Source organism: Prionailurus bengalensis, chromosome B4 (assembly GCF_016509475.1).
Source record: "Prionailurus bengalensis isolate Pbe53 chromosome B4, Fcat_Pben_1.1_paternal_pri, whole genome shotgun sequence".
NCBI lineage: Eukaryota > Metazoa > Chordata > Mammalia > Carnivora > Felidae > Prionailurus > Prionailurus bengalensis.
The window spans coordinates 103,531,482-103,819,839 of NC_057358.1; the positions used below are offsets into that span (position 1 = coordinate 103,531,482).

A 288,358-nucleotide genomic window follows, 5' to 3' on the forward strand; every position below is an offset into this window, starting at 1 on the left:
TTTTGCTGCAAAATCAAAATTAGCTGCTTGTTATGGTGTTTACCATAACTCTGAGTATTGCAACTGATTATTATATTTGATAAACTGTTGTGTTATGTGTAAACAACTGTTTTAATTTAGGATATAAAGATAGTTGATTAATAAACTTTACTGTTCTTTTCTCACCTTGTGTTTTTTTCCTCCTTTAAAGGGATAAATTAAAAAGAAAAACCCAGTTAGAAAACATAGAAGAATTTAAATGTGTTGTGTGTTTTGGGTAGGTCTGGAAGCACCATCAAATATCCATGAGGGCAAAGTAACAGACTCTTCCATAGAAATTCTCTGGAATCGAGCTGATGGGAATTTTCAGCATTATGAAATCACATGCATGAACTGTACTGCTGCTTTCATGGTACGTTAGAAGCGGCTCTCGGAAGCATTAAACTTGAATCTTTCATGCTGAGTCCAATATTACTGCATTCTTATGTCAGATAGTAGTGAAACTAAATAACCCCCATGCTTATTTGGTTGTGTTGAATTGTGGAACATTTTTTAAATGAACAGTTGCTAATTTATTCTTTTGGATTGATAGGTCCAGAAGGTAGTTCAAGAAGCAGCAACATTCTCTAACCTGGATCCTGCGACAGTGTATACTTTTTCAATTTGCACTGAAAAAGAAGGTTTTAAAGACAGTGCTCCTAACGTAAAAGAAATACAGACAGGTACAGCCTGTGTAAGCCCTTGAGGTATTATTCAGTGTTCAATTCAACATTGAATCAATGTTCAAATATTTATTTCATTCTTTAGGGAAGATTTAGTCAATAGTTTGTTATTCCCAGATTTTCTTTATGGGCAGGCAGTGTCCTCTCTTGTCTCTTTTTCGGTTTCCCTTTATATGGGTCAGAAAAACCTCTTTTGTAAATGTATTGCCAGTCAGTAGAGTAGCTAATTGTCTGGGGTCTGGCCAGATTTTCCATTTGTGATTTAATTTCTTCATTGTTCAGTCAAGCAGACAATGAAGTGACATTTCCCCAGTGTTAGCAACTTACTCCCAATGGCAGATGGTGATTTATTCCATGCTTGTCATATGAAATAAGGGATGATTGGGAAGGATGTATGCAAAATGTATACATTTTCATATCTGAATGAAGTAAAATTTTCAATTATTCTATAATAACTATGTTAATGATTCTTGACAGTGGTTTATTGATTTGTGTATTTAGGAACTGGCCATAGCTTGTATTCTTTTACTATAAAAACAAATAATGGAATTGGGAGAGAATATTCTTGACAATTTTGTTCTTTTCTTTTACATGGAAGAATTATAGAGACAAAACAAAATACATATTATATACTATTTCATTTAACTTTTCTCCCTAGGAAAGAAGGGAGTATTTCACATTTAGATTGCAATTAACATTTCTGCTGATTAACTTTGTCAGTATTTGGTATTTAATTGGAATGAGTCCTAAAAATCATTAAATATTTCGCAGATTGGTGGTGTTGGGAGGAAAAATAATGTTCTCTCCATCCTTCTAGGTCCTTTACTGAGGACCCCCCCCCCCCGCCAACCCGTGTAAGACAGATTAACAGGAGAGAAATAAACATATATATATACTTCATGCATACGTGGGAGAGACCCAGGGAATCTGAGTAACTCCCTGAAATGGCTTAAGCCACCACCTTAAATACCATCTCCAGCTAAAAACAAAAGAAAATGTTGAGGGGGGACGAGGGAGCCAGTTACTGGAGGCTACTAGGAAAACCTAGTAAACGAGTGTAAAGTGGTTATGCAGATTTAGGTCTGCCTTCTCCATTGGCAAGAATTTCTAGAGATTTAGTCAGACTTCTCCTAGTGTAGGGAGGGAGACACCCTTACGAATGGAGATTTTCCTTGTAAATTTAAGAGTCTCTTACAAAGGATAACTTTTAACTCAGTTTTCAGAGTTTCTCGTGTGTCTGCTATTTCTTTTAAGAATAACCAACTCAAAATCATCCTTATGCCAAAGGGGCATATTTTGGGGTGGCATATTCTGTTCCTTTTCAGTTGTGCAAGACCAAGATACAATCTTTCCCTACATTTTTGAGGCGAGGGAAATACTGATTATAGTACTACAATAATATATATTGGTTCCACTTTAAAGTTTAAAATTATTCTTGCTGGGTTTTTTTTTCTCTTTTTTTGACTTTTAACTTATCATCTATCAGGAAGAATAAAAGGAATGTTTTGGTTACCCTCAGAGTTTGCAGAAAGTGAAACAAATCTTGAGGGTGTTTCACGGCTATTTTAGACCAGGTGCTTTGTGCAGTAGAAAATGTTATTTTATGTGTATGTTTTAATGATATAGCCCCAAGTGCAGTTGAATTTATGAACCATAGTAGAAACTCCAATGCAATAACTGTTAGCTGGCCTACAGCTAGAAGTCTTCTGGACGGATACATTATTTCAATATCCAGCGGAATCTTAATGAAAGAGGAAACCCTGCCTTCCACAAAAAGGTATGAAAATCCTGAAAAGAAATTGTGTCAAGTTACATGGACCACGAGATTGACATTTTATATATATTTTTCAAATGCTATACTACTTGCTTAATATAAACAGAAATTAGAAAATTTGTAAGACAACTTTTTTGGCTACGATGTGATTAGAAAATGTCTGAGATACAGTGACAAATCTGTTTTGCAAATAATAATAAATTAATACAGGATATCTCATGCTTGTATGTATAATACACACTTTTTGACTTAAGTGAATTTCTCTGTGTAAGAGGCTATGATTTCTAAATAACTATTTATGCTTATGAAGCATAGCAGATTGTTTCTGTGATAGACAATAAAAACACCACAAGACTTATATGTAAAATTCTCTCTGTAGACAGGGTGAGAAGATGGGAGTTTTCCAAATGTTTCTGAGCTACATGTTTTAATACGTGAATTTTTTTTTTAATGTGCAGGACATTCACATTTAATAGCCTTTCTTCAGGGACTGACTTTTTAATTAGTCTTATAACTACCAAGGGACTGAAAAGAAGCCATCCCACTGTCCTCATGGTTAGCACTTGTAAGTTTATTTTATATTTAATTGACTTTTCATGGGCAAAAAATAATGGAAATGGTTGTGTTTAAAGCCAAAATCTAATTAAAAATGAATGAAAATGGAAGTGGTTTATGGCATGCTTGAAGAGAAGAGAACACGGCACTTAACTTGGAAAATGCCTGAGTTGTATTCCTGCCTCTATCACTTATTAATTATGTGACCTTGGGCAAAACTATTAAGTTTTCACTTATAAAATGAGAATAATTATTCCTGCCTGGGTGCAAAATCTTGTTGATAAAATCCAAACACAAAGCTCTCTCTGCAAGTGCAAAGTATTCTAAACCTCAAGATATTATTGTCATGAAATACTCAATATTTTTCTAATATTTTGAGTATTTAACATTTTATGAAAAACAAAACAAAACTTTTAATATGAAAAAATAAATGGCACTGTGTCCTTAATTGCATTTTGGGGTTCAGTTTGCCTCTTCTGACCTTATTAGCATCACTTGCATGCATGCCTGCCTTGAGCATGTGCAGTGTTCCAAAGATTCCTTTCACTTGTGTGGCCCCGGCACATGCACCTGTATTTAATAAAGTACCAGTGCTCTGTCAGTGTGAGAGGAGGCTTAACCTCAGAATCTGCGATATGGAGGAGGAGAAACACTGGAAAATGAGTGATAGTCAAATAAATTCCTGGAAAATATACTAAAACATTTGAGCACTTACGATACACCAACATGATGTTATTTGCTTAAGTCACCATACTGAATCTACCCAGGTAACCTCAAATGTAGGTTAAGGCTCAGAGGTGTTCATTACTAAAGGTGAGATATTTAACCCAGGTATCTAACTCTAAAACTGATATGACATTGCGCCTCTCATAAAGACCATCCTAAGAAACATCAGAAATAGATGAGAAACAGATGAGAAATGGCTTAATTTCTTTTTTAACTTTATTTAAAAATTTTATATCAGTGAAAGTTTCCTTGATGCTTTGACTGGGGCTGTGCCATTATCATGGTCACCATCACCATCATTGTTGTCATCATCAAATTGAGTGCTTGTTGTTTATCAGGCACTTTGTTAGGTATGCTTTATATCCCTTAATTCTGAGTGACTACTTTTATTCTGTCAATCATAATGTGATGCATATGTTTGTATTTTTTATAAATGAGGAAACTGAGGCTAAGAGAATTTCAGTAGAAATTATATCTTATACAAGATGACAGAGATTTGAACCTGTGTTTCCTTGAGATGAAATCCTGTCCTTGTAACCACTGTGCTTCAGTAGAAAGGCCACTATGTCATCTGGAGGACTCTTATATTTCTTGGCTCTGTGACTTTGTACAAATTCTGATTCTGTTTGGACCTCAAGATCCTCATTTCTACTCTGGGTTTAATAATACCTTCATATTTCATGATGTTGCTTTGGCTGTGTTTTCTAAGACAAGGCTGGTGACTTAGTAATTTTCCCCATCTCTCTGACTTTACTATTTGACTTTTGTCTTTTACTGTATATTAATAATTTTTTATCTTTCTGTACCTGCCTTTTTTATAAGCCACCTCAACTCCATTTGGAAGTAGATGGAATAGTAATAAGTGTATAAAATAAAGCTAAAATATATTATGGGAATTTGGAAGCATAATAAATTAATTCCAGTTAGAAAGGAATATGCATTACAGAAAAACAGAATAAAAAAGGATAGTGAATCAGTGACTCAGATTTAAGTGTACCATTGAGCCGAATTCTAATAAACTTAAATCAATATGTAAGTAGGGACAAATAAAATCTCATGCAAAATTTGAATTTTAGAGATGAAATTATTCCAAAAAATATTAATATTTCTCTCAGTTAAAAAAAGCAATGTAACATGACAATATTTAATAGGAATTAGAAATAGAGTCATGTTACCAATTTGAAGAATAAGCTTCAAGAACCTTCTCAGTTATAATGTTTAAAGGGAAAAGGAGTTTGTGAACTCAAGGCAGGGGCAATAGATAGATCTCCTACTCTATGCAGTGCATAAAATTGTATGTTAAAAATCCCAATTTGAATTAAGTTCATACTGAATTTTGCTATGAGAAAAAAGAAATGTTAAAATCCATATTTTACATAATTTTATTGTGGGAACAGGCTTTCTAGAAAATTGTTTTTTCCCTTCCATTGCAGAGTTGGGGAGACAGATTCAGGATAGATTGCTTGCACAAGATCACACAGTACTAAAACAGACTGGAAAAACCTCTGTATCCAAGTCTCTTCCATAGTGTGACAGTCAAGGTTATTTTGTGTATTCGTTTGTTTTAAGATATCATTCCAGTGCTTAGTGTCTCTCTCTGTGTATCCTAGGACTCTTCCATAGTGTGACAGTCAAGGTTTTGTTGTTTTGTTTTGTTTTTTAAAGATATCATTTCAGTATTTTATTCTCTGTCTCCCTCTGCTCCCTACCTACCCCCTCTCCTCTCTCTCTCTCAAATAAAATAAAAGGGGGGTGGCACCTAGGTGTTGAGCATCCAACTCTTAATTTTGGCTCAGGTCATGATCCCAGGGTTGTAGGATCAAGCCCTGCTTTGGGCTCCACCTGAGTGTGGAGCATACTTCAGATTCTCTCTCTCTCCCCTGCCCCTCTCCTCTGCTTGCACGCTCTCTCTCTCTCTCTCTCTAAAATCGTATTTAAAATATTAGGGACTCCTGGGTGGCTCAGTTGCTTAAGCGTCCAACTTCGACTCAGGTCAAGATCTCACGTTTTGTGGGTTCAAGCCCCACATTGGGCTCTGTGCTGACAGATCAGAGCTTGGAGCCTGCTTCAGATTTTGTATTCCCTCTCTCTCTCTGCCCCTCCCTCCCCCACCCCCTCTCAAAAATAAACTTTAAAAAAAGTTAAAAATTTTTTTAATTAAAAAAAATGATACCATTCCAGTGTCTTATTTCATTGCCCTAGATCCAGACCCACCATCTGATTTGCTGATTTTGGGGCAGGAAGAGAACACAATATATTTGTCTTGGAAACTTCCACAAGGAGGCTTTGAAAAGTTTCAGGTAAAGAACAGTGCTGCTCTCATACAACCTTGATGTTTAGTAGGGTCTTTATTTCACTCTGTTTTTATTCTTTCTTTTACATTAATGGTTTTAAAAACTATTCTATTTTTCATGCAAGATTTTCCTCCAAAGTAATCTTTTCTATTTACTGCTTTAAAAGTACAAGGTTATCATGGGAAGTGGTCAAATATGAATCAAAGTTGATACTTTAAAAGAGTTTGGTTTTCAGAGATGAAAGGACAGTGAATGAAGGAACAGTGGTGCTGGAGGGTAAAGCTTCTGTGACAGCACTGGCCAGAACAAAGATCTGAGCTGTTTAAACTGGGTGATGTGCTATGGGCTCCCTTTCAACCTTATCCTAGAGATTTAGTTGAGTGGAGATTTCTAGCCGAGGGAGTAGGAGAGTTAAGATATACGGAGCAGCCACTTTTCAACTGGGTCTGTTATTATTTGTACTAAATATGTATGTTTTGCTTGTGTTTTGTTGCTAACAATGTAACTTGGCATCACATGGGGAAATGTATTCACCCTGCATCCTACATTGTACGGTTTGCCGAGTCAACTTCCAGGGACAGTAATGTTGCTTTGCATTCTATGGGGCCAACAACTTTTCCATACTTTCTTAGTGGTAGGAAGTGGCAGTTTGAGTTACAAATAACAGAAAACAACCTGAAATAGTTTACGCAATAAAGACGAAAATGTATTAATACAAGAGAGCCTCATGGGGACCAAGGAAAGGGATATAACTGGGTGTTAGGAAGGCCTACAATCAGATATCTTAAGGCTGTGGAGAATCCAGGGATTATTTTCTTTTCTGTCAACTTCTGCTCATCTGCCTTATTATCACTTTTTCTGATGACTGGTTTTCTTTGCTAAGCAATCTGTGTGGTGAGTGAAAGAATGCTGTGTACACTTCCAAGTACAAACGGTGCGTTATCAGCTACAGAGAGACAGACTCCCCTTAAATTCCCATGGGAAGGACTGTGATTATTCCAAATTGGATTAGATACCTCGTACGGTTCCAGTTAACTGTGCTTGTAGGTCCCAAATCATGTAAAAAAAATGGTGGCCACAGGTCTATGGGGGATAGGGGTTATAAACAGAATCATTAGTATTTGGGCAGGTACAACAAAAAATGTTTCCTGTAAGTGAAAAATAATATACTATAAAATGTGATAATTTCTCGACTCAGTGCAATCTAAAAGGAACCAGAGCAATAAAACTACTGGATACTTGATATGAACAGATCAGTACATCTGGGTTTTATGCTTGAGTATGAATTTTTTAACAATTAAGATCAATAAGGGAAATAAAATAATAGTTACTATATGACAGACATAAAAAGAAGCCACATTTATGTATAGTATCTGGGCTAAAGATAAAGAAGTAATGTTATAAATCTATCTTTAATTTTTTTTAAATGTTTATTTATTTTTGACAGAGAGAGAGAGACAGAGCATGAGCGGGGGAGGGGCAGAGGGAGAGGGAGACACAGAATGGGAAGCAGGCTCCAGGCTCCAACCTGTCAGCACAGAGCCCGATGCAGGGCTCGAACTCACCGCGAGATCATGACCTGAGCCGAAGTTGGGATGCTCAACTGACTGAGCCACCTAGGCGCCCTGTAAATCTATCTTTAAGACTTGTATAAAATATAGAGTCTTTTAGTGGTTCTCCACCATTTATCTAATGTACACACGACCTAGTGTGGTCTTCAGAGTCAGACTTTAACAACCTGTCTAATCTATTTTCTCTAGATTGCATATTTCAGCAGAATTGTATTGCCTACCATTATCCACATATTTTGTGTTTTCCTGATTCTATTCTTTGGTCATGTTCTTTGGAATATATTCTCTCCCAATTTTCTTTGACAATTCTTTGAGACCCTGCTCAGATATCATTCCCTGTATGAAAGCTCCCTTGAATTTATCAGCCTCCCTTATTAGAAATTTATCAGCTTCCCTTATTGGAAATTTTAGTGTCATCCTTGACTCCTTTTTCTTTCAGCTCCTTATGTACTTGTTTACTGAATCCTGATGATTCCAACTTAGAATTACTGTGAAAATCCTTTTCTTTTCTGTTTCCATCTACTTTGCCTCATTTCAGGCTCTTACTAATCATTGTTGGCTCCCTTTTGTTCCAAGGAACAGGCTGACACCCGGAACAGTCCTTCTAAATCTGTTGAACCATCATCTCATCACCTTCCCTTATACTCATCTTAAATTCCAGGCTTATATTGTAAATACACTAGCATTTTACTCTTTCTTTCCTTGATAGTACACACCGCTTGAGACTCATCCCTATAAGTTTTTTTTCTTTCTGATATGTTTATTGATGTATTCTTTACTCTCACCATATTTTGGGGGATGGCTTCCCCAGCTAGTTCTCAAAATAATTATTTATTCTCTTCTGTGATTCACCTAACTTTATGTTCATGTCTTTGTCATATCCTTTGTACAATATACTTGTTTTAAAAAAAAGTTTTTTTTATTTGAGTATAGTTGACATATAACATTACATTAGTTTTATGTGTTTACCACTTATTTTGATGTCTGCTTAGAAGCAGACATGATTACCCACCAGGAATTTCTTTGGATGCCAAAGCGTATGACACAAAAGCACTCATTAGTATTTATAACAAATTGAGGAATCCCAGGATGGAATAGGTTCACAGGGGTCATATGAGAACAGGAGCAAATAGAAAGGAAGAGGGGTTGGTTTTCATTTTTTTATTGTGCTTAGAGGGTAGAGCTGGGGCAGGAGCTTCCTGAAGGCACTAGAAGCTGTGAAGGTGGAAAGTTTTCAGCCCTCAGAGGCAAAAGAATCTAAGGCTTTCTTATCTTGGAGGCTGAGATGTAGGGTAGGTTGGGAAGAGGGATAGGGATCTAAAAGTTGTCAGTAGTCAAACAAGAAATGGAGTTTTAAAAAAAAAAGGAAATGGAGTTAGACTCTGTATATTATAATACTTTCATTAATTATAGTTTAAGATTAGAAGTAAAGTAAAAGAGAGTTGTTTTTTTTGTTTGTTAATTTTTTTAATGTTTATTTATTTTAGAGACAGAGCACAAGCAGGGGAGGGGCAGAGAGAGCCAGAGACAGAATCCGAAGCAGGTTGCAGGCTCTGAGCTATCAGCACAGAGCCTAATGCGGGCTTGAGCCCACCAACCATGAGATCATGACCTGAGCCAAAGTTGGACACTCAACCGACTAAGCTACCCGGGTGCCCCTGTTTTGTTTTGTTTTGTTTTGTTTTGTTTTGTTTTGTTTTGTTTTGTTTTGTTTTGTTTTGTTTTAAAGGATAGGAGTGTAGTGCATGCCTTCAGGCTGAGTGGAAAGATTCCTGGAACAATAACAATTTCAATCATTCAACAAATCCAAAAGTCAACATTGAAAAAAACAACTATTTTTTTTAACAACAAATTCCTATCTTTATGGTGCTTACATTCTAGAAGAACTGCAGATATGAGAAAGATAATGACTGGAACAACAGTTCAAAAAAGCTTGGGGGGGAAGGTACTATCAAGTCTAAATCCTCTAAAACTAAAAGGAAAGGGCAGTATGTGTTAAAGGTCTGACTGATTAACCAAGGGAAAAAAATTTTTTTAAGTTGGCTCCACACCCAGCAGGGAGCCCAACATGGGGCTTGAGCTCACAACCCACAGATCAAGACTTGATCTGAGATCCAGAGTTAGACACTTAACCGAATGAGCTACCCAGGTGCCCAAACCAAGGCAAATTTTAAAGTGAGCTATCTTAAATGAAATCTTCAGTCTCAGTCACCAGGTATTGTCAATTCTGTTGCTGCAATATAAATTCCAGTTGGCTCTTAACGGGTTCTCAGAAAACCAAGCCATCTAATAGTTCTCTACTAATGATGGAGTCTGTATGGCATGCAAGGTCATTGCAAGGTCTATGTCATGGAGAACATAAGAAAACTAGTATCTTCTATTTCTCATGATACTAGTAGACATCAACTTCAATCAATTCTATCTTTTTTCAGAAGAATTAAGCTCATAGTGATATACTTATGCAAAATATTCTGGTAATAAATTTTGGAATAGGAGTTCCTTTACAAAACAGAAATCCTTGCTTTGTTTTGCCCAGCATTTGGAGCATTCAAAATATAAAGACATATGGTTTTCAGAGATGAAATATCTCTGAAATATCTCTGAGATATTAGTATGGATGAACTGTGAAATTCATTTGAACACCAAATATTTGTTCTAGTGAGTAATCCTCTGAAACTGTTAGATTGCTGGCTTTCTTTTCATGAGCACTGGGAGTGCAAAAAGATTTATATGCTTTAAAAGAATCTCATAACTGTAATGGAACTGAAGGTATAATCTATTCCAAGCATGAAAGTAAACATTGGCTCACACATTTAAGACCTAAAAGAATTCAATGTGAACTTAGAAAAAATCAAATAGTTGATATAGAACATCAATGGAAGTTTGCCATTTCCTTTCTTACACCTTTCAACTGTCTTTTATGAACTCTGAGTGATGTTGTAGACCAGCTTTGTCCAATAGAAATATAATGGAAGCCATAAATGAGAGCCTTGTGTGCAATTTTAAATTGTCTAATAGAAACATTAAAAAAGTAAAAAGAAACAAGTAAGGGGCAGTCTAGGATGGCAGCATAAAAAGATTCTGAACTTACTTCCTCCTACAGACACATTGAACCCACAGCCACATATGGAATAATTCCCTCTGAAAAAGACCTGAATACTAGATGAACAGCTCCTTTCAAACAGACAATAAAAGGGGCATCTGGGTGGCTTACTCGGTAAAGTATCCGACTTCAGATCGGGTCATGATCTCATGGTTCGTGGATTCGAGCCCTGTGTCGGGCTCTGTGCTGACAGTTCAGAGCCTGGAGCCTGCTTCGGATTCTGTGTGTCTTCCTCTCCCTCTGCCCTTACCCCACTCATGCTCTGTCTCAATCTCTCTCAAAAAAAAGGGGGGCCATATTGAGATGGGTAGGAGAGGCTGAGATTCAGTCTTGCCAAAAACCCCATCCCTCACATAGCAACCCACAATAGGGAGGGATATCACAAATCTGGAACTTCTCCCTGAGAAGCAAAGGTTTCATACCCCACATCAGGCACCCCAGCCCCTAAGATCTGCAGCAGAGAGATGAGCCCCCAAAACATGTGGCTTTGAAAACCAATGAGATTGTAAAGTATTGAGATACTACTTTAAGGGATTGCACACAGATTCACTCTCCTTTTCAAAGCAGCAGTTTGAAAAGCATCTAGCCTATATGTGAAGGAGATTCATTTGCTTATCTTAAAGTTTCTAGTGGAGTGGAAGTGGTCTGTTGGGACTCTGTCTAATGACAGAGGTCCTGGCAGGAGCCATTTTTGTGCTTTTCTCTACCTTGATAGCACTGGTGGGCACTTGTAGTCCCTATATTCTCCCTCTGCCCTGGTAAAACCAGTAGGCATCTCCAGCCCTACATTTGCCTTCTGCTTTGCTAAAGCCATAGGGAATTCTCCTACACAGGGAATGCTCCTTGGGGATCTGGTTCTGGTGGCAAGGGCTGGGAGGGTTGAGTTCCTGGTTTTCATGGGATGGTAACAATTAGAAAGACAGTTTTAGAAGCCCCCACTCCCAACCCCCAGGACACTTCACAGATAGCAGAGTAAAACACACTTCCAGTCTTGCTATGAAAAAGGCCTATTTACTTGTCCTGGACCTTCATCCTGATGGGCACACCTCAGGTTTGCCACACATATAAAGGCTACGGACGTGCTCTCAGAGAACATATGCTGGGGACCACAATCTTTGTCCTTTCCCTTGGCTCACTGAGCTTGCTGGTACCTCACAGAAATGGGCTTTTACACTCATCTGGAGCCCTGAGTTTTACAACTGTGAGTCAGGGGATATTTCCCAGATCACCTGGTCTGGAGGTCAGCATGACTTATGATTGTGATCCCACAGGACTGTATATATTTGCATACATTAAAAGATGCTCCTTGGGGGTCTGCCTTCCTATCAGTTTGAAACTGGGTGATGAGTGAGATCTCTCCCTCTGGAACACTAGCAGGTCTTGGCATATCCTCTTCAACTGGCATCTATCAAGAGTAATCAGGCTTCTTGGACAATCACAAAGGTTTGAAAGATAGCCAAGAGCTAGGGCATAGTTGGACAATAAGGTTTATCTCCTACATGAGGCCTCTCCTTCAAGACTGGAAGAGGTAAATGTTTTACCTAATAACATGGACACAAACACATAAAGACCAGCAAGATGAGAGAACAAAGAAATCTGTTTTAAATGAAAGAACAAGATAAAACCTCAGAAAAAGACCATAATGAAATGGAGATAAGTAATTAACGTGATAAAAGTTAAAAATAATAGTCAACAAAATGGTCACCAAATTTGGAAGAAGAATGGATGAACACAGTGAGAACTTCAATAAGGAGACAGAAAATATAAGAGAGTAGCAAACCAACTCACAGAGCTGAAGAATATAGTAGCTGAGCTAAAAAACAAAACAAAACAAAACACTAGAGGGATTCAACAGTGGACTAGATGAAGCAGAAGAAAAGATCAATGATCTAGAAGACAGGACAGTGGAACTCACTCAGAGCAGCAAAAGAAAAAATAATTTTGAAAAAGGAAGATAAAGGAACTTAAAAGAAAACATCAGGTGGAATAATATTCACATTACAGGGATCCGAGAAGAAGAGAGAAAGAAAGGGGCAGAAAATGTATTTAAAGAAACAATGCTGAAAACTTCCTTAACCTATAGAGGGAAACAGACATCCAGATGCAGGAAGTCCAGATATCAATACTGAGTATAGTATCAGAAAAGGGTGGAACTTGAGATGCACTTTTAGTAGGATTCAGACTTATGGAAAAGAAGTTATGCTACACTAGCAAGGTCACAAAGTCAGGAGTTAGCATTCTATTTGTTATTTCTAAATGTCATTCAATAATAGGGGCCTCCTAATAAATCATTCATTAAAAATTCTATCGTTTCTGGAATGATTCGATTCAGTTCTGTATTCTGTGTAGGTATTCTCTAATGAAAATTCTAAGCATTTATGTTAATTGTAAGACATTCACATTTTTTAACTCTTGTCTGTCTGTCCTATTTCTCATTTCTCAAGACAAATGCCAAAAGGAATGATCTTTATTTGGGGTTAACTGAGGCCATAAAATTATTTGTTGCCAGATGAAATATATAGCCCTACAATTACCTTTTCCTATTTTTGCATGACCACTTTTTTCCCCTGGAGACTGTAAATTGTATGTCTACTAATGAGTGAAACTTATTCTAAGAAATCATGTTAATATTTAGGATTCAGATTATTTTTACCAACCGTATTGTATCACTAATGGTTATCCTAGTCTTTCTCAACCAATGAGATTATTTGTTAAATTTTAATGAATTAAGCAACAGTATCCTGTTTGCTTTGCACAGGGTACTTGCATAATTGGGATCATTTTCCTAATCATTTAAAATTAATCATCCCAGGTCTTCAAACTATGCTTTAAAAGTATAAATAAAGCAAAAATTGCATTTTCTTCAATTGGTTTCTTTTGGACATGTAGTCCACATACTTTGGGAAACAAACAAACCTCTGTCCTTCAAATTGGACTTTAAGATTTTACATTAGATCACTGAAGACGATTTCCTTCTAACCCTTCTTTAATGTCTTACTATAACTCTTTGTGTATTCAAATCTAGCACTCCATTATGATTATATTCTATTACAAGATACTTTCTCTTACCATCCTTTTTCATATCAGAAGTCCTCAGCATTCTCCTCACTCTTCCTGCCTTTCCATATGCCAGACAAGCAAAGTAATTTTCAGTGACACCTTATAAATCAATAAACAATGAAATGCTTCTAGACCTCGTGATTATCTTCTTCCGTAACAAAACACTCTTCCCACAAGGCAGTGATAAACATATCTATCTAGGAAATTTATTTCTCTGATTCCTACCACATGACAATTATTTTCTAAAGCATAATAAAGTTTAAATAATTTATAAAATTAATGTCATTATTTTCATTTAGATATATCCTTCTTTCTGTTTTACAAACATGAAATATAGACTGAAGAAGAGTAAAGATTGTTGTAAATAGTTTTTAATGAATAAAGAACTCTCCAAGGTGTTAGAACCATCAGGTTATTCCACTGAAAATTTCTAAAGGCAATGATAATTCTCAGAGCTTTTATGAATAATTGATAGGCTTAAGTTATGATGAAAGAGGGGCTGGCAAGGAGCATGACATTTATCATGCATTCATCTAACAAAAGAATTGGAGTAAGTTCTGCCTTCCAAACGTCTGTTTTTGTTCTCTCTCTTGCTGATTTTTTTTTTTTTACTCTCCTAACTAACATTGAATGGCTTCCAGTTTGTTTAACAGTCCCCCAATCTGTTTAACTGGCTCTCTCCTGAGGCACATGTGTGAGTTCTCTGGAAGGCTCTGGGGGTTGTCCTCATTGTCCATTTCCTTGATGTGATGAACCCAGTTCTGGCTTGCCTTTTTCTATGCCATTATATCCCATTGCTTTTTGCTGTCAGGGTCTCTGCACAAAGGTCAGCCTTCTTGGATGGGGTCCTGGTAAGATGATTTAAGACTGACTCCTCCTCATGGTTTGTACTTGACTCATGGATTGCCCTGACAAAGAGTGGATATACAGATTACTCCACAGCTCTTTTTCTTTTTTCTTTTTTTTTTCTTTTTCTTTCTTTTTTTTTTTTTTTTGGCGATGTTCTTTCTTTCTAACTTCCTTTTTCTCTAATCAGGTACATGAGCAGGAAGTCTGCTGTCTAAGTACATGTCCGTCCAAGGGGTATTGTTCTTTCTAGTAGGCACCCTCAATTTATGGTAGTGATACATGTTGGTCTCTCATTTATCTGCAGTGTGGAATGCGGGCAGAAGCACCCTATTACCATACCTTGGGCAGTCAGGGAAAAGCCATGGTATTCTCCACTAGGCCAGAAACTTGGGACTCCAATGATTCCTGCTTTCTCCTCTTCCAGTCTTCTGCTTACATGGAGTTGGGGGAGTGTATATGTAATTTTACATGATTTTTTTTTTGTTGTTTTCAGGTGACCAATACAAAAAGTCCAATTCATTATGCAGTACATCTATTATACACATATCCACATATAAGCAGAATATATGCATATATATACACACGTCAAAAATATGTATTTTAAATATTTAATTTATATACATATGTGTACATATGGATGTGTGTATATATATATATTTAAATTGAAAATTAAAAATAATTGAAAATTATTGAAAAAATTGAAAAATTTTCAATTGAAAAATTTAAAATTATTGAAAAATATTGAAAATAATTAAATTTAAAATGAAATATTTTAAATTTCATTTAAATGAAATGAAATTTAAAAATAGTTTGAGACTATTGGCATTTTAGTAGAGAAACTTCCGAGTCTATCCATTATGCATACTACTATGTGAGTCAACTTCCCTAAGTTATTCATCATCAGCTAGTCCCAAATTACTCCTTAGTGAAGACAGGGAGAATCACAACCCTTCCTTGCTGTATTAATGAATGTATGTGAATTAGACTGGTACAGAGTTGGTGCTAAGTAAATTCTTTCTAGACAATTCTTTTTAAGCAATTAAATTTTTCTCTCTCTTTGTCCAGATATCCTATTGTATGACTTCTACAAAGGAAAAGATATTTAAAATAATTGTTTATGGCAACAAAGCCAAAGTAAAGAATTTGACTCCAGGTGTGGACTACATGTGCGAGGTAAAGACAGTTAAAGGCAGAGATTACAGTGTATCTGTAATGGAGAAAGTGGCTACAAGTAAGATTATATCATAAATTCTTTATTGTTTTATGAGAACTTATTTTAGCTTAACATAATAAAGCTATTTTATTTTATTTTTTATTTATTTTTTAAAGCCTTTTTAAAAATATAATTTGTTGTCAAATTGGCTCACATATAGTGTGTAAGGTGTGCTCTTGGGTTTGGGGTAGATTCCTGTGGCTCTTTGCTTACATACAACATCCAGTGCTCATCCCCACAAGTGCCCTCCTCAATGGCCATCACCAATTTTCTTCTCTACCCCAGCCCCCCACTCACCCTCAGTTTGTTCTCTGTATTTAAGAGTCTCGTGGTTTGCCTCCCTCCCTCTCTGTAACAATTTTTCCCCCTTCCCTTCCTCCATGGTCTTCTGTGAAGTTTCTCAAGATCCACCTATGAATGAAAACATGGTATCTGTCCTTCTCTGACTGACATTTCACTCAGCATAATACCTTCCAGTTCCATCCACATTGCTACAAATGGCATGATAAAGCTCTTTTAAAACAAAGCCTGTGGGTGCCTTGGTGACTCAGTTAAGTGACTCAGTCAGTTTAGCGTCTGACTCTTGATTTCAGCTCAGGCCATGATCTTACAGTTCGGGGATCGAGCCTGGTGTTGGGCTTTTTGCTGACAGCTCAGAGCCTGCTTGCAATTCTCTCTCCCTCTCTCTCTACCCCTCCCCCACTTACATGTGTGCGAGTGTAAGAGAGTGCAAGTGCATCTCTCTCTCTAAATGAATAAATAATAAACTTAAAAAATCCATTAAGCCTGATAATAATAATTGTATCTATAAAAATATTATTAAGAGAATTCTCAAAAAATACATGAACTCAAAAAAAAATCTTTGTATGTCTAAATGTATTGGGAACTACCTAGAGGTGTTTTTTTAATACTCTGAAGCCAACATATATACATATATGTAAGTGTGTGTATGTATTGTTTGTCACATATATGAGTATACATGTATGTATATGTGTGCATATATATGCACATATATACACACATATGCACATATATACACACATATATGCATATATATACACACACACATATACTGTAGTATGACATAATCATATAAACACAATTCATTTTCTACTGAGGAAGTGGTTTGATAAGCAGAAAACTTTTTTCTTCTGTTCCCTGATGTTTGTAAATTTACTATAAATCAGTTTCATAATGTTTTGGGTGGAATGGAGTAATAGTATCTTACCAATAATTCTTATGAAAGTTTGTGAGGTCTACAGGATCCCCTCTCAGTGGAGACCAAATGGTAGTGCAAGAAACATTACTTCCATCGAAGAATGTATTAAAAATGCAGTAATATAGGAATGCTAAAAACTTTGGTGTAACCAGAAGAACCACATTTGAAAGTGTCTTTGCTTCTGGCCCTCATTCACTCGCTAACTTATGTGTTCTATTTCATTTTTATTCAACATCTAGCTAACTGCATCTAGTTAACTGCTAACAAACCCGTGATTATATTGTAGAAGGATACTTCTTGTTACAAGCATGTAGGAGCAGGGGCGGGGCAGAGAGGGAAGGAGAGAGAAATTCCTCAGGAGGTACCCACAATTCTATAGGAATGACTGTTGGAGTGATTTATGGCCGATTAAGGAAAGACATTTGGGAACTAAAGAGGATATTAATGTGCCACTTAAGTTAAAACTCATGTATATAATGTCCTATTTCTCTGTTTGCAGAGCTGAACGTGGAGGGTGTTATACATGAATAAATTTAAGGGTTATCACATAGATGATTAAATTATATTATTCATGTTTGCTTTTTTACATATATATGTGCAATTTTAATTTACATACAATTTACCTTTTCAATAGAACCATCTAGGATATGTGGCTTAACATTAAAAGCCGTGAATACTACTTCTGCACATTTAATGTGGAATCCAACAGAGACCAACTTCACTCATTACAAGATTTATATATCAAACAGAACATTTGCAGAAGAATATCTTATTTGGGGAGTTATTACAGAGCACACAGTTACAGATCTGTCTCCTGGTGGAATATATAACATCACGGTACATAGAGTGAGAGACAATGTTGAAGGATCTGGCACATTTATCAGAGTTGTTGCAGGTATACAAATTCTTTTTGATATTAAAAAAATTCACATTTGTGTTGCATATTACACTGCTCAAGATAAAACTTCAATGCATTTTTTTTGATGTTTGAAAATTTAAAGTTTATAAAATAAGGGTAAAAAATTCAATTTATTGGGATATTCTTTGGATTTTTGACATATATAAAATGCAAATTGGATAAAACTGTATCTGGCATATAGCTAGTCCTCATGAAATGTAGGTAATATTACACTAGAGTCACATAAAATAGAGGTCCAGTTAGTGAAATTAGGTGGATGATTTGAGGATTATCCATTCTCTTAAAAACTTGTTCATTGTCTTTTGTGTCCTACTATGGGCTATGCACATAAAAAAGCATAGTCTTAGGATGTACAGAGAGTAGAAGGAATGGAAGTATAGAAGCACATATAGTATAAGCTAAATTAATAAGTGAAGCAATGGAAATAAGTTCAAACTTATTCTGGTTGCACAGAAAAGCGAATGATGAGCTCCATGGCATGGATGGAGAAGGTTCTTTGAGCCTGGTAATGACTGTAAAGGATAAGGAGTTTCTTAATCAGACTTGAGAGCATGTGAGGTGTAAGAAAAAGAGGACTCACAGAGAGAGGGAGTGGCCTCTGCAAAATCACAGAGGTGTATATAAATAATGGTGTATTTGAGGAACTATAAGAAATTCAGTATTGTAAGGTTTTGATTTTTTTTTATATGAGAAGAAAAAAATCCTATTCTGAATAATTTAAGGCATCATTTTAAAATGCAAACAAAGCTATGAAACCTATCACTACTTTCAATTTTTGAAAAGAGAACGTCATCACAGCAATAACTCAGAAGATTACTCTCAAGTAGTCTTTAAGGCTGTGGATTCAGCATGATCCAAAGCAGACATATGATGATAACTCAGTCTATGGACATTTGTTATGTGGCTGTTACACATAGTATTTGCTTCTAATCGCTGTTGTGATGCATTGCCCTAAGTTCAGTGGCTTAAACAACAAAAAATCAATTATGTTATAATTCTGTAGGTAATACGTCCAACACAGATCTTACAGTCTAGAATCCAAGGTATTCAGAGGTCTGTGTTCCTTTTTACATGTTCCAGGGGGAAAACTCAATTCTTTGCTCATTTAGGTTGTTTGCAGAATTCAATTCCTTGTGGTTGTAGGACTGAGGTAGTCATTTCCTTGCTGGCTGTCAGCTGAGAATTGATCCCAGCTCTAGAGGATGCTTCATTCCTTGGCTTGTGATCCTCTTCCTCATCTTCAAAGCCAACAAGGAAGGTTGAATTGCACTCATTCTTCAACTCTTATTTTTTCCTGTCACATGTGACTGTTCTCTCTTTCACTTATAAGGGCTTGTGTGTTTATCCTACCTGGATAATCTAGGTTGATTCTAGGTTCATAATCTTATTTCTATGTAAAGTCCTTTTTGCCATGTAACATAACATATTAACAGGTTACAGGGTTTAGCATGTGGGCACCTTGGAGCATCATTATTCTTACAGACTATATACATTATTATTTTCCTAAGTGTGATATGTATGTGACAATGCAAAACAAGCAGTGAGTTTGGAATTCATACACCAGCTTTACTCCTGAATTTGACACTTAACTAATATCGGTCAAGTTACCTAATATCTTTGGCCTTTATGTGTCAGTGTAATTTGTAGTAGATGATCTCTGAGGTTCCTTGTGGCTCTTAGACACTGAATTATACTTTGTACATTTTAAATATTGTTTATATATGGATGCTATACATCTTTACTATTTCTTAAAAAGCACGTATGTTAGATCATGTATTCAATGTCTTTTTCTTCAGTGTGTCATGATAGGCAAAGTATATAATCAAACACATTAAAACTGGACCCACTCAAGACGTTTTAGTCTGTAGCAGAGTTTCTAAAACTCGGCACTAGTGACATTTTGGGCTGGGCAATTATCTCTTGTAGGAATCTGTCCTGCGCATTGTAGGGTGTCTATCTGTCCCACGCATTGTAGGGTGTTTAGCGGCATCCCTGACATCTACCCACTATATACTAGTAGGATCTTCTTAGTCATGATGATCAAATTTCTTTTCCAGAAATTCCCAGAAGTCCAGAAATTGCCAGAAGTTGGCAAAATCACAAGTGGTCTATGGTAAGCACCAACATATGTGGTTGGATGGAAAGATCAAATAGACCACTGAGCAAAGATTGAGAAAATATTTTCCTGATGGAAAGGTAAAGGAGATTGTGCAGTGAGTGTGACAGAGTTTGCTTACCTAGAATTTGCTCTGAGGAAAAAGTAGTAACCAAAGTCATGTCAGTATCAGGGAAGTTTCATGAAAGATATAGACTATCAGCAGTCATTTTAACTAAAGAAGAGAGCACTTTATGAAATAGTAGGAATCTGTATTTCTGGTTGTACAGTGTGGTTTAGGAGATGGTTTTGAGAGGTGGGCAATGGAAGTCACTGTGAGAGGATAGCAGTGATTTGGGAGGTAGGTTGATACGAGGAGATAGAGAAGGGTGGATTCCGCTACCCTACTTTTTATAAAGAGAGTGGTGATAATAGAACAATGCTGGGGGGCCCCATTTCGTGCAAAGTGCTGTTGGCATTAAGAGAGTGCTAAAACTAAGGAATGAAAAAGAGAGAACACGATGGTTTTACTAAGAGATGACCAGGGTTTACATAGAAAGATAGCAGTAATAACAATTACTACTAATCACAGCTTACATTTGCCAAGCTTTTACTATGTTCAGGCCACTCTTCCAAGCACGTTACATGTATTAACTTATTTTATTCTCACAACAATGTGTGGAGTAGCAGTATTATTATCCCCAAATTGACAAGGCCAGTGAGGTACAGAGGGGTTAAGGATTTTGCCTGAAGTCTTATTTAGGTGACAGAGCAAGGATTTAAACCCAGTAATCCAGTTCCAGGGCCTATTACCAGTGCCTGTATTGAAATATGATTATTTTTTAGACTCCTGTGGCACCTAATGTGGTGCTGACTTATTAGAGGATGTTTATTTTATTTATTTTTTTTATATGAAATTTATTGTCAAATTGGTTTCCATACGACACCCAGTGCTCATCCCAACAGGTACCCTCCTCAATGCCCATCACCCACTTTCCCCTCCCTCCCACCCCCTATCAACCCTCAGTTTATTCTCAGTTTAGCGGATGTTTATTTTATTAATAGTTTTTACCTAGCCCATTTCTGAAATAAGAGGAAGCTATAGGCACTTGGTAAATATGTGTTGCCTTGACACAGGGCATACTTAGTTGGAGTCCCTTTAACCTGGGGGCCATTTCAGATAATTGTATTAGACTTAAAAATAAAACTATGGATCACCCTATTGCTTGAATCCTCTATAAGATTTTGATAGATTTATTTAGGATTTCTTGATCTGCTCTTATTTGTAAGCCACTTTGTAGAGGTTAGAGCAGTGCACTTATCATTGAACCTTGAGTTTTGAAGCTGTTGCTTCTAGGTCTAAATCCTGGCTCTGCCATTCACCTGTTATCTTTGAGACCTTGGTAAAATCACCTAAATTCTTTGTTTCTTAGTTTTCTCATTTTTAAATGGCAATAATAATAGTGTTTGCTTATAAATTATGACTGTTACATAGAACAGTGTGTGAAGGTGCTTATCACAGTGCAGAGTGTATCATAAACTCGGTAAGAGTTAGTTATAATTTTGCATGTCTTATACATGAGTACGTCCTCAGTCATAGTATACATTCTGCCCAGCCTAAGATCTAGTCACAGAAGGATTTAAATGTGACCTGCAAAGCTTATTGCAAACAGTGTTGGTATAAACAGTGAAGTATAAATAAAAGTCAATAATAATGGTAATGAAACTTTTTATTATTTTTTAATTTTTTCATATGAAATTTATTGTCAAATTGGTTTCCATGCAACACCCAGTGCTCATCCCAACAGGTGCCCTCCTCAATGCCCATCACCCACTTTCCCTTCCCTCCCATCCCCCATCAACCCTCAGTTTATTCTCAGTTTTTTTTTTAATTTTTTTTTTCAACGTTTATTTATTTTTGGGACAGAGAGAGACAGAGCATGAACAGGGGAGGGGCAGAGAGAGAGGGAGACACAGAATCGGAAACAGGCTCCAGGCTCGGAGCCATCAGCCCAGAGCCTGACGCGGGGCTGGAACTCACGGACCGCGAGATCGTGACCTGGCTGAAGTCAGACGCTTAACCGACTGCGCCACCCAGGCGCCCCTATTCTCAGTTTTTAAGAGTCTCTTATGGTTTGCCTCCCTCCCTCTCTAACTTTTTTTTTCCCCTTCCCCTCCCCCCATGGTCTTCTGTTAAGTTTCTCAGGATACACCTAAGAGTGAAAACATATGGTATCTGTCTTTCTCTATATGACTTATTTCACCTAGCATAACACTCTTCAGTTCCATCCACGTTGCTACAAAAGGCCATATTTCATTCTTTCTCATTGCCACGTAGTACTCCATTGTGTATATAAACCACAATTTCTTTATCCATTCATCAGTTGATGGACATTTAGGCTCTTTCCATAATATGGCTATTGTTGAGAGTGCTGCTATAAACATTGGGGTACAAGTGCCCCTATGCATCAGCACGCCTGTATCCCTTGGGTAATCTTCCTATTTCATTTTAAAGTAGCTGGCTTTTGATTTTCTTGGCACTGTTTGGATAAGTATGTGCAACTCCTATGGATTTTCCAAGGTATATAACACTTTGGTCTCACTTTGTGTATGTATGCTCTTTTGAGTCAGAATTTACTGAGTTCCCTATGTAACTTTCTCTTCCATTTTGAATCTCTTCTTACTTTCTTTCTTTTTTTTTTTTTAATTTTTAACGTTTATTTATTTTTGAGACAGAGAGAGACAGAGCATGAATGGGGGAGGGGCAGAGAGAGAGGGAGACACAGAATCGGAAGCAGGCTCCAGGCCCTGAACCATCAGCCCAGAGCCCGACGCGGGGCTCGAACTCATGGACCACGAGATGGTGACCTGAGCTGAAGTCGGACGCTTAACCAACTGAGCCACCCAGGCGCCCCCTTACTTTCTTTCTTAAAGGTTAATGTATCATAGTTTGTGTCAGCATTTTCTTTTTGAAGTCTTTCTAGGTCTTTTGGGCTTTTTCTTTATAGACACCAATCATGAGATTATATTTCTGTTTTCTCTCAAATTCTCAAAATACACTTTTGGTAAATTTACTAAAATGTCAAGAGGAAAAGTTGAGGGATTCTTTAAAGCTATACTGTCCAATATGTAGTGATTAGCAATATATGACTGTTGAGCTTTAAGGTCTGGCTAGTCCAAATTCCTCTTAAGTGCTATAAGTGTGAAAGACATAGGATTTCAAGTGTGAAAGACTTAGTATGCAAAACAGGGAACTAGCTCATTAATAATTTTATATTGACTATATGTGAAATGATATGTTTGATGTATTGGGTTAAATAAAATGTATTATTGAATTAATTTTACATATTTCTTTTACATTTTTAATTTTTTTGGACAATGCTGCTTTATGGAATCACAAGATAGTTAAGCATATTTAAGTCTCTGAGGTATCCTGCAATAATGAAAGCTATTTAACTTAGAAAAGAAGTGATTGGCAAAGTGGTTTAATCACAGAACATGTATTAAACTCTAAGGATTTAGGATTCTGAGGATTAACTTGGGAAATTCTGGTCTAAAAAAATATGTAACTAAGCCTAGAATTATTTGCTATCCCTAATTAAATTGACACAATGTGATATTCTCCAGTCACATCCATCTCACAGTTTGATTTTTATCGGTTAGTAGCAAACAATTAGGCTGAGAGTAATATTTTTGCTTCATATTTTCCCACCTTTTGAGAGGTTATATTCCATGAGGTATAAATTATATTTATTATGGTGTTTACTTTCAGTTAATTGAATTTTCCAGCTCATATCGGAGAATCTGCACTCTTCTACAATGGCTTAAGCATTGGCCCATCTCCATTACCTTTTTCTGAGGGCAAGGCTCCCTTCTTTCTGTCCAGATTACCACACTATCCTAATTGGCCTCCCATTACCATTTTGGCTTCTCTCCAGATATTATGCCATTCACATACCATTTCAAAGTAATCTTTTAAAATAATATTTTTTTTAAAAAGTCACATTTTTTCCTCTTAAAATTCTCCAGTTTTCCATTGCCTTTAGGGGGAAAAAAACTAACATCTCTATTATGGTCTGTATGATCATTAGACTTCCTCTTTCTTACTTGATACCAGAAATTCAGGCTGCTTTTGTCAGTTACACTAAGTTCTGTCCATTTCCAGGGCTTCTATCCACTCTATGTTGAAAAGTCTTTACCAAACTGTCCTGAAGCTTGCAGGCCTTCCCTCTTGATCAGATTGGCAGATTACCAGACAAATACATTCTTCCTTGTCTTGATGAGACACGCTTAGCCAAGAGTCCTTCAGTGTGTAATCTTAAACCACAGTCTAGGAAACTGCATCCTATCTCACCACCATCTGGGTAGGCAGAACTTCGCTTGTCCTGTCTTGTCTTTTTTTTTTTTTCTTCCAAAATTTCATCCCAGGTCTTTTTTCTTCTTTCTTGCCTAAAATTTCATGGGTATTAGTTACTTTCCAGGATCCTTGAGGAAATAATACTAGCCCTTACATAAAATCAGTAGTGTGAGTAGTAATTAGTTGGACTTTTGCATGTTAGACTTTTGTCTGTTTTAATGTGAGAAGAACCAAGCTCTTTTCTCTCAAGCTTGGGAATACAGAGGGCATAGATCTGTGTGCAGAAAGATCCAGGAAAAATGCCAACAGCTATGCACAACAAAGGAATTCTACTCACACAAACTGGGTATTCCTCTGATCTTTTACCTTGGGTTTACGATATTTCTGAAGAGTTATTATAAAACTACAGTTCTGCCTACATGGACGATTTGGTGATGATGCCAAAAGAATGTTTGTTGTATCTTTAAAAATGTCATAGTAGAAATTAATTGACCAATACCAGGATCAGTTACTACGGAAGCATTATAAGCATTAAAGCAACTTTTCAAAGAAGATAAAGAAAAAGAAAAAAAAAAAGACTTTTCTAAAAGTATCTCTCTCACCTGCCCAAATGTGAGAAATTGACCTCTTAAGGTTACTATATTATGCAATGTGCCCTATCAGTTTTGTTATGAAATGTATGTTTCATTTTTTTATATCCATTTTAAAGTATCTCTGATAGGCGGGCTTTAAAATGGTTAAGTGGAGTTCAGTGATTAATTTCAGACTTCTTTCTTTTGGAAATGGTATTAGATTGGGACTGTATCAGGTATGTTTTTCACATGCTTGACTTCATAATCTCTTTTCCTCCCCCTATATTGTTTGTTCGGAATCTGCACTAAAGATAAGGCAGAGTGAGTATCTGACTCATTGGCAACCAATCAGAAGAACTTTATGCAGAAAACTCCCTTCAAGGAGGTACAGGCAGCATAAACATAACTCCGGAAACAGTGGAAGCAAAGGTAGAAAAATATGGTTGAAGTGGCTAGGACAGTTAATACTTACTGTTTACTTCCTATAAGAAAACAGCTTTTCTTTTAAGGAAACACGTAGCTAAATATTCATCAGAAATGCTCACTCTTTAAAAACATTGGCAGATTTTAGCTACATTTTTTTCCCAATTATCTTCTGCTTGTTAAAACATCCAGGTAATTGAATCAATAATTTGGATTTAAATAAGTTTCTTTAAATGATTCAAGTTTTCAATTAAAGCATAAGCTTTAACAAACAATTTGGACAACTAACAGATTTTAATAGGTAAAATATATCCTAGAAACATACATAAATTGATATATTATTTCTGATAATTATACTTAGAAACTAGTTACTATTAAAGATTTAGATGCCTAACACCTACGTGTGCCTAGATATAACTTAAAGGACTCAGTGTTTTCTGACAGTGTGGTTATGTTGAAATCTTACAGGCTATTGATTTTCATTTTATCTTTGAATATTTAAGAGAATAATGCTATTTCAAACCTCTATTTTTCAATATCAGAACCAGAAAGACCTGAGAAACTTAAAACCTTCAATATTTCTGCACATTCCTTTTCTCTGTACTGGAGCCTGCCCTCTGGCCATGTGGAAAGGTTTCATGTGGATCTTGTTCCTGACAGTGGCTTTGTTACTATCAAAGATCTTGGAGGTGGAGAGTATCAGGTATAGGTTTCATTATCGTACTTGCTGAGCCAACTTGTATTTATATTTGGTCCTAATAAGAAAGTTCTTTATGAAACTCATACACCATGAAAACTTACTCCTTTGAGAGTTTTTAAAAGCACAAAATGAAGACAAAAACACTGATACTGAATTGATGAGTTTAAGTTTCAGCATCGGTGGATTGTTACCTTAGCAACATCTATGCGTTTTTTTCTTCAGTCTTACCCTGAACCTACAGCCAGCCATCCAAGGGTTCATGAATAGTTTAACAAAGAAAGGGCAGAGCTATTGAGTAATCCAGGCTCATTAATTGTGTACTTGCCAGGAGGATCTGTCTTTAAATCATTAATGCAGGCAACATTTCTCTCTAGAGCCATCAATGTGATTCCACTGCCTGAAAAATGTAATAATGATGGATTTTATAATCATTTTTCTTTTACTTTTTATTGGAACTTCAGAGACACAGGTATTTTAATATACTTTTAAAAACCAGGGTTAAGCAATGGACTGTAGATTTCTTTAGATTCTTAAATAGTTGTTTCTTGTGACAACAAACTAGATAGATTGAAATACTGATTTAGTTCTTGATAACAGTATATTTTGTAAGTTTTCATTATATGTTATTGGTAAATAGTTATGTGGTAGAACAGATTTATATTTTACAATAATATGGAATTTGGAATGTTTTAAACACAGCAGAGTTATAGAGTGAGATGTTTATTTTTGTTGTTGTTGTGATAGATTTATTGTTTTAGCTTTCTTGTTTTCCAGAAAGAGTTTTAAGGCAGTTATTTGTTTTTGGTGTTCTAGGTTGATGTTTCCAACGCTGTTCCTGGCACTAGGTACGATGTGACCATCTCTTCAATTTCTGCTACAACATACAGCTCTCCTGTTAGTAGAACAGTGACAACGAATGTAACAAGTGAGTATGTATTTTCTTTTTTTATGAAGTGTTTTTATGAAATATTTGCAGCTAATATAAATCTATTGGATGGAAATACTTACATTAGCAATATGTGCATTATATGCATGACAACAGGTTAGTAATTAACGCAAAATGGAAACTTAAGAAAGTGATCTGTTTAAGACCTGTGTTCTACCAGTTCTTTAGCTTTCTTGACTTTCAGAGAGTAATGATAATGATAATTATACTTGTTTGTGAAATGGATCACAGAGACTGTTAATAGTAATATTTAAATGATGCAGAGCCATGAAAATAAACTCACTACACTTGCTCAGAAGAATTTTTCAGTTTGTAAGACTGCATTCCTGTTTTCTTAGTTTTGTGTGTAAGCTTTGCACAGATAAGTTTCTTTTTAAAACGATCTGGCATCAAAAGTGTATTTGCCCTGTAGTATGTAGTAGCATTCCATTTTTTACATTCTTACAAAAGAATGTTTTGGGTATCCCCCAATGCATTTAACCTTTTTTTTTTCTTTTGGTAGCAAAGCTCTAGGGAGATCAAACTCACATTTGAGAGGCCATTAGTCTTTGGGAACTTCAAAAGTCCACATCTGGAAATACTTTCTTCCTTATGATTATGAAAATACAATAGTTGTTTGTCTTTTTAACAACATATATATATGTTTTAATAGAACCAGGGCCTCCAGTCTTCCTAGCGGGAGAAAGAGTTGGATCTGCTGGGATTCTTCTGTCTTGGAATACACCACCTAACCCAAATGGAAGAATCATATCTTACATTGTGAAATATAAGGAAGTTTGTCCATGGATGCAAACAGAATATACACAAGTTAGAACAAAGCCGGACAGTCTGGAAGTTCTTCTTACTAATCTTAATCCTGGAACAACGTATGAAATCAAGGTAATATTTTTTTAAATAATTATTTACTATTAAAATATTTCATTCATTTGGGGGCTCTTGGGTGGCTCAGTTGGTTAAGCCTCTGACTTCAGCTCAGGTCACGATCTCATTGCTCGTGGGTTTGAGCCCCACATTGGATTCTGTGCTGACAGTTCAGAGCCTGATGCCTGCTTTGGATTCTGTCTCCATCTCTCTCTGCCCTCCCCCCTCTTTCTTTCTCTCTCTCTCAAGTATAAATAAATATTAATTTTTTTTAAAAAATTAAAAAATATTTCATTCATTTTAAAAGTGAAGGAACTTTTAAGCGTGCTGGGCCCATAAAAGTGAAGGAACTTTTTCCCACCTGGTCAAGACTTTGCAGCTGAACACAGCCAAGTGACTGAAGAATGAACATTTGAGTCATGACCTCAGTGCCTATCTGGGCTCTTAACTGAACAAATATTGTAATCTCTTTTCATTTTTAGGTGTATTTATATTTATTTATTTATTTTAAAACCATTTAGCTTAGTGACTTTTTAAATGAATAAATCAAGTTTAAATTGAATAACTTAGGCTTTATAGGAAAAAATAGTCTATTTTTTCATTAAATGTAAAGTTAGGTTTGTTATTTTTCTCTTCATTTTGTCGGATTTACGTTTCTCTTAGCAAATTTGAAAGTTGCTATTGAGCCAGTTTCTCAGACAACAGTGAATTCAATTCTGTTCCATTCAATAAATATTTCCTGAAAATTTACTGTGTCTTTAGAAAAACTTCTAGTTCTTTACAATGTTTAATATGCAGAATTAAACAACATGTTATTTAGAAATTAAGTAAAGAAGGTGCACCTAGGGGGCTCAGTTGGTTGAGCATCTGACTTTGGCCCAGGTCATGATCTAACGGTTTGTGAGTTTGAGCCCCATGTCGGACTCTGTGCTGACAGCTCCGAGCCTGGAGCCTGCTTCAGATTTTGTGTCTCCTTCTTTCTCTGCCCCTTCCCTGCTCTATCTGTCTCTCTCTCTCTCTCAAAAATAAATAAACATTTTTAAAAAATTAAATAAAGAAATTAAGTAAAGGAGAAATTATAAAAAGCAATCCTAAATTAGTTAGGCCATATGAAAATACTTACAATTAAGATACATTTGTCATATTTCCATAGTATAGGAAAGGATACAGATATCTTTTTGATCCTATTTTCAACATAACATCAATATGTTCTTTGAGCTTTGAAGATAATGGAATGTAGAGAAAAAATCTATAAAAGCTGTATAAATATGTGAAAAGACATAACTGAAATGGCTTTCTGGATGGTAAGAAATGATGGGAAAGAGAATTTGCCTTGGGGGCGGTAGTTTCCTTATTGGAAGCATGCCTATTCGTGGAATAAAAGCACACAGTAAGAATTGGAAAGCATCCCAATAGTAGGGATCCTCTATATGAGAATAGTTAAAAGGAAACTTACTGATGCAGAGGTCAAGGTCAAAGACTCATGACTTGGCTATTTCATTGCAGAACCATGGGTAAAGACTAGGAAACCTTTTCTACTGGCATCTGAGAATGGCATAGTACACATAATTTCTATCAACAAGCATTTATTCAGATTAGCTTATATGTTAAAATACACTATTGAAGGTAATAGGTATAGATTACACTTTAATGTGATATAAGAAGCTATTGCAGACAGAAAGGTAATTTAGCTAACCTAGTTCTGCTTAGATCTGTTTTTATGGAATTTGAATTTTTATTCCTTTGAATTCTCTTACTTCAGATCTACTGGGAAGCCCTTATTCTTCTGTTCTTTCCACACTTTATAAATCATTGTTGTGACCTTTACGCTGTTCGAATAAATGTTAGCTGTTGCAGAATTCCAAAGGGTATTTGGTGCAGTCCATTTGATATACTCAAATGTAGGTATCAAATCTATGTGATTTTGGGAAAATCCTATTAAGTACTTTACATGTGTTATTTCATTTAGTCCTTGAAACAATTCTATGACATAGATATATTGTTATCCCCATTTTAAAGAGAAGGAAAATGGGATTTAGAGCAGTACGAAGTAAATTGCCTATAGCTACTCATTTGGTAATTGGTGGAATTCAATATATTAAAAAAATTTTTTTTAACTTGATTTATTTTGAGAGGCAGGGGGTACAGAGAGAAGGGGAGAATCCCAAGCAGGCTTCATGCTGTCAGCACAGAGCCCCAGACGGGGCTTGATCTCAAGAACTATGAGATCCGGACCTGAGCTAAAATCAAGAGTTAGACACTGAACCAGCTAAGCTACCCAGGCACCCCAGATGAAATTCAATATAAGCCAAGGTTTTCAGACTCCACTTATGGCATTTGGAATAACAAGAGTTTTGATCTCAGTAATGACATTTTTCTGTGCCTATTCTAGTCTCTTTGACTAGACTATCCGAGTCAAAAGAATTTTTCCATCTTTTAAATTCAAAATACTTACTATCACTGATTAGACTTGTTTGTAAAATTTTCTTGAGTATATATTTGACTGGTTATATTGTAAATTCTCAAGCCAGATACTGTGTATATGGTTTAGTATTTGTTACAGAAATAGTCAATGTTAATATAATAAAAAGTGGTTGAGCTTTAGAAATAAGCATGATTTCAATGGAATTCTGGTTCTATCACTTATTCCTGTATGACTTGCACAAGTTACGTGACCTCTCTCAATCAGTTTCCTCATCTATAACATGCTGATAGGAATACCTTATGTTTTGATTATGTGGATAAAATGAGATGTATAAAATTTCTAGGAAATTTCCTGGTACATAGAAGTTTCCCACAAGTAGTATCTGTTGTTATTATCACTACTAATTGACTACAAAACTTGACTATTAATTTTTCCATTAGAAATTTGAGAAATGTGTTGAATCAAACTGTGCTGCAAATATACCCTTAGGGAAAATGAAAATATGGATTAGTTCCATGTGTGCTATCTACTTTAAGAGTATTTCAAGAATTAAGGGAAGTGTCTATCGTTTAACTTATCAACAAGTCAAAATTTTATTATTTCAGATTCTGTTTAATTAGAGAGTAAAAAGTTTGAACACAATTCTATTGGTCTATTTTAGGTTGCTGCTGAAAACAGCGCTGGCATTGGAGTGTTTAGTGATCCATTTCTTTTCCAAACGGCAGAAAGTGGTAATTTTCCTAAATCATTTATTCCCAAATTAGCTTAATTATGAGTTTTTGTCATTTGAAATAAATAAGGATATAAACTAAATATAGTGTTAAAATCCATAAAATTTTCAATAGTATGGCCATTTAATTACTTTTAGAGTCTTATTGGATGCTTATTCATTAAAATATGTATTATAATATTCTTTCTAATTATGAAAAACTTTTGAATGATATATGAAAATAATTTTGTCTTGGGAGTCTCACTGTTGATCATTTGTTGTGAGTTTTTGGGCAAATTGGATAATTACATAATTTCTCTTGCTCCTATCTATCCTCTTTTTTTTTTTTTTGTAAATGTTAAAGATGTAAAAATGTAATGTAAATCTAAATTTCATTATGTCAGTATTCTCCAACTCCTTTTTATTACTTATACTATATATAACCAAACTTTAAGGAATAGTTCTATGAAATAAATAAACTGCATTCATTATTGTTAAATCAGAAGTAATTTCTTCCCCATGAATAAAAATACTCTTCAGAAGACTATACAGGCTAACTTGTTATACCTTACTGGGTTAATATTCCATCCACAAGTGGAAAAAACTCAGCTTCTTAACTTCCCATCAGTATTATTTCTGGTAAACATAGAATTTATTTTGGCTTTAAGATAATAGAAATACCTCTTGCACTTCCATTTTCAACTTGATAGATCCTTAGAAATGCAGGTAATATTTTTAGAAGTCTCTATATTGGATTTATGAAGTTTCTTTCTGGCTCAATAAATGCAAGCTTTGTATGGTGTATGCTTTGGAAAGTTGTAGACACTTACACATACTAGAAAATTTATGCATCTCATTAGGCTAGCTATGTCCTCAAAGTGTTGGAGAACACTTATCTGAAAGATGAAATGATTTATTTATAAAACAGAAAGTTTTGATACTACAGTATTGAATCTTGACTTGAATCAAAATGGATAAATTCACTCTATGAAAATTGAGAAATAATTGGATTTTGGTACATAGAAGTCCAGAAGTAGAAGCTAGATTATTTAAAATAGAGAAAGACCTTCCAACTACAGAAAAGAGCCAGGATTATTCTTCAGACATCATGAAGTCACAAAAGGAAAGCACAAGCAGAAAAATTTGAGAAAAAAAATTATTAAAGCAAGTTAATCAAATTACCATTTTTTCAAAGTGTTGTTTACCGTATTTAATTATTTCCCATCATTTAATATTTTTGATCACTTTTAAAATATCTTAAAATCATGCATTTAATAAATGTTTGGTTACCTTATAAATTCAATTTTCTCTATACTTGAGTAGTTCCTTGTATCTGTTGTTGAGGTTCATTTGAAAATGTGTAGCTTGTTTGCAATTTGCCTTATATATATATATATATACACACACACACACACACACACATATCATATATATATATATATATACATATACATATCAGACATAATTATAACCATGTGTATAGTTTACACATATCAGAAATTTTAAAAGGTGATTAGGATGCATTAAGAGTGAAACGGTGGGGGCGCCTGGGTGGCGCAGTCGGTTAAGCGTCCGACTTCAGCCAGGTCACGATCTCGCGGTCTGTGAGTTCGAGCCCCGCGTCAGGCTCTGGGCTGATGGCTCAGAGCGTGGAGCCTGTTTCCGATTCTGTGTCTCCCTCTCTCTCTGCCCCTCCCCCGTTCATGCTGTGTCTCTCTGTCCCCAAAATAAATAAACGTTGAAAAAAAAAAAAAAGAGTGAAACGGTGGTCACCAGGGGATAGGGGGTAGGGGAATAAGACTGATGTTGTTCAAGGATACAAACTTGCCTCAAGTAATAAGTAAGTCATAGAAATCTCATGCACAATATAATGAATAGTACAATGTGATATTATAATTATGTAACATGATAGATGTTATGTTAAATATGACTACAACAGCAATCATAATACAATATGGATATATATAAAATTCACACAATGCACACCTTAAATTTATATAGTTATATGTCAAATACATTCAGTTTTTTAAAAAAATGATGATAAAAGTTTTAACTCATAATTTTATAGCCTCATATATTTAACAACCCTTTTCCTTTTGCTTTATTATATTTTATCCATCCAAAAGATATTCAAGTGGTTTGATCTTTAGTGTCAGAGAGTTATATTTTCAATGTCCTTTCTAAGCTTTAATTCCATTGATGAGTTTTCCATGGAGAAAAAAATTTCCATCAATCATTCCATCCATTATTAGTGATTAATTACCCCTCCAAACTGGTTTATTTTTTTCCATTAAAATTGAGCTGACCTTGAGTTTCCTAGTTTCTATGATTTAACATAATTTATAACAGCTCTCTTTCCTAGGACCTAACTTCCTTATATAATTTATACGACTTTTATTTACAATTCATATTCTGGCATTCTTCTTTATAATGTGCATTTAAACTCTATATCTTAATACTAGGCATTGTTATCACATGTAGTGTTTTATCGTGAGCATCCTGTTTTGTTTTTATTCCTCTTAATAGTGATTTGTCGTGTTTGTTCTATATTATAAAAGATCTTGATTATTTACACCGTCAGTTTTGCATAACTTACCTTGAAATTAATGTGCATAATTTTACTTCATTCTGGTTTCATGTTTGTCTCACACCAGGTAAAATGGCATATAGCTTGTTATTGCAGTTTATCAATAATTATTAAGAATTATTTGGTCACAAATTCTGATGAAAGTTTATTTTGAGGGTGTATAAAACTCAAAACATAATAAGCACAACCAGTTGGGTAGTGTCCACTTTATGTTAGGCACTAGATATTTACATACATTCTGGAAATGTGCTTTTTGGTTTACATGGCTGGCTAATTGCTTCAGTTTGCCACTTCTTCATTATCTAAGGAAACTACACAATTCCAAAATATTTCAGGATATTCATTATTCAAATTTGTTTGCATATTCACAAATAACTGTTGATTGGATATTTTTCAGATTTGCTTGAAATAGTTCATCAATGGATCCATTTGCCAAATAATCCTAAAATAAAGCTTATTTTGTCTTAAATACAAATCTGTGGGCTCAAATTCCAGGAAAAATTAATTAAATATATTTCTAAAAGTCTGACGCCAAGTGGAGTTTTTTTCTAACATAGAATATTTAATTTTACATAATGTGAGAAGTGTAACATCCCAACATTATGTGAATGCCATTCTAAGATTTATAACAGTGTTTTTTTCCCTTCTTTCAAACCCTCTCACTTCCCCAGCTCCAGGAAAAGTAGTGAATCTCACAGTTGAGGCCTTTAACTATTCTGCAGTAAACCTGATTTGGTATTTACCTCGGCAACCAAATGGCAAAATTACCAGCTTCAAGATTAGTGTCAAGCATGCCAGAAGTGGGATAGTAGTGAAAGATGTCTCCATCAGAGTAGAAGACATTTTGACTGGGAAATTGCCAGAATGCAATGTAAGTGTTATGAACACTTTCTATGTCTCGAAAATTCTAGGTGAAATTATAACTTGAAGTTTCCAGCATTTGAAAAACATTTTTTAAGCCACTGTGCTTATTAGCTGCTTGATTACTTATAGTATTAGGTTATAGTATCATGTTATACACAATTGGCTGTATTCAAGGTAGAATAAGTGAAGGGTTTGAGAATTCAAGAAATATAAAAATCTCACAGGGATCTCTGGAGAGACTTCTTAAAAGGAGCCACATTTGTGAATGGACCTTGGCTTGACCTTGGAATAAGGACATGAGAGATTGTGTGAGAGGGCTATTTTGGGTGGAGGATATTTTATAAAGACCTGAAAGAGCAAAGTATAAGATATCGCTGAAAAAAGATATTTCCATGTGACAGGAGGGGAGCAGAAGGCAGCAAAGTTATGTTTGTGGAAGTAGATTGTTTTGGTTGTGCATATCTTTGGCAAAGAATTTGTTATTACTCTAGTCATTTATGGGAATTCTCTGGGAATACCGTGTCATGCTTTTCCAAAGATAATTTTGGTGATCTTTGTGGTATTATTGATAAACAAAATTATTTTATTTTGAATACTTTAAGTTACAGAAGTCTCATTAAACTTCCTTTTAATTTTTTTAAAATGTTTATTTATTTACTTTGCAGCGGTTGGGGGGAGACAGAGAGAGAGGGAAAGAAACAATCCAAGTAGGCTCCGCGCTGTCAGTGCAGAGCCCGATGTGGTGCTCAAACCCACAAACCGTGAGATCATGACCTGAGCTGGAATCAAGAGTCATATGCTTAACCAACTGAGCCACCCAGGCACCCCTAACATGAATTTTAAAAATTCTTACTAATAATTTTGCTATAGCTTTACCTTTATTCTAAGCCTTTTGAAATCCTATTCATAAGAAATATTAAGGTATAAAGAATACAATAAATATATTCTGTTCTAAAACTGTAGATATAAATGGGTAAAGCTAAAATCTAGCAAATTTGTCCATAACTTGAATAGATAACAATCTGTTAAAATCGTAATGAATCATACACATAAATTTAAGAACAATATTTATTATATAAAAGAAAAAGAAATGAATTACACTTATCATGTTCACCTTGAGATGCCAATTATTTTCCCAATGCTATTTATTTATTCACTAGGAGAATAATGAATCTTTTTTATGGAGTACCACCAGCCCTTCTCCAACCCTTGGTAGAATTACACCTCCATCGCGTACCACATATTCTTTGAGCACGTTGGCAAGGAGTAAGATAAGCTCTGTGTGGAAAGAGCCTATAAGTTTTGTAGTGACACATTTGAGACCTTATACAACATATCTTTTTGAAGTTTCTGCTGTTACAACGGAAGCAGGTTATATTGATAGTACCATTGTCAGAACACCGGAATCAGGTATGATTTCATTTTTTGTGTATGTAGAAAAAAAAGAGTTAAACTACTTAGAGAGTAATCTTTCATTTTTTTCATATAGATGTTTTTTATTAAAACTTCCTTCCCTTTCGGTAACTTTTCCCACCAATAACAGAAAATGGGCATACCAATTATAGTACTCTTTTATAATATTAACATAAGCATCTAAAATGAAAAAGGAGATTTGACCCAAAGGATTCTTGAGCTAATAACCATGATCCTAAGATAAGTTTTTATCTATGTGATCTCAACAATTTTTCATAATCATCTCTACCCTTTTATATCTCCTGCAATCATCTCTACCCTCCTCTCACTGAGACTGCTATAATCAAATGTGGAATTAACATCTGTAGCGGCAGAAATATCACGTGATTCACATTTCGGTATCAGACAAAAATAGTATATAAAAAATACACCTACTTATGTCTACTTTGCACTGGAGTTTCCTCCCTATGTGAAAAATGGAGACAGCAATAGAAACTTCCTTTTGGTGGTGGTGTTAGGATTCGATGAGTACAATTAGATATTATTACTACTAATTTTGAAAAGTACACTTTTCTAGCTATGGGTATTTATGTATTTAATTATGGGATTATAGTATTATATATATGTAAATTTATGTAGTTACTGACATGATACCCTACTAAACATGTAGTGTCAGACCTGTTCACTTGTGACTGATAATTTTTTAGGTTACTGGAAATTATTACTGGTAGGGTAATTTCACTAAAGCACAGTATTTTTTTTTTTCTGATGACATAGCTGTCAGCTTTTATCATTTCATGAAATGAAGTTTGAAATTTTTTTCTTGATTTAAATAATCATCTTTGAATCTTACCATTTCCTCCATCCATACTTCTTTTTCTACAGCTAAAAAAATAATTTCATGAGGATAACACACAGTGAGATTTAGTAGACAAGAACCTTGGCTTGAGAAAAATACTTGGAATATTTCATTTCAATCAAAATGCAAAATGTAGAAACACATCTATGAAAGACAGACTTTTTAAATGTCGTTATTTTTTATATGTTACCCATGTTACATTAGAATCTTTTAACTATAGGTTATAAATTTCCCCTCAGAACCAAATACACGTATTAATACAGAAGGTAAAGACCTTTGCCAATAAGATTCTGTAGGTCCAGTTAATTCCCTGATCCTTCTACCTGTGTCCACCAGAGGGAGAGTGCTTTTCAAGGCCTATGCCCAGGCCTGGTTGAATTCAATATATAAGTATGTATCAGGAGAATGTAACTGCAGGGAACAATGTTGGAATGAAACACCCTGTGCAATCATATACAGCATTTAAATCAAACTAGTTTATGTTGCAAATAAGTAGTCCATCTGATGAGCCAGCTTGTCTTGTTTAAAGTCTTCAATTCATTCAGTTTCCTTTTTTTTTTTAATTAAAAAACCCTTTGCTCATAGTGTGATATTTTCTTTCTGACTTTGTATTTTATTATGTGTTTTTAATAAAATTCTCATTTATTATTTGTTAACTTTTTTTTCTGTAAACATTTTAGTTCCTGAAGGACCACCACAAAACTGTGTAACAGGCAACATTACAGGGAAGTCTTTTTCAATTTCATGGGACCCACCAAGTGTAATAACAGGGAAATTTAGTTACAGAGTTGAATTATACGGACCATCAGGTAAGTCTCAATCAGTTTTGTGTTTGCCTTTTGGAGTAAGAATTATGTAAAATATGTTAGCATTATCAAGCTCCTTAAAAGTATCACACTTTTTTTATAAGATCCTACAATTGAAGCAAACAATAAAAAAGGAATAAGGAAGATGAGGTTCTTTGAAGTTTTTGTTTAAAATCATAAACATTGTCCATATTCCGTATTTCATGAGGAGAAGCTGAAAGAATGAGATAAATCCTAAGTAGAGAATTGTTGGAGGACATCATGTCTTCAAATGTCTGAACAGGAGGACCTTCACTTACTCTAATTGCAAATATATTTATCAAGAACAATGGACTTCATTGTATTAAATCAGATTTTTTCTTAGAACAAGGAATGCATATCTAATAATTGGAGTTCTCTAAAAATAATATAGGCAACTACTTAATGTAGCAAGTTCTCCATCTTTGTGAATAATCAGGACCTGGAATCCCCTTGTCAGATAATTTGAGGTGTTCAGATAAAGTATTGCTAGAACTAAATTAAGTAAACTCTAAAATTCTTTCCTAATCTGAGTTCTATGAAAGAAAACTTACTTAAAAGAGTAGAGACTGATTGAGCCTGGAAGTTTAGTAGGGGACTAGGTACAATTTAGGGCTCATTCGAGGTGTGGTAGTGATAAAGTGTTATCAGTCAGAGTGGATTTGTGTTTTTTTCCAGCTCCCTTCAACAAGAAAAGGGCAAGGGAATTGAAGGCTTATGTAAAGGCAGTGATTATAATCAACAATGTCATTGAGAATGGATAAAGAGTGGAAACCTAGTGGTGAAGAACCAAACCAAAAAGAATAAAATAGGTCAAAAGATCAATGGATTGGAGGTCCCAGTAAACTTGAAGACTTGTTGCTTTGGGTTCTAGAATAAATGAACAGGAAATAAGAAAGAATGGTCAGAAAGAGTTGCATGAAATTGAGATCATGGAAGATTCAGGGTTCCTGGTAATAGTGATGGCCTTGGGAGTGGCTGAGATAGGGTGGAGGACTAGATTATTTGAAGAGAGCTGGGAGTGTTTTAAGGATTGTCTGTAGGAATACTGAAATCACCACAAATTAAGATGGTTGCACTGAAGACAGTGACATCGAAACAGGCACTAAACCATCCAGAATGAGGGGAGTGACCCTGGGCTTAGAAGGTCACTGCAACAATGAGGGGTGGTGGATGCCATTGATGACATTAGATTTATAGCTGTGAGCTTTTGTAAGGAGGGAGCTCTGTTGGTCTAAGACAAGGCTATGAGGAGTAGAGAAAACATCATACCTGAAGGCATAGTCACTTGATGACCATGGAAAAAATTAGACCATCAGGTGGGGTGGCTAAAGGAACAGAAGCCATGTTCTTAGGAGAGAGCCTGGTTTCAGCTAGAGCAAGAGATGAAAGAATTATTCAGAGGTGAAGTTGAGGGTTAAAATAATTTTGATGATGTACTATTTAAGGAGTTTTTCTCAGAAGCTAAACTAGAAATATTTTCTAAATATTAAAGAAGATAATTAGAATGTTTAGCATTTTAAATGACTAAATTTATGTATAAAATACTGTGGCTATTTTAATATTGGCAGTAACTAATGTTTTCCTTTCAAAAATGTCAAAAAATAACATGGTAGTTGGATAGGGCTTTATGATTTAATGAAGGTTATTTTGAATACTGGAAGATTTTCATGTTCTTTCCATTGTTTTAATTAACCTGATATCAATGCACTACTAAGGTAAATGTTTGAAAATTGTAATAATTGTGACTGTAATGTTTTAAATTGTAGTAACAAACGTTAATTGCTATATTTGGCTCTCTACTTAAATGTGAGAATGATTAAATGCTTTATGAGAAAATAATCCACAGTATCTTTTGCTTTTTGCAGGTCGGATTTTGGATAATAGCACGAAAGACCTTAAATTTGCATTCACTAACCTAACACCATTTACAGTATACGATGTATATGTCGCAGCTGAAACCAGTGCAGGAATCGGACCCAAATCAAATATTTCAGTATTCACTCCTCCAGAAGGTAAGAACATCTTCTGTAGTGTGTTCATGAGATATTTTACCCTGCTTGTGTGTTTTATTGCATTGGTTAAACATTGTATTAGAAGCTGTTTGGTTTATATTTACTTAATTCATGTTATTTTCTTATCAGATAACTACCAAATGCATTCTGTGCATGTGTTCCTTAGAACATTAAACCCACAGCATGCTTTATAGAGGAACCAGAGATCAAACAAGACAGCGCATTATATGTAGTGTCAGTCTGTTTGAGGCTCACAGTGAAGATTGGCAAAACCTCAATAAGTCAAAGTAAAAAAATCCATTAACATTTAACATTTAACAAAGACATTGTTGGACTCACATTATTCAATGTAGAATAGATTTTTCTCACAGAATAACATGTAGAGGAATCCATATATCCCTAGTGCCTCTAACAAAATATGTTTATAATCAAAAGGGTATTCTAAGCAAGTGAGGATTCATTGAGGGTGCATACTACAAACTTAACAGTGCATCCTGAAATTATGAAAACGGTAGTTCTCCTAACAAAGGTTTTTTTTATTTGTATGTATTAAACATCGCAGTTTGGGATGAACTATAGTGTTTCAAAAATGTTACCCCGTTATCCCACAACATATTTTCCTGACCACCATCAAACTTGCTAAATGTCTTCATTTTTACTTAGGGATTGCAATTATTGAGAAGAACACACTTTTTTTTTTTTGCAAGTATATTAATACCTTAAAAAGGTTTCAGGGGCACCTCATGGCTTAGTGGATTGAGTGTCTGAATTCAGCTCAGTCCATGATCTCACGGTTTGTGAGTTTGAGCCCTGTGTTGGGCTCTGTGCTGACAGCTAAGAGCCTGCAGCCTACCTCAGGTTCTGTGTTGAGCCCTCTCTCTCCACCCCTCCCCTGCTCGCATTCCCTCTCACCCTCTCTCTCTCTCTCTCTCTCAAAAATAAACAAATAAATAAATGAATAAATAAATAAATAAATAAATAGGTTCCATATTTTTTGATGTGTAACATACAGTAACTTGTAAATTAAATACACACGTGTGCAAGTGCACACATACACCTACAACTAAAGATTGGGCATACATTCATCAGATAAATCACTCAAGTATTTGACCATTAGAGGGCAGCAACTATTAGGGAATTTTGTTATTCTCCCCTTCAAAGAACAATTAACCATTGGTAATATTTTGCTGTTTGAAAGAACATAAAATTATGTTTTATTTCAATTTCAAATGAAAATGTTTATGTGTCTATTATTTCAATACATATATTAAGTAGATGCATATTTATAAGCAAAATTTTCTCATTTTTTTCCTCAACATTTTTCGATTGTATTTCTGTCAGAAATTCTTAGCAATGTTTATGTCTTTTCCATTAGACCTTAAATCTCTCCTTATGTTCATCTAATAAGTGCTCTTAAGCATTTCTTAGAAAGTCAGAAAGCTTTATGAATAGGTAGCAAAACCAGCATAGTGACCTGGGCCTCATCAGACTAGAGTCCTTGAGTTTATTTTTAATAGCATTTCCTCCATCAACTTAATTGACCAACTAACTTTTATTTTTTTGTTATGCAGTTAAATAAATTCAGAATTTTTGTCTTCCTTCAAATCAAGCCAGTGTAGGTGCTCCTAAACTGAATCCACAATTTAAGATTATTGTTTTATTGTCATCTTTCTTGGCCTATAGCATTTGACAGAAACAGGGGAATTGGTAATAGATTGCCACATATGATGTCATGCTGTTTATTTTGGCATCATTTAAACAGTTCATCTCCTTTTCCTTATTTCTGCATTTTTATTAAGAAAAAAATGAAATTTTAAGGACATTGTTTGGTGTATTTCACATGGCTTATTTTTTACACAAAATTGTTTTGAACAAAGGGCCCATTTGTGTATGTTTAATAAACAATTTATCCTGAGTTTTATCTTCCTACTTTCCTGACCATATACAGGTGGCTTTCAGGAGCTTCCATAGGCAACAGGTGTGTTCCACTGAGGGCAGAAATGGCATGGCCTTACCTCTGCATGCTAACTTTCCTCCGTGGAGTTCTCTTAGGATAGTTCAGTCTTCAGAAGGACTTCAATGGAATGCTCTAGCAAATGCAGTAAATGTCGCTTTCTACTTCTGACAACACCACTAATGAATCCTGGTCCTGCTAATTAAAAACTTGTAATAAAGGAATCTAAACTATATGATAACAATCTAATAACTCACTAGAACTACATACTTTCAGTTAAAATTGAAATTTTAATTTTATACTAATTTTATTTTAATTTTTTTAATGCTTATTTATTTTTGAAAGAGAGAAAGAGACAGACAGATAGAACGTGAGTGGGGCAGGGGCAGAGAGGGAGAGGGAGTCAGAATCCAAAGCAGGCTCCAGGCTCTGAGTTGTCAGCACAGAGCTTGACATGGGGGGGTCGAACCCACGAACTGCGAGATCATGACCTGAGCCGAAGTCAGATGCTTAACTGAGTGAGCCACCCAAGAATCCCTCTTTTTTTTATTTATTAAAGTAGGATTCTTTGTATTCTAATTAAGCCTAGCAATTTATTTTCTTCTATATATTTAAAAGTAGACTATAGTCTATTTAAAAATTTATTAACAACAATTTTTAAATTAATTTCTCTTAAAGCAGTAAGGTTCTAACATATCTCTAGATATTCATAGAAAAATGTTGAATTGACATCTTATAGATAATGATATATGGTATTTCAGTAATATGGGACTGATTTTGTTCACACTGAGAATGTTATGGTCATAGTCTACTTTGATCATCAAAGCAAATTAGTATCATGTTATTATAGCAGTATTCCTATACATTTCATAAGATTCCTATATAACCCTTAATGTTTTACTGAACAGATTTCTACATAGGCATGAAAAGATGGTTTTGGAAAAAAATTAAAATTTAATAATTATACAATAATTATATAGTAATGTTAAAAAGTGTGGAGTTGCCTATCCCTAATGAGACAGTGCTATTGAATATAACATAGGCACCAGCATTTTCTTATCATTTCCATGAGGGTTAAACAAATCTTAAGTAAAACTTTGTTGCTTCAATATTCCCTAATAACTTTCTGTCACCAGTATTAAATATCTCATAAGAAGGTTAATATAATTTCTTAAATGCAAACAGAGTATTGAAATCTGTATTTATTCTTCCATAAATAGACTTATGAAAGGGAAGACTTCTGTCCTTCAACTTGCTACTTTCTGCAAATGGTACTGTCTTTAGTAGGGAAATCATTGAGAGAGTCAACTTTTCAGGGTTCTCAATGACTTTTATTTGTCAATAGGTATTTTTCTAATTTAATTAATTTAACTTATTAAAGTTATTAATAAATCATTAAAGTTATTAATAAGTTATTAAACTTATTAACTTTATAGGGGCTCCTGGGTGACTCAGTCAGTTGAGCGTCTGACTTCATCTTAGGTCATGATCTCACACTTTGTGAGTTTGAGCCCCGTATTGGGCTCTGTGCTGACAGCTCAGAGCCTGGAACCTGCTTCAGATTCTGTGTCTCCCCCTCTCTCTGCCCCTTCTCTGCTTATGCTCTCTCTCTGTCTTAAAAATAAATAAAGGGGCACCTGGGTGGCTCAGTCGGTTAAGCGTCCGACTTCGGCTCAGGTCACAATCTCGCGGTCTGCTAGTTCGAGCCCCGCGTCAGGCTCTGGGCTGATGGCTCAGAGCCTGGAGCCTGCTTCCGATCCTGTGTCTCCCTCTCTCTCTGCCCCTCCCCCACTCATGCTCTGTCTCTCTCTGTCTCAAAAATAAATAAACGTTTAAAAAAAATTAAAGGAGGTTTTTGCAAGATGGCGGCTTAGGAGGACGCTGGGCTCACCGCACGTCCTGCTGATCACTTAGATTCCATCTACACCTGCCTAAATAACCCAGAAAACCGCCAGAGGATTAGCAGAACGGAGTCGCCAGAGCCAAACGCAGACGAGAGGCCCACGGAAGAGGGTAGGAAGGGCGGCGAGGAGGTGCGCGCTCCACGGACTGGCGGGAGGGAGCCGGGGCGGAGGGGCGGCTCGCCGGCCAAGCAGAACCCCCGAGTCTGGCTTGCAAAAGTGGAGGGGCCTGACGGACTGTGTTCCCACAACAAGCGCGACTTAGCGTCTGGGAGGTCATAAGTTAACAGCTCTGCTCGGAAAGCGGGAAGGCTGGAGGACAAAGGGAGGGAGAGCTGCTGAGCCCCCTGACAACAGAACTCAGTTTGGTGGGGAACAAAGGCGCTCGCCAGCGCCATCTCCCCCGCCCATCCCCCAGCCAAAATCCCAAAGAGAACCAGTTCCTGCCAGGGAACTTGCTCGCTCCGTGGAAACACCCAACTCTGCGCTTCGGCGGAGCCAAACCTCCGGCAGCGGATCTGACTCCCTCCCGCTGCCACAGGGCCCCTCCTGAAGTGGATCACCTAAGAAGAAGCGATCTAAGCCTGCCCCTCCTGCCCCCGTGCACCTTGCCTACCCACCCCAGCTAATACGCCAGATCCCCAGCATCACAAGCCTGGCAGGGTGCAAGTAGCCCAGACGAGCCACACCACCCCACAGTGAATCCCGCCCCTAGGAGAGGGGAAGAGAAGGCACACACCAGTCTGACTGTGGCCCCAGTGGTGGGCTGGGGGCAGACATCAGGTCTGACTGTGGCCCCGCCCACCAACTCCAGTTATACACCACAGCACAGGGGAAGTGCCCTGCAGGTCCGTACCACTCCAGGGACTATCCAAAATGACCAAGCGGAAGAATTCCCCTCAGAAGAATCTCCAGGAAATAACAACAGCTAATGAGCTGATCAAAAAGGATTTAAATAATATAACAGAAAGTGAATTTAGAATAATAGTCATAAAATTAATCGCTGGGCTTGAAAACAGTATATAGGACAGCAGAGAATCTCTTGCTACAGAGATCAAGGGACTAAGGAACAGTCACGAGGAGCTGAAAAACGCTTTAAACGAAATGCATAACAAAATGGAAACCACCACAGCTCGGCTTGAAGAGGCAGAGGAGAGAATAGGTGAACTAGAAGATAAAGTTATGGAAAAAGAGGAAGCTGAGAAAAAGAGAGATAAAAAAATCCAGGAGTATGAGGGGAAAATTAGAGAATTAAGTGATACACTAAAAAGAAATAATATACGCATAATTGGTATCCCAGAGGAGGAAGAGAGAGGGAAAGGTGCTGAAGGGGTACTTGAAGAAATCATAGCTGAGAACTTCCCTGAACTGGGGAAGGAAAAAGGCATTGAAATCCAAGAGGCACAGAGAACTCCCTTCAGACGTAACTTGAATCGATCTTCTGCACGACATATCATAGTGAAACTGGCAAAATACAAGGATAAAGAGAAAATTCTGAAAGCAGCTAGGGGTAAACGTGCCCTCACATATAAAGGGAGACCTATAAGACTCGTGACTGATCTCTCTTTTGAAACTTGGCAGGCCAGAAGAATTGGCACGAGATTTTTAGGGTGCTAGACAGAAAAAATATGCAGCCAAGAATCCTTTATCCAGCAAGTCTGTCATTTAGAATAGAAGGAGAGATAAAGGTCTTCCCAAACAAACAAAAACTGAAGGAATTTGTCACCACTAAACCAGCCCTACAAGAGATCCTAAGGGGGACCCTGTGAGACAAAGTCCCAGAGACATCACTACAAGCATAAAACATACAGACATCACAATGACTCTAAACCCGTATCTTTCTATAATAACACTGAATGTAAATGGATTATATGCGCCAACCAAAAGACACAGGGTATCCGAATGGATAAAAAAACAAGACCCATCTATTTGCTGTCTACAAGAGACTCATTTTAGACCTGAGGACACCTTTAGATTGAGAGTGAGGGGATGGAGAACTATTTATCATGCGACTGGAAGCCAAAAGAAAGCTGGAGTAGCCATACTTATATCAGACAAACTAGACTTTAAATTAAAGGCTGTAACAAGAGATGAAGAAGGACATTATATAATAGTTACAGGGTCTATCCATCAGGAAGAGCTAACAATTATAAATGTCTATGCGCCGAATACTGGAGCCCCCAAATATATAAAACAATTACTCATAAACATAAGCAACCTTATTGATAAGAATGTGGTAATTGCAGGGGACTTTAACACCAAACTTACATAAATGGATAGATCATCTAGACACACGGTCAATAAAGAAACAAGGGCCCTGAATGAGACATTGGATCAGATGGACTTGACAGATATATTTAGAACTCTGCATCCCAAAGCAACAGAATATACTTTCTTCTCGAGTGCACATGGAACATTCTCCAAGATAGATCATATACTGGGTCACAAAACAGCCCTTCATAAGTTTACAAGAATTGAAATTATACCATGCTTACTTTCAGACCACAATGCTATGAAGCTTGAAATCAACCACAGAAAAAAGTCTGGAAAACCTCCAAAAGCATGGAGGTTAAAGAACACCCTACTGACGAATGAGTGGGTCAACCAGGCAATTAGAGAAGATATTAAAAAATATATGGAAACAAACGAAAATGAAAATACAACAATCCAAACGCTTTGGGACGCAGCAAAGGCAGTACTGAGAGGAAAATACATTGCAATCCAGGCCTATCTCAAGAAACAAGAAAAATCCCAAATACAAAATCTAACAGCACACCCAAAGGAACTAGAAGCAGAACAGCAAAGGCAGCCTAAACCCAGCAGAAGAAGAGAAATAATAAAGATCAGAGCAGAAATAAACAATATAGAATCTAAAAAAACTGTAGAGCAGATCAACGAAGCCAAGAGTTGGTTTTTTGAAAAAATAAACAAAATTGACAAACCTCTAGCCAGGCTTCTCAAAAAGAAAAGGGAGATGACCCAAACAGATAAAATCATGAATGAAAATGGAATTATTACAACCAATCCCTCAGAGATACAAACAATTATCAGGGAATACTATGAAAACTTATATGCCAACAAATTGGACAACCTGGAAGAAATGGACAAATTCCTGAACACCCACACTCTTCCAAAACTCAATCAGGAGGAAATAGAAAGCTTGAACAGACCCATAACCAGCGAAGAAATTGAATCGGTTATCAAAAATCTCCCAACAAATAAGAGTCCAGGACCAGATGGCTTCCCAGGGGAGTTCTACCAGACGTTTAAAGCAGAGATAATACCTATCCTTCTCAATCTATTCCAAAAAATAGAAAGGGAAGGAAAACTTCCAGACTCATTCTATGAAGCCAGTATTACTTTGATTCCTAAACCAGACAGAGACCCAGTAAAAAAAGAGAACTACAGGCCAATATCCCTGATGAATATGGATGCAAAAATTCTCAATAATATACTAGCAAATCGAATTCAACGGCATATAAAAAGAATTATTCGCCATGATCAAGTGGGATTCATTCCTGGGATGCAGGGCTGGTTCAACATTCGCAAATCAATCAACGTGATACATCACATTAACAAAAAAAAAGAGAAGAACCATATGATCCTGTCAATCGATGCAGAAAAGGCCTTCGACAAAATCCAGCACCCTTTCTTAATAAAAACCCTTGAGAAAGTCGGGATAGAAGGAACATACTTAAAGATCATAAAAGCCATTTATGAAAAGCCCACAGCTAACATCATCCTCAATGGGGAAAAACTGAGAGCTTTTTCCCTGAGATCAGGAACACGACAAGGATGCCCACTCTCACCGCTGCTGTTTAACATAGTGCTGGAAGTTCTAGCATCAGCAATCAGACAACAAAAGGAAATCAAAGGCATCAAAATTGGCAAAGATGAAGTCAAGCTTTCACTTTTTGCAGATGACATGATATTATACATGGAAAATCTGATAGACTCCACCAAAAGTCTGCTAGAACTGATACAGGAATTCAGCAAAGTTGCAGGATACAAAATCAATGTACAGAAATCAGTTAAATTCGTATACACTAACAATGAAGCAACAGAAAGACAAATAAAGAAACTGATCCCATTCACAATTGCACCAAGAAGCATAAAATACCTAGGAATAAATCTAACCAAAGATGTAAAGGATCTGTATGCTGAAAACTATAGAAAACTTATGAAGGAAACTGAAGAAGATTTAAAGAAATGGAAAGACATTCCCTGCTCCTGGATTGGAAAAATAAATATTGTCAAAATGTCAATACTACCCAAAGCTATCTACACATTCAATGCAATCCCAATCAAAATTGCACCAGCATTCTTCTCGAAACTAGAACAAGCAATCCTAAAATTCATATGGAACCACAAAAGGCCCCGAATAGCCAAAGGAATTTTGAAGAAGAAGACCAAAGCAGGAGGCATCACATTCCCAGACTTTAGCCTCTACTACAAAGCTGTCATCATCAAGACAGCATGGTATTGGCACCAAAACAGACACATAGACCAATGGAATAGAATAGAAACCCCAGAACTAGACCCACAAACATATGGCCAACTCATCTTTGACAAAGCAGGGAAGAACATCCAATGGAAAAAAGACAGCCTCTTTAACAAATGGTGCTGGGAGAACTGGACAGCAACATGCAGAAGGTTGAAACTAGACCACTTTCTCACACCATTCACAAAAATAAACTCAAAATGGATAAAGGACCTAAATGTGAGACAGCAAACCATCAAAACCTTAGAGGAGAAAGCAGGAAAAGACCTCTCTGACCTCAGCCGTAGCAATCTCTTACTCGACACATCCCCAAAGGCAAGGGAATTAAAAGCAAAAGTGAATTACTGGGACCTTATGAAGATAAAAAGCTTCTGCACAGCAAAGGAAACAACCAACAAAACTAAAAGGCAACCAACGGAATGGGAAAAGATATTCGCAAATGACATATCGGACAAAGGGCTAGTATCCAAAATCTATAAAGAGCTCACCAAACTCCACACCCAAAAAACAAATAACCCAGTGAAGAAATGGGCAGAAAACATGAATAGACACTTCTCTAAAGAAGACATCCGGATGGCCAACAGGCACATGAAAAGATGTTCAGCGTCGCTCCTTATCAGGGAAATACAAATCAAAAGCACACTCAGGTATCACCTCACGCCAGTCAGAGTGGCCAAAATGAACAAATCATGAGACTATAGATGCTGGAGAGGATGTGGAGAAACGGGAATCCTCTTGCACTGTTGGTGGGAATGCAAATTGGTGCAGCCGCTCTGGAAAGCAGTGTGGAGGTTCCTCAGAAAATTAAAAATAGACCTACCCTATGACCCAGCAATAGCAGTGCTAGGAATTTATCCAAGGGATACAGGAGTACTGATGCATAGGGCCACTTGTACCCCAATGTTCATAGCAGCACTCTCAACAATAGCCAAATTATGGAAAGAGCCTAAATGTCCATCAACTGATGAATGGATAAAGAAATTGTGGTTTATATACACAATGGAATATTACGTGGCAATGAGAAAAAATGAAATATGGCCTTTTGTAGCAACGTGGATGGAACTGGAGAGTGTGATGCTAAGTGAAATAAGCCATACAGAGAAAGACAGATACCATATGGTTTCACTCTTATGTGGATCCTGAGAAACTGAACAGGAACCCATGGGGGAGGGGAAGGAAAAAAAAAAAAAGAGGTTAGAATGGGAGAGAGCCAAAGCATAAGAGACTGTTAAAAACTGAGAACAAACTGAGGGTTGATGGGGGGTGGGAGGGAGGAGAGGGTGGGTGATGGGTATTGAGGAGGGCACCTTTTGGGATGAGCACTGGGTGTTGTATGGAAACCAATTTGTCAATAAATTTCATAAAAAAAAAATAAAAATAAATAAAAATAAATAAAAATAAAAAAAATATGAAAACTGAAAAAAAAATTAAAAAAAAAATAAAAACATTTTTAAAAAATTTTAAACTTATTAACTTTATTAAAATGTAATTAATTTGCTAAATAATGGCAAGATTTATTTTAATGTATTTTCTTTGCCCCAGTGCCATTTGTCTCCATTTTATTTTTTCTAATAGTTTTTCATTTGAAAACTTCCAAGTTGGGGCACCTGGGTGGTGCAGTAGGTTAAGCCTCCGACTTCAGCCAGGTCACGATCTCGCGGTCCGTGAGTTCGAGCCCCGCGTCAGGCTCTGGACTGATGGCTTGGAGCCTGAGCCTGTTTCCGATTCTGTGTCTCCCTCTCTCTCTGCCCCTCCCCCGTTCATGCTCTGTCTCTCTCTGTCCCAAAAAATAAATAAAAAACGTTGAAAAAAAATTTAAAAAAAAAGAAAACTTCCAAGTCATTTGGATTATTATTTACCCTTCATACATCTATTGTGTTTCTCATTTATTAATAAAATTTATATATGTATTGACTTGAGAATGATTCTTAGGTAATCACTGTGGACAGCACCTCAGAATTGATGCTGAACCACAAATAATTGCCTTCTGTATTTGATTTTCTTTAGTTAATTTGGTATCAATAGTAATGGAGTTTGATCTAATCCATACTTCTCTAGTTTCCCCATAAGAATTTGTGGTGTAACAGATCAAGTATCTTTCTAAGGACAAGATATACTGTTGTCTACTCCATTTCCTTTATCCCCCAAGCTTTTTCTTCTTTCATTGAAAAAAGAGAGAGAGAAAGATAGCTTTACAGTTGTTCTTATACGTGTTTTGGGTACATTTTTAAGGTAATATAGAACCACTTAATCTTTACTTGAATTGTAATTTTAGACATTAGTATAATTGAGCAATACTTATTAAGTTATATTGAAAAATATCATAAATTAGAAGATAAAGAAACCGCTACTATTCTTCCATTTGATTATATACTATATTATTTATATATTATATATAATATAATAAATATGTATATTTTATATACATTGAAATATTTATATGTAAATAATATATATTTATATATTAATCATCATATACATGAAAGTTTATCTGTCTTTGAAAAAATATATATTGGTAAATATGATAGAAACACAAGCTCTAGGGATGATATACGTTAATGAAAAGAAATTTATGAAAGAGGTGACTTGTGCAAAAGGTTTTATGTATCTTATTTCTCTCTCTATCCTCAAGTGCCTAGAACAGTGACCAACAGATGAGGGCTCAGTCTGTTGAATGATGGAGTGAATCAGTGATTATGGGGTCCTAGTCTAGAACTCTTTCTCCACCCTTGAAAGGTCAAACTGTATTGCCTTCAGATTAGAAATTTTGTGGGGAGATCAGTCTAAACAGTTATCGTTCTATATATAGATATACTGAAATGTTTTTGGAAAAGGGGATTCAAAGAATTAGCAAATTCTAGATGGCTCAGTTAGTTACGTGTCCGACTCTTGGTTTCAGCTCGGGTCATGATCTTGCAGCTTTGTGGGTTTGAGCCCTGAATTGGGCCCTGCACTGGCAGCATGGAGCCTGCTTGGGATTCTCTCTCTGCCCCTCCCCTGCTCGTGCTGTCTCTGGCTCTCTCAAAATAAATAAATAAACTTAAAAAACAAAAAAAAAATAGCAAAATACAGTTGTATCCATTTCATGTTTATCTCCCAGTTTTCTGAGCACCAGTTTTACTACCAGGCGGAACATGAAAATCTTGGTTGCAATAATCAAATAATATGCTCTGAGGCAAGAATGACTCACTCATCCATCTAGCCATTAACCATTATAAACATTTAGAAATATTTACATTAGTACAATGTCTAGGTTTTTTTTAATGATTACTTTATAGAGACAAAGGATAAAAAGCCTATGGAATGAAAGCTTCATACATTTCTTATATGGTTAATGTAAAACATAATTACATTCACTAGTTTTAAATAATATTTGTGGGAGCTGTGACATTAATTTTCAGTTCCTTTTTGTTATCTTAAAAGGGAAAAAAGGCCATTCTCTATTTATATTATACCCCTAATGTGCCTCTGTTCTAAATGGTATTTGCTAAAACTATACTAATGTGAAACAGCTAGGGAAATGAATTCAATGTTTTACCACATTGATCATAAGGGGTGTATTATTTTCTTTCCTGAAAATTTCATTCAAGGTTCCTTACATTCCTTTCACTCAAGGTTCCATAATTATATTTATAGATCACTTTATAGATCAGCAAACTTGGGGGAAGAGTTAATTAGCTATTCATAATCACACAAGGAGCCATAAACAAAAAGTAGACAAAAGCCAAGGGCATCTTTATCCTTGATCTATTACTCCTGTGGCACTGGGGAGTTTACTGGATGGCACTTTTGGTCACTTTCTAACTAGAATTTAAGTACTTGGTGCTTTATTTTAACCACTTATTAGTTTGTTTCTGTTTTTTTTTTTTTAATTGCTGCAAGAGTGAGGGAGTCCAAAATTAGAAACTCACATAATTCATTTGTAAAGCCAGCAGACCAAAATCAAACAACTCTTCAAACAACCTCAAGTAAAAAGTTAAAAGGCAACTTAATTGAATTTACCCACTACATATCATTGCATTTAGAGTCTTATGGATATTATTTTTCAATATGTTATTATAATCTTTATAAAGCCTTCAAGGTTTCTACTGTGCATTAATCATCCATAAACAGCTTTCTTTGGGAAGTTATTTTATTAATTAGTATGTTTCAAACAAATATTATGACATTTTAATTTGAGGAAATTGTTCCACATTATCCTATTTTTATACACATTTTTGAGAACAAAATGTAGAAATTCAACTTTACCTGTGTCTTTAAAGAATCTTACACATATTTAATTGTTAATAAATAGTAAATTTAGTCTATTTTCTAATAGACTTTCTTGTGAATCTTAAATTTTGAGCTAAGAACTTAAGGAATTTTTAAAATTTAATAATATACTTTAAACTGTTTCCCTCTTTATTCATTTTTTTAGTTCCAGGTGCAATATTTGATTTACAAGTTGCAGAAGTAGAAGCTACACAAATAAGAATTACTTGGAAGAGACCACGACAACCAAATGGAATCATTAACCAATACCGAGTCAAAGTGTTAGTTTCAGAGACAGGAGTAATTTTGGAAAATACTTTGCTCACGGGAAAAGATGAGGTATTGCACTTTCATGTCACCTCTTGGTGATCCCTTTCTTTTGGTTCTAGCCCTCATAATTTGGAAAAGTTTCCAGCATTCAAACACAAAATATTTGATAAGCATCATGGTTACAAAGTGAAGTAAATTTGGGCTATGTTGATAATCTAGCGAGGCCATATTTCCTTTTAGAATATATATTATTAGTTAAATGCTGTTATTCTTTTTCAGCATATAAAATGTTAATTGAGCAATTAAGCAGGACTAAAGGAGCTTCCATAAGTGAATATTATTATGGTAATTCAGTTAACTAATTGTTTAGAAACTCCTGTTATGATTTAAGCACTCCTTCCAGGCTATGCTGGCAATTTGGAATGGTTGCCAGTGAAAGGCACAGTAATTTAGCAGTTGTTGTTGACAAACGACTTGTCCTGTTCAGTCATTGGAAGCTAATTTTCTCAGGGGCACCAGGGTGGCTCAGTCAGTTAAGCATCAGACTTCAGGTCATGAACTCACAGTATGTGAGTTCGAGCCCCACGTTGGGCTCTATGCTGACAGCTCGGAGACTGGAGCCTGCTTCGGATTCTGTGTCTCCCTCTCTCTCTGCCCTTCCCCTGCTCACACACACTCTCTCTCTCTTTCAAATAAATAAATGTAAAAAATTAAAAAAAAAGAACCAAACAGAGTATGTTTGATTAAAGAAAGTAAATGACTAAATAAAGGAGATTAAATCATTCATAGACATAAAATAAGAGGACAATGTGTTTGCCACTATTCACAATGGAAGTCTTATCCCCCACCCCTTTTTTTTTGGTTAGAAGTACAGGCCTCACTGGTTTCCCTTACCTGTCTTTATTTACCTTACCCAGCCAGCTATTCACCTGTGAGTTTAAGCCTCCAGATTAGTCACATCCAGGTATGGGTACAAAAATAAATGTACTTAGTACCAATGAGTGCAGCAATCACTGGGCCTTGCAGACACTACCTGATGGCTATTCAGCAGTTGGCTTCTACTGTTTTGGTCCAGAATCACTGTTTTTTTTCTAGCTATTTTTTCTGTGCTATTATTTTTCCCCATACATATTGTCCTCTCTATTTCTAGTCTCAGCCTTCTTCCACTTCTCGTACCTACTTGAAAATTGATGTTACTATGTTCTCAATGCACTCTGGCTGCCCAGGATTTATTGCTCCAAATTATTCACCATCTCCAGCCCAGGATTAAAATTCAATCCTATGTTTACTCCTTTTCTGTGTGCAAAAGATGTGAGTTATACTTTCTTTAATACTCTAGTTGACAACTCAGACGAAGGGCAAAGTTTAAACCTTTGCTCCTGCTAAGATAGTCTTAAATTAGATAGTTAGCTGTTTTGGGACTGGGTGACAGCTCTCCCACTTCTGTTAATGACATCTGTTGAATAGCCAGCCACACCTGTTTTTCTCTTGAAGCTAAGACGTTCTAGAAAGGCTTCTTTGTGATTCTGTCTCTGTTGACATAGCTTGTAATCCCTGTGATATACGGAAAAGGACATGAGCTTTGGGGTCATATAAATCTGGGTTTATATCCTGGTCACTTAACGGGCTCCACAGTAGAGAGATTGAGAGCATGGACCTAGGAGACAGAATGCTTGGGTTTAAAGCTTTGTTTTGCCATCATGGCTAGTTTAACCTTAGGAAAGTTGGCCTGACCCTTCTGATCTGTACAGTTTGTTCTTCTCAAAGATAGAGATTATAAGAGTCCCTATGACAAAGGTATTAATAATTACTTAGTAGGTTAATGTGCATAAAAGAGGTAGAACTATACCTGGCATATGGTAAGTGCTATGCTACATAATTGTGACCTGTTGTGGTTATTAACGATGGCATTGAAGCTTTCACCCCATTTGACATTCATTATTAGCTTCCTTATCCTCTCTCAATAAAAGGAAACATAACACTTCTCCTTATTTCTATGATGGTATCTTTCTTTATTAGATCAGGCCCATTATTGGTATTTTGGCTCTCCCATGTGACTGGTGTTTGGGTTCATCTTTCAGGAAGTTGATGTAGCAGAGACTCTAAATCCCAACTGACTTGGGTCCTAGTCCTGGCTCTCCCTTTTCTAACTCTATAACCTTGGACAAGTCAAATTTTGGAGATGTGGTGCCCTCATTTTAAAAGCAGGGCTTATACACCCACCTTACAGGGTGAGAAGTAAAGGAGATAAAAGATGCAATCTCTAGTTTAATGTGTTCATTTATTATCCTTTTTTCTTGACCTTGATACAGGATAAGGACTCTTTCCTTTCATTCATTCTGACTTTTCAAAGTATGGCCTCCACACCCTTTCACAAGAATTCTCTTAAATCCCTGAAATCTTGTTAGAACTCACCAGTGACATCTAAGTGTCAAATAAGGTGGTTGTATATTTTTAAGTGTCCCCATCTTCCTTGTCTTCTCCAAAATCCATCTTTCTGTCCTCCCAGGCTCCAGCTTTTTACTTTTTTCTCCCTCATGCTTCCTCCACTTTCATATGCTGTAACTTTGTAAAACTTTGGTCTTGTTTAATGAAAAAAAAAAAAAAGAAAAAGCTAGTTCTCCTATAATTTTTTAACTCCTTCACTATAAAGGTATTCCAGACAGTTCTGTTTTCAGCCATCTCATTACACATTTTTTTAAAGTTTATTTATTTATTTTGAGAAAGGGGTGGTGAGGAAAGGCAGAGAGAGAGACAGAAGGAGAGAGAAAATTCCAAGCAGGCTTTGCACTGTCAGTGCAGAGCTCCATGTGGGACTTGATCTAATGTGCTGTGAGATCATGAAGTGAGCTGAAATTAAGAGTCAGATGCTCAACCAGCTCAGCCACCCAGGTGTCCCTCATTACACCTTTTGATGATCTCACAGTTTTAATCACAGCTTCCCACCTGCACTATTCCTTTGCCTTGCTTTCTACTCTGATCTTTCTCTGACACTATATTCATAATTATAGCCATTTCTAGGGAGGTTCTGTCAGAGGTTATCACATCTAAACTCATTTACCCCTCATAAAAACAAAACAAAACAAAAATCCTTTTGGGGATGGTGGCCTGGTTCATGATCAGAAGGAGGAGACAAAGCTGAGGTGAGGAACAGATACTAGACAGAGATCCTGGGACAGTGATGGAGATCTATGAATGTTTTCACAAGACACATAAGAAGAAAGTCTGTCCAGGCAATTAATAGTTTCAGTTATCAAGAACAAGTCCTGGAGAGAGACTAATTTGAAACCTATATAGCAGACAACTAGGCTTAGGATTCCTTTACCCCTTGGATTACACCACAGATCTCTGACCTGAAGGTCATTGTCTAAGCATTTAGGATATTTCTCTTTTCAGATCATGGCACCATCCTCCTCTCTGTCATAAAGACTCAAAACCAGGGGGCTACCTCTGACTTTGGTTATACTTAGCATTCAATAGTCATTCAATGTTAAGCCAGTTATTATTACCTCCAAAGGGTGACCTTCGTGTATGGTATTTCATTACTGTGTCTCCACCCCAGCTCAGGATTGCATACTCTCTGGCCTGGACTGTTGTTACCTTACTACATTAGTTTTCCATTATTGTATAACAATTTGCCACAAATGTAATTGTTGTGTAACAATTTGCTATAAACTTAAGACAACTAATTTATTTATTATCTCATGGTTTCTGTGGGTCAAAAATCCAAACAGCTTAGATGGATTCTCTACTTAGGGTCTCACAATGCTGCAATCAAGGGCTGATTGTGCTGTGTTCTCATCTGGTGGCTTGACTGGGAAGAAGCCATTTCCAGGCTCATACAGAGTTTCAGCAGATTTAATTTCCTTGTGACTACAGAACTAGGGCCTCAGCTTCTTGTTGGCTCTTTGACTGGAGACTAGACTTAATTCCAGCTTGTAGAGGCCTCCCACAGTTTTGCCACAAGGATTGTCACAACATGGCCATCTACTTCATTATGCCAGCAAGCAGAATCTATATAGTGTAATATAGTGTAATATAATCATGGGAATGCTATCCTCTCTCCTTTGCCTTATTCCATTGGTTAGATGAAAATCATCCCTCCCTTGCAACAGGAGGGGATTATACAAATGCATGAATAGCAGGAGGTAGGGATAATAGGAGGACCACCTGAGAGACTGTCCACCACAGTCTCCCAGCCAACTATTTTATATTTCACAAATCTATTAGAATAATCCTTCCAGATTTTAATATATTACTTAAATTAGAGATATAACCAAATAAGACTTGAGAACAGATGGGGCAAGTACATATCTATTTAAGAAATCTAACTCCTCAGTATCATAGCAGAAAGTCAATAGATACTATCTGAAATAATTGAGTCTTAACAGAGCAGTATAAGAATATTATTTAGTGATTGTAGAAGTAAACACCATGTGTATATCATGATGTATATTGTGTATATCATGATGATGAAACTTAAGAAGTATTAACTTATAATCATCTTATGCTAGGCTTCATCTGATCTCATTACCCTTATTGAAATTATTTTTCCAGTGTCCTCTAATGGTTTGTTTGTTTCTTAATAAATAGCGGTTATTGAAACATGCTGAAACATGTATAAGATTTTACTTTCAATTATTTAAGCAAATACTTGAAAAATATACTAGAAAATTTAATCTCAGTGTTTGAAGACTTTTATTTAAACTTCCAAATTTATATATGAATCTCATGTATAATATAGTTAATATATCATTGGGAATACAGCCTCTGCTAAAATATTTGATGAACTCTGATAATAAGGTACTTGCTACCACAGAATCAACTCCTCTTCAATGAACTTTAAAATATTCTTCTTTATGGCCTCTCAGGCATGTATTTATTAAGTAATTATACAGTTCCCGGCAGTCTGTTAGGTCAGAAGATAAACAGATGAATAAGAAACTATCCTATTCTTTACCTGGTTTGAATGGAACTATTTGTCTTCTAATGTTTACCAGTTTGTCCCATGTCTCCTCTCTAGACCCACATGGTAGATTATAGTGCCTTTGAGCTTGGCATTTGGAACTAGGGAAATGTGTTTCAATCCTACCTCTGTTGTGACTAGTGTTGTGAACTTGAACAGGCGACTGTAAAATGGAGTTCTTTTTTTTTTAATTTTTATAAGTTTTTATTTATTTTTGAGACAGAGAGAGACAGAGCATGAGCAGGGAAGGGGCAGAGAGAGAGGGAGACACAGAATCTGAAGCAAGCCCCAGGCACTGAGCTGTCAGCACAGTGCCCGACGCGGGGCTCGAACTCACAGACTGCGAGATCATGACCTGAGCCGAAGTCGGACGCTTAACCGACTGAGCCACCCAGGCGCCCCTGGAGTTCTTAATACCTAACTCTTTGGGCTATAATGAAGTGATATCACATGGGTGAAACTACTTAGCACTGTATTTGATAGTTTTCAATGTTAGTCTTTGTAGTAGTAACAGCAATATACAATGATTTCATTTTTTATCATTTGAAGATGATGGCCATGCTTTCCCTAAGGATTAACCTCCTCAGTTTCTCATCAGCTATGATTTCTAGATCCTTCATATTATTGATTAGTCTCCTGTGTATATTTTCCAGTTTGTCAATGAGTCTCTTAATCAGCTGAACACAGTATTCCATATGTAATTTGATTAGATCCAAATTGAGAAGAACTATTTTCTTCTTTAATGTTCATTTCCCACTTATATCAATGCAAAGAATAAAATTAATTTCTTTGTAAGGCTCATTCCACTTAGACTGAAGTCTGTAAAACCCTAAAGTCATCTCTCCATGGACTACTCTTAAGTTGAATTTCACACTCAGATCTCATCCTGTACTTGTTCTTCTGGTATAATCCTGGGGCAATTTTTCCCCAAAGATACCATTTTACTGCCTAGTGTTACAAATTTCTGCGATTCATACAGATACATCTTTTCATCTGATGTGTTTCACAATTATATCAATATTTGTCATTCGTGAACCTGAGAAGAAAGCCAGCTGAATGCTTTATCAATTGCTACAGAATGAAGCTGACAGGACTCAAGAGTAGTTTAGGAATGCTTGAGATAAAGTTTACTTTGTTGACCATTAGGAACAGAAACAGAATTAAGCTTTAAGAATTTGTCGCCCAAATAACATAAAATACCCATTAGATTTCCAAACACATGCTAATTGCAAACCTTTCTTTTTGCCACAGCTTAATAACAGATAGCATAAATCATGTTATAGTCTATAATAAAATATAGAAGCATTTCTTAAGAATAAGTCAAACATTTCATTAATTCAATCCAGTAGACTTTTAGTGAGTCTAAATTGATAGATATAATAGAGATTAAAAAAATAAAATCACATTAGCTGTAATGAAGGTTATTACATGTAGAATCAGGTTGGTTTATACAGATGGATTAGGAATTTAACTCCAAAGAACTTCTACTTCTTTCACATAAATTCCAAGGATTCCTGGGTAGCATATGAGAGGCCTTTCATGTTGATGAACTGTGACATTCTCTAACTGTTGTGCTCAACCAGGGGAGATTTTTGCTATCCAGTTGGCAATTCCTGGGGACATTTTTCTTTGTCACAATTGGGGAGATGCTTCCAGTGGGTGGGGACCAAGGATGCGGCTAAACTTCCTACAACAACAACAAAAATTATTTAACACAGACTGTCAGTAGTGCTGAGGTTGAGAGCCCTGGACTAACTCAACGAGTCTAAAACCTTTCAGAGTTGCAGTGGGCCTCTTTTCCCTTCCATTTCCCTCATCTCCACTTTAGCCCCTTCCAGTTACTGTCTTAAGTTCTAGTTCTTTCCCATAATTTTTGCCCATAAAATATTTTTTTCATCCTTTTTAAAACCCAATATCAAATGCCTTTTTAAAAAGGCGAAGTGTGAGAAATATTCATGGCATGGCCCTCTCAGTGATAACTAATAACATTCTGGGTTGTTACAAAACTGATGTTCAAATCATTGCCCTAGTTAGGAAGGGACTTTCCAGAATACCAGAATTTGGGAGAAATTCAGACAGAATTATTGAGGTCAGCTCTTACATTGAAATGGCATTTGTCAACAGAGATGATTAACTTAGCTAATTGATGGGATGCTATGGCTTAACTTTCAATAATTTATCTGACATGGAGTATAAAATATTGGGAGATTGAATGCAAAATTATAGTTCACGGGAAAATTGTTTGTACTACCTCATTGTACCTTCTGCAGTCCTTTGTATACAATAGATTCTCAAAGAGTGACTGATTGATAGTGGAAACAGCTGTGTGGTTCAGGCATAAACTATTGACTGGAATACCAGAGCATCTCTGAATTATGTGTTTGTGATTCATGCCCTTCCTGATTTCCCTGTGGAGGCAGAGCTGAAGTGAGCCGTTGGAAGATAGAAGACCTTTAACTTGTCCAGTATAGAGTTCCCTATCCAGAGTTCTTTATCACAACATTTTTAGAATAGATCCTATAGGTGTCCCCCTGCTTTTCATCACAATATTTTTCTGGCTAAGAATGTAACAAAATTTAGATAATTTTATTTTATAAATATCATTTGGAGAACTAGCTTTCCTTAGATCTTTTCTCCATTCTTTTCTCTCTCAGAAAAGTTATATTTAAACGGCCTGTCTTTGTAGATGATTACACAAACTGCCTAAAAGTTCCTTGCCTTCTTGAGATTTTTCCTGAGCACCTCTTACTTTTTTTAAATACTAAGTATTGATGTTATTTAGGAGTAAAAACCCTGTTTTTAGCTCTAGGATAAAGATACCCCCCCAAAAGTAAGATAATTAACAGACAGGTTTACCAAAAGTTAGACATAAATAAAACCTTTATATGTATTATTAATTTTGAGGGTACAAGAGCATGGAGTTGGGAAAGAATAAAATAATTTTCTTTTTTTTCAAAATGGGTTTTTGAGGTTAGCTTTGAAGCAGAACTTGAAAGGGAATAGACCAAAAGTGGGTAGTTCTTGCAGTGTTTTCTATTTTTTCAAAATGATTTTATCTTGGGAAATTTTGAACAGATATAAGTAGAGAATGTAGTAACTCCCTATTTGCCCATCACCTGGATTCAGTAATTAACATCCTGCCATTCTTGTGTCAGCTGTTTCCTATTGTTGCTGTTGCTTGGATATATTTTAAGATAAATTCCAGACTTCATTTTGTTCCTCCATGCCTAACTAAGAACAAATCTCTAAAAGTCATGGACATTTTGGTTCATACAGTGATTCCATCCCCACAAATATCAGAATTACTAATATATCTTGGTATCATCTAATATCTAGAACATATTCAAATTTCCCTGATTGTCTTCAAAGCCTATGTTGGTATGTATATATACGTATATATGTATTTATGTATATATGTATATATACGAATTAGAATTCAGAGTCTACACAATTCATTTGGTTGTTAAGTTTCTTAAGGCAACATTTACTTCGATTAATGTTTAGTCTTATTTTCAAGGTTGAAAAACTACACAAAATACCTAATTCTATTTGGCCCAAATACCCTTTCTTCAATTAGTTATGCTGTGTTGGGAAGGCGAAGGGAGAGAGTCACCTTGCTATCCAAATAGACACTCCTACTGTATCTATCTGTAATGTGCCCTGATATTTTCACTTCAATGTCTGTTACTTTGGTGAACTTGACATGTGTGAATTACATTATGGGATCCAGGAGCAATTGCAGGTACTTAAAATATTCGTTAGGTCGAGAGCCTTGGATAGGCTGATTAAATAGTCTTTTTTTTTTTTAATTTTTTTTTCAACGTTTATTTATTTTTGGGACAGAGAGAGACAGAGCATGAACGGGGGAGGGGCAGAGAGAGAGAGAGACACAGAATCGAAGCAGGCTCCAGGCTCTGGGCCATCAGCCCAGAGCCTGACGCGGGGCTCGAACCCACGGACCGCAAGATCGTGACCTGGCTGAAGTCGGACGCTTAACCGACTGCGCCACCCAGGCGCCCCTGGATAGGCTGTTTAAAAGCTATTACCATGCAGCTCTGTTCTTGTCTATAACTTCAATTGATGATAGATAAATTACCATTATTGATGTATCAAGCAGGCATGCAGGCCTCTTATGCCTCATATACAAATGAGAACACACAGACAAGCAAAACATATTTTAATAAGGCAGTATGCCTAAAACACTTAGTTTTGAAGGTGGATAGTTTTAAAATAGTCTAGTTATGAAACCTTTGTATGAGGATGTCTAATTTTATAATAAAGTAACTAACTCCAATCAGAAACAAGTATCTCCTTCATTCAAAAATATGGCATTGATCTCTTAAGATAATGGAGTGATGAGAATGTGTCAAAATGATGCAGGAATTTAGTAGCTTTAGAATGAAATCTGGGAATGTAATGGAGACAGTAGTCATGGAAATAATATTATCTTTTTGCAAAGTGTGATTCCAAAGTTACTAGTTTTTTTTAACTAAATATTTGAGTGAAGTATTTAAGTGTAGCTTAATAACAGCTATTAAGTGTAGCTGTTACAAATGGTCATTGTAAATGTCTGTCTTTAATTACAGTATATAAATGATCCCATGGCTCCAGAAACTGTGAACATAGTAGAGTCAATGGCAGAATTATTTGAGGGTTCAGCAGAGATATCTTCAGACCTGTACTCGCTTGCTTCAGCTATATATAACAGTCATCCACATAACTTTCCTGTGAGGAACAGAGCTGAAGACCAGCATTCGACAGTTGGTAGGTACAATTTTTATGTTCGTTGAAGCATTTTCAATGCCCCAGTACTAGCTAGCACAGATATGAACCTTAGCTTAGAGTTCAACCAAATTATTAATGGTTCACGGGCTAGAGTCAGATTTTTTTCTTCTTCAACTGTTGGATAACCTCATGCAGCAAATGGATATGCCACACAGGCAGGAACTGGCCCCTCCTAACCCATTTGACCTTCCTCCTAGAGAAAGTAGCACCCTAGAGTCTTTGGCCAAGCTGCATAGACAATCAGTTATTACAGTTGCCAAAGCAGGTGTGATGGGGAGGGATTAACATATCTTCAAATCATTTACAGGCCTCACACTCTCTGCAGCTTTTGACTAATAGGTTTTCAAATGTCACTAAAGGTAAATAGGTCAGAAAGTTACAACCTAGTGCATGGGGTGATAAACAGGTGTAGGTGACCCCAATGACGTGGTGATGTCATTAGTATATACACTTGCTTGTCAGGGTCAATGGATCTTACTGTTTCTAAAAGAAGAATGTCATAAATAGCAAATTAAAAATATTTGGTTACACAACACAGATCTGAATGACCCTCTGGTCACTCTAAAATGCTAAGTTAGAAGAACATTTTTCTCATTGCCTTTTTTTCTGTTTAGTTGTTTCATTCCAAATTAGAGATGTTATTTTGCTGATGGAATAATTAGTCAACTATGTCACATTACATTCAATATGTGTTTTTTCATTTACTGATCCATTTTTTTCCTGTGCAAAGATGAGCAACACTAAAAATTAAGAAGCCTACAATTTCTGATACAGACGTTTCCTTGAGTACCTTGTTTGGCCTAATTTTTATTTAACATTGTTGGAAGCATATGTTCTTAATAAAAAAAATAACATTACTTGAAATCCTTATTCAGACATATTTATGTGTCAGTTACCCAAGCATGCTTGCTTTATAGCTCCATGGGCTTTAATAAAGGTATGGAGATCTTTAAGTCCAAATAAAAGTCTCATTTCTATAACATTCACTTGCTACATACCATTGGCTTATAACATTTTAATTTGTTATATTACCTAGTCTTTCATTTAATAAAATCGCTAGCCCGTCCCTTTGAGAAGGTTTTGTTTTCTCATTAATCTCATATTCCAGGATGTATTTATTATTAATTATGCATGTTTATTATTTATACATATTGTTATTATTTCATTTAAAGGAGTACACGAAGAAATTAATGGCGAATGTGAAATCAAGTTTAAGATTTCACTCTGTGAGGAAACATAATTTTGATCATAATTTTTTAAAACTGATTTCAAATAGGAACTGCAAGGAATCTGTATATCACTGACGTTTCTGCTGAGCAGCTGTCTTATGTTATCAGAAGACTTGTACCTTTCACTGAGCACATGATTAGTGTATCTGCTTTCACCATCATGGGAGAAGGACCACCAACGGTTCTTAATGTTAGGACACATGAGCAAGGTAAGAATGTATTTCCTTTGAAATAATTACCTACAAATATTGCTCTTACACATTATAATACTTTTTTTCTTTCATTCACATTAATTGTTCATTCTTCTTTACAAGTGCCAAGCTCCATTCAAATTATAAACTATAAAAATATTAGTTCTTCATCTATTTTGTTATATTGGGATCCTCCAGAATATCCCAATGGAAAAATAACTCATTATACAATTTATGCAATGGAACTGGATACAAACAGAGCATTCCAGATGACCACCACAGAAAACAGCTTTCTCATAACAGGTAGAACAATCTTTTTTAAAACATTCCTGTTCTGATGAAAATATGCATCTTTCTGCCTCGAACACTGCCGGACACATGCTGCATCATTTCAGACTTCGTTGTGCTGTGCTGCCGTGGATATCTTGAAAAATACGTGCATGAGTAACTTGATTAGATGGTTTTCTTTATCTATATTTATCTGCAAAGAAATGACATCATCAGGTTACAAGTATCATAGGTATATGTTTAACACAGGGAACTTTAGGGGTGCCTGGGTGGCTTAGTCGGTTAAACGTCCGACTTCAGCTCAGGTCACGATCTCACCTCAGCCCGCATCGGGCTCTGTGCTGACAGCTCAGAGCCTGGAGCCTATTTCAGATTCTGTGTCTCCCTCTCTCTCTGCCCCTCCCCTGTTCATGCTCTGTGTCTCTCTGTCTCAAAAATAAATAAACGTTAAAAAAAATTTTAAACACGGGGAACTTTATATCTGTTACATCGAAATGAAGTGTTACAACCTTGAATGAATGAACTCACCTGAAGGAACTCACCTGACATAATGTTTGTGCCAAGTCAACACAGTCCTTGCAATGTGCCAAAAATAATTGTTCAGCTTCAGATCATTGCCCTAATATTGAGGAAAGAACTAAAATACCACCAACGTGGAAATACCCTCAAGCCCAAGGAATTTGGGGAGAATGGGATTATAAGGAAACTGACTTGGAGAGCCAGTCTCCCAAATAAATTATTTTCACTAGTCCTATGTCAGATGGCCCTAAAATAAGAATTTTATTTCACAGTCTTTGAACAAATTACCTGTTGTCATTATAGGGTTAAAGAAATACACAAAATATAAAATGAGAGTGGCTGCCTCAACCCATGTTGGAGAAAGTTCTTTGTCTGAAGAAAATGACATCTTTGTGAGAACTCCAGAAGATGGTAAGAATTTCAGGTGCAATTTTAATAAAAAGTAACTAGTGGTTTTGCATGCTTACTGACATCTACTGTCTGTCTTTAGTGTCTGAAGCAATAAGCATGAAAGAATACATGTATTTAAAATTTTGTTTTCATCCTCCAGAACCAGAATCGTCACCTCAAGATGTTAAAGTTATTGATGTTACTGCAAGTGAAATAAATTTGAAGTGGTCACCTCCTGAGAAACCTAATGGGATTATTGTTGCTTATGAAGTGCTCTATAAAAATAGGGATACCTTGTTTATGAAGAACACCTCAACCACAAACATAATTCTAAAGGACTTAAAACCTTACACCCTCTATAACATCTCTGTCAGGTCGTATACCAGATTTGGTCATGGCAATCAGTTGTCTTCTTTCCTCTCTGTAAGGACTTCTGAGACTGGTAAGTTTTTTGTTTGTTGTTTAATAATACATAGTAATGAAATAAACATGGCTGACAATTGTCATATTGTTTATATTTTAAATAACATAAAATTTCCTATTCTTTTTGTATAACCCAGAAATTTATCTGTTTTGTTGTTGTTGTTGTTGTTGTTATTGTTGTTGTTGTTTTCTGGTGAGGTATGGGAAAAGGCTTACTGTGTAAAATTTTAAAGTCTGATTTACATATACAGGAACTCCAAAATAGTACCAGTGAGTTTTTCAAATGAAAGACCTTGAGAAACCAAAGATTCTTCCAATGAACCTGTATATTGGAGTTGAATAACCACATGCTTTCAAATTAGGTAAAAGTAGAGACACACTTATAAGAATAGATTCCTCTGCGCCAATGAGGTATATATATAGAAAGAGATGCAGAGTGGGAGCCAGGAAGCTCATGCCTGGTTAAGCCTTGTCCAGGAGGTAGCATTTGACCTGGATCTTAAAGAGTAGGGTAGAATGGATGTTATCAAAGTCGCTGGGCTGAGGGGAGGGAGTATCCCTTCTAAAGGAAATCATGGAAGCAAGGAATTATGCACTTGTGTTTCAGTTTCAGTGATGTAAGTACAAATAGCATATTTGCTATTTTGCCTGATCTTAGCTTATTGTTTATTTTATGTTTAAAATCATATATTGGCTTAGTTTTTTGTTTATTTTATGTTTATAATTGTATAATTGAAGCATCACTCTTAAGCCAACTCTGTAATTTATGCTGAGAATTAATAACTAAATGCAAAGTTACTGTTTTGTTCCTACTTTTAAAAAATTAAATATTTATTGAATAGTTACTCATTGAACCATGTAGAATTACTATTCCTATTGGTCATAAATGGCCAAATATCAGCAATTTCACATGGTTCATCCAGATGCTATATGTGCAGCCCCATCTCTAACCTTGAGGATCTAGGTACCTAATAAAGCAACTTATCTTTGACCACGAGCACCTTCTTGAGACTGGTCACTGAAATTAATAAAATGAGATGACACAAAAGAGCCCATAGAGAATGACAATAGTTGTAATTGCAGAAATGAAAGAGTAATGAAAGGAACATTTTATAGCTTTAAGAGTTATCCCTGAAGGTGAAATCTAATTGATGTTAAACTGTATATGGGCATGTTTCATTGCTTTTATTAAAGATATTGTACCTAAAGTAAGTATTTTTTTTAAGAAAAAAAATCTCCTCTTTACCTGATCTAGCTTTATAGTTTACACTGGGTCAAGGAAAGAAACAAGCATATTTTAGACACCTGCAAAGTGCATTGGGCTCTGCCTTTGGCTTTCATGAAATTTACCTTTTTAATTCTATAATAAAGCATTAATATATTATTATCTTCATTGCCTAATGAAAAACAGGTCTGAAGGGTTCATCTCTTCAGTAAATATTTGTAATATGCCAAGCCCTACTGGGAATATAGCACTGTAAAGGAAAATGAATTTCTGACCTCCTAAAGTTAAAATTAATTGGTGGATATTTAATTGCTTAAGGTCACCCAGCTGGTAAGTGATGAAGCTGGAATTGGAACCCAAATTCGTCAGACTGGAAAGCCTATTTCCTTTCATGGTACAATCTGTTTTAGAAGCCATCAATAAAGTTGCTAAATTATAGAATATATCTAGGGTCTCTCTGTTAACTGTTGGCAGTAGTATTTTGCTGCTTGGGCTCTGCATAAGATGAGGAAGGAAAGTAAGTTTCAAAGTTACTGTTATGATATTAAACAATCACTATATGCACGAATGCTTATCAGATACTTCACTACTTAAATGGTCACAGCATCAAGAACATCTTATCTTAATGATTATCTATACAATAATCTTTTGTTGTTGTTTGCTAATTATTACATGCATTCAATCTTTTACTTAGTATTGGAAAATTAACTTTCATTTTATTATCTGTTGTCTGATCTTAATTCAAAGGCAGGGATAATAAACCTTAAGTGAATGTAAGAATTTAACTTGACATGTAGTTAAAAGTGAGAATATTAGTTTTAGAATGTATCTTAGAAAAATACATAGAACCCTAGATACATAGATGTGGAGACCTAGAAATACTTGAGTGAAATGACTCAAAAATCAGAGTAGATGAGAAGTAATGTTGGGACTTGGAAGTAAGCTTGCTGATCATTTCAAGCCTCCAGAGTGAGGGAGAAAAATAAAGAAGGAAATAACTTACACCACGGCTCACTAGCTCACCCATTTGGGTGAGTAAAGGGTCATTTTGATACTAGACTCTTCAGAAGCAAAACAGGTCTAATAATAGGACATAATGTTCAATGTCCACGCTTCTAATTTCTAGCTCTCTGATCTGAGTTAGGATACTCTCGATGTCTTTGCATTCTTCATCTAGATGGAAATGGTGGACAATGAAGTCTACATTAGTGACTTTTTCTGTAGTATGTTTGCTACACCAGTTTTAGCTCTTTTTGCAAAAGAGGAAGCTAAAATTTTGAGCAGTCTCAACGTGTCATTTGAAGCAAGATGTATCAAGAACAACTGTCTATCTGTTACCAAGGCTTCCTATTCTTATTAAATAAATTCTTCCTCTACTGGTATTATAAAAAAAACAAGAACTCTCTTTTCAATATTGTTTCATGAGAAATTGAGGGATGTAGTTAGCAATATGTTAATGCTGCTGGGTAAAAGAAATAAATAATTTATTCACATGTTTCTCTGGATTGGGGAATCAGAGTTTACTAATGCCTAGAAGTAAAATACCCTTGTGTTCAAGCAGAAAAGCTCAATACGTTTGATCTCATGAGTGTTTGTGTATGTGTGTGTGTGTTAAGTATGTGCAGTTGACAAACAAATAAAATCAATTCATGTTTTTTCACAGAGTTCAGTAATCACACAAAGAACTTTAAGTTCTCATACAAATTACCTTTTGAGGTTCTCTGTGTATTCTCTTTCCTTTTTAAGACATAACTTTATACTAAGCCTTTAACAAAATGCCTTGAATATGTCTGATTTGGGGTAATGACCACTAATGGGTAGTACCTTATATGTTGATCAAAATTTTGTATAGGACTCTATAATGGATAGCATTTAAAATTTTTTCTATATAATGTTAAAACTGTATATGCCAAACAATTTTTAGGCACACTCAAGGTAACTTCCCACTTCTTCTTTTCAGATCATTGTGAACAAACTTGTTTCTTATTTTTATTTTTTAAATAGATTTAGCTTATTCCAACTGTTTGTAACAATTACTTTTTATTCATGAATTATCTATTTTACACAATACTTCTCCAATTGGACACACTGTGCTAGTTCGGAAAACTCTTAAGTGCATCATTACTCTCCCAAATCAGTAAGTCATCAAGTCTGTCTTCTTTATTTCCCCTGAACCCAGCACTGGTTATCCCCTAAGGATAAATGAATAAAAATGCAAAGGATATCAGCCTGGGGTCAGGGATGCATATTTATATTCTGACTACTGGTGATAGGCGTGCAAATCCAGAGGGACAACTTAGCAAATTCCAATGAGAATTTTTCAAAATCAAAAGTTATACTGAGTTATTAAGTTCAAGCATAGCATTACTAAATCCTTTTTTTTCTTGCAATTAAAGAGCTATTCACTTCAATCTTACTTGTTTTGCTTAGCTTTGAATTTCTCTCTTGTTTTTAAATATGTTTTATGTCCAGTTGAACATATTTATTTATTCCCTGAACAGGTTTTTGTGGTTTCCATATCATATCCATTGTAGATGCAGCAGTGAGTAAGAGAAAATCCCTACTTTCTTGGAACTTAACATTCTAGAAGTTTCACAGTAAACAAATGCTATATATGACTTTGGTACCAGTGTATTCTAGGAAGAAAAGAAAATCAGGGAAAGAAGAGAGAATTAAGCAGGCTGATTAGTATTGATTAGTAAGCAGGCTATTTGAGGTAGAGGACTGAGGGAAGTCTTGTCTGAAGAAACTGTATTTGCCTGGAGACATTAACAATCTGTAGGAGTAAACTAGATGAGATTAAGGAAGAAAACTGCTTCAGAAGGAGAATAGCAATAGCCTGAAGTTCCTGAAGTAGAAAGATACCGTATGTGGTTGAGGAAGAGCAGAGCCTTTCTTTCTTTGGAGTAATCATAGTTATGCGGAGAGAATTAGCAGATGAGGAGAGAGAACCTGGCAAAGGTGGACTGTGCAGATTTTTGGGTGTCATTCTAAGAGGTTTGGAGTTTAATTGTAATGGGTAGCTATTGAAGAATTATGACAAGAACATGATATGATTTGCAGTTTTGGAAGATAATTCCTGACTATGTTGGATTTGGGAGTGAAGGAAAAAAATCACGCTTAATTACTAGGTGTTTGGTTGGAATATCTGGGTGAATGGTGGCGTTGCAGTATTACTTAGCACAATACCTGCGATTTGTTGTCTCATGGCTTCAAAGAATGAAGAGGTGGACACAAAATGAGCAGCCAGCAAAAGTTTATTAGAGTATAAGATTAGAAAGAAAGAATAGTATGGAAGCTGTCTTTACTGAGAGGGGACATTCGAAAGTGAATGTCCCCGACTATAGGCAAGGGTCCTTGTTTTATAAGGTTCTGGTCACCACCTTCCTGCCCCCACCCTTCTCCCTTGTACCTTCTCAGGCTCCACTCTTATTGGCTTGATAGTTCTAGGTGCTGGGTTGTCCATTCCTGATTGGCTCATTTCCATTGTATGAGGGGGGTAGTCTATGGCTATACCATTCCTTTGGGTCATAGATTTTTACGGTCTACTATTTATTTTTAGTCAGGTCTTTTATCAGATTCCTGAGAGAAACCTGAGGGGTAGTAGGTGGTGTCTGTTACATTCTTAAGAGGAACCTTATGCCCGAGGGGGTTTGCTGTGGTAAGGCATTCCCAGCATTGTTCCATTGTATGTGCTTTTCCCCACCCAGGGGCCTCAGGTCCTAATCTTTCCCTTTCTGCCTATTTTATCCTATCTTTCCCTATTATATTGGTACCATTTACTGAGACAGGGAAGCCTGGAGAAAAGGTCAGTTTGGAGGAAATTCAGTTTTGTTTTGACCATGTTTTAAATATCTGAGTACCTGTCATTAAGGCAATTGGATATGTAAGTTTGAAACTCACAGGAAGAATCCAGAGTTGAATATACAATTTGAATGAATTACCATATCTCTGGTATTCAAAGTCAAGGGATGAGATAAAGTCACATCAGAGGGAGTGTAGATAGAGATGGAAAGAAGACATACACCTATGTCCTATAGACTTGTCCTATACACCTATAGAATACGCCTATACACCTATGTCCTATAGGTGTATACCTATACACCTATATAGGTGTATACACCTATACACCTATAGACTTTGGGAAGTCAGAGAGGATTTAGTCAAGGACTAAGCAGAAGTGAGCAGTGGTGAGGTAAGAGGAAGAGCAGAGAAGATTGTGTAAGGCAAGTGAATAAATATTTCCAAGTAGAAGGAATTTATTTTTTAGGTCCAATTCTGCTCAGAGTGAAGAGGAGGGCACACAATTAATTAGTGGTGTGGCAATATGGAGATCACTGATGACTTCATGATAGTGGGTTTCATGGAAAAAATGGGGGAAAATGCCTAACTAAAGTGAGATTAAGACAGAATGATACATTAAAAGTGGAGAAAATGAGTAAAGGCAGATTTTGAGGAATTTTGATACGACGTACAGGCCAAAATGGAGAAATAGTTGAAAGGACAAAGAGAATCAATAGTCTTTTTCTTTTCTTTTGCTGTGATATAATGTGTGTGTTTTCACATATTTACAATATAGGAATAATTCAACACAGAGAGAAAAATCATTAACATGACAGAGGGGGAATAACTTCAGTTCTGAAGTCTCAGACTAGATAGAATAGAATCTACCACAGAAGTGGAGGGCCAGGCAAATATCCATTGACTGATGAATGGATAAAGAAGTGGTATATATACAATGGACTATTACTCAGCCATCAAAAAGAATGAAATCTTGCCATTTGCAATGACATGGATGGAGCTAGAGAGTATTATGCTAAATGAAATAAGTCAGAGAAAGATAAATGCCATATGATTTTAGTCATATGTGGAATTAAAGAAACAAAACAAATGAACATGGGGCAGGGCAAACCAGGAAACAGACTTAATTATAGAGAACAAACTGAAGGTTACTGCAGGGGAGATGAGAGGGGGATGGTATAAATGGGTGTTGGGTATTAAGGAAGACACTGGGTGTTGTATGTAAGTGATGAATCGCTAAATTCTACTCCTGAAACTAATATTACACTGTATGTTAGCAAACTGGAATTTAAATAAAGAAGAAATGCAGGGCTGGGACTTTGAAGGGAGTTAAGTAGAGAAGGCAGTTAAAGGGAAATTGGTGGTAGGAAGATAATGTAGTTTTTTTCTGAGTGTTATTATTTTCTCAATGAAGTGAGAAGCAAGTTTATCAGCTTTGAATAAGAAGGGGAGTGATATTGGATGATGGTGGACAGAAAAGATGGTGAAAAACATACGTAACAGAAGGGGAGACTGAACTGACTAAAGGAAAATAGAGGCTGCTGGGCAGTGGAAAAGATTCATTTGAAATTTAAGGTTTAAATGTGAATAAGGCTTGTTAGCTGGAGTTTTGTTTTGTTCAGACATTTTCAGCTGTTCACTGCAGATCTGGAACTAGCAATGAAATTGGTTTAACCTGAATTGGAATTTTGCTGGAAAGCAAGATGGAAAAAGGAGTTGATGGAGATTGCTAGGGACTGGTTTTATTGGCAGGCAATGGATTCTGGCCCAAGTAAGTAGGGAGATGAGACATAAGGGAGATGATGAACCGTGAAGATTGGATGAGGGTTAAAGAATTTTTGGAGTGTCAATACAAAGAATTTTTGGAGTGCCAATACAATAAACTGTTGCCAAAGAAAGGAATACCGGTAATAACAAGATCTCAGGTATTGCCATAAAAGCTAGTGGTTAAAGTGGGGTGGAGGAAAAATTGGAATTATGGAGATAAGGAACACAGAGTCCAGAGAATAGGAAAAATCATTTACATTGATGTTGACATCTTTTAAGACTGGTAGAAAGTCAGTCCAGTCATCTAGGTGATAAATTTTTCTTCTTGTTTTTTTTTTTTTAAGATTTCATTTTAATTCTAGTTAGTTAACATTAAGTGTTATATTAGTTTCACATATGTACAATATGGTGATTCAACAATTCCATATATCGCCCAGTGCTCATCATGACAGGTGCACTCCTTAATCCCCATCACCTATTTAACCCCTCCTCCTCCCCTCCTCCCCTCTTAGGTGATTAAAATTTTAAGATGTTTGAAGAAGTGGCATGGTATCACTAGATGACTGTCTTAAGGAGGGGTAGCACAAAAGTTCTTCAGGAAGAAGGAAGGAGAAATGATCTGGATATGGCAAAGATGGGCAATAAATACAGCTACTCAACTCCCAGGCTCTATGGTTATAGGGGTTGTAGGAGAAAAACAATGACTACCTGTTACCCAAGAGTGGTAAAATATAATGTTCTCAGAAGGTCCAAGATTTCTCTTAGAGCCAGAAGGTTGAGAAAGCATTCAGAGTAGTTTTTGAGAATTTTTCTCAATGTAATGGGTTGGCTTGAGAAGGTAACTAGAAATTTTGAATGTATGCAAAAAGATTATATTGTGTAGAATTATATTGCTACATTAAACTATGTATTAAATTACAATTCTTCCCAAAGTTTTAGAAATATCAATATTCTTCCATCAGTTTTTCCTATTAAGTGTGCCTTAGATGAAATACACTTCATAACAGGTAACAACTGGGGACAAGTGGTTTTGCATCCACATTTTCAAGGCTTTTGAATTTTGTTTTTCTTCTTCATTAAATTTACTAGTAGCAACTTTAATATCTATTATATTTTGAGTGCCAATATATAGGTTCAATTATTTCTTTTGAAATGAATACTCTTTTTTAAAATTTATTTATTTTGAGAGAGAGAGAGAGAGAGAGAGAGAGAGAGAGAGAGAGAATGAGCTGGGGAGGGGCGGAGGGGGGGAACAGAGATCCAAAGTGGGTTTTGTACTGGCAGCAGATAGCCCAGTTCAGGACTCAAACCCACGACCATGAGATCATGGCCTGAGCCTAAGTATGACAGTTAACCAACCAAGCCACCCAAGAGCCCCTGAAAGGAAATATTCTTGTAATAGGACTTTATAATGGCAATAATGTTTATGTTGTTAGTTTATATTGTTTAACCCCTCAAAGTAGTCATTACTGTTATTGTTCCCATGCAGGTAATTTTTAAACCATTATCTTTGCAACTGTGGTTTTTCATCTCCAGTAAATATTTTTCTGCCTAAAATGCATTGTTTATAACTTCATTCATTGAGGATTTTCTGGTTTTGATCGTCAGAATATGTTTTTATCTGCTCTTGTTAATTTTTCTGGGGATAGAATTCTCATTTTTCAGTTGAGGTCAATTGTCCGTCTAATTGTCATTCCTATGTAGATGATCTGTTTTGTTTTGTTTTGTTTTTTTCTGGTGCTGTTAAGATCTTCTCTTCTTTGTTATTTGTACTTTTACAATGATGTGTCTAAATATGATTGTTTAAAAGTATTTTCCTGCTTGGAGCTTATTGAGATTCCTTGACCTGAACTTTGATATCTTTCAACATTTTTCAGAATTTCAGCCATTACCCTTTGAAATATTTCTTCTTCCTCCTTCTTTCTGTTATCTATCTTAAACTCCTTCAGTATATGCTTCATGTCTCTTATCTGCTCTTTACATTTTCTGTATTTTTTTCCTCTGAGCTCCATTGTTGATAATTTTTCAATACTGTCATTCTTTTCACTAAATTTCTCTCCATCTCTATCTAATATGGTCTTTTATACATTAAAATAATTTTAATTTCAGTTCTTTTGTTTTTCTATTGTAGAAGGCCTGTCTGGTTCTCTTTCAAATCTGTTTGGCTATATGCATCATTTATTATTATCTAAAGAATAATTCTTTGCTCATATTTTCAAATCTGTTTGATCTCTTGAAATACATTAGGCATTCATATATTTATTCTTTGGTAATTTCAATATCTGAAGTCTTTTGAAGTCTGTGTGTGTGTATGTGTGTGTGTGTGTGTGTGTGAGAGAGAGTGCATGAGAGAGAGTGAGAGAGACTGAGAGAGACAGGGTTTTTTGTTTTTGTTTTTGTTTTTCTGTTTTCTTTGCTGTCTTTATTGGTGCCTGATTTGCTATCAGTCAGCACATTTTCCTTGAAATTTATCTGTGGTAAATTTATGTGGCCTGAGTTGAAGTTGAGTTCCTTCGGAGAGGATTTATGTTTGCTTCTGCTAGTTGCTTTTGAATAATAGCAACTCAGGATTACAGATTCATTTTCATTTAAATCCTGAAGTGAACGTTTTTTCAGGCTATCTAGGTAGCATGGATTTGAGCCACATAGACTCATAAGAATAGGCATGCACTTCCAAAACTGCATAATTTTTTTTTCTTTTTTGCATCTTTATCCAGAGAGCAGCGAGAAAAAAAATTCTCCTCTGTCCTCTTTTGCATGGTGGGTTTACTTCTCACTCCCCTTTCCCTGTGGGTGAACATACCATATTGCACAAGAACAGCAGCTACCACTCACACTGAATTCTGTGGTACTCTTCAGAAGAATTCAAGGTACCCCCTGGAATTGTCCACTAACATGGTTAAAGTTGCATTCTTTTGGCTTTCCAGCTTATTATGCAGGGATATCCCTTACTCTTCTGTTGGCCCAAGTCTTTCAGTTCTTTATCTGGCACTCCGCATAGCTGTTTTGCAAAAACTCAACCTCACCAGGATTGACCAGTACCCTTCAAGACAAAGCTGGCATTAGTACCAGCTTCCATTTCACAATACCTGTTTTTACTGTGTTTTTGTGTGTGTGTAATTTAATTTTTTTTTTTTTGCTTTTGTTTTTTGGCCACCACAGATTTCCAGTTTTGTTGTCAACTCTTCAATTCCTTTAAACAAAAGTTTGTTTTAATTTTATGAAGGGTTTTAATTGTTTTAATTAATATAGTCATTCAGTGTAGGGTATCTATTTCAATATTTACCAGAATCAGAATCCCACATGTAGTATTAGTATTTGAACATATGTGGAGAAACTTTTTGTGACCATTGAATTCAATACAATAAGAACATTAGTAGATACATCAAACTAGTATTTTATTTAACGATATCTTATATCCTTAGGAGACTGTTTTCCTGACAGATCATAATTTGCAACATTATACTTAGGAAGGATTCCTTGCCTTGTCATACGTTATATACAAAACTGATTATTAATGTTTTATATATTATTATTATTAATGAAAGGCAGAATTGACTTTTAGGTATTTTTCAATTCTTTTTCCATCTGTATGATCCTCAGCAATAGCTTAATACCATCTCAAATATTTTAATAAAAATATCATCTATAAGCATTATTTTGTAGAATCATAGTATGAATTTCTTTTGAGATAAAATTTTTTCTATACAGTTTTAAGTGTATAAGTTATGTGTATCTTATTCCATTTAGGATGTTTATTACAATTACACTCTAGTGAATGTTCTTATAAACATATTCTAGTGTACTTGGATCAAAACTTCAGCAAAATGGGGTGCCTGGGTGGCTCAGTCTGTTGAGTGTCTGACTTCAGCTCAGGTCATGATCTCATGGTCTGTGATTTGAGCCCCACGTTGGGCTCTGTGCTGACAGCTCAGAGCCTGGAGCCTGCTTCAGATTCTGTGTCTCCCTCTCTCTCTGCCCCTCCCCCACTCATGCTCTGTCTCTCTCTGTCAAAAAATAAATAAACATTAAAAAAAATTTTAAAAACTTCAGCAAAATAGATTTTTTTAAGAATATATTTTTAGGATGGAATTATTTTATGCATTTATATTTTTGTTTTTTCCCAGTGCCCGATAGTGCACCAGAAAATGTTACCTACAAAAATATATCTTCTGGAGAGATTGAGCTATCATTCCTTCCCCCAAGTAGTCCTAATGGAATCATACAAAAATATACAATTTACATCAGGAGAAGTAGTGGAAATGAAGAAAGAGCTATAAATACAACCTCTTTGACCCAAAGCATTAAAGGTAAAAAGAATATTTAATGTTGTACATTTATATTTGTACTGACAATGTGGTTATAAAATATTAGCTTGCTTTTATATTATAAGTGGTAAGTAGGATTCATTTTGTACAGAGTATGACAATACTGGCTTTTTGGTTAAATAAACTAGGAGTTTATTACAGTCACATGAAAGAATACTCAAAGTCAATCCTTTGTGACCTTATCCTATACCATTTTGTCTTTGTAATAGGACTTACTATTTGAAAGAAGTACATTTTCATTTAATTTTTTTTTTCTGAAATTTATTGACAAATTGGTTTCCATACAACACCCAGTGCTCATCCCAAAAGGTGCCCTCCTCAATACCCATCACCCACCCTCTCCTCCCTCCCACCCCCCATCAACCCTCAGTTTGTTCTCAGTTTTTAACAGTCTCTTATGCTTTGGCTCTCTCCCATTCTAACCTCTTTTTTTTTTTTTTCCTTCCCCTCCCCCATGGGTTCCTGTTAAGTTTCTCAGGATCCACATAAGAGTGAAACCATATGGTATCTGTCTTTCTCTGTATGGCTTATTTCACTTAGCATCACACTCTCCAGTTCCATCCACGTTGCTACAAAAGGCCATATTTCATTTTTTCTCATTGCCACGTAATATTCCATTGTGTATATAAACCACAATTTCTTTATCCATTCATCAGTTGATGGACACTTAGGCTCTTTCCATAATTTGGCTATTGTTGAGAGTGCTGCTATGAACATTGGGGTACAAGTGGCCCTATGCATCAGTGCTCCTGTATCCCTTGGGTAAATTCCTAGCAGTGCTATTGCTGGGTCATAGGGTAGGTCTATTTTTAATTTTCTGAGGAACCTCCACACTGCTTTCCAGAGCGGCTGCACCAATTTGCATTCCCACCAACAGTGCAAGAGGGTTCCCGTTTCTCCACATCCTCTCCAGCACCTATAGTCTCCTGATTTGTTCATTTTGGCCACTCTGACTGGCGTGAGGTGATACCTGAGTGTGGTTTTGATTTGTATTTCCCTGATAAGGAGCGACGCTGAACATCTTTTCATGTGCCTGTTGGCCATCCGGATGTCTTCTTTAGAGAAGTGTCTATTCATGTTTTCTGCCCATTTCTTCACTGGGTTATTTGTTTTTTGGGTGTGGAGTTTGGTGAGCTCTTTATAGGTTTTGGATACTAGCCCTTTGTCCGATATGTCATTTGCGAATATCTTTTCCCATTCCGTTGGTTGCCTTTTAGTTTTGTTGGTTGTTTCCTTTGCTGTGCAGAAGCTTTTTATCTTCATAAGGTCCCAGTAATTCACTTTTGCTTTTAATTCCCTTGCCTTTGGGGATGTGTCGAGTAAGAGATTGCTACGGCTGAGGTCAGAGAGGTCTTTTCCTGCTTTCTCCTCTAAGGTTTTGATGGTTTGCTGTCTCACATTTAGGTCCTTTATCCATTTTGAGTTTATTTTTGTGAATGGTGTGAGTAAGTGGTCTAGTTTCAACCTTCTGCATGTTGCTGTCCAGTTCTCCCAGCACCATTTGTTAAAGAGGCTGTCTTTTTTCCATTGGATGTTCTTTCCTGCTTTGTCAAAGATGAGTTGGCCATACGTTTGTGGGTCTAGTTCTGGGGTTTCTATTCTATTCCATTGGTCTATGTGTCTGTTTTGGTGCCAATACCATGCTGTCTTGATGATGACAGCTTTGTAGTAGAGGCTAAAGTCTGGGATTGTGATGCCTCCTGCTTTGGTCTTCTTCTTCAAAATTCCTTTGGCTATTCGGGGCCTTTTGTGGTTCCATATGAATTTTAGGATTGCTTGTTCTAGTTTCGAGAAGAATGCTGGTGCAATTTTGATTGGGATTGCATTGAATGTGTAGATAGCTTTGGGTAGTATTGACATTTTGACAATATTTATTTTTCCAATCCATGAGCAGGGAATGTCTTTCCATTTCTTTAAATCTTCTTCAATTTCCTTCATAAGCTTTCTATAGTTTTCAGCATACAGATCCTTTACATCTTTGGTTAGATTTATTCCTAGGTATTTTATGCTTCTTGGTGCAATTGTGAATGGGATCAGTGTCTTTATTTGTCTTTCTGTTGCTTCATTGTTAGTGTATAAGAATGCAACTGATTTCTGTACATTGATTTTGTATCCTGCAACTTTGCTGAATTCCTGTATCAGTTCTAGCAGACTTTTGGTGGAGTCTATTGGATTTTCCATGTATAATATCATGTCATCTGCAAAAAGCGAAAGCTTGACTTCATCTTTGCCAATTTTGATGCCTTTGATTTCCTTTTGTTGTCTGATTGCTGATGCTAGAACTTCCAGCACTATGTTAAATAGCAGCGGTGAGAGTGGGCATCCCTGTCGTGTTCCTGATCTCAGGGAAAAAGCTTTCAGTTTTTCCCCATTGAGGATGATGTTAGCTGTGGGCTTTTCATAAATGGCTTTTATGATCTTTAAGTATGTTCCTTCTATCCCGACTTTCTCAAGGGTTTTTATTAAGAAAGGGTGCTGGATTTTGTCGAAGGCCTTTTCTGCATCAATTGACAGGATCATATGGTTCTTCTCTCTTTTTTTGTTAATGTGATGTATCACCTTGATTGATTTGCGAATGTTGAACCAGCCCTGCATCCCAGGAATGAATCCCACTTGATCATGGTGAATAATTCTTTTTATATGCCGTTGAATTCGATTTGCTAGTATCTTATTGAGAATTTTTGCATCCATATTCATCAGGGATATTGGCCTGTAGTTCTCTTTTTTTACTGGGTCTCTGTCTGGTTTAGGAATCAAAGTAATACTGGCTTCATAGAATGAGTCTGGAAGTTTTCCTTCCCTTTCTATTTCTTGGAATAGCTTGAGAAGGATAGGTATTATCTCTGCTTTAAACGTCTGGTAGAACTCCCCTGGGAAGCCATCTGGTCCTGGACTCTTATTTGTTGGGAGATTTTTGATAACCGATTCAATTTCTTCGCTGGTTATGGGTCTGTTCAAGCTTTCTATTTCCTCCTGATTGAGTTTTGGAAGAGTGTGGGTGTTCAGGAATTTGTCCATTTCTTCCAGGTCGTCCAATTTGTTGGCATATAAGTTTTCATAGTATTCCCTGATAATTGTTTGTATCTCTGAGGGATTGGTTGTAATAATTCCATTTTCATTCATGATTTTATCTATTTGGGTCATCTCCCTTTCTTTTTGAGAAGCCTGGCTAGAGGTTTGTCAATTTTGTTTATTTTTTCAAAAAACCAACTCTTGGTTTCGTTGATCTGCTCTACAGTTTTTTTAGTTTCTATATTGTTTATTTCTGCTCTGATCTTTATTATTTCTCTTCTTCTGCTGGGCTTAGGCTGCCTTTGCTGTTCTGCTTCTAGTTCCTTTAGGTGTGCTGTTAGATTTTGTATTTGGGATTTTTCTTGTTTCTTGAGATAGGCCTGGATTGCAATGTATTTTCCTCTCAGCACTGCCTTCGCTGCATCCCAAAGCATTTGGATTGTTGTATTTTCATTTTCGTTTGTTTCCATATATTTTTTAATTTCTTCTCTAATTGCCTGGTTGACCCACTCATTCGTCAGTAGGGTGTTCTTTAACCTCCATGCTTTTGGAGGTTTTCTAGACTTTTTTCTGTGGTTGATTTCAAGCTTCATAGCATTGTGGTCTGAAAGTAAGCATGGTATAATTTCAATTCTTGTAAACTTATGAAGGGCTGTTTTGTGACCCAGTATATGATCTATCTTGGAGAATGTTCCATGTGCACTCGAGAAGAAAGTATATTCTGTTGCTTTGGGATGCAGAGTTCTAAATATATCTGTCAAGTCCATCTGATCCAATGTCTCATTCAGGGCCCTTGTTTCTTTATTGACCATGTGTCTAGATGATCTATCCATTTCTGTAAGTGGTGTATTAAAGTCCCCTGCAATTACCACATTCTTATCAATAAGGTTGCTTATGTTTATGAGTAATTGTTTTATATATTTGGGGGCTCCGGTATTCGGTGCATAGACATTTATAATTGTTAGCTCTTCCTGATGGATAGACCCTGTAACTATTATATAATGTGCTTCTTCATCTCTTGTTACAGCCTTTAATTTAAAGTCTAGTTTGTCTGATATAAGTATGGCTACTCCAGCTTTCTTTTGGCTTCCAGTCGCATGATAAATAGTTCTCCATCCTCTCACTCTCAATCTAAAGGTGTCCTCAGGTCTAAAATGAGTCTCTTGCAGACAGCAAATAGATGGGTCTTGTTTTTTTATCCATTCTGATACCCTATGTCTTTTGGTTGGCGCATTTAATCCATTTACATTCAGTGTTATCATAGAAAGATACGGGTTTAGAGTCATTGTGATGTCTGTATGTTTTATGCTTGTAGTGATGTCTCTGGGACTTTGTCTCACAGGGTCCCCCTTAGGATCTCTTGTAGGGCTGGTTTAGTGGTGACAAATTCCTTCAGTTTTTGTTTGTTTGGGAAGACCTTTATCTCTCCTTCTATTCTAAATGACAGACTTGCTGGATAAAGGATTCTTGGCTGCATATTTTTTCTGTCTAGCACCCTGAAAATCTCGTGCCAATTCTTTCTGGCCTGCCAAGTTTCAAAAGAGAGATCAGTCACGAGTCTTATAGGTCTCCCTTTATATGTGAGGGCACGTTTACCCCTTGCTGCTTTCAGAATTTTCTCTTTATCCTTGTATTTTGCCAGTTTCACTATGATATGTCGTGCAGAAGATCGATTCAAGTTACGTCTGAAGGGAGTTCTCTGTGCCTCTTGGATTTCAATGCCTTTTTCCTTCCCCAGTTCAGGGAAGTTCTCAGCTATGATTTCTTCAAGTACCCCTTCAGCACCTTTCCCTCTCTCTTCCTCCTCTGGGATACCAATTATGCGTATATTATTTCTTTTTAGTGTATCACTTAATTCTCTAATTTTCCCCTCATACTCCTGGATTTTTTTATCTCTCTTTTTCTCAGCTTCCTCTTTTTCCATAACTTTATCTTCTAGTTCACCTATTCTCTCCTCTGCCTCTTCAAGCCGAGCTGTGGTGGTTTCCATTTTGTTATGCATTTCGTTTAAAGCGTTTTTCAGCTCCTCGTGACTGTTCCTTAGTCCCTTGATCTCTGTAGCAAGAGATTCTCTGCTGTTCTGTATACTGTTTTCAAGCCCAGCGATTAATTTTATGACTATTATTCTAAATTCACTTTCTGTTATGTTATTTAAGTCCTTTTTGATCAGCTCATTAGCTGTTGTTATTTCCTGGAGATTCTTCTGAGGGGAATTCTTCCGCTTGGTCATTTTGGATAGTCCCTGGCGTGGTGAGGACCTGCAGGGCATTTCCCCTGCGCTGTGGTGTATAACTGGAGTTGGTGGGCGGGGCCGCAGTCAGACCTGATGTCTGCCCCCAGCCCACCGCTGGGGCCACAGTCAGACTGGTGTGTGCCTTCTCTTCCCCTCTCTTAGGGGTGGGATTCACTGTGAGGTGGTGTGGCTCGTCTGGGCTACTTGCACCCTGCCAGGCTTGTGATGCTGGGGATCTGGCGTATTAGCTGGGGTGGGTAGGCAAGGTGCACGGGGGCAGGAGGGGCAGGCTTAGATCGCTTCTCCTTAGGTGATCCACTTCAGGAGGGGCCCTGTGGCAGTGGGAGGGAGTCAGATCCGCTGCTAGAGGTTTGGCTCTGCAGAAGCACAGCGTTGGGTGTTTGTGCGGAGCGAGCAAGTTCCCTGGCAGGAACCGGTTCCCTTTGGGATTTCGGCTGGGGGATGGGCGGGGGAGATGGCGCTGGCGAGCGCCTTTGTTCCCCACCAAACTGAGCTCTGTTGTCCGGGGGCTCAGCAGCTCTCCCTCCCTTTGTCCTCCAGCCTTCCCGCTTTCCGAGCAGAGCTGTTAACTTATGACCTCCCAGACGCTAAGTCGCGCTTGCTGTCAGAACACAGTCCGTCAGGCCCCTCCGCTTTTGCAAGCCAGACTCGGGGGCTCTGCTTGGCCGGCGAGCCGCCCCTCCGCCCCGGCTCCCTCCCGCCAGTCCGTGGAGCGCGCACCGCCTCGCCGCCCTTCCTACCCTCTTCCGTGGGCCTCTCGTCTGCGTTTGGCTCGGCGACTCTTCTGCTAATCCTCTGGCGGTTTTCTGGGTTATTTAGGCAGGTGTAGATGGAATCTAAGTGATCAGTAGGACGTGCGGTGAGCCCAGTGTCCTCCTAAGCCGCCATCTTGCCGCAACCCATTAATTTTTACTTTTGGAAGATTAAGAGTCATTTCATAGTTTCCTTCTTGCCTATTATTAAAGGATATTTTATAAGTCTTAACTTACCTATGTTATTTCTTTTTAGGACTGAAGAAATATACCCAGTACAAGATTGAGGTATCTGCTAGTACACTCAGGGGTGAAGGAGTTCGGAGCGCACCCATAAGTATACTGACTGAAGAGGATGGTAAATACAGTAGTGGATCCTGATATGTTTTGAATCCATCACATTTGAAAAAAAAAATGTGCATAAAATGAAGATATAATGTGAAAATTCTCTTAGATTGGGGTATCAGTTATGTGCATGTCAGCATTATACAGAAATTTCACTGTCACAGAGTTAGCAAAGAAGTTAGCAAAGTCAGCTTTATGTTCAATAAAATCAGGTATAAAATGTTCTTCTTTGATGCTCAAGTCATCCGTGCTCTGTAAAAAATCAGTAATATTTTTTTCATGGCAGTTTTTAAGGCTAAAATTTCAGTTTGAATGGTTTGAATATAAACTAATATATGTTATGGCTGTGTTTTTCAACTTTAATGTTCATAAGAATAGACATTTACATCAGTCTTGTAGTAGACTCTGTTATGTCAACTTGCAACCTCCCCCCCCCTTTTTTTTACTGTATTAGGACTAGTTTGATAATGAGTTCAGGCCAATTTTTAGGTTTCTGTATGTAATTTTCCAAGATGCCATTCCTGAATGCTAATAGCCTTATTAAATATTGAATATTTAAACATATCTTTTCCTAAACCTGAATAAAATCAACTTTACTACTGAGACCACTTTACACTGGTACCTCACCAAGTTCTAGGCATATATCATGCTAAGAAAATTACTTTTGAGGAATATATTTGGGATTTGGATTTACATTTTATGTTTTATACATTGTATATATTTGACACTGTTATTTTTATTTTTATTTCTACAAAAGGAAGTCCTATTGCCATGAGAGTTGGGCCTGGGTGTATCATAAGTGTTTGCAGGATATCTTTATTCCCCCTCTCTTTCAAGTTTTTCCATCTTGAGGTTCAGTTGCATTCTGTGCATGTTTCTAGTCATACACCAGGACAATATGTGCATTGTATATGTCTAGCAGAAGGAAGACTTTTCTTGCATTATTCTTATTTTATTCAAAGTAATAATCTTTGGAGCCTTCTTCTCCCAGTTGAGGTCCTTCCCTATTTTTCTCTCTATGAAATTATTTCATCAGTGTCCAAGTGGGCTGCTCTGATTTGTCCCAGGTTCTAAGTCCTCTCATGGGTTGGTCTTCCTTAGTCATTACCTCTACTTATTATGCTTATTTCTCCATCAAAGTTCACCTGTCCAACTTTTAATTTTTGTCATAATTCAGTTCTTTGTGCTGAAATAAAATGAAAATTAACTAATAAAACATCCTTTCCAATGGGACAATTGTTAAAGGCTAGAACAGAGTGGGGGTTAGCTCTTTTTTTCCATCTTAGATAATGCCTAAGAAAGATGTACTAGATAATTTATTCAATGCCCTTCTGGACATAGTACCCACTTCCCCACCCCCTAATTTAATGAAATATCCCTGATGGTAAGAATTCGAGATCTTATATGAAGGAATCTAGACCAGTAGTGAACATATATTCCAAGAAGACAGAGCTTTTTACCACTTAAATCAATTGTTTCAAACTCTACAGTGCATCTGAATTACCTGGACTGTTAAAGTTACCATGGCAAATCACCATAGTGAACTTAACATCTAAGTGTTTGGTAAAGTCATTGATATAATTACTAATGAATGGGGTGAAGAATAGACCCCTTTATTGAAAAATTATGACAAATCAAGAATGGATAAAAGACTGAGATGCTTTGTATTTTGGGTATTAGGTGCTCATTGTCCTCATGAAACTTGCAGCTCAGTGGCAGAGTTCTAAATTCAGTAAGTGTATAGACAGTTTTTATAACTTTAATATTTCCCCCAAATTACTCCTCAGGACAATAAGAGGCATGTTAGTTACTGAGGTAGAAGAAGTGTAGATGAGGAAGTTAAGTCTAAGATATGACCTGAGGGAAGATGAGAGTTAGGAAAGACCATACCAGGAGGAGAAAGAGTCTTATGCATACCCATCTCACCTATTCTCATATGCTTTGTTATGATGAATTGGACAGATTGCAAAAGATATCATTGCATTTATATATTCTAATTTTCCTCTTTCTTTAAAATAATTTTTTAATTTACTTTATGACTAAAAGTTTGTACCTCTTAATCCCCTGCCCCAATTTCATTTTTTTTAGATTGTGTTTCAGAATACAAATGCCAAAATGATTAAAACTTAGCTTGCTATAGTAGATATATAGTATTTTGTTTAGATAGACATGTTAATTATATTTAGTTAGCAATAAAATGTTTCACGTAAAAAGGAAAATACCCAAGGATATACTGAAATTAAAAATAAAACACTTAGAATTATCTGATATTTGACATAATAGTCTTAAAGCATATTATAGAGTAGAAATACTTAGTTACAACAGATTATATTCTATCAGTGCTATTTTTGATTGAAATCCTTTTTTCCAACAATAAACAAAGGTTAAGTTTTACAAAGATGTTAGGGAAAATATCATAAGCTTTTGTTTTGACAAATGAAAGAGTTCTCAGAAGTAATTCATATCTTGGGAACTAGACATCTCCAAGTGATATACGGATTCTTGTGATAATCAATATTTGATAGCATTTTTATTGTAGTGCTAGTGAAAATAACAAATAAAAATATGAATACAGCTGTCACCATTATTCCTTAGAATTCATCTCATAAAACTTTTCTCTGCTCAGTAATTTTTTGTGTTGGAAAATTGTTGTTACTAAAATAGCAAAAGCATACATACACATTACACATGCATATGTACACATACAACTCTGGTTGAGATTATTCAGAAAATAAAAAAAGAATTTAAAATAATTCAGGTGGCATTTTCTTTAAATTGTTGGAAAAAGTGATCTGCACATGTGCTAATCTATAAATTAACATTGTTCAAAGATCTGAACAAATTCTTAAAACTTCTATCAGCTACCTATGAGTTTACTTTCCATATAACTATAACAATGATAAAAATTTTAGTAATGTATGCCCTTCTATTGCAAAATTGTATATTAATGCTCTAAGACATTACTGTAGTGTTACACAGGAGCTGAGAAATGCCATTCTATATGTCTTATCTAATGTAAATATAAACTTAGCTAACTAAGTTGTAGTAATTTTTGTAGAGCTTATTTAGTGCAAAATGGCTCAGGTATTTAGATCCTTCCGCTATTCTGGTGGAATTAGAAGTAGACCCTAATCTGTCCATATTATTTATGTGCTGTGTTGCTTTTCTTTGTCACCATTCAATTTTGGAGACTCAGTGAACAGATTTTGATACTATTTTACAGTTTAGTGGCAAACTGAAATTGAGGAATGTAGTTTTTATTTGTGAGGTCAGTCATTTTAACTGCTCTCCCAGTGTTATGCTTATCACTTTACCACTTCTTGAATGTGTGATTTTTTTCCACTTCTTTTTATTGTTTGAGGAATGCTTTTACTACATATTATATTTATTCACCCCAGTAGTTTTATTTTTACTAGAGGATGATAATTTACCAAGATGTACTTGAACAGTAGGTGAATCACTGTGACATACCCCTTGTTCTTTTTTCTCATGAAATATTTTTTTCCATTGAATCACAGAAACAGATGTTCTAACACCACCATGCAAAATCTCTTTTTATCATCTCATTTTGAAAGTAAACAATTAGTCTCCCATGCTCGTGGGGAAAGGCACTGCACCTGATTCATTGACCAGAATGTTTATAGTGAAAATTGTGTGCATTGCTATTTTAGCCTTCTCTTATATATGTTTAATAAAATGTATTATCCTTACCCTAACTTTTCAGCTCCTGATTCTCCCCCTCAAGGCTTCTCTGTAAAACAGTTGTCTGGTGTCACGGTGAAGTTGTCATGGCAACCACCCCTGGAGCCAAATGGAATTATCCTCTATTACACAGTTTATGTCTGGTAAGAATTTTTTTCTTTTTTGGAAATAGTTCTGAGAACAAGTATTAATCTGTAACATAATAGGAATGTAGTTTTTTTATTTCAGAATGTGATGCTACATTAGGAACCTGATTATTAATAGGCTGGTTAATATGCTTTTTTTAAGAAACAAGTTTTTCCCATATTATGTAGAAGTCCAAGCCTAGTCAAATAATATAATTTTTGTACACAAAAAGTATATATTATGCATAATTATATCACACTTCTGCTCTTAAAAGCCACTGACTTATCAACTTATGTGAATACATGCATATAATTTTAAACTCAGTGTTTTACACAAAAACTCTCTATGTCACCGTCTTTTCAGGTTTCTTTGAGCAGATTAATTTCAACTAAAGTTTAACTAAAAGATATTTATTCACAAATCTGTCATTTAAGGTCCATTTTCCCATGAAATTTAAGTAGTGTATCTATTTTTTTTCTGACCACCTTTACACTGATTGCCAATTTATTTGTCAGTTGTGAAAAAGATGAAATCCCATAGCACATCTCATGTCAATTAACAACATGGCTGTACTGCTTCATGAAAACTCAGTAGTGAGAAGCCCTCACTTTGATCTCTTGTAAGTCCTCTTAGAAAGATTTGCCAGTTATATATTTCCTAGTGGATTTTAAATATTTCAACTCAGAAAATACAATTTACACAATACTTTATAGAACATGGGCATGTCTTAACATTTATGTTCCTGACTCGAAAGTCTAGCACTGAGAGGTTCTGATATTTGAGGAAGGCTACTCTTCTCTTTCTTAAATTAAGATTTTTCTTTCCCTAATCGCTCTTTACACCCTTTGCATATTGCTCATTGGGGCTATACTTCCTGGGTTTTTGTTTTTGTTTTTTTTTTTCATTACCTGATTCCTAGTCCTTTTGCCTAGTGGTGGCAAAATTGAGAGTGACTTGAGAAATGTCAGTGAGAAAGAAGCAATGAAAAGAAGGTAAGCATTTTCCTCTGTGGCCCAGTTCATTTGTTTACCCATTTTTCATTACTTCATTCAACAAAATTGATAAAGTGCCTGTATACCAGTGAACAAGACACACATAAGACTCCTGCTTTCAAGGAGCTTACATTCTGAAGGGATAGCTGGGCTATATCCCATAAAGAAACAGATGAGGGAAAGTTGGGGGGAAAGAGGGCTACTTTTGATGAGATGCTTGGGGAAATCCTTTCTGAAAGAGTGATATGGAGTTAAAATCCTGATGACAAGAAAGAGCTGTTTGTCATGTAAAGATCTGCAAGCTAGAATTTTCCAAGAAGAAAGAACATCAGCTGCATAGACTCTGTGAAGGAACATAATTTGTCATTTTGAAAACCAGAGAGGTCAGTGTTGCTGAGGGGTAGATACACTAATACTGAGGAGTAAGGCAGACAAAGATCACAAGCCACAATAAGGATCTGATTTTTCATTTTAACTGTAATTAGAGTTACTGAAGAAATTTAAGCACTTTGGATACTTAAAGGAGAAAGAATTTTAGACGGAGGCGGTTAGCAAGGATACTGTAGGAGACTGTTCTGGTATTCTGGGCAATAGATGATACTGCCCATGGAGGAGAGAAGTGGGTAGTTTTCTTCTACGTTTAGAAGGGAGGGTTGACAGACAGAACTTGGTGATACATTGGCTGTGGGGATAAAAAAGAGAGAGAGAGAGATTAATCAATGATGACTTTTAGATTTTTTTTTTAATTTATTTATTTATTTTTTTTTCTGAAATTTATTGACAAATTGGTTTTCATACAACACCCAGTGCTCATCCCAAAAGGTGCCCTCCTCAATACCCATCACCCACCCTCTCCTCCCTCCCACCCCCCATCAACCCTCAGTTTGTTCTCAGTTTTTAACAGTCTCTTATGCTTTGGCTCTCTCCCATTCTAACCTCTTTTTTTTTTTTTTCCTTCCCCTCCCCCATGGGTTCCTGTTAAGTTTCTCAGGATCCACATAAGAGTGAAACCATATGGTATCTGTCTTTCTCTGTATGGCTTATTTCACTTAGCACCACACTCTCCAGTTCCATCCACGTTGCTACAAAAGGCCATATTTCATTTTTTCTCATTGCCACGTAATATTCCATTGTGTATATAAACCACAATTTCTTTATCCATTCATCAGTTGATGGACATTTAGGCTCTTTCCATAATTTGGCTATTGTTGAGAGTGCTGCTATGAACATTGGGGTACAAGTGGCCCTATGCATCAATACTCCTGTATCCCTTGGATAAATTCCTAGCAGTGCTATTGCTGGGTCATAGGGTAGGTCTATTTTTAATTTTCTGAGGAACCTCCACACTGCTTTCCAGAGCGGCTGCACCAATTTGCATTCCCACCAACAGTGCAAGAGGGTTCCCGTTTCTCCACATCCTCTCCAGCATCTATAGTCTCCTGATTTGTTCATTTTGGCCACTCTGACTGGTGTGAGGTGATACCTGAGTGTGGTTTTGATTTGTATTTCCCTGATAAGGAGCGACGCTGAACATCTTTTCATGTGCCTGTTGGCCATCCGGATGTCTTCTTTAGAGAAGTGTCTATTCATGTTTTCTGCCCATTTCTTCACTGGGTTATTTGTTTTTTGGGTGTGGAGTTTGGTGAGCTCTTTATAGATTTTGGATACTAGCCCTTTGTCCGATATGTCATTTGCGAATATCTTTTCCCATTCCGTTGGTTGCCTTTTAGTTTTGTTGGTTGTTTCCTTTGCTGTGCAGAAGCTTTTTATCTTCATAAAGTCCCAGTAATTCACTTTTGCTTTTAATTCCCTTGCCTTTGGGGATGTGTCGAGTAAGAGATTGCTACGGCTGAGGTCAGAGAGGTCTTTTCCTGCTTTCTCCTCTAAGGTTTTGATGGTTTCCTGTCTCACATTTAGGTCCTTTATCCATTTTGAGTTTATTTTTGTGAATGGTGTGAGTAAGTGGTCTAGTTTCAACCTTCTGCATGTTGCTGTCCAGTTCTCCCAGCACCATTTGTTAAAGAGGCTGTCTTTTTTCCATTGGATGTTCTTTCCTGCTTAAAGGAATTTTGAAGAAGAAGACCAAAGCAGGAGGCATCACAATCCCAGACTTTAGCCTCTACTACAAAGCTGTCATCATCAAGACAGCATGGTATTGGCACCAAAACAGACACATAGACCAATGGAATAGAATAGAAACCCCAGAACTAGACTTTTAGATTTTTGAATCAAGGATGATGACTGAGATTTTTGACACCATTTTACCGAGTTAGATAAAAATGAAAGTGAAACAAACTAATAAAAGTGAGAATCAAGATGTTACTGGCTGGGGTTTCTGACCCACATTGTAGGGACAATCTCGTTCTTCTCTACAGTGATTGTGCTGTGTAAGTTCAGCTCCCCAGTGGTGCTATTTCTCTGCTCTTTCGAGGGTATCCCCTTTCTGTCTCACTTCCTAAGATGGATTCTAGGTGCGAAAGGGAAGCCTACTGAAAGTGGGGTCAGGGAATCTCAAGTCTGTGATATTATATGACTCATCTCACCTGGCTGTGTAGGAATCATGCTGCTGCCCACCTGCAGTCATAGTTTCTAGTTTCAAGGTTCTTATTTTCTGTTTTATCCTTGACCCAAACTCAGGATTCTTCTAGTGTCCTAGCTCTTTTAGCATGGTCTAAACCTTTAGGGAGCTAGATGCTCTTACCAATCTTCAGGGGGCAGGATTGCAAAAGTGACCACTACACCCTTCCCTAGCATTGGATGATCTGCTAGAGGAGCTCTTAGATCTTGCTGATGGTGGCATGCTGAAGACAAAGAGTTCCTAAGAGGCTTGTCATGTTTCTCTTCATCCTGAGAAGGAGCAAGCCCTGCTTACTGTCATTCAAAGAGAGTTATTCATCGAGACATTAAGCCAGAGAACCTGCTCCTACAATCAGCTGGATTGTTTAAGACTGTAGAATTAGGGTGGTCAGTACATGCCACATTCTCCAAGGGAACCACACTGTGTAGTATCCTTGACTACCTGCTTCTGAAATGTTGGAAGGAAGAATGCACAATGATAAGGTGGATCTCCGGAGCCTTGGAGTTCTTTGCTATGAATTTTTAGTTGGGATGCCTCCTTTTGAGGCAAGCACATACCAAGAGATCTACAATAGAATATTGCAGGTTGAATTCAAATCCCCTGACTTTGTACTAGAGGGAGCCAGGGACCTCATTTTAAGACAGTTGAAGTATATTCCTAGCCATAGGCTGACTCTAAAAATACTGCACACTCCCTGGTTCACAGCAAATTCACCAAAACCAGCAAATAGCCAAAAAAGCAAAGAATCAACTAGCAAGCAGTCTTAGGATTCTTGTAGGGAAAGAAATCCTTGAACCAGGGCTGCTGTATAATCTGTCAGGAACAGGTTACTGACATGTATTTTACTGTTGATTGCTTGCCTACAATCTAAAATGCTACTGAAATATATATGTGTGTGTGTGTGTGTGTGTGTGTCTGTGTGTGTCTGTGTCTGTGTCTATGTATGTATATATATATACATATATATACATACATATATATATATATATATATATATATACATACATACACACACAGATACACACACACACACATACACATACATACATACACACTGGGAAGGCAGTACCTTAGCCTCTCCATTCACAAAGTTCTACTTCAAAAAATAATACACTCTGAAATCAAAGTAGCCATGAGAATCATGATAACCTCACTGGTTTCATAATCCAGAGGCAAGGTTTAACTGCAACTCCCCACAGCCTATTTTGAGGAAGGTGTCCTTGTGAAAATGAACTTGGAGTCCAATTGTGGGAAAGTGGCCACTTTGCCCTGCCTTGGTCAGTTAAAGGGCCGTTGGGTGACCTTCCAAGTGCCTGAGTGTGTATGTAACTTATTGGGCAGCCAAGCCTGATAAAGCTGTTGGAATGAATATGTGAATCTTTTTAAGTGCTAGAATAAAGATTTTTTTGAAGATGTGTAAATTTAGTAAAACTTCAAAGATATTTAATAATTTGAAATCAGAGGAATAAATTCTTAATATATTAACTCTAGAAACCTAGAAGTTTCAGAAATTAGATTTCAAAGGCTATAGGAACAACTCCTTATAGAAGCTTTTAATGTTACATTTTTTTTTGTTGTTAAACTGGGACTTGGAATGCTTTTAGAGACATGGGTTTGGATTCTGGCCCTGCCACTCAATTATCTGTGTGATTCTCTTAAAATACTGTATAAATGGTGGTATCATTATTAGCAAAGTTCCTATTTCAGGGGTTCACATTTTTCTCTTCTCAGTTTCCATTATTTTGGCTTTCTAGTAATTACCAAACTCTTTTGAAAGCAACATCTTTATTTAGGGGCACCTTGGTGGCTTAGTCGGTTAAGTGTTTGACTATTTCGGGTCTGGTCATGATCTCACAGTTTGTGAGTTCGAGCCCCATATCGAGCTCTGTGCTGACAGTGTGGAGCCTGCTTGGGATTCTCTTTCTCTCCCTCTCTCTATGCCCTTCCCTCCACTCATGCTCACTCTCTGCCCCCCCCCCAAATAAATAAATAAACACTAAAAAAAAAATAAAAACATCTTTGGATGTTTGCTATTTTCAGTATATCTACAAAATACAGACTGCCTATTTTATTTTAGTATACTGAGTGACTTCTCTCTTTTCCATGAATATTCTTTACAAAATAGCTCTACAAGGTGAAGGTTAATGTGCAGGCATTTTATAACCACTACTGTGTGAGTAACATTTGATTTGTAGATGCTGTGCTCAGAAATCTGCTTTAAAATGACATTTCCTTTTAAGGTCTGTTTTATGAAATAACTTTTATCATTTATCATTTTATCATTTTATCATTTATAAAAAATGATTTATAATTTTATCATTTATAAAAAAGTAGCATTTTTTCCCCTCAGTTACATTGATAAATTATGCTTATTTGTATTTAAGTGATAAACAATCTTTGCATTGCTAGAGCAACCACCATTAAATAAATGAATTCCTGTTAGAGCAGTTATCTTATTCTTTTAATACACTTTGGACTGAGGTGTAATATTGTAGCAAACTGATACAAAGTTTATTTATTTACTTTACATAGGCCTTCCTTCCCTTGCAATAGAGTTACATCCTGATAAACTCACCATAAATTGAAAATATCATGAAGTCAAAAATGCACTTAGTACACATAACCTGCAGAACATCACAGCTCAGCCCAGCCCACCTTAAATGTGTTTAGAACACTTACATTGGCCTACAGTTGGGCATAATCATCTAACACAGGCCTACTTTCTAGTAAATGTTGAATATATCATGTAATTTCTTGATTACTTAATGGAAGAAGAATAGTGGTGTGGGTGCAGAATGGTTGTAAGTGCCTTGGTTGTTGATCCTTGTATTCATGTAGCTGACGAGGAACTGTGGCTTGCTGTCTCTGCCCAGCAGCATGAAAGAGGATCATACTGCCTATGGCTGGCCTGAGAAAAGGTCAAGATTTAAAATTTCAAGTACACTTTCTGCTGAATGTGTATTGCTCTTAACCTATCACAAAATGGAAAACATCCTAAATGGAAATGTTATAAGTTCGGAACCATCTGTAGTTGAGTTCAGCCTGGATTTGTTTAGTAATTTTTCTTCCATATAGTTAGTAAAATTTAACAATAGTTTTCTTTTTTTGTTTATAAAGCTTCTAAGTGAATGCCTTATCAGGTATAGCTAAAAGACTGGAGTGAAAGTAATGCTGTAAATTCTAGCTTATACACAAATCTTGGCTTTTAAATGTTTTTCATTTTCTTAGTAGTAATTCTGAGAAGTAATTCTGAGTCAGTCAGCCTGACAAATGTTTATTAAACTCTGTGGGGAGATAAAAATACATCTATAATTTTAAAATGATTGTAGACTAATTGGAGATAAAATATGTGTATGAAATAATTCTAAAAATACTTTCTAAATAATATATTAGGAGGTCACAACAATTCTAATGCAGCGTTTTGTTAGATGTCATTGGTTGAATAATTTCCCCCATATCATTAAAACTTACCTTTGGAAATAGCCTTCTATATGCTAAAAGTTTGCTAAGTTCTGTTTTTTCCTGTTTTCTAAAATATTTTTACCCTACTTAAATGACCTGCTTGAGAATACAAGAGAGATCAATAATCAGAATGGGAAGGTTGTAAAGATAGGTTGATAAACAAGGAGATCATCTCAGTGGAAAAGTACAGTAGTCTCCCCTTACCTGTGGTTTTGCTTTCTGCAATGTCACTTATCCACAGTCAACTGTGGCCTGGAAGTAGATGATCTTCCTGACAGATCATGAGGTCAGTAATAGCCTAATGGTGTAACACAATGCCTACATCATTCACTTCACTTCATCCCATCCCGTAGGTGTTTTATCATCTCACATCATCACAAAAATAAGGGTGAGTACAGTACAATTAGATATTTTAAGAGAGAAGCCACATTCACATAACTTTATTATACTATAAAGTTAATAAATTAATAAATTTTGAATAGAATTCTGCCAGCATTTCAAAATTAATAGATACCTAATGAAACTTCAGATTCCTTTGTTTCTTACAGATATCAGGATAGTTTGCCATATTGCCCATGATGAAAATCAGCTGGAGTGGAATAGAAGGTGTCTTTAGATGGAGTGTTTGCTTGGCAATTTACTACAGTTCCCACCACACCCTATTTCAAATCCAATCTTCTTAGTCATTGATTTTGCTTGTGTGGATTTTGCTTGTGTGGGAGTTCTTACACCCTCAGTTTAGGGGTCTTTTAATCACTCTTGTGATATGTACACATCTGGGAGAAATTGTGATTTGCTTGCATTAGAGATTTGGGGAACGAAACATCTTGGAGAGCTAGACAAAAGGGCTCAAAAGGGATAGTGTAGGAGTTAGCATTTTGGGACAAATGTTTTTGGTTTTTTACTTATTTATTTTTCATAACAATACCATAAGGGGAATATTATCCCCATTTTGTAGGTACAGAAACTGACTTTTGAGGTAAAAGTTTACTTAAATTTACAGAGCTAGAAGATGACAATCAGAATTCATACGTAGGTCTGTCTTATTCCCAAATCATGCTTTTCTCAAATCACTAGGAATAAGTGTTATAATTGGCATTTGTTCTAAATACTCAGCTGTGTACTTACAGGATTAGGGAAATCTTAGTTTGGTAAAAAATACTTGTGATAAACACTTATGGGGTTATAAAAAATTAAGCTTAGTGCATTAACTCATATGGGTAATTTCTACCAAAAAAATCACTATCTTCTTATTGGTGTGCATTAGTTGATGAACTATATTCATTGTGATAAAATAAGTATATTGTTTCATGTGTAAACCATTTGGATTACTGATCTCTGCAGTTTAAGTAGTATATGGACAAAGTGGAGCTTGTTCAAGAAGTGATGCAGATGGTGGAAATACTCAGGATCAAGGCATGTGAGAAATTGCTGGAAGAATGGGACAAGGTATTAGTTAAGACTCTTGGTTTCAAGTGACTAAAGTCAACCTAAATTAGCTTAGGCAAAAATGAAAATTTATTGACACATAGCTGAAAAGTCCAGGGTGTAACTGGATGTAAGAGCTCAAATAATTTCACTAGATATGGTTAATGGTAAGAAGCTTGTGTGGACAACAGCAAGATCACCCTGTATCTTGAATATGTCTATTTATGGAGAGAATATGTATTTCAATATTGAAAGAGATTTTAAAGTTATATTTTAACCACGTACCCAAAGATCATACTGCTGGAGAAAATACTCCAAGGACTTTCCACGCCTCTTAGAATAAAATCCAAATTTCTTATTATGGCCTGAGGAATTGCATCCACTCTCAAGGAATGAGATCTTTCTCCTTCAGCTCAAGCACAATCCCTCCTCCTATCTTCTGGACCTTAATTCCTTGTGTCTTCTCCAAGATCGTGGCTTATAAATAGTTCTGCAGCTTCAACCTCATTCTCTTTAATGGCTTTTTCCTTTTATCTTATAAATGTGTCTTTTCTGCTAAAGGCAAACAAGACAAAATCAAAGCAAATCAATCAGCGAACCAAATGACAACGAGAACAACAGCAACAACAAATAAATACCCTACTTTGACTCTGACTTTCTCTGAAACTCTGGAAAAGCTTTAGCATCATAGAATATGATGCTTTGCTAGCTTGGGGTTATTTAACACATAATTTCTAATCTGTTGGTACTACTCAGCTATGCAGAAGTACTGTTCTAGAGTAAGGTGCAACACAGAAGAGTGGTTTCCTTATAGTGAGAAAATTAGTGAAAATCATTTGTTTGTATGAGGAAGAGAATATTTGAGAGAGTCAAGTAAGTGGATGTTGAAATTATTTTTGTAAGTGTTATTTAATGAGTGAAATGATTAATCTAGAATATTTAGATGATGGCAGATTATAACTTTGAATATAAATACATAGGAATGAACAAGGATGTGTCATCAGGTTAGATTACCCACATGGAACAAAATATCAAATGATGAAGATTAGAATTAAGACCCTGACCTTTCAGAGGGTCTCAAATCTTGTGTAGAAAACCTTTTATGTTCACACTTAGGGAAACGGGGGAATTGGTTTCAGTCTTCCCAGGTGGTTTGGTATTCAAGATTCCTTCAAGATTCCTTCTTAGCAGTTGCTGCTTAGTGTGATCTTGATGTGATAAGAGATGAGTAAAGAAAGTGCTAAACGAGACCAGAGAAACTGCTTTTATACTCTAGAATTTCCTTCATGCCCTAGATGTCACAATGTGGTCTGTCTTTTGATAAAAAAAATCATAAATTACTTAGGAAATAACTTCATTTTAAAGACCCTATTAATCCCATCCCAAGACATTTTCTTGTTACCAGTGAGTGTACACAGAAAAACTGTATCCTACATTTATTCAGTTGTTTCAAGGTCATTCAAATAATTTCGATTTCTCAAATTCAAGAAAGCTTTTAAAATGTTCTAAGAAGTTTCTTTTTTCAAATTTTATTTTATTTCTAGTGTAGATAGCATACATTGTTTTTAGTTTCAGTTGCACAACATAGTGATTCAACAATTCTATACATGATTCAGTGCTCATCATGATAAGTGTACTCTTAATCCCCTTCACTTTTTTTTTTTTTTTTTTTTTTACTTATATCTCCACTTGCCTTCCCTCTGGTGACCATCAATTTATTGTCTATAGTTATGAGTCTGGGGTTTTCTGGTTTTGGTTTTGGGTTTTTTGGGGGGGTTATCATTTTTTCAAGCTTTAAAAAAATTCTAGCTAGAAAAATGTTCTAATAAATTTCTAGTATTAAATCAGTAAAATGAATGCACTGAGAACTCCCCTCAAGTTTTTTCCTCAGTTTGAAAATTGACCCTGGCTAGGAGGTTTGCCTGATGTTGAAAGTTATCTATTTTAGAGTATAAGTATTGTTGACATTTATATCCCTTCCATTTATACACAGTTTATAACTTTGAATATGTAAGATTTAGACCTATGTTGTCAGGGAGGCTTCCTTTCTTTTCCCCCCACCTCACTCAACTCCCTATTCTTCTCTCAAACCTTACAAACTCGCTTTCTGGTCAACAATTTCCTGCACCTTTGGGAGATATGTTGTATTCTCCTTTTCTAGATGTTACCAGTAATCAAATTTTACTGGCTTAATTTTTTTGTTCATCTCTTTTTCTTTGCTGTTAGCCACTGGTGGGGCAGGGTGGAGATGGCGTTGTCATTGTCATTAAAGGGATCCCATTTTTATTAATGAAAGGTTTTATAATTATTTACTATTTTGTCTGTTTTGAGGATAGGGTCTGAATCTTACTCATATTTGTGTCTAACATAGTTCCTGCATAAAGTAGATACTCAATAAATTTTGTTGGATATTGATGGCATACATATCATCTCTAAATTGAGAGGGGCTAGGAAGGTATCTGTGCTTCTTTGCTTGGAGCACTATCTAAAAGGACAGTGCCTTTCTAGGGGCACCTGGGTGGCTCAGTTGGTTGAGCGTCCAACTTTGGCTCAGGTCATAATATTGCAGTTCGTGAGTTTGAGCCCAGCATCAGGGTCTGTGCTGACACCTCAGAGCCTGAAGCCTGCTTCGGATTCTGTGCCCCCCCCCCACCCTTAGCCCCTCTTCTGCTCACACTCTTTCTCTCTCAAAACTAAATAAATATTAAAAACTTTTTTAAAAAGAATAGTGCCTTTCTACTCTAATATATATTCTCCATTTAAGACACTACAATAAAATATAGAAAAGAAAGTGCATATGTTATGCAAAAAAGGGCCACAAATGACCAATATACATATAAAAGATATTCTGTCTCACAAATGGTTAGGGATTTGCAGATTAAAAATATTTTTTGAGTCAAGTTTGCAGTAATTAAGATTAATATCCAGACTAGTAATGAGAGTTTGCCAAAGGTGTGCTCTCACACATTGTTGTGGTTCTAAATTATAATAATTTATAATTTGGAACAGAAACAACTTTTAGAACAGTAATCATTAAAATTAAAAAAAATCAACCCATTTGATGTAATAATTACACCACTGGGAATTTAACCTACAGAAATCCAAGGACCATTATGAAAAGATATTTGTATAAGAATGATTGCTGTGTCACAGTTAGTAACTAAAAGAGGGGTGGGAAGCAACCTAAGTGTTAATTTTACAGCAGAATGGCTGAATAACTATGATACATCCAAATTAGGCAATTACAAAAAAATAATGATGTAGATCATTGTCATCACATAAGTAAAGCAAAACAAGGTCAAGATATAGAAGAACATACACTTTTATAAATGGAAATAAAACACTCTAATGGAACATATAATATCCCTATTATAGTATTTCAAAGTAATACGGACAAAACAGATCTTTAAACTACACCAGTTAAAACCAAAAGATTATAGCAGTGTCAAACGTAGGCCTTCTCATGCATGGAGGGAGTGACTCATCAGAGCTGCAGGGTTGCTTACAGAGATGGCTGTTCTCTGTTCTCTGAAGATTTATGCGTCTTTCCTTCAATCTGGCAACTGCATAAGAGCAAGGAAGAGGGAGTCAGATCCTTAGAGACAGCAATACCTCTCTCTCTTTCCCCTTCCTAGTTCTCAGTTATGTAGCAAACTATCTCTTATCTAAGTTATGTTATGAACTTGGATCAGAAATGAAATTTCAATTGACATTTATTTATGCTCAGATTTTTTTTTTACCTTAGTCGTTAAAATAGCGACAATCCTAGACTACAAAAGAAGAACAAGCCCCAAACAGACAAGAACATTATCAGTATCTGAAAATTTTATTAGTACTATTTTGTCTTGAGGTAAACCAGGGTAGGTGTAGAAACTGTATCTGTACATGCAGAGGTGGATTATTGACTTTGTTATTCAGACAGTTTACAAAGACTATCTTCTTACTGAAATACCTGGGTATGTGAGACAAAATTTGCTTTTGATCTGCCTTTTCCAGGTAATTGCCTTGATTCTAAATTATCTATGGAATGTAATCAGGGTTTTTCTTATTGTAGGCAGACACTTATCTGCAGTCAGGGCAAGAAGGTAGTGATGCAAGGCAGCAGATAGCATTGAAAAATATGCTTGAAAAGGAATTTTAAAAATAGATATGGTGCAATTAGATCACTTTAGGTAATTTCACAGTTTTAGAGATCTGAATTGGATTAACCATATTGCAGTGTTCTAATGACCTGTGACCAATGACAGGGGTAAGGAATTGGGTAAAGTTTCTATGACAAAGCGTCTTTCTCTGAGACTAACAGCCACAGCCTTAAGTTCTAAAAGCCCCCTCCTGGGTCTCAGTGAAGTCTCTACTGCTTCTGAGAGAAGCTATCTGAAGAAACTGTTTCAAATTGCTGAATAGCCTTGCTAATCCTGCTGGTCTACAATCACAGATTCTGAATTCATATTTTTCTCACTATGGTAAGCTTTCTGACTACTTTTCAGATAACCCTACTTATATTTGGAGTGAATTGACACTTTTGTAATCGTTAAACCATGGCTGAAATGTATGTGTCTTTGTGGATACCCTTAGTTCACTTATAATCTATTATTCCTCTTAATGATTCAAGAATTCCAATATTTCAATGGCAAAGAAAGAGCATCTTATATTCAGAGGAAATACCCATTTACTTCTTGGGTGCCATGTGATACTAAAGAAGGAAAAAATAGGATTGCATGAGATTCATATACTTTTGCTGTAATGTTGATCATATTTCCTTAAATTCTTTCACAATTAACTTTATTGGTCTTAAAATCTAATTTTTTTAAATGCAGTTTTCAGTACCACTATGTACATATTCATTCTTTAATTTAGATTCTAACCTATACATAATTCAAAACTATAGAAACTATACGAGCGTGACTGAAATAAAATAATTGCAGTATCATACTACTTAGCAACATTTTGTCATTTAGCCTTTTTTCCCTCCTTGAGATTTTAGTATTTACTTGAAGAATTTTTTTGAATTTTTTTTAATGTTTACTTATTTTTGAGAGAGACAGAGACAGAATGTGAGTGGGTTAGGGGCAGAGAGACAGGGAGACACAGAATCTGAAGCAGGCTCCAGGCTCTGAGCTGTCAGCCCAGAGCCTGACGTGGGGCTCGAACTCATGAGTTGTGAGATCATGACCTGAGCCTAAGTCGGACACTCAACCAACTGAGCCACGCAGGCGACCTGAAGAGATTTTAATAATCAACATTTTTTTGTGTTTTCTGGAATGACATTTTAAATACTTTTCAGATTTTAATTGGATGAGAGATGTGAGCTCTACCTTTTCCTTTTCTGTATGTTATACATAGATTATTTTCAATTTGTTTCCAGTTACTACATAATTTCATACATAATACATAATTAATTTAGAAATTAATAAAGGGTAATTAATTACTATAATAAGTAAAGAATAACACACAGGTTTGCTATTTTATATACTACTACTTAGATATTTACTATTTGAATTTCTCTGAGGTAAATATTACTTTTGTACGATGTATGAAAAATGAATTTGTTTGACAAAGGGTATATATAAGATGTCACCAACACTTAAAAAGAACATATATTTGAACAAGTAAAACATGGGTATGAAAAGGAATGCTGTAATTAGTTGTACCACACAGTATTCCTAGAGATCTATTAAAATCAGTCCAAGTAACTTCTAATATGAACAACTTATTAACACTTGATTGAATTACTCAGTATACTTGAAAACCAAAAAAATTATTTATTGAATTATTCTTAATTTCACACTTTTTAGCATTTCAGGATAAGCGGTGTCTTTATCCTATTAGTCTGGATTAATACATTTGTGTGCATTAATGTTGCTTATTTTTAATATACTTGTGCTCAAAATGTGTATGTAATGTTTAATTTAATAGTCAATTATAAAGATTTTTTTTTTCTCACAGGGATAGGTCATCATTAAAAACTATTAATGTAACTGAAACATCATTAGAGTTTTCAGATTTGGACTATAATGTTGAATATAGTGCTTATGTAACAGCTAGCACAAGGTTTGGTGATGGGAAAATGAGAAGCAGTATCATTAACTTTCGAACACCCGAGGGAGGTGAGTTCTTTTGGATGTAGGCCAAGTAAAAAAATATCCTACGCAAAAAAAAAAAAAAGTATTAAATATCAAAATGTATTACTAAGCCTAATATCTGTCATCATGTTGGAAGTGAAATTGCTTTTTGGTCAATTCCTAGCTGTGTGATGCTGGGAAAATAATTTCTCTGTGCCTCAGTTTCCTATCTATATTATGGAAACAATACATTACCTACTTAACAGGGTCCTTATGAGGATTAAATGAGCTTATATTTGTAAATACACTGGGTATAGAACTTGACACTTAGTATTTTATGTATTCGTTAAACAAAATAACATGCATGAAGTCATCTCACTGTCTTTGTTCTCTATTATTCGATTTCAAGATTCTAAGTTAAATAAGAATTTCATATTATGTGTTTTATATTGGAAACTTGTTACAAGGTTGTTTTCCAATACAGGGCAGTGGCATGTTTTAGAAGTGGGATAGTGTTTTACTTTCTTTAGTAAGAAATCTATCTCTCCTCTGCTTGGATTTTGCTATGATATGGTATTAGAGAGATGGCCCAATGAGCCTTGTGGATTTCAATTCTGACCTCTCATTAGATGTTATACCTAATTTAAGTTTTCTTTTGAAAAACAGTGGTTATTGCTTATCAAAGACAGGTAAAATTTAGAACATTGCAGACATTCTTTAGAGCCACAGGTGCAGTTTTTTGTTCAATTGTTTGTTTTATAGCACCAAGTGATCCTCCCAAAGATGTTCGTTATGCAAATCTCAGTTCTTCATCAATAATGCTCTTTTGGATGCCTCCTTCAAAACCTAATGGGATTATTCAATATTATTCTGTTTATTACAGAAATACTTCAGGTACTTTTGTGCAGGTAAGACTTGAGTTTTCTTCTAGTTAGTTCTTTATTTACATCCTCCAGTTTTATTGATGATGATACAGACTTGGCATGGTAGAAAAACCATTTCTCTTACACTGATAATTATGAATAGACATTTCATAAAACTTACATTGAAACTGAAAAAATATGGTGGGGAAATGTCAGATACATTTTAACCTGTCTGTGCATATGCACACATTTCCATGTCAGCTTCAAATATATTATAAACAATGAAGATGTGACCTATTTAAAATTCTGTGTATAAATATGGTCCTCAATTCCACTTCTTCAAGAAGTGTTCTCTAAAGAGTTGATGATTTAATTTACCCTCATTTCTCAGCTAAAAAAATTTCCCTTTTGTTTGCATACAATATAAATAGTTTTAATGTTTGGATGTGTTTGCATATTTTTCTTCAATTTTAACAATTTTTAACTGCTAGCTGAAGGGATTTTGTTGTTGTTATTTAGTATCACATGTAATAAAATCACTAGGAATGTGGTTATTTCACTTGAGGTATGCAGGGTTTTAGGGTCATACAGTTTGCAGATGGGCACTTTCTGATGTGGATAATGATGGTTATGAAAATAGCTAAAATGCATTTTGTTTAGAGAAATATTTTCAGTTTACTCAATAGAAATCCTTTATTTATCCAAACTAAATATTTAACAGAACTCTAACATATGAAAATGATAAAATTGGAATGGTTATGATTGAATCAGGAATGGAGAGATTTGGAATATAATTTGGAAAAAGCTAATTTTGAAGAAAGGCTACAATTTACAGAACACGTACCTTAATAGAAACTGTTGACTGCCTGTTGATTATAACACTGTTCATTCTTACTTCTTTGTATCTTTTTAAGCAGCTGAAGAATAGAGACAAGTCTTAGTAATTTGGGGCTGTCCAGCTCTATTTGTGACTGACGACATTAATATAGCCATGGGAGTTAGTTCTTGGGATCAACAATCTCAGGAAATAAAGCATTACTGTATTGAATTATTTGCTTTACTGTATCTATGCTGCAGCTTAGGCTGATGAATGGGGTCAGAGCAGAATTTTGCCAGTAGTCTCAGGACTACTGAGCAGTGAGTAAGAGAAAGTCAAGGTTGGTTTAGTTTTTACATTCTGCTCAAGACCCTCTAAGGATGGGCTTGAATAAGTGTGACTACTTAAAACTTAATGCCAAAAGAAAAACTACTTTATACAAGACATGAAGATATAGATATGTATGTAGTTATAAATGTATATTTTTATAACAATGCCTTAGGAGCAGAAGGAGAAAGGAGGATCCTTTTTTTTCCCTTTCTGTGTACATTAAGCAACTTTTGCTATTCCTTTTTGTTCTGCTCTATTTGGAGAAAAGAAATGGGATTTGTATGCAATTTATTATAATTTTTTTTTACCACAGTGTTGTTTACAAATTTAAAAATGTGTCATTATGTCATGGAGGCCATTCAAAATGCAGATTTCTTCTTTCACACATTTAACAAAAATACTGCAAAGGGGTGGTGTCTGTATCTGAATCTTAGCAAAGGTTTTTGCCTGGGTACAATTTACTTTATGACCTATATACACAATTCTATTTTGGTTCTCTTTGTCCACACTTAAATAATGAAGTATAAACATCTAACTATGGTTTCAAACCTATTTACAATTCATCTAACTTAGAAAAAGTAATCTTTTATTAAATAATCTTAAGAATGCTTTTATGTGTGACAGCTGCTAGAGAGCACAGGCTAATGATGTGAAGATACTTCTCATATTGCGTGAAGTTCATCTGCGCTTTAATTTATTCCTCAAGTTAATGTTAAATAGAGCATCTTTGCTAACTGATTTTCTATTTTGGTTTGGAAGAGTGGAATAAACCCTCAAAATGAACATTGTATAGCAGAATGAGTGTGTAGCTTTTTCTTCCTCCTTCTCTTTCTTCTCTTTCCCACAGAACTTTGTAGAATAACCTCATGCATGGTATATCACATTTTGCTAACCATTCTTGGTATCTGCTTACTTGTCCTAGCTCCCTATGCTATAGCAAATAACTTGAAGAAAAGGATCACGTGACACTTATCATTCCATCCCCCGAAGTCCTCTGGTACTATATCATACATAGGTTCAATGCTCAATAAATATTTTTAGTTGAAAGAATGTACCAACATTATTTTTGATACTTAGTTATAATTTTGGAGCATTTGAGTTTGTGGGAAAGTGATTTTTCCTTCTTCTGACCTTGGGGAATTTAATCTCTCTGCTACCATTGTTCTTCCTTCAATTGTTGCACATTGTGTTTAGTATAGTGTATTAATTCTTCTACATTTTCATTTTTACCCACTTATGTCATATCTCCTCCTGTGCCTGACATAGTGTCTTATTATATTTAAAAAATGCTAATGAATACTGGTTGATTAATCAAATTTGAAAGCTTTTACTAAATAACTTCTGACTGCATTTATATATACAGAGTAGCAAGTCTTAATTACATAATTTGAGCTGAAAAAATTTTTTTTCAAAAATAAATAAATGACTGAAATAATCATCTGGATAATTGATCTAATTCCAAATTTGGTACATGTCTATGTATGATAAGTCACACACTCATCAGGAATGGCTACTGGGTGATTCAAAATAATTCATTTCCAAATAGTCATCAAGGTGATAGGTAATCAGAATAAATTCAATAACAAAGAAAAAATAAAATTTACACCAAAAAGCTACATTAGTATATTTTTTCATTACATCCTCATGACTTACTTATTTTATAACTGGAGGTCTATACCTTTTGATCACCTTCACCCATTTTGCCCACCCCCTCTCACCCTGCACCTCTGGCAAACACAAATCTGTTCTTTGTATCTGTGAGTTCAGGTTTTGGGGTTTATGTGTGTTTTAGATTCCACATATAAGTGGGATCATATGGTATTTGTCTTTCTCTGTCAGACATATTTCTGTCAGCATTATGACCTCAAAGTTCATCCTCGTCTCGTCGCAAATGGCAGGATTTCCTTCTTTTTAAATGGCTAAATAATTAATTACGCTAATATTTTAAGAGACACTTTATGTAAAACAATTATTCCCTGTGTAAGACAGATGTGTTGAAAGATAATTCAAGTTTACAGATCATATTTTGTGTGAGATTGTTACATTGTTTTAACTTATCTGTTCCTGAATAAGCAGCCACAAAATTGAGGTAGATCTTTTATTACACTCATTCTTCCCCTCCTCTCCACCAAATACTGGCAAAAGAACCACAAAACTTTGCTGAATTTAATTTTTTGATGCATTATAGAACCATCCTAACTGTAAACTTTAGTCAAATTAATTACCCTAAGTTTTTCATTTAAATGAACTAATTACCATTTATTGTTTTTTATTTGTGTGCTAGATATGATATTGTTTTATGTGTTTCATATCATCCTCAAAATCTCTCTGTGAAGTAGAAATAATTACTCCCATTTTATAGTTGAGGAAAGAGAATCTGAGTTTAGATGGTTTATTGAGGGATACTCTGCTAGAATTGAAGTTAGGTTTATAAGATGCTTAAAACTTTGTATGTTTTGGAATGATTGAGCTTTCTTGGTGTAGATGGGCATTATTATATTATTAAATTAATAATATGGACATCCATACTATTAGTATGGATTTATTCATACTAATTGCTTACATAATTTTAAGTATATTTTCCTTTATTTTATTACTGGTTTTGTTAGCTATGTGTTTTGTATTTAAAATATGATCAGAAAGAAAATGATTGCATAAATAAATTCCCTAATCATCAATAAATGCTTTAGGACAAATATAACTAGGAATCAGGCAAAATTTTTTTAAATTGCTCTTACTTTGCATTTAATAAAGAGAATGCATCTAGCTGACTTCCCATTTCTCCCCATGATTGTAGAAAAAAAAAGCCCCATTAAAGATGAATAATAACCATTTGAGTTCAGAGAAAGTGGTGAACACTTTAATAATTTCTTCATCATTAATAGGAAGAAAAAATCAAAGTTTTTATAATATTCATAAAATATAGGGTCAATGTTTTGAAAACGACTTGAAAGTTTTATAATGAAAACTGACACTGCTCAGCACCTTGGAGCGCTTTCAGTTGGCTACTGGACCTTCTCCATAAGCTGGAAGTTTCTGCTCTTTCCTATTCTGTATGTTAATTTTATGATAAAAACAATACCATCTATTCCTCTTTAGTACAAACATATTTCCAGTTTAATTATTGCACTAATCAATTTACATTGATTTTTTTCAAAAATTAACATTTTAAAATAATAAGGGATGGCCAATTCATGGATAATAATTATTTTGAAATTACTTGAAATTACGTATACTAAAACTACATTCTGAACAATTAAAACAATATGTTTATTTTTCAGAATTTTACACTCCATGAAGTAACCAATGACTTTGACAATATGACCGTATCTGCAGTAATAGATAAACTGGCAATATTCAGCTACTATACATTTTGGGTAACAGCAAGTACCTCAGTTGGAAATGGGAATAAAAGCAGTGACATAGCTCAAGTATACACAGATCAAGACAGTATGTAAACAAAAAGCATTTATTAATTTTTAAAAGGTTTAATTTAACACTTTATTTTAGAACCTTTTTCTATTTGTATATATTACTAGTAAATTCTGTGATTTATTTAGGCACATTTAACTAGTCATTATAGAAGTTTGGAAATGCATTTAATATAACTGTAAAACTATTATAATAATAACAGCCTTTTCTATTTATGGAAACTACCATTCATGAACTTTCTGTCACTTTTATTGCTTCAAAAGATGTCACAGCTGTCCAGTTGTAAGCATGAAAAATTCTGTTGCATACGTCGATGGGTGCTTGTCCATTTGCTTTAACCTAACACCTTTTTTTGTTTTAATCTAGCAACTTCTTTCCATTTCAGCCTTTGAATCCACACAGGACTCTATACAGCATCTTTGTTCTTATTATGTTTTTGACTAATATACTCATAATATCTTTACTTTTTTAACTCTAGAAGTTTCTTGTATGCAGCTTCAGCAGTATCCTGTTTGTGCTGAGTATTCAGAAAACTATAATGATTGAGGCATTTGATGTTTTAGGTTTCAGCTTCAAGAATACAATGATCCATAAATCATTGCCTATTTCTTCTTGTGGTTGTTTCTGGAGTCCATTTATTTCTTAAGGACTAGTCTTTTATTGAGAAATGGTATTGACCTAAACTTCTGCTGAGAATAAGATTCTGTGTTTATTGTCTGAAGATTGCAAATCGACAGACACGATAAGTATGAGTGAATGCTTTTGTTGTTGAACAATCTTTTAAATAGTTTACACATTGATCAACAGGGTAAAATTATAAAAAACGTGAAAATATGTGCTTGCAGAGTCTTTAACGAAGTATTTTAGTGCAGTATGTAGTCAATATCATTTCAGGCATTCTTTAAATGCGGATATCTCCCCATATTTTCAGCAATCTATAAATGTTATCAGTGACTGTTGTAGCACCATGAATAATAAACACTTATTGTGCACTGTTCCAGGTGAGAGGTCCTAGATCTGATATATATACAGTAATGATAATCTTTAGAAGAAAGAAACTTAAAATATTGTTTAAATAATATAAATGATCAAAATATTTAAATATCTGAGTATACATACACAGACATACATGTATGTGTACACGGATAATCACCACGTTGTAGGAAAGAAAAGAGAATATCATATAAAGCAATTCTAACACATATTAAAAATGACAGGGTTTGTATTTTGAATCATTTTTAATATAATTATTTTGTAATGATATTTTGTAATAGGTGATATTTACTACATCTGCATTTAAACAATGTAAGAGCTAATGATGTAATAGATGCCATTTCAACAGTTATCCTCAGCTTGTGAATTTACCTAAATTTTATATAGGGTGACTGATAATTTTTATATTTTGCACATTACCTACCATAGTACCCGAAGGGTTTGTTGGAAACCTAACTTACGAGTCCATTTCATCAACTGCAATAAATGTAAGCTGGAGCCCACCATCTCATCCAAATGGTCTAGTCTTCTACTATGTTTCTCTGAGCTTACAGCAGACTCCTCGCCATGTGACACCACTTCTTGTGACGTATGAGAGAAGTATATATTTTGATAATCTGGAAAAATATACTGATTATATATTAAAAATCACTCCATCAACAGAAAAGGGATTCTCTGATACCTATACTGCCCAGCTACACATCAAAACTGAAGAAGATGGTAGGCTGGACCCTTTTATTGCCTATTAAGCAGATTGCTGGTGTTCTCTTCTTTACATAGCTTTCTGATAGAAAACGTTATTTTTATAACTGTATAGAGACTGCTTGTTCTCAAGTAGTTAGCCTTTCAATAAACATAATAAGCTCTGTTTTTTAAAATTAAAATAATTATCTGCTAATGAAATTATGTCCCACTATTTTAAAGCCTCTTCTTTTTAATGCTAATTCACTTTTAATTTAATATTCTTTTTTTCTTTTATAGTCCCAGAAACTTCACCAATAATCAACACTTTTAAAAACCTTTCCTCTACCTCAGTTCTCTTATCATGGGATCCCCCAGTAAAACCAAATGGTGCAATAATAAGTTATGATTTAACTTTACAAGGACCAAATGAAAATTATTCTTTCATTACTTCTGATAACTATCTAATACTGGAAGAACTTTCACCATTTACATTATATAGTTTTTTTTGCTGCCGCAAGAACTATAAAAGGACTTGGTCCTTCCAGTACTCTTTTCTTTTACACAGATGAGTCAGGTAAGCCTGAATCCATAACTCTTCAAATGATTTCCCTGTTGCAGCCTTGCTCTCTCTTTTTAAGGACCAGCATGGAAAATGAAAAGATATTCAGTTATCTATTTGTAACAGGCTTACAACTATTCATCTAATTTGCTGAACATTTTTTTTAATTCAAGCCTTAGAACAAAGTGCTTGTTTAAAATTAGTTTGGAACTACTGAGTTCCAAGTATAAAAACATAGTTACCGATGCTATTTATTTCTGAAATATGATCATTTTAGGAATCTTTCTTAATAGTGCCTGCAAGAAGCTAGAGTCACAATGATATTTTTACTAAATATCATTTACTAAAAATTTTATGAATATAAGTTTTATAATGTGTTTTCCTGCAGTGCCTTTAGCACCTCCTCAAAATTTGACTTTAATCAACTACACTTCAGACTTGGTATGGCTGAAATGGAGTCCAAGTCCTGTTCCAGGCGGTATTGTTAAAATATATAGCTTAAAAATTCATGAGCATGAAACTGATACTATATTTTATAAGGTAGGTTGATTATAACAGTACATGTTAATTTAAAAATTCAGAAATTGAATTAAAATCACTTGACATGCAGAGGAAAATGGACTGCTTTAAATTAAACAAGGACCATCTTTTTAAATAATCTTTTTTTTCCCCCTACAATTTAAGGATGTTTATGGAAAACACAGAAGACATTTGTCAGATATGACAGCTGAATAATTTGTAGAGCAGTTTACTTAGACTTTACGACTTCTAGATATGTGCAAGTTAAGAAATAATTGCATTATTGTATAAATGCTGGAAAGTACATAGTAAATTTTTTCAGACTATTTAAAAACTGTTATTATCTTAAATGCAATATATTTCTATTTGTTGTTAAAAAGATACCAAGTGAGTGTTCTTAACCTTTTAAGAAAAGTATTTCTACTGGACTTCTGGTAATCTTCCCTGATAGAATATAATCCCACACTAATTGGGCTTTTAAGGTATATCATTATTTTTTTTCCTTTCAATGCCAATTAGTTTACAACACTGAATACTCTTTCCCTTCTCCATTTTTAGGTTCTAGAATCAATGAAAAATACCCAAATTACAGATATAACAAAGGATCTCAAATATACTTGTGTGATTTCTAGCATTTAATTGCCAAAATATGTTATATAACTAGCATTTATTTAAGAAAGTGTTTTTATTTTTTTCTCCAAAGGCGATGAAGTACTGGGATGCTCTTATTTAGTTACAACAAGAAGAGTGAAAAAAATCTGCAGTAAACATTGTCCCAATATTATATGCATTACAATTTATTGCTGATGGTAAATTATTTTTACAGCATGTGTAGCTTGCAAAGTGACTAGTAAAAATCAAAAGCAATGGTTAAGATTATGTCATAACGAACAATGACTTTCTTTCTGGAAATCAAGATATTACTTTAAAATCTGGTAGGCTGAGTAGAATTTGAATTGTAGTACTCCATAAATGTGGAATCTGTTCCCCAAAAGTGTGAAATTCTAATAATGCTAAGTCTCTAGGCCCCTACTATCTATCCTGGTCTAATCTTAACATTTTCTCATTTTTTATTTGCTTTGTCTGTATGGGTCACTGGGAAATGAATATCAGAAAGGAAAAAGCAATCATTTTTTACTGCAATGACATTTTTTTTGAGACTTAATGTGTGGCATTAAGGCAGCTACTTAACCTCTTCTGACTTGGTTTCTTCAAGTGCAAAATTGGAGTTATAAGGATGCATACATTAAAAAGTGAGAATTGTAAGGGCAAATCTATATCAAGCATTTAGAATAATCTTCAGCACATGATAAATGTGTTAGCTATTGTTGTGTTATTGTACATCATTTAAGAAAAGGTTTTTTTGTTTGTTTGTTTTTTTAAGAAAATGCGTTCTTCAACGTTTATTTATTTTTGGGACAGAGAGAGACAGAGCATGAACGGGGGAGGGGCAGAGAGAGAGGGAGACACAGAATCGGAAACAGGCTCCAGGCTCTGAGCCATCAGCCCAGAGCCTGACGCGGGGCTCGAACTCACGGCCCGCGAGATCGTGACCTGGCTGAAGTCGGATGCTTAACCGACTGCACCACCCAGGCGCCCCAAGAAAAGGTTTTAAAACTGCATCCTGCATTGTCATAGCACTAAGTATGAAAGGACAGTGTACCTTTACCTGAATATGAGAATAAGTTATGATTTTTAGACTTCCTGATATTTCAGTGGAAATGCTACCATTAAAATGTTTCTAGTAGCAAACATATAATCTTTATACCATAAAGTATTAAATATATTACTTTTGGGTAGAAGGAATAGTTTTTCTTGAAAATTTACTACTTTTAGTTACTCCTTTTTACACCTGTTTTGTCCTCCGTTGATTTTCATAGTCTTATTTTCTTCTAAATTCCTTTGAATATACTTCATGCCACCTGTTTTCCTTTCCTAACATCTAGTTTATTTGCTTTCGTCCCTCTGTTTAGCTTTCTTCCTGAGTGTATTGTCCTATTTTCCTTCTGTCTTTGTCTCCCTCTATGTCCTATTGGTTTCTATTATTTTCTTCTTTTTCTTTTTATTCTTTCAAATTATATGTGGGTTTGTGGAGACAGAATAATTCCAGAACCATTCCAAAGATTCCTGCCATTGTAGTCAATCCAGTGAGTTCCCATGGAATCAGATCCAGGTCTACTGGTAACTTGGGTCACTCTCAAATATGGAAATAAATTCTTTATTCAGTAAAAAGTTCTGCTAAAATATGTTTGGAAATATTCCTCATTCATGTCTCCCTCTTACATTGTACTCTTATGTAAATCTGGTCACTGTCCAGTGAGCTGCTCTCACATGTTTTGTTATAATCTTGGGTTCAGTCATTTCTCTGGGTACAAACCTTTCCTAATCCAAGTCAAAATTTACCTGCATTGTTCTAATTTCTTCTCAGTAAACATTTGTTTGTAGATTTCTTTGATTAATATAAAAGTTCCTTGATGACAGTGACCATATGTATCTTATATATGTATCTTTATAACCTTCTGGTTATCTAACAGTATGCTTTATAAATAGTAAGCATGAAAGAATGAAAGGATAGAGTGTAATACAATGAGTCCCTAAAGTATGTCAATAACTTGGGATATTAATTTAAAATTTGATTTAATTTAAAATATGATTGAAATGTAAGTGACTTGTGAGTTAGTATTCTTGCTAAATTTCTGTTACTGAAATGTTTAATAAATAAGTCAAAGTAGTTTATATTTTGGGTCCGTTAAATGGAGTATTTTTAAAATGATACCATTATAGGAGACATTGTCTTCTCTTTCTGTAAAGATAACAGATTAGTCTTAACTGATCTCTCAGTTATGGCAATTATCTTTGAATGAAGACTTTATACTTAATGGTCAATTTTTCTATGAGAACACATATCCTTCCTTGAGCAGTTGTGATAACTGTTTTGTTACTTTTTTTTTTCATTTTCCTAAGAGATTGGGTAAAATTATGAATTTAGGAGTTGTCTGGGAAAACTCATAATTTAAGCTTCATGAGAGTAGAGATTTTTTTTAACTGTTGTATTCCCAATGCCTAGCATAAAGTAGCTGATGAATAAATTAATTTATACAGAATGTTACTGGTATTAAAAAATGACTCTAGATAAATTCAAGAAAAACCTACTATTGCTGACCACCCATAAGTTTGATTTAAATTGGAGACTTCAATTTTTGAGAATTTAAAGGAAGTAATGAGTATTTAATTCCAAGCAAGTGTCAGGAGACAAAATGAAAACAAAATACCCTAGCGTAAAAAAAAAATTTTTTTTAAATGGCCATTTTGGGATTCTTCAGGGCTGAGAGGGTGCCCGGTTCATCCTGTATCATGACCTGAGTGCATAAAAAAAAAGAGGTTAGTATTTGTTTTATTTTAATTGAAAATGCCCATGCTTATTAAATCCTAAATTAAACATAGAAGGCATAACTTCAATGTAATAAAATATTTCTTTCAGTTACGAATTTTTGGTGATGCATCATGACAAAGAATTTTTTTCTGGTTTTCAGAACATTTCAGGTGTTCAAACTGAAGCCCAGCTTGTGGGGTTGGAACCAGTCAGCACCTATTCTATTAGCATATCTGCCTTTACGAAAGTCGGAAATGGCAATCAATATAGTAATGTAGTAAAATTCACAACTCAAGAATCAGGTGAGATACAGTTTTTTGATCCTAAAATGTTTCACTTTGTATTTAACACTTTCCCCGTCCTTTCAGTTTATATGAAAGTATCATTAATAGTGCATTCAAATGGAAGTTGAATTTCAGTGCTTTAAGACTAGGCTGTATCTTGTCTGCAATCAAATATATATATTTACATGTGGTTTTTCCTTTTGAACTGAGGAAACTGAAATAAAGGACTAGTTTAGGAACAAAGTAGGTTTCTAGATATCTGTGGAAAATTACCTAATTCTGTTTTTTATAAAAAAAAAGTTAAATTCCAGTTAGTTAACATACAGTGTAATACTAGTTTCAGGTGTATAACACAGTGATTTATCACTTAGATGCAACACCTGGTGTTCATCACAAGCGCCCTCCTTAATCCCCATCACCTATTTGCCCATGCCTCCACCTACCTCTCCTCTGGTAACCATCAGTTTGTTCTCTATGGCTAACAGTCTGTTTCTTGGTTTGCCTCTCTCTTCCTTTTTTATCTCCCTTTGCTCTTTGTTTTGTTTTTAAAATTATTAGTATCAACTGAGACAGCTGGGATGGGGGGTAGGAGGAGAAATGAACCAGTATTCACTTTTAACAGGTTGGTTTATATTTCCATGAAACGATATTGATGATTTTTTTTAAGAAGATGTAACATGTGAAGACCACTGGTCACTATGTAAGCTTCTACTTTCCCATAGTCCATTTGTAACATGTGAAGGGGATTATGAAGACTATGAAATACCACTGGTCTAATTAAACTTACCCACATGTCACATACATGCCATAGCTCACCTTTGTTTATGCTGGATAGTTTTCATTTATGACCTATATAATGGGTGGCTTAGAAATGCATTTTTCCTTTTCTCAACCGGACTATATGTTTAGAGGCACCTCTTCCTCACTTTTTTCATCAAGTATTATTGAATGAGCTTAAGATCCTGCTCCAGTTAATTTTTCTCTGTACCTCTTCTTTTAGTGAATCTCTAAGTTGAAATTGGAAAGCACTCACTGATAAATTAATCATTTTTGCATTAATTTATGAATACCTGATACTTTTTTTCATAGCATGCCTATAAGACAAGCCAATAAAATAGTATTTATCATGGATAGAAGTGCTTGCTTTGAAGTCAGAGTGTCTGGATTTGAATCCAAGCTCTGTGACCTACTAGCTGTATAACCTTGCAAAGGCTCATTACTCCTCAGAGCCTCTATGTGTGAAAAGAAACACATATTAGCAGTAGCCACCTATAAGGTTGTTGTGGAAAATATTTGAAAAGATCCACATAAAGCACTTATTAGAGTGTCAGACACACATTTAGTGCTCAAAAAAATATTACTGTTGCCCCTATTCTCATATTACATATGAAGAAACCATTATTCAGGAAGTTGAGATTCAAAGATCTGAGAAAGTTAGTAAAGAAACCGAATTAGAACATCAACTTCTGATGTCTAGTGTAGGGTGGACATAACTGTAGGAAATATATATTATAACTGATAATGTATGTATTATATACAAATGCTAAACATATAAAGAAAAAACTATTTTAACTGTATATATATATGTATCAGTTTAGTAAAAATTAAGGTTAATCTTGTAGACAGTAAACCAATAAATATTTTTATCAATAAAATAAAATTATTGCACATGCCTTGATTGGTTAAATAAAAGACAATTTTCAACTTTAAGTGTTAAGTATCAGCTGTTTAATTAATTGTTTTTAGATTCACAGAGTCAGTGAAATAGGCACAAAACCCAAGTTTATAAACTAAACCTCAGCAAAGTTATTTTATGAAAATATTATTATATGTTTTTGAAAATAAGCAAACAATAATATTTAATAGAACCCTGGATCAGCTGAGAAATTGTCTTTTCAAAAATTTTAAATGCCACACATCCATTCCCTAAGTGTTCTCCTTTCATTCTGATGCCTCTATTTTACAGAGGAAGAAGAATTAGTAAAGATAAATTTAGGTCAGGAGAGAGAACTGTAAGCAAATCAAAGATAACTTGAACTTGAGTATTCTTTAAATAACTATGTTTTGCATAAGGACAGCAAGTTGTTTCACTACTTGTTTGTAATCCACAAATTGACTATATACGAATTTTTCTTGTAGCATCCTCTCTACACTATAATAAGAAAAGCTATGCTATCATTTGAGGACATTAAATAATTACTTTCCATGGGAAGTAGCTGGTCTCTCCAATCTGTAGTCACTTTGGTGGGCTGGGGAACTGCCCTTCAACCAGGTCTACCCTCTGAGAACTTGGGTTACTTCCAAGTAAATTCAGGGAAGTTCTAGAAAAACAAAAACAAAAAAACTAGGACTGAATTAAAAACTGGGACTGTTTTAAATGTTCCCTCCACTGATTTTTAAAAAGGTATTGAGGGATCAGGTTTTCACAGTTCTTCCAAAGCCTACCAATTGTAAAAACAGAACCGCTACATTGGTTGCATGTTTCCTAGTACTGTTTGGCCCAGATGTGCCACATCATGGAGGCGCCTATATCTATGTTTTGCATGAAAAGGTTCCATATAAAGGTATTGCTAAGACCACTCCTTTCCAGTGAGATATAAAGAAAGCAGGCTCCAGGCACCGCCTGAGCTTGAGGCTATACAGTTAGTTGCTTGTCAGTATTTGAGGATGTGATTGCTACTTGGACCTAGGAATATTCAGTGGCTGACTCAGTGTTTTAAGGATTCACATAATAGCATAGAACCTGGGCCAGCTGACACTTGATTTAGCCTATGTTAAGAACTTTTTGAGCACACATTGCAAGGTTGATATGTTAAATTTTTATTTGGTCTCTACTAAACATGATTTAAAATATTTTTTTAATGTTTATTTATTTTTGAGAGAGAGAGAAAGAGAGAAAGAGAGACAGAGTGTGGGGGGGGGGGGGCGCAAAGAGAGAAGGAGACACAGAATCCAAAACAGGCTCTAGGCTCTGAGCTGTCAGCACAGAGCCCGATGTAGGGCTCAAACCCACAAGACCCAGGATCATGACCTGAACTGAAGTCGACGCTTAACCGACTGAGCCACTCAGGCACCCCTATTAAACATGATTTTATCTAGAAATCATGTAATAAAATCATTTACCTACTACATATGTGTGAATTTTAACTTCGGGCATTTGTTTATCTTTAAAGTTCCAGATGTCGTACAGAATGTACAGTGTATGGCAACTAGCTGGCAGTCAGCTGTAGTGAAATGGGATCCACCCAAGAAGGCAAATGGAATAATTATACATTATATGATAACAGTTGGAAAGAATTCTACAAAAGTCTCTCCCCAAGATGATATGTATACTTTCGTGAAACTTCTTGCCAATACCTCATATATCTTTAAAATAAGAGCTTCAACTTCAGCAGGTGAAGGTGATGAGAAAACATGCAACATCAGCACGCTACCTGAAGCAGGTAACTAATCTGAAACAGGTAATTTACCTGAAAGAGGAAACCAACCTGAAAGTAACTACTTGTGGATTGTGTCATACATTTGTCGATAGCATTTGTAATCTTTTTATTCTTCCAAGTTTTTATTTAAGTTCCAGTTAGTTAATATACAGTGTCATATTAGTTTCAGGAGTCGAATTTAATGATTCATCACTCATATACAATACCCGGTGTTCATCACAACAAGTGCCGTCCATAATCCCCATCACCTATTTCACATATCACCTTACCCACCTCCCCTCCAGTAATCCTCAGTTTCTTCTGTACAGTGAAGAATCTATTTTATGGTTTGCCTCTCTCTCTCTTTTTTTTCCCTTATGTCCATCTGCTTTATTTCTTAAATTCCACCTATGAATGAATTCATATATTTGTCTTTATAGCACATTTATCTAAAGATATGAAAGAAATATTTTAAAATGTAACACATACATTTTTATGACATATGTTACTGAATACTGGTTATGTAGTATATTGATCCCTCTCCACAACACGGGGAGACTAAAAAGGGGAAAAGGAGAGAAAATCTGCTCTACTGTGTTTCCACACATACCTATGTCTTATTATCCAAACTATGAACTTACTGAATTATTCTTTATCATAAATTAAAATATGGAGTGAACATGTAAATGTTTTGATATTTATCTCTTTTTTATTTAATTGATTTTATGGAACTCTAGATGCTTTCCTGAATTCCAGAGCTGCAGTGTCAAACTCTCTTTCATCGATTTCTTTTCCTATACATCAGCCCTTGTCTTGTATAGTATTTGAATGAAAATATCTTGTCACTAAGTCTAGTCTACAAAGAAGAAAACGCTTGCCTTCCCTAACAGTGGTCTGACCTACCGTATAATTTCCTTTCTCCTTCTATCTTCTCCAATATTGTACCTGCTCATGTCAATGTAAGTCTGATTCCTTCCTGATAGTACTACTTCCCTGGAAGTCCTCCCTTATAGGGACTGTGGGTAATGGCATAATTGTTTACTTCTGGCACATCCAGATCCATTATTTTGGAAACATCTTCTAATTCTTTCCTCCTTTTGAAATCAGCATCACCCAATTTTACTCCACTCCTCTATCCTTGAGGTAGTAAACCACAGAATTTCAAGACATGGTGTACCTTCTCCCTGGTTTCCTCATCCTCATCAACATTTTTTCCTTATCATCCTTCCAGTGCAACACTTCGTCAGACTTCAGTGTTCTTGTTCAGCTGGAATAGATGCTTCTCAGCAACACCTATCTTTTGCTCCTTAGATCTCAAACCATGCCACTGTGATTCATCTTCTAGGAGTTTTTCCCATTCTGAGGGGATTCCACTGTTTTCACCAGATGTTGGCTGATAAATAGTGCTATACAAAACAGAAGTGGTTTACCTTTTCCAGCTATAACTTCACCTTCTCTAACTCTCCTAGCTACCCCATAATCTTCTATATCAATTTGTTTGTTTACACTCTATCGATTTTCCATAGGAGAATTCTGCTCTCATTCTGAACATAATCTGCCCACACTGTCATCTATATTTGATGTGATTTTCTTAATAATATCAATGATACTGACTTGCCGTCCTTCATATTTACTCATATCTTTATTTATGCTCTCAAGATATCCTCTCTCAGGGATGTCATTGCCTTCTTTTCAGGAAGGTAGCTGCTTATTTTTTTGTTTCAGTATGATATCTCCTCTAGAACATTACTCCATCAGTTCAATCTACTTTCTCCTGAATTTCATTCTCTTTCTTTCCATAACCCCCCCACCCCGCAAATTGTTCGAAAATTTTAGCTGAGGAACTGGTTGGTGTATCAACCCCAATATCTGCAAAATGGAATTTATGCTACATGGATTCTTCTCTTCCCCTTTTCTATGCCTGTACTTTGTAATCCTTTGGATACCAAGCTTCATATTTTTATGTGAACTTTCTCCCATTTTTCCTGCATATGATTAGATCTTATCAATTCAGTCTCTGCCATGACTCTCCAATTTGTTCCTTCTTCTCCAACGTGACTGCCCCATTTTACATCAGCCTCTTGTTGCTTCCTATAAAAATATCCTAAAGTAGCCTTACCACCCATGCTCATCCAGTCTGCCCATCAGTCTTTTCTTCGTACCCACTTACTTTCTTTGAATTGTTTCTAATACACAGTTTAGAGCATTTATGTGTTGGCAGTTGAAGTTCATTATCTGAGGGTAAAAGTGAGACATGCAGATTCAGGTATTTGAAACATAGAGACAAGAATGAAAAGCACAAGGTATAGGATATGGCTCAGAATACTCCAAATGTTTTACTTATTCTTGTCTGGAAAATGCATCCCAGAATTTATCACCAGTTAGAATCTGGCTTCTGTCTATGTTTTCATTCTTATGTCCCTCCACTACATTTCCTCATCTACCCTACGCCTCTAGCCAAATTTTGTTTTTTTTTCAGTACATTAGATTTCATGTATTCAATTAAAAGAACATTTATTAAGCACTTGCTACTTGCTATGGGCTAATGATTGATTAGATTTTCTATTTTAAACATACTCAACACTTTCTCACCATCAAATTGCTTTACTTCCTGTAGTTATATTGTCCTTTTCCTTTTGTATGTCACACAGAATTGTATTCATTCTTAAAAGCCCAATTTAAGTGTGTGTGTGTGTGTGTGTGTGTGTGTGTGTGTGTGTGGGTGTGAAATTCTTCAATGAAATGCCAACTTTTAAAGCCACAGATTCCTGGACTTCACCCCAGACTTGCTGATTCATAGCCTAAAGAGGTGATGCCCAAACCTGTACTTTCAGTCATCTCTCTAGGTAATCTGATGCTCTGCAAGTTATGGGAAGTGCTTGAGTAGGTTACCCATGAACTCTGATTGCTGGTGATATGTCGCAGCCAGGACAGGCAGTGTCAAAGAGGTCCAAAAGGAGTGATAGGTATTTCCCCAGTAGATGGGTAGCAGACCATTGCTATGCAAAATCTGGCAGAAGGAAATATGTTCAAATCCAGGCAGATGGTCTGCATCAGGTTTTTTAGCATCAGGTAAAATGATCTTGATTATTGGACTAGGAGCAGAGTCTTAGAGAACTGGAAAAAAAAAGGACAATAATTTTGAGATAAATGAGAGGTTCAAAAGACTCTGAAGACAAGACAGAAGACTCATTAATTGAGTCCACGGACATTTAAGATGACTGCTTCATCACAGGAACAAAGCAGAAGTTCAGTTAGTAGAACTGAGACACGTAATCAAAGTAGTAATATGCGTTTGATATAGAGCTATCTGAACTTAAGGTACAGGTCTTTGTAAAAGTAAATATTTATTTAAGGATTTGAACTGGATCTTACCTCAGGGTTAAAAGACCACATGAGTAAAAGTTAAAGGGAATCTAAATCAATGAATTAGGCTGACATCAGACATACATATTGTGCTATGTACTCCCTTAGTACTGAGGACAAATGCTTCTCGGACATTAGACTTCTAACTCCCTGCATCAGAATATATATCCCTAAGGCCCTACTCCAGACCTATGAAATCAGAATTTGGAAAGTAAGACTCACAACAAATCTGTATGTAAACAAGATATGTGTGGAAAACAGTGCTGAAATTGGAGACACGCTCTATTCCTTTGTAAACTTTTTGCTTGCGGGGCCTTTGTCTTATTTATCACTGTTTTACTCACAGTTCCTAGCAGATACCCTGGGAATTACAGGCACTCACATGTTTGTAGAAGAAAGAAATGAATTCTTTTCTTGTGAAATTTATAATTTTCCATAAAGGTTTTTATTCCATTGCAAAATATGATTTCCCACATTTCTATCAGGCAAAATTATAGATATTTTCTCCCATGCAAATGTAACAGTGTTTTTAATTAAGGACAATCAGTCATATGAAACATAAGCATTAATTGGTACTTCAAAATTTCTTAAATAATTTTTCATCTTTAAAATTAAGTTTCAGGTCTAGGATGTAATTATATTTCTGATTATAATATTTGTTAGGTAAATGCTTTTATCTGGGTCTGCATGAATTGTTTGTTGATGAGACATTAGTAAGAACTGGAGATTCATTGTTCAGAATGGAAACAGTTTTATAGCTGTTGCACAATTCTAATTTATAGCGGTCTAAGATTAGTCACGGTGCATAGTCAGCTCTGTGTCACTGACTCTGTACTTATTTTTGATGTAAAGTAAAATCAAATTTAGCTCACTCTCTTACTGCCTGGTGTCTGACCTTAACATTCCTTCCAGGGATTATTGGGTATTTTTCTCAGTGTAAACTTGGTCATAACTGGGCAGAGTTAAACATGCATCATAATGATTGAATTTATGAGGAGATTAGTGTTTGGTCTCTAAGGTGGTTCCATTGTCGCAGTCAGACATGTTGGAATAGGGCAAATGTAGATGAAGGCCCCCAAACTTGGTGCTTTTAACCACATTTTATGTCAAAATATATCATATGTACCAATAAAGATATTATAGCAAGTTCATGTGCACACAATATTGAACTCTTAGAATCTCATATTAGCTCAAAATGCATGCACTTATCCATATTATTTTCAAATCTTAGTAAATGTGGTGATTTAATATTGAGTTTTTTTTTTTTTTAATTTTTTTTTCAACGTTTATTTATTTTTGGGACAGAGAGAGACAGAGCATGAACGGGGAGGGGCAGAGAGAGAGGGAGACACAGAATCGGAAACAGGCTCCAGGCTCTGAGCCATCAACCCAGAGCCTGACGCGGGGCTCGAACTCACGGACCGCGAGATCGTGACCTGGCTGAAGTCGGACGCTTAACCGACTGCGCCACCCAGGTGCCCCTATATTGAGTTTTTAAAACTTTTTTTTCTGGAAGATAATTTTACAGTTTGTATTTATTCAAAGCTCTTCCAAGTTCACTAATTTAGAATCAGAAGAGAAAAATAAGCTGTATCTATTGGATGCCTAAAACTTAATTGAGGGAAAGTAAAATATGATTTTTTCATTAGTTTTTGTCCAACAGGAGGTATCAGGCACTGGTAGCGACCCACTGCAAGTCCATTTATTAAAGCAAATTTATTAATATGGTGCAACATTATTGAATGTGTTCAATTTCCCTGTTTTTCATTTTTCTTCTACTCTTGGTTATTTGAAAAAAAACATATGGCAAACTATCAATATGCATATACTTATATATATTTAATATATATGTGTGTAATATATAAATATTATAATATGTAAATATATTATATATATAAATATATATTTTTTACATTTATGTATGTTAACTTTCAATCATCTTCTTCATAGCCCTGACCACTGTTCCTCTAAGAATTATTTAAGAAATTTATCTGTTATGCATTTTAGTTGAATCCCTATTTTGTGGACCTCTCTGAGCACTGCAGAGACCAGGCAAACTGTGATTATGACTAAATTTGATCTCCATTTACCAGCTTTTTGAAAAAATAAAACATTTATATCATTTTTAGGAATGCACACCATTCTCAAATAGCATTTATTAGACTGAATGTGAGTGGTAAAAGTATTCCTCAGGGTTGCAAATTAATGCACTAATTCAAAAGTTCCCTTTTTCCTTTGTCTGCATCCAATTGACTTTGCTCTCCTTATCCGTCTCCTCAGTTGAGATGAGAAGTCAAGCATGTAGGAAAATTGCATGATCCTGTTTGTTCTTAAGCAAGTGAATTGACACATTCTACTTACCAGTAAGTAATTGCTGAAAGTGTAAAAGCCATTATAGTTGCCTGTCACAGATCAGAAAGAAATAGCTATTAGCATTGCTACTCTAATTGAAATTCAAGTGTTTTACAAAATATCTCTCATGTAGACTCAAGTATTAAATATAATGCTTTTCTTAAGAGTGAACATCAGGTGAGAAGTATCTTTTACACTTATAGTGTGGAAATTTGACCCATACATGCTTATTTAATGCTTATTACTATGCACAGGCTCGCGTTTGGGGTTCAAGAACCAAGTTTGAATCCCAAATAGCATCAATGATCTCTGCTGTGTGCATCCAAATAACTCCACCATTAATGTAAAGACATACCCAATACATATAAAGCAATTAAATACAAAGCAATATTAATATGTTAGTCAATTATGTGGATTGAAGATTGAATCAAATAGGAATTCAGGACAATATTGAAAGCTATGTTGAAGAAGTGGAATATGAATTGGATGTTGCTTATTTGTAGCTTCAGAATTTCTTTATAGGAGAAGCATAGACTCAGTAACCTAGCAGGAAATTATGATATGGTCTTGAACTTTGAATTTCATAGACAGTTACACCAGTGTTTACTTAGATTGTCTGAGATAGATCAATAAAATAGCCAAGTTTTTGAAATATTCTTTTTTTGTTGTTCTTCAGTGTGCTATGAGAAAATGTCAGAGCACATGTCAAAGAACATTCTTCATTTTATTTGAGCTGTATGAAGGGTAGGGGGAATTGCAGATTATGGGTATGCTAAGGTACTCATGGTTAACCAGCCTGTGGCACAATCACTATTCATGGAAATACTAAGATTAATAGAGAGAGGGAAGTAAATGCGAATTCCAAAATACACCAAGAGAAAACACACAGTGGAATAAAGGAATGGGATATAAGAGGTCAGGCTGAGGTGAAAGCCTGTTAGAGTGAGAGCGCACTATATTGGAAAGAGTGTAGCGGGGAGGTTGAATAACTTAGCCTTACTTTGCTCTTGGTTTTGCATATTTGTTGCAGAGGCTTGAATATAATATCATGGAAAAATGAGAACTCTGCTAACTTTAATTTTTTTAACGGTTTTATTTATTTTTGAGACAGAGAGAGACAGAGCAGGGGAGGGGCAGAGAGAGAGGGAGACACAGAATTCAAAGCAGGCTCCAGGCTCTGAGCTGTCAGCATAGAGCCTGCAGTGGGGCTTGAACTCAGGGACTGTGAGATCATGACCTGAGCTGAAGTTGGATGCTTAACTGACTGAGGCACCCAGGCGCCCGGAGAACTCTGCTAACTTTAAAATAGGAAGCAACATAAGTAACTCTAAAAATAGTGATTGTTTTTTGACCATTGTCCTAAAAGACTGCAGTAATTTTTAGAAGTATTTGTTTATTATATAGTTACAGAGCCTTCTGAGTCGCAAAGAATAAGATCCACAGTCATCTTAATGGCCCATAGGGTCCTTTTTAACCCACCATTCTCTTCCCTTAGTTATGTATTGTCTCCTTCTTTGTTTTTTGAAATTTACCCTCAAATGCCACCTCTTTAAAGAGGATCTGACTTATTTATAATTGAACCTCCTTTCTGCTAGATTTTGCATCCTCTTTATCTGCTTTACTTTTCTGTATTGTATGTAGCATTGTCTATGGATCTGTCCTCATTACAATGCATGTTCCATGAGATTAGGGATTTTTCTTTGTGTAGTTAACAAAGAAATGCCCAGAGGGGCGCCTGGGTGGCTCAGTCATTTAAGCTCAGGTCATGATCTCACGGTGGTTCCTGGGTTTGAGCCCCACATTGGGCTCTGTGCTGACAGCCTGGAGCCTACTTTTGGATTCTGTGTCTCCCTCTCTCTCTGCCCCTCCCCTGCTCACACTCTGTCTCTCAGAAATAAAAAAAAAAAAATTTTTAAATGCCCAGAAATGTGTCTGAAATACAGTGAAACACAATAAATATATTATGAAACATTGAATGAATCAACCAATCAATCAATCTTCAGTCCTAGAAGAGTGCTAAGCACATAGTAGACATTCAATATGCATACTTTGGGAACCATAAGTAGAGACTTACAGTTACAAAATTATTTCTAGACAATTATATGGTAAAATATCTAAGAAAGGTGTGTCTTTTGGAGTATATTTTTTTAATTAAGCTTTTTATTTTGAGATAATTGTAGATTCACATACAGTTATAGAAAGTAATTCAGAGAAATCCTGTGTCCCATTTATGCAGTTTCCCCCAAAGGTAATGTCTTTTAAAACTACAGTATATTATCACAACCACCATATTTATGTGAATGCAATCAAAATAGGGAATATTTTCATGAAAATAATCCCTTTTATTACCTTTATGCAGCCTCGCCCAAATCTTAACCACCCTTCTTCCTCCTCCCCCTCATTTTCACCCTCTAACAACCACTAATTTATTCTCCATTTTCTATAATTTTGTCATTTTTATTGATATGTTCATGTGGTTTTCTTCTTTAGTGTGTTAATATGATGGATTATATTGACTGATTTTCTAAATTGAACAAGCCTTTGGTCTTTGGAATCAACCTCACTTAATCATGGTGTATTACTTTTTATGTATTACTGATTTCTATGTGTTAATATTTTGTGAAGGCTTTTTGCTTCTATATTCATGAGAGATGTTGGTCTGTAGTTTTGGGTGGGGGTGGTTCTAACTTGTGTAGTTTCAGTATCAGAGTAACACTAGTTTCATCATATGAATCTCTTCTAATTTCTGGAAGAGATTGTGTAAAATTGGTACTAATTCTTCTTTAAACATTTGGGAGAGTTCTCCAGTGAAACTCTCTGGGCCTGGAGATCTCTATTTGGGGAGATTTAAAGTTATGTTGAAGTGCTTTCAGAATGCAAAATTGGAGCTGAAATGTGATATCAAACCAGTTGCAGAAAGTGGTACTTCTAATTAATCCATTTTGTCAAAAAGGAAGTCTCAAGAGAAATAAAGAAATATTGTAAACTAAAAGATATTAAATTAATATGAAATGAAAATACAATATGTCAAAATGTGTGGGACACAGTTAAAGCAGTGAAGAGAGGGAAATGTGTAGCATTAAATGCATACATTGGAAAAGAAGGAACATCTCAGATCAATAATCTAAGGTCACCCTCCCCTCCCCTACAGCCTAGAAAATAAAAAAGCATGCTGAAAGAAGAAAGAGAATAATAAAAATAAGAGCAGAAATCAGTGAAATCAAAAACAGTAAAACAGTAGGAAAAATCAGTGAAATAAAGAGCTGGATCTTTGAAAAGTTAAAATTGATAAGCCTGACAAATGACACAAATTACTAATATTTAGGAATGAAACCACTTCAGACACTGCCAACATCAAAAGGATAATAAGGAAATGATACCAACAGCTTTACACACAAAATTTTTACACCTTGGATGAAACAAACTCATTCTTCAAAAAGCATAACTACCACAGCTCACCTAATGTGGAATAAATAATGTGAATATCCCTATAACTATTAAGGACATTAAATTTGTAATGATTTCCTTTAACCCACTCTGGTAGGGAAAGGAAAGGCACTCTCCATTACTGGCAGATGGGGGTAGGAATCCAAGTTCCCCCTTCACCCTCTGCTGACTCCTCCATTGAGGAGACCTCTTGGCCCTAGCTCAGGAGGGTAGGAGTTCCTCATTACTGCTCTCTACATGGTTCTCCACTGACATGGTGAAGGAGACTTGTGACTTCTGGAAAGGGTAGAAGTTCTAGCTCCTTATTTTGCTTTCTCCGACCTCACCCTATCAAAGATGGTTGAGGTGCCTCATTTCTGCCTAATGAGGACAGAAGACTAGGTTACCCATTTGACCTTTCCTGTCATGGGAGGGAATGGGACCACAGTTTTCTTCTGTGGTTTTTGGGTAGAGCTGTTCTTCTCTAAAAGTTTGTCTTTCTAGGTTACACTATATTTTTAATGTTTATTCATTTCTGTGACAGAGAGACAGACAGAGAGACAGATTGTGAGCAGGGGAGGGGCAAAGAGAGAGGGGGACACAGAACTTGAAGCAGGCTCCGGGCTCTGCGATGTCAGCACAGAGGCCACGTGGGGCTCAAACTCACGAACCATGAGATCATGACCTGAGCCAAAGTCAGACACTTAACCAGCTGGGCCACCCAGGTGCCCCAAGGCTACACTGTTTTTTGACTAGAGACAGCATGCTTTTACTAAGGCTTCTTGGCCTGAGCTACTTGACATTTCCAGATTGCTGCCTTCTGGCATATATGAGGCAAAAAGAAAATCCAGAGAACTCACCACTGTATTGTTTCGTGGGTCCTGATTTCCCTAGTTGCTCTGCCTTCTCCCCATCTTTCAGAGTCTTCTTATGCTTGCATTATATTTAATGTCCATGGTTTTAATTGCATTTAGTGGAAGGAGTAGGATTAAAACATCTCTTCCACCTTCTTCAAAGCAGAGGTTCATACATGGGGATACATTTAATGGTGCTAAGTAAGAATCTTTGCTGTGGGCATTTTCACCACAGTGTTTCACCCTGTAAGGCAGTTTTGCTGAAAAAGATAAAAATAACCAGTTGACAGTTTGGTTTGACAGTTGGTTGGTTTCATCAGCTGGTTGACTGTTTGGTTTCATTTTTCTATTGATACAGTTCTCCCATTTTTATATTATATAAATCTTAGCCAGCTCCCATAATGGTCCGTACAGTGGCAAGGAGTTTTGAATCCACATTCCCATAGAACTTTGGAACATCGGTGGGCATGTGACAAAATGCCAAGAACAAACAACAGTGTGGAAGGCTTTCACAATGCAATACAAAGCTCACAAACATGCATCCCAGTATTTGGAAACTAAAACATCTTTTAATGAAGGAAGAAATTGTGGCAAAAAAGGGGAAAAATGAGATGCTGAACAAGAAAATGAATCAATAAGCAAAAAAAAAAAATGTGTGACACTATGAATGAAAAACTTTGATGACAAGTGTTTAGGTATAATCCAAAAAGTAAAATCAGTTATTTGTGTAGTATTGCCATGAATCTACACCATACATTTTGAATGTATTCAAATATTTAGTATTTGCAATAAAGTCTTTCAAATTTTGTCATTCATTTTTAATGTTTCATTACATCCTTTTTAATGAATGTCCCTCTTTTATTTTTCATGATTTTATCTTCTATGGCAGAATTGCCTTATGGCCTATTAGTTATGTAGCAAAAATGCTGCGAAAAAGATGCTTTTTTAAAATTCTGAACAGATACTTAATATCATGCATGGTACTGCTTTTATTCATCTATTTAAGATGAAGTTATTTAATACATATGAAGTAGAATGCTAGGGACTACTGGGAAGACTATAATAAACAAATTTATTTCTTGTGCTTTAAAAATTTAGAATTACATAATTTTATATTTTCATTGGCTCTCAGAGATAATCTCATTCAGTCATCTCATTTGATAGATATGGGAAATGAAGCACACAGGTCACGTGTCTACTAAGGGAGCTGTAACTAATTCTTAGCAGAACTCCTGCTAATCCAGAACTCCTCCTACTATACTATAATGCTTTCCTTACCTTAGGAATTCAACGAATCATTTGCACTTATTGGAATTAGAATAGTTTTCTTCCATTGTTTCACAGTAGCTAAGTAGAATTTTTATGGAGTGGGGAAATTTAGGCCCATTATATTAATTTTCTCATTAATTTTTGTAGATATATTTATGATGTAACTGTATACATACTTTTGTCCAAATATGGATTTAAATTTCAGGAAAACTAAATTTCTATCATCAAACATGTGCTTACCTATAATACCCAAAATACTATAATACTAAAAATACTGTGTAAAATACTGAAGCCATTCTGGGAAATCTTTAGAGTTCCTAGGTACGTACCGCATTTTTTATCCTGGATAAGTCCCAAAGGTGTAATGTTGGCTATTATGAAATTGTCTTATGTGTCAGATTGTAAATTATAATTTTAAAAGTCCTTTTAAATATAATTCCATTGGTAAAAAATGAATTTGAGTTACTGCTTAATTCTCCTTGACCCCATTGATGCTCTAATACCTTTCATTAAGTATATTCCAGGCATCCACTCTTTTCTTCATCCCTGCTCCAGCTAAAGACAGCTGTTCTTCAAGCAGCATTTTTATTAACTTATTTAAGAACTGGGGCGTATCTTATTACTCTATTTTCCATTCCTGTCCTATGCAGCTGTAGCTGATACTTTTCATAACAGCCTTTGCATATCAACCTCCTCTCCCATTGCACTCCGTTTTTTTTTCTTATTCTCCTTTACTTTCCTTTTTAAGTAAATTAAGGATGTGTGTGTGCATGCAAAAGCCTTCTTTCTTTATCTCTAGTAACCGTATTACTTGAAAGCTTCAGGAATTTAACCGTTATTTCTGTGAGAGTATAAGCTTCAGGGAAAAACACTTAGGAATGGTGTAAAAACTCTGAAATGTAAAATATAGGACTTTTAATGACAGCAAATTTTCATTAGTAACAACTCAACTTTAAAATAGTGCAATATGAATACAAAGAAAATTCTTTGAGCAAAGAGAAGGTTGTGCAAATTATTGTTAACCACAATTTAGTGAATTTCAATTACAAGTTTCATGGCATATGAAAAAATAACTTTTGGTCAGGAAGCTATTTTATAAATAGAAGGCACACATAAATAGAAGCCACTAGATGATTGAACACTTTCAAAATTCAAGAAAAGAAATAATGCTTTTTAGTATATTAATGTTATTGTAATTTGAATTTTTTACCACCTAGTATTCACTGCAACCTCACATAAATCACCCATTCAGTTTTGTGTCTGGATACCTTATGAAAAATTATTACTTTGGAAACAATTTGCAATGTTAGAAAGATAATAAGTAGTATTCCATAAGGATCACAATAATGAAATCTATACAATTAAAAGATACATTAAAAATCAGTAGCCTAATTTTCTGGTTTGTTACTAATTAATTACCCTACTTAAAATTCTTTTTAATGTTTATTTATTTTTGAGAGAGAGACATACACACAGAGCGTGAGCAGGGGAGGAGCAGAGAGAAGGAGACATAGAATCTAAAGCAGGCTCCAGGCTCCGAGCTGTCAGCACAGAGTCTGATGTAGGGCTCAAACCCACAAGCTGTGAGATCATGACCTGAGCTGAAGTCAGATGCTTAACTGACTGAGCCATTCAGGCGCCCCTAAATTAGCCTACTTTAGATAGGATTTTTTAAAAGCCAAGATCTTGTTTGTAATTTTTAAAATACAACTACATTAATATTTGTTATAAAGAAGTCTAACAGTTTTAAAGTTTAGACTTAAGATTTAAAACTAACTTTGTATTTAGGATGTTTTTACAGAGAATGGTTAACTGTTTAAGATATGCTCTGTGAAAGCTGGGTAGAATGCTATTCTCAGAAGTATATTAGGAACTTTGCATGAAGATTAACCAATTGCCAAAAGATAGTTGAAAACAGTTGTTGACATACTTGGCCTAATCTGTAAGGCTTCTTTTCTAGAATGGATATATCAAAAATACAATAAAACTCATCATTTCTACTAACACCTAGATTTGTAAAACATTAGTTAGGAAGTATTTGCCTAGCATTTAAATTTTCTATATAAATATATAACTTATTTTGAATATTGTTTCTGCATTTTTATGGGAAAGCTTTTTTCTTTTCATGTTTTTGTGTTTTTTAAATGTTTTTTACTTATGGAAAATTATTTTATATGCAATGAAATGTACAGAACCTAAGTGTACAATTCAATGAGTTTTTACGAATGCATACTCTTATGTAACACCACTCAACAACATATAGAACATTTCCATCTCCCACAGAAAATTCCCTTGGATACCCACTCTCCAAAGCAACCACTGTCATGATTTCAATCAGCAAAAGTTAGTTTAAGTTGTTCTTGGCTGTATGTACTCTTTAATGTCTGGTCTGTTTCTTTCAACAAATTGTGAAAATTTCAGTAATTGTTCTTTTTTACTGTGGGGTAATTTCCCATCTTATGAATATTGCATTATTTGTGTGTGTGTGTGTGTGTGTGTGTGTGTGTGGACATGTAGCTTCTTCTAAACTAAGTATTTTGAATAAAATTGCCATACCTATATTTTTTAAATCTTTTTTTGTGGAATTCCTGGGTCATAGCCTAGATACGTGTTTGTGTGTAAGTAACTGACAGTTTTCTAAAATGGTTGTACTATTTTAAATACACCCCAACAGCAATATAGGAGAGTTATAATTATTTCTCAGTATCACCAGAATTTGGTGTTAACAGTCTTTTTAATTTAGACATTCCAGTTGGTGTCAACATTTTTTATCTTATTATAAGTTGTATTTTCATATCAGTGACGATTAATGATGTTAAACCCTCTATGAGTTTGATTTTTTTAGATTCAACACGTGAGTGACATTATGTAGTATTTACCTTTCTGTTTCTGGCTTATTTCGCTTGGCATAATGATTTTAAACATTTCTTCTTTTCATATATAAACATTTATAGTATAATCTCCTCTGGATAATAATATATCAAAATTGTTGGTTTTTTTCTTTCAGGTAAAATATTTTCTAATTTCCTTTGCAATTTCTTCTTTGAGCCATGGTTATATACAAATATGTTTCATTTCTGATTATTTGGAACTTTTCTATATATTCTTATGTCATCAATTTTTAATTTATGCCATTGTCAGAGAATATATCTTTAAGACTTAATTTTTAAAAGCTGGCTGAGAAATTTTCAGTGGCTCAGCATATGATTTAACTTGTTGAATATTCTTCCATGCACACTTGAAAATAGTGTATATTCTTCAGTTATTGGCTATAATGTTCTATGTATTAGTTGAATGTGTTTGACACTAACGTTTTGCAAATCTGGATCCTTACAACTTTTCAGTTTAATTATTCTATCAAATATTGAGAAGGGAATGTTAACATATCCCACAATGATTGTACATTTGTCTGTTTCTTCTTTCGGTTCTGTCAGTATTTGATTCATGTACTTCAAAGTTTGTTTTTTTTCCTTAACAAATACATATTTATGATTGCTATAACTTCCTAACTGACCCTTAATCATTATCAACTGTCTCTTTTATCTTTGGGAATACTTCTTGTCCTAAAAGTTCTTTTGTTTGGGAGCACCTGTCGGTTAGACATCCAACCAGGTCAGGTCATGATCTCGTGGTTTAATATTTAGAGAGAGAGAGAGCATGAGCTAGGGAGAGGGCAGAGGGAGAGTAAGAGAGAATCTTAAGCAGGCTCCCTGTTCAGCATGGAGCCTGACACAGGGCTCGATTCCAGGCCCTGGGATCATGATGTGAGCCCAAATCAAGAGTCTGATGCTCAATCTACTGAGCCATGAAGACGCCCCTAATCTGCACTTAAAGTCATTATTAATTTTATTGAATTTAGTTCTACTATTTGCTATTTGTTTTCTACTTGTCTTATCTCTTTTTTAGTTTTTCTCTTCTCTCTTTCTTGCCTTCCTTTGAGTTAATTGAATAGTTTTAGTTTTCTACTTTAATTAATCTGCTGGATTTTTAGCTATACTTATTTTTAATGGTTGCTCAAGGAGATTACAATATGATTATTTAGTTTGTCATAGCTACTTAATATTGTACAACTTGACATAAAAATGTGAAGTTGCAGGGCACCTGGGTGGCTCAGTTGGTTAAGCAGCCAGCTTCAGCTCACATCATGATCTCACAGTCTGTGAGTTCGAGCCCCGTGTCGGGCTCTGTGCTGACAGCTCAGAGCCTAGAGCCTGCTTCCAATTCTCTCTGTCTCTGTCTCCCTCTCTCTCTGACACTCCCCTGCTTGCTTTCTGTCTCTCTCTCTCTCAAAAATAATAAGCATTAAAACAATATTAAGTTGCAAAAATACAATTCCATGCATTTTGCCATATTTTGTGCTATTCATGTCATGCACTTGATATCTGTATACTTTAAATAATTTACATATATGTACATTGTAAACCATAGTTTATTGTACTATGTTTCTTACAGGGCCAGTAGAGATTTAAATGAATTGAGAAAAGACCACATATCTTTTCTATATAATCATTGTTTCTGGTGTTCTTTATTTCAGTGTCATTTCATCCAGGTTCATACTTCTAGTGTCATTGCCCTTTAACTTTCTTAAGACTTTCTTCTGTATGCTTGCATCAAATTCTCTCAGATTTTATTTACTTTAAATAGATTTCTTTTGCTTCCACTTTTGAAGGATTTTTTTCTCTGGATATAAAATTCTGGATGGATAGTTACCCCATCTCCCTGGCACCCTCCACACCCCAGTATTTTTCACTTTAAAAATGTCATTCTTTTGTCTTCTACTACTTATTGTTTCTGATGAGATGTCAGCTGCCATTTATGTTCTTAGCTCTGGTGTGTGATACATGTTACTTTTTCTGGCACTTCTCAAGACATTTTTCTTTATCTTTTCTTTAAGGCAGTTTGTCAGTGATATGACTAACGTGCTTTTTGTTGCATTTGTTTTTTGCTAAGGGTTCATTTAATTTTTTGTATTGATAAATTAATATTTTCTGAAATTTGAGAAATTTCTGGTCATTATTTTTTCAAATATTTTTCTTCCTTCTTCTATCCTATTCTGAGACTCCATTTATAACCTCTTGATATCATCATCCTTTAAGTGACTGAGGCTTTATTATTTTTTTTCATTTTTTTCTATGTTCTTCAGATTGAGTTCTATTGATGTTTCATCAAGTTTATTGACAATATTCTGCTGTCTTTAAGCTGTTATAAGTCCAATGAATGTTTCATTTCAGATGTATTTTTAAGTTCTAGAATTTTGATTAATTCTGTTTCATTATCTCTGTTTCTCTGCTGAAATTCCCTATTTGGTTTCTAATTATGGTCATGTTTTCTGTTAAGTAAAATAAAATATTTACATAGTTTTAAATTTATTTTCTGATAATTCCTACACTTGAGGTATTCTGTGATTTTTTTTCTGTGGAACACTTTTTTCTCTTGACTATGAGTCACATTTTCCTGTCACTAGTAATTTTCCTGCCTGCCTTGTAATTTTTAAACTTATATTAGACTTTGCTGGAGATGTTTTGCATAAACTCTGGATTTTGTTATCTTGTTCTTAAGGGTGTTAGTCTTTATTCTAATACACTATTAAATTACTGAATGATGATTTTGTGAGTATGTGGTTTTGGTTTCTCTATTATTTACAGAGGAAATTCCTTGATCCTGGAACAGAGAATAAAGTAAATATATGATCCTTTTAGGATTTTAATATGAGGCCTATGCTATTTACCAAGCCCTTAATTTGGTGGGATTGAAACTCCAAATTCCAAGGGTGGCTGGGGGGCTCAGTCAGTTAAGCGTACGACTTTAGCTCAGGTCCTGATCTAACAGCTCCTGAGTTGGAGCCCAGTGTCAGACTCTGTGCTGCCAGCTCGAAGCCTGGAGCCCACTTCAGATTCTGCAATTCCTAGTTTCTCTGCCCTTCCCCCACTAATGTTCTGTCTCTTCCTCCTTCAAAAATAAATAAACTTTAAAAAAAATTAAAAAATATTGAAACTCCAAATTCTGTCTCTCCTGCACTGGGAAGCAAGTAAAATTTCTACTCAGTTTTCCATCTGTTTCTTTCCACTGTGTTCCTCATTCTGTCCTTATACATGTATGATTAAGAGAGTAGCCAAGGATTTCAGAGGAGTTTAGACCCAGAATTTAGGCCTACCCCCTTTTTGGCTCCCTCCTTTTCCAGCTACTTTGGCAGTCTCACATTCCATTCTCTGACACCCCAAACCACAAGCTGTTTGTTTGTTTGTTTGTTTGTTTCCTCCATCCAGGGTGCATGGTTGTTATCTGCAGGAGATTTAATCTGATACAAACTGCTATTGTATCATCAAAATAGATTCTCAAACTTATTATATTTGGGCGCTGAAATATTTTGATATACATTTTTGACTGCCTCTGCAAAATTATTTTTTGCATGATTTTGACAATTCTAGTCACACTGAACATTTTCTTTACAATAGCCTTACTGAATATTTTGTGATAAGCACATAGAAGAGAGGTTTACATTGCAGTAATATACATGACTCTAAAAGGAACAGTAGATATTTTTGTTCTTACAAATATTTTGGCAATCAAGGACTTTTCTATTGGCTACTTTATTTCACAGAATCCCCAGTCTCACTCGATCTTTTGATCCTTTCTCCTCTATTGGTTGTTTCTCTTTCCATCTCCTTTTATTCTCTCCCCCCACCCTTACCCAGTGTGTGTGTGTGTGTGTGTGTGTGTGTGTGTGTGTGTGTGTATGCATGTCTCATGGAATCCCTGTAAACTCCAAATTCTTTTTTCTCTTTTGTAGAGATTTCCCCAAACTTTAGATCAGGATTCCTTTTGTATGTTTTAATCTATCAAGGTTTTCTGTGCAACTACACTCTTTAGAAAACAGGAATTGTTTCAAGTAGCATTTCATTACAATCAGCATTGGTGACACTTGTTCATCAATCAATACTGGTTACAGAATTGGTGACACTTTCTTCTTGAAATCTGTGCATGCATTCATCCATTTGTTCATTTATTTGTTAAACAAATACTTCCTTTCTAATGTTTTCTTTATTTTGGAGAGAGAGAGAAAGAGAGAGAGAGTGCATAAGCAGGGGAGGGGATGAGAGAGGTGGGGACAGAGGATCTAAAGCTGACTCCACACTAACAGCTGCAAGCCCTATGTGGGGCTCAAACTCAGGAACCGTGAGATCATGACCTGAGGTAAAGTCAGATGCTCAACCGAGTAAGCCACACAGGTGCCCCTGTTAAACAAATATTTCTTAATATCAGTATATGCCAGATATTATGGGCTTACCTAAGTTTTTTTTTTATGATTTTTTTCCAGTTCTATTTGACTGCCCGTTTACTACTAACTTTACAGAGACTCAGTTCATCATCTGCTGTTGTGAAACTATATATACAAATAGTCCCTTTAAATGTTTATTTACTCTTATGATTTCCAAGCTTATATATGCATAATTATCCCAAATTGGCCTTTCTTGACCTCTTAGGCTAACTAACCCAATCTTCTCCTCCCAAGATATCTCTATTTATTCATGTTAACAAGATATGAAACTAACATGTAATTTACTCGAATCCCTCAAACAAATCCCCCCAAACCAGTATGTCTCATTTCTTCATTAGTGTCAATGATTCAATTTAGTCTCCAGGTGTCATAGAGTTGTTCTTGATAGACAAGTAACTGCTATGTAATTACTCCCTAAGAACTGCTTCAGATAAATAATTTCAAATCAAATTTGTCGTTTTTGATGGATATTCTCATGAGATGGCTTGCTATCTAGAGCTGTCAAACTAGTGACTTTATAAAACAAATCAACTTATTTTCCCTCCAAGCAGAACATGTATAACCCATTTTCTTTACAGTATTCTCCAAAAACAAAGCAAAACAAAAGTTTTACTGAGATATTTTTATAAGTAAGCTGTGCATTCAGTAATACTTGATTTAAAAACTATTATTATTATATCTGTGGTCCATGTAGTTTTGGGTCCCCCAGTTGTCTATCTCTACGTGCAGTAGGACAGACACTTTAAACATTTTTAGGAAATTTTTTCCTGTTTACAGATACTTCTTCAGTTCTTTTTCATGTGAATGGAATACGTTGAGATGATTTAATTTGGCACACTAATAACAGTATGTCAGTCCATATTCCCAGCTTTGTAACACCACCTGAAATCATGTTTATTTTGATAAATTCTGGCCCAGCTACTCCAAAATCTATTTCTGGAGTAAGCCAGACTGCTAGAGAGAAGAGTGCCTGAACTGAATAATTAGAACCTCTGAAGAAATAGTTGTACACAACCATGTTTGATAGTTACTCTGCTCAGTCACATTGAGAGACATTGTAAGAAAGAGCCAAGTTAAAGATACTTGGCATTTACTATGTAAGGATGTTGTTGAGGATATTGTTCATTAAATTACATTGTAACCTGTTTATCTGATTTTTTTTTGAGAGAGAGAGAAATATATCTCTCATCTCAGTAACAGGTTATTGCATTTTCTTATTCATTTAATTTTTCTTTATTTATAATCACAGAGATTTACAATCTTGACTTTTTCCTTTGTATTACTTTCTGTAACACAGGGCCAAATCATAGCCTCCCTCTAGGAAGTGTACAGTGTACTTTTTATCTGTTGACCCCGTTCCTGGGTTCATTCTATGTTGTATTCTTCTCTGCCCAAAAAATAATCACATTCTACTGATATTCTTTTGCCTTTTTTAAAAGATCTGTTTCTAATTATTCTTTGTTATTATTGTAATCTGCATTGTACTGTATATATACAACATCTAACTACTTTCTATCAAATTAAACTTTTCCTATTAAGTAGCTATGGGGAGGCTCAGGCTTTTCTTAAGTTTAGACTTTACAAATTCATTCTGTTGACTGCTCTCTAGTGCCTCCAGTAGTTACCTAAACTCACCTCTCAAACTTTCAGTGCCTTTCAGGACCATAACACAACACTTTATGGCCCCCTCTTTTTTCCTATTACTTCCTTAAACTTTCTTTATTCCAGTCTAGTATACTTTCTAGACTTTGACAATTTGTAGCTACTTATATCTTTCCCATACTCATTGTGTTTAAACATCTTTTCCAGCACGTATTTACCTATTCTCGATTGTTCCTCCAAATTATAGCCACTAGATATTCTTCCACTGAAACTTTCCTTTGGGCATCAACTATTTGTGGTGGTTTCTGTTAGCTAAATTACTTTTCATATGTGTATGAAAAATAACTTATACCCTAAGACTAATAACTTGCTCACACCATTTAGTGTGAATGTTCAGTAATTGCTATTGATTACATTCAAATTAGTGCAAAATTTGTATCTGGTAGGCGGAAATATTTTTTGCACTGAACTTTGTAGGAATTTCTATTTTTATATTGATTCATACTGTGTTAGTGTTGGTAAACTGTACTTTTATTTGTATAGGATCACATATTAGTACTTTGTGTTTCTAAAAAGACTGTAGATTATTTAAAATTAGTAGAGACAAAAATATTCTTAACTAGGAAACATTGTGTTCATACTTTTTAAAATTTTATAAATATAATTTATAAATATAAATTTTCAGGCATCTGTTTTGCTTAAAAGAAAGTACCTCTGCAGTGGAAGATAAAAATATAGTCATAAATAAAGAATTAAGGAAACTTGGTCTTTCATGTTAGTATACTTAATCAGGTCAGTGAGAAGTCAATACAGACTACCATAAGAATCTTATCATGGGAGGTTGGCAACTGCTCATAATTGATGTTCAGAAGTTTAGAGAATAATTACACTTTATACACACTTTCATCTTCTAAGTGGAACCCTACTAAATAGTCAGTAACAACTGACATGCATTCAACCTACAACAAATGTCACTTATATAGTTCTATAGCTTTCATTTCAATCATGATGAAAGTACTTCACAGATAAGAATAATTTATGAATAAAAATATAATTTACGGAATACCTTGCCAGTGAATGTTGATCGCTTCATCACAGTTCAGTCATGTTTAGAAAATCTAAGCAAGCTGTGTGATTACTCCAGGAAGCATGGAATGATGTGTTCAAATTAGTACCATCTGTGGATAGAAAAAAATTGAGGTTTTTAGTCATTCTTAAAGAATGGAAATCTGATTCTCCATGCTAAAATGAGTGTAATCCTTTTTGTATCTGTAATTCAATAGGGCAGTTGCTTTGAAATAGTCTAGTTCAACACGCAGTTCATCAAAAGAGAAGATACCGCATATAAATGCTGGTCATTTATGAGTGCCACTGAGGTAGCCTTTAAAAAAAACTGTCTATGAGTTATACTATGTATTTGGCTTCAACTTAGATTTATTTCTGGTTTATCTTTCTAAATAAATTTGTTTGGGATATGTGCGTAAAATTTTGCACCACGTGAAAACCAAAGGACTGTTTGAATGAAACATAATTTATGCATACAGTCAACACTTATTGAGTGCCCAGTATGTGCCAGACACTGTGTATCTGTGGAAGGTCCATCACTGTGTCTGTCAAATGGAGGGCAACTCAATTGTTGTTCCTCTTCCTTTAGTCAGGTTACAAAAAATTCTTCTTTTTTCCTTATCAAGTTAAATTACTATCCTTTTAGACCTTTTTTCCCCCCTCTGTGTTATTTATTTGGAAAACACAAGGTCTGTGAACCAGAATTAATCTGCTGAAAATGTTTACTATGTAACATATTTTGCCATTGGAGTCTTCATTCCTAAGATCTGAATATTGGAGGGGGGGAAAATTGGTCATAGAACCATGGGCATTTAGTCATCCCTTTTGTTGAATTAGGAAAAGGGTAGACTCTTGCCTTCTCCAGTTCATTGGGTAACTAATGCATCCCTTTTTCTTTCCACTTTAATTGCTTAGTAAACCCTGGGTAAGGGAAATTGAACATGGAAGGGGTGGTTGATCATGGACTCAAAAGAGAGGGAAATGTGTAGATCATACTCCCTGTTTCCCAGGAAAGAAGAGAGTCTATGGTTTTAATGCAGATGAAAAGTCAATATTAAACTTCTCAAGTATCCCCACTGCTCTTAGGGATAAAACTAAAAATCTTGAATCCAGTTCAGAAGGCTCAACATTATCTGATTCTGGCTTTTATCTCCAGCTTCCTACCTTTATCCATGTCCTTGTGGACTCAGATATGTTTCTTAAGGGTTCCTAAAAACTACTCTCTTTTCCCTCAGAATCTTAACACATCCTGATGTTTTCGCCTAGGAAGCTACATCTTCTCTGTTAGTTATCTGATTAAATTAAAGCCTTTCCTGACCATTTATCTAAATCAAATCTCCTGTTACTCTCTCTTACTCATTTGCTCATACATTAAAAAAATATTTATTGAATGCCTGTTTTGTTGCAAGCATTACTCTAGACCTTCAGAGACACAGTCTAGTATGTAGATTGATATTTGCATGTGTATATAATAAATAATAAGCATACACGTTTTGGGGTAATCTTTTTTATTGATATGAATGTAGAATCAAAACCTTTCTAGATCTTTGGTGTACATGTTGGAACGAAGTGGCAATGAAAAGAGGATTAGAGGGCACCTGGGTGGCTCAGTTGGTTGAGCATATGGTTCTTGATTTTGGCTTAGATCATGATCCCAGAGTTGTGGGATCCAGTCTCACATCAGGCTATGCACTGAGTGTGAAGCCTGCTTAAGATTCATTTTCTCTCTCTCTTTCTCTCATTCTCTGTGTGTGTGTGTGTGTGTGTGTGTGTGTGTTCCTCTCCTTGTCTCTAAAATAAAATTTTTAAAAAAATTAAAAAAGAAAAAAGGATTAGGCCTATTGAAGGTGGGTTTTCAGAGTAGAATTAATATTTATAGGAGGGTGACTATCAGTTCAAAACAATGAGGTACAGGGGCACCTGGGTGGCTCAGTAGGTTAAACTTCTGACTCTTGATTTCAGCTCAGGTCATGATCTCATAGTTCATGAGATCAAGCCCCACATTGGGCTCTGCACTGGCAGCACAGAGCCTGCTTATGATTCTCTCTCTCCCTCTCTTTCTGCCCCCTCTTCTCCTCAAATAAATAAAAAAAAATTTTAAAAACCCAATGAAGGACAAACTAATAGAGGTATCTGGAAATAAATTTTAAAAGAAGCCCCTCAAGATTTTGAGTTTCCTTTTGCTCTACATATTTAAGCAGAGGCCAGAAAAGTAGAAATTGGTCATTTTATAGGAGGAAATTGTATTAGTTTTCTATTGTCATGTCACAAGTTATCACAAATTTAGTGGTTTAAAACAACACTTACTGTTTATTACACAGTTCTGTTGGTCAGAAGTTTGCCTATGTTATGCCTGGATTCCTCACCCAGAGATTCACAAGCTGAAATCAAGGTGTCATTCAGCTGTATTCTCTCATGTGGAGCTCAATCCTCTTCTAAACTCACAAGTTTGTGGCAGAATTTGGTTTCTTACAGTTGTAGATCTCAGATTCCCATTTCCTGGCTGGCTCATAGCCAAGAGGTTGCTCTTAATTTCTAGAGATAGTCCTAGATTCTTTACCATATGGCCCTCTTCTTCAAAACCAGCAATGGATAAATTTTTGTACATTGAATATATCTCTTGTCTAGAATATGTTACTTCCTCTGTAATGAGCCAAAGAAAACTCTCTGCTTTTAAAGGACTCGTGCTATAAAATCAGGTCTACTGAATAATCTCTGCCTCTTTTGTTTATTTTTTATTTTTTAAAAGCTTTCATTTAAATTTCAGTTAACAGTGTAATACTGGCTTCAGGTGTACACTATAATAATTCAACATTTCCATACAACACCCAGGGCTTATCACAAGTATATTCCTTAACTGATTTGGTTTCTTAATTACAGCTGAAAAAACTTTTCCATATCAGCACCTATAGCAGTGCTTGGTTGAAAAACTGAACGGAGGGGAGTATACAGGGGCCAGGAATCTTGGGGGACATCTGCCTACCTAAAGGTCAGACATAAAAAGACAAATTGACCAGGATCATCTCTAAACTTCCTTCAAATTCTAACCCTGTCATCTTTTGATTCATTCGCCTGTTCCATGAATTCACCACCAAAATAGGTCTAAAAATGTATTTATTTCTTATTGCTACTGTCTTCTTTGTCCTGAACACATCCAGTGGTCTATAAATTTGTCCCTTCTCCTGTTGTGTAATTACCAGACAAGACTTGATAAAATGTATTTCTGAACATCTCACTCTGACACCTTGATAGCTTTCCATTGCCTGACAAACTGTAAGTCCTTCTAACACAGTATGTTCCCCAGTTATTGTACAGCCTTTCTGTTTGTAATTGCCAATATGAATTATAAACTATAGTTGAACTTCACTTAGATCACATTACCCCCTCTTCTAAGTCTCTACCTTTATAATCAGTGAAATTCTATCTCACGTGCCACCTTTTCACTTAAAACTTTCCTGAACCCTCAGATCACCCATATGTCTAAATTTGTTTTCTCTTCAGGTGGTCTGAGTTCAAATTTAGTGGCTACAAGATTTAAGTAAATTATGGAAGTTCTACCTTTTATAGAAATTCAATTTAAAAATTTTTTAATGTTTATTTTTGAGAGAGATAGGGAGAGAGAGAGTGAAAACAGGGAAGGGGCAGAGAGAGAGGGAGACACAGAATCAGAAGCAGGCTCCAGGCTCTGAGCTGTCAGCACAGAACCCGACGGAGGGCTCAAACCCACAAATCATGAGATCATGACCTGAGCCAAAGTCGGATGCTTAACCAACTGAGTTACCCAGGTGCCCCTGGAAATTCTATTTTTTAATCAGATCTAAAACTGATTCCTCTATAAGGTATATTTTCCTTAAAAATAACTTTTTCTCTAGTTGCTTTTCTGCATAACTAAAAATAGAAGAGGGGTGTGTTGTAGGTAGCATATCAAGTATTCTGTTTTTAATGCTGCTTTGAAGGTTAATGTTTAATTAAATACAGTAAGGTTCAATGATAACTATTAGTATTGGAAAATAGAGTAATTTAATCTAATCATATGGCTTTAAGTTATCTACTTCTTGTTTTCCATTGCATTAGACTTTGTCTTCTCTTCCAGGTTTAGGCAAATATATAAGCAATAGATCTATAGATAATTCAATAAAAATTTAAGATGAAATTAAAATTTTTAACTGGAGTCTAGGCCTTTCTACAGAACTCCAGACTAATGTATCCATCTACTATTTGACATCTCTTTCTGGGTATCTGATAGGCATTTCAAAGTTAACATGCTCAAAATAAATTCTTAATCTCTCTCCCCAAATCTTACTCTTTCCAGCTTGGTTAATAATGACTTCATCTTTCTGTTTGCTCAATCCAGAGACCATAGGGCGTTCCTCTACTCTCTCTTTCCCTTCCACCTCACATGTCATGCATCAGCAAATCCTGTCAGCTCCCTTTCAAATGATGTTCAGCATCTGAAAGCTTCTGTTCATTTCTGCTGCTGCAATCTGGGTCAGACCATCATGATCTGTTGTGTTGACATTGCAACAGCCTACTAATTGCTCTCCCTGTTTTCACCCTTATCTCCCTTCAGTCTATGCTCTGCACAGTGACTGGTGCAATTCCATGAAAACATGTTAGAGCCTGTCATTCCTCTGCTCAAATCAAAGTCATTAACAATGTCCTACAATGTCATACACAATCTAGCCTTCATTATTTCCTCTTAGACCGCAACTCCTTCTAGCCACACTGGCCTCCTTGTTATTCTCCAAATATACCAAGCATAGCTCCAACTTAGTGCCTATAATCATGCATTTTCCCCTGCAGGGAATGTCCTTTTTTCAAATATTCCCATGGTTTTCCCCAAGCCTTCATCAGGAACTTCATGCCTTCTAATCTAAAGAGCTTAGATTAGAACTTCACGTCTTCTCTGACTACTCAATTAAAAATTTCAATATCCCTAGATCATCTCTCTCTCTTTCTTATTTCTTCCTTATTTCTCCCCATAACAGCAATCATCATCTAAAATATTATATACAATATTTACTTATACTTTTATTGTGTAAATGCTGTTAAGCACTTGACACAAATTAGGTGCTCATTAGATATTTATTGAATCCTGAATTAATATGATATGTTTAGGGGTCACCTGGGTGGCTCAGTCAGTTAAGCATCTGACTTTGGATCACGTCATGATCTTGCAGTTCCTGAATTCTGGCTGCATATCAGTCTCTGCACCGACAAAGCGGAGCCTGGTTGGGATTCTCTCTCGCCCTCTCCCTTTCTGTCCCTCCCCCATTTGTGCACTCTCCCTGCTCTCTTTCAAAATAAGTAAACAAACTTAAAAAAAAACATATGATGTTTAGGAATGAATGGGTTTTCTAACTCATCATTTTCTTATTTTTAAATGTGACTATTGTTATACAGCTTTTGTGAATTATATAATTTTCACACAAGTTACTTGGTATCATTCTATCTCAGCCTTCTAAGCAAAAACCCTTGTACACACACACAGGGAAAGGCATGGTTGAAGAAAGTGCTTATACCACTTAGTGCATTGTTCTTTCGTATTCCTAACCATAACATGCTTGTATTATTACTAATTCAATAAATGGCTATTTCCTGAAAATAAGACATAAGCCTTATGTATATTGAATCCTTAACACCAGGCTCAGAGCCTGACACATGATATGTATATAGCAAACCAGTGGTTAATATGAAATCTATTAAGTGACTCCAAGTAGGACTGTGTGATTGTGGGTAATCGACAGATACCTTAGTCTGTGTATTTTTTAAATTTTTTTAACGTTTATTTTTGAGAGAGAGAGAAAGAGAGAGAGAGACAGAACACGAGCAGGGGAGGGTCAGACAGAGAGGGAGACACAGAATCCAAAGCAGGCTCCAAGCTCTGAGCTGCCAGCACAGAGCCCTACATGGGGCTCGAACTCACGAACTGTGAAATCATGGCCTGGACAGAAGTCCGATGCTCAACCGACTAAGCCACCCAGGTGCCCCTTAGTCTGTGTATTAATATTAGTCTGCTGGATGATATTCTAGAAAAGATTTTGTCAGTTTTAGATATATGCAAGATAAAATAAAATCAGCTAATTAAATAAATCAATTAAGTTAATAATATTGTTTATTTAGAACTATTTTATATTCAGCATTTACTATGTATAAGATGTAATTGTGTCTATATAGACATTTAAATATGAGTATGTTTTTCTTGGGAACTGAATATTAAAACTCAGACCATACCCAGGGAAGTACATAAGTTTAAATGAGCATATAATTTTCTTTTGTACCAGTACTTATATATGAAGCCAAAGTAAGTTTATATAAGATTCTTATGAGTGAATTTGGGAGCAAAATTGGGAATTAATAAAATCACAGTTGTTTTGCCCTCTACCGTTTGAACCAGCAGTCTCTGAAGCATCACCTTAAGGTTCTGCTCATTAAATGTGGTGATACTAATCTAAGGGCAGTTGTAATAAGAGTTGCCACTAGGTGCATAATAGGGACATATTTTTTAATCCATTTCTTCCTTCCATTTACAAAATGTTTGGTAATTCTAATTGTTTTCAATTTTTCTCCCTTAATTTTTAGTCCCCAGTGTACCCACAAATATTGCTTTTTCTAATGTTCAGTCAACTAGTGCAACATTAATATGGATGAGACCTGACTCTATTCTTGGCTACTTCCAAAATTACAAGATCACCACTCAGTTGCGGGCTCAGAAATGCATAGAATGGGATTCTGAAGAATGTGTTGAGTATCAAAAAACCCAATACCTTTATGAAGCTAACCTAACTGAAGAGACAGTGTATGGATTAAAGAAATTTAGATGGTACAGATTCCAAGTGGCTGCCAGCACCAATGCTGGTTATGGCAATGCTTCAAATTGGATATCTACACAAACCCTGCCTGGCCGTAAGTATTATCTTGTATGTGTATTTATACTTCTGCATTCAAGAAAAAGATCTTTGAATGATTTTCCACAAAAAACACTCAAAGTATATGTAATAATTGCTCTTGCAACTTTAATTTTATTTTTAAAACTAACTAGTTAGCCTACTTGCTTAGACAGCATTAATCATAATTAGCTAAATAAATTTCTGGTACTTATCCTGAACACTATCTACATGGAATTTTAATGGCTTCTATGCAAAAGAATTAAGTATTACACACTTATAAGTAAATACATATACACACACATTGATATCTGTTAATGATTTCTACTTAAAACAGTTGTGTATAAAATCACTGAACATGAAAATAACTGAATTAGTGTATACACTAATGCACATAGTACCATTTGTTTTTAATTTAATTGAATCCCAATGGGAAATTCAATTTCAAACATTGTTTGTTAGGGCTTTTCTCAGGCTTTCAGAGTTGTACCAAGGTCCTAGAGTCTTCTCTTGCAATAAAGCATTATGTGCCTCTCTTGTAGTATCATTAAGCTATACTGATTGCCACTGAGCACCCTTAGTCCATGCCTACCTTTTCCCTTCATGTATAGACGCTTTGCTGGTTTTAAGCCAGACTTTACAACCTTTTCAGTGACTTTAGGCATGCGGGCGCATGCACACACACACACGCGCGCGCACACACACACACACACACACACACACACACTCTCTTGCAATAGCTGAGACAGATCTCTCAGCAAGCAGCTTTTCAGCTTGTGCTTTTTACCTAATAAAATTCTGAGGAAGGAAATACCAAGAGTGCAACTCCTAGCTTGAGATATGGGGAAGGAAAAAATACAGAGAAAAAACACATAATAATTTTTCAAAATTATTCTGCCATCTACCTATCTTTCAGGACTTTTGTATTCAAGAAAAATCTCTTTACATGCTTTTCCATAGAAATCACTCAAAGTATAGGTAAAGATGCTCTTGCTACTTTAGTTTTATATTTTAAAACTAACTGATTACTCTACTTGGTTAGATACTATAACTATCCATTAGTAAGTAAATAAATGTCTATTATTTATCCTGAACACTATCTACATAGAATCGTAAAGTCTTCCATAAAAAAACAAATAAATTATAAATCAAGTCCTGCAAGTCAGAGCTCAGGAATGGCTGCACCATCTGAAATGCCACTTCCACCCCAAGATATCCATAGCAAATTTCAAGTTGGCCGGGTCGCCCATCTCAACACCATCCCACATAAGCCATCCAAATAGGGACCTTAAGTTATCATTCTTCTCTCTTGATCAAGACTGTTACTAAATAATTCCTTTCAAATCCAAATCACATTTTCCTAAAAGTTTTTGATACCTATAGGTAGAGTAACATACACACGTGCAAAGACACACACACACACACACACACACACACACACACACAGATTGTCAGTGATAAATAGATGCTGTTGTAGATCTTTATAGATAGAGAAATAAACTTTGATCTAGAAGTTTTATTTTTAGGTCCCTGATTGTGCCTCTTGTTACTCTTCCCAGGAGTACCTGGCATAATGTTTGCATAAAATTCCAATCAATATTTGTTAGTGCAACACAACATTTGAGATAGAATCCACGTGATTCAGCCTTCAACACAATTATCTAGCTTCTGCTCCTTGTAGCACTTTGACTTGGGTTCTATAGTATCCTCTTTTCTGGTTTTTCTCCTATCTTCGCTGGTAACTCTTTTCAGTCTTCTTTGCTCGTACTTTTTTTAACTCTAAGTGTTGGAGAGCCCATATATCTATATTTGACCTTTTTCTGTTTCAACACACAACCCTTAGGAGATCTGACCTTGAAGTAACCTTATCCTGTCCTATGGCTTTAAAGTCTTATTCTCAAATATCTATTTCCAGCTCTGACTCCTCCCTAGAACTCAGATCAGTATATATACCTGGTCAACTGACATCATTGGGCATGTATGTCAAATATAACTCTGAAAGTTAATGTGGTCTAAACACTAAACCTTTCATCCTCCAACCTTCCCTGTTTCAGTAAAGTTCACCATTACTCATCTGGTTGCAGAAAATGAAAATCTAGGCAGAATTCTGTTCCTCCTCAACTCTGCCAATGATTTATTTCAACTGTGCCATTTAAATACATCCCTTCATTTGCATTGCTATAATACCAGCCCTATCCTTGTTCCTACTACCACTGCATTGACCTCTTACTGACTTCCTGAGCTTTTAGGCCCATCTTTTTAAACCTAAATCAGATGATGTCACTTCTTTGTTTAAAGCCATTCAAAGAATTTCCATTACTTTAGAATAAAATTCAAATTTCTTAACAGGATTAACAAAGCCCTACATGACCTGGCTCTTACTTAACCCTCTAACCTCATCTGTAACTACTTTCCCCTCACTATACTCACCATTTACTTTTTCTGTTGCTTAATTGCACTTGACTCCCAGAACTTGGGCCTTTGCACCCCTTCTTCCTTTTGACTGGAATGCTCTTTTACTTCCATCTTCACATGAGCAGCTTTTCATAATGTATACCTCTACTTAAATGATTCCTGCCCAAAATGGATTTCTCTGACCACCCAATTTAAAATAGCCTTGCAGTATTTTTCTAGAATGCCATCTTACCTTAATGAGCATTTATAATTATGCAATAGCTTTTTATTTGTTTGTTTGTTTTTAGAATCTGTCTTGACCATTGCTATTTCTATTGCCTAGAGAATGGTTCCTGGTAAGAGTAGGTACTCTGTAAATATTTTCTAAGTGAGTGAAACTTGATTTAATAAGCTAAAGTGGGTAGGGGAGAATGAACTGTCTTCCAGTTCAGGTGATACTGAGCATAATGGTGCCATTAACACAGAGAAGAAAACTATGGAACAATCAAATTTGGGCCGGGTTTATTAAATAAATATGGTTATTTTGAACCTACTGATTTTGAGAAGAAGTAACTATTCTAATCCAATTAACTAGAAAACATAAAGAAATACATACTTAGAGATAAGAAAGTAGGTAAAGTAGGAGTTTTAGTTTCATCAGCCAATAGGAATAAATAAAAATCACACATGAAGATTTGATTAAAAAATGATACATTGACTGAATGAATAAACTTTAAAGTCCCAGAAGGGCAACTGGGTGGCTCAGTCGGTTAGGCGATGGACTTCAGCTCAGGTCATGATCTCACAGTTTGTGAGTTCGAGCCCCACATCAGGCTCTGTGCTGACAGCTCAGAGCCTGGAGCCTGCTTCAGGTTCTATGTCTCCCTCTCTCTGCCCTGCTGGCATTCCGTCTCTGTCTCTGTCTCTGTTTCTGTCTCTGTCTTTCTCTTTCAAAAATAAATAAACATTAAAAAATTAAAAAAAAAAAAAACTTTAAGTCCCCGGGCAACTGGAAGTTAAGTGAAGGGGTACTATAATGAATGAAGCAGGCTGTTATTTTTTTTATAATATATGAAATTTATTGTCAAATTGGTTTCCATACAACACCCAGTGCTCATCCCAAAAGATGCCCTCTTCAATGCCCATCACCTACCCTTCCCTCTCTCCCACCCCCCATCAACCCTCAGTTTGTTCTCAGTTTTTAAGAGTCTCTTATGCTTTGGCTCTCTCCCACTCTAACCTCTTTTTTTTTCCTTCCTCTCCCCCATGGGTTTCTGTTAAGTTTCTCAGGATCCATGTAAGAGTGAAAACATATGGTATCTGTCTTTCTCTGTATGGCTTATTTCACTTAGCACCACACTCTCCAGTTCCATCCACGTTGCTACAAAGGGCCATATTTCATTCTTTCTCATTGCCATGTAGTACTCCATTGTGTATATAAACCACAATTTCTTTATCCATTCATCAGTTGATGGACATTTAGGCTTTTTCCACAATTTGGCTATTGTTGAGAGTGCTGCTATAAACATTGGGGTACAAGTGCCCCTATGCATCAGTACTCCTGTATCCCTTGAGTAAATTCCTAGCAGTGCTACTGCTGCATTATAGGGTAGGTCTATTTTTAATTTTTTGAGGAACCTCCACACTGTTTTCCAGAGTGGCTGCACCAATTTGCATTCCCACCAACAGTGCAAGAGTGTTCCCGTTTCTCCACATCCTCTCCAGCATCTATAGTCTCATGATTTGTTCATTTTGGCCACTCTGACTGGCGTGAGGTGATATCTGAGTGTGGTTTTGATTTGTATTTCCCTGATGAGGAGCGATGTTGAGCATCTTTTCATGGGCCTGTTGGCCATCTGGATGTCTTCTTTAGAGAAGTGTCTATTCATGTCTTCTGCCCATTTCTTCACTGGATTATTTGTTTTTTGGGTGTGGAGTTTGGTGAGCTCTTTATAGATTTTGGATACTAGCCCTTTGTCCGATATGTCATTTGCAAATATCTTTTCCCATTCCGTTGGTTGCCTTTTAGTTTTGTTGAGTGTTTCCTTTGCTGTGCAGAAGCTTTTTATCTTGATGAGGTCCCAATAGTTCATTTTTGCTTTTAATCCCCTTGCCTTTGGGGATGTGTCAAGTAAGAAATTGCTGCAGCTGAGGTCAGAGAGGTCTTTTCCTGCTTTCTCCTCTAGTGTTTTGATGGTTTCCTATCTCACATTCAGGTCCTTTATCCATTTTGAGTTTATTTTTGTGAATTGTGTAAGAAAGTGGTCTAGTTTCATTCTTCGGCATGTTGCTGTCCAGTTCTCCCAGCACCATTTGTTAAAGAGACTGTCTTTTTTCCACATTGGATATTCTTTCCTGCTTTGTCAAAGATGAGTTGGCCATATGTTTGTGGGTCTAGTTCTGGGGTTTCTATTTTATTCCATTGGTCTATGTGTCTGTTTTTGTGCCAATACCATGCTGTCTTGATGATGACAGCTTTGTAGTAGAGGCTAAAGTCTGGGATTGTGATGCCTCCTGCTTTGGTTCTCTTCTTCAAAATTACTTTGGCTATTCGGGGACTTTTGTGGTCCATACAAATTTTAGGATTGCTTGTTCTAGCTTCGAGAAGAATGCTGGTGCAATTTTGATTGGGATTGCATTGAATGTGTAGATAGCCTTGGGTAGTATTGACATTTTAACAATATTTATTCTTCCAACCCATGAGCACGGAATGTTTTTCCATTTCTTTATATCTTCAATTTCCTTCATAAGCTTTCTATAGTTTTCAGCATACAGATCTTGTACATCTTTGGTTAGATTCATTCCTAGGTATTTTATGCTTCTTGGTGCAATTGTGAATGGGATCAGTTTCTTTATTTGTTTTTCTGTTGCTTCATTATTAGTGTATAAGAATGCAACTGATTTCTGTACATTGATTTTGTATCCTGCGACTTTGCTGAATTCATGTATCAGTTCTAGCAGACTTTTGGTGGAGTCTATCGGGTTCTCCATGTATATTATCATGTCATTGAAGCAGGCTGTTATAAGGCAGTTGGGAATGGTGGAAGCTGTGACAAATTAACAGAATGTGCTGTCTAAAGTCTGATGAGTGTCCTATAAGCAGGCCGTGCTATCAGGACTTCTGATGTTCTCAGAGAAATGGGAAATTTAGGTTTTTTAAATGTGAAAACATGCCATTTCTTGCCTGTGATAATTATTTTTTAATATAAAATCATTTAGTTGTTCAAACTAAGCACATCAGTAGCCCAGGTCTGGCCCGTGGAAGCTAATTTGTAGCCTTTGGTTAAAATAGACAGTGTGCCTGTGCATCTGCTAACCCTGAGGATTCCCATCCTACTCCTTACAGTCATCTCACTCAGATAGTACCTGCTTTTGGGCACTACGGTGAGCCAGCAAGTGGGCTCTCCACATGCATCATCTCCTCATGCACTCCAGATATAAGGCTAGATGTTCAATTAGCATAGAATGACGATTAGCATGATTAATTCAGAATCTGGTAAATGAAACTGTAAAGTTGAGGTTTTAAAGAATCCCACATTCTTAATGTGCAAATTTAGGAATTTTTCCGTTTGAATATCATTGCTTCTACCCTAGTTCCCCCTCCTCCTTACCCCCTTTTTATATCTATGACCCACTTACTGGCATTGAGTCATTTTCAATTTCCTACTAGTACATATTGCTCATTTTGGTCTGAAAGAATAATGGTAAAGTGTTGCAAACTTTTCACAAGCAGTGTGAGGTTTTTTGTTTTTTTGTTTTTAAATAGCATTATTTTCCTAGTTTTACCAGGATGCCTTTCTTTGCCATTGGTGGTTCATTGGTTGGTTGGTTGATTAGTTCTTGATGCAGTGGAGAGTAATCATGGCTTTTCTTCATGCCAGCTTCCAGGTCTTTAATTGATGACTAATCCATAGAGTGCCTCTCTATGGAGCACTAATTTGTCTTTTATCTGGTATTTTTCTTCCCTCTGTATCTAGTATCTCATTGCTACAATTTGAATTCACCATTAGAGAATACTTAGGTATGAAGATGTTTGTCAATATATAAGTAGGTTTTCTATACTACTCCTATTCCCTTCCTCTTTTTTTTTAATATGAAATATATTGTCAAATTGGTTTCCATACAACAGCCAGTGCTCATCCCAAAAGGTGCCCTCCTCAATACCCATCACCCACCCTCCCCTCCCTCCCACCCCCCATCAACCTTCAGTTTGTTCTCAGTTTTTAAGAGTCTCTTATGTTTTGGCTTCCTCCCTCTCTAATCTTTTTCTTTATGCTTGAGAGCTGATTTTCTACTTTGTTGTTTATCAATAGAATAAAAGAGTTTCCTATGTTAATTCCAGAGTATACATAGAGAATCGCTTTTCTACCATGGTAATTAAGAAAGAAAAGTAAAATGGGGCTCCTGGGTGGCTCAGTTGGTTAAGCGTCCAACTTCGGCTCAGGCCATGATCTTGCGGTTTGTGAGTTTGAGCCCCGCAGCAGGCTATGTGTTGGCAGCTCGCTCAGAGCCTGGAGCCTGCTTGGGATTCTGTCTCCCTTTCCTTCTGCCGGCCCCGCCTCCCTCGCCGCCCCCCCCCCCCCCCACTAACACTCTGTCTCTGCCTCTGTCTCTCTCAAAAATAAATAAACATTAAAAAAAATTTAAAGAAAGAAAAGTAAAAAGATTTATGTATTTCAGAATTTGTGACGACATGATTTTTCTTGGCATTTTCCAACTTACTAGCTTTTCATCTGAATATCTATATGTGTGTGCGAATAGGAAATTGTGTAAGTTACAAGAATGAGAATGAGTTAGTTACTTTTTTAGTCTCAGGAATAAAGAAGACATTTTTTCTAAATTTTATATATAAAGAAAAATATGGGACAATCAAATTTGGGTTGGTTTATTAAAACATATCATTATTTTGAACCTGTTGATTTAGAAAAGAAATAACTTCTAATCCAATTAACTAGAAAACAGAAATACATACATACTTAGAGATAAGAAAGTAGGTAAAGCTAGGAATTTTAGTTGATTTTAATGTGTGTGTGTGTATATTTAATTTATATACACGCATATCTGAATTTAATAATTATACAGTGAAAGAAAAATTTTATTTATTATATTAAGCCCAGGAGACATAATCTGAGATTACATTTGATGTGAAAGACAAAAGACACTACATTTATTATTGCTAGATAATGTATATGGTGAACTAACATGTGATGTAAAAATAAAATAAAATAGTCAAGCAACAAAAATCTCGAAAAGTAGTAATGCTTTTTTAAGATAGAAAGTAAGTAAAGATTAGATATTTATTCTGAATATTAAAGATGAAAAACATTAAAGATATTTTGCAAACATAAAAAGTAACCTGAATGGAGAAAAATGATAATTTTAGTATTATATATCATTATTTTAAAAAGTGTTATGTTCTTTAATAATAGGGTATAAGAAGATAAAATGATTAAAATGAGTAATTTCTCTCAATTTAAGAAAGACTAAACAACAATATAAATTAGTATAAATCACTATTTCAGATGTGACATTTGTAATGGCATCAAGTTGCACCCAAGCACTTAGTAATAAAACCTCATATCAAAACCTGGAGTTTCTTGATAAGGAGCTAGAAATTAATGGCTAGTTTGCTATCAACTTTTTCAAAATTGAATAACTCTAGACCACCCAGTCTGAATGATAAATATAAAATGTTCCAAAACGGCGTATAGAATAAGAAAATATGTAATATTAACTCTCTTTAAGCTCGTAAAGAAGAACACCTAAATTGAAAATCCAGGAAGCAAAGTGAGAATTAACTTGGGTTACTTTCTGAATCTGAATCTACCACTGTAAACTAGAGTGAATAAAGGAAACAATATTCAGCCAACTCAAGCTAATATTTCTTTCTCCCACATACTCTGATCTAGATAATTGAAGCCAAATTGCTTTTCTCCTTAAGTCATCTGTATAATAGCCATAACTCTCTACTTCATGCTGAGTGTGTATAGATACAAACATAATCACAAAAATTACAAATGACAGAAATATTTAACTTGAAACATTAAACTCTTGCAGATAATTTTACTCATCTTTTTTTTTTCTTCTGATTAACCCTTATACTCAAAAGCAATTTGAGTTGTGTGTGGGGGAGGAATGTAGAATGAATGGAAAGCTGTTAAATATCTCCATGGTGCACAATAAGTACTTATAATGCTGAGGAAATGTACAACTTTAAAAGAGTGTGGGTGTGAAATTAGTATGGAATGAAATGGGACTCTCATAATGTGCATCTCCTATAGACCACCAGGACTGGAAGACAGCAAAAAAGGAAAATTCCTGGGGTAACACTTAGGTTGTGAAAACCACAGGATACCATACTCATGAGGAATTTTAACTACCCAAACATCTGTTAGGTTAAAAAAATTCAACAAAACATGCTTCATCAAAGAGGCTTCCAAGGAATGCAACTTTATGATCTAAAAAGAAGAAAAACCAAATAGAGGGCAAAATACTCCTTAACATTTTTAAAAATAAGAAGTGGTTACTGAGTTAATATATATTCAATTATTTTCCTTAATTTATTCTAAATGGTATAATGTACTTATAATGTGATAAGTGCTATCATAACAAAGGTAGGTATTATCCCTCCTATAAAGAAGCAATTACATAATGGCAAGAAGAGATGTTAGCCAAGAATAAATGGGAAAATATAATGCAAGACATAAAGAAGCCCATTTGGTGACAATGCATTTTTAGAATGGCTCTAACCTGCTGACACTAGAGGAAATGGATATAATTTATTCTAGACATGATGATTGTACTTCTGTGAAATTGTTAGATGCTGTTGAAAGTCTTCTCAGTTAGTTGCCTGAGACTCTCAAATGTGTAGTTCAAGAGGACATCTCTCTTCTAGACTTATGTTGAAGTTACTGGTATGACTGCTTACTTCCACACACATGTCAGACCCCATTATTACCATTGCCCCTGCCCCACTGCAAACCTTCCCTACATGTGTGTTCTCTGTTGCAGTGCATTGTACCATCGTTCACTTAATTGTTCAAGCCAGTCATCTAGGAATTATTCTTAATTCTTTCTAGCTATCCCTCACTCCCAAGTACATACCTGAGTCTTACTGAATTTACTTTCTGAGTATTTCTTAAATGTACTTTTCTCTGTTAAGAGTCTCTAAATCGAAACCCTTAAAATTCATTTCAAAGAGGGACGACTGGGTGGCTCAGTCAGTTAAGCGTCTAACTCTTGGTTTTGGCTTGGGTCATGATCTCACAGTTCATGAGGTTGAGCCCCACATCATCAGGCTCTGTGCGAACCGTGCAGAACCTGCTTAGGATTCCCTCTCTCTCTCTCCCTCCGTCTCTCTCTCAAAGTAAACAAATAAACTTAAAAAAATCATTTCCTAGATTATTACAAAAGTTATCTTTGGTAACTTTTGGTAAAACATTTGGTAAAGACATTTGGTAAAATGGTCTTTCTGGTCCCATTTTCTCTACCCTTTACCTGAATCTAGCTTTGGAATATACCTATCTGACCATGTTATTCCCCTGCTTAAAATCTTTGATAGTTTCCTATTTTACTGTTGTGTAAAAATCATACTTTTTAGTATGCTCTATAAGATCATCTATGGTTTTGCATTATATTCTCCATACATGCCTTGCTCTATCTCTTTTCTGCTCCAGAATCTTCTGGAGCAGAATCTGCTCCAGAATCTGCTCCAGAATCTTCTTTTCTTTAGGTTTCACACCAAACATGTCTTTTACAAAGCCTTCTATGAGTTCCTCTTTCCACTCACACATCTAAAAATTGTTTCTAAAGTATTGAACATATTGCTTCATAATTGTTTCTCTCTCTCTCTTTTGTGGAACTCTGAGCTCCTTAAAAGCAGAGATGACTAGGTGATTATGTTATATATATATGTTTCTACCCTCCATGCCTACTCAGTATCTAAGACTAAATGAGTATGGCATTTGGACTCAAGGAAGACATTTGACTTAATGTGCAAGTTTTTCAATGTCCAAAATCTCCATTGCAAAGTAGTTCATATTAATTACTTTCTTCAATTTTTTTTTTTGGTCTATAACTTGTCTTTCAAATACTTGCATGGTTATAGCCAAAATTAAAATTCTTCCAGTCACTGTCCATGTTTAACATGTTCAGCTTCTTTTATTTCACAAAACCAATCTATTTTATATTGCTGATACTGTTTTTATTTTAACTTTTATTAATATAGGGAGTATGATAACTGCATGTAGGAAAGAAATATGCATTTAATAAATTGAGAAATATTTCAAACAATAAAGGAAAATAATGCATTCCTATTTTAGAAGCACTAACAGTATCTAAACAATTAACTGAGGTACTAAAGTTAATGAATTTGTATAGTAAGGTGGGATCATAAGAGATTGATAGTCCGTGAAGAAAACAGAGGAGAATAATGTCTAAATTTGGGCTGCTAAGTATGATTACAAAGAAAGGATATTTGAGTGAAATCATAATTTAAAGGTAATAATAGTGAGCATATAAAATTAAAGAATTTAATAGAACATCCCACTATGTATTTAACTCAGAAGGGCTTTTGGTAGGTTATTAAGCAAGTTTTCAGAGTTTAAATAAAAATATTTTGAAATTCCATTACATAACTACATAGAATGTGTTTTTCAGCAAAATCAATAAAAATAAAAGGATTTTATAAAGATCATCAGTTATTTTTTAAATCATTAAGTTATCACAAGAAAAAATTGAGAAAAAAATATCTTTCCCCTAAGTATAGCTAGCTGTATTTTATCCTTCAAATATTCAAATGAATTCTCTGACTTTCTCATCTCAAACTTCAAATCTCTTGTTGAATTATATTTATTTGGACTCTCCTGAGAATCTTTTTTCTCTTCGTTCAGAAAGAAGTGTGAAGTTAGGCTTAATTCTTTGTGATTTTCAGTCATTAAGCTCAGTTCAGGTCTGCCTCAATACTAGGCCCTGGGTCAACAAAAATTCAGCTTCATTTTCTTCTACATTTACTAAGAAAGTTGGGAGAACTCTGATTTGACTATGGAAAACTCCCAAATCTGAAAAGACCATATAATTGCTATACCTAGTAGTTTAGGGCACTTTTTGGTTGGGCCCAGTAACTGAATTGAGAGCCCTTGGCTGGGTGGTTAAGAAAAATGACAACAGCTTATCAAGTGTTTGTTCTGTGCTGGTTCTGTTCTAAGAACTTTACACACATTGGTTCATTCATGAATTTCAGTTATTTCTAGGGTAGAGTCTGTGCTCTTAGATCTTAACTAGGACTTGGGTAAAGCCTCCTGATGACATGAAAGTACCACAAAAAAAGAAGCAGAGGGGTGCTAAGTAGGATTACAGAGAAAAGATATTCAAGTGAAATCATAATTTATTTTTTTTAATTTTTTTTTTCAACGTTTATTTATTTTTGGGACAGAGAGAGACAGAGCATGAGCGGGGGAGGGGCAGAGAGAGAGGGAGACACAGAATCGGAAACAGGCTCCAGGCTCGGAGCCATCAGCCCAGAGCCTGACGCGGGGCTCGAACTCACGGACCGCGAGATCGTGACCTGGCTGAAGTCGGATGCCCAACCGACTGCGCCACCCAGGCGCCCCTGTGAAATCATAATTTAAAGGAAATAATAGTAGGCATATAAAATTAAGCTGTTTACGAAAGCTTCCAACTCCATATTTAATGTCAAAAAAAAAAGTTTGCCAAACCTTAAACAAGTTTTCCAGAATATAAATAAAAATATTTTGAAATCTCATTTGCATAAGCAAATGCAATGTCTTTTTCAGCAAAATAACTAAGGCAAACAGTGAAAAGAAATTTTAAGGATTATCACTATGTGATATTATTAACTTTGACAACTGGGACTAAAACAGACCTGGAGATATTATACAAGCTTCTAGTGTATAATGCAACTATTTCTATTCCCAAACACATTGGATGGGACTTTTCTTTACACTTTTAGTTTCTGTCTCTTTACTGATACACCTGATAGTTATTTTACCCTGATTATACCTGCATACAATGAAGGGAAGGAGGAAATAGGAACATTTATCCTGGCCCCAACCCTCCATCATGGTGATAGCCTCATCTGAATTATTCCAAGTGGTTCCTTCACGGAGCTTCGAGTTACTGTAGAACTGATGATGTTTTCTTACGTTCTTATGCAACACGATGGCCTGTTATTACTCTAGGCACATTGGAAATGGGAGGGAGTGACAGTAGGGAGAAACCTCTTCATAGTTTTTCCAGAATAAATGGAAGGTAGGAGGAGACCACTTTGGGGAGTGTGTGTTGGCTGCATGCATATTTCCACATCTATCACCACAAGATCCCCAACCCTCCACTGCTTCCTTAACTATCACAAAAGCAGTAATTTAATCCCTATCCAGCCTTCTGATTCTGTGAAGTCTGGGGTGTGACCGCAGAATGCTCTTTCCTAACAACTTCCCAGATAATATTGATGCTGCTTGTATGAGACCATATTTTGAGAACTGTTGTAAAAAGTTATTTTGTAGACGTAATGCTATTCTAGAAAAAGATGTATTATCTGATCCTAAAAACAATAGTACTAATATTAGAATACTTTTATTCTTAACTGGTTTGGCTAGTATTAGAAGTGAGAGTTTTATGTATTTGGTATTTTTTTTCAACTTAAGCCAGATTGAAATGACTCAGAAAATTACTCATTACACATCACAGAATATGGTCATTCAATGAGGTCTAATACTACGGGCATCCATGAATCATTCTCAGTATTCATCAAACAGTCTGATTAGACAGATTCTTAGGCTGATAATATTTGCCTTTGTGATGCTATCTTGCTGTTGGGAAATCTCACTATAAAACCAAATTAAGGTCTTGTGGAATGGTAGGAGATATTTTATACACCAGTCATAGTGTCCCATAGGAGGCAATGAGATCACCAGAGTTTAGAGAAACATTAAACACCAAGAAAGGACAGCTGATTAGTGTAGTATTGTAACCAGTAGGATATGCCCTGAGATGCTCTTGGCCTGCATAAATATAGTCAATCTAATTGCTAAATTTCTTTAGGTCCCTTGATGAGCTGAATTATTTAAAATGTAAGGAATCTACTTAAACCATCCAATTAGATTTCCTCTAGTCCTGAGAGACATGTAAAACTTAAAGCTAATTTTTAAAGGTGTGCTAAGTCAAAGCGAACTCAGTCCCAGGGGCTAATACTTGTATATGCTGAGGAAGAATGGAGTCTCTCATTTATTGATGATGGTAAGTAGAAATCTGGTGGTCCACTGTACCAAATCCTGAAACCAAAATACCCTGAAGGGTAGGCCCTTAAAATAAACTTTTAGCTGAACTTAAATGATATACAATTTAAATCACATGTGTAGAGAGCTCTATATTTTCTGTCTTGTGAGTTGTCAAATCTTTTGTTTATATTTATTCTTTTAGGAAAGTCACTCTAGCATGGCACACTAAAAACTATACAGTATTTTCTACAACATTTTTCATCATTAAATTTTCAGGGATCTTGCAAAAGGCAAAGTTCTAACAAGTTTTTGAATGCGCTTATTCTGAAAGAATAGTATTAGACATACCAAAATATATGGTTCTTAATCAAACTGGCATATAGACTTAGGGGCATTAAAACTCTTATATGTACTAGCCAAAATGATGGTCTATCCAGACTCACCTTTCAGCTGACACACTTAGCACAGGGACACAGATGGATGGGAAAGATGACCCTGACCCACATAAGACCCACATTCCTGTGCAAGGATAGAAGCATGATAATCAGGAAATTATGGTTGTTAGTTACAGAAAATGCATTATTGTGAAAACCAGGGGAAAAGTGCTTATGAGAGGAAGTGATTGGATTATGGGGAATGAGAGAATAAAGATAGATCATTCCTACTGAGTAAATTGCTGTGATTTATAAGAGAAAGGGTATAGTGATATCTTGGCCCATTACTGACTAGATTCATTTCACAAACAATCCTAAATCAGAATGTGACAGTTTATGGAGAGACAAACAAAGTCTCCCAAAGATGCTTATACATTGCTAAGCTTTTAAAGTGGCATATTTTCAACTCTCTATGCCTTTAGGATTTAAACTTCCTTGGTTTTTGTGGTTGACATTTATAATTGTAATTTTGCATTCTCCCTTATGTGACTGTAATAATAGTTTACTTCACACTGAAATAAAGAGAAAAAAATACTGGTTATATTTTATTATGTATTTTTGGAATTTTGACAATTTCCAAAAGAATATTACCTAAAAGAAATTTCAAAATATTATATGCTTAGAAGTACACTATAATATTTGAGACACTATTAAAATAATTAGATGTTGTTTTTTAACAGACTTGAGCAATTTGGTTTTCTATTTATTTCTCTTAAATTACCTATGAATTAAATGAGTATCTTTAATTGCTTTATACAGATGAAATAAGTAATTAGTTACATATTATATTCATATAGTATGTTCCTATGCCAGTTTGGTTATGTATGTGTTTACTTTTTTTTTTTTTTGTTCAGATTTAGGAGTTCTTATCCCATTATATTCTAATCCTTCATGAATACAAATTGATATAATACATTCTAAGAGAAATTTTTCACACAGGATTCAACACTGGAAACACTTGTATAACAAAACAGGCAATTTCATCAAATTTACTGAAAACACAAATGCTGTTTAGAGTGATTATTTCTTTAAAAAGAGAAAAAATAAAATCTTTGGAAAAGTTCAAAAAGTGTCATTAAAGCACAGCTCAGTGAGGGGCTAAATATCTTGCGTTTTGACAATTATTGATTAGTGTATAGAACTGAAAATATTTAGTAGTGTGAGTGGTTAGTGTGTGCCATGAATGCTCTTTAAATGTCATTTTCCTCTCAGCTCTGCTTGGAGGAACAACACTCCCTGATGAGGGTTTGATTACTGGTATTTAAGGAACGATTGCAGGGTGGACATTTTACTATGGAAGACAAGAGTTGAAGCAAGGCCTCAGTACTGCTTTCTGAGCTGGTCTACAGACATTGTAGCTTGCAAGACTAGCCAAGGTTTCCCTTAGGAAATGGTTTTGGATCTGTCCTCACTCAAGACCCAAAAGATTCAAACTACCGAAAACAGGAGATGTAGACATATTTCCTTGGAAACATTTCCAAAGACAAGCTACTATCCACATAGTCACAGAAAATCCTCAGTAAACTGTGTGTGATGTCCGGGCAACAATAATGTGCCATCTTGCCTGCCTGCTAGAATGAGTTTGGTTTAAAGGTTAGTCGTGACAGCCATTGAATTGGTATACTTTATAGAGGTATATGAATTCGATTCTGGAGATAATATTTCCTCTTTTGATCTAATTAAATTTGACCCATCTTTCTGGTATGAGTTAGATACCAAGTGTCAAAATCTATAGGGCTCCTTTAGACTATGAAAATATAGTATGGCATTGTCTTTTTGTCCATGATAGCAGTTCTTACAAAGACCCTAGCACTGGTCTTAAAGGCCCTACACAAACCTGTCCCCATTTCCTCTCATACTCTCATTCTGACCTGGCTTCAGGATCACTGGAGTCCTTGTTATTCCTAGAACACACCAGGCAAAATCCTGCCTCAGCAACTTAGCATTAGCTATACTCTTGTCTGTGACACTCTTACTTCAAACATTCTCATGCTTCTTTACCTCCTTCAAACCTTTGTTTTAATGTTAACCTGCTTAGAGAGGCATACCCTGACCACCATATTTAAAAGTAACTCCCATCCTCATCCCCATTCTTATTACCCTGCTTCATTTTTTATCATAGTGAATATAATTTCTTAGCATGGTATATAATTTACTTAAATATCATTTGTCTCCCTCCACTAAAATAGAGGTTCTATGAATTTTCATCTCCTTGATTTTCTTCTCTATCACTGGCACTTCAGAAATGCCCGCCGTGTAGTAGGTGTTCAGTAAATAGTTCTTCAGTGAAGAATAGCCGTTACATTCTAGACGCTCTACATGGATAGGTCCACAATTACTTCCATCACTTTTATAGGCTTTGTGTCTTCCCAGTGTCTGGCACACAGAAGGTGCTCAATCGATATTTGTTAGTTGGATGAATGTATACATTTCATCCAAAAGCCAGCAAAGCATTTGGGAATAAATAAAGAGAAAAAGAACCTAAAATATGTTCCTAAAATGGTATACTTTAAATTTGTTGGCTGTGAGTAAATTGCTCCTTTCCACAATGCTTCTTACAGACCTGGAAGGCAGGTTGTGCAAGAAGATTAATAAATGTTAAATAATAAAAACAATTATTAATTAGTGGTTGTCTTAATAAATTTGTACTTCTAGCTTATCCCCTTTCACAGAGTCAAAAGCAGAGGATAGGTCATTAAAACCTGCAAATCATCTAACATTTTCAAAGCGGATTTCTCCATGAGGAAAGTGTGCACTAGTGATCAGTAATGGTATACCTTGCCCTGAAGCCTATCCACTCCTCGTTTAACATTGTGAATAAAGAGATTCAGGGATGCTGTTTGTTACATTGCTGCTTGTTAAGGTGGGCATAACATTTCTAAGGAATATCCAGCTTGGAAAAGAAAGAGGGTTGCCACTTTTAAAGATGAAATATGTTATTCTGTTAGGGCATCCAAAAACAATTATGCAGGTGGCAGGAGAGCTCTCAGCTCTCATTTGTTATGTGTAATTATCTAAATGAATTATGCTACAATTTGAGGCACTTTTCAGAAATCTAGGATCATAAAATTAAAAGTAATGAAGTCTGAAGATCTCAGAATATACAGGTGTGTTAGTGCTGGGATTCCATGATCTCTCCACATTAGTTACCGGAGAAATCACGTTCCCAATCCTGTTATCATTATTGGCGCCTTGTAGCTCATCACATCTCGGAATCCTGAAGCATCCCCTTTTCACTCTCTCTCCTGGATGCCTCCTTGGGCCATATGGACTAGATCTCTGAGTCACTGTTCAGAGAGTCAATGTTGCACAAGGATCAGAAAAGATACATGTAGGAAGGATATGTTTGGCATTTTCCCACAGAAACTTCCCTATAAAGGTTTGCTATGGTTGCTAGATTCCTCTGTTGTTATATCTGAATACTGTTTTAAAATATTTTAATGCTACTACTAAAATGTATTTTTGTGGGCTGAGTCAGGTACCTAAATTCCACACATAATCTCTCTCTTGGAAGCATATTCTAAGTGCTAATAAAACATTCATAGTTTAAAGAATTGCCACTATTAACATTTTAAATAACTATCTGATACTGAAATACACCTTTTGGCTCTCTTCAGAGCATATGACTCACGTGAACCAGATATCCTTGCCATGTTTATGCTATCCTGATTTGTAAGGAATTATCTGAAATGTAAAAACAAAAACAAAAACAAAACTTTTCCATCCTGGTCCTGTCTTCTAGGCTTATCCTTCAAACTGTCAGTGAGGCATTTCAGTCCTTGTGAATGTCTGACTCAAAGAGTACAAATAGAAAATTATTATCTCCTTCCATAGTCTTGTCCCTACCAAAACCATTATCTGTTCCTGAATATGCTGATGGTGTGAATTCTATGAGCATTCTCCTGATTAACATGGGAATTAGCTTTTGCTACATATTCTGTGTCTGTTTTTACCCACATATGATCAGCCTCAAGTTAAAACAAATTTTTTTAATTAAATTTTCTAAATAGCTCCAGGATTCATCTCTTCCTATCTATGCCTAGTGCCACTATCCTAATTTAGGATCTCATCCCATTTCACCTGGCTTTTTGGAAATAGCCTCTCTGGGCTCAGCGCTTCAGAGCACTTACCTTTTTCATAGCTACCTGAGTTTTCTTCCTAAATCACTAGAAAAATCATTCCTTTTTCCAAAAGTTTCAATGACAATCTATTATTTAAAGAATGAGCTTCAAATTTATTGTAATAACCTGTCTTAGTTCCCAAAGGACTACTTGAGGTTTGTTCCCTGCTATATTGCTCCACGAAAACCAGTCTCTCTATAATAATCTGTATTCCTTGAATTTAGGGATTCTGAATCTTTTTTGTACCATAGATTCCTTCAGCAGTCTGACGAAGTGTGTGGACCCCTTCCTAGGATAAATTTTGAATGTATAAAATAATAAACATAAGATTACCAAGGAAAGCAATTATACAGTGATAAAATTCTGTCTGTGGACCCTGCTGTTTATGTCTTTGTGGCTTTGGCTGTGATCCTTTTAGCAAAGAAGTGCCCCTAAACCTGCTCCTCTGATTATTGAAATCCTTCTCATCTTTCAAAGCCTATTCAATTCCCATCTCCTCTGTGCAACTTTACCTAGACTCCCTCCTCCATCTATAGTCACCACTTCACCCTTTGCCCTCTCATAGTCGATTCTTTGTATTTCTAGTCTTTATCTTAACTTTGCCCTTTATTATAATACATTGTACTAATTGACAATGATGGGCCAAATAGTAAACTAACTGGCCACTTGCACACATTTTGACTTCATGGTTCTTTTACAACGCTGTGAAATATGCATCTGAAGAGGAAACTGAGGTCCAGAAATTTTGTTGTTTGACCAAGATAACACACAGTTTTGCTCTTATAAGTTATTCGAGGAAACGTATGTTTTAACTTCTTCTTTATACCTTCTCAGGATCTGTGGAATAATATTTGTTCAGTAATGTTTGCTCCTGTGGATTTAAAAATCAGAAATACTGTGAAATACTTATCTCCCAACATTTAATGTCCTAAGAATTGACAAGAGGCCGTAGGAGGCCAGAGATACGCACAACAGTGTGCCTAGTTCAACGCATGTCCCATCAAGTGCGACTTAAATCCTTCTTAACCCTCCTAGTTCCTAGCGGTTTCGCAAACTGAAAATTTACACAAGGGTTTTCGGTAGTCAGTACCTTAAAATATTATCTCTTGTTTTGCACTCGTGATTAAAAAAAAAGCAACGGTAATACAAATAGAACAAATTAAAGAATTTGTTTGGAATCATAATGAATGCAGGAAATGTTTACATTTGTGATAATATCATTGGTATAACCTATTTCCTATGTTTCTCCCTCAGTGAAAACAATAAAAGCAACCCAATTTTAAATATAATTCCCTTGTGCCAGTTTCACTTTTCTGTAGCCAAACATGTTTCCGCAGGTTTTCCTAAAACGATATTCTTAAGCAATCTATTTTTAAATAAAAACTTTTATTCGAAAAGATTTATTTTGCAATAGTAAGACTTACATGTCAAAGTATTGTTTTGAGTTCAAAAATCATATATTTATGATCATTTATCTCTCACGTGGAAGTTTATATATAGTAATTATATTGCAAGAAATTACTTCTTTCAATTTGCCAACGCCTTTAACATGCTGTGAACTACAAAATAATGTATAATTAATTCATTAAAACTATCCTTTTTTCCTGGCCTTTTCTATTATTGTAGCAAATACTAACTCACATGTCTCAGGGTAATTGATTTTCTATTTCTATAGCTCCAGATGGTCCTCCTGAAAATGTGTATGTGGTAGCAACATCACCTTTTAGCATCAACATCAGCTGGAGTGAACCTGCTACCATTACTGGACCAACATTCTATCTGATTGATGTCAAATCGGTAAGGCATGTCTTACCTTCTGCAAAAGGCGGTATAAAGAATGATTAGGAATATACATTTTGGCATCAGACTATTTGAATTGTAATTCTAGCTCTGTTAGACCCTAAACGCATACTGAAGCATATACCTAGGCAAACACCCTGTGTGTACTTCACTATACACATCTGTAAAATAAAGATTAATAACGGTACCCAGGGTGCAAAGATTTTTGTCAGGACTATATTAGAAAATATGCATAAAGAACTTTAAACATCGTCAGACACATAGTAAGGATCCAAAAGTGTACATAAAGTATGATTAGAATGATTAGCATTATGTTTATCCTCTGGCTATAGATGATGTATATAAACAGTCATTAAATTAATAATACATTGGTTTAAAATACAGTGAAAACATACTTGCTTCGGCAGCGTATGCACTAAAATTGTAATGATGCAGAAAATTAGCAGGGCCCTTTTGCAAGAGTGACATGCAAATTTATGAAGCGTTCCATATTAAAAAAAAATACAGGGGCGTCTGGGTGGGTCAGTCGGTTAAGCGTCCAACTTTGGCTCAGGTCATGATCTCATGGTTCGTGGGTTCGAGCCCCACATCGGGCTCTGTGCTACCAGCTCAGAGCTGGAGCCTGCTTCGGATTCTGTGTCTCCCTCTCTCTCTGTCCCTTTTCTGCTCATACTCTCTCTCTCTCTCTCAAAAATAAATAATAAAGAATAAAAAAATTTTTTTAAATACAGTGAAAAACACCTCACAATACAAAAAGGGAGAAGACATTAAGAGAAATAGCTCCCAAATAAGGTAACATCAGAGCTTAATTTTGAAAAATACTTGAAGCAGACCATAAAAAGGAATGGTAATAAAAGTGTGAAAAGTAAGACTCAAGAAAAAGCAGTGGTTCAGGAATCCCTGGTGAAAGCATTCAAGAAAAGGGCTGAGAAAAGAAGCTAGATCAGGAGGCAGACTGTATAACATGTAACAGAGTTTGGGTTTTATGATAAGGCCAGTGGAGTGTCAGTTGAGGAATTAAAGCAGTGTTGGGATATAGATTTCTATTTTATAGGATCAGCATGGTTGCACTGCAGAGGATAGACCAATCTTAGTACAAAATTAGGCAAGGGGACAAGAAGTTATTAGAGTAACTGGGTAAGAAAAGATAAGGACAAAGGAAATGTAGTGAGGCAACAGAATGAAAAATAATTTAAATCTACAGGATCTGGCAAAAAAAAAATCAGTGGTTGGTGAGTGAAAAGAATAATTGAGGATGATTTTAAGATATATTATTTGGAAAACTGTGAAGAGAAAGAAATTTTTAGAGGAAAGGAATGAATTCAGTATTATATGCCCTAAGTTTGTGATGCCTGGGAGACCTTCAGATGAAGACAGTATTAGCAGTATTATATATCAATCTGGAGCTCAGGAGAGGAAACCTGAATTTGGAGATTTGGGAGGTGTTGGTATGATAGTTGAAATGATAGGAAGAGATGAGATTAAATATGGAACATGTAGTAAGAACCTCTTCTGTAATAGCTAATCTGAAGATCGAATCTGGGGAATACAAACGTTTAAATAAGAGGTCACTGAAGTCACCAGACTAGAGTAGCCATCGAGACAGAAGGAAACCCAAGAATGAGAGTCAAGCCTTTCTCTTAAAATAGGATGATCAACAATGTAAATAATGCAGAGTTTTAGCTAGGATGAGGATTGGAAAAACTGTGTTAGCATCCTGCTTTGGTTTCACTGGACCTGATGACCTCTCTTCTGGTGACATCTAATGCATTAAGTCGGGTAATTTATGGGCAATTCTACCCCTTTCTTGCCTATCTTTACCTATCTTTTGTTTAACTTTTATACTTTTCTTATGTCTTTATATTATTTCTTAAAATTTATATTATTTCTAAAATGGAAGTGCTTCTATCTCAAAAGACCTGTCATGATTAAAAGAAAATTTAAGGGATTTCCTTTGTAGAACATTATTTGTGAAGACTTTTAGTTCATAATTAGCCAAAAGTAATAAGCATGTACGACAAATGCTTTGGGACTATGTATTAAAAGCAAATTATAAAATGATAACACAGTGTTCGGTCAAATAAAAGATAGCTATTTTCGTGAAAACAATTCTCTTTTGATTGTGCTTAAAGGAAGGGAAAATAAAACATTTTTTAAAAAAAGTGATTCATAACTTCATTCTCTTAGCATTCTTATTGAGATGAAAAATGAGCAAGAGAAAGAGAGAAGAATGTATAACGTTATAACTGCTTATTTTTATATCAGTTACACAGCATTACCTTTCCTTTGCTAACATTTTGATGTAAATATGTTGTCTTCATTTTGCATAAAGGGGAATTGAGGCACAGAAATTATAAATTCTCCAATAGTTAAGACCTGGCTAAAACCAGCAGATAATGGTGTGACAGGAGGAAGGAAAAACCATCAAGTAGCAAATAAAATTTGCCAGCTTGAAATATATGCTCATCTAAACCTTTTGAGTCAAAAAGAGCAAGTATTCAAACAGATCCTGGCACTTCATAGTTTCCCTGGGATTCTTGGAACTAAGCATTTAGTTCCTTCTTTCTTTCTTTCATTCAATACATACTTTTAAATACATCCAACATTCCAGCATTGTGCTCAGTGCTGGATTATGTGTAAGTGAACAAGTTTCATGTGGTCACTGTCTTTTTCGAGCTTATCTGCAGCTCATTTCATGGATATATAATTATCTATCTTCAAAAATCATTGGCTTCTACACCAGGGAAGAACACGTATCATTGAATTTAGGACTAGGGCTATAGCCTGGCCTTTGCCAAGTACTAGCCACAGAGACATAAGACCCTTTTCCTAGGAGACTTAAATTAAGCAAAAATTGACAATCTTAAAGATTTATGGTACAGATATCACCCTGGGTGATACTACTGGAAATTAATGCATTTTATAGTCCTTTGTTCATTGTTCCCTTTATTTTTTCAAAATAACAAACATTTTTTGTTTTGTTTTGTTTTCATCAAAATAAGGATGCAAAACATAAAGTTCCGCTCTCAAGTAGCTCACACTAGGGTGTGAGACACCAGAGTATTAACAGCTAGTTACACTCCAATTACAGAGTATAAAGTATGTAATTTTTTTCTAAATATACACTAGCAAAGTAATTAAAGTTCTTATTATGAGGGTCATACAACACAGAAGAGACTTCAGGAGCAGGTTAAATTGATTGTGGAATGAATAGAGGTGTAGCAGGTAGGGAAGGGTGCAAATGGGGCAGGAAGAAGAAAGAAAATAGAACCAAATAATAACTGGCATTGCTTATAAAACTGCCACACTGCAAAAATGATGGGACACATTTCATAATAATAATTGATGATCAAATATAATATGAGCAAACAAGCTTGGAATTGATAGAAAGAGAACAATGAATCAACAAGGTCTGAGGTTTCAGTCTCAAGTAAGTGGATAAGTAATGATTAACAATAACAAAGGATAGGTTTAGTGAAGAAAGATAGTGAATTTAAGATAGAGTAGATCTGTATCTGTATCTTTTTAAGTTGTATCTGTATCTTTTTTTTTTTTTAATTTTTTTTTTACAACGTTTATTCATTTTTGGGACAGAGAGATACAGAGCATGAACGGGCGAGGGGCAGAGAGAGAGGGAGACACAGATTCGGAAACAGGCTCCAGGCTCTGAGCCATCAGCCCAGAGCCCGACGCGGGGCTCGAACTCACGGACCGCAAGATCGTGACCTGGCTGAAGTCGGATGCTTAACCGACTGCGCCACCCAGGCGCCCCAGTTGTATCTGTATCTTTTTAAGATACAGTAGATCACAATCATATTATGTCATATTTTTACCTCAATATTGTTATCCACTGTTTTAATGGAAGACATTGGAATAGTGTAATTTTACTTTTATATGATCAGGCCCGGTGTAGTAGTAGAGAGTTCCGCATTCTTGAAAGACTTGGAAGGAAATCCTATCTCAGCTACTAAATAACTATGGAATCTTGAGAAATTCACCTCAACTCTATAAAATCAGAGTTCAGATAGGTATAGTGGTCAGCCAAGCAACATAAGTGAGCAGTCAAAATGAAGCCAACTGGATGAGGCAGTGATGAATCGGACACTTACGTCCCATTACAGAAGTCAACTATAAGTCATCTCTAGATAATTGTTACCCAGCATGAATATAAGCCTAGTCTTAAGGAAAGATTTTTATGTGATGTTTAAATATTAACAGCTAACTAAATCATACACACTTTCTACCAGTGAGTACATGCACTTGATCAATGGTATTGCTATGCTGACTTGTTTTCTGCCACTTTAGAGACGTGAGTCATCTTACTTCAAATCTCTGTCTGAGGTGGGAACAATCTATTTGACTTTGCAATACACATATTATTTATTAGCCTTTTTCTACATCCCTCATAGTAACATCTTCTTTAAGTTAAAAATCTCTTAGAAAAGAGCATTTGAAGAATATTTTGAACAAAAACCTTTCAAAGTTACAAGGGAGGGTCAAGTTGAAAATGAACCTAGTAATGGGAACAGTGTGCACAGTCTGGTTTTAAGTGCTTCAATTAAGATACCTGAGAGTAGGATGTATTATAGGATTTCAAATTTTCTGATGTTCATTTCAGGAAAGGCCCTTTTTAAAATTTTTTTTAATGTTTATTTATTTTTGAGAGAGAGAGAGACAGAGCATGAGTGGGGGAGGAGCAGAGAGAGAGGGAGACACAGAATCTGAAGCAGGCTCCAGGCTCTGAGCTGTCAGCACAGAGCCCAATGCAGGGCTCAAACTCACAAACTGTGAGATCATGACCTGAGCCCAGGTCATGGGCTAACTGACTGAGCCACCCAGGCACCCCTGAAAGGCCCTTCTTTTTAATGCTAAAAATTTTAGCTATGTTTAATCCCTGCAGTGATTAGGCCAGACTCTCCATCAAAGACATAGTATGTTTGAGCACGCTATACAACTATATTTAATACTCCTAAGGATGCTCATTTTTGCACATCTAATAATTATAACAACCGCAATTAACTGAGTCCTTATCCAGTGCCATGCATAGTCCTAGATGGGAATTTTTCAAACTGCCATCATGACTAAAATTTTTTAAATGAACTGGAATAAAATTTAAAAGAGCAGAAAATATCAACTGCATTTCAGAAAGAAGTTGTATTTCTCAAAAATTTTTTTAAGTGATAAAGAAGTGTGTATGTGTACACAGAATCTGAAGCAGGTTCTAGGCTCTGAGCTGTCAGCACAGAGCCCAACACGGGACTCGAACCCACAAACTGTGAGATCATGTCCTGAGCTGAAGTCGAATGCTTAACCGCCTGAGCCACCCAGGTACCCCTGTGTTTCCTTTTTTGTAGGTCATGGTCAAAAGAAACATCAAAATCTCTGCGCCAGCTACTTCAGATCTATTTTTTTAAACCACAACACAACAGTTTAAATAGATGTTAGTACTCCAGTTTTACATACAGAGAAAGTAAGACACAGAAAACATAAGTGACTTGTCAAATGCTACAGGAACTATTACGTGACCAAATTGGAATTTAAGCCCTTAATGGTTGATTACCAAAGCGTATATTCTTTCTCCTATAAGACATTAAAGTAGAAAGTGGAGTTTCATTGACACAAGATGATACTTACTCGTTCACTGGAGGGGTTGATTACTTGTGGTTGGTTGATTTTTTTTCCTTCTACTTTCAATTGTTGAAATAATTGCTTATAAGGAAACTGTTAAAGTAGTATTTTAGATTTCCCGGGACAATCTGACTGTAAGAAAAAATAATTTAAATCTTGGCTAGATAAATATACCACATGTAGCTTTTTATTATTATGTTTGGTGATTTGGATCTTAAGTGCTGCTTCCTTTAATTACTAGCTATTTTTTCCTATAGGTAGATAGTGATGAATTTAATATTTCCTTCATCAAATCAAATGAAGAAAATAAGACCATAGAAATTAAAGATTTGAAAATATTCACAAGGTATTCTGTGGTAATCACAGCATTCACTGGAAACATAAGTGCTGCATATGTAGAAGGAAAGTCAAGTGCTGAAGTGATTGTTACTACTTTAGAATCAGGTGAGGCATGTTTTCCATCATTGCTAACAATGGACAGATTTAAGTGTGTTTCTTAGAGTTTCTCACACCACCCCCTAAAAAAGGATACGTGTCACAAGAAATTTTTAACGTGTATGAAATACAAAATATAAAATTGAGTGATCCACTGTAATTGACAAAAGTGAAGTTTTCTGTTTACGTTTTTTAGGCATACTGGAGTTGTGGAGAATAATCAGTTCTTGGAAATACAAACAAATTAGCTCATGATAATGTACTGGATTCTACTTTTTATACTTATTTAAACACTAAATATTTCAGAAATTGAGTTACCTTGCCTATTTTCCAACAGTCTATGGCCACTAATGCTTCATGTAAAATTCTGTCCATTAATTATTTCTGTCCATGACTTAAATGCACATGAAAGTGATAATACTCTATCATTATGTATCTGGAATTCAAAATTAGAATCCAGGTCATGCTTACCATATCTGTTTTCTTCACCTAATCAAATGACATGTTTTATTATATAACCTATTTAATAAATGTCAGAATCCATACAGATCATACAGATTTCCTCAAGTTCCTCCAAACAGGGTCTGAATGAATAAGATTATAACCAATAGGAATTAAGTGTGGAAAGTCAGCTTCCCAGAACTTGCTTGCCCTGTCCTCCTTCAGACTCCTGATGTTCTTTGCCACCAGATATATCTTTGGAAAGAGCACATGAAGGGATGTGTTGCTATAGTTTTTTTGTTGCTATCTATAAGGTAAGTATAGGAGGTAAAAAATGTTTTTTAGCTAGTCTTTTCATTGTGTTATATACTCTATTGTCTATAAAATTATGGTTCTACATTAAAAGATAACATCTTATCCTCAGCACCTAAAATTTCATGTTTCCATTTTGCTGCCACATATATTCCAGATATCTATTTTTTATGATACTTTTACACTTCTCCCTCATCCTACCTGTGAGAAAGGATGTTGCTGAATGTATTCCCACTCATACCATACAGCACTGATTGTCAGATCTTAATGTGCTATCTCTCCCCAAAATTTTGTAGTTTAATAAATTACTACTAAACCTCTAAGAGTAGAATTTGAGGTGTAAAATAAAAGATATTTGGAGAATAAGAAATTCTTTCCAACATTCAGAGAATTATTTCACTTATCCAACCTTAAAACTGATCTGATTTTTAGAGAAGTCTCTTATTAAAATATTTTTATATCATATAAATGTATACAAGCAAATGTGAAAATAAGTCTTGAGCCGATTTAATTTTTACTTTAGTTATGCATTTTTCTACTTAAAGTGTGATATTTGGCACTATAACATGTTTATCTGTTTCTCTTTTTTTCCTCACTATTATGTATTGACTTGTTTTTTTGCCTGCTACAGGGCACTATCTATAGAGATATTTGCCAGATGATTAGTAATAAATAAAGATAATAAAGCTTAAGCATCTGAACTATTGACAGTCAAGTATTAACAGCCTTCTTCATAGGAATTCCTTCACTTAGTATGGAAGATATGTCCATTTCAATTTGGTCAAAGTAGATAATTCATGCAATCAGTCACTTGTATAAAGCACACTAATTATGCAGCAAGAACTAATTACTTTATTCATAAATTGATTTTATCTTCACGTGTATCATTTTCTTTCATGATAGTTTACTGATACTTAGCTGCTATATGTTAGGCTAATTTTTATCACAAATAAAATGGAATATCTAAAATATATAAAGAACTCTCAAAACTCAACACTTAAAAGAGGTCCAATTATAAATTGGCAAAAGACATGAAGAGACATTTCACAACAAAGGAGATAGACTAGGCAACTAAACTCACGATAAGATAGATTTTCAACACCACTAGCTATTAAGGAAATGCAAATTAGGACCATAATGAGCTATCGCTGTGCATCTACTACAACAGATAAAATAGTAATTTAAAAAAGGGTGATGGATGGGGCGCCTGGGTGGCTCAGTCAGTTGACTGTCCGACTTCGGCTCAGGTCATGATCTCACGGTCCGTGGGTTTGAGCCCCACGTCGGGCTCTGTGCTGACAGCTCAGAGCCTGGAGCCTGCTTCAGATTCTGTGTCTCCCTCTCTCTGACCCTCCCCTGTTCATGCTCTGTCTCTTCCTGTCTCAAAAATAAATAAAACATTTTTAAAAATTTAAAAAAAAATAAAAAATAAAAATAAAAAAGGGTGATGGTGCCAAATTCTGGCAAAGATGCAAAGAGACTGGTTCTCCCCTTCATTGAGACTGGGAATGAAAGAGGGTACAGCCACACTGAAAAATAGTTTGGCAACCTTTTATAAAACCAAACATGAGGCGCCTGGGTGGCGCAGTCGGTTAAGCGTCCGACTTCAGCCAGGTCACTATCTCGCGGTCCGTGAGTTCGAGCCCCGCATCGGGCTCTGGGCTGATGGCTCAGAGCCTGGAGCCTGTTTCCGATTCTGTGTCTCCTTCTCTCTCTGCCCCTCCCCCGTTCATGCTCTGTCTCTCTCTGTCCCAAAAATAAAATAAAAAACGTTGAAAAAAAAACCCCAAACATGTACTTAGAGCACATTACCTAGCAATCATACTCTTGGGCAGTTATCACAGAGAATTAAAAATGTATGCTCACACAAACACCTGTAAATGAATGTTATTGGCAGGTTTATTAGTAATAACAAAAACTGGAAACAACCCAAATGTTTTTCTGTGATTAAATAAACTTCGATGTATCCACAAAATGAAACACTACTCAGTAATAAAAAAATAAAAGAAAAAAAAAGAGTGAACCATTGATACATACAACAACTTTGATGGACCTCAATCATTATTCTGTTATTTTTCTTAAAAGGACAGAACTCTGGAGGACAATGGTTAGTGTTGTGGGGATGCATGGAGTGTAAATACAAGGGAGACCAGGGGGAAGTTTCTTTATGGTGCTGGAATAGTTCTGTACCTTATTTCTGGTGATGATTGCAGGAATGTATACATGGAATGAAATTGCACAGAACTGCACACACATTTATGAAAGCATGAAAAAATGGTGAAATCTGAATACGATCTGTAGTCTAATTAAGAGTCCTGTACCAATGTCAATATCCAGGTTTGATATTAAACTACAGTTAGGTAAGTTGTCACCACTGGAAAAAGCTGGGGGAATGTTCCAGGGGACTATATGTCCCATTTTTTGCAACTTCCTGTGAGTCTATGTTATATTTAAATAAGAAGTACAAAAAGTCACATAAATTGCCTTCTATATAAAAATAAATACATGTAAAAGTCAAAATAAATAAATGACCCAACTAACTGGATCACCATTATGATTCCTGTGACGTATAGATGTTGATGATTCTGCTGTGTATCAGCCATTTTGCTTGTTTCCATAATATATATAGTTTTAAAAGTTTGTGTAACATAGTTTATAAACAGAAATCTAAGCAAATAATTTGTTTATGTAGATTAAAAAGAAGGGCACAATTTTAAAAACTTAACTGCTTAATATTTTATTTTAGTCCCCAACGATCCACCTAACAATATGACATTTTGGAAGATACCAGACGAAGTTACAAAATTTCAGTTAACATTTCTTCCTCCTTCTCAACCCAATGGAAATATCCAAGTATACCAAGCTTTGGTTTACCGGGAAGATGATCCTACTGCTGTCCAGATTCACAACCTCAGTATTATCCAGAAAACTGACACATCTGTCATTGCAATGTTAGAAGGACTAAAAGGTGGACATACGTACAATATCAGTGTAAGCATTCATAGCTTTTAATTATTTACCTATTTTACAAAGTCAGTTTACAAACTCACCATTCAAAAACACTGAAGCTTATGTATACACTAGATTTCTTGTATCTTGTTGTAGGATTGTGTGAGACATGCCAACAGAAAATAATATGCAGAGAAATGAAACTGCTTATTTCCTATTATAATACAGCAAGTACTGTGAAAACATGTAGATAACAAAAAAGTTTCTACAACAATAGTAGAAATCCAGAAATAAAGGAGAAAGAAAAGGCATGTTAAAAGTAAGAGAGCAGTGATATGCAAAGAGATAATTCTACCTAAAGGAAAGCTGTCAATGTGTGCTTATAAATGGAAAACGGAAAAGCAAATTTCAAAGGCAAAGGGCAGATGTAACTACATGTTTGAAATTCACGTGCATTTCATGTAACAATTACTAAAGCTAAGTATTTTACATCCTAATTCTAAATTATCCATTTTAGAATATATAGGTGTATGTTTATATACATACAAACAGAAACATACACATAATTTATTTCAAAAATGTATTTTTGTGGCATCTCTTGAAATTTTCAAATAGAATTATATGGTTCTGAATATCATCTTTTAATAAAGATAGTGTTCACGCTAAACCTTCAGGTGGCTTAGCAAACTACTTTTCCTACCACTTGTTTATGATTATTGTGTAATCATCAGAATACTGTTATTAATAATTTATATTCATACGTATGTTTTTCTCTGTGTATATTGTATCTATATATCTGCATATCTTCATTTCTTCCTTCACTCACTGTGCTGCTAGGGTTCTTGTTGTATATCCCATTAAATGAACCACTACTGTGAAAGATCTGTTAGAGGGAGGGTGGTTAAGAGAATGAACTGATCTGGGTTCACATCCTGATTCTGCAGTTTGTTTCTGGGCAGTTGCTTCAACTCTGTACCTCAGTTTTCTTACCTAAAAAAGAAAGAAAGAAAGAAAGAAAGAAAGAAAGAAAGAAAGAAAGAAAGAAAACAGTAAATTCTACTCTTGAAACTAATATTACACTATGTGTTAACTAACAGGAATTTAAATAAAAACTTGAAACAAAAAAAGAAAGAAAGAAAAAAGCAGTAATAGGAATAATGACTTCTTTTTAGGGCTTTGGTAAGGATTAAATTTATAGTTATGGGAAGTAGCGAGTGCTCCATCAGTTTTGCCTTTGTGAATAAGAGAAAAAATTGAAATGAAACAAAGTACAATTAATTCATAATTTAAAGAGCAATAAAAAATTCTCTGTTCAGAAAATGCAATTTATAGCATCCTCAACTCCTAGGAATTTATTAGAAATGTATAATGTACACCTCTGTCTCGACCTAGTGAATCAAACCTGCATCTCTTCATTCAACAGGTTTACAAATGACTTCTTTGTACAATGCAATTTGAGTAGTGTTGCCCAACTTTTCATTTAGTATCTCACTTGAATGTTAGGTTACGCCATAAAGAAGCAAAAATAATGATGTGCACCATAATATCACTTTTCATTTTTAATACTTTTCTTAAATTTGCAACTTCAATAAAGGTCTCCTTTAAATATTTTTTAACCACATTGTCTAGGCTTGGCTTATTTGTCATATTTACCGCATCGTATACATTATTATGGTTTTAATTCAATAAAAACATTCCCAAAGTATCTCTAGTGTAGAAGGGGGACACTAATTTAGAAAACAAGTTAATAAGTTCCAATAAACTTGGATTGTGTTTGTCAATGAACTTGGGCAAGAATAGAGTCTTTGTTTTATAGAACAAAATAAAGTGAATAAAAGAAAATTCTGTATCTACAGCGTCCTAAGAATAAAGTTAATTGAAAGGATTCACATTTGTGTGAATCACCCTCTGTCTATACAAACAAGAATGTTTTATGTGTATATGCTACATTATGCAGGTTACAGCGTTGGACACTTTGGGGCAGGGGTGAAGAAGGGCATAAAGGCCAACTTTCAGAGGGATGATTTAATACAGGAAAACAAGAAGGTTGAAGGAATAGGATTTCATCTCAGAGAAGGGAAAAAAAAGAGGGTCTTGAATATGGATTTAAAGGAAGCCAGAGTTACCTAGCTACAGAGAGAAGGAGCAGATGTTAGAGTAGATGAAGGAGTATAGACGTAGTGGCTTTTCTGTGTCTATTCCTCCTACAGGTTCACATTGAAGCCACATCCTTTCCTGGTCACTAGGACAGGGCTGTTTAGGTCACTCAGCCTCTGTTCTCAGGACTTAGTACTGTAAAATCAGTTTTAAGAACTACTTTATTATTAACATTCTTCCTATACATATTGTATTCATTTGAGTAAGTGCAAGAAAAGTATAATTAATAGACTATATGCAGTTGTTTTTAAAAATGGAAACATTTTAAAATTACATATGACAATAATAAAAGTAGTAACAAGATGGTTCTCTCCTTTAGGTTTATGCGATCAATAGCGCTGGCGCAGGGCCAAATGTTCAGATGAGAATAACCATGGACATTAAAGGTACATACATGAGCTGTCTTCCTGTGAAATACTGTTGTCTTTTTAAAAAATAATTTTTTAAATTTAAATCCAAGTTAGTTAACATATAATGTAATAATGATTCCAGTAATAGAATTTAGTGATTCATCACTTACATAACACTCAATGCTCATCCCAACAAGTGCCCTCCCTAATGCCCATCCCCCATTTAGCCCATCCCTCCACCCAACACCTTGCCAGCAGCCCTCAGTTTGTTCTCTGTATTTAAGAGTCTCTTATGGTCTTAATAAAAGAGTAATTATAATTAAATTCTGTAATTAGCGTTAAGAATGTAGTCAAGCTTTTAAATGATGCACATGTGGGTGCCTGGGTGGTTCAGTCCCTTAAGCATCTGACTCTTGATTTCAGCTCAGGTCACAATCTCACAGTTTGTGGTATCAAGCCCTGTGTCAGGCTCCACACTATAAATAAATAAACATTAAAAATTCAGTAAATGATGCATATGCAGTAATAAGAATACATTAAGTAATAAACACTGCTTATTAAAGCTATACTTAAAATGTATAAATAATAATGTAAATTATCACCTTAAATAAAGAGAGTGCCCACCTGCTATTCATCTTATATTTCTTTCCCTCTAAATTTAATGTTTTCTGAGGCAAATTTTATAGTCTGTTAGTTTATGTTCTTAATATTATTGAAAATTCATTGTTCAATTACCCATAACTAGACTTAGACTAGTTTTAATTAAATTCCTTGACTGATCTTTATCTTGAAAGTAAAATTATTTTCAGTTAATCAAATGGCGTTTACTGAACTACCATATATTGAACTTTATGTTTCTGACTATAAAGTAAATCTATCAATTCATTACTATGACAGGTATTGTTTATAGAAAATATAACTAAAATTTGGAGGCTCCCTGCCCCACACAAATCAATCCATGAAAGCCAAAAAAGATTAAGAGGATTTTAGAGCTATTCAGGCATTCAGGATACTTTCTCTTCCAGACTGAAAACATATGTGCAAATATGCCATCTCTCAAAGCATCTGTAATAAAACCTGCAGAGAGATAAAAACTGAAGTGTATGGACCTTTAGTAGAATGCTTCTCTTTCTGAAGCAAAAAGTAACTTTTCTTAGTCTTTGGTAAGGACACCAGAGCACAGTGATTAAATGTTCTAGCGCTAGACTGAGTCTAGGATCGAACTGCTGAGACTGAATCCTTGATTGGCCACTTGATATCTGCTTCACTTAAGGCAAGTATCTTAACCTCTACAAGCCTGTCAAATGCAGATAATGCTGGGGCCTACCTCACAAATCGTTGTGAAGATTAAAAGAGATAATCTTTGAAAAACCCTTAGGACAGTTCCTGGAAACTAGTTCTATTAAGAATAAGAAATATTCACTATAAGGTGAAGCTGGTAAAGTTTATCTTTTAATCAATGGTAGTTTATATAATTGTAATATTATTTAAAAGTATTAAGATTTGCTTTTAATGACATACTACGTACTTGGAATGTACTAATACGTAGAGTCTTCAAAAACCTCGGCTATTTTACAAAATGACTTCATAAAAGAAATATGTCATACCATCTTAGTTTCTTTTTGTTATTCAGTAGCAGACAGGTAAGTATGCAGGTAACAATAGGCTCATTATATTAATTCTTTAGCAGAGCTTCCTCTCTCTGTTGTTTTGTTCATCCCGGGGTGAGGGATGAACTGACTTTCCACTCCTTAGAACAGATAGACTCATGATCAGTTGTCTAAAGAAAATATGTGAGTACTGGTGGCCATGGTGGGGAGCTAGATAAATATTTTTTCCTAGTAATATGCATGATTGGTAGTGGTGACATGAAATGATGAAATAATAACAGTCTCCACTTGTTGGAATGAGCACTGGGTGTTATATGTAAGTGATGAATCACTAACTTCTACTCCTGCAACTACTATTACACTATATGTTAACTAACTTGGATTTAAATAAAGTTAAAAAAATAGTAGTCTCATTAAATTTGCATTTGACAAATAATATCAAGTTGGATAGCCATGTCCAATGCCAGATTCCTTTAACTAGAAACCTTTTCTTAGGGACTCCCCAGTAGCCTGGCTGAGAGTTTCTCACCCCAAAACCTGAGGCTCTTGCTGCTGAACCCTTCATTTCTTCTTCTCATACGCAGGTACTAGACCTGTGATCTGTTGTCTAAAGGCCCTTGCCATCTACTCCTGTTTACTGTTCCTTGATTCTTCATGGATATTTCCTCCAATAAACTTCTTACACATCTAATATTATAATAGTCGTTATATCTAAGAGGAGTGAGGTAAAGGATCAAGCCAAAAAGATTTGATTCAAATCTTGATATTTACCTTTTATAGCCATGTGACATAAGGTAATTTCCTCATTAATAAAATGGAAATGATATTGCCAATTTTATGGCATAATTTAGAGGCTTTAAAAATTAATAAATATGGAAATTGAAGTTTGAATAAGCAACTTGCTGTGCTCAAACAGCTGGTATACACATATAGCTATGAGATGAAATGAAACAAGAAGTGCTCCTACAAATACTGATTTGGGAGATATTTGTATGCATTGGTGATAAAGTATAAATTATCATGGCACTTTTGGAAATTATTCTGGCAATATCTTTTAAAGTTAGAAATATTCATATCTTGTGTTCCAGAAATTCTATTCTTAGAAATCTATTCCATGGAAATAAAAGGATCAGTAAATAAGGCTAAATATAAGTCTGGTCATTGCAACAAATGTTCAAAACCTGAAGGAAAAGTGAATTCCCGTTATTAGATAAACGATTGAATAAATATGATGTTGTCACAGTATGATATGCAACATAGTCATTAAAAAGAATGAGTTAGCTCCATACTTGGTGACTTGAGAAGACTTATATAAGACATATTTAAGTGAAAAAAGCCACATGTGGAGTGATTATAATACATAATATAGAATACATAATATATAAGAAAGAATCCATTATCTATGACTTTATGTATTTTATATGGTTATGTGAACATGGAGAAAAATATGGGAGGATATCAGCCATATGTTTGGTGTGGATAACCTGGGAGAGATGCTGGCATGACTAGAATAGAAATTGATGAATCAGCTAAAGGAAATAAAAGAAGAGCCCACTAAAATATTAGTATGATTTAATCCAATTATAAAAATTATATGATTGAGAGCATATATAATTTGAATTTTTGTTAATATGTGAAGAGGAGTCAGATGCCTGAAAATCACACCCGAGTCCCATTATCTCCAGCAAGTCTGAAGTATATCATTAAACCATCAGGAGATAATAATTGCTAAACATCTGTTGTATTCAAACAAAACTCTGTTTCATTTGTTATTTGTGTTTGTCATCATTTTATCTGTAAATCACCTGCATGAAATGAGAATTTAAATTTTCTTTCTCCTCTTCAGAAACAAAAAATCAATTGCAGTGATATTTCTTCTTTGTTTAAAGCTCCAGCACGACCGAAAACCAAACCAACCCCTATTTATGATGCCACAGGAAAATTGCTTGTGACTTCAACAACAATTACAATCAGAATGCCAATATGTTACTACAATGATGATCATGGACCTATCAAAAATGTGCAAGTGCTTGTAACAGAAGCAGGAGGTATCAACTGTCAACCTGTCTCGTTAAATTTTAGAGTATGAATTGTTGAATGCTAAAGAAATTTCAGTTCAAAATTAGTAATATTAGGTTGACTACCAATTACCACACAACTGTTGAGCTTAACAGATTGCTAATATTATCATTAGTTATACTAACCATTAATTTATGCCTAAAGTACTTGAACAAGATAAGAAAAGGCATAGTTACAATATGTGATTTACTTTTTCCATATACTGATAGGATTGTTTGAATTTGGCAAGACGGAGTCTTGATAGGGTCTTTGGAGGTATGAACAGAAGAGTTACCCTTTACTGAGAGATGTTCTTTTCTGTACCTGAGAAGTCATCCTCCACAGCAAGCCTATAGATTCATTTGTGATGGGGAAAGATAGGATTTCCTGTTTATGTAGGTAGATCAGCTGAATTATCCCTGGTGGTTTATAGAGTGACAGATGTTGCATCCAGATTTTCCTCATGTAATTATAGAAACGTTCTTCAGAAATGTCAAAATACATTCATCTGTTACTTATAATTATTATCCTTTCTTCCTGAAAATAGCTCAGCATGATGGAAATGTAACAAAGTGGTATGATGCATATTTTAATAAACCAAGGCCATATTTTACAAATGAAGGCTTTCCTAACCCCCCATGTACAGAAGCAAAGACAAAATTCAGTGGCAATGAAGAAATCTACATCATAGGTGCTGATAATGCATGCATGATTCCTGGCAATGAAGACAGAATTTGCAATGGACCTTTGAAACCAAAAAAGCAATACTTGTAAGTATAGTTGGTGCTGACTATGCATAATGATAGCAAGCTAATTAACATCTTCCATTCATCCATCTGCCCGTCCTTTCATCTTTCTAGTAAGCACTGGGCATCCATAATGTATCATGACCTAACACATGGTTAAGATCAACATGGTAACAATCAACATGGTGAGATATTGTCCTTACATTCCATAAATGTACAGTTCTGTAGGGAAAGTAGGCATGCTTCAGAGTAATTATGAGTTGATATGGTAAGTGACAGAAGGACAATATGAAAAACATGTATTGGAGAACATGGATAGGAAAATTTAATTCTTTCTGTAGAGGATAATGTGACTAACATAATATTTTGTGCTTTTCACCCATTATTTTGCAATACATGCTAATATATGGGTTTTAGAAATGCCATCCTAGTCTTTCATTTGATGACAGCTTCAGTTTATTGGAGTCATAACAATAATTTTCTCCTCTTTGTATTATCAAAACTCTGAATTAGTGATTAAAATCCTTTAATCACTAATATCTTTAATCACTTTAATATCTATCATTTTGCAGATCATAATAATCTAATGTATTAAAAACCACTTCTGATATTCTGGATTTATTAAATGCTCTGTTAAATTAATCATTGGCTCCTGTTAAATTGACTATATTATTTTTTGTCATAAACTAGTTTCATGTTTGCCTGCTAGTTAAAGCATTATTAAATTCTTTATAAACATCCTAGGTCAAGTTAACATTAGAAAAGTAGAGAAGTCAGGCATTTGAAAAAACAGAATGCTCTATCATCTATTATTAAGTACAGTTACTTTGGCTATTACCTAAAATTTAACCATCATATATATGACAGCTATGAAAACAATATACTAAAAAATGTAATCTTTTTTATTTTGCATATTTGCAAATATGCAAATATTGTTTATTTTGCATATTTGCAGCAGACTCTTTCATATAATCAATAAAATCATAAAAATTTGAGAATAGTAGAAATTAAATTGTAAAGTGAAACTTTAAGTTTAACATAAACTTTAACATAAGTTTGTTTTGTATTTTAAAATGCCTGGATATCTGTAGTTTTTAAGTAAGATAAATTTCAGTTGTCTCTGAATTTGTTAGAACCACCCATTATGTACCATTTTCTTTTTTTTATGTCATAAAAACATAGAAAGTAAAAATACAGCTGGGCACACAGCACTAAGAAGCATTTTTCTTAATTTGTTAACATGTGAACAAAATAAATTCTATATGACCATTCTAAATCTAGTTCACTGGTATTTTCAAAGGTAGTTGAGGTGTAAGTTATTATACTCTATAAAGTATGTTTGTGTAATACACTTTCACACAGACATGAAATAATTCATTCTAAACAAATCTATGAGGAATGTAATCTACTTCATCTGATTAAGCTACTGGGACTGCTCAAGAGTCTGACCAAATTTTTAGTCATTCTCTCGTGTGCAGGATAATTATTCATCTCCCATAAAGATAGGATATATTGCTGTGGTGGCAATTGATTTCTAAGTTTACATCTTGTAAATACATTTTCTTTTGAATAAAAATGTGTATTTTTTCATTGCTATTTGTTAAATTATTCATAGAAGAAAATCATATAGCATGCAAATTGTTGGTTTTTAATTTTTTTTATTTCATAGATTTAAATTTAGAGCCACCAATGTTATGGGACAATTTACTGATTCTGATTATTCTGATCCCGTTAAGACTTTAGGTAAGATATATTTTGTAATTTAATTTCACTGATAATCTCAACATGCTAATCACAGTTGTAACATTCATTAGCGAATATATTAATCCATGACTAATGTTCTCAAGTATAAATTCACTTCAAGGTTAATTAGCCTTTCAAAGGAAAAATAGCATTTGTGATATTGTTTTAAGTGATGTATGATCCATCTATTCAAATCTGGACATAGATTTTAATATGGTATTGTTTCTATGCTGATGTATACTAACCTTATACTAAGCAAGTATTTACTTGATTGTTTAATATACAATCTTATATGTAAAACATTTTTACTTAATAAAAAAGAAAAAGATTTATGGAAATTTTCTTGAAATAATCCTAAAAACTAGAAAATTACCAGCCATTTTAAATTTTATTTTCTTTCTAACCAAGTATTTCATGAGTTGTTTTCTATTATATCCATGTAATCAGGACTGAATAAAACATAAGTGCAATTTAGTCAAATGCAAGTATTCTCCTCCTCCTCTTCCTCCTCCTCCTCCTCCTCCTCCTCCTCCTCCTTCTCCTCCACTCCTCCTCCCCCTCACCTCCTCTCCTCCTCCTTCTTCACCATTATCATCTTGTAGGCTCTTTTTGTGTACTAACTGATGGACTCTTCATGAGTGTCTTTTAATTTATATCAGTAGTTTTCAACCAGAGTGATTTTATTCTCCAGGGGATATGTAGCAATGGCTGTAGCCACTTTTGGTGGTTACAATTATGGGTCCAAGCTACTGGCATCTAGTGGGCAGAGGCCAGGGAAGCTACTGAACATCCTACATTGCATAGCATAGCCCCTTCAGCAAAGAATTATTTAGTGCATAATGTCAGTAGTGCTGAGATTGAGAGAAGCTGTTCAGTACTAATTTTAGCTCCATTATATAGATGAGGAAACCAAGGTTCAGATTATGTAATTAAATGACTCTGCCAGGATTCTAGCACAGATCCCATAACCATTACAGTACAAATACAGGATTTAGACCTAGATTCAAATCTTGACTCTGCTACTTGAGAAAATAACTTTTATAAACCTTAGTTTCCTTATTTAGAAAATGATGATGATAGTAGTCCCCCTTCAGATTTAAATAAAATAGCATATGTAAAGATACTACTATTTCACAGTAAAAAAATTCTAATAGCTTCTTTTCAGATCAGTTATAATCAACGATTTTTAAAATATACTTTTTTAGGAGATCTTGTTTCCTTAGGATTTCTCTAAGTACATCACAACCCCTATTTTCTCTGTGTTAAGCTCTGAGAATGTGGACCACTGTGTGTCATTCAGATCCATAACATAATACGAGCTACAACAGATTTCAGTGCGAGTTGTGGCTGGAAGAAGTTAGATTTTGCCCATCATTTTCACTTAGAAATTCTTATCCAGTTATGGAACATTAATTGTCTAAAATGCCAGCTTCCACAGCCTCTACTTAGTTAAGGCAATTTTGAACCTTGAAGATACAAAGAAGGGGCTCATGGTTTGCTCTATAGATGTTTTTAGAGGAATGACTTGAATTTCTTTGGCTATCCTGTCTAATTCCATGAAATGAATGGCTTGATTAATTTACCAAGTAATTAAATCATTTTACAATTGGCTGACAAGCCTGTGGTTTTGAAATTGTGTGGAGTATTTCTTCATTGGAGAGGTGAATTTATCACACCCTGTCATCACCACAGTGAAGTAAATGTCTTGATGGCATCAGCATAATTTGTTAGGTTATAGCATTCAGAAACTGTTTCCACCACCAAATGGGGATCCTGGTGTGTGTACTGATGGAAGAGAAAAGACATAGACAAAGCGGATAGCTCATGTGTCTCAGGGAGATGACATTTTGTAGGAGCAGCACTAAAGAGATTGCCTTGCTCTGTAGTTTGTCATGTACCTTGTCTCTCATAGATGGCTGGTTTCATGCAGATTATTGATGTGAGGATACATTCAGTCAGTTATCTGAGAGACGAAGTTACGACATCCAGGGTAATCGGAATGAAAAGGGGGAAAGTCAAGTCTCAGAAACCATGGTGTGCAGGGATACGATTCCTCACATTCTGCCAAATGGCTTCCCTCCGGCCAAGGTTGGGCCTCATCTAGTACTTTGGCTGCAGGTAGTCTCAAGGTGCTCCTCAGTGATGCTCTTTTTTTTCTTCCTTTCTCTCACAGGCAATGCAGTGGAATAAAATCATTAATTCTAAAAGGTAGCAGAAATATACCATCAGTTCTCAGGTTCTTTGAAATCATGGCTGTCTCCTTCCTAAGTCATCCAGGTGCTAATGTTTGTGTGCCTTGGTAACAGCAGTAGTCAAAAGGGAATGTAAGATATAGAACAGAAGGCAGAGCACAGGAGCCTGGCAAGGTTAGCGAAGGAAGCACTGCTGAAACATAGATTGGACGTATAAGGTAGAAAACCATTGGGTGTTCCATGCATCTATGCTCAAATTTTACAAAGTTCATATATTATTTATAGACCAGAGACATAAGGACAGGCTGCTCCTTAGAGTTTCTCCCATGGACTCTCTTCTGATAAACAGTGGCTTTGTATTAGGCTTTATATTATGCTTATTCTGGGTTGAACACATAGAGTTCTACTATCTAGATAGTCATTTATAGTTAGCAAAAGAGCAACAAGCAGGAGTGGAGAAGATGACTAGGAGTACAACACTGAGTTGTGGTGAAAGGAGATGTTCAGATTTGAAGTATGGAGTGTATCATTAGAGCAGAATTCCTCAATGTCTAGACAAGTAGCCCAGTCATTTGGCTGGTTAATGGATTTACTACCATCAATTTCTGCCCTCACATTTTATCTGGCTATTGGATCTTGGGGTTCTGTGGATATCAGATTAACCCTGATGGGTCAGGCACCAAAGAGCACCCTCCAGAAATGGATCTTGTCCGTGATTTGACACTAATAAAAGGCCATGGAGTCATAAGAGTTTTTGGAAAAAGAACATTGCCAAGGAAGATATAGTAGAAGGACTCAAAAAGGAAATAAATTTGACCATTCCTACAGTGGTCAATGGCAAGAATAGTTTTGTGCCTGTGAGAATGGGAGCAAGCAAATAGTAAAATGCATTGGTATAATACCCTGCCGTCATCATAAGATTACAAAGGATGTTTGTGTCCTTGTTTCTCTCAAATATACCATGGATTGGAATAGATGATACCATTTACAACAGGTTAGAGGCTCCCAACATTCCTAACAAGTCTGCTGAGGACTTATGTGTGGATGTCATCTCAGACTTCAGTGAAAGAAGTGAAGGTACCATCTAGGTCATCAAACTACCAGTGGATACACATTTGTTCACCAGTATTGAGCGTAGCACAGGCAGTGATCTCCAGGCTAAGTTACCTATCAGTAAATCCTTCGGGATTTAAAAGCCTTCACAAGGCTGTCTTTTTAAGTTAGTGCAGAGTAAACATTTCTGTCATATTTGATAGTGGTTGCACCTCTTAGAGATACAATTATTTGGAAGTTAAAATTAGGGGCAAAAGAATCACCACAGACTGATGAACTAAAAGGTTTAAGTTTAGTGAAAAGGGTTAACAAAAGTACAAATGAGAAGGGGCCAAGCCGGGCTTTGCTGAATAAGGATGAATGTGTGGAAGAGGAGTTTGTACTTAGGGAAATCTTTATGGCCTGTAGGAACAAACAAGGGAAATGACATATGCCATTATTTTAATCCTAAAGAAATACCTACAACTTACTTGATTTTGATTTCACTCAGCAGTGAGCATTAACATTTTAATTAACAAAATTCGTAAGAATCCTTAAACTCTTTTTTAAAATCCTCTTTAGGCACATCAGTTTATGGAAACTGCTCATAGGCAATGTTTTGATTACAAGGTTTAATTATAGAAGATTCCTGTGATTTAAAAAGCAGACACTCCTTTCTGCACCTTACAGGGCTTCATTAAAGCTGAACAAGATGAAACCTTAAACCCCATGGCAAAGGCACTCTATGATTGTTTTCTTTTGTCATAATACTTCTCATTTAATTACTATGCTAACAATGAGAAGTTCCAATATGCTCACTTAGAAACAGAAATAGGGAGTCTTTATGTATTTTTTTTTTGCAGCAAAAGGATCGCTTGTCCCCAAGACACCAGGGGAATGAAGAAAGGTTTATGATGTTAACGAGGCACTGGTAACGTGGTGCTGAACCTCATAAACTTTGCAGTCAGTCAGACATATTTTGGGCAGTATAGGGATATATTAAATTTATGTGACCTTGGGTCTGTTACTTAACAAATTAACTTCTGAAATCTTCATTCCAAAATGAGAATAATAATACCTCCCTCATAAGCTAACTGGAAGATTAAATCAGATGAATGAATGGATGAATGAATACAAAATGTTTATTAATAAAGATAATTGTGTATTTATATGCCAAGGCTTTTATGAGGGTTTTTATGCATAACCCCACATATTCTTCACAAAACTATTAACATAACTTCCTATTTATAGGTATCCTCAATTGATTGGTAAGAAATCTGAAAATGGGTTTTTAAGCAACTTGCCCGCCCAAGGTTACAGAGGTCGGACATGACAGCACCAGCCTTTAGACCCAGGCATCTGGACTCAAGCCAGTGCTGTGCTTGTAACCGCTGTATACAGTGTCTGGAAATCTCTAAGTGTCCAATTGGGTTGCAATTGCGTTACTCTTGGAGCTTTTTCTGTTCCCACGGACTTCCTGTCCTTGCCTTACCATTTTCTCTTTGCAACATTTTTAATTACTTCCAGCTGTTTTCTTTTCATCTTCTTGTGTTAGCTTTTGGAGATTAGCATTCACACATGAGTATGCTTTATTTTTGCACATAAAGATACAAAAATTCTTTTTGTTTTTTTTAAACAAGGAATAAATCACTTTTCTCTACACCCTGGAAACCACTGTTTATTATCTACTTTTAATATCTTGCCAAACTTATGCATGAAAATAATATGTCTTGGGTATTTTAACTTACATCTCTTCAATTATGATATTGAGTGACTTTTAATACATTGTCTGTGCAGGTCTTGAATATCTTGGATGATTATTACTGTTCAAAAGAGAATAAGAGATCCTTATACTTAAGTTCTAAGAATTTATTTTAAGATTAATAATAATTTTAAGATCTTTCACATGACATACCTCTATATCAAGAGGAAGATATGTCCTATGAGCTTTAGAACTCATGTAATTCAAGCTTCTTCTTAGAGTTATAAAACTGGCTTAAGTCAGATCTATCAGCTGAGTTTAAATAATGATAATTTCAATCAAAAATACTTATGAAAAATAGTGATTTATAATTATGATTGCTTACTTACAGCAGTACATTTTATTATGCAGATAAAACAATTTAAGGTGAACTTTTGTAGGATTTTAAGTCTAGTCAGGAAATGACTTCTGCTTATTACAAAAAGAATCATGTTTATATTTTCACGTGAAGAATTCAATTTTCTGTGGAAGTATCTGGAGACATGCCTTCATTTTGTGCAATAATGTTCTGTAGGTATATGCATAGCAGTGAATCAGAGTTTGTACTGGACAGCCATGGTACACTTTGTCCTTTCCTACTAGTACATTTGTAATACGTGTGCCCAAAGGATTACATATTGTTTATTAATACATTATATGTCATTTCCTCACTTCACTTGGCTAGTGCTTTGAAATGGTAATCCAATCTCAAACACTTCTTTGTGGTCTATGAAATCATTTTTTTCCCCCACTGGCTTCTGAGGACCAGTGATTCAGTATTACCTGATACAGATTATTCTTTGTTCATCTTCATATGTTTCCTTTCCCAAGCATATTCAATTAGAGTCAGAATGTGAAAATTCATAAAAACAAGCCATTCATATGTTAATATATTAAAAAGAGGTATCTAAAATACTTTATGAGCTACATGCTGCTTTACAGTCTCCTAAACTTAGCTGGAGATGCTAGATGATCATGAAACTCTGGTAACTGTTTTTAAGATTCAGTGTTCATTCGAATCTACCATGCAAAATAGCCACAGGAACCCTTTCCTGTTGTTAACATTTTATAAGCACCAGTCCAGGGAAAAAAGGTGAAACACTAATCCTTGCATACTATACAGATAGCTAACCTATTTTATTTTGTCACTTAACTTTAATACTTTTTACAGTAAAATTATAAATTATAACTCATATAACTTAAAGTTGGTTATAATTATAATTAATAATTTCTTAAAAGTAAATGATAAATACCTTGTATGTCCTTATTTGGTTCAATGCTGATCTTCAAACTGAAAATTTTCAGTATCTATTTCAAAACCAATATTTATATTCATAAGTAAATTTATCAAGTATTTATTGAGCATTTACTATGTTTCTGGTACTAGTCTCAGAACTTGGAATACAGTTTTGAATAAAACAAAGACTCCTGTCCTTAGGGAACTTTACATTATGGACAGATAATGAACCATGAGGATAATAAATAAGTGTTTTATAAGATATATTAAAGTGTGATGAGGGCAATGGAGAAAAGAAAAAGTAGAACAGAGTACAGAGGATATAGAAGGGGAAAGGCTGAAGTGAGGAAGTTGTAAGTTTCCATTTTAAATATGATGATGTCTTAGTCTGCTTAGGCTACCATAACAAAATACCATAGGCTTAAACAACAGAAATCTTTCTCACAGACGCTAGAAATCTAAGAACTGAGTTCCAATCAATTTGTTATGTGGTGGGAGCTCTCTTCCTGGCTGGCAGGAGGCCTCCTTCTTGTTGTTTTCATATGGCTTTTCTCCAGTACATGCGCACAGAGGGAGAGAGCTAGCTTTCTGGTGTCCTTTCTTTTTTTTTTTTTTTTAACGTTTATTTTTGAGACAGAGAGAGACAGAGCATGAACGAGGGAGGGTCAGAAAGAGGGAGACACAGAATCTGAAACAGGCTCCAGGCTCTGAGCTGTCAGCACAGAGCCCGACGCGGGGCTTGAACTCACGGTCTGCGAGATCATGACCTGAGCCGAGGTCGGCCACTTAACCGACTGAGCCACCCAGGCGCCCCTCTGGTGTCCTTTCTTATAAGAACACTAGGTTTATTGGATTAGGGCCCAACCCTTATGGCCTCATTTAATGTTAATTACTTCCTTACTCCAAGTACAGTCACACTGAGAGGTTAGGGCTTCAACATATGAATTTTGGGGGACACATCCATTCAGTACAAAGGAAGCAGTCAGTGTAGGCTTCTTTGAGATGGTGATATTTGAGCAAACTTCTGAAGCTTATGAATGGGTACTCAGATATGCAAGGGAAATATCTTTCCAAGCACAGGAGTAAGCTGGTGCAAAAACCCTCTGACCTGGTATGTTCCAAGAACAGTAAGTAGACCAGTTTGGCTTCAGTGGAGTTAAGGTGGAGATGGAAGTGGAAGTCAGAATGATAACAGGGAATCAGGGAGTTAATGAAGGAAGGACCAGATCACAGAGGCCACTGGAAGGACTGTGGCTTTTCCTTGTGAGAGATGAGGAGGATTTTAGGTAGAAAGGTAATGTTTAAAAGGATTACTATTCCTGCTATATTGAAAATAGATGGGAAGAGAACAAGGATGGATACAAGAAGGCTTGTTAGGTGTCTATACAATAATGTATGCAAAACAAGATGCTGATCTGGCTCAGAATACAAGCAGCAAAGGGGATGAGAGATGAATACAGCTACACAAAGTTTTGAACAGTATAATGAACCCCCAAATACTCACTATTTGAATGTAATAATTTTTAACATTTTGTCATATTTGTTTTATTTATGCATTTGCTTTTTAATTTTTAGTATTTTAAAGTAAATTACAGAAAACATGATGTTCCACTATTCATTATGTTTCCCTAATAAGTATATTTCTATTATATTGTCACAGCTAAATAAAAAATGATAAATCCTTGATATTATATAATACGATATGCACTTTCACATCATCCTCAGATTTTTTTCTCATACTATGTTTGAATCAGGATCCAAAAAGAGGTTCATACGTTATTTTCTATTGTTGTGTCTCTTAATCTCTTTTCTTCTTCCTCTTTTTTTCCCCCATGTCACAGACACATTAAGGCAACCAGATAGATTGCTCTAAAGGAGGTCCCATATTCTGAATTTGTCTGATTGCTTTCTCTTGGTGTGATTTAATTTTTTCCTCCTTCCTCTACTTTCTTGTAAGTTAGAAATAAAATCTAAAAGTTTGAATATTCACAATTAACATTTTTGGCAAGGACATTTTGCAGGTGTTTCTGCCTAGATTCAAATACCTCTCTTCAGGAGGTGTATAATATCTGGTTGTCTCATTTCAATGACGTCAGAATTGATCAGTGAGTTTAGTTGTAGTGACAACATGATCCTTCATTGGAAAGTTATTTTTCCCCTTTGTTATAACTAGCAAATAGTCTGTAGGATGATAGTTCAGCATCCTGTTCATATCCAGTTCCCTAACAACCTTCCTCCTACTCATTAAGGATACATTTATGATTGTTACCTAAATCAATTATTTTATTAGGAGTGAAAAACTAATTTCTAATTATATTATTCCTTCCACACTTATTAAACTGAACTCTCTTGTAAAGAGGAGCCTTATTGCCTTAACTAGAACTTTTTTTTTAATTCATAAAATACAGTCCATCTGAGAAAGTTAGGGGGAAGATGCTTAATTTTTCCTTTTAAAGTATGGAAATGGTATTCTAGCTATAACCAGTGTTTACAAGTTAAAAGATTTTTGTAGATTTTTTATTTCTCTTTCATTGAATAATATTAGAACTTGTGGATTTTTATATATTGAATCTATTTCCACCAATTTCAGCTTTTATTCATTATAAAATTTAAATCGTTTCTTCTTTGGCCAGTAGGAACTTCTGCAAGATGATCTTTCATTCTTTCCGTACCATTAGCCTTTGATAGCTTCTTAGCTTTCTTGCCCCACTAGATGTCCCAAATTCCTTTTGTTTTCTAACCACACTTTGGGATTACTACCTCTCCAACTTCCCCTCATTTCTTTTTTTTTAATGTTTTTTTTTTTTTTGATAGAGTGAGACAGAGTGCCAGTGGAGGGAGCAGCAGAAAGAGAGGGAGACACAGACTCTAAAGCAGGCTCCAGGTTCTGAGCTGTCAGCACAGAGTCTGATGCAGGGCTTGAACTCACGAACCATGAGATCATGGCCTAAGCTGAAGTTAGACGCTTAACCAACTGAGCCACCCAAGCGCCCCAGCCCCTTATTTCTTTTAATGAAAAGTGTATGTGTTTTGAAGGTACAAGCAAGAAGATTTCCTCAGATATTGTGGATATGTTCTATGAGAGGAAGAGTCAAGGATAACTACAAAGTTTTTGGACTGAGCAGCTAGATCAGTGAGGTTGCCATCAACTAAGAGGTAGAAAGATTGCAGTTAAAAGGAAGGAATTATAGGAGTTCAGCTTTGAATATTGATTTTGAAATTTTAATTACATTTCTAAAGATGTATATTGGCAATTGCATATTCATGTCTGGAGTTCAACAGATAGCAACTAAGTAGTCATCATCATATAGAGGAAAATTAAAACCGTGAGGCAGCAATGGGCTCACTGAGGTGATAAGTTTAGATAGAAAAAAGAAGAGGTCCGAGGGCTGAGCCCAAGATTTAGAAGATCTGGGAGAAGAAGTGGAACAATCACAGTTGTACACTTTATTAGCATTCTTGAGAAACATTCCAAGAAAATATATTTCTGTGTTTTGAGACCCAAATAATATTTCATAATTATAATTAATAATAATGTTATACTTCTTGCTCTTCAGGTGAAGGACTTTCAGAAAGAACTGTAGAAATTATTCTTTCAGTCACTTTGTGCATCCTTTCAATCATTCTTCTTGGAACAGCTATTTTTGCATTTGCAAGGTAAGATTTATTTGTACTCTCATTCCTAAGATGCTTATGGACATTATTCAGTCATAGTCCAATCAGGAGACAGAAGCCCCAATAGTTACTAGAATGGGGAATATTTAATTTAAAAAAATTGCTAACTTGTAGAAGTAGTTAATTATCATAAGGGGTAAAAGAACTCTAAAGGCTCCAGAAATAGCAAGTACAACAAAGCAGCTGCTCTCTCAAGGGTGAGGAAGAATGGACAGTAAAAGAACTAAGAATTAGAAGAAGTCTCACTCCAAAGTTTGACATGGAATGTCTACCACAGGCACATACAGCCTATCACCTATCAGTGGGCAGAGAAATATGACAGAGGGAGGGGCTGGAGCTGTTCTACTGAAGCTAACGATCATTGATGGAGAGTAGACAGGCTGGAATTGGTCTGTAGAAACGACTCACTCTTGCTGGATGACGTGGGTGGCTGAGCTACTTGGAATCATTTACCAATGGGAAGAGTCTGCACTTAGGAGGCAGCTAGCACTCACAGAGGTGGGCTGCTGGGCTTCCACAATGAATAATGATAATGCAGACCTGGAACACACCAGGGAAGTATCTCCCTGTCCCTCTTGCCTTGAAGGTCACTCTAGTATTCTCGATTGATAAAGCTTAACATCCCACCGGCTGGCAAAGGGGATGTATTAGGGTGTGGAGCCTAGCTTCAATATCACAAAGCAGGACAAAGAAAGACAGGTTTAAAACTAAGAGACAATAAAGTGATAACAAAAAAAGCAGAAGGTGCCAGGACTTTTGTGTATTTAAAAATAATTTATAACTATGATAGATTTAATGAAATATATTTTAATCAAATCTAACTTTTAAACTATACAGAAGAGATCATTTTTACATGATCTCTTTTGAGATCATTTTTACATGATCTCTTTTGAGATCATGACATTTAAAGACGTCCATCTTCCTTACATGGTGAGCCCCTTTTTCCTGTTTACTTTACCAATGAGTCTGTGCTACATTTTCCAAGGGCCTCTTTAAATTCTCAGTATTAGCCTCCTAATTCCCTTGCCATTTGCAGGGCCTCAGGGGAAATCTTAGTTATGGTCCTAAAATCCAGCCATAAGGTAGATTGCTGAGTTAAAGGGCCCTTACATTTGCAAAAATAACCATGACACTAATTTCCTAAGTAGCTTAATAGGCCCTGTTTTTATTTTACCTGAAGAATGTTGTCCTGTATTCTGAATTCCCATCATCTGTTTCACCTTGCACCTGTCAAATCATCATTTTGATGGCTAATTTGAAGAACTCTTGAAAAAAAATGTTTTTTTCTTACACTGCATACTGTTCTCAGAGTCAGCCAGAAGATGGTGAGAGAAAGTCATTATTCTAGTTTTAGAGACATACAATTTGTATAAGATATCTTCCTTCCAATATGAATATGGCCAAGGCATACCCCTCAGGGACATGCCTTGGTCACATTCATATTGTTTCCTTGCTCTAAAATCTCTGATTTTTCATTTCCTTACAGGATGAACTCCTTATGTGGGCAAGAAATACTCCCCTCTTACTTACTCTCTACAAATTCCCAGCATACTTCTCTTTGGCCAACTAGGTCTGTTCTCACCAGAACATTCCTTAGGCTTTTATAGAACTCTGCTTTTGTTCCATCAACCAGAAATGTGCTTCCTCCTCCTTCTCATTCTGGAGCATTCAAATCAAATCTCACTTTTTTACTTCCTAACAATACTAATAGTTGTCATATGAATTGTAATTTGGATTTTTTCTTTTTATGCTTTTTCTACACTTAGATCTTGCCTCTCAACTAAATTGTAATGTTCTTGAGCATAAGAACCATATTTTATACTTTCTATACCATCCTTAATACATAACACATAATAAAAAAATGTTTGTAATGTGATAGATATAATAGTATCACTAGTAACACACCATACTGTGTCAAAGAAGGGTAAGCATGGAAAGGGTGTAAAATGATAGGGCCTTGATTAGATTCTCAGATTCATGTGACTTTTATCTTTGAACCTGAGTTTTCTAATGTAAAGATAACAATATATGCTTTCAATATTTGTGTAAAAAGCCAATGAGACAATTCAAAAACATATTTCCATGCATTTTCCTGCATGTATAAATGTTTCACATATATAAAAACAATGGGACATTGTCTTGTAGTATTGGTGATGATAGCAATGAGCTATTTCCACTTTGGCACACTTTCTTTTTATGACAAATCTGTGAGACAGCTAGAGAGAGGAAAAACAAGCACACGGCATTGGTTTCATTTGCTCTATATTTTAAATTTGCCGACGACCAAAGCCTTGATCAACTAATGCTCATCAAAATTTGAAATTTCACCAAAGCAACATGTTAAAGGAATATGGTAGAATAGGTTTATGGAATTAAAGCAAGAAAAAGAAGTTGAGTAGGTATAAATTTGCAACATATTCAGAGAAATGACCCCAACAAAGAAATTATTTGACTAATATCTTAAAAAGAAAACAAAACCTAAGTTTATATGCTTTCTATGATACTTCCTTTTTGGACTTTACTATACTTATTTTAGAATTCGACAGAAGCAGAAAGAAGGTGGCACATATTCTCCTCGGGATGCAGAAATTATTGACACTAAATTCAAGCTGGATCAGCTCATCACAGTGGCAGACCTGGAACTGAAGGGCGAGAGATTAACGCGGTGAGCACACTCCTCTTGGCGAACAGTGGTTCAGAGGGCCTGGAGCCATGACCCTATTCTGACCTATGCTTGTTGGAAGTGTTTGTGGGGCTCCTATTTACACAGGTCATAGAGATCTTCTTTCAAAGGGTGACCTCCATCTTCTGCACACTTCTCACTGGTGTTCGGAGAATCACTTAATCTTCCTTATGCTTTGAGTTCAATATGAACCTTGGACTATAATATTCAACCAAGCTTTCTTTTTCTTTCTTTTTTTTTGCCCTGAAACAAATATTTTTACACATTAAGCCTTTAAAATTATGTTTAATAATTTACTTCATATGATTTCTTTTTATGGGTTTTCTGGAGGTATCCATATTTTTAATCACAGTTTTAAATAAATTTGTAACTACTTGATACTATTTATATCATATTTATAAAAGCCTTTCTCATAGCTCTTTTTTTTAGTGTAAAATTACATTAAAAGTCCAACTTGTGTATTAACACTTTATATTTTAAGTCGCTTAGTATTTAAAAATTAAATACAAAGTAAAAATTACCTTTGGAAGGAAAAGTGTGCCATCGGTATGTATTGGAAATACTAAAGTGTTTAATTTTAGAGTATTTTAAATCCTTTTAAAATCATTAAAAAATATTCTAAATGTTGGCACATTTGAAAAATGTGTCTATTAAGATAATTCATCAAATTCTTAATAAAAACTGTCATCAGGTTATTATAACAAGTTTAGACCCAATATTTTGTGATGTATGTAAGCACATTATAGTTGTTCCAAAGTATATGCACAACACTTCTGTACTTTAAAAAATTATTATTAACTGTTGAAATATGTCATCAAAGTTTTTGAGCTCAGAAAGGAATTGTTTATAGTTGTCATTTAGCAAAGCCGGTCTTTACCAAATAGATTGACTTTGAAAGAATATTTCCAGCATGTCTAAAAATATCTAATATGTGCTATAGTGGGAAGTGCCATGTGATAAGCAGGGCCCTTCCAAATACTGCAAGATGAAAGCTATTCAGTATTATCACTAAATTAGAAGGAAATCTGATTTGTTAAAGAGAAAAACTCACTTCTTTATATTTAGGTATTTACCTTTGTTTATATTCTAATAAAGGTTGTATCTATGGATGCAACAAAATGGATAGTGCTCCAAAGAACATGTGTAAGATGGTTATATATTACCTAGGACATAGTTTTCCACATAAGAAATGTTACATATAAAAGATCAAGAGGTCCTCAGGGTAATCTGCCCAAGTTAAGCCACATCATAGGAGTAATAGAGCATTCCAGTATTAGGCTATATCTCGGTGCTAAAAGGGTCATCCTTCATGGTAAAAAGAAATTTCTTCTCCTTTCCCTCTGGAGCCAACTGAATTTCTATAGTATTTCCCCAACTCCCTTTCTGTACCACTTTCTCAAATTTTTGTGCCCCCTCTACAGACCTCATTCTCTTCTACACCCAAAAGTACCCGGGATAAAACATCAACTCTCTCAGTGCAATTAATTTTAGTTGTTTAAACAATTTAGTTGAGTCTGTTCCTAATAAAATGTGAACTTCTAAGTATCTAAACACTTCTAGGGCCTTATTTTAAAAGAATCTTCATTGATCTCCCAATAGTCCTTAGGATGTAGATCTTTAGGAGATATGACATAATAAAGTGAAAAAAGTCAGTCAGTATTAAAGTATTCTTGATGAAGAAGGTTACCATTCTAGGCAGGCTATGGTGAGGTTAGATCCCCTAAGCTCTGTGTGTTTTTACAGCTTGCCCTTTCCTGCACTTCTGAACACAGCTATTATCTAAACGCTGTAGGATTTTTTTTTTTCTTAACAGTGTTTGTCATGGCAGCTAAAGGGAAAGGTGGATAAGGACTGCATAGATTGTTTATTATTGGGTTTTTATAAATTAGGGGCCGCCTTACTTAACCTTGACTCCTAATTATTTGTTTTCCTGTTCCCATGTTTATTTACATATATGTGGCTTTATTTGTAAATTGATGTAGAAGTGTCTTTCAAGTATATTTCAAATAATTTTTATTTACTTTTGCACATAGAAAATTCATATATTGCCCCCAGTAATAGCATAGTTGGAAACTTTAGTTTCTGTGCTTTTTCCTTTCTCATTTTTTGTTACGATTCTAGCATTACTGACTATAAAACATTCTTATTTGTAATTTCAATGACACATAATAATATCCTTTGCTTGATTTATTGCAGAAATTTATTAAAATAGCTAGCAAGGTGTTTGAGTATTAACTCTTCATTACAGAGATCTGTCTCCAGCTTTACTATTTATTGAAGGTTTTTCATTTAATAAGATCACTAATACATTAGATATGAAGTCTAAAAAAATGGTAACTAACAAATCCATAATTAGTCATGTGTACATATACAAGGGACCGTCCTTCTGTGAAGCTCTAAAGCTCTTCACTTGTCTTTGAGGTGCTGGAAGATCTAAATCTATTCAAAGTCATACAGGTCATGAGAGTAGAGCCAAAGAGACAGTATATTCTGAGACTAAAGAATCAGAGCATTTGAGTTCATTTGTAAATTGTTGAATAACTTATGTCATATGTCTGTGTTATTTGCAGCAAAGAACTTAGATGATTTCCTTTAAATCTACCCAGCTAACATATGCTGTTTCTACTTTTGGCTTAGACATGGTCTTTCCCCTCCAACCTGCCCACTGTCTTCTAGCTGGCTGGACAAGCAGTTTTCCTCAGTGTCATATGTCTTGACATGTCCATAAGAGAAATGATAAAAGAAGAATATCTAATCAAAATATTAATTTTAGGGATTATCTAGTTGACAAAAGGTCATTATGATGCTTGTACTAAATCTTGTCAAGGACTTTTTTGTAGTTAAGAAAGTATTTATTTTATGACACATGCCTGCATATGTGTTTATTTTATGATACATGCCTGCATATGTATTTATATGTTGAGATTCATCCTGTAATTTTTGTATGTGCAAACTCTCATTATTTAGTTATATTCTACATTGTTGCACAAAGAATCTGAAGAAGAATTCTGGCACATTATACTTTTTCTTTGTGAAGGAAAATGAAACTCAAAAAATGATTTAGTACTCTGTAACTCCATGAGAACATTCAGGATCGGCCAAGATAATGTTTTAAATTCCTATTTGGAATGATAATTATATCATTTCCTCATGCACATTTTATATTTAAGTTGAGACGATGCTAGATGTATTTCTTAGGAAGAGTATCTAATATTTTGGGCTCATCTATTCCATATTTACCAGATTAGAAAATGACCCTCGGGGTTTGTTATTTGTAAGCAAATGAACAAAACATTTTGTGATGGCTCCTTTGAAACACAGCCATTTAGCCCGTGAAGGTGAGAAAAGTTTCTCGGAGGAGATATTGGCAAGATCAGCAAACATTCAGGTGAAGCAGACCTGAATCTTCAAGATTGCAGAGACCAGCTGGTCCTGTGACTTACTTTAACTAATTTCACTGCAATACAAACTCCTTTTCCAAGAGGGTTATAACACTTAAAATTAAACAACCCACCAGAATGTTCACAAGTATTTTATTGACACTCGATTTCTTCCAAGCCTCAACTGTTCCCCCCCCCAATTGTGTGCATCATTCCATATTAATTATCTTGCCTGTTTTACTTGAATGAATGTAATGGTGCATTAATTAGACTCAAGGCCCAATCATGAGTGGAATTAAAATTCTAACAAAATAAAGCAAACAACTGAATTGCTACTTTAAGAGTATCTTTCTTTCTTCCATAACTTTAAAAGTATGCTTTGAATTTTTGTTAAATGTATACGTCTTCCAGAAGCTTACCATTTAAAAGAATTCTATGAATGTGCTTTGTAAACTGTAAATCAGAATACATTTGGAATTGTTATTGTTATTTACAATCTTTATACAAATTATCACTTCAGCATACTTTCACATAGAGGGTTTGCTAACATAATTATAGCTACTGTTTATGAGCAATTCCTATGTGTTAAATTCTGTGTGTAATGATCTCACTTAACTCTTTCCTTTGTGGTGGGTACTTTTAATCCCATTTTACAAATGAAAAGCAAAAGATATTTAACGTTTATTTATTTTTGAGACAGAGAGAGACAGAGCATGAACAGGGGAGGGGCAGAGAGAGAGGGAGACACAGAATCTGAAACAGGCCCCAGGCTCTGAGCTGTCAGCACAGAGCCCGACACGGGGCTCGAACTCACGGACTGTGAGATCATGACCTGAGCCGAAGTCGGACGCCTAACTGACCAAGCCACCCAGGCGCCCCGAAACAAAAGATATTTAGCGAATTTAAGTAACTGTCCAAAGTCATAGATCTAGTAAATAAGAGAGCCATGATGCTAGCCTGGGTTTGTTTGATTTGGAGGTTATCAAGGTACGCCTATATCTCTGTGTGTGTGTGTGTGTGTGTGTGTGTGTACTCTGAAGTGTACTAGATGAGATCAATATTACCCCTATTAAAAAAACAAGGCCCCATGGTATCCTTCTTCAAGCAGTTTTCCTATGTAGAGAAATGATTCTAAGGGAAGACCTGCTTCTTTCAAATTATTTGTCCGTTAGTGATAAGGGGCAAAGGAGTGATGGCATTTTAGTCTAGGTTCAAACTTGCAGAAGCTAAAAATTCTTTAATAGTCCAAGTCTTACTGTCCTTCAATAAGAATACATAATATCTGACTGATATATGAAACTCTATGTAAAACTGTTAGCATTTTAATTGCCATCAGTTCTTTGACAGACTCTGGTCATTAATTTTTCTTCTATCTGAAACCATTTTGCAAACAATGGCAAAAATACATGAATCCAGATAAGAAATGTCTGACCATGTGAATTCAGGACAAGAGATGTCCTGAAGTGGAATGAAGCTCAAGACAGTTAATGCTCATGTGCTGGTGGCAGCAAAAACTAATCCAGTGTGTTCGTGTACTAAATAAACAATGAATGTTTACTTTCAGATATTCTTCATTTTTCTTTAGACGCAAGGAGATTTTTGTCATCCAGTAAGTTACTATGGTGGTGCAGAGCTCTGTTGTGATTGTTTTCATCTTGTCAGCTGGTGTGCTCTATATTTTTAAATGTATTATACTGAGGATTTTGTTGTTTAATGTGCTATTTTTTCCAAAGCCAAAGGAAAAAAAGCCCTATGCTTTCTAGGTACAATATATCCTCTATAATTTGCATGCTATTGATATGGTAAAGTTAACCTTATCAAAATGCACATTGACTCGTAATGTGCATGTCCTGAGAATTTGCTGTGTTCTCATGTTGTGTTAGCTTTGATAGTAAAATAGGTTTTCACCTAGATTTCTGCACATGCATCTTGTGTTATTATTACCATGATACAAAGCTGAGTTCTCCATCTGAAAGATGGAGTCTGGGTCCACACTTCACACAAGCTCATTTCGACTACTGCAGGTGGCAATCTGTAAAGACCAAGACGATGAAATTTTCCATTCTGTGCCTCTGGGGCATACACAGAGTGGCACATTTCATGGAATCTGTACTTCAGCCCTAACCAATGGGTAGCCAACTGTGCATGCTTTCAGGCACTCCTCTGATGCTTGGAAATGCCATTTGTAGGCTAGCACAAAACTTGCTTTATGCATTCTGAGGGTAGCATAGCAAAATGTCAGTATTACCAGGGACTCCAGCAACTGATCGAGTGCCCCAGAGATAACCAGTTTGTTCAGGCAAAGAATATGAATGGAGGCAAAGAACAAAAATGCATTTTATTTCAAAATCCCAAATCTATTACAGAGGAATCAGTCCCCATGAACCACAAGCCTGGATGGGGCCAAGGCTCCTGACATTCTCATTGATCATGAATAGTACTCAGCATGATTAAAACAGTGGAATCCAGGACTATTTCTACTCTAATCATATTCAGCATTTTGGAATCATAGATAACCTTGTTTTACTTCATATAAACTAATTGCCAAGTTCCCACTGACAGAATTAAAATAGTTTTATAAAAATACGTTTTCCTCAAAAGACCTGCATGATCAGATTCAGTTGTCAAAGTAAGATTCTGTCGAGCTAAAGGTTTAAGTGATCACATCACACATAAAATATCCAACTCCAACCAGCACTCAAAGCTGACCCCTCAGCATTCTAGACTCACAAGGGGCCTGGTTGAGCAACCCTGCCCCCTGCCAAATATCCTTTTTTGATGTCATTAAACAGAATTCTTTTACTTTTTTTGCTCTATGCCATTAATGCCTCAGAGAAGGATACTTCCATTTTTTATAGAATCCTCACTGTTTCTCCTCCACAACCAAATGTCCTGTCTTAGAATTAGTCAGTAGTATCCACCTTAGTCAGAGCTCTTACTTTGTTAGAGGTAAACATAATTAGTTTGGATTCATCAGAACCTTTATAGAACACCTCTTCATAAATCATATTTGTTAAAGTAGATGTAGTATTCTTCCAAATTTAGTTTTCTGTGGTTCCCTTCTAACCCTTAACTGAAGAACTTCAGTGCTAACTTGCCTTGCTAGCTAATAATAGTTCAGTCTAGAAGTGCTTCTTTTTAGATATTATGTCATCTGTGTCCTCTTCATTAAATTCTCACTGAGAGTCTGTGTCCACCTCTTCAAACAGCTGTCAGCAATTTCTTCAGCTTCCCTATCCACTCCTTCTGCCCTCTTGCCCGAGGTAGCTAATCTTATGCCCATGGCTAGAATCTAAGGTATGTGGTAGACAAGAAAAAACATCTCTCAAGAATTTTGTTTTCAAAAGTGCTAATGTCGAAAGACTTCATAATAATGAAAATACACCTCTTGCCTCCTTGGGAATCTTCTCACAGCTCTTTTATGTCAGGAAGAATGTTGCTTTTCCTTATCTATTTGGAAGTCCATTTTATCTTGTTTGAGTAAAAGAAGGATCAGTCAGGCACCTATCAAGTGCCAGGCACTGTTGTAGACACTGGACATACTGGGATGAAAAAGGAAGGGATGCCTCCAAAGAGCTGCCCTTTAAATAGCTAAGCTCCTATTAAACCTGTTTATCTTTACAGATATGAGGAAATATACTGAGAAAGTACTTAGCTATCACTTACTGATTGTTTTTCTAATTAAATAAGAACTATATTACACCACTTATTCAAGTGGTATGTTTACCTTATAAGGTGAGGTTTTAGAGTCAGCTGTATAATACCAGCTATTGGTTAAGATAATATTTTTTTAACATTTTTTACAAGTTTATTGAGAAATAATGGACATGGCTCACTGTATAAGTTGAAGGTCTACAGCATGATGGTTTGATTTGCAGATATTATGAAATAATTGCCACTATATATATTTTCATATAGATACAATAAAATTGTATATATATATTTCATATAAATACAATAAAAAGAAAAAAATATTCTCCTTGTTATGAGAACTCTTAGGATCTATCTTCCTAACAGCTTTCAAATATACCATATAGCAGTGTTAGCCATAGTTATTGTGTTGTACGTTAGGTCCCTAGTACTTATTTATCTTATTACTGGAAGTTTGCATCTTTTGACCACCTTCCTCCAATTCTCCCTCCCCTCCACCCTTTGTCCCTGGTGACCACAAATCTGATCTCTTTCTCTATGAATTTGTGTTTGTTTGTTTTTTAGATTCCACATATAAGTGAGATCATATACTATTTTTCTTTCTCTGACTTATTTCACTTAGCATAATGCCTTCCAACCCATCCATGTTGTTACAAATGGTGGAATTTCCTCTTTTTTATGGATATATATATATATATATATATATATATATATATATATGCATGCCACAACTTCTTTACCCATTCACCCTCTGCTGGGCATTTAGGTTGTTTCCATGTCTTGGCTATTATAAATAATGCTGCCATGAACATAGGGGTGCAGATGCCTTTTTGAGTTAGTGTTTTCATCTCCTTTGGACATTCCTAGAAGTAGACTTGCTAGATCATATGGTAGTTATATTTTTAACTTTTCAAGGATTGATTAGGATAATTGTTTAAATTTATATTAGGGACCAAAGAAAAATTGTTGGTGATTTGATAAAACAATGAAGAAGGATCTGAAAGAATACTTTTTAAAGCCTAAAACAAATAAAAACAATAGGAAAAAATAAAACTTAAGACACTTTGAAATCATTATAGTAAATGTTGTGGATAAGTAATAGGATATCATTGAAGAAGTACATGTAAGTGTTAGAACAATTAATGGCGATTGAAATTTATAAATTAAAAATTCACTCTCAACATTTTCTAAAACTTGGAAAGGTTCATTAAGATATTTTATCAGAAAGATTCTTAACAAAATTTTATTTGAATATGAAGTATGTTGTTAGTTTGACAAATACATAGTTTAAACCAATGCAATAAAATTTGAGGTTCTTTTCTTTTTAACCTAAGTAGAAAACACGAGGTTTCTCAATTTGTCCTATGCAACTGGTAATGCTGATTTAAGCTGCTCATCTATAGGCTATCATCCATAGCTCTCTATTTGGACTATATTTTAATTCCCTATAGATTTCAACTAATTGACCTTGAGAGAAAGCTGAGTCTCTGTGACAATATGGTCTTCAATCACCACTGCCAACATAAATAAATGGTTCCTCTCTGAATCTATCAAGAGTAATCTGAGTGGAATTTAAGTTTTTGATAGACTTTTAAAAAATGAGCCCAGACATGAAATAATACCCTTTTCCAAAAAAAAGGAATAGGAATTAAGACAGCTAAGATTCATGTAATAAGAAGTGTTTAGCCCTTCCTGTTGGAAAGTGGTCAGTTATCTTATTGAAATCTGGACAGTTCCCAAATTGATTTATATAATAACGAACTGAATACAATTTGACAGTATCTTCACCATTGTAAGTGAATAAAATAAGGGTTAAAATAAGTGTACCATACCAGTCTAAAATTCTCCCTATGTAACACTTTAAGTTTTTAAAAATGTTAATAAAAAGCTTGCTATTTGAGTTTCTTTGAGTATCTTCACAGATCACTTGATTTGGAAATAACACTCCTAAAATAACATTGCTGACTTTCATGCACGTTAATTTCTATGAGGTATTTTTTATGCTTATCTAAACAAACAATTTTTCCTAAAAGAATTTAATTTTCTCATCAATAAAAGTCAATGCTTTTGTGTATTATGCTCCACCTTCTTTTCTAGTTCCCTGTATAAATTGTTCAAATTTATTTTTTTCCTATATAAAAACAGACTTTAAAACCTATAATAAAATTTAGAATGCAGCGAATTCTTAACGGAAAAATGCACCTTTATAATATGAAGCTAAGTATCAAAGCAATGATATGGATACTATAGACAACAACAACAAAAAATCTTTTATTTGAATAGTCAGGTAATGTGTGCCAAAATGGCTTCTCAATTTAAGCCATCCAGATAGGTATTTCAATTTCAGGTCACACATACTGGTAACATAAGCATAGACTGGAAAATTACATAAAAATTAGACTTTAGAAGTCTTGTTTCTCATATTACATAAATACAAATGTAAAGAATAGGTTACATAAAGTGGCTAGGTTTAGAAAAAGAGAGTGATACAAAGGAAAATAAAGCCAAAATAGTTCTTACTTGTTTTTTTGAAGTCTATCTTTTTATTAGTTGGATAGGCAAGATGATTTTGTTATTCATATATCTAATTTCCTACGAGGTATCTAGCTCCTGTTAACTTCTAGTTAGGGGATCCAATATGGCTTTGGTTAGACTCATATAGTGTTTATTCATACATCTATTGATCATACTTAGCTAAAACTTCTGAGAATTCTCAATTGCCTTCTATTTTAGTGGAAAATTCATTCACTTTAGATACTCTCATAATAATCAGAGTATTTATGTTTAACATTCTATGTGTCCTAGTCTGAATGCATCCACAGTTTTATATTTAATGATGATTAATTCATCATCTACTATGAATAAGGTTACAAGGGATTTATAGCAAAACCAAGTGTTAATCCTGCCCCAGCCTTCAAGTATACATGAACCTCAACATGTATATCCTTAATACATGTACTTATACAGCCATAATACAAGTGGTAAGTGACCTGTCCATAGAAATTTTGTTTTATAGAAAGAAGTTATTTTCTCTATAACAGATCAGAGTAAGGTCCATAGAAGGGTTAACATTTGAATCAGCTGTTGAGGAATCAGTAGGATATGGTTGTGGTAAAACACCTGAAATGGCACAAACTGAGAGGGAGGGATGCTAGAAAGTATGTGGAGTACAAACAGGATATGTGAAAGGTAGTTGTAAGGAAACATTACAAATGTGGGCATGATGAGAAATGCTTTCACATGATAATGTGAAAACTGAATTACTACAGTCTTTATGTTATTAGAGATGTATTTGGGATCTTGGATTGAGAACTAGAAAGCAAGGCTTAGATTTGAAGTCTGTTTATCTATGATCATTCTTTATGCTGAGACCCTGATTAAGAATAAAATAGGAAATCTTGCTGCTTAATTTAGCACAGTCTAGTCTACCGAGTTTTGAGTAAAATTAAGATAAAGTATTCTTTTAGAAACAAAAAAAATTTCTTCCTTTATATCAGCATGAATTGTAGGACAGATGGGTAAGAGGAGCTTGAGTTTTACAAAATAGAGTAGAAATAGCAATTCTAATACTAATGATAGTAACTAATATTTATGTATTGCTTCCAAAGCCAAGGGCATTTCTAAACATTTTACATATATGAGCTTGATTTACATATGTTTTCCTTATTTTACAAATTAGGAACTGAGGCACAGAAAGATTAAGTAACTTGCTTAAGGTAACATACCTAGTAATTGTTAGAGCCCATATTTAAAACCAATAAAGGCATCATATTTTATAGTAAGGAAAGAATTCACAAATATTCACCTGAATCTAATAGCCAGTTACAGTTCAAAATCAGTATCTTTAGGGACGCTTAGATGGCTCTGTCAGTTAAGCTTCCGACTCTTGATCTCAGCTCAGGTCATGATTTCATGGTTTGTGAGATCGAGCCCTGTGTTGGGCTCTGCACTGACAGCATGGAGCCTGCTTGGGATTCTCTCTTTCCCTCTCTCTCTGCCCCTCCCCTGCTCTCTCTCTCTCTCTCTCTCTCAAAATAAGTAAATAAACTTTAAAAAATGAATAAATATAAATAAATTTAAAAAAATAAAATTAGTATCTTTACAGAGATCTTTCAATTGCAAGATAAAATAATAGTTAAAAAAGCAACTTTCTGTAGTATTCTTCACTGTAAATAAATTGATAAAAGAAACATCTTTTTATTAAATTAATTATAATTTCTAAGTGAAAATATAAATCATTAATGATAATAAGAGCCAGGATGTGAATAATTGGTGGTTCAACTATTTCTTGCTCATTTATATTTTAATATGATTATTCATGTTTAATGTATTTTGAAGACTTCATTAACATATTTTGATTCTTCAAATACCATATTGATGGCTGTGCAGAAACTAGCCCTACTTTAGATTCTAGATGGCTGAGTAAAAATATTTTGCCAATACTGCCTCAAATGATTTTGGATTCTCTGGGAAAAGAGACTCTTCCTACTATAGGATGGCAGTCTGACTGTCCTTAAATAGGTGGGCCATGAGTCTGTCATTAAATTAGATGTAATATGTTTGAATTTCACCATTCACAAGTTGATATGAAAACAATCTCCATGCAATTCAAGAATTTCCATTTCCCTGTGGTAGCAGGGAAATTGGTCTTGCTAATTCAAATGTCTCATTCATATTTCTATCTTAAGCTCAGTTAAGTAGGAATGCCTAACCTAACCCCTTGCTTTTCCTGTTTCTGAGGAATATTATGGCATAAAAGCATCGGGGCAACAGGAATCTAAGGGAGCTTGGATAGTATGGGTCTAGCCCATGATTATATTTTTTTCTTACTGGTCTTTGCTGAAGAGTAATTATTTCCAACAGGGATCGATTGTTGCCGCAGTCCCCACTTCATCTGTTGCTATGTCAGAAATATTTCAAGAGCCTCGAATTCAGATACTCTGTCTTTCTTTTCTAAACCCAAAATCAAAGATTCTGATTCAATAGCCCATTCAGTCATCTCCATATTCATTTGGTTAAAAATTTCTCTGTTGCCTTCTTAGAATCACTCTAGGATATCGTGGGAAGCTTACAAGTTCATCCACGAAGACTTTGCTCAAACATTGCTGTTTTATCACTGTGATGCCGTGTTTGATAATGGTATGCTCTATGAGGTTATACCCTAAGAAGCTGGGAGATACCTTCTTCTCCTTGGGGACACCTAAAGCATTAGCCAAGAATTCTATCATTCTTCTTGGTAGTACTTGCTCCTGCACCCCCATATTTTTCACCAGTTCCTATATTGTAATAAATTGAACTTTTTTGACTCATTTTTTGTTCATTGATTGAACCCACCCCTTTGAGACCATTTGTATAGTATTCTTTATGCTGCATCTTTCAATCTAATTATTTTCTTTCATTTATTCTTTACCTCAAAACCACATCTTCTTATAAATATTCTTCATTTAAGGAATACAGCAAAATCATCCTTGATAATATTTAAATTTTAAAACTTTGAAAAAGTTATATGTTATTCATTTTATTTCATTATACTTTGTGCCTTTTGTGGTTTTGCGGTGCTAATTGTGCATGACAAACGTGTTATTGAAGATGTGCCCATCTCTGAATTTGTGTGTGATGCATAGTCTATTTAGCTGTAAAAAATTATTTCAGATTTTTTCAGAGTATAAATAATTGGACCGATGAAGTGTCACAGGAGATATGTCTAAAGTAACTGAAAGAATTGTGATTTTTTATGGTTACATACTCATCAAAACTCACTCATGAAATAAAATTTAGGCAATATGATGTCATTTTTCAAAGATCCACTCTCCCTGGTTAAGCACTCTCTGTGGACAAAGAAAATATTTTTTTTAATCCACATTAACTCTCTTAGACCCTAGATACCATGAAATATATAAAATAAAATTTAAAAAAGACCTGTTTTTAACACAGTACTCCAAAGGCCTAACAGCATAAAAGGGTGCCTTAGCTTGAGAGAGAAACTAAGTTATTATTTGGCCATATTTGGATCCAAATATTAGACAATTGAAATAGAATTTAAAATAACGATCACCTATCAGTTAAAGGGATAACACATCATACATTACTGATTTATTATATTTTTCTGATTTTAGTCTAGAAGTCTTTTAGAAAGAACTATACCCTCAACTTACAATGCATTTAATACAATCTCTGTTGCAGGTTACTTAGTTATAGAAAATCCATCAAGTAAGTTTGTTAAATATCTTTTCTTCTTTTTGAATATCAATGCTAGATTCACTGATTCAATGAATCTTAATGTGTGGTTCCTTTCTTGTATGTTTGCTAGAAAAACCTCCAAGCTGGATATAAATCATAAAAGCATGACTAATTGCATGGTAACTGGAGAAATGCTTTCTCTCTCTCTGGGGCGAAGCCTGCATGTCTGTATTTTAGCTTGGGAAGTAATACGGGGATATTTAAACTCCTTAGGGTTTAAAAACCATGTCATTATGAGAATGAGGTCACTGCAATATTTTATATCTTCTAAAACCTTGTAATGTATAAAATGTTTTCTGTATGACAAAGAGGTATTATGTGCTTTAGGATTCAATGATAACTTTATGCCCTTTTATTTACTTGAAAAACTTTCTTCGTTAAAATATGAAATCATTCATCGAAAGTCACTTGAAAATTGAAAGAATTTTGTACCAGGAGACAAAGCAAACTTACGGTGGAAAAGTTAATTTTGTAAATATGACAGAGTGACTTTAAAGGGCGGTGTGGTTTATGGGTTTTGAAATGTCTGTTGTTCTGTGGCTCATTAACTGTACAGCCAGCGCCATGCTAAAGTGAAAGAACTCAATCTAACGTGATAATATTTATACCTTTCTTTGCTTGGAGGCCGGTGAGCAAGAAATCCTTCCTGCAACATGTTGAAGAGCTTTGCACAAACAACAACCTAAAGTTTCAAGAAGAATTTTCGGTATGTTACTAGCAGTTGTCACAACATTGCCAGACCTCCAGTCGTTTCATGTGTCACATTTCATGTCCATTTTAAGCAAGCAAGGCCATGAAGGACTGTGGCCTTGATAATCAATACCCAATTACCAGGTTGATTGTTTGGATAGTAATGTTACACGTGGTGGCCTCTGGTGCAACCCGAATGGAATTATTCACCTACTGTGTGAGGAAAAGGTGCTCTGCTTCAGACCTTCCCAGCAATGGCACCTGGCCTCATTTCTTCTCTGCTCTTTCATCCAGATAGATGAGAATCTGGAATGCTGTATTCACCGGTTTTTGTGAGACTTAGGTTATGCTATAAATGTGGTTTTAATATTTAAATAATTATTTTAGATTTAGAGACCAAATAATTCCATTTTTGCCTGCTTAGTTTATGTTAGTGATGTGGATGAACCTGAGAACGTGATGTTTCCAGAAACTATAAAAATCATATTATTTCTAGAACTATCCAAAAGGTAAAAATACCTGCATTTTATGAGGCCTATTATTAAGTTACTATGAAATAAATACTATATCACATTATGGAGAATATGTGAAGTTAAGAACATTCCACTTTGACACTATTCAGAAGTTAAGATTAATTTTATTGCTTTCAATATTCTATATACCTATAAAATTTAAATTATAATAATGCATAAGGTGTATATCAGAACTATGAATAAGCTTTTTTTAAAACTTGTATGCATCTTTCCAAACTTAGCTGGTTATTTTGTATTATATAAGTAAAACGGATCTCTAAATGTCACCAAAAACTTTATTTCTTTTTTTTTTTGCATGAAATTTTTAGTGTGTGAACTTATGAAACAAAGAATTAAGCAATTGGCTTGAATAATTCAGGATTATAATATTTCAGCCTCTCAGGGAATAATAACAAAATGTGAGAAGATTAATGGTATTTCCTACAGCTCTTTGGTTATGCTTCTTAAGTAATATTGGTCTGGACTTAACAAAATCGATGGCACCATAAAACTTTTCTTAGCATTTACACAGCGAGAACTCTCAATTTTTCAGGAGCAAAAGTGTAATTTCACTAGAATAAGAGCGAATATAATTACATTATGCATGACTGAGTAGATGAAAAGTTTTATTAGCAATAACATTTTCACATGTATTATGTTGAGAAAGTTTCTAGTTCAACTTTTTTGGAGATCATGGTTTTGAGAACTTGTTTTTTTATATAAATATATAGGCAAACTTTATATATTATACAAATGTATCTATATATGTAAGGAACTTTTTAAAATTGTTTTTATCTTAATGATGTGTTAAGTTTTCTTTTTTTTTTTTTACTTTTTTTTAACGTTTATTTATTTTTGAGACAGAGAGAGACAGAGCATGAACGGGGGAGGGGCAGAGAGAGAGGGAGACACAGAGTCGGAAGCAGGCTCCAGGCCCTAAGCCATCAGCCCAGAGCCCGACGCGGGGCTTGAACTCACGGACCGTGAGATCGTGACCTGAGCTGAAGTCGGACGCTTAACCGACTGAGCCACCCAGGCGCCCCTAATGATGTGTTAAGTTTTCAAAGCAAAATTATATTTTAATAAATAAATGCATATTTGATAAACTTTATAACTCAGGTCATACTCACTTATACATTAAATATTTATAAGCTTCTACTATATGATAGGCATTGTATTTAGCATATTGATGTATATATGAACTCAACACTCAATAGCCAAGTGACTTTGGGCAAATCACTTAAACTCTCTGTTCCTCAATATCTTCATTTGTAAAATAATGCTATTTAACTCACTAAGTCGCAAATGCTAACGTAATTGAATGTGTGTAACACTAAGAATCATGGCTGACACGGGTATTAGCTATTATGATGATGACTTCTACCATAAAAGAAGCTCATACTGTGATAAGACATGCACAAAAAATACAGAAATACACCGTATCATGATAGAAATATGCAGGGAAAAGTGAGAACTGACTCTATTTGGATAGCAGTCAGAAAAGGCTTTACAAAAAGGTGACCTTTGAGATGAACTTTAGGACAAGCAGAAGACCAACAGATAGATAAAGGGGGAAGGGTTAAGGATGCAAAACAGTCCAACTCAACTAGGATCCCAATGAAAAGAGCAAACAGTAAGAGAAAATGCTGAATAGGATGGTGGAGGCCCTATGTTCCCTGATAAGAAAAAGGCTGCCAAGTATAACATTACAATCCAAACAGTCAACCTGGTAATTGGGTATTAATTATCAAGGCCACAGTCATTTAAATCTATAAGTGGAAACTTCTTTGTGAAAAAATTACAGAATAGAAGTACCACTTTTCAGATGATTTCCATTTCACCTTTTTTTCTGCCTCTATTTCATTGTCTCTTACGAATATACTGACATATACTCCTGACACCTTGACACAAGGAAGCTGTTCTGGGATTCCCTAGTTGGCTAATTTTTTTTTCCCTAAGCTTTTTGTGCCAACACACGAGATTTCAGATGCTTACACTGTTTCTTTCCTCTAACCCATATCCATATGCAAAAGACTGTCCGGATTTTCTTTTTGAGGAAAAATAAGTGGGAAAGGGAGAATTACCCAATTAAAAGAAATTATTTATAATGATGTTGAAAAAATTGTAAAAACACAAATTTTAATACTTTTTAAGGAATTTGGCAAGTTGAGACTTCTTTCTAAACTGGAAACCTATGAACTTTGTAAATATAAATCACCAGCTCAACAAAATAATGAACACGTTTTCTGGCACCAACTTTTTTAATGATGAATGGATAATATCATGATCTCTTATCAAAATGTCAATAATGGATCTCCTTGACCCTTCCTCTGTGTCTGATAATTCTTAATCACACCTTTGCATTCCAGTACCGATTTAACAATGCCTACTGAGAACAGGAATTGACCTTTAACATGTTCTTAAACTGACCAGTGTTGTACCAATTAATAGGCATGAAATCACGCTGCCCGAGGAGAGAAAACAAAAAATAAATCACTGAACTCCCTTCCCCTACTAAGTAGACATTAAAATATTAAATAATACTCAGTGTGTACCTGATGAAACCATTAGTGAAGTATGGAGCAGGGTTATTATTAACATGGTTGCCACATCTTAGAGCTTCCCAAAATACAAAGAAATTATCCCAGAAAGACCAATAGTCCAAAAGACCAATTTTTTTCAGAATATTTTCAGTAAACATTTATATAAGTTCATTACTATTAATTTGATCTTGTTTCTGCAGTTATGAGAGGTGTTTTCAATTTAAAAGTAAAAGGGTTTAGAGTGAAGAATAGTCTTTTATTAAGTAGAATTTCTTGTTTTCCTCTGAAATAAATCTAAACTGTGCAATAACTTCATTCCACAGGAATTACCAAAATTTCTTCAGGATCTTTCTTCAACTGATGCTGATCTGCCTTGGAACAGAGCAAAAAACCGCTTTCCAAATATAAAACCATGTATGTGCACTTACTTCCTCTGGTTCTGACCTGCAAAATGTTTTAAAATAAGTACCAAATGCATCTTAGCATTTTTACTTCTTAAATTTATTATATTACATATTCATCAGATTACATTAAGGCATTTTATTAGCAGTAATTTTCAAACTGTATCTCTTTTGCTTTGTTAATATTTATTGAAGTTAACATACATGATTTTCAGCTTGTTCACACAAGGTTTACTTATGCAGGTGCAAGAAACTGTAGACCTAATTGTTTCTTAGCTTTGTAATTTAACCCAAGTAAGGAACCTCTCTAACATCTTCCTACAGATCCAGTTCTCAAATGAAAAGAGAAACATGTAACTTTGTGCATTAGTTTCCCTTAAAAGCAGGGCAGTGCTTTCTTACGGAATATAAAACAATGCATTGCAAACTATTCACTGAAGATCGGAGTAAACGTATGCTTACCAGGATTGGTTTTACAAAGGAGGCAGGGTTGTGTCTCACCATAGTAAGCCATACTTCATTTTTCAATCAATGAGAAAAGAAACTGCATTGTTTTAAGAATTAGCAGCGATGTGAAAGGAAAAATAATTATATTCCTCTGTTAATAATAGCTGTATGTTTGATATTACATATTTTGAACACGTGTGCCTACTGTCTATATTCTGATACAATTCACTTCCTACTATGAAATAAACAAGTGCTATTTGTGGTGTTCTGAAATATTGTTAATATTGTTTCAAAATCTAGAATTTTTAAATATTTCTAATTTTAAAATATTCTAATATATAATAATATATAATATTATGTATTATAATGATACACAATATACAAATATGATATATAATAATATAATAGTAATATATATATTTTTCTATGTTCTATATTGGTAAAATCCTTACTTAAAAATTGAACTCTTCTGTCTAGGAAGACACAGACGTGGAGAAGGATACACTCGCAGAGTGTAAAATAATAAAGGATGTGGATAGGAAGACATGGAGCAAATTCTGATATTCTAGAACTGGAGGATAACTGAAGCATGAAGTAAACAAATTTAGGGAAACGTGATATAGGAAGTAGTCATCTAGTGGAATCTGCTAATTCCCAAGAATTAGGATAGGATGAAAATGCAAATAGCTTTAATCACACAAAATCCTTCCTGGAACAAAGCAAATAATACGTGAATGACTTTAGGAGCAAGTTGACAAATCAGACACTATTGTAGGAATGACCGAATGTTAGTATTGCATCTCTAAATGTCTGTGTTTCTCAGTGGATCCTTTTGTTTTCCCTTTCAGAGAGTTAACCTGGGTCAGATGCATTATAAGTTTAAGAGATAAGGAATTTCTCATATTTTTATATTTGTCTCTATCTATATTTCTTCCATACTTGTTTGCTTCATTCCTATTCAATGCTTTTCAGTGAAAATTAATACTATAATCTAATTGAAAGACAGTTATTATGGAATATTTCATATCTACATTCATATATTTGGCTGAAGTGATTTCTAATCTATCAGTATATATAAAATAAGTAAACCAAATATGGCTAACTTATTTCCAAAGATCAAAGGGTACCTAATTGAAAATATGTAGAAATTTGAGATGTTAGCAAAATATTTTTTAAATGTGACATTTCAATCTTTTATTATTAAGATCCCAGTGCATTATTATCAGGATTCACATTATCACTATAAGAAAAGTCAGACCACATAGCTTTATTACTTATAAGACAGGAAGAGAATAAGAGTGGTCAATGGAAGTAAATAAAAAACCTTAAAACAACAAGAAGATTTGAGGAGTATGATTGCCCCATTTCTTCAAATCTGAGGCTAAGACAAAAAATAATTGTTAATGGTGGAATTACACATCAAGGATGTTTGGAATATCATCATTAGAATTTCATGCATGTTTCACCTTTACTAGAGGCAAATGGACAATGTCTAATTGTTTTCTGCTTTCTTGATTTCAGTCCAGAAAAATTTATGGCACTTTTTCAAATAATGTATTACATCCACATTCAATATCTTTTCATGGATTTGTAGGGGAAAAGTGTTTCTTAACTATCCTCTTAGAGAATTGGAGGTCCTATAAGAAATAATTGTATTAGGTAGATTTCTCTATTCTTCAAGAATGTTATTAGAGTAATTAATTAATTCAATGAATACCTACTGCCTGCATATAGTAAAACTGCTAAGAATGTGTGGGCTCCAATGAAACTTGCTAGGCTGCAATCCTGTGTAACTACTAACAGCCTTAGTGACTATATGTACCATTCAGTGGTGTCCACCTTGTGAGCTTACTGTGAGGATTAATGAAATAATTATTTAACCCACTCTGCACAGTACTGGAACATGCTCCCAATGTTAGTGCTTATGATTGTTGAATCAGTAATAGATTGCTTATTTTTAAAAGCCACTAACTTTCTTGGTGAATAAGCTTTAGTAACAGGACTTTAGGGGCTATAGTATGGACATAACAAGCACAGTTCCCTAACCTGGGTTAGAAGGCGAGCTATAAACTCACAGCCACCTCTATGGGTAAGCGTACCCCTGCCACACACACACAGTACAAGGAAATGAGATGTTTAAACTAAATATATTCTCCCGCTGTGCTCTCAGAGAAGCCATTAAGCTGAAGAAACGTTTTTTTCTCCCATAGAGAATGAATTCATTTTAATAGACTCTGAATTTTAGCTTGAGCCAGCTTAGTGAAGTACATTGTTTCCCCTGAGTAATGTAGGAAGTGGGATTTCAAATATCACAGTGCATTATAGAAGATATTAGCTTACAGGGCTTTAAGGTACTAGAATTAGCAGCAAATGCTTGCAAAAGAGATTTCCAAATCTCTGTTTGACAGGACACTATGACCTTCAGAAATGTTCCAACACCACGAAGAAAAGTTTAGCTTGCTGTTGACTCAGATAGTTATAAGCAGGCATATCAAGTGAATAGAAACCTGCTGGCATCCCTTCCTAAGTTACAGGACTAGCCACAAGGTCATTAAAATAGTTATAGCACACCAAATTAAAAGTCTTTGAGGCATAAATCATTTGCATAAATTTGCTTAAACATTCCCCATCTCTAAACCTATAGGGCAGGTCATTTTAACTCTAATGATGCAGCATAGTCATTTAACAAGTAACATGTGTTTAAGCTTTAAGAACATGAGAGCATGTATCAAGTTCTACTCAGCTTTATAAGTTCCAGAAGCTTTCGTGTAAGTTTTCCTCAAGAAAATTCTAAAAATAAATATTATAACTATATATTATAGTTTAGGTAATGAAGGAGAAGAGAAATTAAGGAATTCACCCAAGTCCATTTATATGGTAGATAACAGATGATTCATTTGGAATTCAAATCCAAAGCCATTTACCAATTGTTCCTCCACTACCAAGTGTCTTCCTCATGAGATTAGGAAAAAAAAAAAAAACTTCAAAATAAAGATGTAGTAATGGTATTTTGTATCATTTTCATGACTAGTAAAATTAGCACTGGACATTCTGACTGTAATACCAAAGTGGTAAATATTCTCACAAAAAATAATTTTGAACCCCTTTTTTGAAAAAAATAATGGTTAGGGGCATCTAGTTTTACCAGATCTTAAAATATTCTAAAGAATAATCATTAAAAGTTTGGTGTTAAAGAAAGAATAGGCAGAAAAATTAATGGAAAGGAATAAATAGTCCAGAAATAGGCCTAAATGCATAGAGAAATCTAATGTATAGTAACAGTAGTATTTTGAGTAAGGGGGAATGATGGAATGTTAACAAATTGAGACTGTTGTTCCAAATGGCAACAAAGAAACAAACAATAAAAAATATATTTTAGCTCGTTCCATAAAACATAATAATAAATTCCAATGGATCAAAGATTGAAATAGTTAAAACAAAAGCAGAAAAACCCATTAAAGTTCTAGAAGAAATTATGAATGATTTTGTACAAATAAAAACATTGATGTGACCGACCCCTTTCTATGAATGACACAAGAAGCCATAATTCCATGAGGAAAAATAATTAGAAATTTGATTATAAAAACATGTAAATTTTATGTATGGCAAGATAGCTAGCAGCTCCATTGATTGACAGAGTAAAATAAATGATAAGAAGAAAATTTCATTCAATACATGTAAGCATATTTTCATTATAAAATATTTTTAATAGAAAAATAGTATAATATGAAAAGTCCGTTAAAAAAGTTATTTAAAATGGTCAATACACAAACAAATAACCTCAGATCAATTACATTCACATTTAAGGAAATAAAAATAAATATTATGAGATATAAATTTGTGTCTGTCAAAATATCATAAATTAAAATGTTTAATATCTTATGGTAGTGAAAATAAGAGGAAACAGAATTGTTCAAACACTTTTGTTCAGAGTATGAACTTATATAATTAGAGAACAATTTGGCAATATCTTTCAAAATTTGAAATGCACAATACGATTTAGGAATTCTACTGCTGGTAATGCTTTCTACAAATACACTGCAAATAGTTTAAATATATTTATTCAGCATTTTGCAATAACAAAATGAGATGAATTTAAATCATCATAAGAGTTAAATTAATATATCCAATCAGTGAAATACCATATGTTTAAAATAATGAGCTAGACATTTTGTCTATGATAATATGGAAAGACATACATAGGTAAATGAAAAAAAATTGCAGAAAATTTGTGGTTTTTAACCACAATAATTCCATTTGTGGTTAATTTTTTATGAATATGTACAGAAGATTCTGGAAGTATGTACAAGAACATATTAATAGTCATTGTCTCTGGGCAGTGGAAATATGAGATAAGAGGGAACTTCTTTAATTTTATGGCTATCTGTAATGTTCGATGTTATGTCATGAATTTCTTTGTATTATTTTTATAGGAAAGAAAGTAGTGGCAATTTTAAAAATGAATTATCATTAATGTCTCATATTTTCCTCTAGATAATAATAACAGAGTGAAGCTGATAGCTGATGCTAGTATTCCGGGATCAGATTATATTAATGCCAGCTATGTTTCTGTAAGTCACCATTTTTTTGTTTTATATTCTTATAAAGCATAAATACTTCAATTATATTACTCTTCCAACGATTTTAAATAAGAAATTAATTATAAACTCTATGGATTTTAATGTGCCAGTCCCTCACAACAACACTAGGTACCTCCCTTTTATAGATGGGGAAATGGAGGCTCCTAATAGAGATTGCAGTTTACCAACAATCATGTCACTAGTAAGTGACACAGGCCTTTCCACTATTTTATATTTGTCAGTATATTATTTGTGCATAAAAAGGTCTGTCAATCTCTCTTACAAAGAAAAAATCACTCAAATAGATAGTTATGTCCATATAATATAAAAATAGCATGCTCTTCTTCCCATCTAGGTTTTCAGTCCTTCAATGGGACTATGATGTCATGTTCTCTTTTTATCCTCAGCTACCTGGAGAATGTGCACTCCATTGTACCTGCTCAAAGAACATAAATGAGGGGCACCTGGGTGGCTCAGTCAGTTAAGCTTCTGACTCTTGATTTCAGCTCAGGTTATGATCTCATGGTTTGTGGGTTCAAGCCCTGTATTGGGTTCTGCACTGACAGTGCAAGGCCTGCTTGAGAGTCTCTCTCTCTCCCTCTCTCTGCCCCTCCTCCACTCGCTCTCTCGTGCTCTCTCTCCCAAAAATAAATAAACATTAAAAAAAAAGGTGGGTGGGGCGCCTGGGTGGCACAGTCGGTTAAGCGTCCGGCTTCAGCCAGGTCACGATCTTGCGGTCCGTGAGTTCGAGCCCCGCGTCAAGCTCTGGGCTGATGGCTCAGAGCCTGGAGCCTGTTTCCAATTCTGTGTCTCCCTCTCTCTCTGCCCCTCCCCCATTCATGCGCTGTCTCTCTCTGTCCCCAAAATAAATAAACGTTAAAAAAAAAAATTAAAAAAAAAAAAAAGGTGGGTGGCTCAGTCAGTTAAGCGTCCAACTTCAGCTCAGGTCATGGTCTCACAGTTCGTGGGTTCCAGCCCTACGTCGGGCTCTGTGCTGATGGCTGAGACTAGAGACTGCTTTGGATTCCATGTCTCCATCTCTCTCTGCCCCTCCCCTGCTTGCACTCTGTCTCTCTCTCTCTCAAAAATAAACATAAAAATAATATAAAAATATAAAAGAACATAAATGAACCAACATGGGGTGAATTTTGTGGCATGCCTAATGAACTATCTGGCACATCATAGATAATAAAAGCTTGCTGCATTGGATTGAAAATTGAATGAAACCAATGTGTTTTTAGGGCTTCCTCTCCTTCTCCATGGCTCTTTGACTTCTCAGTGCTCTTCCCTATACTTTAAATGCACCCAAGACCTCCACTTGGGTTGACACAACCACTCTGAGGAATCTCAGAGTTAGGAATTGCCCTTGTTCTTATTTAAGTCAACCATTCACCTTGGAACTGTCTCTTTAAAAATCCTATTTGCTTCTCTCAGCATTGATTCACCTACTTCCTCCTAAGGCAGATGATTCTATCTCTGAACAGCTCCAATATACAGTTGTCTTTTTTTAAAAAAACAAGATATGCTCCCTTATATTTTCACACCCTGGCTTTAATTCTAACATATAGCAAAGTTAACCATCCTTATCATGGTGACCCTACAGTCACCTGAGGATTTCCTCTACTGCCCCTAGTCTGTTTTTCTTTTTTTTTAATTTTTAACTTTATTTTTTATTTTAATTTTAATTATTTTTAATATTTTAGTTAGTTAACATACAGTGCAATATTGGTTTCAGAAGTAGAATTCGGTGATTCATCACTTACATACAACACCCAGTGCTCATCATAAGTGCCCTCCTTAGTACCCATTACCCATCTAGCCCATTTCCCACCCACCTCCCTCCATCAAACCTCAGTTTGTTCTCTATTGTGAAGAGTCTCTTGTGGTTTATTTCCCTTTATTCTCTCTACCCCCTTTCCATATGTTCATCTGTTTTGTTTCCTAAATTCCACATATGAGTGAAATTAATGGTAATTGTCATCCTCTGACTGACTTCTCTTAGCATAATACACTCTAGCTCCATCTACAATAGTTGCAAATAGCAAGATCTCATTCTTTTTGATGGCTGAGTCATATTCCATTGTGTGTATATACCACATCTTCTTTTTTTTAATATATGAAATTTATTGTCAAATTGGTTTCCATACAACACCCAGTGCTCATCCCAAAAGATGCCCTCTTCAATGCCCATCACCTACCCACCCCTCCCTCCCACCCCCCATCAACCCTCAGTTTGTTCTCAGTTTTTAAGAGTCTCTTATGCTTTGGCGCTCTCCCACTCTAACCTCTTTTTCTTTCCTTCCCCTCCCCCATGGGTTTCTGTTAAGTTTCTCAGGATCCACATAAGAGTGAAAGCATATGGTATCTGTCTTTCTCTGTATGGCTTATTTCACTTAGCATCACACTCTCCAGTTCCATCCACATTGCTACAAAGGGCCATATTTCATTCTTTCTCATTGCCACGTAGTACTCCATTGTGTATATAAACCACAATTTCTTTATCCATTCATCAGTTGATGGACATTTAGGCTTTTCCCACAATTTGGCTATTGTTGAGAGTGCTGCTATAAACATTGGGGTACATATGTAGATGGTGTACCCCTTCTAATCTGTATTTTTGTATCCTTTGGGTAAATACCTACTGGTGCAATTGCTGGATTGTAGGGTAGTTCTATTTTTAGTTTCTTGAGGAAACTCCATACTATTCTCCAGAGTGGCCGCACCAGTATACATTCCCAGCAACAGTGAAAGAGGTTTCCCCTTTCTCTGCATCCTCGCCAACATCTGTTGTTTCTTGTGTTAAGTTTAGCCATTCTGACCAGTATGAGGTGGTATCTCAATGTGGTTTTGATTTGTATTTCCCTGATGATGTGTGATTTTTGAGCATCTTTTCATCTGTCTGTTAGCCATCCGGATGTCTTCTTTGGAAAGGTGTCTATTCATATATTCTGCCCATTTATTAACTGGGTTGTTTGTTTTTTGCTGCCCATAGTCTTTTATTATTTTCTTGTTCATAGGTCTTCACTCCCAGGCCTGCCATTTCCTTTGGTCCCACTGGAACTCTGCTTATGTGATGCTCCGTCCTGCCTTGAAACCTCTGCTAAGGGGGGAAAATTCATTCTAAGTTCTATATTGATTAATTATAACTCCATAATTACAGTCAAATATTGGGTCCTATTGTGAAAGAAATAAATAATTGGAGAATTTAAGATTTATTAATAGGGGAAGTGAGGGAGGGTTCAGAGGAGTTAAGGGATCTTTTGAATATTTATGCAAAAACTTTAAATCGAGCCTATTTTTCTGCAAGAACTTTAAATCCATTTTGAAAAACCACACACATTTTCTGTTGCAGGAAGAATATTTTAGTCACTTATGAAATTATTAATTCCCTTGAAAATGTAATTCTTCTCTAAAGATTTTGGTGAAATCTTGTGATTATTAATTTTCATTGTAGCCTAAACTCTATAGCATGCTGAAGTTTTACTTTGATTTACAGAATGATGCATATATGCATTTAACTTTAATCAATGTGCTAATGATCATGTGTTTTGTGATACTATAGAACAGGACAAAGGCAAATAATTGTATCAGTGATGTATTGATTTGTATAATTTTTATTCCCCAATAAGTAGGTACGAAAGAATAGCTCACATCCTCTAATGTTCAACCAGATATAGGGTAACAGTATAGGGCATGGATGTGATTACAAAGGAAACTGATGGTTTTAGTAGGTATAACTAAACCTACACAGATTACATAAACAAAGGAATATTCATGAAACCCCAGTGTCCCTTCTAAATATTATAGGTTGTCAGGAAACAACCATAAGAAGATGATAATGCAGGGTGAGCAATAAACTAAGAATTCTGAATATATATATATCCTGCTATAATCAAGTGATGTTGTAATATAATAAATCTTACAACAAAGTCACTATGACCCACATGTAATGATATTCAAAATCATTACTGAGCTGCATGGTAAGCAGGCTCTGATGGAAAGCACCCTACATTAAGGAAGATTTCAGAATTGGAGTGGGCAGTATATTGTTGCTCTTAGCTTTCGGGTAAATCTTTGCTTGAAATGCCAGGAACAGATGGAAATAGAAAAGCCATTAAATCATAGTGTCCCTTACTTCACCATCCCCAAAGTCAAGCAGTCTTCCCTCAGAAAGAGTGAAGACTTCTCAGAAATATACATCTGATATTTCCCCCCACTCCCCAATTTTGTTCCATGGCACCTCCATCTGAAAGTTCATGAACACTTTTTCCAGAAGCAAAAGACAGGAGCCATCTACAAATGGACACTGGATTCTTATTTCTGTCTCTGAGTGCTAGAGGAAAAGGGAGGAAAACTGTACAGGGAGGTAAGGAAGAAAGCAAAATAACTACTCTTCAGATGGAAAAGCAGAACACCAAGTCTGGGGAAAGGAAAAGGGAAGACCAGAAGGTGGTCCGAGGGAAATGCCTTAAGACTGGGAAACTCCAGGCCAGGGTCTGTAACTAGATTAATATGTGTTTATCCCTCTGCCCTTGGCTGTTCTTGGGAATTGTGCTCCTGAAGCTAGGACTCACAGAGAGCTTGGAACATTTCGATAGTGGATAGACTGTGGGAGAGAGGTAGGGAGGAAAAAAGATACTGCATCCCTATAAACAGCCACTAACTTTACAAATGAGTTTAGAAATATTTTCAAGAGAGCTAACAATAATAACACTATGCAATGGGACATGAGAAAGTCATCAAAACCTCACAATTATCTCTCTTGTCAACTTGAGATGCCTGAAATTACTTTAACTTAAGGATATATTTTTACTATAATTAGAAATTAAATATTAAACCCATGATGAAAATGAACTGTAATAACATCAGAAACAGATTTGTCCCTACTTTGATAGAATACTATAGTACCAAAGGACATTTAGTCCCTAAAAAAGTGAAATGCAAATGACTGGAAAACATTTTATAAATCGAATGATTACTATTCAATTACCATTATTCAATTACCATAATTACCATTACTCATCCTTGAAACACTTCCTTCATTGGGTATCCAGGACATCATTCTCTCGATTTTCCATCTACAACTTTGACTCTTTCCTCTCAGTTTCATTGGTTCTCTGTTATCTCCTCCACCACCAAACAGTGGAATTATCTAGAGCCCAATTCTTGAATTTATGATTTCTTTCCAAATGCATTTCCTCATGATTTCATCCATTCTTGTGTTTTAACTGAGACCTATGCAATGATTACTTTCAAATTATGCATCCAGTTTGGATGTCTTCCTGAATTTCAGACTCATATACCCAATTGCCTTCATGATATTCCCACTTGAATATCTAACAAAGATTTCAGGTTTAATATGTCAATTTTAAATTCCTAATTTTCCCTTCAAATCTGCATCCAGAAGTCTTCCCCATCTTCCTCTGAAATTCTTATACCCAATATCCAGCCCATCAGCAAATTCTCTTGACTCTGTCTTCAAAATATATCCATATCTTATCATTTCTCACCATCCCCATTTTTGTCAGCAAAATTACCCCCCATGGTTGGATTGTTGCAATAACCTTCTAACCACTCTCCTTCTTTCACCTTTTTAAAAACATATGTATGTATGTATGTATGTATGTATGTATGTGTTTATTTATTTGGAAAGAGAGTGAGCAAGCACATGAGCAGGGGAAGGCAGAGAGAAAGAGAGAGAGAATCCCAAGTAGGCTCCATGCTGTCAGTGCAGAGCCTGATGTGGAGCTCCATCCCACAAACTGAGATCATGACCTGAGCCAAAATCAAGAATCAGACTTGTTTAATGAGCCACCCAGGTACCCCCTCCTTTCACTTTTTAACCCCTATAGGCTGGTCTTCTTACAGAAACCAGAGTAAAACTGCTAAACCATATAGAGTGTATGCTTTGAACACTGAATGTTGAAAGCCTTTCATCAGGTTTCTGTATCATCCAGAGTAAAAATCAGTCTTATAATTATCTACTAGGATGTAAAGTACCCTTATCCTCCCTCCCCTGTTCTTTCTTACATCATCTTCTGTAACTGTCTTCCCTCATTTACTCCACTCCAGCCACTTGCTATTAAATTCCAGACATATTATTCCTCTAATGCTGTTACACTTGACTTCGTACCTGGAATACTTTCCCCCAAATCCTGCAGAGCTGACTCCCGTCCTTCTTCACATTTTCCCTAAGATATTACCCATGAGTCTGTTCTGAACACCATATTTTCTGAAAACCCTCTTTCATAGCACTTTAAAAATTCTGTGTAATTTGGTTATTTAATGGACTTATTAATAGACAATGTCTATTTCCCCCTAACTAGAATATAAGATAAATGAGAAGAAGAATTTTAGTGTCTTTACCAGGGCTTGAATCCCCAATTCCTAGAACAGTGCCTAGCACACAGTAGGAACTCATAAACATTATTTCAATGGAAGAATGTACATCTTTTAATACTGTAAAGAAATTGAACAAAATATTAATGGTACTTCATTCAAGATAGTGAATTTGTAGGTGAATTCAACATTCTATTATATATTTTACAACCAGTATATTTTTATGTATTGCATATATATATATATATATATATATATATATATATATATTTAATGTTGTAATTATATCCTTTTAGGGCTACCTATGTCCAAATGAATTTATTGCCACCCAAGGTCCATTACCAGGAACAGTTGGGGATTTTTGGAGAATGGTATGGGAAACCAGAGCAAAAACATTAGTAATGCTAACACAGTGTTTTGAAAAAGGACGGGTAAGTTATTTAAAAATCTTTCACAAGATGTTATCTTACAATTGTCTTAATATATGTGTGACAATTTCAGCTAATGCTGTGAGTCATCAATAACTTAGACATCTGTCTATGAGGCAGTTTTAACTTAGTAGCAATAACTGTGATATATATTCTAATATAACAGTGGTTCTTATGACTGGTGATTTTCTCTGAATACAGATCAGATGCCATCAGTATTGGCCAGAGGACAACAAACCAGTTACTGTCTTTGGAGATATAGTGATTACAAAGCTAATGGAGGATGTTCAAATAGATTGGACCATCAGGGATCTGAAAATTGAAAGGGTAAAAAAAAGGCAATGGAGGGGAACACAATAGTAAATATGAGTCTCTAAATGTCTAGAAGTAAAATTAATTTCCAGAACTGCCCCTTGCAACAATACCTCTACATTCAACAGTGCCTTCCTAATATTTTCTAAACCAAAGCTTTTAGTTGGTAACTGATCTCAATATCTGTGTCACTTTGTTTAATTCCAAATCTCATGGTTAAAGTTTACATTAACCAAGTATCACCAAATTGTTAGGTAGACAAAGGAAAAAAAGAAGGAAATAACTAGATTATTAGGTTTTTATTTGATGAAGAAACTATAATATTTGACTTAAAACAGGAATTTCCTTAATCAGTAATCTCTTTCCTCATCTTAATAATTTGATTTTCTATTTAATCCAGAACCAATACATAAGGTATAGTATGGGATCCCACTTACCAGTTTGTATAAATGTCTATACACACAGAAAACGATCTAAGGAAATTTATACTTTCTAACATTATCAGACACTCATTACCTGTGTTTTGAATAATAGGTGAATGTGTTTGCATTTTGGAACAAAATTGGTTTTTTTTTATTTTTAATTTGTAAATGCTTATTCTTGAGGGAGAGAGACAGAGACAGAGAGTGAGTGGGGAAGGTTCAGAGCGAGAGAGAGAGAGGGAGACAGAATCTGAAGCAGGCTCCAGGCTCTGAGCTGTCAGCACAGAACCCGACATGGGGCTTGAACTCACGAACCGTGAGATCATGACCTGAGCCAAAGTCGGATGCTTAACCGACTGAACCATGCTTCACCAATTAAACCACCCAGGTGCCCCGGAACAAAATTGTTTTAAAATCTACAATTCTTGTCCTACGAAATGTTACATTACATTTGAATATAAACACTCTATATTATCCTCTGTTTGTAAGCTTTTTTATTGTTGCCATTCATGCTGAAAGGCAATTTGCTTTATTGTAGCAATAATAGAAGACCTGTCTTGCAGGAAATCATGAAAACATAGTTTCTTCCGTTTGGTAAATAGTCATTTTTAAAAGATCACCTTCAAAAGCTAAGACATAAGCTGCCTTAAACCTTCACTGTGGTACTTTAATAATTGTATCGTGCTTCTATAATCTGTCATGTTGCCTAGCATGGAGATTGTATGACTGTGAGACAGTGCAACTTTACTGCTTGGCCTGAGCATGGAGTCCCTGAAAACAGTGCCCCTCTGGTTCACTTTGTAAAGTTGGTTCGAGCAAGCAGAGCACATGACACAACACCTATGATTGTTCACTGCAGGTAAGGAAGATATTTTCAGAACTTTATATGAAACACTAGAAATGGTGTTTAAACCCAATGTGTCTTTTGATTATCATGATACCATTGATAAGGGAACTTTCCTGAAGTCTTGACTGGATTATGCCTCTCAAAGGAAAGTCTTTAAATTTTTTTTAATTGTAGCCCCTCATTGATGTGTGTGTGTGTGTGTGTGTGTGTGTGTGTGTGTTTGTGTGTGTGTGTGTAGGATTTTAAGAATTTTACAAATAAACATCAGATCCTTTATTATTTCAATTGGCATTAGTCTACTATCATAATTTAATTTTTTGTAAAAAGAATTTTTAGATTTGAGTTGTAAAGAATAAAAGAAAATGAACTCTAAAATAAAGATTAAATTGGGTGACCAACCCAAGTATTATAACAAATTTGTACAAACTTTAGCTACTCTCATGTCCTTCTTTGGCTGCTTTTTGAACATGGTTAAGAGAATATAACTGCAAGTTGAAATTGTCTCCTCATTTTCATTGGCATTTAATACTTAGAAATAAAATTCAAGGTTTTTAGCATTCAGAGTTTTTCTGGACAGATTGATTTAATTTGTGTTTTCTAACATGATAGATCTAAATAAGTCTCAACTTGTGTCTCTTCAACAATTGGTTTGTAAATTAGAGAAAAAGTGGATAATAATACACTATTTTATGATTCCATTTACCAGAGATGCCTAGAATAGGTAAATTCATAGAGACAGAAAGTAAAATTGTGGTTACCAGGGACTTGAGGGAGAGAGAGATGGGGAGTTATAATGCATATGGTGTTTAGTTAGTTGTTTCATGAGAACTTCTGCTTGGGATGATGAAAAAGTTCTGGAAATGGATAGTGGTGATGGTTGCACAATGTTGTGAATGTGTTTCATGCCAACTGAGTTGTGTACTTAAATATGGTTAAAATGGTAAATTGTTTGTTACATATCTATTACTGAAATAAAATTATTAGGTAACAGTACTTAGTCACATTAATAATTAATAAATTATTAATTATAATTTTTCCAATAACTGATCATTTTTCTAACAGGTGTATGCTGTAATCAGTCTGGTTAAAGATGTAAGAAAATATTAATCCATCCAAGTTTTTTACTTTTATTTAGAGGAGAAAATTCAATATGTGACTTAAATGATTATATATTTTCTAGGAATATTTTACATTTTTTTTAATTATAAAGGTAATACATAAATGCTTGCTCATTACAAAATATCTAAACAATATTTAGGTTTAAAAAGCATACAGAACAAAGATTAAAAGCCTCATTTTTACTGTCTTATTTCCATTTCCCCTCCCTAAACATAACATTTTCATCAAAATAGTATATGATATAAATAGATTAACAGCTTGCTTCTAAAGTCAACTATTCCTGTTAAGCTGGGTCACTGATGATTAAAATTTTTAATGAACAGTAGCTGCCTTTAGCTTCTTTGTGTCTTGCACATATACTGACACTAACATCCATTAGAAAAGAAAAGTACCTAATCCCTTATAGCCTCAAAAAGAGTAGAGAGCATGGGGCTCAGTTGGTTAAGTGTCCAACTTTGGCTCAGGTCATGACATCGCAGTCCATAGGTTCAAGCCCCACGTCGAGCTCTGTGCTGACAGTTCAAAGCCTAGAGCCTGCTTTGGATTTTGTGTCTCCCTTTCTCTCTGTACCTCCCCCCTCATGTCTGTCTCTCTCTCTCCTTCAAAAATAAATAAATATTAAAAAAAAATTTAAAAAGAATAGAGAGCAGATAATAGCTACACTGTGATGAACATAGCATAATCTATAGACTTAACCAAATCACTATGTTGTATACCTGAAACTAATGTCACATTGTGTGTCAATTATACTTCAATAGAAAGACAGACAGAGAGGGAGAGAGAGAGAGAGTCTCCCCCTTTGTAATAGAAATGGATGAAATATCAGAAAAAAGAATGCTCAAATTAATGTCTTTTTGGTATCATTTAAAACTCAACTGGGGCGCCTGGGTGGCACAGTCGGTTAAGCTTCCGACTTCAGCTCAGGTCACGATCTCGCTGTCCGTGAGTTCGAGCCCCGCGTCAGGCTCTGGGCTGATGGCTCAGAGCCTGGAGCCTGTTTCCGATTTTGTGTCCCCCTCTCTCTCTGCCCCTCCCCCGTTCATGCTCTGTCTCTCTCTGTCCCAAAAATAAATAGATGTTGAAAAAAAATTTTTTTTAATTAAAAAAAAAAAGTCTACTAAATTTTTATCTCTAACCCCAGCTTCTCACCTCAACTTAGATGTACATTTAACTGCCAATTTAATGTGACAACCTGAATGACCACAAAACTGAAAATTTGATGTGTCCAAAACAGAACATTTGATTCAATCTCCAACCTCACTCCACCTTCTCAGTCCCCATCTTGGTAAACTGCAAGTCCACTCCCCATGGTGCCAGAACCCGGAGTCATCCCTGACTGTGCCCTTGCTCTCGCGCTCCACCTGCGGCCCTGCAGCAAGTACTCTGACGCCTCTCCCCTGTCACCTCTCCACGGCAGTCCCCCGGCCCTCGGCTCCTTGCTCTTCTTCCAACATGCAGAACATGCTCCACGCACACCTCCCCAGACACACCCTCTGGCTGCAGTGCTCCTCTCACACTGTGTGCTCCCTTATGCGAGTTTCTTTCCAAATATTACATAATCAGAGACACCTTCTCCTTAACCTGATTTCTCTTTCTTCATAGTGCTTATTACCGCCAGGCACATTCTATGCAGTATTTGTGTACTGCCCTTCACTGTCCTCTAGAAAATAAGCTCCTCAAGTGCAGGGACTTTGGATTGTTGTTCATAGCTGCACCCCAGATGCCTGGACAGGGTCTGACATTCAAAATATATTGAATAATGTAATAACCAATTACTCTGTTCAGGCATGTGTATATATGTGTTACCATAATTGGATTTATGTTGTAATGCTCATTATTTCGTATATGGCTGAATCATGGGAAATTGCTAAGATTCAGTTATTTCTTACCTACAAAAATGGCAATTTTATGTTGTTCAAAGTAACATTTATAAGACTAGGTGGCCTTCCCTGTGTCTTTTTTTCTTTTTTTATATTTACTTCCTGTGTTAACCATTCGAATAGCTATGAGTCTTTTTCTTCTAATGGGAATTTCTGCATAAATCTTGTCAAGTTTATCAGTTCATGATTTCTCTGGAGCACATACTTGTCCTTGGGTATGAAACTAATTTCTTTTTTTAATTAAAAAAACTTTTTTTTTACATTTATTTATTTTTGAGAGACAGAGAGAGACAGAACACTAGTCGGGGAGGGATAGAGAGAGAGGGAGACCCAGAATCCGAAGCAGGCTCCAGGCTCTGAGCTGTCAGCACACAACCTGATGCAGGGCTCAAACTCACAAACCATGAGATTGTGACCTGAGCCGAAGTCAAATGCTTAACTGACTGAGCCACCCAGGCAACCCTAAGCTAATTTCTTAAAAGGAAATAGCTTTTCAATTTTATTATCTATAGGAAGTAAAAAAAATTCTAAGAAAAGAAAGTAAAAAGAACAGATGAGAGACTGCCAGTAAGAAGCAGAGTAAATGCTGTAGGGCTAAACAGTTGGCATTTTTAATATTCAGCATTTCTATTCGTAACCAAAAATATGTGCAATACAAAGTTTCTGGTGTTAAAAACGTTCAACAGTTTTAAAAAAAAACTTCTTGATATGTATGTATATATAATGGAATATTACTCAGCCATCAAAAGGAATGAAATCTTGCCATTTGCAATGATGTGGACGGAGCTAGAGTATATTGTGCTAAGTGAAATAAGTCATTCAGAGAAAGACAGATACCATATGATTTCATTCATATGTGGAACTTAAGGAACAAAACAGATGAACACAGGGGAATGAAAAATAAAGAAAAAGGCAAACCATAAGAGACTCTTAACTATAGAGAACAAACTGAAAGTTGATGGAAGGCAGGTGAGTGGAAGATGGGCTAAATGGGTGATGGGGATTAAGGAAGGCACTTGTGAGGAGCACTGGGTGTTGTATGTAAGTGTTAAATCACTAAATTCTACTCCTATAACCATTATTACACTACATGTTAACTAACTACAATTTAAATAAAAACTTGAAACAAACATATAATCTGTACACTTCTCCGAATACACCCCTTAAAATATTATGAAAGAGGAAAAGTTCAACTGGTTAAAAAAAATAGCATGGATTGAAGAGACAGAGGAGACAATAGCTGAATTAGAAGGTAAAATTATGGAAAAAGAGGAAGCTGAGAAAAAGAGAGAAAAAAATCCAGGAGAATGAGGGGAGAATTAGAGAACTAAGTATTGCAATCAAATGGAACAATATCTGTATTATAGGAATTCCAGAAGAGGAAGAGAGAGAGAAAGGGGCTGAAGGTGTACTTGAACAAATCCGAGCTGAGAACTTCCCTGATATGGGGAAGGAAACAGGCATTGAAATCCAAGAGGTACAGAGAACTCCCTTCAGATGTAACTTGAATCGATCTTCTGTACAACATATCATAGTGAAACTGGCAAAATACAAGGATAAAGAGAGAATTCTGAAAGCAGCTAGGGATAAACAGGCCCTAACATACAAAGGTAGACACAAAGTGTAGTAGCAGACCTATCTACTGAAACTTGGCAGGCCAGAAACGAATGGCAGGAAATCTTCAATGTGATGAACAGAAAAAATATGAGCCAAGAACCCTTTATCCAGCAAGTGTGTCATTCAGAATAGGAGAGATAAAGGTTTTCCAAACAAACAAAAACTGAAGGAATTCATCATCACTAAGCCAGCCCTACAAGAGATCCTAAGGAGGACTCTATGAGTGAAATGTTACAAGGACCACAAAGTACCAGAGACATCACTACAAGCATGAAACCTACAGATATCACAATGACTCTAAACCCATTATCTTTCAATAATAACACTGAATGTAAATGGATTAAATGCGCCAACCAAAAGACACAGGGTATAAGCATGGATTAAAAAAAAACAAGACCCATCTATTTGCTGTCTACAAGAGACTCATTTTAGACCTGAGGACACCTTCAGATTGAAAGTGAGGGGATGGAGAACTATCTGTCATGCCACTGGAAGTCAAAGAAAGCTGGAGTAGCCATACTTATATCAGACAAACTAGACTTTAAATTAAAGGCTGTAACAAGAGATGAAGAAGGACATTATATAATAATTATAGGGTCTATCCATCAGGAAGAGCTAACAATTGTATAAGTCTAGGCACCGAATACAGGAGCCCCAAATATATTAAACAATCACAAACATAGGCAACCTTATTGATAAGAATTTGGAAATAGCAGGGGACTTTAATACTCCACTTACAACACTGGATAGATCATCTAGACACAGAATCAATAAAGAAACAAGGGCCCTGAATGATACATTGGATCAGATGGACTTGACAGACATATTTAGAACTCTGCATCCCAGAGCAACAGAATATACTTTTTTCTCGAGTGCACATGTAAAATTGTCCAAGATAGATCACATACTGGGTCACAAAAGAGCCCTTAATAAGTATAAAATAATTGAGATCATACCATGCACACTTTCAAACCACAATGCTATGAAACTTGAAATCAACTACAGGAAAAAGTCTAGAAAACCTCCAAAAGCATGGAGGTTAGAGCACACCCTACTAAAGAATGAATAGGTCAACCAGGCAATTAGAGAAGAAATTTAAAAATATATGGAAACAAATGAAAATGAAAATACAACAATCCAAACACTTTGGGATGCAGCAAAGGCAGTCCTGAGAGGAAAATACATTGCAATTCAGGCCTATCTCAAGAAACAAGAAAAATCCCAAATACAAAATCTAACAGCACACCTAAAGGAACTAGAAGCAGAACAGCAAAGACACCCCAACCCAGCAGAAGAAGAGAAATAATAAAGGTCAGAGCAGAAATAAACAATAAAGAATTTAAAAAAAACAGCAGAGCAGATCAATGAAACCAAGAGTTTGTTTTTTTAAAAAATAAACAAAATTGATAAACCTCTAGCCAGCCTTCTCAAAAAGAAAAGGGAGAGGGCCCAAATAGATAAAATCATTAATTAAAATGGAATTATTACAACCAATCCCTCATAAATACAAGCAATTATCAGGGAATACTATGAAAAATTATATGCCAGCAACCTGGACAACCTGGAAGAATGGACAAATTCCTAAACACCCACAAACTTCCAAAATTCAAACAGGAAGAAATAGAAAATTTGAACAGACCCATAACCAGAGAAGAAATTGAATCAGTTATCAAAAATCTCCCAACAAATAAGAGTCCAGGACCAGATGGCTTCCCTGGGGAATTCTACCAGACATTTAAAGAAGAGATAATACCTATCCTTCTCAAGCTGTTCCAAAACATACAAAGGGAAGGAAAACTTCCAGACTCATTCTATGAAGCCAACATTACTTTGATTCCCAAATCGGACAGAGACCCAGCAAAAAAAAAAAAAAAAAAAAAGAACTATAGGCTAATATCCCTGATGAATATGGATGCAAAAATTCTCAACAAGATACTAGCAAACTGAATTCAACAGCATGTAAAAAGAATTATTCACCGTGATCAATGGGATTCATTCCTGAGCTGCAAGGGCTAGTTTCAGTATTCACAAATCAATCAACGTGATACATCACATTAATAAAAGAAAAGATAAGAACCACATGATTCTGTGAATTGATGGAGAAAAAGCATTTGACAAAATTCAGCATCCTTTCTTAAGAAAAACCCTCAAGACAGTTGGGATAGAAGGAACATACTTAAACATCATAAAAGCCATTTATGAAAAGCCCACAGCTAATCTCATCCTCAATGGGGAAAAATTGAGAGCTCTCCCCCTGAGATCAGGAACACAACAGGGATGTCCACTCTCACCGCTGTTGTTTAACATAGTGTTGGAAGTGCTAGCATCAGCAATCAGACAACAAAAGGAAATCAAATGCATCAAAATTCACAAAGATGAAGTCAAGCTTTCACTTCTTACAGATTACATGGTACTATACATGGAAAACCCGTTAGACTCACCAAAAGTCTGCTAAAACTGATACATGAATTCAGCAAAGTCACATGATACAAAATTAATGTACAGAAATCAGTTGCATTCTTATACACTGATAATGAAGTGACAGAAAGACAAAAAACGAAACTGATCCCATTCACAATTGCACCAAGAAGCATAAGATACCTATAAATAAACCTAACCAAAGATGTAAAAATCTGTATGCTGAAAAGTATAGAAAGCTTATGAAGGAAATTGAAGAGGATAACAAAGAAATGGAAAAACATTCCGTGCTCATGGGTTGGAAGAATAAATATTGTTAAAATGTCAATACTACCCAAAGCTATCTATACATTCAATGCAATCCTAATCAAATGCACCAGCATTCTTCTCAAAGCTAGAACAAGCAATCCTAAAATTTGTATGGAACCACAAAAGGCCCCGAAGAGTCAAAGTAATATTGAAGAAGAAAACCAAAGCAGGAGGCATCACAATCCCAGACTTTAGCCTCTACTACAAAGCTGTAATCATCAAGACAGCATGGTATTGGCACAAAAACAGACACATAGACCAATGGAATAGAATAGAGACTCCAGAATTGGACCCACAAAAGTATGGCCAACTAATCTTTGACAAAGCAAGAAAGCATATCCAATGGAAAAAAGTCTCTTTAACAAATGGTTCTGGGAGAGCTGGACAGCAACATGCAGAAGAATGACACTAGACTACTTTCTTACACTATTCATAAAAATAAACTCAAAATGGATAAAGGATCTGAATGTGAGACAGGAAACCATCAAAACCCTAGCGGAGAAAGCAGGAGAAAACCTCTCTGACCTCAGCTGCAGCAATTTCTTGACACATCTCCAAAGGCAAGGGAATTAAAAGCAAAAATGAACTATTGGGACCTCATCAAGATAAAAAGCTTCTGCACAGCAAAGGAAACACTCAACAAAACTAAAAGGCAACCAGCGGAATGGGAAAAGATATTCGCAAATGACATATCGGACAAAGGGCTAGTATCCAAAATCTATAAAGAGCTCACCAAACTCCACACCCAAAAAACAAATAATCCAGTGAAGAAATGGGCAGAAGACATGAATAGACACTTCTCTAAAGAAGACATCCAGATGGCCAACAGGCCCATGAAAACATGCTCAACATCACTCCTCATCAGGGAAATACAAATCAAAACCACACTGAGATATCACCTCATGACAGTCAGAGTGGCTAAAATGAACAAATCAGACTATAGATGCTGGCGAGGATGTGGAGAAACAAGAACCCTCTTGCACTCTTGGTGGGAATGCAAACTGGTGCAGCCTCTCTGGAAAACAGTGTGGAGTTTCCTCAAAAAATTTAAAATCGATCTACCTTATGATCCAGCAATAGCACTGCTAGGAATTTACCCAAGGGATACAGGAGTGCTGATGCATAGTGGCACTTGTACCCCAATGTTTATAGCAGCACTTTCAACAATAGCCAAATTATGGAAAGAGCTTAAATGTCCATCAATTGATGAATGGATACAGAAGTTGTGGTTTATATATACAATGGAATACTACTTGGCAATGAGAAAGAATGAAATCTGGCCCTTTGTAGCAACATGGATGGAACTGGAGAGTGTTATGCTAGGTGAAATAAGTCATACAGAGAAAGACAGATACCGTATGTTTTCACTCTTATGTGGATCCTGAGAAACTTAACAGAAGACCATGGGGAAGGGGAAGGGGGAAAAAAAAAGTTAGAAAGGGAGGGAGGCAAACCATAAGAGACTCTTAAAAACTGAGAATAAACTGAGGGTTGATGGGGGATGGGAGGGAGGGAAAGTGAGTGATGGGCATTGAGGAGGGCACCTGTTGGGCTGAGCACTGGCTGTTGTATGGAAACCAATTTGACAATAAATTTCACATTTAAAAAAAACTCAAACATTTGATGAGAGTGCTAATGATAATCATCTTGGTCTATCTAGTCTTGGTAACAATACAAATCCAAACACACTCCAAAGAAAATTTACCTCCAAATAAGAAAAAGAACTGTTTAGGATTTATTATTATCATAATTCATTTTCTTCTTTACTATCAACATGAACAATCTTTTGCTGAACAATATTCACTCTTCCTGCAGTGCTGGAGTTGGAAGAACTGGAGTTTTTATTGCTCTGGACCACTTAACACAACACATAAATGATCATGATTTTGTGGATATATATGGATTAGTAGCTGAACTGAGAAGTGAAAGAATGTGCATGGTGCAGAACCTGGTAAGATGTCTAAAACCGTGTGCAGTGTCAGCTCTACAATTTCTACAGGGAGGATATTAGTGGCAGCAGTCTGGTTGGGCATGGACTTGAAACTTTATTTGCATAGCAGCCGCTCTGCTCTCTTTTGCTATATTATAAACCTCCTGGTGGGGGGGGGATTGGGGAAGGGCAGCTCATGCAGCATAGTCACCCCTGTGCACTGTTACTCACTGGTCATCCTACTTTATTTATACTGATAAGTATATAGAAAATAATTCATAAAATTGATCTGTCTTTAGCATTTGGCAAATTTGAGAAGCTTAGGAAATGAATCAAATCAATTTCTTTTGTAAACATGCTAAAAATTATATTTGGGAAAAGTTTAAAATACTGTTATGGGGTTTTAAGTATTTCATTTGTCCATATTTACCCCTATTGTATAGTAGTACTAATGATCATCATAGCATACTATCAACTAACTATCTTGGAGTATTTTGTTCTATTGTTTTGGTTTGTAGGCAAAAATGTTTATAAAAAATATTTTTTTTCTTCATTAAAAAAGTCACACAGTGTAATACTAAATCCTTAACGTGTATTATCTCATTTAATCCTTTATTTGTAAAGAAGTGCCAATAAAACTAATCAACAGACTAGCAGTTATTGGCTTTGCTTTATAAGTAGGGAAGTAGATGTTCCCTTTGAAGAATTTAAATGATATAATAAGGTTATACTATTAATTAGTTTCAGAACCACAATTCAAGCCCAAGTCTGTCTAACAGTAACATGTAAGATGTTTCTGTCTGTATATATGGATTGGTATTTTTATGTTCTTCAACTAGAAATTTTTTCACAGTAAATATACAGACCTGCCTTAACCATATTTTCCACAATACCTACTAGAAAACACAAATAGCATCCTAGTTGTTAAAGGTGTGAGAAAACAGGTTCTTGGCTTTAATAAGTTTGAAAAGAAGTTAAACTGATCTTAAAATTTCTTAAAGGCTCTATGCTACTTTGCATTACAATTACAAATGTAGAGCCCCTGTGGGCATCTTTTACCAAACTTACATGATTATGAAATCCTTGAACCTTTTTTGACCCCAGAACTTACAATGCCATGTAGGGGAACATTAGTGTTCTTAGGAAGATGCTGGCTGGACCAGAGACATCTAAACTTTGTGGACTGCACGTCCCTTTCAGGAAAAATATTTGCACATTCAACTCCAATAATTCTATATTTATTTTTTAAATGTAGATTGAACAATTATATAAATTATAAAGCATACAAAATGAGAAATAAAAAACATGTAATAAAGATCAAATAAGCAATATTTTGAAATCTTGCTAATTATGATGCTCTCATATTATCATTATTTTCAAAAGATAAAATATACACTTAGCACAAGGTAATTCTATTTCAATCGTGATTTTTTTTTTAATTTTTTTTCAACGTTTATTTATTTTTTGGGGGACAGAGAGAGACAGAGCATGAACGGGGGAGGGGCAGAGAGAGAGGGAGACACAGAATCGGAAACAGGCTCCAGGCTCTGAGCCATCAGCCCAGAGCCTGACGCGGGGCTCGAACTCACGGACCGCGAGATCGTGACCTGGCTGAAGTCGGACGCTTAACTGACTGCGCCATCCAGGCGCCCCTCAATCGTGATTTTAAATACATGTTCTAAATTATTTATAATTTTTGAACAAGTGATCTAGCTTTTTATCAGATTTCATTATACTGTTGTTTTTACCGATTAGAATGACCATAAGATTATTCTAGAGGTACAAAGAATTTCAGCCTTACTGTTTCCTTGTCATTCATTTGGGCTTATATGATAAATACTGCCTTCAATCCACAGTCTCTTTGTAGGAATCTTTCTAAGCCACTTCAGTTTTGTGATGGTTAGGTAAAATTAGGTAATGTAATCCATGTACATTCTCTTCTATGCTGAAAGGGAACAAATGAGTGAAGTATCACTCTTCCTTTAGGATACTTCAGAAACGGAATATAACTTGTGACCAGGGTTGACTTCCTGGGTGTGACAGGCACAATCTCACAGGGCCCATGCTCAAAAGGGCACTTGATGCAGTGTTTACTGTCACTGTCTTGAAAATCATTGATATTTTTTGAGGGAGGAAACTCACATTTTCATTTTGCAGTGAGCCCACAAATTAGGTGTCCTCAATTATAAGGGATCCAATATAAATCCAACTATTAACCATTATTTAAACCCCAATTCTTTCTTATTTTTGTTAACAATAAGAATAAATAGAAAGCTAACATTTTCCTCCCATGTTCCTGGATGTACACATGTGCACAAGCACTCAGTGTTCTTGACAATGATCAAGATTGGTTGACTCTTTTGGATATTATAGAGGGTGGGGCTGATAGGGATATTGTTTCCTTTTAGAATCTAGAGTCAATCCTCAGATAATAAAAATTGGAAACATTTTGACTTGCTCTAAGTTTTGTGGCACCAGACTTTGTAAAGTGTATGTTCAAGAATGCCGGTTAATAATTTCACACAATTTAGTGCTCAGTATATGCTATAAGCTTCATATGTTATGCTTGTTTAACCAGCCCGAGTACTATGTTGCAGGGTAGGCAAGGGAATAGAAAGAGCATGAGTTTTGAGGTCAGAAAATTGAGTTAAGATTCTAGCTCAGCTAATTAATTGCTGGTCTGTGACTTTGTTTAATTAAACTCTTTTAGTTATTTCTCTTTTGTAAAATAGTCATGTTTTACTTTTCACAAATTTATTGTCAGTATCAAATAAGAGAAAGTATCTAAAGCACCAACATGCGGCATGCGGTAAATATCTGACAGAATTCTTCTGGATTCCCTACTTGCTGAAAAGCTGGTTCTCAAAAGCTCTCTTTCACCTCACTTCATTCCCAAAGTTATGCTCTTTCCTGTCTTTTTTCTGTGGTGAACTTTTTTCAGTTCTTGACTCCAGTCCTTACAAACCACTATTGCCTTGCCCAAGAGTGGTTTCTTATTTTCTTCTGTTGCACTGGGGAGTAGTTCCAATTTCTATAAAGAATGCTATCTTGGCACATGCTACAGTAGCCATGGGCAGGGGTGAGGAAGTGGGAACCTCAGCAATATTTTGCCACTAAAAGGCCCCAGAGGGGCATGGCCCAGACCCAGGAGAGAGCTATGAGTTCTTTCATTGTCTACCAAAAAATAGTTCATAGCAGCCCCAAGAACTTTCTGAGAGAATAGTATGCAATAAGATAACATGCTGATATGCTTTCGGTACTTCCAATAAGGGTTAATCTGGATGAGGCCCTTCCCTGCTGTGGTTTTCCTGGAAGTTAACAGATGTGAAGCCTTAGGGTAAAAGAAAAAAAACTCATATATTTGTCGTATGTAGTTTTTTGCCAGGCACTTTATATATATTAAATCCTTTAAATATCACAACATAGGTGTTATGATCTTCCACATGAGGAAGTCAAACATCAGAAAAGTTTAATTCTTAAGATACCATGATTATCTAAGGTAGAAGCTGGAATTGAACTCACTGCCTCTTTGGCAATAACACACCATGACAGAGGGATCTTGGAAAATATAGTACTGGCCGTGGAGCTCAGCCTGCCCTGCTGGCAGAATTTACACACATCATTCTTTCCAGTGGAGAAAATGAGACCGGGACAGTCAGAAGCTTCACATATCAAATGTGACTTCAAATTCAAATGCGATTTTATAAAAAATACCAAAACTCATAAATTCCAAGATTGTCATTTTTGGAGAAGCTGTATTGTGTCCGTATATTTCTGCCAATAATGTTATTCATCGTGGGACGTATATTTGAAAACACTTTTTTAGAATTACCTTGAGAAATAATTTACTAGTAATTTCAACAGAATTTTTATTACTTTCTAACAACACTTTATTTCTTACCAAAACTGAATTATGCAACTTGATCGTGCACTCACTTATAAAACCTAATCCCTTTTGACTTCTGAACGTTGTCCTCATGAAATTGTTCCTTGAATGATAAAGGTTGGCTAGGAATGAGAATTAAATGGTACTAAGTCAACAAACATTTGTTACGTAACTGCTACATGCCAGGCACTATTACAGGCAATGGGAATATAGCAATGAGTGTGACAGAGTCCTGCCCTCACAGAACTGACATTCTGATGAGATGAGATGAGATGAGATGAGATGAGATGTTTGGAAACATTTTGTAATTCATGAAGAAATAGATATTCATAATAATGACCAACAGTTTCTGAAGACAGTTTCAGTGGAGAAATTCCAAAAAGATTTTGATATACAGTAGCAATAGATATGAATATAACCTCTGAAGATAGGTAGATAGAGGACATTCTATTAAATTAGTTATGTGTGTGTGTGTGTGTGTGTGTGTGTGTGTGTGTCTGTCTGTGTGTGTATATATATGTATATATATTTGGTTATATTCCTTTAACATCAGTTGTCTCCTATGTAAAAGTGAGGATGATTTTCTATGACTTGACCTTAAGTATCTTTGTGAAAGTCAAAACTCAGAAATGCTAACAGGTTACTGAATTATATTGAAAAAAACTTCAAGAAGCTAGATAGTACTGAATTTAGCCTAAACATTCAGAGGAAATGTTAGGAGTCCTTGTCCAGAGTGTGGGTGTTAGGACATTTCAGTGATCAACTACCTTATAGTTACAAATAAAGACCAGAAACTTGACATTAAGTAGGCCAAGTGTCAGGTGATTTAACAGAATTGTTAAATGTATTTTAAATGTGCTGATGGTGTATAGATACGCTCACTCACAGATAGTGAAAGCAAATTTAGCATCTGCATGCCAACAACCATGCTAATCATTCTAAAAAGAAAACTATTTATAGGAAAAAATTACTAATTTAGACCTAAGAGGAAAAAGGAAATTCATAAATAGATTTAGATAATCTAATTTGCTACTTTTTAAAATAATCACAGCAAGCAGAAACATATTAGCATGGGTTTTAATAAGTATTAAAAAAAAAGAAACAAGAAGCCACAGGAACTTAGAAAGCCTTATGTTTGAAATGATAGAAAATCATTTATATACATGGTAAGTTCTGTGCTTCTTCTAGCTGTTTACCATTTATTAAATTCAGCATTACTTTTCACTGTAATGGTATAGTTCCCCTTCTAAGAAAAATCTCCTCCCTATCCATGTATTTAACCACTCTTTCTTTGGTGTCTAGGCACAGTATATCTTTTTATACCAGTGCATTCTGGATCTCTTATCAAGTAAAGGAAGTAACCAGCCCATCTGTTTTGTTAACTATTCAGCACTTCAGAAGATGGACTCTTTGGATGCCATGGAAGGTAACCAGGCAAATTGTACAATTTACTAGTTTACCAGGAGATTAATTATAAAATAAACACATGTTGAAAATGTTTTAATAGCTTGGCTAATGCACATAACAATTTTTTTTTATTTATCTCTAATCCAAGTTAAGATAATAGCCTCTCTTCATATTTTTGCCATGAAGCACTTAAATATTTTTAACTGGTAGCTTCAGTTAAAATATCTCTTGTGACATGTTACTTTATGTTATAGGTGATGTTGAGCTTGAATGGGAAGAAACCACCATGTAAATATCCAGACCAAACATTAAAACTGAAGATATTTTCAAATCCCAGGGGCCAAAATTTCCCCCTCGCTCTTCTGAATTGAAATGTACAACCTTAAAGAAATCTCAATGTTTCTGTTACTGTGCCTTACTAAATGGATTGACATTTTATGAATAGTTGTAGGAAATAGCTAATTGAGGATAATTATTTGTTTTGTACAGAATAAATATGCATGTAAAATGTTTAAGAAAAAATATCCCAGAGATTTTTGAAGTCTTCCACATTTTTGGAATAAGCCAAATGGAAAATTATCATTATGATCTTTCTATGTAAAATTTCCCTGCATATTGGATCGAATTTGAACAAAAGTTGTAAATGTTGATTCAGTAGTGTTATTTTGGCCTCCAGGGTGTTGACGTTTCTTGTGGATAACTTCCAGGACTGTCATAATGATCTGTACTTCCATGTACACCCCTGTGTTTTGAATCTCTGTTTTATGAGTGCTGAGATATCATCTCATGATCTCGAACAGCTGAACGGTAACCCTCTGACACTGCAGGGATTACTTAGCCTTTATGCAACACACAGTAGCTCTTCGGGGACACTGAGGGCTATTTAAGTTGCATTGTGATCTTTAGTTTGAAAAAAACAAAAAGAAAAATTAAACAGTGCTATTGCTCATGTCAGGTTGTAGAGTACATTTGTACTGTCTACGTTCGTACATTTTTCAGGACAAGCTGTACCACTATGTTGTATAGTTAAATACATAGTTAAAGATATCAGAATATTTGTCCATTAGATATCTATTCAACCTAATATTAACAGTTTGAAAGGTTTCTTCAGCAGAAATGTATGAGGTATATATGGCAAACTTGTAACCTAACGACGTGCTGCTGTGGTGCCAACAGAAACTTCTGAATAGATTATATAAAATGGCCTTTATTTCATTTTCCAAAGTAAATTATTGAGGAGTGTATTTAGTGGAACTGAAACAAAGAAATTAACCAGGTTGTAGCAAATGAGAGATTTTTAAAAACATATTACAGCCTCTCTTCTGTTAGTGACAATATGCTAAGAAAGTTTTGAACTATAATGAAATAATTTTGTCATAGATTTCAATTAAGGATCATAAAACAAAATAGTATCAATTATTCTATTTCTTCTGTGATAAGAATTATACCTTATTTCTGCCAGCATATACATATAGGAAATTATGCTTATTTCTGCTGGCATGTGCATATAGGAAATATGATAGCCAATAAAATTGAATTTTAAAGAATTGAGTTACTTTGCAACATGATTTCAGAGGTCCTTATATGTAAAAATTTTATTTTTATTACATATTAAGATGTAATTGATAATTACCTTAAATAATATAATGAATTATATTATATATAACTACAATATAGTGATATAGTATATTTAATTAATGTATAATCACTTCCCACAGTATCTATAGATAGCAAGAAATTTTAAAATCAAATTCATTACCCAAGAAATTAAATTCTTTAATCTTACAAGCAGTCCTGTTTCTTGTTTTTTTCATGGCAAAGAAGTGTAAATAGTAAACAATTCACTACTGTTCCAACCAAGTTTATCCTACAGAAAGTTACAAAAAACAGTAAGAAATGATGAGAATTCTAAAAGATTTAAGTTGAAGTACAAGTTCTTCTGTTTCCTTCATGTGTCAGTCATTGAAAATATGTGGTGAGGGGGAACCTAGGTGGTTCAGTTGGTTAAGCATGGGACTCTTGAGTTTGGCCCAGGTCATGAGCTCATGGTTCATGTAGGGCTCTGCACTCACAGTGCCATAGAGCCTGCTTGGGATTCTCTCTCTCCCTCTCTCTCTCTGCCCTTCCCCCGCTTGTGTGTGTTCCCTCCCTCTCTCTCTCCTTCTCTCAAAATAAATTAATGTAAAAAAAAAAAAAGGAAAATGTGTGGTGAGCCAGTACTTATGATATGGGTTTTTGTATACATGGAAGACAGCCTGTGGAAAGTACTGGTGAGATTATTTTTTAATGTATTGAATGATAAGAAAATAAACAAGTTTCATCTACAGGCCAGCCCACTTTTTACAATATCTGTATACAACAGATGTGTACAGTGAAGAGTTTCAGGTTTGACCCGTGGGTCTATGTATATGTGTGTGTACAAAACATATGTGTATGTGTGTACATAAATACACACTATGTATATGTGTGTGTGTTATAACAGAGTTATAACATAAGGTCTCTTCTAAAACAGTGCTTATGAAACTCTAATGTATATATAAATCACCTGGGGATTGTGTTAAAATGCAGATTCTATTTCAGTAGTTCTGGGGTAGGACCTGAGATTCTTCACTTCTAGTAACTATTCAAGTTATAATATTGCTGCCTGATCTCAGACCATAAACTGAACAGCAGATTTCTTTTTTTAATGTTTTTTTAAACTTATTTTTGAGAGAGACAGAGCATGAATGGGAGAGGGACAGAGAGAGAGGGAGACACAGAATGCAAAACAGGTTCCAGGCTCTGAGCTATCAGCACAGAGCCGGATGCTGGTCTTGAACCCACAAACTGTGAGATCATGACCTGAGCTGAAGTCAGATGCTTAACTGACTGAGCCACCCAAGCGCCCCTTTTGAATAGCAAATTTCTAAAAGACAAGATCAGAATAATTTCATGTCCACCTGAAATTATTTGAAACCTGTTAAAACAAAGCTTTCTCTTCATTCACAGTTGTATACAGTTGTGAATTGTACACAGTTCACAATTGTATAACAGGACACCTGTTAAATGTGTATATCTAACTGTATCACAAAATTGTAACTAAAATTGAATTAAAACACATATCAGTGACAGCTAAATTTTCTGCTACCTAGATTGTGAAACGGCCAGTATATAGCCAAGTTCTATAGGTAGTTACTAAGTGCAAATTAGAATAATGAGGAACATCTGTAACATTTTTAGATCAGATTTGTCAAAATACGTTGAAGCACATGTACAATAAATGAGCAACATGTGTTTCATCTGAACCAAATGAAACTGGAGCCTCTCAGAATGGTTTGCCAGAGACGAGAGCAGCTGTGGGTATCACCTCAACTTTCATCCTGCTTTAAAACGCATAATTTTCTTCTCTCAGTTTATAGGTGAAATGTATAATAAGTCTTTTGAAAAAGGCTAATTAAACCTTGCCCTCTTCATAAAAAAAGATGGTGATTCACTCTCCACATCTGGTACCAAACACTAGATTTTAAAAATGGAATTTAAGTTCAACAAAGTATGCATCCTGTAAGTCCATCACATGATTGTGATAAGTCCATTTTCATGGGCCAACTTTCAGAAAACTCAAATGAAATGTTTGATAAATCCTGGAACACAAAGCGATCTGAAATTCTCAAATGATATGAAAAACTGAAAATATGAAAAAAGTATATAAAGCATAATCTTGGAAAAACAGATTGCCTTTTTAGTATATGTGCTGCCGAAGCGAGCACTAGATTGCCTTTTTAGGACAAATAATATTTCATGTTAAAAGACTTCATTACTGTGCATGGAGTTTTCATGTGGAATCAGGACTCATACACCCACCAGCTCATGAAGATGTTCTGAGGAATAGATAGGATCGCATACATGAAAGTGTTTCTAAAAGTATAATGAAATCTACAAAGTTAATCTTTTAGCCAGACTGATTGGTTTGTTTAATGCTTATTAGCAAGATAATGCATTTCATTTAAAGATTGCATTGTATTTTTTGACAATAGTGCCATATTTGTGTGTCATATACATGTGTATGTTTCACATGCACACATCGAAGAGAAAATTATGGCAGCTATATAGACTTCTGCTAAATAAGACAATGATGCTTTTTTCATGAATGATTTGAGCATTCTCAAGGAAATTCTGGACTAAAATGAATAGATAGACATGTACACAAATACCATAAAATGTGATTTGGAAAACAAGTCAAGAATAGTTTGCTTTTGGACATTTCACCTCACTATTCTGAATCAGTGTCTGCAATACAGTTCATTTGAAAATAAAACTGTAACTTAATACAAGGTAACAAAAAGCATTATTCTCTTAACAATACTGTTTCTAAAATCACAAATTTAAATTATTTTAATTTTCACTAAAAGCATTCTTGAATTGGAAAGTCATTTTAGTAAATTATAAAGTTTTTAGAACACTTTTATATATACATCATCCCAACTAATCCTTACAAAATTCTTTAAGATCTGCAGAGTCCCATTTTACAGATAAATATGATGAAAGTTTAACTGCTGTGCCCAAGACCATGTTTAGCAAGGTGAGAGCTGCATATCATAATCAATTTACTGAAAGTTGATGGTAAAGATAGAAATTTTAAAGGCAACAAAGAAAATAGAGACCCATTCAGAGATTCAAAGAAAATATGCTGGCTTCTATCACAAATAATGTAAGCCAATAGATAATGCAATGACATATTCAAAGTTCTGAAAGTACCTCCTCAACCTGATTAAGGGCAATTACAAAAAAGCTAGAGCTAATATCACACATAATGATGAAATATTGAAGGCCTTCAACCTAGATCAATAAAAAGGCAAAAATACCCACTCTCACAACTTCCATTCAACATTGTACTGGTGTTTCTAGCCATTTCAATCAGGCAAGAAAAAGAAATAAAAGAAATATGGTTTGTAAATGAAGACACAAAATTGTCTTTGTGAGTAAAAGGTGTAATCATGTGTGAGGAAATTGTTGAGAAATCTATAAAAACAAAAAGCTGCTAAGTGTAAGTAACTAAAAAGGTTACAGAATAGGGGCTCCTGGGTGGCTCACTTGGCTAAGTGTCCGACTTCGACTCAGGTCATTATCTCATGGTTTGTGGGTTTGAACCCCGTGTCAGGCTTTATGCTGACGGCTCAGAGCCTGGAGCCTGCTTCAAATTCTGTGTCTCCCTCTCTCACTGCCCTCCCTCACTCATGCTCTCTCTCTCAAAAACAAACAAGCATTAAAAACAAAAGGTTACAGGATATAAGATCAAGATACAAAGATCAATTTTATTTCTTCATATGTTCAATTGACAACTGGAAATTTTAATTAAAAATACCATTAATAATAGCATCCATGAACATGCCTAAGAACAAATTTAACAAAGTATGTGCAGGATCTCTATGCTAAAAATGATATTGATGAGAAGAGATAAAGAAGAGTCAAAAAAAATTTTAATGCATGTCCATGAACTCAAAAACTCAATACTGTTAAGATGTCAATTCTACTCAAATTGTTCTATAGATTCAATGGAATATGTATCTTAATCCCATAAGGCTTTTCTTTTCTAGAAATTGATAAACTAGTTTTTCAGTTATATAGAAATGATGCAAAGACCTAGAATAGCCAAAAAAATTTTTAAATAGAACACAGTTTAATGATTTACATGATAGGTATATAGTATTTCTCATTAAAAGAAAAAAATGGAAGGTCAAAATTTAAACCCACACATAGGTGACCCATTGTTTTTCAACAAAGGTGACAACGCAATTCAATGGGGAAGAGTGTCTTTACCATAAATAGTATTGGTACAATTAGATGTCCATTTGGAAAAACATGAATTTTTATTTCAACTCATATAACAAATACAAAAATTAAATTGAACTGGAATACAGATCTAAATATAACAATTAAAATTATAAAGATTATAGAAAAGAAACTAAAAGTCCTCATTATGTTGGGATAGGCAAAGATTTCTTAGAGTACAAAAAAAAAGAAATAATAAAAGAACAAATGATAAATTGTTCCTCATCAAAATTACAATCTTCTGCTCTTTCAAAGACACTGTTAAGCAAATGAAAGGTCAAGCCACAGGCTGGGAGAATGGGAGGAAATATTCATAATATATGTCATAAGATACTTGTATCCAGAATACATGTATATTTACAGAATAATACACATACACCCCCCCCACACACACACATACACACATTCACATGTGCAAATGGTGTGTACATGTATATTTACAGAATAATACACATACACCCCCCCACACACACACACATACACACATTCACACGCCCAAATGGCCAATACATGAAAAGGCATTCAACATCATTAGTCATCAAGGATGCAAATTTAAATCAGAATGAGATAATCATACCAATACAATGATTAAAAGATTTGGAACAGTTGGAACTGGAAGTATTTGGTACAGTCACTTTTGAAAACTGGAGTTTGGTAGTTTCTCATAAAATTAAACATAAGACTGTATTACCATTTTGCCCAGCATTTTCACTCTTAGTCATTTATATAAGAGAAATTAAAATATATTTTTTTGGAAAAGATTTGTATTAATAATGATCTTAGCAGCTTTTTCCATCATAGCCAAAAAATGGGAAGAGTCCAAATACCAATCCATCAACAGGAATAAATAAGTTGTGGCATATTTGAATAATGAAATAAAGTTTGGTGATGGACTAGAAATGAACTATTGATACACATAAGAACAGCAAGAATCCTCAAAAACTTTATACTGAGTGAAAGAAGACAGATACAGGGAACACATACTATAAGAATCCCTTTCTGTAAAGCTCTGAAACAAGTGTAATCTATAGTGATGGGAATAAAATCAGTGATTACCTGGGATGGGTTATATGTGATGAACTGACTGCAGTGGGCAAAAGGGAACTTTTGGGTAGTGGTGAAAATGTTCTATATTTTGAAGTCATATTTACACAGGCGTATTCATTTGTCAAAATGCTTTAAAAATTGTGTACATATGAATGCATTTTATTTCATGTAAGTTATAGTCCAATAAAGTTGATTTAAAAAATAGAAGGATAATGAAAAGAGAGTCTCAAAATAGTTACAATATTCCATTTACATAATTCTTAAAAATACAACAAATAGGGGGCACCTGGGTGGCTCAGTCAGTTAAGCGTCTGACTCTTGATTTCGGCTCAGGTCATGATCTCAAGGTTTGTGAGTTCAAGCCCCACGTTAGGCTCAGTGCTGACAGTGCTCTCTCAAAATGAATAAAATAAACATTCAAAAAGGTTTTTAAAAATACAGCAAATAGTACATATTTTTATGAATTATTTCACATGAGAATCATGGTTTCCTCTGACATGGGAGGATCACAGGTACAGAGATGGATTGCCATGGAATCAGGAGGCTCTCCAAAGGTTTCAGATGCATTTGTAAATCTTGGTTTAAAATTTGAATTTAAAATTTGAATATATGGGAGATTTGGCAACAGAGATTTGTTAAGCAATGAGTAAAAAAAGTTTACATTATTTTTCAAGGTTCTCTTTGTGTTTGAAACAATTCACAATTTTTAAAATGAGTAAGTTTTAAACTTCAATAATTTATTTGCATGATATAAAATATTTATGTATTATTTTCACAAATCTATCAAAGTGTCCTGCTCTCTTGCTTGAATGAGCACATTATGGGAATATTTATTTAATTTTATTATTTACTTACCCCATTCCCCAAGCACTAACAATTGGTGTTTTAGCCATTAAAAATAAAACTTGACATGCTCCAAGTGCTTTCCACAGAACTCACTAAGTTCTTACTCAGTATTTATAACCAGATGAATATCCATGGAAGACATGACAAATTCACTTGCTGGACTTTCACGCTAGAACACAGAGTTTTATAAGTCTGAGGGCACTGCATTCATAAAGTTGATGCATGCTGACAGGATTAATGCCTACTCCCTGGACTATTCTATCAGAAGTTGTATATATTTATGTTTTAAAGAATACACTTAAAATTATGTGAAAATGTGCATAATATACAGTATTATAATTTTATTTATTGTAACTAATGACAGCTATCTTTATTGAATAGCCATTATGTGCTGGGCACTCTTCTAAGGACTTTACAAAATTAATCTCCTGACTATTCTTCGAAGTAGGTGTTGCTGTGTTACAAATGAGAAAACAAAAGCAAAAATGGTTAAATAATCTGCCCAAGGTTACACATTAAGTAAATGTAAGAGTCTAGACTTGAAACCAAAAGTCTGATTTCAGGGGCTGCAGTATTAACCACCATACCCCAATTTATTACCTAGAGACTGCTATATCTATCTATCTATCTACCTATCATCTATCATCTATCTATCTTATCTTTGATCTCACCTACCTCTAGGTAAGTAGGTAAGTAGAACACACACATGGACACTAATTACTACCATCTTCAAGAACAGAAGTTTCCTGATGTTGTCTAAATTAGGCCACTTTATGCAAATTATTCATGCCACAAAGCCAGTGGTAGTGCTGGCCTTTGAATTCAGGGATCTAGTTCAATATTCTTTGTTATTTGCTACCTTTGGTCCAAACCAAATTGGAGTGTTTGTTTTTCCAGTTCTCTACAACTTGTTCACAGGTTTATAGCCTTATCTCTCAGCTCTGATCATTTCACTAATCTGTTCAGTACGCTTCATTGCCTATTGAGTGAAATTTATTAAAAAATCCTTTCCCATAATATTACTCTTTTTTTTTTTCCAGATCTAAGCCTAACGACATTCTCAGTACTGTGCTTCGACTCCTACATTTTCCTCAATAGATTTATCCACTGGCATTCCCCACTCACTAGATTGTCAGGTGCTTACGAACAAGGACTAAGTTCTCATATTATGCACGCAGCATTTGCCATAATATCTTATATGTGAGAGAAATTCAAATACATTCAGTTGAAAATTTGCCTTAGCAGAAGTAAAATAATGTTGCCTGTGTGTATTTTCCTACCAACGCACACATGCTAAAATATCATTTCTGGGGCACCTGGGTGGCTCAGTCAGTTAAGTGTCTGACTTTGGTCCAGGTCATGATGTCAGGGCTCGGGAGTTTGAGTCCCACGTAAGGCTCTGTGCTGACAACTTGGAGCCTAGAGCCTGCTTTGAATTCTGTGTCTCCCTTGCTCTCTCTGCCCACCTCCCTACTCTCTCTCTCTCTCTCCCTCAAAAATAAATAAAACATTAAACATTTTTTAAATAAAATATCTTTTCTATCAGGGAGTAAACAATGCTTGATCAAGGATAGAAGGGGAAGAGCGGGGAAAACTGGCATAAAACACTGTCATTTGGTCAGGATTATCAGTTATCCAGAATAAAACCAAGATCTGGAGAGAATGAAAAAAACAAAACAAAACAAAACAACAACAACCTTTAAAATAACTGAAGTTGGTGAAAAAGTTCTGTACATTTGGACAACTTACTATGCAAACATAGTTCATCAACAGCCTTTTTTTCTCCTTACATTATATACACTTCAACAAACTTGGCTTTCCCGTTCACAGCAGTTAGGCAGCAGAGCCAATAGTTTATGTCCTTAACACTGTGTGTGTGTGCACACGCGCACACACACACACACCTTTCTATTAAAAGCACCTAGGCCTTCAAAACATAAAATTCAAAACCATCTGAAATACAACATATTTCAATAGCCACTGGATAAAACAATAAGTAATACCTACTGGAACTAAAGTCCTCTTTAAGAAAACGTAATTTTTTTCTCTTTAAGTTACATTATATTGACTCTTTAAGGAGTCAGGAATAGGTTTAACACATGTTTTAAGGACCTTATAAAAATTAACTAGACTAAAAAGGCAGGGTGAGGCAGTTTCAGAAGAAACTTGGAAGAGATATTCGCGGTGAGGCTGGTACTGGAGATGCAGAGACAGGTCTGGATCCAGCTGCCAGCGTGCATTTGCATGGAGGCAGACACCAGGTCCAGAGAGGACAGTAGTGAGCAACAGGTGGCAAACCAGGCTAGCAGGACACATGGGGGCTGACTAGCAAGAGGTAGCATGTCATAACAGGCAGGTGCAACAAGGCTAAAGGGCGTCCAGGAATTGGCACTATGCAGATCCAAGAAAAGGCAGAGGCAGAAAAGTGGGTCAGCAGGGAGCAGGGTCCTACATGCCAGCTGGATTTAGAGGCAACTCGTTTCCTCAGACACAGACACAACGTAGAGAGACCCAGACAGGTTTCAGTGACCCCTCATTTACTGATATATAGATAGATGATAGATGATAGATCGATAGATCTAGGTAAACATATTTATACACCTATATATATCTCTATCTCGATCTTGATCTCAATCTCTATATCTCTCCTTCACAGAGCATGAGCTCTAAATAAATAATGAATGAATGAATGCCTTAAGTAGGGTATTAGATTTTAGAGGCAAAAAACAAATTTATCAAAATGAGTAACCTAAAATGTATACTGCTACTCTCAAAATATCATAACTGAAACAATAATAACAAAAACAACAGTAGGAGTCAAAATTGCCATTAATTGGTACAAAGATATTGTACCAAATATTGTACCAAAAATACCTATAAGATACAAATAAGTAGACTGAAAAACTTGATAGCTAATAACAAACTCTCTAACGCAGGTGATCACAAAATAGATATGACAAAACCATAAATAATCAGTTAATAAGTGAGAAGATATAATGAGAAAAATTAGTTCACTGATAATATTCAAAATATTATAAAACACCATGAGGTTAAACTTATATGGCATTTCTGAAGAAAACTGTAAAACACGGAAATCTAAAATGACTAAATTTTTTGGTATAGGCAGCCTGTAAACTTAAAAATCTTCACATAGTATTACATTTTTTCAAATTTGTAAGAACTGCTTAAGTTCATCTTTTTTAAATTTTTTAACACCTATTCATTTTTGAGAGAGCGCGAGCAGGGGAGAGGCAGAAAGAGAGGAGACACAGAATCTAAAGCAGACTCCAGGCTCTGAGCTATCAGCACAGAGCCGGACGCGGGCCTCAAACTCATGGACTGCGACACCCTGACCTGAGCCAAAGTGATGCTTAACCGACTGAGAGACACATGTGCTCCTATTTTTTAAAATATATATTTGTTACATGAAATACCTTTTTTTTTTTTGCATACTGAATACAACCTAACTCTATTAAACAGGAACTTATTGTCTTATTTTTTTTTAATAAAATTTATTTTTTTGAGAGAGAAGGAAAGAGCAAGCAGGGGAGAGGCAGAGAGTGAGAGACAGGATCCGAAGCAGGCTCTGTGCTGACAGCAGAGAGCCCAATGCAGGGCTCCAACTCACAAACCATGAGATCATGATCTGAGCCGAAGTCAGACTCTTAGACGCTTAACCAACTGAGCCACCCAGGCGCCCCTCTCATAGTTTTAATAGTATAACAAGGTTAGGTGATTACATACCACAAAAAGTGCCATTGTGTGAACTTTTAAAGGAAGAAAAATCACAATTTAAGACAGGTTTATTCAAATTTAATTCCAATAAAGAATTCTATATACAAGAAACAATACATAGATACTGGTGATTCATCCTAACATTTTTTACTATGTTTGTTTTCATTTTAAATGTACAATGTGAAGACTTGAGTGTGATATTAACTCTTAGAGATATTGTGAAAAAACACTTAATATCTCTAAAGAAATGTTAGTTTTAAATGATAATTTGAAAAGTCTTACAGTAGGTAAGCAATAAATATAGATGTTTGTCATCATTTATTTACTACCTTATAAAAACTTAGATTTTTCAGTAATTGAATTATGGTTCTATTAGTTCCTGACATTGTATTCTAGAATCCATTGTTTAAAAGTAGAACTTTACTGAAGAAAAGGGGTTGCATAATTTAAAGTTACTAATCTATTAATAATTTAAATGATATTTATTCTTACCTAATGTAAAAACATTTAACTGTATGTATTATGGGGATATATGTGTTCACTAACAGCCAAGATCTAGTCTTATTTGAAGTAAATATATATATGGGAGATTTCACTGACTTTCCTTTCATTAGTAAATTAAAATTAGAGATGGGTTTTTCTTTAGTCACTAGCTTTTATTTATCTAACAAGTGTATCTGTCAATTACTGAACATCTAATACGTATTGGGCATTGTGTTAGTTCAGGGGTTCTCAACCTTGACTGTGCGTTAAAATCACCTGGTGTTTTTCAAACTTCCTAGATGATCTAATGTGCAGAAAAGATTAAAAACCACTGGACTAGACACATTTAATTCCATCAGCAACTCTATTAGCATTTACAGAAATATTCTACTTCAGTTGGGCCGCAGTGGTTCATGGGAATCCAAATTTTAACAAGCTCCCCTAGGGATTCTGATACAATTAATACCAAGACGATTTCTTAAAATAAACCTTGAGGCCTGGTTATTTCAATAAGTGACTTACATAGTCTACTGTCTTTATTTCAAAGGCCTTTTTATAAACAGGCTACCCAGTATGTAACATGAAAGATACCTTTTTTTTTTTAATGAGGATTTACTGGACTAAAAAATGTTTTACAAAATTAAGTTCTTTTATGATAAATTAAAACATAATTTTATTACTGTAAAGCCAAGGCTTTATGAAGAAAAAAAACGAAAGGATTCAAAGAGGGCAGTTTAAGATTACAGTTCTCCATGCCGAGTTCCATACTGCTATAACCACCTTCAGGCACCCAGGAAACTCTGAACCAGACGAATAGATGGCAACACAGACTAGCTTCTTGAGAGTGTCCTGGGGAGTGACTGGGTGTAAGGTAAACACAAACCCTAAGGCTCTCACTCTAGTGGGGCCAGTTGGGTGAAATAGTGACTCTTGTTGACATAGAGGCCAGGAACAACAGGGGTGGCCAGGCATTTGGGAGCTGGGTGACCAGGAACAAGCGACCCACCAATTTTAAAATCAACAGCCAGTAAACAGTCATACTCTCTTATAAACATGGCATGCGTGCCTGAACTCAAATTCTCTACTCAATTTAGTTGTGACAGCCAGATTTAGCAATTCATTACTTACACTTAGTATCGGTGGCTTAGCAATTTCACCTACAAAAAGAGGAGTTTTGTTATAAAATGTTGTTCTGAGTAAGGGAGTTTCTGGTCCCATAAAGTTTCTGGGAACTTCTACCAAAACAAAGGTCAGATAACCCTTTCCAAAGACAGCAGATGTTCATTATATCTTGCACTGATGAAGATACATGCATTTTGGACAAAGCACGAGTAAACAAATCCCAAGTTGAAACAAAAATAGAAATCAGTATCTAATGAAGAAAGTGCCAGTTCATTTCAGAAAAGATGATGAGGGTTTTGACAATTATCATTCTTGTTAATTCACTCAGCAAAGATTACATAGTACCTCTTCCTCCCCAGGTACTTTTCCAAGCACTGATGGTTACTCAGTCCTGTCCTATAGAGTGGGTGATATGAACAAATAAGCACTACAGGGCAATGCGATAAGTGCTTGGTTATGAATAATTATAGAGATGGATATTATAATCAACCTGAGACGTGGAAAGGAACAGTTGTGAAAAATGGGTATAGTTTGCTGGTCCACATTCTACAAATAGTTTTCTTGTGATTATTTCCTTGCAATCATCAACTCTGAGGCAGGAACATAGGCGAAAAGATAAGTGCTTCCAAACTTCCTGTGTGCTTTTTCACCAAATTTTATTCCCAAGGAGGCATACCATTAAAAAACGCGCTCTACCCTAAAGCCTTTTGTGTTAATCCAGTAGTGCTAAGCATTTAAAATAATTCCAAACATGTCTTGATTTTCAAAACATCATGATTTTTTAAAAAGCTGATTTTGATAGAAGTCTAGTTCTCAGTTCTGAACCCAGAATGATTTCACAACCCTATTCTTCCCCTTGTAGCCTTTCCTTTCCCTCTCCCTTCTCTCTCTTTTCTTTCCCGCCTCTCCCCCTCTCTCCCCTCCTCTGTCTCCATTATTCGCCTTTTCTTTAGATAGACTATGAAAAGCCCCAGAGCCCCAGAAAAGTCTTGGTGCCCACTTCTAAAGGTAGCGCTAAATTACTGCCCCCTTAGGAAATCTCACACTAATCTTATAAGATCTTCTAAGATCGTGCTTCATTTTTTTTTCCTGTGGCTGAGGTTATTGCTAAGATAATGTATTTATAAAACTCTTAAGTAACACACCACTGCCAAAAATAGTATTATAGTATTATCATATGTCCAAAAGCTGATTTTAATCATCACTTTAATCTTCAAAAGATAACTTACTCCATTGAGAAGACTAGGATTTTCTTCAAAGTCAGAAAAAAAATAAGCTTTTTGGTGAATTGAAATGGATAAGATTAAAGAAAAAATCTGCTATGGGAGTTTTAGAAAGCTATATAAAATACCAAACCCTCAAAGAAGCAAAAATAAATTTAGAAACATAAGAAGTCTAGCTATCTTAGAATCATATATAGAACATGAAAGAATTAATATCTTGAAATTACTTAGTTCTTTTAAAAAAGTAGCACATGTTCTTTGTGCTATTACATTTATATTACATAATACAAAAATCTAAAAGACTAAACCACACTGATCTGAATAAAATGGTAAAACAATATAAAACCAATCCAATATCACTAATTACACTTATTTTTCAGCAGAGCAACCTCAAAAAATTGCCACCTTTTGGCAACTTCAAAGACAAACATTTCTGAGAACAGCACAACAGATCGGTAAAGTGCAAAGCAACCCTGGGTTCTTGCATCCTTTCTTCCTGATGTGCTGTTTCTCACTAACCTGAAACAAAAACTGACACAAAAGGAAAGAGCTTGTTGTGCCATGGAAAAGTAACACCCCTGTGCACGGTCCAACTTCATTTTACAACAAAACAAATGTTATACTCCTCTACAGCCATGCCTCATATTATTCATTTTTATACCCTTTAATCCCCAAAGAGCTGGAGTTTCCCAATCATGAATAAAAATTAAAAACGTTGACCATATTTCACAAAGAGGTACAACAATCATCCTCTGTTCCTTAGGATCTATTAGTGCTTCCAGTCATGGCTGTGAAAATGACCTCCCTCCCATACCGTGTGCACACACACCTCAATCGGAGGGACCAGAAAGATTTTCTGTAAGCAGTGTGTAGCTAGGGATCTACTGGATCCACTGTGGTCAGGTGTGTGGAAGGAAGCCTTAGCCCGGATTTACCACCACCAGTTACTGAACATCAGACATTAAGTCTTGGTAGAGAGTACGAATTAATTTTTCTCTTTCCATTATATAAGAGGTCAAGCTAAAGTTTCCCTCTGCAAGAGTGGGGTAATGGAACACGTAGCAGCCTGCGCTAATGACTCAGTGACATACTTTTGGGCTCTGGTGTTAGACTGTCTTCTGGACACAGAAAGAATGTTCCACAAAAAAGCCTTATCAGAAGAGTTTGTAAAACCTTAAATTGCTCCAACAGCTGAGCAAAGAGAATAGTTCTATTGAAAGGAAATTAATGAACAAGTGTCAAAATGGACAGTTGGTGTCAATTCCTAGAGGATTTGGAAGTGAGAAGTGGAGTTGAGGAAATCATGTTAATAGAGCCCTTGTTTGTATGAAAAGAACATCGAACTTTACCAAAATATCCATCATGGAAGTCATGCTTGTCACAGCCTGCACTGAGCAGGAAAGAATGTTTTATTACGCACTATGTAAGCATCTTATTTTTTTGATCTCCAACAGCATATGATCGTCTGTTTTCTTGGAAACAAATTTAGAAAGAAATTCTACTCTCAGCTATATGATTCTTGGACCAAAATGTGCCCATTATTTTTGAGAGAGAAAAAGACTCTTTCAAGCCCAAATTCTCTGATTTCTAAATGAGTTTAAAAATATTTGGAATTAAAATATTTTAAGTTTTAGCCTTTTTGAGTAGCAAACCCACTGAAAACTAAATTTTCTCTATTCTGTCAATAAATGAATAATAATAAAAATAAACATTTTCCTGGTTATTAAATTTGACCAAAAGTGTAATTAATAGTGATTGAAAATATGAAGTATATTCCTTCCCTATTTTAGGAAGACATTATATAATAGGATTTCTTAATAAAGGCTTTCTTTATAAATCGCTTATGTAAAATAATCTCTTAAACTTCAGTGTAACTTACATTAATAAAACAAATATACCAAAACAAACACTGTGAAGGCAAGTATTATATAGATCTCTAATATAAAATTTTGTACAGGAATAAAGGCTTATTAAGGAAAAGGTAGAAAAAGAGAATGAGAATAAAGGGAAATTATAAAAAAAAACATTTACTGTAGGGTGGAACTAAGTGAGTTTATGGGAACTCTCTGAATTTTTTGCTTAATATTTCTGTAAATCTAAAAGTCTGCTAATTGGGGCGCCTGGCTGTCTCAGTCATCAGAGCATGTGACTCTTGATCTTGGGGTTGTGAGTTCAAGCCCCATGTTGGGTGTAGAGATAACTTAAAAATAAAAAGTTCTGAGAAAATAAAAATAATAGTCTGTTAATTAAAAAACATTTGAAAGGATATACTTTAAAAAGGGAAAATCATCTTGAAAAATGTTAAATATGTAATAAATATGGAATCAGAAGTGGTAAAATAAACTTGAATCTGTTCCTAAATAGTTAATCATATCAATTTTTGTAACTTAATATGAGATCTAGAAATTTAAGACATATGGTAGTAAGTGATAGATTCTTTCCAGAAGGTAGAACCATATGTGGGATATAGGATTTGGTGTGGGACTGTAAGTAGGTAAAATAACAACTTTAAAAAGAAGCGAAGAACAAGGAATGGACAGAGGCGAATAGAAATGAGATGATATTATTAAACCATTATAAAGACAGATTTGTGTAAAAGAATTAAAAGAAGTTAGGTAAACAATGAAAACTTATGAAGCAATAGCAGTTCTAGTGGAAAGTACATAAAAAAGTTATTCTGAAATATAATGTACATTTGCTGCTGCTTAAGAATATTCAATCTTACCATAGAGTGAGTATAGAGGAGAAACAAGAATAGATGAAATTAAATATAAAAGCAAATGGCTTGGAAAACAAATTAGACACAGATAAAGCAAGGGTAGCCTATGCTTGTGAACACAGGAAGGGATGGCGGGGCGGTCAATAACCAAATCAATCAAACATCAATAACCAAATATGTCTAAGACATCAAATATTCAGGAGGCCTTACACTGAGCATTCACAGGTGAAATCCAGTTTGGCCCACACAGATTAAAGTCATGGCCACTCAGTCGATTATAGGTGAGCTAGAGCTTTTGACGAGGTCCAAGGAGCATCCATGTATTGGTTCCAGTCACCTTCATTTGCTGCAATCTCTTGCTCTCTCTCATAGTCTTTGTAACTACTGTAAGTGAGCAGATTGAAGGAGGAGAAAGGCAGGACACAGCACTGTGTAATTCAGGACTTGGCTAGTATGGTCTTTCCACCCTATTTTTACCCTATCCTGAGGGTGCCAAGCTACTATCTTTTTCCCTTTGCTTCTTACTGTATATTTTTAAATAATGAAATAGACATTGGATTTGGAGCATCAGGTATGTGACCTCTGCGACATGCTGCCTGTACATGGAAAATACAATTGCATCATTATTTCCCAATGGGACAGAACACAGGTCCAAATCTCAGGCAGGAGCTATCAACACTGCCTCTTTTGGCCACTCTACTAGAAAAACGGAAGTTCCCTGCAGGTTGCCAAATAAACACTCAAAGGTCCTCTAAGTTAGTTTGCCCCTAGATTTTTTTTTCCACTGTAAGGGGGCTTTTATTGGTCACTGTAAGGGGGCTCAGAATAAGAACTTTTTGATTATATAAATCACTGGTATAAGAACCAGGATTAGTTTATAACCATGTGGTCATGAGCAAGTAGATTAATTTCTCTTTGCTTTGGTTTCTCCTTCTTTAAAATAAGATAATTGTATAACATGCTTGGTAAAACACTGTGAGGATGTAATGAGATCATTCACGTAAAGCACTTCAACACAGGGCCTGCCACTTTTTTTTTTTCAGAGCTGAATAATGGCTACAACTTTACAAAATATAAAACTCCTTTTTAGTCTACACTCTAAAAGTACCACTTCTTGAACATTATATTGTTGAATAGCTTAAATCTCATGGCAGTTTATACTTAGATATAAAAAATGAAAAATTAATTTACATGGTTTAAATAAAATGGGTAAACTTTTACTGTGAAATTACATAGCAAAGTCTTTTCCAGTCATAACATCTAGCCTAGGTCATGAAATCAAAGAAGATAAAACTTAACATAATTTTTATGTGACCAGTGACACATTGAACATGTAATTTCTGTACTTAAAAAGCTCTAGATAAGATGCAATTTAAACATATTATGATTTTTGGTGTGCTTTTATCACTATTCTAAAAATTAACACGTATTGGCAGAAGGCAAAAATGTCTGAGCTTCTCAAAAAGTGTGAAATGTGTGTGTGTGGCTGGTTAAACAACTTTTTTTTTTCCTAAACCGGTAGAAAAACTTTATGGAATAAATGTGTTTGTACAGTGGTGACTATTTGTCACAGGAGGCTCTGACATAGACATTAAAGTACCAACTATTTTGGACAATATGTCATAACCAGCCAGTTGGAGGACAGTAACAAAATCCTTGGCCAACTATTCTACACTAGAGACATCTGTTTAGCTTAGCAAAGCTAGTAACACCAGAGCCTACTATGATTTGGATCATCTAAATAGCACAATTCATTTCAGTTTTAAAAGATGTAAGCAACACTGAAAAGTTACTCCATGTATCTTAGACATTTTAAACAGCAGCTGTATGTAGTATCATGTAAACGTTCATGGAATATTTTAAGTAAAAAAGGCAAGCTATATAATATTGTATTATATTTTTAAAATTATTCAGTACATTTACATTATGTAATATTACGTTCTATGAAATTTTGGGGAGTGTAGAAAACAAAGCAGAGTGTGACTTATTAAGGTGATGCGTAGGTGGATGATTTTTTTTTCTTTCCTTCAATCAAAAGTAATGTAATACTGATTTGTAGAGACTTTTACTATGTGCTAGACACTGTATATTAAGTGTTTCATTGACTTGTTTTCATCTTTAAAACAACCTTACAAGGTGATATTATTTCCACTTCATGGACTAGTTATTGAGACTTAGAGAAGTTATATAATTTGCCCACGGTCAAATATTAGCAAGTGGCAGAGCTGGGCCTAGAATTTGGATCTGAAGTCAAACCTCATATTTGTAACCATCACAATTGGAAAAAAAAAGTCTACTTTATATATCCTGCACTCTGTTGTTTTATTCATGAACAGATATTTGTAGGCACCTATCCTACTTTTCTGGGATGTATGGTGACCGATTCCTTCTGATTTGCACGGGATTTTCCCAGTGTTAGCACTGAAAGCCAGGGTCCCTGGGTTCCCATCCTAAGCAAACCTACATCAGTTGGTGACCCACCAGGAAGCATTGTTTAACCTGGAAAGATTCCAACGGTTCATGAATGTTGCTGCCAAATTCATAAATCTAAATGAAAAATAATGGAGAGAATAAAGTTACGAAGAAAGCTTCCTTTTTGTAAGCACCAAAGAATGAGTGTTTCTCAGGTAGAGGAGCATTCATTGTCTCTTTTTCTGGAAGCCACGGCCTAGAAAATAAATGAGCAGCAGCCTCCTTCAGCACCATTTTCGGCGAGTGCACGAACTGAGCACAAGTTTTGTGGAAGTTGTGTTCTACTCCCAAATGGAAGGGAATCCGGGGTGAGAGCAAGGAGGAGAAAATGTATCTTTTAACGGATCTGAATAGCAGCCTCTCTGGTTCCTCCCTGGCTTGTCTTAGACCCCTTTCTTAGCTGTTTTAAAACTGCAGCCCCACAGCAGGCCTCGAACCCACAATCCTCCCGAGCACAGGCCCTGCCCCTTTCTCGGCAGAACCTGTCGCTGCCGCCCTCTGGGGACTGCGCAGGATCTGACAGTCTTTCCTGTTCCTCTGCGTGGTTCACGCCCCTCCCCCTCGTTCTCTGAAGTGACTCGAATGTTCTGTCGAGTCTAAGTGCAAAACTATTTTTACCACAGTGTTGGGGCATCTCTGGGCACAAACTGCTTGCAGATTAGGTAAATTACAGGTGCAGGGGTTCATGTTACTTACTTAGTTGCCACCAGTTTAAAGCATTCATCTGCCTCTTCTGAATTTTCCCTTTCAGTCAGCGGGCCTTTCCTTCACCTTCTACTTTTTAGGCCACTCACGGGCCATGCTAGTCGCCTCTTCTGCGGGCAGGCTGGACCTGAGTTTTGTTCCTTCTGTTTCGCTCCTTCCCCGCCCCCCTCCTGTCTTCTATCCCTTTCTCTCTCTTCTTTCTCTTTTCACTGCTGAGAAGGTATAACCATTTTCCGTCTGGCTCTCAGTCCTACTCTCTCAGCTATGACTGAAACAGCTTTCTTCGAACCCAACTATGCCACAACCTAGCCAAATTCCTTAGATGCGACCCACGAAAATCTCTTCAGTTTCTGAACAAACCCTCATCTCTGGCTGTTACTTCCTTAAGCTTCCTCCTACTATCGCCACCATCCCAACCCACAGGGTTGCTAAAAATCTTCGACAGGCTCCCTAGAAATAGCGACCCCACATCTCAGGAACTCCATCCCTGAACCATCCTTTCTCGAGCTTCCAGTTCATGATAGACTCTTCATTGTTGTGCACTAGCTTAAACCTCAGTCCTTTCCTCTAAAGTTCCTAGCTCCCGGGACACACTTACGTGATCTTTTAATTAGTATCTGTCCCCCAGGAAACTGGAGATTTGTTGAAGCATGAATACATAAAACACTGCTACTGGAGGTACAAGGTTCAATAGTTTCACTTCCATTATACCACTAACACAAACAAATCCCTAAATTCGTCTTAAATATCTGCCTCACCAAATCTAGGTGTTTCAGTTAACTCACTCTGGCTATTTCCGTCAGAGGCTTTATGAACTGGCTAGGGAATGGGGGGAAATTAACGTTTATTTAGTGCATATTCCATATCATGGACTCAACACGTATTACTCATTTTAGACTGACAAGCCTGTGATGTTATATATGCTGGTTGATCTCTTACAGAACCGAGAATCAGAAAATATAATTAAGAATGGCTAGGGGTGCCTGGGTGGTTCAGTCAGTTAAGTATCCAACTCTTGATTTTGGCTCAGGTCATGATCTCATGGTTCCTGAGTTTGAGACCTACACATGGCTGGGCACCATCAGCATAGAGCTTGTTTGGGATTGTCTCTCTCTCTCTCCCTTTCTCTCTGCTCCCCCTTCACTCCCGCTCTCCCAAAATAAATAAACATTAAAAAAAAAAAAAAAAAAAAAAGAATGGCTAGAATTAAGATCCTGGCTCACTCCAAAGTTGTTTTTCCATTGCTTACACCACCTTCCCAAAGACTCATAGCTAAAATCCACCATTGACTGAGTACCCACAATCCTTTCCCTCCCACTTTTCACAGAGAAGAACTGGATACAGTCAAGATTTGTGGAGATGAAAATGCGTTTACAAATAATTCAGCATGAAGTAAGAATAATGAGCTAGTAAACTGAAAACTTTCCATTTTATCACCAGCCTCGTTTCAGATTTTATTATGAATGAACTCTAGGCCCCCGATAAATAATTGATCTTTAATATGATTATTCTCTCACTGCTACTAATTTGTCCATAATTTTTAAAAACGTACTTGCACTATTTTAAGTTTGGAGGATTTCGGTTTACACAAACCTGTTTAGACCACTCGTCAAGGTCTGTGTCTCCCAAGTTCTGCTGGGAAATAATGCAATTGCAATTACAAGCATCTCATATTCTGTAAACAGTTTGAGTTCCAAGAGTTCACCAGTTAGTTGTTTGGAAGCATTGCGTATTTTCCCATTACCTAATCTAATAACGGGTGGTTATTTCCCAAGCTGGCATTTCCTTTTTCTCTCCTCGCACCTCCACCCCCCAGCCCCCAAAACAACAACAAAAGAAGGAAAAGGCTGTTTCAACTAAGGTGAACAAAGACACTAAATTTTATTGGCCAGAGTCCTAGAGAATGTTGGGAAAGGGGCTTTATAATTTAATAAGGAACAATTCAGTAGTAAAGTTTGCATTCACACAAAGACATGCCACCCCGTCTGGGAGGCTATTGATCAGCACCTCAAAGTCTTTTCTACTTTCTAGAATCTTCTCTCTCTACATTTTTAACTCACTGTTTCTGCAGGGACAACACTTAAGTGAGGGAAAAATAAAAAGGAAAGTGCGCCCTTTCACATTCTTTGGTAGATTCATGATGTGCAGACTCCCCCACATCTATCAGATACCGATTAAAATCTATAGTGACTAATAGTGAATGGTACCATCTTAACGTCACTTCCTTTATCCAGGCAACAAAATTCCTTACATTTGCTATTGTTCTTATCTCATTTTTTGCCTATATCTAATTCCATTAATGAAAGTACTTTTATAGAATATGTGACATTTTTAAGGGATTGCACAATTTTAAAAACTTCATCACTACCTTTGACAGTATGATGTCTTTTTTCACTCTATCAATTTTATGGATAAAAAACTGAGAATTTGAGCTGTAGGAGTTGACTAAGAATTCCCAAGCTAAAATGACTATAACATAAGGCTTGTGCACCCCAATTTGAGGGCTATTTCTCACATTTTTTTATCTTGGTCAATTTCACTCACCCTTCTAGATTCAAACTCCATGAGAAAAGGAATCATTTTTTACTGTTTTATGCTTACCCCAGGACACTATCTGGCAGTTAGTAGGTACCCCAAAAATGTTGAATAAATGAATTTTAGTTATTGTTATCTTAATAATCTTAGCAATAATGTTAAATACTTTTACTGGTTAAATATGACTTTTCAAATTGCCTTCACATTATTAGATGTGTCATACAGTGTGGTTAAGAGTAGAGGATAATTTTCCATAATGGATGTTAGACTATACCCTGACCTGTTAGAGCCTCCAATCTGCTATCTTAACTGCTGATGTTAGCAACCAGCCCTGCTAGAAATAGGAGAAAATGTCACACACAAAAATAATGGCTTCTTCTTATTCTTCCCTGGGTTTCTTACCTTTCCAAAATCCTAAAAATGGTTCTAAAACTTGATAGGAAATTATTCAGCTGCATAATAACAAAACATAAAAACAGTCAAAAGTGTCGGAACGGAACACCCGAAGCCTATTACTCAACAGGAAGAGACTATGAAGAATTATCTTCTGGAATAAGCGACTTGACTAAAAATGTAGCTTGTTCCTACATTGTCTGACCATTGATCCCTTGTACTGTCTTCACTCTTTTCATTTACAGAATGAAGTCATAGTGAACATAGCCTATAATTATCCCTGCTTGGGGGTAAAATAAGAAGACCTTATGTTTCCATCTACTTTTTCAGGCACTGACTAGAAAGGCCAAAACCAAGGGCAACTGTCATCCCAAAGGCCATTTATAGGTGAAGGGTGTCCTACCAGAGCTCTGGGAGGGAAAAAGGAAAGGAAAGAGAAAGAAAAAGAAAAGAATGCAATAATAACAGAGGGGGGAAAAACCCTCTGCAATAGCTCTGCTTTATTGCCTTCATAAAAAATGGTCTTAGCCCTGTACACAGCCTTATGCTTTAAATGCTAACTAAGGCTCATCAAGCAACTAATAGAAGGCTTTGTGCTTCACATGCATGATATCATTTGAGTCAGTCCTCAACAAAAATCTGTAAGACAACCACTGCTATCTTGAGGAAACCAAGAGCTAGTACTTGTCTATGTACACATAAACAGAAATTAACTTAGCTAGGACTTGAAGGGCTTTCTTTCCAATCTAGAACCCATGTATATCATCCTTATATTGTACTGCTTTCTCAACCGCCATATTTGTGTTCATTGGACCATGGCAAGCTGCAATTAAAATGTTTTACTTCCTTGCTTGTGCCTTGGTCACCACCTTTCTCATCTGAATCCTGACACTCCCTCGTGGTCTAGTGGTTAGGATTCGGTGCTCTCTCATCCCAATCCTATTTGGAGTCAATGTATATCAAGAATGTAAACTAACAAGCTATGAGCACAGTGTGCAGAACAGGAGCCATAAGGAGGCACCTTGGAGTGGAGGGGGCCACATAGAATTCTGAAATACAAAGTAGCTATAGTGTGAGTCTTGTTTCCACTAAAACTGTTTTCAAAGAGAAGTGATTATATGTATTGCAACCCCACACCTATGCCCCACCCCTTATCTCATGGGTACCGCTACTCCACCGTGGAGGGGTACAGAATTCAGAATTCCCCAAAAAAAGATAGCCGAGGAAGGAATCTGAGCACCCTCCAGCCACCCCTCCAGCTCCCAAATCATCTTACAGCCTTAGTAAAAGAGAGGAAAGAGATTTACCTGCTGCTATTGAGGCTGAAGCCTGAAAGTCATGTATAACCTTTGAAGGACTGTAATAGTTTTAATCACAGGAATGGCATCTTTTTGACAGGCAGGACAGAGAAAAGAGCTGAACCACTCTGCAAATACTAACCAGGCTATTTTGGAGCAATGGCTATTGCCTTTGAAATCTTTCATCATGGGTCTATACTTAGAATTCAGATGAGCCTGGGGGAGGGGAATGGAGCAGTGTTAATCCCCAGTTGTTTTGAAGTTGTCCTGTAAACAGGTTAGCATCTAAACTATCTTAAATGGAACCATTCAATGCCTTATTTAAATTGTAGGATTCTCTCCTAGTATTTTGTTTAACCTGTTCTGCATACAGATTGTCACATTGTCCTGGAGGTGACACTTCTCAGTTTTCTTTCAAACTAGATATTCTAGAGAGCGCTGGCTGGAATCACATTGGTAGACTGATGCTCCCTGACAGCTAAAAGTTGGATTGAGTTTCAGGAGCTACTATATATAAAGCTGGGGCGACTTATGTCACCGCACTAATTAAATGCCATCTGGGTGGTTCCTCTGGGTTTTTGAGCCCATCACCCAGTTCAGACCGAGTCAGAGGCCAAGGAGGAGAACATGATGATGGACCTTTTTGAAACTGGCTCCTATTTCTTCTACTTGGATGGGGAAAATGTTACCTTGCAGCCATTAGAAGTGGCAGAGGGCTCTCCTTTGTACCCAGGGAGTGATGGTACTTTGTCCCCCTGCCAGGACCAAATGCCCCCGGAAGCTGGGAGCGACAGCAGCGGAGAGGAACATGTCCTGGCGCCCCCAGGCCTGCAGCCTCCCCACTGCCCCGGCCAATGTCTGATCTGGGCTTGCAAGACGTGCAAAAGAAAATCTGCCCCCACTGACCGGCGGAAAGCTGCCACCCTGCGCGAGAGGAGGCGGCTAAAGAAAATCAACGAGGCCTTCGAGGCACTGAAGCGGCGGACTGTGGCCAACCCCAACCAGAGGCTGCCCAAGGTGGAGATTCTTCGGAGCGCCATCAGCTACATAGAGCGGCTGCAGGATCTGCTCCATCAGCTGGATCAGCAGGAGAAAATGCAGGAGCTAGGGGTGGACCCCTTCAGCTACAGACCCAAGCAAGAGAATGTAAGCCCAGCTGCTGCCGGGGCAGGGGAACGCAAAGGCTGATTTAGACGCTTTCCTTGGGGCCTTAACCTCCAGCTGCTGGGTCTCCGTTCCAGTTCCCGTTCCTCGCCCGCCCCTCCCGCTCCCTCTCGAATGAACCCCCAGTGACCCGTCCACTCGGGGTCCCTGCCACAGGCAGGAAATTCGTACCCGGCCCGAGGAAGCAGGGGAGACACCCCCACCACGCTCCCCCACTCCCTCCCCGGAACCGACGTTTCTTTCCTAATCTTCTGCGGCCTTGGTTTTTCTCCAGCTGGAGGGTGCGGATTTCCTGCGCACCTGCAGCTCCCAGTGGCCAAGTGTTTCGGATCATTCCAGGGGGCTCGTGATAACTGCCAAGGAAGGTAAAGTAAAAGAAGGGCGCTGGGCTGTGCCGGAGAACACGCCGGGAGGGGGGCTGGGGTGAAAGGGTAGAAAGGGCTCGGAGCCTCGGCGGGGCGGGGACGCACCCCGCAAGGGGCGAGCTCCTCGCGCGCGGCCACCGGGTCCTCCCGCACTGCCCGCGCGGCCTCGCGCCGCGCCCGGGGCTGCCTCGTCTTTCACTCCTTGGGTGCTATGCTTGTGTTTCTCTTTTTCTGCGCTCAGGAGGGGCAAGCATGGACTCGTCAGCCTCGAGTAGCCTTCGATGCCTTTCTTCCATCGTGGACAGCATTTCCTCAGAGGAACGCAAACTCCCCTGCGTGGAAGAGGTGGTGGAGAAGTAACTGGGAGCCGGAGTTTGGGATGCTCTCCACGCAGCGGCAAGATCCCACCCTCCCTCCTTCGCCTGATCCTTTAGACGGGGTCACATTACATTAATATTTAGGAACTCAGACCCACGAGTTTATGAAAGGGAAGGAGACATGTTCACAGAGAAACTTCTCAAACTGTCGTGCACGCTCACATGAAAAAGCCTCCGGCTTTGGGCTTTTACTTTTGGAACCGCGAGTGGCTTAGGTCTAGCAGCCTTACTTTGCTTTTGTTTGGTTAGTTGTGCAACATATTACTTTTATTACGGCGATCCTTTTGTGCCATGTTCAAAAGAAGTTCATTCCTGTCCGAAGCAAAGTGGGAACGTTGCATCTAAATGTTAGTGGTACTGAATGTATTTTTGTAAATAATCTTAGTACTTTCATTTTTTATGTAAACCCAAGAAGTAATATTTTAAATGTGGAGTGACGGATTGCATATAAAAATGTGCGACGATCCTGATACCGTAATATTAAAAAATGAGTTTCTTTCTGAACAAAGTTGGTCCTAATTGATTGAACTGAAAAGTATGTTTGGGACTATGTGCACATAAATAAAGAGAAGCCCTATTTTAATTTAGACGCCACACCACCCCATTTATTTGGATGTTTTCTTAAAAGCTGATTTAAAGGGAGGAAAACATTGTTTTCCTATGTCTGAATTAAACTGTTCACCTTTCTATCTCATATAGACCAACACTTGTGGTTAAAAGTGAAGAATATCCAGAAGGAATCGGCCCTTTTTCCTTTTATCAGCATTTCCCCCCCATGTTTTAACTGTCCTATATGTGGCGATCTGGGGGAGATTAACTTACCCAAAGTTAATTGCTGAATTTTCAATCCAGTAAAATCTCACTGTTGCAAGAAATAGCCACACAAAAACTCTGATTTGCCTCAAAAGATCGTTAGCTAATTTAGTCCAAATTACTGTCCCTCCTTGACTTTCCAGGCCCCGTCCTTCATGGAGAAAAGTGCATCCGGGATACCCACGCCTGGCACGGGCCTCCCAGCCTCCCTAGTTTTCTTGAACCAGACTGGTGGTTAGAAGACTGGAATATATCCTCGAGGCCCCGTGTGGCTCCAGTTTGTTTTGCAAATAGAAAGATAAAAGAAGGGAGCAATCTGTCTCTTGAGGTGGGGGAGGCCTCTCTGAAGGACAGGTTGCTCCAAGAGAGGGAAGGGTTAAATGGTTGAGGGCAAAAGACAACAACAACACACATGAAACCTCTTAGCTGGACCAAATAGCAAAGCCCCAGAGAGTCTTGAAGCCGCAGGAGCTCCTCACTGCCGGGATTTTACAACGTGTGCCAGGTTTGTTTATCCTGTAACTTCAGGAAGAAACGACCACCAAGAATCACAGTGGGAAGTGAAGCCGAGGAGAGGGCCAAGCCGTTTCTTTGGAATTGCTACTTCTTGCATTCTGTAAATGCCACCTCCCTCCAACACCCATCTCCACCCTTAACTTCTTCCCTCTTTTTCCCTACAGCTAGCCTAAATTTACAAATGCGAAAATCAAATCCTATTCAATATTTTCCAACCCAACCTTGCTTCCTAACTACAGTCTGGACATTCCTGTTGCACAACACATAAGTTCCAGATACCGCCACAGACAGCGCCCCCTGCAGGCATGGAGCGGTATCTTGCCCCTTTTCTGGCTCCAAGGGCCTCTCCAAGTCATGGTTACTCTGTCTTCTGAGCACCTGGATAATTTTAGTTTCTCCTAGAATACGTGTAAAGTGCAGGAAGGTTCATAGAGGAAACTGACACTGATATATAATCTCTCCCAGAGGTTTGGGAAAAGCAGGTGGGAGTGTTCCTGGATGCAAACGGCTGAGTCTCTGTGGGCACTGACTACCTAGATTCAATCCAGGCTGCTACCGTGTAGCCTTGGGCTATCCCAGCCCCTCTCTTCTCGTTTTCTCATTTATAAAATAATCGTGACAACAATAATAGTGCCTAACTGCGGGTGTGAAGATTTCACTGAGGTGACACACAATCAAGGGCTTGCTTAGCCAAAGCAGAGCACCAAATAAATACTAAACGTCGGCCCTCTTTATTTTTCACTAGTAAATCTAAATTGACCATCAGGAGGCTTCTCTTCCACCAAAAGCCACAGTTCCTTCAGTTACTGTTTCCTACCTTGCAGGCGCTATTTGGGGAAAGTATTAATAACATTGAAATCAGCACTATGAATGACTCATTCTTAGTATTTTACATATTGACTCATAATCCTACAACTACTTGTGGGAGACAAACTGTTATTTCTTTTGAGAAAAGGATTCTTTGGAACAGAGATGTTCTTGTATTTTAAGTGTAGAGCCAGGGCTTGGAGCCAGAACCTATCAGGGGCTTCCAGCCTGATCTCTCAATCCCCCTGCACCCTGAAAGAAAAGCCTTGGAAAATAAGAAAGAACATTTATGGTCTAGAATAATTGGTTCTCTTCAACAATTGTTTTCCAAACATTCTTTCTCAAGAGTGATTAGCTAGTGAACCCCAAATTAGGGCAGTAATTGAATTAGAGGTAAGCGGTAAAGTATTTCAAATTATCCAATCAGAACATGTATGAATATGAATATATCTTGGTGGTTAGTATATCCATTAGCCATGCTTATTATGTATCTATGATTTTTTTCTTCCTGGGAATTGATATAGATTTTTCCTTCAAGTATGTGTCTATATGTGTATGTATACATATATACATACATATATAGACACATACATATATACATATATAGACACATATTATGTATATACACATCACATATTATATATAAAATATAATAAAGATGTGTCTAAAATATAGGTATGTATATGTGCTACAGAGTCATGCCACAACTGAAAGCAAGTATCATAAATGACCAGGTGCACTAATTTACTTTATGACTGCACATATAGTTATAATAAGATCTGTGTTATAAACTGTTTAGCAGCAGAATGCTTTTTATGAATTCATGGGCTTTATTTGCTGATGGATTTTATTTAGTCTTTGCAAACCCAATCTTCTCTATCTCTCCTAGCTAGGTAACTTGAGAAATTGTTTGGAATAAGTTTTGCCTATAGAGGTCTTTTCGTTAAATAGAGCAAATATTTCCCAAAGACTTCATGTGACCTCTACTGCTATAGCTGACATATTAGGCTTTCCAATGAAATCCTTGGTGTGTTTGCAATTAAGGTGTTTTCATTTGATATTAATGATGATAATCTTTACTAAGGCCAAAGCCAAAACAAACAGGGCCATGGAAGCAGAAAATCAAGATATAATAACTTGGTAAAGATAAGCAATTGGGGATTTAAACACAGCCTCTTTCCAGAGGTAGGCATAAAGTTATCAAATATTTTTTAAATGAGTTATTTTCTTTTTTATATTACCCGAGAAATAATTTGCAAAAGGCCAAATGTCAGCTTTTTCAAACTAACTTTAATCGTCACACCTGGATCATTGAATTCCAGCCCTGAACATAGTTGAAATTCACTTGTGTCTAATGGACTCATTTGCATATATATTTTTTTCAGAGCCCTTCAGACGTATGGGGGACGGGAGCATGGTGCTGGAACTCAGTGTTCTCCACTACCATTGAGGCTGCAGAAAAGTCTTGGGTTACTCAAGTGAACTCTCTCCTTACTGAGACATTTTTGACTCAAAGTTGCAATTTCTCCATTGGTGCTTTTCTCTTAGCACCATATATATATATATATATATATATATACATATATATATATATATACACACACCATATATATATATATACACACCATATATATATATACACACCATATATATATATATATACACACCATATATATATATATATATATATAATCATTTATCTCAAAATTCTTCTCCCAGAACACCCTGTCTGGGAAAAAAATATTTTAAAAATATTCATCTTTAAACTTTGAAATATCTCATTTCCTAATCTAATGCATTAGTAAATTAGGAATAACATGGTGCTTCCTCAAAGAGCCAAGCCATCAAGACATTTCTCCAACAAAAGATGACGCTCAGTCCTAGAGGTTTTGTTCCGAAAAAGAGATTTTTGGCAAGCCTAGTTCAGAGTCGGCCTGTGAGATAGAATGGCTATGCCATGTGCTGCTGAAACAGAGATAATGCTGCAGGAACTGGCTCCTTTCTCTACTCTCAAGACTGCTCAAAGTCCCTCCGGTGGGCCTTTGATCTCTCCTGGGAGTCTTCGAATTCAAGCAGAGGCCAATGTCTTCCTCAGCTGTCTTCTCCACAAATTCTTCCAGCAGCTTTGGCAGGTACTAATGTGTTTACTTAGGTGTGCCTGGTTCCCAGAGCTAATAGCAGTTTGAAATTGTTTAGCACATTGTGAAGTCATATATGATAAGCACAAATCTCTAGAACAACTAGAGGTGTCCAGGAGTTGTTAAGGGTCTCAGAGGCAGAAGTGAATTCAAATGGACTTATCTTTCGATGTATATTTGGTTTCTCCCAGTGAGAGAAGCATGGAGAATTTTCAATAATGCAGAATTCCTAGGGCAGGCAAAATTTACTAGGAAAGGAAGCTCTGAGCATTGTTTCGCTGGTGGGGTCTGTCCATCAACACTAGGATTGTTGCCATAATACTTAAACTAAAATAAGTTCTTAAAAAAAAAGATTGGTGATTACTTAAAGGTCTATGCAATTAAAACCTACTAAATCTAAATTGTAAGAAAATCAAGCATGCATTTATTTTCCTGCAGAATGTCAAGTGGAAAAAAATTTAATAATCTATATACTTCACTAGAACCTTGGGTGGCATACATTTATAATACCATGCATGGCTTAATTTTCTTCCCTTCTGTAAGGTTTTTACCTTTCTGTAAAACTGTAAGGTTTTCCTTGGTTACTTGGTTCCTTGGTTACTTGCTTATGTGGTAAATTAATGGAATCTTCCTCTGCACCTAAAAAATCCACTTCACTGACGAGTAGAAAACAGATTGTGTTTTTACTCTTTTCTATGAGGAACAAAAGTCAGTCTAGTCTGATTTTGAGAAAGAGCACCCAATCAGTAGAAGATCTCTTAAGTGATTTTTTAAAATTTTTTTCATACTTCTTTGTTCAGTTTCCCCACTCGAGAACTTGTTTTTCTCTGTGTGGCTCACCCACTTTCTCATTTTCTCTTACACGATGTCCCAGCAGAACCTCTCCTGAACTGGGGGACCCCAGCCGTCTATCTGTCAAGCCCTGGCTTCCTTCCCTCTTCGGATACTGTCCCGGGTTTTGGGGGTTTAGTTTTTGGTTTGGTTCCTCTCTCCTTCGCCTCTCGCCATTGACAGCGGCTTAAACGTTTTGTGTCACTTTTTACTTTGGTTTTTGAGATCCTATTTTCAGCGCTTGAGTCCCAAGGGTCCTCAACCCCGGACCCCGTTCTCCCCCCGCAGCCCCCCCACCCCACCCCCCCAGCAAGTCCCATTAAGCCGCCGGGCGCTAGTGTTTTCGCGGCTTCTTTAGTTCCACTCGCCCGCGGCACTCTGGTAAATTTGTTTTGAGATCACCTTACCAAAGACAGCCCTAACCTCTGAAACTACCGTTACTGACAGAGCCTCCTGAGTGACAGCATCTTCCCAGGCCCCGAGCTGAGGGAGAGACGTCAGGGACCCAGCCTTTGCGAGTTTCTGCTCTGGAGCTCCAAGCGCACTCACTGAGCCGGCATTGACCTAAGAAAACCAACAAAATTCACCTCTAGGAGCGCAAGGTCTAGAGAGCTGGATGTTCGGTTCCAATCCTGTGTGCCCTGGGGCAAACTACCGACTCCCTGAGCTTCCGTTAGCGTCTTTTAAAAATGGATCTAACAAATAATTCCCACAGAGTCGTCGAAAGTAGCCAATGAATGAACGCAAGGAAAGGGTTGAGAACAGTGCTTGGCAAAGACAAAAGTCTTGATAAAGTGTTTGCTACAAACATCCCACGCGGAGGGATTAGGGACAAAGCACGTGCGTGGTGTGAAGAAATCACCTGACAGGAGGGAGATCTTCCACTTAAACCCTGAGGTGCAAGTTGATTTGTGCCCAAATCTGCACATAACGTCGGTACCCCATAGCCAAAGAAAGTGCCAGTATTGCTGCTGGCCAGAACCTCTGTGACTTGGCTGAGAATTCCTGGGTGAGGTTATCTCCCCACTACTGTATTTCAGAGGTAGCAATGTGTATGCATTCCAATGTTTCCACCGGTGTGGATGGTCTTCAGTCCTTTAGGAACTTGACTCTTTCATCTAGTACAGCCCTTGGTACCCGGACTCATTTCAAAGGCATACACTTGTTGATAGTGCTAAATAAGTTGCAGATGGATTTTCCACTGGCCAATTAAGCAGCCCCTTGGTGTGAAAGGGACCTTGATTTTCAGGGGGGAGTGGGGGGAGGGTGGTGTCTCTGTCTTATGGTTGAATGAAGGTGGGAAAGGGGGCAGAGCCCTGCACCATGAAGCTAACCTTAGTGACTGTCACTCTACTGCCCCTATTTTTCAGAGACTTCACTTTGGAGAGCAGATCTCACCCAGAAAAAGCACTTCTCTGAATCCTGAAGATATGGGATTAGCCAGCCAGGGTTGCTTGAGGAAAATAATGTTATTTAAAAGTAATAGAAGAAAGCACCCCTCCCCATCACTTTGGTGCCACGACACTTACTGGACTGGATGGCTGAACATGGAGATGAGAACAGTCCCTCCTATTTCAATGGGGCTGCAAGCCTTGGTCCAAAACTGCAGACTACTTAAGACCACTAAGACCTTAAGTGATGGTTTTTCTTGTACATAAACAGCACCGTCCCCTTCTGCCCCTACTCCAAGGCATCTGGAAGTTGGTTAAGGGTGGAGGGGCAATGGGAACAGCCGATTAATAAATAGATTCATTCTCACCTAAATGGCAGCCCTCCCCTCTCTTCTACCCATCAAAGTTCCAAAGCCCCCGCTGCGATTGCTTTTTTGGAAGGCTTTTGTCGCCCAAATGTATGAAGTTGCTCAAGGTCTGAACTGGAAATTTTACACGGGCGGAGAAGGATTGCTGTGCCGGCAGCTGGGATGCATCTGTAACGGTGTTAGTTCGCCTGAAAGCAGAAAATTAGCGACCCCAAAGCCCAGCTTGGCTGTTTAGTCTGTCGAAATGGCAGGGCGGAGCAGAAAGAGGAGGAAGGAAACGCGCGCCCCTGGAAAGAGAGGTCGCCGTCCAAAACGCACTTTCTTCGAATACAAATCACAGAAGTGTAGTCAATGTGGATCTTTGGCTGGCTCAGGGTCTAGCAAAGGCCTGGTAGGAAGGATGAGGCGCTCAGTAAACACGTGCAGAAGGGGGAAGGAAGGGAAGACTGTTCCTGGGCACCTGGCCCTTGAGCCCACCTCCTTTCACATGAACAGACATGTAGAGCCCTGTCTGGAAAAAAAGGAACCTCCCTGCCCACCCTTCAATAACATAGAACCTATAAAATGACCATCTGATCAGAGCAGATTTTTAAAAATCTAGACTCACTCCATGATTGAAAGTGTCGCTTCAAGTTTTTAGCACCCGTTATTCAATCCACACACTGAAAAAATTCCCGAGATAATGAAAGTTCATGTAGAAACAAACCCTAAAAATAAGGTAATTCCTCACGTCCAAGTTTGGGAAGGCAGCTCGGCTTTTGAGGTCAGCTGACAGTGGGGAGTTTTATTTATTGATTTTTTTTTTTTTTTTAATGTGGGAGCAATTCAGTGACACTGTTTAAGTGATCCCTTGGTTTCGGTAGTCTAGAGAGTGCGAGTGAGCCGGTTGGGGAGCGATCCCCCTCACCCCCTCCCCGGCAGAAATGCAGTAAAACCATTAGCGTCAAAGGGGGCTGTAAACAGCAAATTGTCTCTAGAGAAAAGGCGGAGGTTTGCCCAGACAGCCCCTGCGGGGGTTGTGGTGGGATATGCTAATACTGCCTGGCCACTGGGGCCGGCCTCCCTCCCCCAAGAATATATAAAGAGCCCCAACCCCAGCACATCCGACCCAGGCCGCCAGGCGTTTGCCCTTGTTAATTACCAGAGAAACCGACCAGGGAGCTCCGCCGGGGATTTGCAGGCCCGCCTCGGCGCCAGGCTCTCGGTTCTCCCCGGTCTCTCTCGCTGCTGTCCAGGTGCACCAGTTGCTTCACCGCGGAGGATGGAGGTGATGGATGGCTGCCAGTTCTCACCTTCCGAGTACTTCTATGATGGCTCCTGCATCCCGTCCCCTGAGGGCGAGTTCGGGGATGAGTTTGAGCCCCGAGGGGCTGCCTTCGGGGCGCATAAACCAGAGCTGCAAGGCTCAGACGAGGACGAGCACGTGCGAGCACCTACAGGCCACCACCAGGCCGGCCACTGCCTCATGTGGGCTTGCAAAGCATGCAAGAGAAAGTCTACCACCATGGATCGGCGGAAGGCTGCCACCATGCGCGAGAGGAGACGCCTGAAGAAGGTCAACCAGGCTTTCGAGACGCTTAAGAGGTGCACCACGACCAACCCCAACCAGAGGCTGCCCAAGGTGGAGATCCTCAGGAATGCCATCCGCTACATCGAGAGCCTGCAGGAGCTGCTGAGGGAGCAGGTGGAGAACTACTACAGCCTGCCGGGTCAGAGTTGCTCTGAGCCCACCAGCCCCACCTCCAATTGCTCTGACGGCATGGTAAGAGATAGCACTGGTCAGCCCAGTCTTTTCCAAAAATTCTTACGTCTCCTTTAAACCAGGTGAGGCCACCAAATATTCAATGGTTATTGGTGGATAGGGGTGGGGAAGCCAGAAGAGAGGTGCCCCATTTAGAAAGATGCCGGAAACAGCTGTTGAACAGGATTTTAGTTGGACTTCCTCCCAGGTTCTAGGTGAACATTGTAGGGAAGTGTTGTCATATGAGATGGGTGGTTGCAAATGATCAATAACCTGTCTTCCCCATTGCTCAGTTTCTTTTTTATAAACTATGCCACATGTAGAACCCACCATACACAAATATCTAAAGGCAATTGTCTGAAGTTCCCACTGCCCCAGAGGTTGTAACTAAATGATGAAATGGAGAGAAATGCCCACATGGCCCCAGCCCCTGCTCCACTGAGGCCTGGCTGGAAAGGGATGTTGATGCATTCTTTTCAGAGGGCGTTTGTGCCATTGCTGCCAGGTTTTAATGTGTTTTTGCCCTGGGAAAGTGTTCTCTCCCTGAATTAGTGTGGCTTCCTTCTACTCCAATCCATTTTGCATGGTTAACCCAGTGCACATTGCTGCTGAATTCCACCCCCTCCCTCTTCCCTTTGCTGCTGCTCTCCTCTTCTTCAAGCACAGAGATTGACCTCAGCGCCCTTACAATTTGGCTCCTGAATCCAGGCAATGAAGGTGGTTGAGAGTGGTCAGTTTGCAGAGCTGGTGGTCAAGAACAACCTCACTCTAGCTCAGAGCATCTTTTGCCAAGACCTGAAAACAAACTTCCTTTGTGTTTTGCATTATAGCCGGAGTGTAACAGCCCTGTCTGGTCCAGAAAGAGCAGCAGTTTTGACAACATCTATTGTCCTGATGTACCAAATGGTAAGAAGTGGGACTTAAGATGAGTTAAAAAAACAAACAAACAAAAAAACAGACAAACAAAAAAACAGTTCAATGTCACAATTCAGCCTGTTAAAGCAGAGTCTGGTCTTCCAGGCTGTGCTGGGGAAGGAATAGAAGGGATGGTTCTCATGGGGAGGTTTTGGTGCAGCAAATTAGATACTTATCTTTTGTCCAAAATCCCTCTAACAGATTCACACACATGTGCACTTTTGCTTGAAATTTAACTGGGAGGCTTCTCCACTCCCTGTGTTCATCTCCATGAATTGTTAGATATTTATTGCAAATTTCTCCATCAGGCTTTCTATGACCACCTGACCTCTGGGTGTCAAAGTTGCTGACCTATAGTTTAAGGGGCTATGTAAGCAAGTGTCTCTATTTCGGAATTTTTTTTTTAATGGTTTTCTCCTTGTATCCTTAGTATACGCCACAGATAAAAGCACCTTATCCAGCTTGGATTGTTTATCCAGCATAGTGGATCGAATCGCCAACTCAGAGCAACCTGGAGTGCTTCTCCAGGACCCAGCCTCTCCCTCCCTAGTTGCCAGCACGGATTCGCAGCCTGCAACTCCGGGGGCCTCTAGTTCCAGGCTCATTTATCATGTGCTATGAACTGAAAATGTAGTCTAGATCAGTTCTATGAGGAGGGCCTACTATACGGGAGGAAGGAAGCCCAAAAAGGTCAAAAGCAAGGCAACTTGTATATAAAGATTTCCTCGCAGTTGTAAATTTGTAAATATTATTTTGCCACTTTATAAGAAAGTGTATTTAACTAAAAAAAAATCACCATTGCAATTCATACTTTATTTCCTTTATCCTTCTCCTCCTTTTCCTCCTCCTCTACTTTACCACCTTCTTTGCTTTAGAGATATAGTTCCAATAATATCTTTTCTGATAGGGGGCAATTCATTGAAGGTAGCTTGTTGCAATGCTTAACTTATATTTTTTATAAATATTGCTTATCAAAATATTATGTCTGCTGTTAGATCTTTATTTTTTTTTTCTTTAAAACATTAGAACATCTGGAAATCAGTTACAGGAAACTTTAAATCTATTTAACTTTTGTTTTTCTTATTAACCCTTTGGTGATATTGTATTAAATAAAAACATAATGATACTGCCTAATGGTATATATTTTGATCTTTTCTTATAAGGAATGCTTCTTTCTAATGTAAGCACAAAATAGTACTTTGTGGATAGTTTCAAGATATATGAAATTTTGGAAATTCCACCATAAATAAAATGGCTTAAATGAAATATTTTTGTTCATGTTTAAAACAACAACAACACAAAACACCCCTAATGGAATTAGCAGTCACTGACATGAGATCTTTTAATGGGTACGAGGTGTGAAAATACCAAAATAGTTGGCTTTGTGGATACATTTGAATGTTTACCATCTCATAGACACAATTTAGGGCCTGTTGATGTCACAAGTGAAGAGAACATTTCTATTTTAATTAGATTTTAAGGGAGGCCACTAAATACAATGTTTCCTTTATATTAAGACTGTGCCACATAATGTCAAATTGTGTGTGTATGGAGGGAAAGTTGTTGTTCAGGACAAGACTACTTGTTTAAATGACAAGAGTGAACATTACATCATTTTAACACCTAGAAAACCTTAGAAATCATGAATCAGATCATATTTACTTTACTTGCCTGAAAATATATTAATACATTAATATGTTAATATTGTCAATAGAATATTTAAAAGTATTGATCTGATCTTTTTTCTATTGTTAAGTTCTAGAATAAGAAAACTAATGGGACACCTGGGTGGCTCAGACCGTTAAGCAGCCGACTTTGGCTCAGGCCATGATTTCACTGTTCGTCAGTTTGAGCCCCACATCAGGCTCTGCTTTGACAGCTCTGAGCCTTTGCTCCTTTGCTTCAGATTTTGTGTCCCCCTCCCGCTGCCCCTCTCTGCTTGAGCTCCCTCTCCTTCTCTCAAATATAAGTAAATAAACATTTAAAGAAGAAAAAAAAGAACACTGACACAAACTACAGTAAAGTGAGCAGACTGCAATTGGCTTCTGTCTTTCCCAGCCTTTTTTATTTTATTCATCATCGTGTGTGTGTGTGTGTGTGTGTATGGTGCACATGCATTTTTAGTGTTCATCACTTTAAATATCCTTTAGCAAGAATTGAGACAAAAAAAGAAAACAGAACAACTAAGTGGAAAATGAGGTTGAGACAATCATTGAGATAATTCTCACAAGTTTACCATGGAGAGAGAGAAAAAAGAAATAGCCTTAAAACCTCTAAAGTAACTGTTCACAGAGAAAAGAGATAATTGCTTCACCCTCTAATTTGTACTTTTGTTTAAAATTGCTAAGGGTGTGGTTGCATATAGTAATCAACTGGACTCCTTGCTAGAGCCTGGCAATTATACTCTGAGTACTCAGAAAGGTTTTCCCTTGTTCCTGATATGATTTTTCTTGCACTTGTCCAGCCATGAGGCTTAAAAGAATGGAAATAGTTCCATAGAGGGAGAGGAGAAGGGCTGAGTTCAGAAAATAATGTAGCCACCTGTCACCATGAGCATCATGCCCTGATATGGATGCTGGCTTTTAGCACACAGGTAACTCTTTCCTCACCCTTGGTTTCGGGGGTGTGGGGATTTAAGGTGAAGAGAATTCAAGAAGGTATGGTAGATACGTATGCGTACTTTCAGTATAAGTTTGAGTTACTCACGTCATTGGACACTGCGGTAGTTCCCTCTCTTTCTTATACTTCTGGGGAGAGGTTGGATATTTGTTGTTGTTTTCAGTAGAATTAGAATAAAAGGAACCATCCAAAGATTGATTTGTTGTTTTTTTTTTTAAGTTCAATTTTAAGACACATTGCCATCCCTGTTCCGTTTAGTAAAAACAAGCAGAGAACATCATGGAATTTTAACTCAAGAAAATGAAAACGAACTTTCTTTCTCACTGAACTCTAATTACTTCTATAACTTGTTAGTGTTTTTGATACTCTCAGTGAAAATTATGCTTCCAAATGTTTAGTTTTCTAGTGGTCTGGATTTCATAATACTCTCCATGCCAGATCGCTCAATTATTCTCATTTCCAGTGTACTAACATCGAAGGCTGGTGTCTACTCAGCAAACAACTTGGCACAACATATCGTATACAGTCATATGTACTTTTTCGACAAAAGACCTTCAAGAATGGGGTCTCCAGTAGTCCAGACCCAGAGAAGTCTCTTCTCTGAGAAGGGGGGGGGGGTGGCGGGACAGGGGAGGGAGAATGAAAAGTGACTCTGGCAACATATTCCAGCAAGGACAGGATTTTGCCATCGCTAAGTCCCCAAGAATGAAAAGTTGGGCCGTCACTGACCTTTTATCAGACCACCCATCTCAGCTGGTGGGAAAATACAACCAGAAGTCAAATTTCTAGAAGCTCGGAGAATGTTCCTTTTACTATCTGCAAACCTGTTGGGGAGGAGCTTCTCAGGAAATCAGAGTCAAAAGGAGACTCCTTTCTCCTCATGCCTGAAAACACAAGCTTACTGGGCTACAGAGGAAAACTGTGGGGAGTGAGGTTATGGCAACTGGGAAGTGCTATTTGGAAGTAAACTGCTATATGAGTCAAGGGGTCTTGATGTCTTGATTGCCCCTGTTTTCTTGTTTGTTTGGTTGTTTAATTTAAATCCAAACTAGTTAACATGGAGTGTAATAATGATTTCAGGAATAGAATGTAGTGATTCATCGCTTGCATATAACATCCAGTGCTCACCCCAACAAGTGCCCCTGTTGTTTATTTTGTTTTGTTTTGTTTTTTATTTTCTCATTTGAAAGATGCAAGTCAGATAAAAATTAGTGGCTATGTTATACCCACAAGTTCTTTAAGATGGCATTCCTACAAATACTTAATCTGAGAGTGTTTTTTTCCTGAAATTCTCTCTTTGGGGTTATAACAGTTACTAGATTAAAGTAGTAATTTAATTCCATCACTTTCAGAGGTGGTATTTCTGGGGACGATATTAGAGCACAGCTATTTGTAACTTCTGAAAGGCCCTGCTGAAGTGGCAAAGTAACCCCATGAAAATATCACCACTGAATGTTTCCACATTATCACAAAAAGCATAGAACACTAGGTGTATTTCCTTTAAGAATTCTGATTACAGATATTTTAGTTGACTAGTGATTTAGTTGTTTAATATGGTGCATTTGCTGAGCAAAGGATCTAGTATTTAATCTAAAGTCTAAACCAGGTCTAGCATGATTAATGTATTGCTCTCTTTTCAATTTTTACTTGCCATATCTGTAAAATGGGCTAAATGATGATTACAAATAGTTACTATTAACATTATTATAGTGTTAAAATCCTACAAAATAATTCTTCATAAGGAGGAAAATAAGCCAAATTGTATCTCCATTTATGCTACTTAATTCAGTTCATTATTGATTAAGTGGGCACTAATGATAAAGCAGCAACTAGTAATTATGAAGTACTTATCATTATGCAAATAAGGAAATTGAGGCTAAGGAGTTTAATAATTTGCCTAAGAACACTCTATTTGGACTGGCTAATTAGGCTCCTTCACAGCATATGTTCCAGGAGGCTCAGGCAGAGGTTACAAATCTTCTTAGGACATAGCACTCCAAGTCCCAGAGCATTCTTCTGGTCAAGGAAGCTACTGACGCCAGTCCAGAACCATTGAGAAGCAAATTAAACTCTACTTTTCAGTGGAAGAAATAGGAATGAATTTGTAGCCACATTTAATCTAACACGCAGACAGTATATAATTTATCTCTCTATTTTTTCACTTTTCACCTATTTTACCCATTCACTATAATCTGGCTCTGCTTCTATCCTTATCCATGGTCAAAACAACTTTCGAGGCAATTGACTGTTCCTATTCTGGGCAAGTTTATACCTGCAACCCAGATGTCACTTAACATCTCTTTAATGTCTCAGTGGCACTTCCAACTAAACATGTTCCAAATTCAACTCATGGTATTCCACCTCTCTGTCTACCTCTTAACCTGGCTCCCTTTCGGCATTGACTGTCTCAGTGAATGGTATCACCAAGTATGTAAACATGAAACTTAGGACATACTCCTGATACATCAATCTCCCTTAACCTCTTGTCTCATTCATTACAAAATCCTATAGATTTATTCTCCTAAATATCTCTCAAATCTCTATCCTCAATCAAAACTGTGGTTATCGTTATCCATAAATATCGTAAGATCCTCGTAATCTCCTCACCCCATATTTTCTCTGGATCTTCCACTTCTGGACACAGCATCTAAGGTTGTCTTTGGAGATTGTCTCTTTCCTTTTCTCAGGCCACGTGGTTCAGGTAGGAGTGACTGTACCAAGTGACTCTAGAAGTGATCAAGTAATTCAGGATTGACTATGAGCATGTCCTCTTCTTTGGACATAATGATTGTCTCATGGACCAAGTTGTTCATGAGGTGTCAATTTTAGGATATTTGCTGGATTGATAAGGGGGGAAAAGTTCACTTTCTGCTAGGATGAGAATCATAAGATTGTTTTACTCTAGACTTCCAGCTATCATTTCATCCCCAAGAAAGAAAATTCAGTCTAAAAATGAAGCCAACATAGTAGAAAGCCAAGCTGTGGTTGTGGTGCAAAAGATATATTCCAGAAAGCATTATTAAGTATCTGGATCCCAAAATACCTGAATATCTGCTCTTGCAGATTATCTGCTCATGCATTATAGTTTTGGAGCCAACAAGTGATCTTTTCCCTTAAACCAATATAAGTGGGAACTTTGTTAACTGAAAAAATCTTGCATAATATCATTTTTTGATCTTCTCCACCTGTTCCAGCCAGAGCCATCATCTCAGAATCTTCATCTGATCATGCCAGCCACCCCATTTCCCCTCAGCTTATTCCCCATAGGTTAACAACAGACCAAACTTAATGGGACCCTCACGTTCTGGATGTCTGCTCTCTATCTATATCTCTAGCATTACCTCTTTATAGAGGTAATGTCAAGTCCCTGCTCCCTCCACTCCAGCCACTTAAGGGACCTTTATCAACCATAGTATTCACTCTTGCAAAAGGAGCTTTACACATTCTCTCTGCATTGTTCTTCTTTCCTCCACATCACTTAGTTGATTTCCAATCTTCTTTTAGATGTCAGCTCAGGCATCAATTCAAAGTTTTCCTTGAACTCTTTCACAGTGTCGTGTCCTTTGATTCTATAATCTCAGAATACCATACACCTCTTCTCCGTAGTATATCTCATAATTGCAATTATGTATTAATTTTCATGATTATTAACAATTGTTTCTTTTGCCATGTGAGCAAGGATCTGTTCTTGCACAACCTTATGTCCCCTGGACTATAGTAACATATTTTCTGTGTATATATGAATGGATATTGTTGAAGCATTTGTTGTTGCAAAATACTCTCTCATTTTCAAACTGTTTTCTTCATAGAATTCTTTAATACTATTTTCTATATTTCTACTGGTTCTCTTGCTTTTTTGTTTTTTGTTAATTTCTTGTACCGGCCTCTCTTACTCTGGCCTATGTGTATACATTTATTTCTTAAGATTCTGTCATGCGGCGTCTTTTCTTTTGGTCTACTGTGGACCTTTTCTACTTCCATAGCTTTAATTCCTACTTGTTTCCTATGGTTTCTACCATTGCCTCATCTATACTTTTTCTAAGGGAAGCTTCTCTAGATGCAGCCTCTGATTGGCATGACTGGCCTTTTTAGAAGCTGTTAATCAGTTAGGGATGGGTATCTGACCTGAGAACAACAAATCCCACAGCTTGATTCCAATATATACATTGAGACAAACATTTAAAAAAAATAGGAGTTTGCACTCAGAGAAATAAGTCACTATTTAACAATGGGAACTACACTGAAAATTCACGTGTTGGTGGGGCTAGAGAGATTATGATAGTCCATGCACAGGCTGAAATTACAGAGGAATATTAAGTAAACAAAAAAAGTCCATTGGTAGTGGGATAGAGTGGATTCAGAGACAGAAGAAAGCACATAACACACTATGTGCTCACTATTTATAGTAAATCTGGGGCCCTGGACAAGAGCTGAAGTTTGGTTCCACTAATTTACCACTAATTAGCTGAAGGAACTTAGGTAAGTTACTTAATTCTCAAAAACGTGTTGTCTCACCTATAAATGTAGATAGTAACAGACTATAAATCACAGAACTTGGGAGGATTGCATGATATATGGAATAAAAATGCTTAGCTTAGTGGCTAATACATAACAATACTCAGAAAATGATAATTAATAAAAGAAAGTTCACTGGTTGAGACTTAAGATGAAGACTCATAAAGGTCCAATATGTGGATCTTTGGAACCATCCTGATTCCAGAAATGTCCTCCTGCTTTAGCGACCATGGACCCAAGTGATTCCCTTATTACTCTTCATGAATCCTATAAATGAGCTAACTTGGGTGGATCTGCAACTAAAAGAATCACATTAAAATATCCTCCAAATATTAATTTACAGGCTTTTCTTCAGAAGGCCATTAATATTTTCAGTGGCACCTGACTCTTCCCCTCTCGATGGCCATCCCAATATGGACAAAATTAAATGTCTTCTATGTATCCTATTTCATTTTGTGGCATCCTTTACATAGGTAATCATGCCAAAAATTTAGAATCATTTTCGATTCTCCATTCCCTCCCATCCAAAATAGTTCATTTAGTTTATCTATAACATAATGTGAAAGAAATTGAAAAAATAATTGCAATAATGTCAATGGAAACAATAGTGTATTTCTTTAAAAAGCATAATTTTTCCACACTAATTTAAGAAGTCAGTTTTAGTTTCATATTCTTTGCTTACATTTAATGGAATAATATTCCTTTTTTACTCAAAAAGTTGTTTTACTCTGAACATATTGTAACCAATGGAATTTTAAAGTCAAAGAAATGTTAACCTCAAGTGAAAATTAAGAAAGGACACTTATTAAACATTTCTTTTATACTAGAATCTGGGTTTTACATGTATTATTAATGTTTATCACTAGCAGATAAAAATAATTACCTCCACTCATGAAGTGACTATTAGATCCCTGGAACTATTTTCAGTATCTGATGTGCCTAATATATAACTAAGCAGAAAAGCAGCTCGATGAGATGAGTATTGCCCACTCCAGGCTATAGCTGAGGAAGGGCTTACACACAGAGAGGAAAAGTAACATGATCAATGCATAAGTGAGGTTCTTATAAACCTCCATTTAGAGTCCTGTGCACCAACTGGAGGTCAGTGAAAACCTGAGGCAAGGCAAGTATTTTGAGCAAGTAACTGAGATCTTGAAAAAGGTGTTTTAGTATTCTGGCAGTTTGCAACAGAGAGAGGGGTTGAGGCAGGAGGACTAATTAAGAGGATTTTGTAATGGCCCATGCGTGAGGTGACATTGTCCTTTAGCCCCTGCTGATTTGTCCAGCACAAGCAGGGTTCTCAGTGAAAGTCGTTGACTGATTGAACTGCTGAGGTTGTGTCTGTATGATGCCGAACATCTGGATACAAAGAGTAAAATCCAGTCATCCAGATGTTAAGGTTACATGATACGTCGCCATCAAACATTTAAAACTTTTAACTGATTGACTGCCTTTTTTACTTTTCATCCAGATAAATAGCATTGAGTTAACTCAGCTTGAGCCTGTACCAACTGCTAGCACTTGATTTTTAAAATTATTTTATTTATTCATTTTTTGCTGCAGAATGGCTAATCAGGCTGCCAATGCCGATGAATCACTAAAAGATGAATGATTTCATTATGTAACAGGTAGGTGACCATAAAATAAGTGAGACGGAGTAAGTAATGGAGAAAGCGAAGAAAGTGAAAGCTTCATATTATCAGAGATGCATTTTAAGCACCACTTGTGGTGGGTTCTCTTATTTTTGTTCAAAAATTTTTCTTTGGCTTGGGTGTCTCAAGCTTACAGCGTTACAGTTCTCTAAGTAACTATTATTTTTTCACATCAAAGCTAACTCCTTGAAAATATTTCACAGACAATTAAATGTTAACACTTTCCTTCTGTGCACAGTTAAAATGTGATGCAAAAGTGAAGCACTGCAATACCATATTCACCTCGCTGAAGGCAAATTTTATTCTCTTAAACAGCCATATTGTATAATAATGTATTTTAAAATCCTAACTTTGATAAAATCATGCCACTTTAATTAACTAATGGTGGTAACATAAAATAAATATACCTTTGGATTTTTAAAAACTGATCTCCAAAGTAAAGTAAATATAACTGGAAAATAAAAAGATTACTTTGTCATTGAAGATAATGCTTTTTAATCAAATTCATTCTGTATCTAACTGATAACCTGACTTGTTGAGAAATAAAAGTTTGAATAAAGTAATTGGTGTTGTGTGCATGACAATGAAGGGATTAGCTACTATAGGATGGGCCTTTCTTTTTTTTTTATACAGAATAGATTTAATGAGATAAGCAGAGGGCTATTCCCATATGCTTTTACCCATAAGTAGAAGTGCTTGTAATAGTACTTGTCTCTTGATGAAAGAGCCTGTTAGTTGAAGGATGCATCATACACATTATAGTTCCAATGAGTTAAATGTGTGGCTATTTTCATACATTTTTAAAGTTTTTGTTTACATTTTACTTAGTTGACATACAGTGTAATAATAATTTCAGGTTTACAATTAAGTGATTCAACACTTACATACAATACTAGGTGCTCATCAGGACAAACTATCTTCCTTAATCCCCATCACCTATTTAGCCCATTCCCCCAACCACCTCCCCTCTGGTAACCATCAGTCTGTTCTCTACAATTAAGAGTCTGTTTATTGGTTTGCCTCTCTTGTTTTTCTCCCTATGATCATTTGTTTTGTTTCCTAAATTCCACATATTAATGAAATCATATGGTATTTGTCTTTCTCTAACTTATTTTGCTTAGCATAACCCTCTCTAGCTCCATCCACGTTATTGCAAATGGCAAGATTTTATTTTTTATGCCTGAGTAATATTCCACTGTATATATAAATACCACTTATTCTTTAACCACTCATCATCCATTTAACCATTCATCATCCCTTCATCAATGGACATAGGGCTTTTTCCATAATTATTTTCTTTGAAGAAATTACTGATTTTTTAAAGTTACTTTTGGAATCACTTGATTGGCTTTCCATTCTGTAGATAAGGATAATAGTAACTAGAAGAACTATCTACATAGGAAAGTGACAAGGAGAATTGAGATGATTTCTTGGACAAGTTAACCCAAATTCCACTGACTCTAGTTGTCAATACCTTTTAGAAGGAACATGAGTTGGTGGCTAAAGAATATTAAAAGCACATAGTTGTTTTTTTTTTCTACTAGGTTATAAATTCCCTGAATCAGAACTCCTAATATCTAGTATTGCTACAGGCACACAAAGAATATAAAATAAATGCTCATTGAATAGATTTCTATATTCTCATATCAATTTGTATACATGAGTAGAACTTCTCCTGGAGGAACTCAAACTTCTTCCCATATCTAATTGTAGATCAGACCATCCATCCTGTTTTAAATGTTATAATCTCTTTCAGAAAGACAGGATATATGATATGAATAGTCTCATACAAATTTAGAATCAATTCAACATGAAGAAATGAGTATCCACTACAAAGACATCTCTTTACAATCACAGGCTTAATAATAGAGCCAGAAAGAATTGCATCAGTCGGCCCACATTTGAATGGCAGTGAGAAATTTTTTTTACAAAGTTACATGAAGAATTTTGAAAGTCTTGCCATGCTGAAAGGATAAAGGTCTTTTAAATTGACACATTGCCAACCCAAAGCATTTAAAAGTCCTTTCAGAATTACATATAAACAAGAATCATTTCACCCACCTCTGGGCTGGAATGTGACAGCTGGTTAAAGTAAGCATAGCAACACCACACAACAATGTCAAACAGGATGAATGGCTTAACCAATCAAAAATAGAGCATCAGAGTAAAACTGCTCAAATTAGATTTCTGGCCAGGACAGCAAGGTTAAATGTTCCGTACCGGTATAAAGTCCCTAGGATCCTTGATGACCACGAAAGTCATGGTAGTGCCACTAACCCAATTTAAGATGTGATGCAACAGCTCAAGAGTTTCTTAATATCACATGGGGGCTGTTTTGATTTTCTGATCCAACATAGAGAATGTAGAAAGCTATGGATATAGTTAAGGGACGGGCAGTGAAGTGAGAGTGACCTTGGTCAAATCCCAAGTTCCCAACTTAGAGGTTAGTCAAGCTGCTTTCCCTCTCTGTGCTTTATTTTCCTCAGTCATAACAGAGTTCTTAATACTCAGCTCTGCAAGCTATTTTTAGGATTAGCTATACACATAACCAGTATCAAGCTCTGAAATCCATTCCTAATACAGGGAACCCACGCTATACATGGAGAAAATGATTCTTACCTATTATTGGTCAGCAGAATGCTGGGGAGGGAATTCTGAAACATATATTCCAAAATACTAAATTATTCTTAACCCAGGGACTCGACAAGTTGTTGGCCCAAGAGACAGTCTAGTTTAACTTAAGATATTTCACAATAGCAATAGTTTATACACTATAGCTGAAAGATATGTTTAGGTGGAACTAGACAGAACATAAACATACTCATTTTTTCTGGATTTTTTTGTTGTTATTGTTGTTTCTGCCTACCAATAAATATTCAGTCAAAATTTCAAAATGAATTGCTCCAAACTCAGTTTGA

At 35.8% G+C, this 288,358-nt stretch overlaps 3 protein-coding genes, 1 long non-coding RNA gene and 1 other non-coding gene across 5 annotated transcripts; 4 read left to right on the plus strand and 1 right to left on the minus strand.

Annotated features, from left to right (window-relative positions):
- Window positions 1–4,036: 4,036 nt before the first annotated feature.
- On the plus strand, window positions 4,037–242,393 carry PTPRQ (protein tyrosine phosphatase receptor type Q). Its single transcript, XM_043564288.1, is given in 48 exon segments — window positions 4,037–4,106; window positions 5,959–6,056; window positions 15,699–15,864; window positions 25,974–26,134; window positions 26,945–27,056; window positions 27,730–27,956; window positions 31,025–31,094; window positions 34,331–34,530; window positions 35,684–35,933; window positions 37,476–37,604; window positions 39,488–39,634; window positions 52,408–52,580; window positions 62,064–62,241; window positions 63,539–63,700; window positions 63,806–63,985; window positions 64,793–64,900; window positions 65,040–65,321; window positions 76,223–76,405; window positions 82,698–82,799; window positions 86,511–86,631; window positions 101,021–101,181; window positions 101,899–102,044; window positions 106,428–106,596; window positions 108,001–108,291; window positions 108,553–108,755; window positions 108,757–108,829; window positions 109,203–109,354; window positions 112,867–113,008; window positions 116,164–116,433; window positions 144,205–144,528; window positions 164,371–164,492; window positions 170,381–170,567; window positions 174,058–174,302; window positions 176,737–176,803; window positions 180,267–180,425; window positions 180,983–181,205; window positions 182,851–182,924; window positions 192,684–192,783; window positions 195,338–195,466; window positions 209,380–209,461; window positions 212,824–212,914; window positions 217,843–217,919; window positions 224,564–224,698; window positions 224,897–225,022; window positions 226,140–226,288; window positions 235,435–235,570; window positions 240,738–240,861; window positions 241,097–242,393. Coding segments are annotated over 48 exon segments (7,314 nt in total). The 3' UTR covers window positions 241,135–242,393.
- On the minus strand, window positions 126,340–137,825 carry LOC122472252. Its single transcript, XR_006294393.1, has 2 exons — window positions 137,624–137,825; window positions 126,340–126,667 (listed from the first exon to the last, which is right to left on the minus strand). It is a non-coding gene; the product is annotated as an uncharacterized LOC122472252 (long non-coding RNA).
- LOC122474148 lies at window positions 164,889–164,991 on the plus strand. Its single transcript, XR_006294832.1, has one exon. It is a non-coding gene; the product is annotated as a U6 spliceosomal RNA (small nuclear RNA).
- Window positions 242,394–265,761: 23,368 nt separating the features above from the next.
- Window positions 265,762–267,638, plus strand: MYF6 (myogenic factor 6). The gene is made up of 3 exons (XM_043561603.1): window positions 265,762–266,374; window positions 266,667–266,757; window positions 266,999–267,638. Exons 1-3 carry the CDS (start codon window positions 265,856–265,858, stop codon window positions 267,115–267,117), a joined length of 729 nt encoding a protein of 242 aa, XP_043417538.1. The 5' UTR covers window positions 265,762–265,855; the 3' UTR covers window positions 267,118–267,638.
- A 7,210-nt stretch (window positions 267,639–274,848) lies between these two features.
- MYF5 (myogenic factor 5) lies at window positions 274,849–277,920 on the plus strand. Its single transcript, XM_043561604.1, has 3 exons — window positions 274,849–275,760; window positions 276,570–276,645; window positions 277,085–277,920. The coding sequence occupies exons 1-3, from the start codon at window positions 275,260–275,262 to the stop codon at window positions 277,273–277,275; spliced, it is 768 nt and encodes a 255-aa protein (XP_043417539.1). The 5' UTR covers window positions 274,849–275,259; the 3' UTR covers window positions 277,276–277,920.
- The last annotated feature ends 10,438 nt before the right edge of the window (window positions 277,921–288,358 follow it).

Coding starts and splice junctions, on each gene's coding strand:
- MYF6 (XM_043561603.1), top strand. CDS start 265,856: ATGATGATGGACCTTTTTGAAACTGGCTCCTATTTCTTCTACTTGGAT. Junction 266,375..266,666: donor ACAGACCCAAGCAAGAGAAT/GTAAGCCCAGCT, acceptor GTTTTTCTCCAG/CTGGAGGGTGCGGATTTCCT. Junction 266,758..266,998: donor CGTGATAACTGCCAAGGAAG/GTAAAGTAAAAG, acceptor TTCTGCGCTCAG/GAGGGGCAAGCATGGACTCG.
- MYF5 (XM_043561604.1), top strand. CDS start 275,260: ATGGAGGTGATGGATGGCTGCCAGTTCTCACCTTCCGAGTACTTCTAT. Junction 275,761..276,569: donor CCAATTGCTCTGACGGCATG/GTAAGAGATAGC, acceptor TTTGCATTATAG/CCGGAGTGTAACAGCCCTGT. Junction 276,646..277,084: donor TTGTCCTGATGTACCAAATG/GTAAGAAGTGGG, acceptor TTGTATCCTTAG/TATACGCCACAGATAAAAGC.